At 40.1% G+C, this 280,101-nt stretch overlaps 24 protein-coding genes and 5 long non-coding RNA genes across 61 annotated transcripts; 19 read left to right on the forward strand and 10 right to left on the reverse strand.

The window, feature by feature from the left end:
- The first annotated feature begins 24,975 nt into the window (after positions 1-24,975).
- Positions 24,976-28,603, forward strand: LOC111071377. 3 transcript variants are annotated; one of them, XM_022362676.2, is made up of 3 exons: positions 24,976-26,102; positions 27,337-27,942; positions 28,011-28,603. In XM_022362676.2, exons 1-3 carry the CDS (start codon positions 25,264-25,266, stop codon positions 28,219-28,221), a joined length of 1,656 nt encoding a protein of 551 aa, XP_022218368.2. In that variant the 5' UTR covers positions 24,976-25,263; the 3' UTR covers positions 28,222-28,603. The 3 variants fall into 3 exon arrangements, with proteins under 3 accessions (XP_022218368.2, XP_022218370.2, XP_022218369.2); XM_022362678.2 differs by lacking the exons at positions 27,337-27,942; positions 28,011-28,603 and adding exons at positions 26,320-26,481; positions 26,565-26,792 and having other exon boundaries at positions 24,977-26,102; XM_022362677.2 differs by lacking the exons at positions 27,337-27,942; positions 28,011-28,603 and adding an exon at positions 26,320-26,557 and having other exon boundaries at positions 24,977-26,102.
- A 1,022-nt stretch (positions 28,604-29,625) lies between these two features.
- On the forward strand, positions 29,626-30,301 carry LOC111071446. Its single transcript, XR_002607488.2, has 2 exons — positions 29,626-29,737; positions 29,798-30,301. It is a non-coding gene; the product is annotated as an uncharacterized LOC111071446 (long non-coding RNA).
- LOC111071443 (UDP-glucosyltransferase 2) lies at positions 30,209-41,752 on the reverse strand. Of its 7 annotated transcripts, none has more exons than XM_041594399.1 (6): positions 41,627-41,752; positions 36,337-36,419; positions 36,142-36,199; positions 33,320-33,503; positions 30,779-31,920; positions 30,209-30,704 (listed from the first exon to the last, which is right to left on the reverse strand). In XM_041594399.1, the coding sequence occupies exons 2-6, from the start codon at positions 36,413-36,415 to the stop codon at positions 30,536-30,538; spliced, it is 1,632 nt and encodes a 543-aa protein (XP_041450333.1). In that variant the 5' UTR covers positions 36,416-36,419; positions 41,627-41,752; the 3' UTR covers positions 30,209-30,535. The 7 variants fall into 7 exon arrangements, with proteins under 7 accessions (XP_041450333.1, XP_041450331.1, XP_041450329.1 ...); XM_041594397.1 differs by having other exon boundaries at positions 41,134-41,752; XM_041594395.1 differs by having other exon boundaries at positions 41,063-41,752.
- A 3,540-nt stretch (positions 41,753-45,292) lies between these two features.
- On the reverse strand, positions 45,293-46,482 carry LOC111071444 (craniofacial development protein 1). Its single transcript, XM_022362794.2, has 2 exons — positions 45,609-46,482; positions 45,293-45,544 (listed from the first exon to the last, which is right to left on the reverse strand). The coding sequence occupies exons 1-2, from the start codon at positions 46,343-46,345 to the stop codon at positions 45,454-45,456; spliced, it is 828 nt and encodes a 275-aa protein (XP_022218486.1). The 5' UTR covers positions 46,346-46,482; the 3' UTR covers positions 45,293-45,453.
- A 1,604-nt stretch (positions 46,483-48,086) lies between these two features.
- Positions 48,087-86,037, forward strand: LOC111071441 (guanine nucleotide exchange factor DBS). Of its 10 annotated transcripts, none has more exons than XM_022362776.2 (18): positions 48,089-48,794; positions 53,207-53,723; positions 53,790-53,880; positions 53,944-54,174; positions 54,237-54,386; positions 54,446-54,558; positions 55,634-55,856; positions 55,917-56,225; positions 56,289-56,498; positions 63,381-63,551; positions 77,931-78,044; positions 78,166-78,261; positions 79,910-80,095; positions 80,162-80,479; positions 80,540-80,737; positions 80,819-81,271; positions 85,269-85,395; positions 85,507-86,035. In XM_022362776.2, the coding sequence occupies exons 1-18, from the start codon at positions 48,542-48,544 to the stop codon at positions 85,608-85,610; spliced, it is 3,864 nt and encodes a 1,287-aa protein (XP_022218468.2). In that variant the 5' UTR covers positions 48,089-48,541; the 3' UTR covers positions 85,611-86,035. The 10 variants fall into 10 exon arrangements, with proteins under 10 accessions (XP_022218477.2, XP_022218468.2, XP_022218469.2 ...); XM_022362777.2 differs by having other exon boundaries at positions 55,736-55,856; XM_041594393.1 differs by lacking the exon at positions 48,089-48,794 and adding an exon at positions 49,927-49,985.
- On the reverse strand, positions 61,412-64,967 carry LOC111071445. Of its 4 annotated transcripts, none has more exons than XR_002607486.2 (4): positions 64,340-64,967; positions 62,252-62,527; positions 61,581-62,157; positions 61,412-61,498 (listed from the first exon to the last, which is right to left on the reverse strand). It is a non-coding gene; the product is annotated as an uncharacterized LOC111071445 (long non-coding RNA). The 4 variants fall into 4 exon arrangements; XR_002607487.2 differs by having other exon boundaries at positions 62,252-62,548; XR_005968102.1 differs by lacking the exon at positions 62,252-62,527 and having other exon boundaries at positions 64,340-64,814; positions 64,869-64,965.
- Positions 86,038-93,809: 7,772 nt separating the features above from the next.
- Positions 93,810-94,847, reverse strand: LOC111081919 (ribonuclease kappa). The gene is made up of 3 exons (XM_022378080.2): positions 94,674-94,847; positions 94,427-94,546; positions 93,810-94,194 (listed from the first exon to the last, which is right to left on the reverse strand). The coding sequence occupies exons 1-3, from the start codon at positions 94,740-94,742 to the stop codon at positions 94,096-94,098; spliced, it is 288 nt and encodes a 95-aa protein (XP_022233772.1). The 5' UTR covers positions 94,743-94,847; the 3' UTR covers positions 93,810-94,095.
- A 3,019-nt stretch (positions 94,848-97,866) lies between these two features.
- LOC111071427 (josephin-like protein) lies at positions 97,867-99,019 on the forward strand. The gene is made up of 2 exons (XM_022362755.2): positions 97,867-98,031; positions 98,107-99,019. The coding sequence occupies exons 1-2, from the start codon at positions 97,953-97,955 to the stop codon at positions 98,604-98,606; spliced, it is 579 nt and encodes a 192-aa protein (XP_022218447.2). The 5' UTR covers positions 97,867-97,952; the 3' UTR covers positions 98,607-99,019.
- LOC111071426 lies at positions 99,014-100,125 on the reverse strand. Its single transcript, XM_022362754.2, has one exon. It carries the CDS (start codon positions 100,021-100,023, stop codon positions 99,229-99,231), a length of 795 nt encoding a protein of 264 aa, XP_022218446.1. The 5' UTR covers positions 100,024-100,125; the 3' UTR covers positions 99,014-99,228.
- A 1,011-nt stretch (positions 100,126-101,136) lies between these two features.
- LOC111071420 (zinc finger protein DPF3) lies at positions 101,137-103,226 on the forward strand. 3 transcript variants are annotated; one of them, XM_022362747.2, is made up of 4 exons: positions 101,137-101,802; positions 102,013-102,282; positions 102,343-102,419; positions 102,471-103,226. In XM_022362747.2, the coding sequence occupies exons 1-4, from the start codon at positions 101,361-101,363 to the stop codon at positions 103,152-103,154; spliced, it is 1,473 nt and encodes a 490-aa protein (XP_022218439.2). In that variant the 5' UTR covers positions 101,137-101,360; the 3' UTR covers positions 103,155-103,226. The 3 variants fall into 3 exon arrangements, with proteins under 3 accessions (XP_022218439.2, XP_022218440.2, XP_022218438.2); XM_022362748.2 differs by having other exon boundaries at positions 102,343-102,417; positions 102,475-103,226; XM_022362746.2 differs by having other exon boundaries at positions 101,138-101,802; positions 102,343-103,226.
- An 86-nt stretch (positions 103,227-103,312) lies between these two features.
- LOC111071421 lies at positions 103,313-105,377 on the forward strand. The gene is made up of 4 exons (XM_022362750.2): positions 103,313-104,618; positions 104,676-104,911; positions 104,984-105,094; positions 105,158-105,377. The coding sequence occupies exons 1-4, from the start codon at positions 104,454-104,456 to the stop codon at positions 105,303-105,305; spliced, it is 660 nt and encodes a 219-aa protein (XP_022218442.1). The 5' UTR covers positions 103,313-104,453; the 3' UTR covers positions 105,306-105,377.
- Positions 105,378-107,065: 1,688 nt separating this feature from the next.
- LOC111071379 (ARL14 effector protein) lies at positions 107,066-107,655 on the reverse strand. The gene has a single exon (XM_022362679.2). It carries the CDS (start codon positions 107,628-107,630, stop codon positions 107,229-107,231), a length of 402 nt encoding a protein of 133 aa, XP_022218371.1. The 5' UTR covers positions 107,631-107,655; the 3' UTR covers positions 107,066-107,228.
- Positions 107,656-109,685: 2,030 nt separating this feature from the next.
- On the forward strand, positions 109,686-113,400 carry LOC111071362 (presequence protease, mitochondrial). Of its 2 annotated transcripts, XM_022362659.2 has the most exons (3): positions 109,686-109,788; positions 110,048-110,631; positions 110,688-113,400. In XM_022362659.2, the coding sequence occupies exons 2-3, from the start codon at positions 110,057-110,059 to the stop codon at positions 113,212-113,214; spliced, it is 3,102 nt and encodes a 1,033-aa protein (XP_022218351.1). In that variant the 5' UTR covers positions 109,686-109,788; positions 110,048-110,056; the 3' UTR covers positions 113,215-113,400. The 2 variants fall into 2 exon arrangements, with proteins under 2 accessions (XP_022218351.1, XP_022218352.1); XM_022362660.2 differs by lacking the exon at positions 109,686-109,788 and having other exon boundaries at positions 109,844-110,631.
- A 2,192-nt stretch (positions 113,401-115,592) lies between these two features.
- Positions 115,593-130,334, reverse strand: LOC111071364. 2 transcript variants are annotated; one of them, XM_022362664.2, is made up of 4 exons: positions 130,202-130,334; positions 116,466-116,634; positions 116,064-116,406; positions 115,593-115,995 (listed from the first exon to the last, which is right to left on the reverse strand). In XM_022362664.2, the coding sequence occupies exons 2-4, from the start codon at positions 116,608-116,610 to the stop codon at positions 115,914-115,916; spliced, it is 570 nt and encodes a 189-aa protein (XP_022218356.1). In that variant the 5' UTR covers positions 116,611-116,634; positions 130,202-130,334; the 3' UTR covers positions 115,593-115,913. The 2 variants fall into 2 exon arrangements, with proteins under 2 accessions (XP_022218356.1, XP_022218354.1); XM_022362662.2 differs by lacking the exon at positions 130,202-130,334 and adding an exon at positions 123,572-123,672.
- LOC111071363 lies at positions 117,063-118,265 on the forward strand. Its single transcript, XM_022362661.2, has 2 exons — positions 117,063-118,009; positions 118,067-118,265. The coding sequence occupies exons 1-2, from the start codon at positions 117,436-117,438 to the stop codon at positions 118,132-118,134; spliced, it is 642 nt and encodes a 213-aa protein (XP_022218353.1). The 5' UTR covers positions 117,063-117,435; the 3' UTR covers positions 118,135-118,265.
- Positions 130,335-131,891: 1,557 nt separating the features above from the next.
- On the forward strand, positions 131,892-134,795 carry LOC111071398 (probable protein phosphatase CG10417). Of its 3 annotated transcripts, none has more exons than XM_041594293.1 (5): positions 131,892-132,025; positions 132,126-132,511; positions 132,576-133,655; positions 133,716-134,249; positions 134,309-134,795. In XM_041594293.1, the coding sequence occupies exons 2-5, from the start codon at positions 132,401-132,403 to the stop codon at positions 134,711-134,713; spliced, it is 2,130 nt and encodes a 709-aa protein (XP_041450227.1). In that variant the 5' UTR covers positions 131,892-132,025; positions 132,126-132,400; the 3' UTR covers positions 134,714-134,795. The 3 variants fall into 3 exon arrangements, with proteins under 3 accessions (XP_041450227.1, XP_041450229.1, XP_041450228.1); XM_041594295.1 differs by having other exon boundaries at positions 132,378-132,511; XM_041594294.1 differs by having other exon boundaries at positions 132,381-132,511.
- Positions 134,796-141,321: 6,526 nt separating this feature from the next.
- LOC111071350 (BTB/POZ domain-containing adapter for CUL3-mediated RhoA degradation protein 3) lies at positions 141,322-141,951 on the forward strand. Its single transcript, XM_022362636.2, has 3 exons — positions 141,322-141,576; positions 141,639-141,791; positions 141,860-141,951. Coding segments are annotated over exons 1-3 (324 nt in total). The 5' UTR covers positions 141,322-141,407; the 3' UTR covers positions 141,862-141,951.
- Positions 141,952-145,608: 3,657 nt separating this feature from the next.
- LOC111071371 (intraflagellar transport protein 20 homolog) lies at positions 145,609-146,284 on the forward strand. Its single transcript, XM_022362670.2, has one exon. The coding sequence runs from the start codon at positions 145,881-145,883 to the stop codon at positions 146,271-146,273; it is 393 nt and encodes a 130-aa protein (XP_022218362.1). The 5' UTR covers positions 145,609-145,880; the 3' UTR covers positions 146,274-146,284.
- Positions 146,245-147,391, reverse strand: LOC111071370 (INO80 complex subunit B). Its single transcript, XM_022362669.2, has 2 exons — positions 147,284-147,391; positions 146,245-147,221 (listed from the first exon to the last, which is right to left on the reverse strand). The coding sequence occupies exons 1-2, from the start codon at positions 147,297-147,299 to the stop codon at positions 146,293-146,295; spliced, it is 945 nt and encodes a 314-aa protein (XP_022218361.2). The 5' UTR covers positions 147,300-147,391; the 3' UTR covers positions 146,245-146,292.
- Positions 147,392-163,729: 16,338 nt separating this feature from the next.
- On the forward strand, positions 163,730-166,574 carry LOC121404584. The gene is made up of 3 exons (XR_005968085.1): positions 163,730-163,762; positions 163,826-164,335; positions 164,402-166,574. It is a non-coding gene; the product is annotated as an uncharacterized LOC121404584 (long non-coding RNA).
- Positions 166,575-171,770: 5,196 nt separating this feature from the next.
- On the forward strand, positions 171,771-173,131 carry LOC121404600. Its single transcript, XM_041594329.1, has 2 exons — positions 171,771-171,936; positions 172,116-173,131. The coding sequence occupies exons 1-2, from the start codon at positions 171,771-171,773 to the stop codon at positions 173,129-173,131; spliced, it is 1,182 nt and encodes a 393-aa protein (XP_041450263.1).
- A 6,714-nt stretch (positions 173,132-179,845) lies between these two features.
- LOC121404601 lies at positions 179,846-181,657 on the forward strand. The gene has a single exon (XM_041594330.1). It carries the CDS (start codon positions 179,846-179,848, stop codon positions 181,655-181,657), a length of 1,812 nt encoding a protein of 603 aa, XP_041450264.1.
- A 4,978-nt stretch (positions 181,658-186,635) lies between these two features.
- On the forward strand, positions 186,636-190,423 carry LOC121404602. The gene is made up of 3 exons (XM_041594331.1): positions 186,636-187,098; positions 187,952-189,115; positions 189,969-190,423. The coding sequence occupies exons 1-3, from the start codon at positions 186,636-186,638 to the stop codon at positions 190,421-190,423; spliced, it is 2,082 nt and encodes a 693-aa protein (XP_041450265.1).
- Positions 190,424-190,670: 247 nt separating this feature from the next.
- LOC121404603 lies at positions 190,671-191,594 on the forward strand. The gene has a single exon (XM_041594332.1). It carries the CDS (start codon positions 190,671-190,673, stop codon positions 191,592-191,594), a length of 924 nt encoding a protein of 307 aa, XP_041450266.1.
- Positions 191,595-193,545: 1,951 nt separating this feature from the next.
- Positions 193,546-194,991, forward strand: LOC121404604. Its single transcript, XM_041594333.1, has one exon. It carries the CDS (start codon positions 193,546-193,548, stop codon positions 194,989-194,991), a length of 1,446 nt encoding a protein of 481 aa, XP_041450267.1.
- A 10,126-nt stretch (positions 194,992-205,117) lies between these two features.
- On the reverse strand, positions 205,118-205,948 carry LOC121404592. The gene is made up of 3 exons (XR_005968092.1): positions 205,671-205,948; positions 205,493-205,522; positions 205,118-205,264 (listed from the first exon to the last, which is right to left on the reverse strand). It is a non-coding gene; the product is annotated as an uncharacterized LOC121404592 (long non-coding RNA).
- Positions 205,949-218,948: 13,000 nt separating this feature from the next.
- Positions 218,949-243,759, reverse strand: LOC111080108 (laccase-1). 4 transcript variants are annotated; one of them, XM_022375561.2, is made up of 8 exons: positions 243,382-243,755; positions 228,529-229,018; positions 227,090-227,850; positions 226,235-226,419; positions 225,493-225,688; positions 225,227-225,439; positions 224,942-225,172; positions 223,827-224,875 (listed from the first exon to the last, which is right to left on the reverse strand). In XM_022375561.2, the coding sequence occupies exons 1-8, from the start codon at positions 243,500-243,502 to the stop codon at positions 224,727-224,729; spliced, it is 2,346 nt and encodes a 781-aa protein (XP_022231253.1). In that variant the 5' UTR covers positions 243,503-243,755; the 3' UTR covers positions 223,827-224,726. The 4 variants fall into 4 exon arrangements, with proteins under 4 accessions (XP_022231252.1, XP_041450325.1, XP_022231254.1 ...); XM_022375560.2 differs by lacking the exons at positions 223,827-224,875; positions 224,942-225,172; positions 225,227-225,439; positions 225,493-225,688 and adding exons at positions 218,949-219,669; positions 220,764-220,959 and having other exon boundaries at positions 243,382-243,758; XM_041594391.1 differs by lacking the exons at positions 223,827-224,875; positions 224,942-225,172; positions 225,227-225,439 and adding an exon at positions 218,953-219,669 and having other exon boundaries at positions 243,382-243,758.
- Positions 220,663-222,612, forward strand: LOC111080112. Of its 4 annotated transcripts, XR_005968100.1 has the most exons (4): positions 220,663-220,677; positions 221,454-221,997; positions 222,097-222,277; positions 222,354-222,612. It is a non-coding gene; the product is annotated as an uncharacterized LOC111080112 (long non-coding RNA). The 4 variants fall into 4 exon arrangements; XR_005968099.1 differs by having other exon boundaries at positions 221,454-222,277; positions 222,354-222,605; XR_002608437.2 differs by lacking the exon at positions 221,454-221,997 and having other exon boundaries at positions 222,029-222,277; positions 222,354-222,594.
- A 3,744-nt stretch (positions 243,760-247,503) lies between the features above and the next one.
- On the forward strand, positions 247,504-248,844 carry LOC121404605. Its single transcript, XM_041594334.1, has one exon. It carries the CDS (start codon positions 247,504-247,506, stop codon positions 248,842-248,844), a length of 1,341 nt encoding a protein of 446 aa, XP_041450268.1.
- Positions 248,845-280,101: the final 31,257 nt, after the last annotated feature.

Raw genomic sequence — 280,101 nt, forward strand, 5'->3', positions numbered from 1 at the left:
TCTCTATGTTATATCCTCTCGTATGATATAATTTTGGTTTAGATGATTGTTCATCTCCAGTAAACTGTACATAGGATATTCTAAATATATCAACAAGTATATGTAGCCATGTTCGATTGTCCATCCGTATTTTTCTTTATAACCCAGTATCTTAATATCAATGAAAATCAGATCCGAAATGGAAATACAACTTGAGGGAAAAACACGACCAAACGTTACTTTAAATAAAATATCTGACCAGATAAAATGTTTTGTGTTATAAATTTTAATACGAACTGTAGGGTATATACACTTCGACGCGCCATAGTTAGCTTTTCTGTATAGGATTTTTATACCCACACTCAAAAAAGAGTTAACGGGTATATTGTATATTGTGGTAAAAGTGGCTGTGTGCAACGCAGAGAAGGAAACGTTTCCGACCCCATAAAGTATATATATTCTTGATCAGCATCAATAGCCGAGTCGATATAGCCATGTCTGTCTGTCCGTCTGTCCGTCTTGTTTGTCGGCTATATCTCAGAGACTATAAGAGCTAGGGCAACCAAATTTTGTTTCCAGACTCATGTAATATCGCACTGCTACAAGTGTATTTCAAAATTTCGCTGTCCATTTCGCCCCCGCAAAGGACGAAAATCTGTGGCAGGCACAATTTGAAAAATACGATACAACTTAAAACGCAGTATCCTAGAGAATGACCATATCTACCAGACTGCCGAATCTGAATCAGATCGGATCATAATTATAGCCAGAAGCCTCCCCCTGCATTAGACACGCTACTCATTCTCCTTCTCGCTCACACACTCTGCCGCGTTCAGTGCGCGAGCGCCCTCCAGCGGAGGAGATGTAGAATCTAAATGGTACATATAGAACCTACATGTTAGATATATAATATACATTGTAGATGTAGAAAAGTAAGTAAAGTAGTAAGTAAAGTAGTAAAATTTATTAATTCTATAATTATAAGAAATCATATGCTCAAAAATGTATATACTGACTGAGTATATAAGTAGAGTCGCGTCCCCAGAAGCGACTCACACGTTCCTTCTCGTTTATTCTAAAATTCTAAAAAATCATATGCTAAAAAATGTATATACTGTAAGTATAAGTATAAGTAGAGTCGCGTCCCCAGAAGCGACTCACAAGTTCGTACTCGTTGTTGTTGCTTTTATCCCTACGGCATTAATAACACTAGTCAACACGACAATTAGGCTGTGGCCCAAAATGACTTTTTCTTATAGATTTCGGGGTTTAAAATTTTTTAACGAATTATGGTTTTTTTTATGGTTTAGTTTTTTTTTAAAGAATTTTGTAAAATCTGCTATTTTTTTAATGTTTTTTTCAAAGTTAGTGCTTCTAATATTAACATAACTTAAGTATCTTATATCTGGTTGCATAGAACTTAGAAGTTCTGAAAAGCGGTCAACTTGCAGCCGTTTGACCAAAACGACAAAAACTAATTTTACCTGAAATTAGTGCTTTTATTGACCGTTTATCCATCGATTTTAATGAACAATACCTTAAACGACGCTTAATAAATGCGTCTATCTAAAACTTAAAATGCATGCCAAGAATTATTTTTCTTTCGACTTTTTCCGAGTTTTTAAAGTCGAAATTTCCAAAAAAAAATATCGCAAAAAATTATTAAATTTGAATTTCTATGCGTTAAGCTGCAGATACAAAGTGTCTGGGTCCGATTTAAAGCTGCATTTCTCTGAAAAAAAACATTAAAAAAATAACAGATTTTACAAAATTCTTTTAAAAAAAATTATACCATAAAAAAAAAAAAGTACTACAAAAATTTTTAGATCCCGAAATCTATCAGAAAAAGTCATTTTGGTTCACAGCCTAAATACAAATTTCAATTTTGTTGAGTAGTGTAATTTAATGACTATGTTTGAACGCTGCCATCGCATATCTTCAAAGCCATGCATAAAATCTGGGATCTGGTAATAGGTAAGGGTACGGTAAGTATGTACCTATGTATATGGATAGAAGTGGACCCGATAAAACCGGTTCCGGACCCAATATTTTCGATGTGAGGCAGCTACGGTCTTGCAATCATTTCAATGTGTATCGGCGCAGATTCTAGTTCTTGCATAGCATTTTAGATGATTTCGGTTGGAAATGCCGGAATTATGCTAATATCGGAGATGCCCATTATGTCAGCTCAGCAGCACGCCACACATTAGCTGCGAGAGTTTACGGGCCGACAAATGCGGAGCGCGACTTGTGGCTACCATATCCAATCATATGTATGTATTTCCGTAGCGGAAATAGGCAGCTCTGTAGGGAGCAGATACAGACTGCAGCCAAACACACGGGTATATGGCGGTGCCAAGATTCTTAAGTGAAGTAGCTCAAAGACATTTGTCAGCACTCTGATTAATGAAGCGTAGCTAAACTTGATCTGGCCAAGTTGGGCTAGGGTACAATCTTCTACGGTTTTGTATTGGTGGGGCGTTTAGCATGTTTTAAAAATCCATTTACAACTTATATATTTTACGATGTTTTTAGCACTACATTTGCACTTTGCATAAATTCTGTGCCATGGCTTTGGATTAACATTTCAATGAAAACTATTAGAATTATTTAAACTGCATGAGTCATTTAAAAATCAATCTCAAAAACAAACAAAAAATTCCATTGCAATAAAATCTACAGCAATATAGGGGCAATGGTTCCGTTTGCCATTAACGTTTGTAAACATTTCCAGACTCAATGAATTTTATATTGTAGTTGTTGGTTCTGTAGCCAACTCCCACGCAGCAGTCTTGTCATGATCATTTTGATATTCAAATGTACATACATATGTATTTAAGTAAACAAAAATGTTCACATTATTGTACATACATATATGTATGTACATATATTTATGTGCAAGCTTCGTTTGATTAATTTAGTAATTAATGAATGACTTTTCCCATATATGTGAGCATAAGTGGAAATCCAATAACATGTGGTTCAAATGAATTGCTTATGATTCTCCTGCAGGGAAAGTGGCAATTTGGTGGCCATAGAAGAGGAGTACCTACTGATTTAATGTCACTGAGAGGGATGTATCATACCTTTCGACCATGCACACGAACTTTTCGGGACTTTCAAATTGAATTCTGATTCGTAGACTTGAAAGCATGGAAGAAGCTGGAATATTCTGTGACCTCTAGTTGGAGCCTAATTCGGTACTGATAAATCCAAATTATTTTCGACCAGCGCACTATGCTGGTGTTGTGGTGGGCCCTCCGCCCCCGTGTGTATGGCTCCTCGAAAAGGGCCCTCCCTCCCCTCCCCCCCGGTTGGGGGGGCCCCCTCGCCGCCGCGGGGCCGCCCCCCCCCCCCCCCCCCCCCGCGGGGCGCCTCCCCCCCCCCCGCCCCCCCCCCCCCCCCCCCCCGCCCCCCCCCCCCCCCCCCCGGTCCCGTGTTAGCGTATGTGTCGTGGCAATTTCTCGGTCGCCCGACCCCCCCCTCCACCGGTACCCCTACTCTAAATAAAAATAATTATTGTACTGCGCTGGCCCAAACAACAAATTGTGGCGCCCAGCAGTTCTATGTACATTACTAAACACAGGCCAACAACAGACGGGCATGGTAATAGTCGAAGGATAAATTTATATTTAATTTAACCAAATACTAATATTGCCGACGTGTGCAGCGGAGGATAGGATAGGTGTTTACAATTTTTTGTTTGTTTGCTAACGTTATTAATTGAAACAAAAGATTATTTTGTCACAACAAGACGTTGCTATTAATGTGAAATCATTAATCGGACCTTTCCAAGTATTTTTGCAGCAAAATAGTTAAAAATAGTTATCTGAAATAAAGATATTACCAGCGTAAATCTATTGAAAAGACAATAGAAAATCAGTGTATGTAGCCCGCATTCTGAAAAGAAAATTAAAAGTACCATAAATATCTTTTGTATGTTCATTCCACTGCCGAGGATATATTAATTTTTACCAGCAGTTTGGAACCTCTTGTACATATGTAAGTAAAAAGTAAATATATTCTTGATCCTCTAAACAACCAAAAACAAAAAAAACGTTGTTTGGATAATCTACACAAACTCAACCAAATCGGTTGACTACAGCACATTAAAAGCTGTTATAGAAACGATCGATTTGCAAGAGTATCAAGAGCTCGGCATATACTCGTATTTGGCCTTTCTGGTTTTTCACTGCTCAAATTATAACTAAATGTGAATTTTATAGCTGTGCTGCTGGTATGCTTTGTTGATCAAAAGAAATGAAATTAATTTGTAATTAATTAATATTAATTTCTGCTCAGCTAGTCTCAGCATAAATTAACCATGTCGGAATGCACTATGCTATCCGAATTAGTATGGACCGTTTGTTCACTGCGAGCTCCAGTGCCTGATGGAGATGGTCTGAAGCGATGGTCTTGATCGATATACGTTTGTCTTCCTCAACTCGATGTGTTGTTATTATGGTGTCATTCGTTTGTATCTTAGCTTTAGAACTAGAATCGACAAATTTCAGCATCGGATCGAAATGAATGGAATTTGCATAAAATTAAAAAGTTACCCAGCTTGATTATGTGTACGTGTATCTACACAAGCGAATCCTAAAAGTTTATTAATTATAAATATATAAATATCTGTATACATGTGCATATTTATACATACTCATATACATATGTACATATGTACATAGGTTCATATGTAGTAAATCGCACCGTGTGAGAGATTTCTATGCAAATAGGCGGGCTTCGACGCGACACCTAAGCAAAAGGCAAATTGATTTCAAAGTTGGGGAACTTCAAAGAAACTGAAAGTTTGCATTGGACAACAATTTCATGGTGCGAGAACAACCTTAAATTTAAATTGACAAACAAATTTTATTTAAATTCATACTTCAATCACAAATGGAAATGGTCTCGCCGTGTCTTTGTTTCTTTTTAGCGTTGAAAGCCGATTTGATAAATTGTTAAGGAATCTTCCCAGTCGAAATCAGCGTTATATGCTTTAATCGGGTATGTTGTATTTTAAGGCTGGCCTCTTTAAAATGTTATCAGAACGCCCTGCACCGCGCTCGGGACTATAATTATACCCTTACTCAAGAAAAGTTAAGGGGTATATTAGATTTGTGGTAAAAGTGGATGAGTGTAACGCACGAAACGTTTCCGACCCCATAAAGTTTATATATTCTTGATCAGCATCGATAGCCGAGTCGATATAGCCATGTCTGTCTGTCCGTCTGTCTGTCTGTCCGTCTGTCCGTCTGTCCGTCTCGATGAGCGCCTGGATCTGAGAGACTATAAGAGCTAGAGCAACCAAATTCTGTATCCAGACTGCTGTGATATTACACTGCTACAAGTGTATTTTAAAATTTCGCCCCGCCCCCTTCCGCCCCCAGAAAGGACGAAAATCTGTGGCAGGCACAATTTTAAAGCTACGATAAAACTAAAAACGCAGGATCGTAGAAATTGACCATATCTACCAGATTGCCGAGTCTGCATCAGATTGGAATATAATTATAGCCGGAATGAAGAGATTCATTTTCAGTTGCTTCCCCCGTCTCCCCCTGCATGAAACACGCTACTCATTCTCTTTCTCGCTCGCACACTCTGCCTCGTTCAGTGCGCGAGCAACCCCTAGCGGAGGAGATGTAGAATATACATTGTAAATGTAGATATCAGATGTAGCAAAAAAATGTAACATTTAAAATTTTTTTTAAATTCTAAAATTCTAAAAAATCATATGCTCAAAAATGTATATACTGACTGAGTACGGGTATAAGTAGAGTCGCGTCCACAGAAGCGACTCACACGTACCTTCTCGCTTAAATTACTTTAAGTAACTTTAATTACTTTACTTTCCATCACTTATTAGCCTCCAATAAATCGCAACCGCAGGGACAATGGCAGTGACAGTGTGAGGGGCTTTGATTGATGGCAACGAACGTTGAATACACAAGCAATTGAAAACAAATCTGAGGAGCACAAAGTATAAAACGGAAAGTGAATTAAAGAGCACTAACAATGAAACAATGGATTATGACATCACATCGCCAGCATGTACTTATGTACATGTGGGTGGAGGATCGACTTCAAATTGGACTGATGCCAAGGAGGCCAGTGAGGTTGACATTCGATATTGAAATTGATTATTGTAAGCATACGATAAATATAGAGACAATAACCCGTCCTCAAATTAAAACCATTGCGCCAGTTAAGTTTCTAAATATTAAAAGCAATCCGAGTATATTCTTTGCATATCATTAGCTATAACTTATATTTTGGTGATGCCCCAAAGTGACATAATACGATTTTAACTTAATTTGGCGTTTTGTGACTTTATTCTTTCGCATTTTACCTATTCTCCTTAAAGTAATTCGTTTGGAAAATGCTGTTCATTTTTTAGATAAGTCACAGAAGCCAGGTCACTGGCCAATATTATTTACACGAACAGGGCGTGGGATACTGGAAATGCAAAAATACTTCACGCTGAGTCACGCTTCGGCTTTGGCTAAGACTGAGAATGGCCACCCACCAATGTGACCAGCCAAGCCACCCGCCTGTGGTTTATTGTGCGTAAATAATGAGTGGAATTAAAAGCAGCACCTACCATCAGCCACCATTGGAAACACCGGCATGATAGAATACCTGAGCATTACTCATACGCCCCATTACTTGGGATATGGTGGCCACATTATAAAAATGCTCATTTTACTAGATGAGAAAATAATACGTCGTCATATGAAAGAATGTTTAGACAAAAAGAAACCACTAATTAATTAAGCATCGTCAAGGAGAGACGACTTGAAAATATGTTTGATACCACGACCACGACGGGTAGCTAAGCGACCTGGCGCGGATCGGCGTCAGAAGTTTCGTGGAAGGTTTTGTCGTGTCTCGACTAATTCGCATAGATGCGGCTTGAAGACTAATAGATCAGTTTCATATCAATCACACTTTATGAGGCTTGGACTGGTTTGAGCACGCACACTGATAACCTCATCCAAGAAGACAAGACTTGGGCGAGCACAACTTGTTTTATGCACGCAGGCGCTTGCCCGTAGACATAAAAATCGAATGTCCAATAAACATTTCTGAGAAATTCATTTGGCGCCAGGTCAACCCCGAAATGTCCACTACGTACCACAGTTGGCCACATTCAAAAGACATAAATATATATTTGCCGCATTAGCTAGAGTTACTAGAGAACTTTTAACTGAGCCAATAATCATCATTCCTACGTGAGTATGTATCTGTATTTATAATTAAGTATGTACAATACATGGTACTATTTCAACCTCTGAACTTTGCGTAACTGAATTGCCTCTTAATGCAAAATATTATGCCGCGGGACGCGCTTGGCTAATAAGACTATTTGAAACCAACTTGTTTGGTTCACAGGGGGAATACCAAATTGGGTTTGCAGGGGTGTTGCTTAAAAACCAGTTCAATTGCGTGTATTTATAAATTTTTATCACAACATTAGCATTTGATGGGATGGTAGGATTTGGAATTGCACTTATTAAAAAAAGGTACTTAGAGTCGTTTTAAAGTGCATAAAAAAGCGAATTTGCTCATTTATCTATTCATTTGTAACATTTATTCCTGAGTTCTCTTGAGTTCATCAATACATCAATGGATATAGGTACATTCGCCTGGGGTCAGAGAAAACTTCTTTCAATTATCTGAGCACAATCACAAGGATCCTGGATTTCAAAAGCAATTTTGGTCAATGGACCGACTTTTTGGTGAGTGTCAATCTCTTGGTAGTGATAAGCCTAAACGTAGGCGTGACGACACTGGTCCAAACTCAATTGTCGCTCGCTGGTCAACAAGCGTCTTTTCGCTGTCTTTGACGTTGATGGTGGGACTGGGCGGACTTTGACTGTGTCTGTAACTGTGTCTGTGCCTGTAGGTGCTCAGGTTGAGTGGAAGCGTAGTTGGAGCTGAAGTCTTGTCACGCTTGGCCTTGACGCCTCCTTTGGGTTAATGCCTGGCAAGCAAACTCAAGTAAATGAATGAAACGTAGCACTCACATAATCGCATTGGAAATCAAGTGACACGAGCAAAGCCGTGTACATATTGTACATTTCATTTATACGGACTTCGTGTTTCGCTGCTTCTTCTATGAAGTTTAAGCCTCTTTTTTTATGGATGGATTGGAAGTGATCTGTAATCTTAAATCTGAAGTCCGGCAATCTGAGGAAATCCAAAAAGTCAGCTTTTCTGCATGTTTTTATATACAAATAATTTAAAGTAATTTAAAATGATTTATATACAAATATGTATTCTAGGTTTAATATTTATATTTGGAGAGATGATAAAAAGAAAGTTTCGCTAATTACCGACACCGTTTTTAGCTTTATTCTTGTCTTTGAAGATTCTAAAGAAGACTGTTGGGGCGGTTGTCAGTATATTCCTTACGAAAATTCGCACCACATAAGGAAAAAAATTAAAATGTGGTATGTATGTATATATGTATGTAGTATGTATATAGTATGAGGCTTTTGCGAAATATTTCAGATAGTTTTTTATGACATAATTATAGCAAATGAAATTTTAATGATCTTAAGTAGTTAATTGGGGCTTTTGACCGAGCTGATGAGCTAAATGAATAACCAAAGCTCAATTCGGTAAATTCTCAGCCGTCCTTCAGCCGTCATCTAGATCAATTAGCGAAGCTCTTGACGCTTATTTTTTGATACATTTGTCGTCCCACTGTCAGCTTGAACAATGTTCTACCATAAGGCCGATTTATTCAGTTATTTTGTAACAGTTGCCCAACCCACCAGCATCTTTCATAAACCAGGCAAATGAACCTAGCTGAAGACTCAAAAACAGACAAAACAGAAACGGAAAAATTTGCCAAGTCTCGTCGCGTTAAACAAAGCGCTTCCGTTCAGAATGGCTAAAACCTTAGCTGGGCATGGCTGGGGCATCTACATGAAACTGGGGCAACATATAAACCATGGACCAACAGCCGAAACTGAATTCGTGTTGCTGCTGGTTTTGTGGATAGTGATGATGTGCTTGCTTCAAGTTCATTTCAACGGATGGTTGGGCAGCAATCGCTGTGAAACCTTCTCGAAAAAGAGAAAAAATTAATACTGTTGAAAATGTAGAAATAAACAACAACAACAACACTGTACGGGCTGGTGTGCTCGTCACACAGGCTCTAATTTATTTGTTCATCTTGATCTATGAAAGCATAAAATTTAATGGAGCATTATGAAAGAGTTCGTAGAACAAAACCAAAACAAAAGCAACACCGGCTGCTTCAGAAATTGAAAGGTGGGAAGAGACGGATCCAAGCCGTCTAGGTACAATGTGATAGCGACTGACAGCACCGACAGGTCGACAGGTCGGATAGTTGCACGTCACCGCGTCACTTTCTGTTAAGCATCACCAGCTCCGGGGAGCCAGGTGGTATTCTTCAAGTATATGTTGAGGCAATTGCAGATGCTTAATGGCAAATGGTCAGCGCAGACAGCACACAATTAAATAATCATTACAGACTTTGAGGCAATGCCACCAGGTTAAATGGCGCCATCTCAGTAAACTGATGCTCTACTTGAGCTACACCTGGCATAGATTATAAAAAACATCAAATCAAGCAACTGAAAATAAAACAATGATTCAGATTATTAGTCTGCATTATCAAGTTCCGGCAACTATTCTCGCAAATGCAGCCAATTCATATTTCAAACTAATAGATGATGGACATGAAACGAAGCTGAAACGAATCCCGGTTCGGCAACGATGACTTTTCGCAGACGGATGTGAATTTCGGGGTTTTACCAGCAATTTTACCAGCGAACATATGCGGCTGTAACTTGTTGCTGCTTCTGCTTTTGTTTCTTTCGCTAGATATACAGCTTTATTCTAGAATTTGTTGCTAGATATTAGCGCGTTCGTTTTGCCCAAGTGTAAATAGACCAGCTTTAGGTTTAGCTTCCAGCATTGGCCTTATTTCATGATTACTTAATCAAATCAACCGCAAACATTTTGATTTGGAATGAGTCACTAAATAACAAAATGGAAAACCCACACAAAAGTCAACGCAAATAAAGTGGTTGATGGTGGCCTCAGTTCTTAGTTGCTACTATGTTGAGTCCGTATTATATTTTATTGGATGCGATCTGATGCAATTGCAGAATGTTTCGGACTAAGTCAACATAAAAGCTAAAAAATAATAATAAATAAATAAAATTCGAACAACCAAATTTTCTGTTCGAATAAAAGACCATTAATCCATGTTAACTGTCAGCAGACAGTTGGGAGTTGAAGCTAATGTAAAGATGATTTGTGAGTGAAGACAGTATTTGTGGTCATCAGTTCATCATTGATCAGTTCTGATCAATCGGCCATTTGTTTGTCATAGTCATATTGTACTCGTATTATTCGTGAAGGCCGTTTGTAATTGGATTGTTAATGGTACCGAATTTTTCAGAAATTCGAGCAGGCAAAATATTTATTAGTAGCATAGATAGTCAAAAAAAAACTTTTATTTTTGGACAAACTCAAATCGTTTCGGAATTCTTTGGTTTTTTTATAATTTTTATAGGTTTCCCATTGTTTGGGTGATGTTGAATATCAATGAAATACGCCCACATATTTTAACGAGCATTTAATTTAGTGTCATTCGACACTTTTACTACATGCCTCTCTTTCATATCTTATTATTGGCCTCATAAATCTCCTGCCATTTTAATTTTCTCGGTACCTTGCTCGCCATTTACATAGCTTTTTGCAACAATGAGTTAATTTGCTCCTTTATGGTGGCATGCGCTCGTGCTACATTTAAAATTTAACGTTCAATTAAATTTTATTGTTTCGAACATAATGAAGAAGTAAAGTGTGCCTCCAGCTACCACGACCGCTCCATCTCCAACTCTCGTTGCATGCAGATGTAGTGAAGTGCTGTAGAGTGGAATGCTGAGGAAGGGGTGAGTCTGACCTTCGGCTCAGTTTCAGTTTGTATGCACAGCCATTGCCCTGCACTTGTTTGTCGAATATTTCGGTTCCGATATCGTTTTCCTTTGTGTACTGGAGCTATCATTTGTTAATTATGCGTATTATTTGAAAGCTTTTTCATTGCAGACCAGACCAGTAAGCCATGTGCTTCAAACTCGAGTCGATCCCTACCATTGCAACTAATTCTGCATATACGAGTATATTTTGATGTATCGTGTATTCATATATGCCGGCCTAGAACCGTTTTACAGCCCCATAGTGCAAGATTGGATTTTGGATTTGACTGGTTGTTTCGATTTACATATATTTTACATATGTATGTATGTACAGATAAATATAGACACAGGGGCTTTGGTGGTGAGGACAGGTGAGGACATCAAATGGCAAGGACATTTTCGGCACGTACTACTCAATGACCATTACTCAACTTCAGCGGCGTTAAGAAGCATTTATTAAAGCATATTAAAATCGCAGTCCCAACTGTTAAAGTTTTTAATAATTAATTTATATTTAGTGGCAGCGTTGAGTCTCTCGTGTCTAGTCTGTTTGTTGCTGTGACCACGCTAAACAAATACATATATTGTACGTTTATATGCGGCTACAAAATGAATGATACTTAATGAATTTTTCTATAAAATTCAGTATCAAATATCACCAGAAATATCTTTTCAACTAATTTTTAATTTGAAGTTAACTTTGAGTTAATTAAACATTTTTTATTTTATTTGTCTTGGAAATTGTACAATAGAAGGAAATTGTGCCCCGAAGGGCACAGTCCGAGCCAAACTAGCAATTTGTATGTGTTAGAAATATCATTTTATTTACTTCTTGCTTCATTCACAGATGTTATGATAGTTATCACACCCAGGGCGTACATGACACCAGACGCCTTTGGATAATTTTTTCATTTCTTTTTTTTCCGAGATGACGCAGACAAGAAAACCAGAATTATGTGTGCACATCTTTGTTTATAATATATTGTAGATTTTTATCAAGATCAGATCATTATATCAAAAAGTTTCTATAGAAACAATGATGCTTTTATTTAATCATGTGCTCATTTTGTTGCTACAAAATTCGATTTAATTTAAATTTTTTTTTTGCATACAACATTTTTAAATGAAAACAATGAAAGGGAAAATTTTGGTAAGTCTACCTTTGGATAGTGAGTTTTTTTAGGCTTCTGTAAACTTATACAAATATGTACATACATATGTACATAGATACTTAACTGGAACATGTCATTGAATATATTTTATATTCATTCAAATCCGCAGCTTGTGACCTGCCGAAAAATTACTTAGAAAATCTGAACCACTTCCAGACGGTTTATTTATGGCTTCTACGCCAACGAAAAATTAGTCAAAAGTAAAAAAAACCTGGTGAAAACAGGTTTGGGAGTTCATATGCTTACATATTCAGTTCTCAATTGGTAATACCATCGTTGAAGATGTTTAACTGCTTCTAGACCAAATGAGCATGCCAAAAATAGTTATTTCTGCCCTACCTGATATTCCACTCATATTTCTTTGGTTGTACATATTTCATACTTCCGATCGCGTGAAGAACATAGTCTGAGCCAAACTTATTAACTGCCTGAAACTCATGCTCGTCTGAGTCTGGTCTGAGGGTCTGTCTATGCAAAGAAGCAGGAAGCAAACTCAGTCCCCAACACGAGAATATTGATAATTTCGGCATCGTCTGCCGCAGTGAAACACTTGCTTTGCCCATTGTAATGAGCTCCACACCGCGTACGCTACGCAGACGCCAACGGGAAGGGCTGTGGTAGCGCACGATTTGACCCCAGTGTTTTAATGTGAATTGATGTTTCTCCGCAACTACAGCCCGGCTAACAACTCTTGCTATTTTCCTTGGTGCGTACTAGCTTCGGGTGCTGACGGCTAGGACTAAGTGGCTTGCAAATGTATTTACAACTTTACGTTTTTGACTGCCCCTTTAAAAACTCCTTAAAACCTACAGGTCAGCACATAATTTTTATACCCGTACTCAAAAAAGAGTTAAGGGGTATATTAGATTTGTGGTAAAAGTGGATGTGTGTAACGCAGAGAAGGAAACGTTTCCGACCCCATAAAGTATATATATTCTTGATCAGCATCAATAGCCGAGTCGATATAGCCATGTCTGTCTGTCCGTCTGTCTGTCTGTCCGTCTGTCTGTCGGTCTGTCTGTCTGTCTGTCCGTCTTGTTGAGCGCCTAGATCTCAGAGACTATAAGAGCTAGGGCAACCAAATTTTGTTTCCAGACTCATGTGATATCGCACTGCTACAAGTGTATTTCAAAATTTCGCCCCGTCCATTTCGCCCCCGCAAAGGACAAAAATCTGTAGCAGGCACAATTTTAAAGATACGATTAAGCTAAAAACGCAGTATCGTAGGGAATGATCATATCTACCAGATTGCCGAATCTGAATCAGATCGGATCATAATTATAGCTAGAATGAAGAAATTAATGTTCTGTTGGTTCTTCCGCCCCCTCCTGTCAGAGACCGGCTACCTATCTCTTTCTCGCTCGCACACTCTGCCGCGTTCAGTGCGCGAGCAACCCCTAGCGGAGGAGATGTAGAATCTAAATGGAACATGTACAATCTACATGTTAGATGTATAATATACATTGTAGATGTAGATAGCAGATGTAGAAAAAAAATTTAAAATGTAAAATTTTTTTTTTATTCTAAAATTCTAAAAAATCATATGCTCTAAAATGTTCTAAAATATACTGACTGAGTACGGGTATAAGTAGAGTCGCGTCCCCAGAAGCGACTCGCACGTTCCTTCTCGTTTTACATACATTGACTAATCTTTTTTATTCGTATAGAACCATAGTTTCATAGTTTATATCATCTTGATGTTTAGGCCGTGGTTTATTGTTCACAAATATTCTGTTCTTGAATAGAAATGAAGAAATCAATAACATTATTATCAACTTTTATAACATAAAGGTTTTCAATTTGATTAAATGTACATCTTAAATGTACATATTTCTAATCTGCAAAGTATCAGTGAGATAATTTACTTCATTTAATAGTTTAGAATTAATTTAACATATTTTTTTGGAACGGTAATTAAATTATCTTGATCAATTTAAGCTTAATATTTTCTGAATAATTCCTTTGTTATTAATTAAGTATTTTGTTAGGAATAAACGGCCCCATCTAATGGGTATTGGAAAAGACGCTTCTGCTCACGTACACGTGTGTTATAGACTGTTTACACTGGGGCTGCGTCATTCTTTGCGTCTTGCCGTAGACGCAGTCTTTTTTTACATAGGTTAAGAATAAGGCCCTAGTGGTGGCAAAATCAAAAATCAAATTTTGGCGCTAAAAATGTATGGTTGTGCAAAAAGGGAAAACTATACATAAAATCATTAAATAAAATACTTGAAACTGATTTTATTATTATCATACGACATTTTTGTGACCCCTGGGGCCATTAGGATACTGCTGGAGAAGAAAGTCTATGGTTTTCATTGTTTGAAGAAGAACTCCCACAAACTCTACGAAGAAATGTCTGAAAATAATAAATAAATACGAGAATCAATTATCTTTCGTCCATTTTCTTGTCGTTTTGCATAATTCTGTTCATTTCCCAAAATTTGTTTACTTTCCTTGTCATCAAGCACCCAAATCAAAATTCAAGACGCACGTCTACCAATGTGCAGGAACGCCTTTTCTGCTTCATTGCGTCTATTCCGATATCGATAGGAAACGCGCCCAGTGTGAAAAGGCTATTACAGTGGATGGCACCAATACAATGTTCCGTTTTGCCTGCTGTATAGGCACACAAACGCACTGCAAAAATGTGAATTTGTGCCGTGCCGTCCACTGGTATAAATCCATACTTTCAGAAAATAAAACAAAAAATAAAATATAAAAAATTTTGATAATTTTGAAATTCCCTTCAAGTTATGCCCCAAAGTATGCAATGGCGTGTGAGCCTATTGAATATTTGATAAGAACCGAGTCAGATTCCTAGCATATTTTTGGCTGTAAGTGTAAAAAGATTCGCATGGGACAATAAGGTGGGTTTTCTTAGATCCAGTTCAAAGGGAACTGGGTTTTTGGAGAAAACCCGAGACTCGCAGCCGATAAGGTTGAAAAACAAAGAGAGGGGAGAAATAGTGGAATTTGTAGTTAAATTCTATTGGGAAAACAATTTGGAACTCTCGGAAGAAATCTCCAAACAAATGAGTAGAGAGATCATAAAACTCTTCCAAGGAGAACACCTTGCGGATTTGCGAGACGCTTCGGCCGGATTGCTGTTCAACACCTACAACATAAACAAGTTTGACAAAGACAATGGCAAAAATAAGAAACTAAACTTAAAATGCGAGTGAGTGCATATCTATACTATGCACCAAATTGCATGCTGCTTTCCGTCAAGATATCATGTGTTCAATTTGGAAGACTAAAAATATCTCAAAAAACGTTTTGAAAGTAGAGAGGTTCGGCACTACTATTTCAAAATCTGTGTGTAAGCGGCTATTTCCGCAACGCGTGCACCAAATTGCATGCTGTTTTTTTAAATGATAGCCAGAAAAGGTGGCATAGTTCGCACAAACAAATTTGTTCTTTTCTATAATAGGTTCTTCAAGAATTAAAAATTAATCAAAAATATCTTAAATTTTGTCCAAATGTGTGTGTTTGAATGTCTATTTCATTTCATTTCTCCGCAATGCGTGCACCAAATTGCATGCGGTTTTTTAATGATAGCCAGAGTATGTGGCATTGTTTCCATACAAAAGTTTTTATTTTTCTATAAATAGGTTTCTCGAAATTTGTTGTTATACCCGTACTCAAAAAAGAGTTAAGGGGTATATTGTATTTGTGGTAAAAGTGGATGTGTGCAACGCAGAGATGGAAACGTTTCCGACCCCATAAAGTATATATATTCTTGATCAGCATCAATAGCTGAGTCGATATAGCCATGTCCGTCTGTTCGTCCGTCATTCCTTCTGTCCGTCTGTCCGTCTCGATGAGTGCCTAGCTCTCAGACACTATAAGAGCTAGGGCAACCAAATTTTGTTTCCAGACTCATGTGATATCACACTGCTACAAGTGTATTTCAAAATTTCGCCCCGTTAATTCCGCCCCCGCAAAGAACGAAAATCTGTGGCAGGCACAATTTTTAAGATACGATAAAACTAAGTATCGTAGAGAATACCCATATCTACCAGACTGCCGAATCTGAATCAGATCGGATCATAACTATAGCCAGAATGCCGCCTCCTTCAGATAGAGAACCACTACTTATTCTCTTTCTCGCTCGCACACTCTGCCGCGTTCAGTGCGCGAGCAACCCCTAGCGGAGGGGATGTAGAATCTAAATGGTACATATAGAATCTACAGGTTAGATGTAGAATATACATGTAGATTTAGATAACAGATGTAGCAAAAAAATGTAAAATTCTAAAATATCAAATCAAAATCAAAAATGGGTATAAGTAGAGTCGCGTCCCCAGAAGCGACTCACACGTTCCTTCTCGTTTTTGATTATCATTGTTTAATTTCGATGAATTCCTAAATATTAAATGCATTTAAAATGTATTGCGCGCGGGTCTGCTGGTATCGTATACATATATATATATATATATATATATCGTATAATTTAAATAATTTATTCATATTTGATTTGTTTTGTAGGCAATGTCTAAAATGTTTCAAGAGAACAGACACTCTAGTCATTCACATGCGCACGCACACCGGTGTGCGTCCATACAGCCGGTAATCCGACACGAAATTTGTAGCTGCAAGCTCTCGCAGGTCACATGAAACGTTTAATCACAAAACACATAAGTTTGCGTGCGAAATATGCCTCAAAAAGCATCAGTTTCCTCACTTCCTCAGCTCCATAAGCACGCTGTTAGGCAAAACTGCATCTGCTGCATCAGGCAGCCCAGTTAGCGTCCCTCGAGGGCAGCCTGACACAGCACATGGCCGTTAAGGAAACAGTACAGGAGGAGGCCGAAGAAGATGAGCAGGAAAATGATGCGGAAACAGTGCGGATCGGGTCGTATGATTTGCATTTGCAAACTATTTTTCACAACCTGCCTAATGTTTAAATTTTGCAACCATTGTGCAAAACTATATGTTGGACAAAAAAAATATATGTCTGCACCCACTACTCAGAAAAAATAGTTATTATAAGGTAGGAGAGTATTTTGATAAAATATACCAAATATTAAAAAGACAACTCCACTCCCACTTGGTAGTCTTATAAACAAATAAAGATATACCATGGGGTAGCAACAATAAAAATAAAATGAATAGTTCGTCTATTAAGTTCAAGTCTCTGTCTCTGTATATTTAGAAAAGGTTATTACATACAAAAGTGCATTTTCATCGGTTCATAGAGTACAGACAGTCGTACATACTCACAAAACAGCCCAACAATCTGAAGGGAGACTCATACTCACTAAAGACAGGGTGGAAAACTGAGTCTACCCCCTGCTGTGAGGGAAGACGTGACAAATGTAGAGTCCTCTAGATTAACAGCAGCGTTTTTCGCTCATTCCTCTATGTATATATATCTATCGATCTGATCTGCCTTCCCACTTAGTCTGAAATTCATCTTATGTGACTCCATCTCTCTCTACAACGACTTTGCATCCACTTAGGATTTCATTACATTTAATGAAACATTTGTTCTCAAAAATGCATTTGAATTTGGCCATTCTTTCGAGTCAGGAACCGAAAATATATGCTTAAACGAGAAGGAACGTGTGAGTCGCTTCTGGGGACGCGACTCTACTTATACTCGTACTCAGTCAGTATATTCATTTTTGAGCTTATGATTTTTTAGAATTTTAAAATTAAAAAAAAAATTTACATATTAAATTTGTTTGCTACATCTGTTATCTACATCTACATCTACAATGTATATTTTACATCTAACATGTAGATTATATATGTACCATTTAGATTCTACATCCCCTCCGCTAGGGGTTGTTCGCGTACTGAACGCGGCAGAGTGTGCGAGCGAGAAGGAAAATGAGTTGCTTGGTCGATGTTAGGAGGGGGCAGGGGAAGCAACTGAAAATTAATTTCTTCATTCTGGCTATAATTATGATCCGATCTGATTCAGATTCGGCAGTCTGGTAGATATGGGTATTCTCTACGATACCGAGTTACGATCTAAAAATGTGCCTCCACAGATTTTCGTCCTTTGTGGGGGCGGAAGGAGGCGGGGCGAAATTTTGAAGTACACTTGTAGCAGTGTGATATCACATGAGTCTGGAAACCAAACACATCCACTTTTACCACAAATCTAATATACCCCTTAACTCTTTTTATACCCGTACTCAAAAAATAGTTAAGGGGTATATTAACGCAGAGAAGGAAACGTTTCCGACCCCATAAATTATATATAGTCTTGATCACCATCAATAGCCGAGTCGATATAGCCATGTCTGTCTGTCCGTCTGTCTGTCTGTCTGTCTGTTCGTCTTGTTGAGCGCCTAGATCTCAGAGACGATAAGAGCTAGGGCAACCATTTTTTTGGTTTCCAGACTCATGTGATATCACACTGCCACAAGTGTATTTCAAAATTTCGCTCTGCTCCCTTCCGACCACACAAAGGACGAAAATCTGTGTCAGGCACATTTTTAAAGATACGATAAAACTGAAAGCGCAGTATCGTAGAGAATGACCATATCTACCAGATTGCCGAATCTGAATCAGATCGGATCATAATTATAGCCAGAATGAAGAAATACATTTTCAGTTGCTTCCCCCGTCACCCCCTTCATGTAACATGCTACTGATTCTCTTTCTCGCTCGCACACTCTGCCGCGTTCAGTGCGCGAGCAACCCCTAGCGGAGGAGATGTAGAATCTAAATGGAACATGTATAATCTACATGTTAAATGTAGAATATACATTGTATATGTATATATAGATAACAGATGTAGCAAAAAAATGTAAAATGTGAAATTTTTTTTCTTAATTCTAAAATTCTAAAAAATTATATGCTCTAAAATGTATATGCTGACTGAGTACGGGTATAAGTAGAGTCGCGTCCCCAGAAGCGACTCACACGTTCCTTCTCGTTTTAATTACGGGTATAATAATATGCTTAATAAATAACACTACTCGACAAAATTTAACTTTTGATTTAGGCTGTGAACCAAAATGACTTTTTCTGATAGATTTCGGGATTTAAAAATTTTTGTAGTACTTTATTATTTTTTTTATGGTGTCATTTTTTTTAAAGAATTTTTAAAATCTGGTATTTTTTTTCTTGGTTTTTTTCAGAGGTAGTGCTTCTATTTTTCACATAACTTTAGTATCTTATATCTTGTTGCATAGAACTTTGCAGTTCTGAAAAGCTGACAACCGCAGCTATAAATCCAACCCAGACCTTTTGTATCTGCAGCTTAAGGCCTGGAAGATATTCAGCTTTAAAATTTCAATTTCATAATTGCGGTATTTTTCCCAAAATTTTGACTTTAAAAACTCGGGAAAAGTCGAAAAAAAAATAATTCTTCGCCAACATTTTTGGTTTTAGATAGACGCATTAATTGGGCGTCGTTTAAGCTATGACACATCAGAATCTATGGATAAACGGTCAATTTGGAGCCGTTTGTCCAAAAAAAACTCAAACATAATTTTACCTGAAATTAATGCTTTTTTTCACATAACTTAAGTATCTTACATCTGGTGCATATAACTTTGCAGTTTTAAAAAGGTGCCCAATGCACCTATAAATCGTATCCAGAAACTTTGTATCTGAAGCTTAACGCCTGGAAGATATTCAGCTTTCAAATTAAAATTTCATCATTTTTTGCGGTATTATTTTTCAAAATTTTGACTTTAAAAACTCGGGAAAAGTTGAAAAAAAAATATTTCTTGGCATGCATTTAGTTTTAGATAGACGCATTAATTAGTCGTCGTTTAAGGTATTGTTCATTAAAATCTATGGAGAAACGGTGGAGCTATAATTTGTTAGCCAAACCTCAAAAGTGAAAAAATAGACAAAAAATACTTCTTTAAAAAAAACTACACCATAAAAAAAAACCATAATTCGTTAAAAATTTGTAAAGCCCGAAATCTATAAGAATCTAAATTTTGGGCCACAGCCTAATTCTAGTGTTGACTAGTGTAATCGAATATTCTCCGAATCGCCGAAAGTGTAATGTCTCTGTTTGTCTCTGCCCAACGGAGGGTTATTTGTTATTTATTTGTTATTAGTCATATATGTACATATGTATGTAGTAGGTATGGTCAAAAGTTCTTTCTATAAAGTTAATTGTTGTAGGTATAGGATAAGAATTTTATCAAATGTACATTGCTAATGCATACAAAATTATATTCATCCCCAGAACAGTGAGCGCATCTCCAAATACATGCCAATTTATTTTCGTTTGGATTTATTAGACCGCTTCGGCTTAATAATAAATTTCGCTCAATTTTTGTTGGTCAAATTCAATTTGGTTTTTGTTCAACAAAGTAAAGAAGATTTTTCCTACCTTCAAGGGTCGGATTTTGATTGTGTATACAATGTCAATAAGAAATGAAAAAAAAAATTGGCTCTAAATTGCGGGGTTGAAAGTATGGGGGTGGATTGGCATTGCCATCAATACATAAAACTTGTTGAAATATTACAGTGCTTGCAGTCTAATAAAGGCAACTGTCCTCACCAATGACGCTACCACCAATCTAGTAAATTTTAAATGATCCAAGCCGTCGCGACGACTGGTTTGTAATACGAAAAACGAATAGAAAGAAAAGCCAATCATTAAGGCAAATAGTTTTGGTACAGTCATTTTCATGCAAGGTCCCAACAGCGAGCAGCATTAGTTTTTCAGATTTGGATTTAGCCGGATCAACTGCCATTGTCATGTTTAGTTTAGAGAATGTTCTTGCTCACAGCCAGCTATAGATTATATCTCTAAGAATAAGAGTAAGAATATTTTAATATTTCTCTGCGTATTGTTCTCTACTGGTCATTGTAGTGTGTTTGAAAGATGCCTATCTATCCAATCTCGGACACGTGTTACACACGCCCAGGGGATAAACAGCAGGCATGAAACATTCATTTTAGACCTATAATGACTGACAACGAGCCGAGTTGTTTTTGTTGTGTCGAAAAAATAATTATTAATATTATATTAATAATAATAATACTATTATAATAGCCGTCACTTTTCAGCTGTCAAGCCAAACGCTCACTTCTAAACTACCAAGATGGGCAATAGAGTGGCAGCCAATTGATCTTCTCTCTTCCTTATAGTCTGCATGCTTTTAACATCTGTCGTGCCACAGAATGCAACAGATCCTCATTCCTTGCCGACAGCCGGTACACACATCCTGCCAAAACGCCTTCTCATGGCATGACTTGTGGTATCGGATTTCACTCTAGAAGGCAATCAATTGCAGCGTTTCCTGCCCTTAATGGTTCAGAAAACCTTATGTATGTATGTATGTACATGCTTATGTAAATGATCCTAACAAAACTATGGGTAGCTGAAATCTATATCGCTTTTGTGAGAGGAAATAAGGAAAACATTCGACTTGCATACATTCGATATATATGCAAAATTTGTGTTAAATTTTTCTTTAAAAGTAATAGCTGCCTGTTTGTTTTGAATATGCAGTTCTTATCTCTTATGTTTTTGCTCAGCTACTATAAATTCTCGTCTTCTTTGAAAATAGGTGTTTAAAAAAAACGCCATTTAAAGCAGTGCACATATAGCCATTTTACTAAGGTATAGGGAAGAAAGGGTCAGATTTGTAATATTTCAGGCTGTCAGGTGGTCTTATTTAAATAAAAATTATTTAATTAAATGCTCGAGAGTGTAGGGATATAATCGTATTAGTTTTGTGGTGGATATGTGTAACAACCAGAAGGAAGCGTTTCCGACCCGATAAAGAACATATATTATTGATCAGCATCAATGGCGTAGTCGATGGAGCCATGTCTTTCTGTCCGTCTGTCCGTCTCGAAGCGCCTAGATCTTAGAGACTATAAGAGCTAAAGCAACCAAAGTTTGTATCCAGACTCCTGTGATATCACACTATTATAAGTGTATATCATATTTGTATATTACAATTTTCTTATATTATTACATATAATTATTATTGGTGTATTGACCTATAGTTTAAGTCGATATATTACAAATTTTAGAATGTGGTAAGCAACCGTTTCGCCTTCGCACTTTCCCCACAATGGATTTCCGATGCACAAGGGTCAATTTCTCCATTATTTTAGGCAGCTTTAACAAGTATTAAAGTGGATCGTATGCAGGACAGACTATAAAAATGGCAATTGTATCTCAGTTTAATAATACGTTCACAGAATTACCGAACAAACTTTCAGTGGACAAGACATTTGTGAATAACCTGATCTAAAGCTTTTATTGCGTCTTTGTGATGATAATCTCTTGTATCTAGTATCGCCCGTCATCTGTATCGGAAACTCGTTTGCAGTTTTTACTCGCATACTCTGCTCTGCACTGCAAACACATAAACACCAAAATTAAAAAAACTAGGATCTGACTGAAGGATTCAAAGACCCAGACACAATTGGATACCTCCACACACGCAGAAAGCGGCATGAGCTCGGTCCAATCCGCTGTCTGACAGCCTCAATTTGCTTCCTATGTAAAGGCAGCCAGGCTACTAAATCAGGCGTATACAATTTCTATATGCTTCTTTTTGTGGCACACATTTGTTTGCTTCTACCTATTGTTTCCTTTATGTTCTATTCGTCTCGTCATCCTCACCATTTGCCGCCTCTATGCGTCGCGTCGTTTGTCTGCTGCACTGCCGCCTGAATTTTGGGAAAGAATTTTAGAATGGTTTGAAGCAGATGTTTCTTTTTCGTAAATCGGCTTTTATCTTTCTCATTTTGGGATCTCAAAGGCTGGCACTGATGCGATCTGTGGTCTTTTGTGCATCGCCTGGAACGATTCTCCCATTTGGCTGTTCATAAAATTATCAGACAATATTTATTAGTATACATACATAAATACAGCTCTAGCTCTCGTTAGGGGTATGGATCTGTAAAGAAATCCTTTGTGACGAAGTCCTTATGACATACGTATGTATGTATATACATACATATATATATACATAAATGTACTATATGTTTCTGATGAGTAATGATGCTTGCAGCAGCAGCATTGCTGATACTTTTACCATCACACCAATAAAGGACAGTAGGCGGTCCAATTTTTTAAAGACAATAGAATATGCGTACAGACTTACATTTACCAATTCATAGCCTATGAGAGAGTTATCTATAATACTCAGTATTATCCAAGTATCTTAAACTTTATTGAAACCTATGGGATATTGTATTTGCAACATATGGTGTGTATAGTTTAATCAAGGTTTGAGGCAAATGAATATCAATATCCAGAGAAAAAGAAACGTTAACGAGAAACAAGCGAATGAAAAATCAATTTAATGCTTTCGAGGCAAGCAAACCATATGCACAAACTTCAGTTGGTTGTGTTGTTGTGTTAGGCCAGAAATATTATATTTCCCACTCCCACTCTGAGATTAACCTTCGATCCCAATGCGAACGGAACAAACATAGTGAATATCTATTTTTGACTTGGTGTATAATATATACATATATGTGCATTTACTATACATGAATATGAAGTTCACCGTTAAAAGACATAACCAAAATTTCGTGATTTATTCGTATTGCTACTTATGCATATGTGTACATACATATGTATGTATGTACATATGTATTTGAATTTAATGTGTGGATGCTCTGCATATTAAACAACTTTTAAAAATTAGTTCCTAGTTTTATTTCCTGTGGAGCTAAAACTAGAATAATCGCCAAAATTAATTTCTGACTGAGATTTGCTAGCATTTGCCAAAGTGTAACTTTAAACTTGTGCGGGACGTCTGCCTAACTCTCTGGAACAGCCTTATGTGGGCTTCAAACATCTTGCAAAAATCGAATTCGCCTCTTTATAAGTTCACAAAACCCATCGGGGTTGTGTTTTCTCACTTACCTACAGGACAGGGATGTTAGATTGGCCCTCAAGAAACACATTGAAAAATTTTACCTAGAATTTGTTCTCGATACAAATGATCTTGTTCAGTAGAGCCATAAGTTGTCAAGAAAGATAACAAATCATGGTTTTGTTTGAATAAAACATTTCTTTCGTTGTCTTTGTTTTCTGTGCATTACTACGCAGACGTATCTATTTTGATGTTACTTATAAGACCTTTATAACATCTGCAGCACTAAATCTGCTCCGGAAGCAATGGCTAGTGAGAGAGAGAGAGCAGACTCATCTTCCTCCTCTGGGTACAGTGGCGAGGGTGAGTATGAGGGTGTATCTGTGTATCTGTGTACATATGTATGTACACTCGTACAGCTGCAGTGAGATGCATCCATTTCAAGTCACCAGCGCAGAAGCCGATGTCGGTGGTAGTGGTGATGTTGGTGGTTGGAAATTTGAAGCACAATACCGACGCCCATGAAGTCAACGCACAGTGGGTGAAACGGCCATTCTAGCTTATAGAAATTTTCGACCTTCGAATTAATTTTTGTTTTGTATATTATCCAAAAATATATAGACTTGGCTGGTCTAAAACTATTATCAGTTGCTAATTGGTTTCAATCTGATTATAAAATAGTAAAAGACCGTTTTTTTTATGAACATTTTTTTTAGTTTTACGTTATCAAAACGTTTACTTTATGTTTATATTTATTTATATTCCAGGAAATAAACATTTTAAAATTGTTTTAGGATCTGGATCCAAAAAGAATATGATTCTGATTAATATTTTATATATTGTTAGTAGTTTTATTTAAAAGTAAAAAAAAAAATGCATACAAAATATAATTTTAATTCACATAGGAGAAAGCAGGTGGACGATATCTTTTTTACTTTTGACGATATTAGTGTTTGTAAGATAGATTGACCGTTTCGCCCACTGTGCGTCGGCAAGCAGGAGAAGTTGAAAAACCAGAAGTAAAAGAAGCCGTAGACACAACAGAAACGGCCAAATACAAAATACAAATCAGGCCACAATCAATCGGAACGTGGACCGAGATGGTTCGTGCGGTGTTCGTGCAGTAGTTTAACTGCCTTTTCGATGGTGAATAATATGAAAGAGGCTAGACTCTTGCGTTTAATTTGCCCGTGTAGCGAATCGGGGTATCAATAGTGAGTGGTGTGAGCTCTCTGAATGAGCTGAGTGAAAATTTTTGAAAATAAGGAATTGATTAGCTTTTTCATAGTTTGGATTATTCTGACCAAAGTGAAATAAAAGCGAAAGGCTTTATAAGTTATTGTCCAATTCCTGTTTCGACAATCTTCAATTTTTGTGATGGCATCGACATCTACGCCATCAACTACAGTTGTTTTTGAAAACGGCACAATGCTGGGCTCAATGAGTGAGCACTCTAATGCAAAGTTGCAGTTCCTGGGCAATCAGTCACACTTTGTTGTACCGGAAATAGTAATCAGCTACAGTCAGAGCAGCAATAGCGTCTATAACAATCGAGCTACAACATCTTTGTCGAGCTCCAGCGCACTTAACAGCGTTAGTCCAACCATTAACGGGAACGAATCGTCTGAGGAGCATACGTCGCTTCTGGAAACCCTACAAAGAGAACGAGAGGAAGAGTCTGAATTTGAACAATTCGTATTGAACCGTACCACTTCAGAGAGCAACATACTAGAGTCCAGCACCTGCAGTGAATTGCAGATCCCAACTTCGCTGTGCGTTCCAGCAGCATCCTTATCGCTCCAAACTCGGGCTCTGGACATGCTTAACACGAGCGCCTGTTCGCGGTCCGACTCAGAGCCCAGGCAAGGCAAGCGCATGCGGCTAAGGGCGGACAAGGCCAAGATCAAGTGCTCCACTAACGCACTCGGCTCTCCCACGCCCACAGTGCCGTCTGTGGCAGAAGGATATCCTCCACAATACACAGCAATTTTTCTGGACCGCCACCATGGAAACAGTGCCGTCCCAGCGAACCCACAGTTGACGGGCCCAGTAATTTCATCGCCGTTTTTAACTGGCAATCCGGTGCAAGGGACAGGATCCGACGCGGCCAACTTTTTAGAATACCATCAATATCATCAATGTCAGCAGCGCCCGGGAATGGGTAATGTGGCACTCGGCCATCTACATCAGCATCATCAGCTGCATCACCCGCGAAGGTAACTCAAGCAGACAGAAAACTGGCTAAGCCAAATCCGAATCAAATCCGATCCTATTAGTTAAATTTATTTATATTCATGATAAACTGCAACCATCTGGGTGTCTAATGTACTCTAAAACTAGTTTATGCGAAAGACTTTGTTTCAATTTCAATATTCAATTTAATTTATGTATATGTATTATTAAGCTTGAATCAACCGATTCCTTTTTCTTCAGTTCCAAAATGTACCATTATGGTATTCTTAGTGGTTGTTATTTGACACCGCCAAAAGCGAGACGCGGAAGTTCATCAATAGTCAGTTCGAGTTTCACATTGTGGTTGTGTCGGTCAACGCTGGATAATGTAACCAGCTGGCTAATGTGCACATGTCTATACGAGTATGTACATATGTGTGTGTGTATGTTCACATCATTATTCTGATAAAGCATTCAATGCCTTGACTATATTCTTTTATTCAAAGCTACGACCATTTCCTCCGGTAGCCAACACGTGTGCAATTGCAGTAGCCCCCTTAACCATTGCACGTAGGCAGCACATACACACTACATCCTAAGGGCTAACATTTCTAAAAAATCTACTGAGATAGTGTTCCATTTACAACAAACAATAAAGGAATGAAAATTTTCCTTTAGCCAACGCCGAGTAAGGATTCGGTATCGCGAGCATAGCTACTCAACAAATAAAATCCCTGCTTCTGAACGTCATTGTTCTTTGCGAATTTTAAACTTGATTGTCATTTTTTGGCTCAAGTTAAGCTGAGAATAATATGCCTAATTATTCCCCCTTTCAATTCAGTGTTCGTTTAGATATGAGTACATATTTTCAGAGTACATATCCATATACTTCCCTTTTACAAATTCAACATGTGGGTAAATCATCATCGTGCAATCTAAAATCTAAATGTGTAAGTATCACACGCAAAATGGAACCTTTTGAGTCTACAGCAGATTTGAGTTTCCAAACAACTGTTTTGGAGCAGACAGCAGACAGGTGCAACGCGCCAGATTTAACAATATGGGCCCATGCCCAGCACGTTATCAAGTTGAACGTGTGTGCGTGTAGGATTTCAGAAACTAACAATAGGAATCGATGTTACAAAGATACACTTATGTAGCGAAGGACCGGCAGCTATCTACCTGCCAAGGGCTAGTTAGATTGGATAAATTTAGGTCGCATCAGGTAGATTTCGAGCTCCTTGACATAAAACTAATGTGTGTACTCGCTCTTTGCAGAAGTCTCTTTGAAGTGGCTGTACCGCTGGCCGGTAGCAGTGTGGAAGCCAGCAACAATTTGGGCAGTACAAACATCAACATGTCTAGAGCAGCTGTATCCTCGGGAAATCTGGCTGTGAGCTGTTTTCGAAAGTGGTTCGCACGTCCTTCGCTGCCTTTCGTAATAGGGATATTTGCACTTGGTGGCGTGGCATGCACGCTTGGCGGCATAGTGCTTGGCAGCACGGGCCTGATAGAGCATTCGACACAGTATCTAAGTGCTGCTCTCTTAATGATCGGCATTGGGGTCTCGCTGTTGGTGATATCGGGCGCCATTTGGCGTCTGAGCCTTCCCGATGACGTTGATGACTGTCCCTGCTTTCGACGAATGGAAACCTGTCGCAACTGCAACAGCCCACACTGCAACAACCGCCTTCTTCCCGGAAGCTATTTGTATCCAGAGTTCCAGCATCGGCAACCGCCGCCTTCATATCTAACATCGCTAAACGAGTACGCATTCATCTATCATCCCAGTGCGCATCCGGCGGCGGCAGCAGCCGCAGCAGCTTATGCTACATTAGGATTGAACACTCCTCCGCCGCTATATCGTTCGACCTACTCCCTCAAGTAAGAATTAGCATTTCCTTCCCATCGAAATCGGTCACGAAATTACCAAAATGAACCCTTCATTTCAGCACTTCGGCATCGATGGGTACGTCAACAGTATTACAGTTGCCGCGAACGAGCGAGCACCCATCTGAGGATCATCACCCGGTTTTGCTCATTCGAGAGGCTACCAGTCAGACATCCTTCAAAGAGGTAGAGATCGAGGACATGCGTGAGGCTGGACCTCTAATGCGTGGGAGAGAAATGCAAACGCTTTATAAGGAAGCTGAGCTTGACTAGGGGGTGCGTGCTCCCGAGACCAAATGCGTTTCAGGAATTATTCAATGATCTTCTGATTTGACTGACTGATTTTCAACATACATGCATAAATCCTTGTTCATTTTTACATACATATGTACATTCATGCTACTATATGTAAGAGTCAACGGAATCTTTCAAGAACATTTCTGATATTGTACAAATGTTGTAAAAAACACGTTCATATTTTTGTCCATACAACTAATTACATAATCTTTATTCTCGAAACTCTAATTTTAAGCAGCGTGAAAGCCAATGAATAAGGTATAAGTACATCTTTATATTTTTTCTTGTGGTTCGTTGATAATATCAAATGATATAATGCCAAATTCAAATCTTAATAAACATATGAATATTAAGCAGTAAATAAAATATTATCAATTTACGAGGTTTCTCTAGCTGCTAAGGTCTCATAAGGGGAGACTCCAGCTCTAAACACTTTAAGTAATATTTTAAAGAAAGAACGACAACGGATATTAATACATTTTTTTGGTTAAAGACACATGCATAGATTAAATATCATCTAAGACACAAACCTTCAAAAAGCTTTTCTGGTTTGCAAGTTTTTCAATGAAGAATATTGGATATCCGGTTTTGATACTTAATTTAAGCAATTTTGGATTATATCATTCTCAATCATCTCTCAACAAACAAATATTTATATACCACTTCCAATATAAAAAGGTGTGCCATTCCACGAATGTTTAGTGATTGTTTCAGATATTTTTTCCATTTTTTGTGTGCAACGCAGAGAAGGAAACGTTTTCGACCCCATAATGTATATATTTTCTTGATCAGCATCAATAGCCGATGAGCGCCTAGTTTTTTTCAGACTCATGTAAGTGATAATGAACACTGCTACAAGTGTATTTCAAAATTTCGCGCTGCCTCCTTCGCACCCCACAAAGGACGAAAAACTGTGGTAGCAACAATTTTGAAGATACGAGAAAACTATAAACGCAGTATCCTAGAGAATAACTATATCTATAAGATTGACGAATCGGATCATTATTATAGCCAGAATGAAGAAATTAATTTTCAGTTGGTTCCCCCAACTCTTCCAGCGCTGTATTACTATTTATTCTCTTTCTCCCATACATACTTATATACTGACTGAGTACAGGTATAAGAGTAGAGTCGCTGCCACAGAATCGACTCACAACGTTCCTTCTCGTTTTGTAATGTTTATATCGTATAACTTCTGGCCAAGCCTCATGAAAATCCATATATAGTACAATTTGAAAAGCGGTTTGATATAACATTCGATCATATTCCATATTCCATTCCATTTTAATGATTTCGTATTTCTTCGTAATTTTATAGTTTCATTTATTGCCTCAAGATATAAAAATGTAAGCCAAGCAAAAAATGCTTCAATGACTTTAAAGTTTTGTTTTTTATACTTTTCGTTATTTGTCAGTCTAGTTCTGTTAGAATTATATTGGGTGTGATCGACTTTAAGCGTCTTACTATATTGTTTGAGGAGTTGATTCAAAGGGTAAGTAAAACCACTAGCCTATTAATTTAGTCTTAGTTTTTTATCAGAGGTTACTCATAGGAGTGAGCTAAAGCATATGTTTTGCGAGCGCCTTTGGAAAAGTCAAGTCCTTTTCTTTCGTTGAATTGGTGTTACCTGCGCGGATAAGTAGCCAGCCGACAGTTCTGACACTCCAAAATAGACTTCAAAACTCAAAAGAAACTGCCTGGTGCACATAACAAGTTTTCACTACTTGTCACGGTGGCTGAAATATTAAGTTTTGTTTAGGAAGCACCTTGAAAAATCAAAAATTATGGAGTAGTGGAACAGATTGAACAGATGACAAATATTTTCTTAAATAGTATGAAATGCGTTTTCTCAGCACCTTTAAGTCCAACAAATTTTACGAGCGTTCACCATTATCGTAGGCGCTTTTTACATGGCGGTGGATATTGCTCTACCCCTAGACCTTGACCATTGGACAACCAGAAAAAAGATTGAAATAAGATGTTTTACAATTAAAAACTTATTATTAAGGTTTATTTCGTTTTAACTTTTCTCGACATATTGTTTTGTAGACTTTGGTTTCAATTTTCCATGATCAAATTTCTTCTAGGCTATTGGAAAAGTCATTTTCGGTCATTATAAATAAAGTAAATATTTACAAGGTAATTTCTCCTGTCAATATAAGGAATAGAAAGCTAAAAGTTGTTAATTTCGAGCCTTTTTGGACGCAAATCACAACAAAACCCTGTTAAGCTGAATGTTTAAACATTAAACTGATATACGGCTAATCATTTATCTAAGGGTGGGATTTAGTTACATCTTCTTCGATTTTGTTTTGCCTGTTGTAGACGCGACAGTCGAAGGTACGTGTAGACTGCGCAGCTTCTCAGAACGGAAGTCAAGGCGCTTGATTAACAAGACGAGCCCATACAAGGCAAGAAGATAAACGGCCACCACATCTAGTAGATAATATTGAGACCAGCTGAGGAAAGTGATGGAAAAGTTTTTAATAATTTGGATAAAGGGGAAGGGGCATATGCATGTATATTAACTCACTTCATATTTCGTGCTGGAGCTTGAAGATGATAAGCGCCGTTGTGGCGAAGCACATACTCCGTCCAGTAAATGGCAGTCTCCAGGGCTGTCGAGCGCTGATCAAGCAGGAGGTTCTGACGATATCTGGCAGCATTCCTATACCGTGAATCGTGTATAACTTTCATAATGGCCTTGTAGAGCTGATTAGTCGATAGTGTCTCCAGGTCCAACTTAATGGCGTAGCCATCGGCCTCAGCCTTGGCGGAGTTTACATCATGGTCACAAAAAACAGGCATTGTTACCACGGGCACTCCATGATAGACTGTTTCAAACATGCTCAATAAGCCACCATGAGTGACAAAGGCGCGCAGCTTTGTATGGCCCAAAATGTCCTGCTGGGGCAACCATCGTGATAGTTTCACATTTGATGTCAGGTCCTGCATATCTGCTGAGCTGCCTTCGTATTTCCATAGCACATGATAGGGGAGGCGGGCAAAAGTCTTGACTAGCATTCGACGTAACGACTCTGGCATATTGGCAGCCTTTACCGAGGACCCCATCGACACGTAAATGAAGCCTGACGCACCGGAGGCCCCAATGAAGTCCTCCAAGTCCTTGGGAAGTTTTTTAGCTGGCTTACAATGTATGCAAGCAACCTCTGCCACATTAGGATTGAAAGCTCTGGGATATGACACCACTGCATGGCCATTCTGCAGTATAAAGCTTACATTGCGTGACATCTCATAAGGATGTGGCATGTGGGTGCCCAAATGTTCACGCAGGACGTGATGCGTTCTCCGCATAACATACTGTAGATAAATGGAGAATAGAAGGACATTGTATAGCCGTGCGCAGATTTTACCTACCATGTGCATTAGGTTTTGTCCGATCTGCATTCCCGTATTGATTGCCCGCTCGTATAGGCTCATGGTGTCCGTAAAGCGAGAGAAAAAATTTGGTGTTATGGCATAGCTTATGGGGTTCCCCGCTACGGAGAGACTTCCAGTATAGAAGCCTACTGTATTTATGTACATGAATGGAATTTTGTATTGGTGTACCAGACCCAGCACACACTCGGGAAAAGCTCCGTCCAATATGGCTAGATCAAAGCTACGGTTCGCCAAATCTTTGGTCTCAGCATCGCCAAGCATTGCATCACACGACTGTTGAAGAAGAAGTTCAAATACAAATTTAATCTACTCTAGTGACGGTTTTTTTTTATCAATTTCATCTCAAATGTATGAAAGTTATTTAAAAAGCTTTTTTTAGCCTTTTATCACAGAGAAATAATCACGATTACATATCTTACTGTTACTTAGGGAAAGCAACTAATACTATGGGCTAATGAAACATTTAACTATAGTAGGATTACTTGGGTAATCAACATGAGACAGAGCGGCATCTAAGACTAGCAAGATTCAGCAAACGGATGATACTACTTCGGTACATATCGGAGCGTGTCCTTCTATGGCCTCCTGTTGGGCAAGTCTGCGGTGGGATATGCTCCTTAGATGCATCTTTGCCAGGACTTTTGGGTGACTTTTCAGCAGTCGAGGGCTAGCTGTGTCTATGATGCCACCGACAATCTCCAGCGCTACCTCAAGCTGCTTGAAAATTGGGCCTGCCGTTGGAATATCTCAATAGACACGCAAGACACTAGTACTGCACGGCGAGCTTGTGGAGGAGCGCAAGAATCACATATATCTCGGCGTCATACTGGACACACGACTGACTTTTGCTGGCCACATCCAAAGCGTAAGGAACAAACTGGAGAGCAACGCCAAGAACATTTTCTGGCTTCTTAAGCACAGCAAGGTTCAGTTTGGAAATTAAGGTCCTGTTCTAAAAAGTGATCCTTTTCTGGCTTCTTAAGCACAGCAAGGTTCAGTTTGGAAATTAAGGTCCTGTTCTAAAAAGTGATCCTTGCCTCCGCTTGTAAATACGGCATACAAGTATTTGGTATTGCCGCCAAAAGAAACCTTGCAAGGATCATGACCTTCCAAAGCAAGTTTCAGCGCAAGATCTCTGGAGCGGAGTGGTTCATCCGAAAAATCAACATCGCCAAAGTAAAAGGGTAGACTACTACGATTTGTATACGATTTTTTTTATGTATGTAAAAACGTTTGTAATTAATATGGACAGTATTAATGGAAACCAAAACAAAGGCCAACTAAAGCAAGTCCATATTCTTCCCAATTTTTTGAACGCCTATCCAAATATATTTCAGAAATACCCGCGATCAGGTAAATAGACGGAATCAATGATCACATTCATCGAAACTTGCTTATGAGCGATGTGAAGCTGCCATTAGCTAAGAAATGTATCACAAGTACTTATCAGTAAAGTAGCGTACTTTTTTTGGGTAACATGTAACATGAAATCAGATCACCACCACCAGGCGATCATGAATGATGATCCGAACGCGTTTAGCGAATAGCAAGGTCTGTCCAAGTTTTTAAAGCACAGAGACTATTTTTATTAAGAATTGAACATCCCTTCTGTGAGTTGTACCTCCTGACCAAAAATATTTTTGCAAGATTATACACTTTACAGTTTGCTTACCTCAAAAGCATATCGAATACCATCCCACGGCTTTATAGGCATTTCTCCAGCCATTCTTGAGCCCAAAAGATCCCAATTTGTATAGTTCTGAATGTATTCAACCAGGCCAGCTGGTGTCACCTCCTGAAGGCCTTCGATATGAAAATCTGCCGGGAACCCACTTAGGAAGGTAATATTATGTCCTCTGGAATCAAGAAAGGTTGTTGTTAGTGGAATATTCAAGTAAATATATGCGTTAAGTCGGTACGTCTAAATTAATTTAATTTGACTTTTTTGTTTTTCCGTAAATACTAAACCACTGGAAATGACAACCGAAATAGCCCATAGAAAAGTTTATATAACCTTTAAGTTCGGCGACCAATTTATCTATTTACATATATCTTTAAAACAGGCTGCTATCGTTTTTATGGAAGCTAAGACAGTGGTCCAATGTTGATCGAATCTACCACACGTTTAATACAAATTTAAAACATTTTTTTTGGCTATCTTTAGAAACAAAAAACTATGAGTTGACTCTGTGCGTTATAAACATAAAATACTACATATAAATATTCGATGTGAACTGTTTCGTGAGACACCTTATAGTATAACACGGAAACTGGAATCTCCAATAGATGGACATGGCTCGGTGTCCAATCCATCGATTTATCTTGTCTTCTATACACCTTTCTGCGTATTGGATATATTATATTGTTGTATTTATCATTATTCGTTAAAAAGGTCTGAAAAATTGCCATAATTCACTCTTGGACCTAGTTATCTAATGCCTGACAACATTTACTTGTAAACTGATGCGAATTTTCTACTTAAGATTCAGAGTCTCGCCTCATCGTAATAAATAATGCCAGTTCGAAAGAAACTCAAACAAAAGGGTAAAATACAATACAAATGTTCTCATTGACCCTGTCAAATGTTTTTCTTTCAGAACCAATATTGGCTAATGGAAATTGTTTTCTTTGATAGATGTAACTAAGAGGGGTTTTTTTTACTTCTTGATTTTGCAAATCGCCCTTAACTGTTAGAGTATAGTACCATTCATTAAGCTCTGTTTACAACAAAAATGAAAACAATAGCGATAACTGTTATTTTTTAATTGTAAAGCTCTACGAAATATGTGAACTTTTTTTGGGTCACTTGATTAAGAACAGCATCTATGGCAGGCACAATTTTAAAGATACGATAAAACTAACGCAATATCGTAGAGAATGGCCATATCTACCAGACTGCCGAATCTGAATCAGATCGGATCATAATTATAGCCAGAATGAAGAAATTCATTTTCAATTGCTTCCCCTGCCCCCTCCAGCAAACGACAACACAACTTATTTTCCTTCTCGCTCTCACACTCTGCCGCATTCAGTGCGCGAGCAACCCCTAGCGGATGATTCTAAAATTCTAAAAGCCATAGGCTCAAAAATGTAAATACTGACTGAGTACGGGTATAAGTAGAGTCGCGTCTTTAGAAGCGACTCACACGTTCCTTCTCGTTTTTTTTATTTTTATTACTATTGATGAGAGTAAAAATATAAAAAATAATTTCAGATTAAAATATGAATAATGCAAATAATTATTCCCAACAACCAATTTTAGATCCGCCGTCTCTTCATAGATTTGAATGAGCAATACTTAAACGACGCCGAATTAATGCACCTATACACAAAAGTCAAAATTAAAAAAAACGAGAAGGAACGTGTGAGTCGCTTCTAAAGACGCGACTCTACTTATACCCGTACTCAGTCAGTATTTACTACATATATTATGTATATTCTACATCTAACATGTATATTCTACGTGTACCATTTTGATTCTACATCTCCTCCGCTAGGGATTGCGCGCGCACTGAACGCGGCAGAGTGTGCGAGCGAGAAAGAGAATGAATAGCGTGTCTCTGGGTGGGAGGCGGGGGAAGCAACTGAAAATTAATTTTTTCATTCTGGCTATAATTATGATCCGATTTGATTCAGATTCGGCAGTCTGGTAGATATGGCCACTCTCTACGATACTACGTTAGTTTTATCGTATCTTTAAAATTGTGCCTGCCACAGATTTTCGTCCTTTGTGTGGGCGGAAGGGGGCGGGGCGAAATTTTGAAATACACTTGTAGCAGTGTGATATCACATGAGTCTGGAAACCAAATTTGGTTGCCCTAGCTCTTATAGTCTCTGAGATCTATGCGCTCATCAAGACAGACAGACAGACAGACAGACGGACAGACAGACATGGCTATATCGACTCGGCTATTGATGCTGATCAAGAATATATATACTTTATGGGGTCGGAAACGTTTCCTTCTCTGCGTTACAGACATCCACTTTTACCACAAATCTAATATACCCGTTAACCCGTTTTTTGAGTACGGGTATAAAAATTGTCCACAAATTACCTAGTCTATTATCATCAAGCAACAAAAATTTTAAAAACATATTAATTATTTTGAAGTTATGACTTTTATTCCATTAGATTGGTTGTTTCCCAGTTGGAGACGGACAGACAGACAGAAGAGACTTTGATGCTGGTCAAGCATATTTACATATACTTTATGGGGCGGTAGTGCATTTAAAAATAACGGTAATCTTTTTTGTCTTCATTTTTGGTGTAAAAAAAACTTAATGAATGGTACTTTGCTGGAAAAATAGAATCTCGGCTCTAGCAGTTATGAGATTTGGAAAGTACAAAAAAACCTCGTTCTTAATCAAGTGAACGTATACCAAATATTTATCCAACCGACATCTTCATTAGTCATCGCTTTCAACCCTGAACTTAATGCGATTTTTGCACAGTTGAAAAGTGTGGAGAGTGTGAAATCTATTAAGAACACGCACCTGGCTATTAATCCCTTGGCCAGTTCCCAAAATGGTATCTTGTGTGATTTTGTTCCACCTGTAATGATTTTTATCGATTAATGCGTCTTCAAACTTAAAGTTTATTTATTTGTTATGAATACAAAATAATTTATATATTATTAAAATGGTCCTACAGGTACATACATAAGCAGTTTATTTAATTGAAACGCTTACCTTGTGTAGCCATTAGAATGTCCGCCGCCAGTGTGCAGCTGGTACAAAGGATCAACAACAATCCGACAGTTCGATGCATGTTGCTGCAAGGTAAACAAAAATTTGGTCAGCTTTGCTAACTTATACTAGTCGTAGAACTTATAACCGTTTTCCGCGACTTCAGATCAGTATTTGGTTTGCAACCACGCACGTTCCCAGACTTTATAGATTTGATACGAGGCAGGTTCATGCGCGTGATGTTTAAGTCACTTAATCGAGCGTTTAGTACACGACCGAAAATTTTATAATGTACATATAATTGTTGTGCTCTCACTGCTAAAAGGAATTTTTTAACTAATGAGCGCTTACGCACAGTGTCAGCAAAAAGTCAACAGGCATTAAACTAGAATTCCACTTAACTATACACACAGGGTAGACTTCGGCTCGACCTTAAGGGACAATGGTCTAAATCGAATGCCCTTCACCAACATATGTACATTGTACTATTATAATTGGTTACAACTTTTGACTTTGGAAAAAGGGGCACAGCGAAAAGCGCATGACTACAAATCTCATTTCTCAAAAGCGTTGAGGAATACCATAATCCTTTAATTCGAAACATCACAGAAAACAAGAGGAACGAAAGCTTTTCATTCCCTTGATGATAGTTAATAATTTTTTAAATATCTGCATTTAATAGACACTTCTTTAGTACGAGTATCAACAAACCAAAAAATGCTCACTCCAGTTACTCAAACTTATTTTTCTACTCAAGCTTTATGATAAGGATATTAATGCGGTTTTGGTTATTTAAGGCTGATTTACATCTGTATTTTTCTCATTTTGTTTTCGATCAGCATCAAAAGCCGCATCGATATAGACATGTATACCTCTCCGTCGTTCTGTCCGTTTTATTTAACGCCTAGTTTTCAGGTACTATAAAAGCTAGAGCTACATTAATTTTGTGATATAACATGCGACCTTAAAGGTCGAAAATATGTGGCATCCACAATAGTTAGAAGAAACAAAAGAACGTAGAATCATAGAGAATGATCAATTCGCATTATTATTATTCCCAACATAAAGAAAATTATTTCCTCTGCCCTTTAAGCACTCGCCTACTGTCGCTCTCCCACTCTTCCTCGTCCAGTGTGCGCCGACTTACGAGGTAGATATATCGGCTGGATAATACTTCGTTGGTGTGAAGAGATAGAGAGATTAATCATCCGGAAAATATCATAACTTTCGAATCAAATATACGTTCATATACATATGAACATATACATATATTACTCGAAAACAATACATTAAGAATACAATGATTAAGTGTTGGGTATAAGAAACAATCTTCTATGCATAGCAACAATCCTCTCTCTATCGTTTAAATCTAATAAGCGGAAGTAGTATTTAATATTCATGGTAAAATCTTTTGAGTACTGTATAAATATATTGGTTGTTACAACAGCAAAATAGCATCATGACATTTTATATTTAATGTAAACGGATTGAAAATGAACGTTCAACGTTGCATGTATTGTAATCATTGAGCTCAAGGCAAGGCCAGGACTGCCAAAAGTGTTAGAAACTACATAGTCCAAAAATGTTTCTGCCTTGCAATTAATTTGTTGTCTTTGTTGAGCAAGTTGCAAAATTATATAGCTTACTTTTGCTGTTTGCGGCGGAATCTGTTACTATTACACACTATTACACTATTACTATTACACAAATCAAGAGAATCAATTCTTTCGCAATATTACGAATATTTCAGCAATATGCATATTATGATGCCATACCCAAAGTTCATACAAAATTGAAGTAGGTGAGTTTTCATTGCGGCCAAAATGCATCTGACAAGCGATGAATTGTATATTTATAGAATGCACGTGGATAATGGAAAAAGGGCATACAAGCTTAGTTAGATGCCATATACTTCGTTCAATTTCCTTTGTAGTTTGTGAATAAAAACCGATATATTACTTTCGTAATTAAAGTTTTGACTGAAAGAACGGGTATGTCTTGCGGGGACAAATGTGCAGATGAAACATATGAAAGGTGAAGCACTATTAGTTGAGATAAATAGCTGCGGAACGATTCTTGTACACAAGAACAACATAACCAAGTTACCATAACCAACAAAGTTTATATACCCTTGAAGTTAGACGACCAATAAATGTATGGTTACTATTATTGTAAATACATACATACATACATATATACTATATCATGTGTTGGAAAAAAATGTTGCTGCATAGTGTAACTGCCTGATGAGATTTACGATCACCAGTTTATGCGCGACACGTTCAATCCCATAGTTCGCATAGTTTGTGGCCAGTAATCGCGATAGTGCAGTTGGCTGTTCGGGCAAAGTGACTATACATACGTAGTACGTGCGTGTCATCAAATTCGATGTCGTAACGTAAGCACGGTTATCTCTTTTATGCGTATGCACGACAGCCGAAAAACCCAAACCGTTTTGCAGAAGCAGAATGCGTAACGAAAACAAAAGGGATAAAAGCGTTTTGAGTTTTGCTTTTAATTGGTTACGGTATCAGACGAGGCGTCAGCCGGTGCTTATATACAAGTACTTACTATGTATGCATGCACATATGTAAGTGTAGGTTAAATCAATAAAAAAAATCATAATTAATTAAATGGTATGCGGCTTTCACTTTCTGCTGTGGGTAGTACAAGTATTTGCGTATCGAAGTCAAGCTAGCCTCTGCCTCTGTACCGAACTTATAGAAGCCGATGTTATTCCAGCAGTATTTTTCAGAGCTTTATTTATTTTTAAAGAGTGGGGTCCAGGAGGAGCACAACTAAGTGCATGCGCGCTCAGGCTTTCGAGCACAACGGGGCTGGGGCATATTTATACTCGTACTTGCGCTGTGTTTCACTGAAAATGCAACCAGTTGCAGCTGGCTGTAGGCAACTGGTGGCAAGATCATTATTACGTGTTTCGTGATTATCATTCAGCAGTGCAGTATCAGGTTGAATGCGCTCAAAGAAAACGAAAGTGCAGGCGTTTCAGGCGGCGTTCAGAAAAACCCCATCGACGACAACACAACGACGACGCATACACACATACATATCTAGACGTGGCACGCCTCATTTCGCTACAGTCACCATACGCCACATATGGTACAATCAAAGCTCTTTTTTAACAACATCCAAAATTGGCCGAAAAGCATGAGGCAAGGCCTCTCAGATAGATGTAAAAATCTCCACCTGCAATGTATTTTTAACGGTGTTTACAATGTACTGTGCTTCTGGCCCAGCGCAGAATGAAGGAGTTCAGTGAAAGTCAAACCCAGTAAGCATCAAAAACGAACTAAGGGAACTCAATCTCTTGGTTTCCAGCATTCGCTACTGGAAAGAAAGAAAAAAGTATTCACCTTGGGTTTTGGCATGACCGTTATTTATGGCCAATGTTTTTGGGACAGTTGTTTTCATTTACTGCGGCGATGCTCTCATAGGGCCATTGTTGTTTGGCTCGGCTTTACATCATAGCCAAAAGACAAACAGAGATGAGCTTTTTTTTTTAAACCGTTAAGATGCAAAAATATTTTGACGTTGCTACACTAAATATTTCGCTAAGTTATGTGCCTGTTTTAGGCCAATTACCCTATGCCTGGCCTTACACCTTTGCCAAGTGTCGTATGGAACCCAGTTTCTTATGTTTTTGAGTCTGCTCTGCTCTTTTTTTGTTGTGGCATGTGTCAGGCCGACGACGAATAGCAAATTGCTTAAGTGCTTCTGCCAAAAATTAGACAACCGTACAGCACAGTGGAGGTTTTTGAGAGTAGCTCAACGACTTTGCACAATTAGCTAATACAACTGTCACTTTTATATACGCAGCAAAATAATGATTAATTTGATAAACTTAAAAAAACTGAAACATCAATTGGAAGATTTGCTTCGAGTCATTGTGTCTACAAATTCTGAGGCCATTGTCAAAACAATTTGGGATCATAGGGGCTTAACCATTTAAAAACGACATGGTTTTCTCGAAATTTCTCGCAATTTCGTTAATTTTATTTTGTTTGTCTGGGACATTTGATTTTAAAAACGCACCTAATAAACAATTTTGGGATGACACACAGCAAATGACAACTCCGGCAAGAAACACAAAATAAATCCCAACGACTCTGATCAGCCTTGACCAGATTTAACAAAACGTTTAACATTAATAAAAAGATTGCAGCTATGACGCACATCAAAAGTTATATATATGTATGTATGTGTGACCAGATTGTTAATTTCATTATGTAATTTATTTAATTTTGTTGTCGAGAGTCAAACCGCTCCACATTTCATATTAATTATAACTCACAAAGTGATGAGCACAACATGGTCGTGTCTTGAGTTTTCTGTTTTGCCTGCTTTAATAATTTGAGTAATTTTCAGGATTTTTTTTGTTTTTATTTTTGTTTTGACCTTGGGTTACTGCAAACAACCCTAGCCACATTGTTTAAGGCTCTTCAATATATCCTCACTATTTTAACAAAATCTTCACTATATAAATGCGTATAGTTCCAACATATTTGGAAAAATGCTGAAATCCAACCGAACTGGTTATCAGTTATTCTCACAACTCGTTCATCTTTCTGAACTTCAATTAAGTTTGCGTTTGTTTCATAAGCGTTGAGCTCTGACTGACCCACAAGAATTTCCAGTCGAAGACTGGCTATTTACGTATGTATATTTTATAGTTGTTTCACATAATAGGGGGGATATTTCGGATATTTACTTATACAGAAAACTCGTTTGTTTCAGCAAAAAATTGCAAAAAGTTGTTGATATACTCGTTGCTTAACTTACTGTTACAGTACCATATGCAACTCATACCTAATGCAACTACGTGGTCTTAGCTTTGTAAATCTGAGCACTTGGATTCGCTTTGGTTTGGCGATTTATTCAAATTGCTTGAGATTGATTTTGCACAGTCGCATGTTAAATATTGTTTATATTGTGCAGCACTTTTAACCTTCCATGCATATGCATTAACTTGGATTCGAGATGTGTTTTTCTAGGGCAGAGGCACGGGCTTTTTTTGGTATTGTTGTTGCTGAGATCGCTTTGTGCGCGGCACTCTTAAAGCATATGCACACTTTCACCAATGCAGACGTATTATTTAATATCCGATTTTGATACAGTGATAATAAAAATGGAACATATTCCCCAATTCGAGCTTCGAAGTCGTGGTTGCCAGCCACCAGAAGGGGGCAGAGGGGAAACGGCGCAGAGCCACAATAAGCACTTGCCCCTTTGGGGTAGTAAGTATGACTTCTGCTACCGACGCGTCGTCGCTAACCAATTGAACTTATTGGCCAATTGACACTTTGGTCGAACAAAACAAAACGAAAACCACAAGACTTTTCACTTTTCTTCGGAGCTTGAGCTCGGGGCCTTTACGAAGTTTCTCGGCGGGTTAACTGAAACAAACTGAAACAACTGATCGTTGGGCTTGCTTTTTGGCGCTGCTTAACGTAACGCCAGAGACTGGTGTTACAACAATATGTGCATACGAATATAACGCTAAGTCGACGATTGGGATCGGTTTCGGTTACGTTTGAGTTATTTTGGTCGGCACTGCATTTGCTGCGTGGTATTTTTTAGTGTCATCCCTTCTTTAAACGAAACGGGCTCTAGATCTTAGATCTTATCAATTTCAAAGACGCATAAATAGTTTATGATTACTCGAACACTGCCCAGACTGAACGCTTGTATTTTATTCTTATATGATATATGTATGTATGTGAGGGAGAGGTACTAGTTATGGACACATATAGTTTTGTTTTTGCTTTAAAGCTTTTGACCAACTGAATATTATCAAAGACTATACAATACCAAGATGTTGCATGAGGAACAAATGCCCATTCAATTTTCGTTTGACGCTTAATGGTACGGGCGCGCGGTGCTTGTACTTAAATTCTCTTTTAGACTAGTCTTCTACTCGTTTTCGGCAATGCCTCGGCCAGCGCTGAAGAGTTTGGCGCGGCACAGACTCAGAATAAAAGAGGCTGCACAAGTCAAAAAATTTGTATGACCGCTTTGGATTTTGAAATTCCCAATAATTTAATTTTAAAGATAATTTTAGTTTAGGAGATATAAGCATTCAAAGTTGAACAAAGTTGTAAACAAATGTATTGAACTCTTATTCACTTTATAATTAAGCAAGCTGTGCCCACTGTGCGAGTCTGCTGTGATGTCTCGAGCTCGCTCGGCTCGATTCTGACGAACAGACGAAGCCCTCGGGCGGCGGGTTCGCAGTCAGAGACGAGTCATAGCATTTGATATTAGCAAACATACGTACATATGTTTTCCAATTAAAAGCTAGAGGTCTTACGTAATTGCCAGTGCTGGAACTAAATTGATTCCTTTATACAGAAAAATTGTATCAAGGATTTAGTGAATTCAACCTCGCGAACCGATCCGAACGCGAATATGCAGGAAAGATAAGTGTTAGACTAATATTAGAAATTAGAAAATTAGATCTAAACACAACCAAAAGAGCACACAAAGTTACCAAAGAATAATACTAATTACGGGAAAGGTATGTTAGTTTTAGTGATTTAAGAAGAGGAAGGGAATTGGTAGTGCATGTTAGCATGTTATATGATAGCGGGAATTTAGGCCTAAACGGTTGTAATGAATAAACACAAGAGAAGTGCTCTAAAATCGGGCGAACAAGCGAGATATAGAGAGTCTTCGTTATATAGGGGTTATCAAATTCCTTTGACCACCTCTTTATAAACCCAAGCACTCACATGTCCTTATTTAACATGGTAGAAATGTGTTCAGAAAACTATAACTTGGGGTCTAGTTTAACACCAAGATCATCAACCTTTAAAGATCAAAAGATAAACTCTAATAAATTTTTGGTTGTTGATCGTCGCCTTATAAGTCCGAGCTGAGCTGGAGATATAAGTGACTTGAAGAGATGTTCCAAGTGCGTAGTTAAAATCTTTTCAAACATTTTAGGAATAGCGGCTAACTTTGATATACCTCTATAATTATTTGCATCAGACTTGCTACCTTCATTGTTTACCGTCGAATTAAGAAATGATAGCTAGGATGGATGTGCGGACGTTCTACGCTTACTGTTTACGCGATAGGTAATTTTTATAGCATTGAGCGTTAAGAACGGAGAAATTGCTCGGTCAAATTGTTATATAGCGAGAAAGAGAAGAGGGAAAACCAACTTCTCGAAATTTTTTGTAAAGTCTTGATTGTACTTTTTTTAGACTGAGTAACTGCTTGGTAAACCAAGGAGGTTTCACATTCAGATAGCCTACCCGCCCGATCCAATACCGTGGGTCCAATATGGACCGACACTTCGAATGTAGAGTGGTACAAATCTTCAGGTACAGTGAGCGAAAGAGGTCGGGCTATCAGCGCTACGGTCGGATCCGAGACAAAGCACAGATTGCTTGAATCGACCCAAGGAAGGACGGTGCTAGGCTATTAGACTTGTTTACCGAAGACCAAACAGCACTTCGCAAGTTGAAATCACCAAGAAATATTATATGTTCTTTATCTGATAGCGTAGAAGAAACAGTTTTTTAAGCGGAAAGGTGATGTTCGTATATTAAGATATCCAATAAGGTGAAATATACAAGCAAAAGGTTTGACATTTATTGGAAACCCCTGAAAAATCCTCTTAATCGTCAAATAACGAGAAAATAAAAGTTTATTTATTTTAAGAGCCTTACTGGCATAAAGAACAACACAGATAACACCAAGACAATATAATAGTTCTTGTATTGTCTTTGGATCATCCACGATTTGAAGGCTTCTTTGGCGTTGCCGTTTGCATAGGACCAATGTCTTCCAAAAGTGATAGACAGCTCGTTGAAGATGCACAGTATTCTAAATGTTATTTATTTGTACTACATTACCATAAACAACGCTATTAAGTGTGCAGTTTAATACAGTTAAATACAACAAAAAAGGTTGTTCACAACCGGTATAGTATCATGACGAGAACACCCTGGGTTTGTTGTATTGAATGCGTGTGTTTGGACAAAATTTACACCTATTTTTTCGCAATTTTTAGGTTTTTTTCCCAATTTCTACACCATTGTAGATATTACGAAAACTGCGTAACGCCAAAATATATTTTCACAATATTCAGATCAGTGATGTTACTTGCTGACCAAGTTTATGTGAGGGTGATGTGACTAGATGTGACCCTAGGCCACTGTCCACAACAGGCAACTCTCCCTTACACACATATGTATGTATGTATGTATGTATGTTAAGCTGTTTTGGTTACCCGCCATAAATTGGAAAAGTTCCGCCAAGATTCAGTTTAAATTTTGACTCAATATAAAATCCATTGCAAGGAATATTTTCGCTGTGTACCAAAGTAAATAATAAATAATAAATAGGCGGATGACTAGGATGTCATTACTAAAATATAGTCTTAGCTCAGAGCTGTATGGAACAACCCTTAAATTAAAGCCTTGCGGAATAAAGAATTTGTTTTGTCGCACTGAATAAACCTTTTATTAGCAGATAATAGTTAATCTTGAATAAATAAATACCTAATAATTATTCGGACAATTATATTTTGAACTGCCGTCGTGTATGAATATTTGAAACAGAACTTTTGCCACTCCTAAGTTTGAATCAGACCAAACTCCGCTCCGAAGCCATCTTCCTTTTAATCCAGCATTGGACGAGATACATTCTGGGCAATCCCCCGTGGATACGTTTGACAACACAGCACGGGTTATCAACAAAAACTTAAGCTTGTGAAACATTAAGAGTTGGGGTATTTTTGTTGATGGTATGATGGTTATCATTTTTAATTTAGACACAATATAAAATATTCGTATCTCTTCTTAGTTGATATATGTATGTAAGTTTAAATAATGAAGAAAGGATAATTCTTTTTGATTCCAGGCTAAAAAAATACCATTCAATTTAGTAGTATTTATATTTATATGTTTTCTGTTCAATCAAAATTTTTAAATTATATATAGCAATATTCGTATTTATTGGCTTAAACATTCAATTTGGATTGAAGCAGAGCTCTTTCCAATAAAATTGAATGGAATCGCTGTATGGATTTATATTTTGAATTTCCATAAAAAGGAATGAGTATTAACAACGGCCGTTACAGGAATGGTTGCCTTAGTTTTGACGGCGCGTTTGACGTAAGTTTTTCTCAATTTCAAACTGTCGCAAGTCGGTTCGTTGTAAAAAGTCCTGCCGTTCTAAATAGCTTAAATATTAGAAAGAAACATTAGTCAAATATGTGGCATACAGTGCAAAATAATCTTCCGTACCCATCCTTGCCTTTATTGTGCGTGCGCAGCTCCTCATTGATACCTTCGTTTGTTTTAAAAATTTTCCAATCCATTTGTGACTTTTCCAGCACAGACAGTTTCTTTTTTTTGCCCAGTTGATTAAGAAGAGAGCCAACTCCACCGCCATTAAGCGGTCTTTTGGATTCACGAGAGAAGTATTTTGAACTAGTAGCTGTAGGTTGCTGGTGGTTTTCCTTTGCATTGGTGGAGCCCGTACTTTCTTCTACATGCAAAATCGCACTTAAACATTCAGAATCCCCTTCTCGACGCTTAACTGCTGGGGTAAGTTTGTTTGAAGCGATATTAGTGTCGTCGGTGGGTTCTCCTGGAGTCGCCACTGATTTCGGCTTATGTTGAATTTGTTTCTCACTCCCAACGTCGCTTAGAAATTCGGCCCAGAGCGCGTTGGAACGCGATTTATCTGTTTCCTCATCTGATTCCAGCTCTTCTTTTTCCATGTTTATGCGATCATTTTTGTTTCGGTCTGCTTGTCTTGTCTTACGAGGTACGGAACTTTCAGATTCATAGACATTAGAGGATATATGTTTTTTCTTATTCTTGGTGGACTTGGAAGGTTTATCGTCAGAATCGTAGTCTGGGGACTCAGAGTCATTATTGCCGCTGTCGTCGTCGCTGCCCGAGTCAATATTTTCACCCTCAATGCAATAATCTTCGTCGTTTTCGCTTTCCGATGTATTTACTTCTTCCTTGTTCATATTTTCTATTTACTTTTATTCACACCGCTTTATGTTTACCTCCTTCCAGGATTTCCTTTCTGTCGGAAAATATTAATATAGGTATATGTATATTGTAAATTACTCTCGTACAAAAACCACACAGATTAAAATAACAACAATACACACAAAATAAACTAAAAATCGCCAACAGCGAAGAAGTAGAGATGGCAAAATATCAATAATATCAAAAATATTCGATAAAAATTACATTTGCTAAGGGTACTCCCGTAAGTGTGGAACAGATTTAAACAAGTCAGGTGATTGCCATATTAATCCCTGACTATATATAATATATATGGTCAGGCAGGCTCCAATATCCAATATCAAGATCGCAAAAATTTCAGATATACTTTTTAAATCTGATAGTTGAGAGCTTTCTTACTCGCAAAACCCAAAATTTTGTAGTGCCTTTTTATAAATAATTTTTTTTTGGCCCAACCCAAAAATTTGATATGATCAAAAGTGGTCTGTGCAAAAACCATTTCGGTTTTCGTGCAAACAGCTATAGCAGCCCGATTTTTTAACATTTTAGCGCTTAACAGCACACGGGAAAATAAATCAGCGCTTTGCGAATGTCCGAGCGCCTTGAAATGAAACGTAAGCGTTTTGGTGGAAAGCGTAATGTCTAGTAATCAGATCCGAACAAAATTTTGCTAGCAAAACGTGCCATATAGTTTGCAACCATATAGTTAGCTAGATAACATTGTTTGAAGAGCATGGAAATGGACGTAAATTAACTCACAAATAAATAAAAAAAACAAAGAATTTGTACCACATGGAACTAGCAGTCCTTGCTGTGACGGAAGATGAACAAATAATTAAAAAAATTGTATATATTCATGGTAATTATTAAAAGGTTTATAGTAGATTTATAGTAAAAGTGGATGTGTGTAACGTTTCAAATCCCATAAAGTACACATATATATTCTTGATCAATAGCCGAGTCGATATAATCATGACTGTCTGTCCGTCTGTTCGTCCCGATGAGCGCCTAGTTCTCAGAGACTATAAGATCTAGAACAACAAAATTTTGTTTTCAGACTTATGTGATACGCCCCTTTCGCCACCATAAAGAACGAAAATCGCTGGCACCCACATTTTTAAAGATACGAGAAATGAAAAACGCAGTATCGAGAATGATCATATCTACCAGATTTCCGAATCTTTGAGTTATTAATTAAACCATTCCAGCACTGAAGCGCTACTCACTCTCTTTCTCGCTCGCACACACTCTGCCATGTGCAGTGTACGCACGCCCTCATCTATTGTAGATGTAGTTGACATATGTAGCTCACATATGTATATACTGACTGAGTACGAGTATATAAGTAGAGTCGTGGCCACAGAAGAGACTCACAACGTTCCCTCTCAATTAATCTGTGTACTGCTTGGCGTACAGCCGGTAGCGAACACATTTAGCTAGAAAGAACCGTTAAGAAAGTTTTCATACAAATATTATGCCTGGTTTTGCTAGCGTAAACTTGTTTCCGATATAGACTACTGGGCTCATCTGGGCTTCGTGAGCTTTGCTTTCCGGCCGAACAGATAAGCTAGGTTTTTCAAAGAAATGTATGTATTCACAAGTACTTGTGAAAAAACGTACATGTTATTATGAGTTAAACTAATTAATAAAATCAAGTGCTATTTGTAGAATACCATTACTATTAAAACAAATTTACAAATATGTTGTATATGTATGTACATACGTGCCTACATATACGCCGACCTAGAGGAAATGAATGGGGCGCATGCCCATCATTGCTTCATCAGCAATGCATTTGAAAACCAAACCAATGCTTTTCTGATTTTAAGTCCGCAATGACAAGCAACATCACAAATAAAGTCGCCGGTTCGGAGTTGTGATTTTTCGTAGAAATAGGGCCTTCCCTTTCTTCCTGCGAAAAAAATCTTTGCTAGAGAACTATCTATTCTATATTGCAGATAATGATGTAAAGTTAACATGTAAAGAAATATATACTAATATATTTATCTAAATTTAAAACTTATAAAACGACGGTCCGATGAGAAAAATCCATCGAGTGCCATGCTTTTTATATCATAAACGCAACGTGAATGTTCTTGATTGTACAATTTGTGAATGTGTTACTGATGCCCAAAGCTAAAACTTGTTTCAAATAAAGAACATATTTTTTATACAGACACATATGTACATAAATGCAGAAGAAGGATTCTGTAATGGAAAACTCACCGTCCCATTCAATTGATATAAAAATTGATAATTTCCTTGAGCACTTTCAACGTAGTGCTTCTAAGGCCGTCGAAATTAATGGCGGTGAATGCAATGGAAAAGCCGTGCAAGGAGCAGCGTCTGGCTGTGCCCAACCAGGAAGTCCGCTACGTCAAACAGCAAAACTCTTCAAAAAAACTATGAGTCAGTCCAGCTGCTTAGTCGTATCCGAATCAAATGGTAGGTATAATGAGTAGTACTGATGTATGTACTATACATTCAAGGCCACCAAGGCCACTACAAATAACATTTTATTGATTTTTCCTGTGTTTTTACGGATACAGATATTGCATTTACCAAGCTAACAAAAATGCACATAAGCATGTGTGTACATGTTTCTGCATATATATTGGCAAAAATTTATCATAGTGAATAGTGTTACCATTCAATTACCAAGATGTGGCACGAGGCACCAAACAGCTTTTCCTGGTGCCCCATAAACTGAGGGCTCGGGGTTTCCATTCTCTTTTTACCTATGGATAGTCTCTGACTGCGAAAGCGCCGTCTACTCGTCTTCTTCTGGTTGTCAATACCTTCGGCTGCTGAGTCGGTCCCCAGAATGCAATAACATGCGACGCACACAACGGGACTGCTGTTCGATTTCAGTGCACAAGCGAATAGTTCAAAACGGAATGCCCAATAATATAAAAGAATATTGTCTTTTACATGACGAGACATGGACCGAAGAAGCCAAAGACAATTTATTGCTACCAATTTGCTGTATCATGCCCAAGCAATGCAAATTGTTTTTGGTTTCTTGGGACCGAGCCGGAGTCTCGAGCTTCGGTACAGCAGTCTATCTGTGCGTGTCGCCAAAGACTGTGTTATATAACTGTCATATGAGTAATTGGTTTAACTGATTGTTTCTTATATTCTACCAATCTCAACAAATTGAAAGTTCATAAACTGTATATTTATATTTACAGCAAATGACTTAGTTGACTGTAGTTTTTTATATGGTATAGTCATCTATACATTAGTCGAGGATTCAATCGGACTTTCCAATGGTTTTTATGATATTATGACATTACATTAGAGTCTAACTATTAGATTTTCACAACTGACTAACTCCTACGACAGAGATGTAGTATTTCATTTTTTCAATAATTTTATGAATCCAATTATAAGATATTAAATCATAAGTACCCTTATTGTAAGGAAATAAACATACTAACGCTATACAATACCATTTTTAATATACCGCATGCTAGAAATATCCTAAAGCGTCAAATACGCATTACGTTATGTGTAAACACTATAAATAAAGCGCATTACATTAAGATAGCACAAATAATATAAATAATAATAATAATAATATAATAATATTAAATAATAATATTTATGTTTTATTGTTCCGACGGTTTTCCGCCTGTAAGTAAGAAAGCGGTAGCCGATTATCCCGTGCTTGGAGGTAAAACCGAATTTTTAGTTTCATGTACATAACTTAATCACCGGTGTTTATACTAATAGTTTGTATGTCTAATGTACATAAATATACATATGTATGTATGATCGTTTCGTTGACTCAACAGTATGCAAATAACGTATGCGAGTCACTCACAGCTGACATTTACAGCTAATTGCATCAGTGAATGCATGTACATATGTATGTCAATAAAAAAGTGAGTTCTTTTATTAGAAATAACATATAAACGATGTATAGCTAATCGGTTTTATGCGTAGGGTTTCTTCTATTTTAAGACTACAGTTCGTCTCCAAGGATGTACATATTAATGTATATCTATATGTACATATCCTATGTTCTCCCCACTCCTAGTCATCCGAATGTACTACTTAGGTTGTTATTTGTTATTTAGGAACCATTTTCAGATGCCCAAGTATTTTTTCATGGTTAGGCCAGAACCATGAAAAAACACACCTTTTTTACCACGAAGGGATCATGGAAAATCTTATTGATGGTCGTCATACTAATGCCCAAGGATACCTCAATCTCACGTCATGTCATGACGATCTTGCTCAATCATTTCGCACACCTTCACGAAATTCGTCCTGAAACGAATGATTGAATTCGATTGAATTCGCGATTCCAGTTTTTTACATGGCAATGTATTGTGCTTCATCAATAAAAGTTGAACTATGCTGATCTAAGCATTCTTGGCTTAAGAACCCACCTCAAATATGGTAGGAAACCATGACAAAGACATTTTCATGTGTAAATTTCAATATTAGCCTGAGATGAATTATTTATTTATCCTTAATCGATATCGAACGTGGTCGTACATGCAAAAATTTGATGTATGTTTAATCCATAAAAGTCCAAACGTTTTTATGCAAATGACTATTTGGTCCTAGCAAGGCTAGAAGTAACCTAGGCCAGAAACATAAATAGCACCCCTCGATCAGTTCTCGAACAGTGCTCGGCAAGCGCATTCACATTTGAAACCAAATATTCCATTTTGGAGCAAACATGCATGAAAACCACTGTGCTTGGTTTCAGGATAATGGGTCGTTATTTTGGGTTCCCTTTTGGGTTTCTTTTGTAAGAATTATAAGCTGGGTTCACTGATTTGAAGAAAGCCAGGTTTTTTTTTTTGAAAAAATAATAGAAACGCATTCAAATTTTATTCTTTTATTTTAATAAAACGGTTAAAATTATAGAGGTAATATTTCATCGTCTTAAGGAAAAAGGAGATAAAAAATACCTCTTCCTGCATATTCCGTTTTGTTTGTTGTGGATATTCGGTTCAGAATGGGTCGTGGCGCACATTGTACGGATATTAAACGAGAAGGAACGTGTGAGTCGCTTCTGGGGACGCGACTCTACTTATACCCGTACTCAGTCAGCATATATATTTTGAGCATATAATTATTTAGAATTTTACATTTTACATTTTTTTGCTACATCTGTTATCTACATCTACATATATTATGTATATTATACATCTAACATGTATATTCTACATGTACCATTTAGATTCTACATCTCCTCCGCTAGGGGTTGCTCGCGCACTGAACGCGGCAGGAGGGGGCAGGTGAAGCAACAGAAAATTAATTTCTTCATTCTGGCTATAATTATGATCCGATCTGATTTGGCAATCTGGTAGATATGGGCATTCTCTACGATACTGCGTTTTTAGTTTTATCGTATCTTTAAAATTGTGCCTGCCACAGATTTTCGTCCTTTGTGTTGGCGGAAGGGGGCGGGGCGAAATTTTGAAATATGTACACTTGTAGCAGTGGGATATCACATGAGTCTGAACACCAAAAACCAAAACCAAATGGCTGCCCTAGCTCTTATTGTCTCTGAGATCTAGGCGCTCAACAAGACAGACAGACGGACAGACAGACATGGCTATATCGACTCGGCTATTGATGCTGATCAAGAATATATATACTTTATGGGGTCGGAAACGTTTCCTTCTCTGCGTTACACACATCCACTTTTACCACAAATCTAATATACCCCTTAACTCTTTTTTGAATACGGGTATAAAAAGCGAATCACACACGGCATAAAGCGCGCAACATCGGTAAATTTCAACAGACGCCTTGTTCGAAAATAATAAAAAACTTAAGTATCTTACATGTGGCTGCAAAGAACTTTTCCATTCTAAAAATCTATTGCAGCTAGAAATTAAACCCAAGCACTTAGTGGTTTTAGCTTACCGTCTGGGAAATATTAGCTCAACATAAGCATAAACAAAAATACCAGTCTTCGAAAATTCTTCAAAAAAAAAGGTCTGACATAGAAAAAAGACCATAATTCTAAAAAAAAATGTAAAGCCCCAAATCCATCAGAAAAAGTAGGTTTGTCGAGTAGATTTTGTCGAGTAGTGTTATAAGTACGAATAAAAGGGCGGGCTTATAAGTAATCGGCATTACCAAAAAATCACATTTCTAACCACCCATTAATATTTTATTCGATTAGTGCTTTCTTTAGCTGATTGCTGAGAAAGTTTCAGGCTGTTTTGTCAACCGTGATAATTTTGGCGGGAGGTTTAGCATGGTCATTTTGCATTTGAAGAAATAATGGAAAAAGTGAATTTTGTTTGGGCCGAAAAAAACCACCACTGAAAATAAGGAAAAGCTAGATAAATATTTTGTGATCTCTTCATCGGTTTCAATGGTGAAAAAGTGTATTACTGTATTTTTGGTTTTGCCCTTACAAGCAAAAACATTCTGGACACTCAGTTATGGTCTTATACCCGAAGAAATTGAAAAAATTCACGATATGGTGTTGGCCGATCGGAGATTGAAATTGCAAGATATTATGGAAGCCATAGGAAACCACATGGCTAAGTGGTTTAAATTTTGAAATGATCACTTGGATATGTTTAGGGAGGACTAAAGATACACATGTTTATTAATAAAGTAATATCTATTTACTTTAAAATTATGTTTAGAAAAACAGTACCATGTACTTTGTTGGTACCAAGAATGTGTATTTAACAGACTCCAAAAAGTTCATAATCCTAATAATAATAATAAATAAATAAATAATAATAATATTATCCTCATAGTCCATATTTTAAAATATTTGATTACATATTTATAGTTTGAAACTAACTTTTTTACTAATTATAATATTAATTATAAATAACTAATTATTTTCTGTTTTGTCAATGAAACAGATAATGATTTCGGGAGCCCGCCGACTGAATCACAGGAAAAATTGGTGGGACTGCAGCAAAAGTTCAGCCAGCACATGATCGACTCGCAAATTTCGATCAGCAGTGGCACTTCAATACAGACTGCTTTTTTTCAGTCGCTCAACAATTCCCCGGCACATCAAGCCACAGACCCCATGCACCTCACAGCGTCAACGTTCAATAGCATATCCGCTACATCTGTCAACACACAAGGTGTTGTCTACGCAACAGACGCGTTGAGCGCTCAACGTCCATCAGAACTTATAAACTCCCTGGTGGAACACATAAATCCAGCCCAAGTAGCAGCTGCAATGAGTGGCGAAGGTGTACTGAACATTGCCGATGTGGCAGATCTCTTACACCCCCAACATGCTATCATCACTGGTGGACGTTCTCAGGAGGGGTGTCCGCTAATAATCTTTCCAGATAACAATAATTTTAGTTTGTTAGAAGAAGCAGATTACCAAAAGCTAATTTTGTATCTTAGTTCAGTACCGTCGTAAGTACTAATTATTTCTGAAACTGGGCTGTTATTTATGCGATGAAGTTACGTTTTATATTTCAGATTGCAAGACGCTGATCTTGGATTTCATTTAATTGTGGATCGCCGAAAGGACAGGTGGACTTCGGTGAAGACTGTTTTGCAAAGAATCTCGGTAATTATCTTACACCGACTGCTCAACATAGACTCAGAAATTTAAAATATCGTTTATTTCTAGATTTATTTTCCCGGTATTATTCATGTGGTATATGTGCTTCGTCCGTCGGGTCTCTTTCAAAAAGCTATATCAGAAGTAAGCACGAAATTTTCCAAAGATGAATATAGATTTCGGCTTGTTGTTTGCTCGGCTCTTTCTGACCTACATGAGTTTGTCGATGCTAGCCAATTAACACCCGATATGGGAGGGGTTCTGATCTACTCACACCACGAGTGGATACAACAAAGAATTGTATGTACTTCATTTCCAGAATCTATGTATCTGCTTTACTTTAAGTATGTTGTACTTTACAGTCGCTTGAAAAGTTTTCGAGCCTAACACACCAAGTTTCTGCTGAACTGGATATATTTATTCAAGCTATACACGATACTGAGTTTCCAAATTCAGTGGAGGCAACCAAAACTCTATTAGAAGTTCAAGGGACAGACTATACGCGCTTAAAGGTCAGTTTCAGTACTTTTTGATGTTTATATGTATGTTTCTCATTTGTTTATTCATGTAGGAGGAAATACTTTCTGCAGCTAAACACGGAGAATCCCTTCTGGAAAACATTAAATTAATTGATGAATATAAAGAATTTTCTGAGCGCACCGGAAACGTTAGTGCTATCGAAAGGTTTGTAAACAGCTTTTCAATATAATAATAAAAACAACAAAAAATTCTACTTAACGATTTGATATGTTTTGAGAAACTTGTTTGTGTTTTAACAACTAAAACTTAATTTTTTCAACTAACTCCAAGTAAATTCGGTTTGAAAGCTCTGCACTGGTTTTGTATTCTCATAATTTAAGAAACTAAGACATTCAATTAAGGGGCATGTTTGAAATCTAATACATATCGATTATTACCGGCATTTTGTTTGCGTTTAAATTTCCGACTAGATCCAAGTATATGCCATTTGGCATTTGAAAATTCAAAAGATGTCAACAATTAAACATATGTCAAATATTTGAAACACATTCATGAAATAGTGTTGACCATTTCTTACCCGATCATACTTAATAACATTTAGTACTAACTTTTCTCAAATGATTTTTCAGTATTTAATATAATATAATTTATGATTTTTGATTAAATTATTTTCTGTAATCAATTTGTGCAAATAATACTTCTCGTTCCCATTGCATGGATATACATATAGATAATTGTCTGTGCTTATTTTATTAGATCATATAAAAAATATTTTAGGACAAAACAACTTAGTACGCTATAACTGTGCATTGTTTGCATTGAAATAAAAAGATAATTCAAATAATGTAGTTATTCGAGTCAAGGAAGCGTTTATCAAATTAGCTCTACCACAGATGGTCTCGAGGATCCCAGTGCTTAAGCGGATAGACAAATGTTCAACAGAATTGTCTCTATTAAATATGAACATATAAACGAGTACTATCACCCTTCAGATACCGTTTTGAATTTAATCACTAGCATCATTAGAATGTTAAATTGACACCCATTTATCCATTCACCAACAGCACCAACACATATACATTTATGTGCATTTAAAAAATTGATCAAATGCTTTAAAGCTCATTTAAGTGTCACCTATCTCGCTTATCAAAGTTGTTGTCGTCTTTTGTCTTTCCCAACGTGCGCACGGGTGCATACATATGTAACATTACAAAATAATATTTCAAAATCAAAAAAAAACCTCAATGCACTGTTCGTCAACCAACAACCCGACGTGCAGATCCAGTGCAGGGCAGCCGATGCACCGTCAGCAAATTATTTATCATCAACAATATACATTTAAAAAACCCCAACATTATGATGATTGTCGCGATTACCGTAGACTTCTTGTGCAGCTGGAGGAGACGGAGCGACGCTTCGATGAGTTCTGGCGTACGCACCGCAATCGCCTAGAACAGTGTCTGCGTCTGCGGATGTTCGAGCAAGAGTTTCGCGATCTGCAGGTATGTCGCAGTACCATGATACAGTCTCATGATCAATTATTTCTCATTATTCTACTATAGAATATATTCGATGGGCATCTTAAGACGATAGCTGAAATGACTGAAATCGGCGAGAGCGTGGAACGTGTTGCTATGTTGATACAAGAAACCGAGGATTTTCAATCAATGATCAGGACTGACGTTGAGCGTACCGAAGAAGTTTTACAGGCCGGACAGCAGTTGATAGGCTCACGCGGAGTTTACCCCTGGGAAGTCGTTCAGCCCAAATGCGATGAGCTCCAGCGCGTTTGCCATGTAGTTAGCATGCGCCTAACTAAAAGGTTAGATATCCTTGCCAAAAATAGCGAACTAATGGAGAGAGTTGAAAAGGTAAGCATTATAAGCATTGTCCAGCCAAAATTTTACCAATAACGTTGCATTTCCTTTTTGAAGGCTAATCAGTGGTGCGCCAATGGTGTGGAGTTGTTGGCCTCCCAACGCATCGAAAAATGCTCAGTGTCAGCCGATCTGGCCGAGCAGAGTCTACACGAGATACAAGCTTTCATCGCTTCTGCTTCTGACTTTAAATTATCTAGTCCAAGTGAATTTAAAAAAATTTTCCTCGATAGCACTACTCCTGAGACCAAAGCTCTTGTATCACAGGTGAGGTGAAGCCTTTGTCTATTTGCATGTGCCAGAATTCGCGAGGGGGTTACAACATAGTTTTTGGTTTAAGTATTTAAAGTCTTGTAGTCTAGCACTCAAAAATCTCTTGGCAAAAGGGTTTAAAAAACCGAAATGTTTATCTTTTCGCTTTTTCAGTTCCAGCAGACAGACAGACATGGCTAGGTCGACTGTAATGTCATCAAGAATACAAACATAGTAGCGACTGAGTTCTCTCTTTTGGCGCTTATAATAAAGAAAGGTTATCCTCAGGGATGAAGTTTTTGAAAATCCAGTTTTTCATGTCAATTATATGCATTTTTGTTGTCGATTTGGATTCCTTTCAGCTTTAAATCAGTATACGCATCTATCTATATATGTATATAAACATCTCGAGTCACGGTGTTTGTGGCAGAACTCCTCTCAAACGGCTCGACCGATTCTTATGAAAAGGGTGTAAAATATTGTTCACTTTCCTAGAACCACACACTACCTTTTAATCGCGATTTTAGATTTTTTTTTTACTAAGCAATGCTTTGATTTATTTTTCAGTGTATTTTGTGACATACAGGCTTCGTCTTTGCGTTTTACGTGTTCAGCCAAAAGTCATACTTTTCATTCAAGGCGCTCCGACATTCGAAAAACTGTGATTAATTTATTCCTGTACTGTTGAGAGCAAAATTTACTGTTGTTACGAGTATACCCACGCGCTAGTGCCAGCTCATGTAAAAAGGCCTCTGTTATGTTTAACAGAGATTTATCAATAAACAAATCGGGCTACGACCGCTGTTCGGACGAATTTTTAAGGATGGTTTAAAAAAATTATTATAAAAAAAGGGCACAAGATCAATTTTATTTTGAAAATTTTGTATGGGCAAAACTGAAATGTAGAAATTTTCTAAAAAAGTAACCATGTCCGACTGCCAGTTAGTTTTTGCACTCAAACTCTTAATAACACTAGTCAACACGATTTTTCCTCCAGGAACAAAACGAACTTTTTCTTAAAGATTTGGGGCTTAGAAATGGTTTGATGATAATTTTTTTTTTCTATGGCAGAACTTTTTTTTGAAGAATTTTTGAAAACTGGTATTTTTTTTTTAAGCTTTTTTCAGAGGTAGCGCTTGTTTTTTTCACATAGCTCTAGTATCTTACGTCTGGTTGTAAAGAACTTTGCTATTTTGAAAAGATAATTAAAACAGCTAGAAGTTAAGCCCAAACACTTTGTGATTACAGCTTACCGTCTAGGAAATATAAAGCATTGAAATGCAAAAATTATGATTTTTGTGCGGTATTTTTTACGAAATTTTAAAATTTTTAAAACTCAGGAAAAGTCGAAAAAAATTATATTCTGTGTCTTCAATTTTTTTTTGTATAGGTGCACTAATTTGGCGTCGTTTAAGGTATCGCTCATTAAAATCTATGGAGAGACTTTGGAGCTAAAATTCGTTAACCAAACCTAAAAAATGAAAAAAATGAACAAAAAATACCTTTTTGATGGTTGCGGGCCCAACTGCCAATTGGGAACAAAGCAAACGAAAAAGGGTTGTACATTTGGTACCTGATCGCGATCCCAATTCCCAATTATAATTCGCGGTCTGTTAAAGGTGTTTTTTTCTTTGAGAATGGGCTTATACATTAAACATACAGTTCTCGTCATCAGCTTAGCACATCCCCCATCACCTTCATATAATTGAATTTCTTTTTGTTGTAAACATGCAGCTTCTTTACTGTTATCTATTTTACTTATTTTCTTATGCACTCTCACTGGAAAAATAAAAGCGATAATAACATCCCGTTATATGTTTTTTACTATATTCTTTTATTTTTGATCGAAAAATATGCTTTATTTTTGCGTCATCAGATTAGCACATGCTTATTCTTTTTAATTTATCTTCGGCATTTATACACGTATTGCAACTATATTTTTTGCTAATTAAGTGATCTATTTGGTTTAGTCTGTGGACCAAAATGACTTTTTCTGATAGATTTCGGGATTTAAAATTTTTTTAGTACTTTATATTTTTTTATCGTGTAATTTTTTATTAAAGAATTTTTAAAATCAGGTATTTTTTTCATGGTTTTTTTCAGAGGTAGTGCTTCTATTTTTCACATAACTTGGCAGTTCTGAAAATCTGACAAATGCAGCTATAAATCCATAAATGCAGTCAAAATTCGGGGGAAAATACCGCAAAAAAAATATCAAATTTGAATTGGAAAACTTAATATCTTCCAGACGTTAAGCTGCAGCCACAAAGTGTCTGGGTCGGATATAGCTGCAGTTGTCAGCTTTTCAGAACTGCAACGTTCTATGCAACCAGATATGATATAAGATATTTAAGGTTTGTGAAAAATAGAAGCACTACCTCTAAAAAAAAAACATGTAATATTCCAAATTTCAAAAATTCTTTAAAAACGAGAAGGAACGTGTGAGTCGCTTCTAGGGACGCGACTCTACTTATACCCGTACTCAGTCAGTATATACAATTTTGAGCATATAATTTTTGATTTTTTAAATTTAGAACTTAAAAAAAAACATTTACATTTTTCATCTACATGTACATCTGTATCTACAATGTATATTCGACATCTAACATGTATAATATACATATATGTATCATATAGATTTTACATCTCCTCCGCTAGGGGTTGCTCGCGCACTGAACGCGGAAGAGTGTGCGAGCGAGAAAGAGAATGAATATCGTGTCTCTGGCTGGGCGGCGGGGGAAGCAACTGAAAATTAATTTTTTCATTCTGGCTATAATTATGATCCGATTTGATTCAGATTCGGCCATCTGGTAGATATGGCCATTCTCTACGATACTGCGTTAGTTTTATCGTATCTTTAAAATTGTGCCTGCCACAGATTTTCGTCCTTTGTGTGGGCGGAAGGGGGCGGCGTGAAATTTTGAAATACACTTGTAGCAGTGTGATATCACATGAGTCTGAACACCAAAAACCTGAGATCAAGGCGCTCAAGACGGATAGACAAACATGGCTACATCTCCTCCACTAGAGGGTGCGCGTATACTGCACACGGCAGAGTTTGTGTGAGCGAGAAAGAGAATAAGTAGCGGCTGCAGCTCTGGAATGGGTGGTTTCATTCTAGCTATAATATGATTAGATTCGGCCATCTGTTAGATATGTTTTCTCTATTTTCTCGTATCTTGAAAACTGTGGATGCCACAAATTTTCATTCTGTGGTGGCAAAAGGGGGCGGGGAAATTTTAAAATACACTTGTAACAGTATGAAATCACTTCTGGAAACAAAATTTGGTTGCTCTAGCTCTTATAGTCTCTGAGAACTAGGGGCTCATCACATTTCCTTCTCTGCGTTACACGCATCCAATTCGACCACAAGTCTAATATACCCCTTAACTCTTTGACACTGCTGACACACACCGTTCATACGACGCTCTCCAATATCCGATAATATCTGATAAACTTGGGGCTTTAAATACTTTAAACTACGCCGAATTAATGCACCTTACACTAAAAAGACAGAATATAACTTTTTTTTGACTTCTCATGAATATTTAAAATCAAAATTTGAAAAAAATAACGCACAAACCTGATTTATTTTTTATTTCATACCTTAATATTTCCCAGATGGTAAGCTGAATCTTCAAAGTGTTCAGATCCACTTAATAGCTACTTTTATGTATAACTGTTCAGAATGGCAAAGTTTATTACAGCCAGCTGTAAGATACTTAAGTTATGTGAAAAAATAGGCGCTACCTCAAAAAAAATCAACAGGAAAACCACTTTAGCTCTTTAAAAAAAAATTCTGCCATACAAAACTAAAAAAAACTCATGGGAAAAAGCCTTAAGAGTTAAAAAAAGGATTTTTAAATAACAATTTGCTATCTAAAGAACGGTTGTTGTGTTTGTCTTGTCTCAATTAGTAAGGATATGTATCAGTCTTTTCTCAGCTCCCCATGGTTTTTCTTTGTTTACTTTAAAGATTTTTTTTTGAACAAAAAAATAAAACTCATAAGATAATCATAATTTTTTTGTTTTGCTCAATTATAATTTGTATGGATAAATTTTAATACATAATAGTTATTATCAATGAAGATTATCCTTAAAAATCAAATACAATTTTTCTTGTTTAATTTTTAAAATATAACTTATAATGATTACGGTCCCTGCTTTAAAAATGTATTAAAAATAAATAAAATTACCTACAAATACAGACCAAAACCAAAAATTATTGATTATTTTGGCAACTCTTTTCGGCTGAAGCCCCACTGTGCGACGGCGAGTCAGAAAAGGAAAATATCGGTAGCAGCGTAATGCGGTTGCGTAAACTAGTTCTATATCATATATATTGACTACCATTCTCATAAGAAAATAAATAATTATGAAAGCTTTGTACGATCATGCAACTACTATCTATGATTGGTCTGAGATGCTGCAATTCGTCATTCGGTTTACTTAGATTAAATCATTTCATGAGTGTCCACGGCAATTTCTTCTGTCCCATTTAAAGAAAGAAGTGGCTCTAAAGCTGTTCAACCAGTTCTTTACAACAAGTTACTGAACTAGACTGTGCCAGAATTTGTTTTTTTTTTGCGTTCTTATTTGATTCTGGTAGAAGGTAACTTGATTTTTTGACCAGATGATTGAAACGCACAATATAAGCATATATTGTTGATTAGCATCCAAGTCGATATATGTAGCCATATCCTTCCGCTTTGAAGCCTGGTGTTGACCGCTCGTACTACATATATGTATGTACATATGTATAAATCGAAAAAAAGAAGATACAATTTTGGTAAAGAATGGATCAAGGAACAGTTTTTTCTGCAGCGGATACAATTTATGCATTTTATTTAATTAAATACATTAAAAATTAAATTACATAATAATAATAAATAATTCAATAAATAACTTCAATCAAATAGATTCAGATAGTCCCACTTGTTGCATTGCTATGCCGTCAAACTTGTTTCTTTAAATGGTATTTAAAAGACTTGTTATCTACTCTTCAAACTGGTTTCCTGTAACAAAATGTATAATGTGAAGAAATTACTTAATCGCATCTTATTACATATAAAGGATTTTAAAATTATTTCTACGCACCCTCGCAGTCTTTCTGTTAGGTAATATCCTGGTGAGGCATGTCGGGTTGTACAGCTGTTTAGAAATGCAAATTGCCAATATTGTGCGACTTCTCAGTCATGAGTCGACAAGGCCCCGCTTGCACCCGAAGAAAAAGAAAATCGGGTTTCTCTCTTTTTTATTCCAGAAAGGCCTGTCCAAGTATGCATGAAATGGGTCATACAAACCCGTTTCGTGTATACCATTTATTCAGCTGTATGCACATTAAACCTGACCCATTTTTTCAAGTTCTCTAGGCTGCTTTCTAAGCATGCTTTATCAGTTTGAAAAATCGACGTCCAGATGGGGTGGAAATTCAGATTGATTTAAAAAACTTAGTAAAAACATTATACATATGTATATTTGTATGACAATATGAACATGCACATATTTTCATTAAAATTTGGTTTCGCCGGAAAATCATTCGCAATCACCGCCAAAACAAGCATGTTCATCGATGGAAGCTTCCAAAGAGGTGGAGGTCAACGGAAATATTTTTCACAACTGGTGGTTATGCAACCTAAAGAGGTTATCGAAGTTCAATACCGCGTCGACCATCCTGCCAAAATAACAGAAACAGCAAAATAAATTAAACTCAATAAACGTATTCGAACGGTTAAAAGAAAATTTTTAGTGGGAAAATGTTAAATTACATTGTTTGACTGGACTTTCCGTAAAGGTTGAATTGTTGAAAACTGGTCACCTCAGTGCAATGCCAGTATCGTGTAACACTGAAGCTTGTGCCTTCGGCAAGTTGAAGATGCGCTCAAGCATTTTCGATAAAAGCCCGACTCAGGTGAAAGCGAAAGTGGATGCGAATATAGACAAAGTAGGGTTGCCTTGCCGCAATTACGTAAAATGTCAAACGGCATGACCCCGCAACTTGACTGCAAATTCCCATTTAAAAAGCGTTGTCCAATAATGGGGTCCTAGACAAATTGAAAAGGAAACTGGAAATATATCAACGTAGTTGCTAGTAAGTTACCTGCTGAAATAATTATTTATCAGAAACTGATAAATAAATCGTCATAATTTTAGAGTTTTGGAAAAATTATATAAGCATTAGGAACACGACTAAAACTTTTAATTGCGAATCACTAGTTGCTTTGCTACAGTTTTTGCCAAATATCCCAATAATGTATGTTATATATGTATATTTAAGAGCATGACAGCCAACCTCTATCTGTGACAAGTGTTAGCGAGGTCCCATGAAAGCTAAGAGGCGCTTGTACAATAAAAAGGTACAGATGGTCAATTAGCTTTTTCAGTCTGGCTGATCCATAACTTACCTATGTAGAATCTGTGAAAATTTTTTTGAGTGAGCACCGGACGCTTATACTCAAAAAGAAAACTATATGTATGTACATATATCGTGGGTTTATTTTGTTGGTCTATTTTATTAGGTGTACCTATAATTATCCATATCGAATCAATTTGTAAGACCAAATGTTGTACTTTTGTTAAAAATTAAATATAAAATTATAACGTATAGTGAAATTGCCCATAAAAAGTTATTTATCGACAACCAAAATTAAAAAAAATAGAATAATAGGCAAAAATTCACCGCCAATAATGTTCAACATTGACAATGGATTTTTTGTCTAGGTGGCACGTTCCATGAAAATGCTTACATGTATATTGTTTTATTTGGGACCACTTCAAAGAAAATTTTGTCCACCATTTGCCACATCGCTTTAAATACGTTGAAAAGCATAAAATAGTCTTTATCTATGAATTTATTTGCGGCATATTTTATTTAAGTTTATAAACTATATTCTTTAGGTGCTGCAGAGAATTGATGATGTGTCTTTGATGTGCGACAAGCGTATTGCCAGTCTCAAGAAATTGGCGCTGAAACCCCCGCGACCTGTGCAACAAGTTACACCGGAGCCTGCTGTTCCTCTTCAACCTCCCGGGGGGGCACCACACCTACTCCGCCGTAAGCACAATAAGGTAAGTACCAGAATTGAAGCTTGTATTGAAATTAATACATACATATATACTAAATACTTATATACATAAGTATGAATATATGTGTTTAGCTTTAATCCAAATTCGGCTAAATGTCTTCTATTCGTTCATTTTTTTATATTTATGAATGATAATTGAGCATATAGTACACACATTGAAAGTACTACGAGTATTTTACAGAGGGTATGTAAAAATCGAGCTTGCATTTTGTTTAAAGTGAAACTTCCAGGGTAGCCACTTTAGAGATTTTCTTTTGTGTTGCACAGTGGTGGTACATGTTTCAAGTTCATTGTGCGAATTTCACACACTGATCTTTTTATCTACTTATACAAAAGATTCGGCCTGGCGGCTATGAGCAATTGTTTCGTTGCACTAAATTGGTTTAACAAAAGCTCAGGGCGAAACAAAGCCAAGTCGCTTGGCTCTGCATGATAAGAAAACTGTACAAACAATTTCACTTTTGCGCTATTCGGAGGTCGACTCGACTCGACTCAACTCGACCCAGAGCCCGAGTCTACAAAAGCTTTAGGGTCTGGATGGGTACTTGCAACCGCCAGCAGCAATCCGCGGTTGTTTAATAACCCGCTGCGTCGTGGCGCTACATTTTGTTTACGTACAAATCATGGTTGAATGGAACCGTTGCTTGTATTTAGCATTACGATCGTTTTAATGACACCAACAGCCATTTAAAGGCATTTCCTTTCATAACAGCATACACATCTACTAGAAGCCCAAGAGCTTGGCGGTCAATGATGTGGTCATTGACTTACATTTACATAAGCGAATCCAACTCCAGTCGAGACGCATACGAGTACAAACAAGTGTGCACTATAAAACCCGGGAAACGTCGTTCTCAGTTGTGACTTACACCTTCGGTATTCTTAGGTGCCTTCCCATATATGTATATGATCACACGTTCTGATGATATGAAATGAGCACGTACGCGAGAGTCAGATACATACATAAATTCATTCGATAACGGCAGCAACAATCTAAACTAATATTATTACATGCTCCAACTGTTTAAACCGTTGGGTTTTCTTTCCGGAGAGCGGAATTTAATTTGCGCTAGTTTCAGTGTCCTCCACGCTATTGACAGACATATCTGAATACTGATTGGATAGACTTATATTTGCCGGTTTACTTGGCCAGGAGCGTTTATAAAAAATGCATGCAGATTTTGTACTCTTTTTCTAAGTCTGTGTCACTCTCGGCGCCAACATGCAACAAATGTACTTTTCACGACTGTCATGAAATAAATGATTAATGAGGCTACCATCATACTTGGCGCATTAACACCTTTTTCTGAACTTATGGGTGGATGATTAATGTTTGAACCAATTTATTTCCGCTTTTTGTTGTGTGTGATTCGCAAACGTATGTAAAGGTTGATATGGAAGCGACACGTTCTGACCAGCATACTACGCACATGTTGTTTGTTTAATTTTCAGAGCTTTCTACTCGAAACGTTTCGAAAATTTCAAAAGTCTGCTTTGAAAAGCATTTCACTCGTACACAACCATTGCACATACACTGTAATTTGTACACCTATTAATCAAGCAAAAAATCGAAAGTCAGTGATATTATGCTACTATCAGGTGCTTATATTGATTACACTCAGCAAATGCATTAATGAAACAAGAAATTACGATACAAGTACCATCTACCACCTTTTACCGCATGTTTTCACCACCTGCAAGATACGGGAATCATATCACTGCCTAATCATTTAATGAAAGTTACTCCCGTCACAGAAAGCAACTGCAACTGATACTTCTTCAAATGTATTTATTTTCAGCTTAACCATAATTATAAAATGAATTCGTATTTCTAGGCTTGTCAACGATCCGATCGTTGTAGCTCTTTCACTTTCACATATTTATGCATAAACTATTGTAATTATTATTATAACATTTTTGGTCTCCTGCACGGCAAGTACTGGTGATGGTTGTTTTCATTTGATGTTCGAAATTTTGATATTGTTAAAGCTGCGCACGTAAGACTGAGCAAGTGCAGTAAAAGCAACATAACCACAACCACAAGTACAAGTACAGTAAGTCGCACTCTCTAATTTAACGCATACGGGTAAATCGGAGGTCACACTGCGTGCCTTGTTCGTGATTTCCCTCTCATACGAGCATAACAGTATTTCTTGTCTGTGGACAGATATACTATTCTCTTTGCATTACATACGCGTACGTGAGAAAATCGATCGTTCTGAAAATGGTTTATTATGGATTATCCCCTTGCAGATGCATCGTCCCCATCTTTCTATACCCTCAAGCCTGAAGCTGTACTAGGCATATGATGGTCGACGAGCCCAAGTCAGCTTTCATGCCATGCCAACACGTGCAGCAAGTGCAGCACGTCAATGTGCAGCAAGTTTTATCCTTCATTTGACTGGCAGGCGTCTGGAAAAGACAATGCCCGAGAAAGCAAAAACAAAATACTGACGTGTCTGAACGCAGCTGAGTGATCGATTCTGGCGCACAAAAATCCATTAAAAAAATATACGCAATGCAAAAAGATTGGCAAAAAGATCTCTGCTACCGAGAATCATAATACATCAGCTCCATATACTTAATCTCGTAAGATATAGTAGTCAACATATACGTATATGAATATTAGCAGGCTTAGTAAATTCTAAGCTTAGTTATACTGGACTAAAATGTACACATACTGTGAACATACGATTTGCCAAACTTGTTCCACATATAAAAAAAGGCTGCACAAAAAAGCTTTTGGCTGCACTATAAATATTCTTTTAAATACTTACTTAGTATACGCAGAAAATAGTGAGCCTTTGAGAATTCAGTCGTGAGGATCATTTACTACTTCAGCTACTTCAGTAGCTCTACAAATGTGTAAAATACTTTTAAACGGTTCTTTTCTCAAGTAATACATTTTGCTTTGCCATGGCAAACGCCATGGCCATGCCATCAAGATCAAATCAGACAAGAAAAGAAAGCTGCGTTGACGACCAATTAACCTTTCAGCCAAATATATGTCGCGTGTCTTTGGCCAGGCTGCCCAGATATGTATTTTCACGTCGCATATGATATGAGCATGACCTTACGACTGACTACCGAAACTAACTTTTTGTATTACTGCTTTGCTGTTTTTACAGATGAACTTCCACAGAACCTCCACGCATGAAAACTCTTAGCTATGGCTTATACGAGTATACTCTTTTAATATTGATACAATTTAAATAGTTAAATAGTACTTGATGTTACAAAACAAATATCTGTACGTTAAAAACTTATGCCCAATTGTATGAGGCCTTTTTTTTTAAGAGTGTGGAAGGGCATTTATTTTTCCCAAAAATCCGTTTTGTTTTGTTTTCAATTAAAATAAACTTCCTCTAAGAGGTTTGTGGGTATCCTAAATGAATTATCTATTGGGTTTTTCTAAAATTGTTGGCAAAAAGCTCGGCTACAAAGACCAACGTGGCTACTGTAGATCCCAATACCAAGACGAGTATAATTCCCGCAAAGTTCGACATCCCCAGCCGGACTGGGCCAATATCCTCTTGGCTCCTCGACATGGTGCTCTCCACCTGTTGTTGTTTCTGAACGTTGAGATTGTCAGCGACTACACGGTACTCCCAGTATTTGTCGAATCCGGACGAATGCCAACTATAAATTAGCGTATTGAACTGCTCAAGTAATGGCCACAGTCTGGGAACGAAGGCCACCGTATATTGGTAGTAGAGGTCCTCCTGCATGATTACCATTTGGTCGATAGCTTCTGGTAATAAGTAGTCCCCAATGGCAAAGTGACCTGGAAACAGGACATCAACATTATATGATATAATATAAATGATCAAAATATCTAAGATACCGAAGGGAAGACGTTCAACAGTGAAGCCCAGTCGCACTTGAGTCCCTTGTGCCAATCGGAGCAGCTGCTCATCGCTGTAGATGTGAAAATTGCTTAAGAGATCTTGCACCAAAGGCTGCGAAAAATTAATGTCTCGTAGCATAGCAATTACATGAAATACAACTTACTTCATCAGAACCACGGATAGCTGAAACCCATGCCTCCGAGTTAGCGGCCCACTGCAATCGCTGATTGCGCAACCGTGGCACTGTGTCCGCCGCCTCAGACATACTTGGTATAGTCAATATACTGGCCAGACCGCCACCATAAATGCTGGTTATGATTAGATCGTTGAGAAAACAGGCAAAGAGCAACACACGGACAGTTACAGAAGACGTTTTGCTGTTTCCTGATTGCGATATGAAAAGCTTAAAGGCCGTAGCCAGGCCCAGCATTGAACAGCACCACCAGCCCTCACGGGCGCTTACCGGGACGTACAGTTCTTGCTCGCTTCTGTAGGCCAGCACTAACCAAAAGGTCTCCAAACAGAGGTAAACCAGGACCGCAGCCCAGAGGTTTGCTTGGAACGGCTGTAGGGGAAGGGACCAGCTCGCTAGTCTCAAAGGTGCTGGGACCAGGCAAGTTATTCCGGATCTCACGAGATACATTGATAGATCTAAATATGTGTATCCCTCATACCACGAATACATTGCGCCAATGCAAATATCTGCTTTGTGATTAATAATCATGCCCATGGCGCCATCCCCAGACATATTTTGGTAAACGGTGCCCCAATCGTCGGCGTCAGCTGTTAAAAAGGAAGAGGTTCACCTCAGTGTACTCCCGGATGCCATTAGGACTTGAGTTAACAAGTACAAGACTACTTACATGTGTCAATTTGCACTGTACAATTGAACTTTGCACAAAAGTTGAGAACAACACGTGCTTCCGTGCCATCAATGTAGACATTACCCAAGCCCGAATCTTGCGCCACGCCTATATCACGTGTGTTGCTAGTCTCTGTGTTCTGTAGAATGAAAACAGATACCTTAAGTTTTCTACTGCGATGAGATGCAAATAGCTTACATATTTTATAACCGTATAGGGCCTGTAGTCAAAGCCGGCGATGATTACCTCACGGCCGTGCAAGTCTTTTAGCTTATTCGGAAACAAAGAATTCCTTAGCTGAAATCGTTGCTCAGCGGCATAGTATCGATCTAATAGTTTTAACTGTGACGGCTTATCCGCCCTAGTGCCCACATATTTGTTGGTCTTCATTTCAAAGACGGTCCCAGATGCATGGTTCTGAACAATAAATAGAATGTTTGGCTGATCTGAAGATATTCAGTGGCGAGTATTGAACAGTGCTTCCGTGGATGGTATTTTAAATATTACCCTCAAAGAAAAAGTTTTCACAGCAATCCTCGTTCAGCTCATCCGCCACGTGCGAGAAAACGAACCTGTTGTGCAAAGAGCGCCATATAGAATACATGGATGCATTTGTGAAAGCTTCCACAAAACGGGATATGTCCTTTCCAAATACCATAAATGTCTGCATTTAAGAAAATCAATTGTGAATAGTAAATTCTTGAACCAATTGGAAAACCGTACCTCACAGTGTGTCACCTCAATAGATATCATAAGCTTGAGCAGAAGATCATCATATGGCAAGTTATTCTCCTTTAGCTGTTTTCTCCTTGGCTGTACGTCAACAACATCTTCGGCGAAACTTCCCTTCAGATTATTCATATTAATAACCACGAAGCTGGCATAACCTGCTACAGAGGCATGTGGCTGGAACTCAAAGTTCCTATTCCAGAATAGGCATATGGTACTCCCATTCAAATAGGTTCCTACTTTATAAGACATTGGTTCCTCAAAGTGTGGCCCTGTTCGCAATATAAGTACTTACTTATGGAATTAAGAACTAGCGACCAACTCTGCTGCACAAATAACATTTTCCTTTTGAACATTCGGTGGTTAGCAGTCGAGCGATTTATTTGAACCCAAATTGAGCTGAACTTTCAATAGCTTTGACCGTTTGTGATTTTGTTTGTTTGTTCATCAATTGAACAAATTGATGTAAACGGTAGTCTATTCTCAATTACTAACGCTCACGTGGTTTTGGTTGGTTTTCGAAGGGTAGATAAACTCGGTTCACATTCTGCCTTTTATTTTTATAGGGTAACATCATTAACATCTGTTATTGTAATGTTTTCTTTAACTTTACTTTAAAGTTAAATCGAACGAATGAGGCAAAAACTTCTTAGGGCTATAAAGCAATTGAAAGCTTCTTTTAAAGACGAATGTAGGGCTGTCGCAGCTCTAATTCCCATACAAAATCCAAATTTTGACGTTTTTCATTCGAGGTAACGTCACTGTAATCAATGTAATCTGGTCCGTTACGCAAATACAGGCCTTAAGCTTAGATAAAGGAATATTCAAAACAAAAATATATTTTTTTTTAAAGTCAAGTCAAAGTTTAACGTGATGGAACGTGTGAGTCGCTTCTGTGGACGCGACTCTACTTTTATACCGGTACTCAGTCAGTATATACATTTTTGAGCTTATGATTTTTTAGAATTTTAGAATTAAGACAACAATTTTACATTTTTTTGCTACATTTGTTATCCACATCTACAATGTATATTCTACATCTAACATGTATATTCTACATGTACCATTTAGATTCTACATCATCTCCGCTAGAGGCCGCTCGCGTACATTACGAAGCAGAGTGTGCGAGCGAGAAAGAGAATGGGTTGCGGGTCTCTTGCTGGAGGAGGCGGGGGAAGCAAATGAAAATTAATTTCTTCATTCTGGCTATAATTATGATCCGATCTGATTCAGATTCGGCAATCTGGTAGATATGGCCATTCTCTACGATACTGCGTTTTTAGTTATCGTATCTTTAAAATTGTGGCTGCCACAGATTTTCGTCCTTTCTGGGGGCGGAAAGGGGCGGGAAAATTTTTAAATACACCTGTAGCAGTGTGGTATCACATGAGTCTGGAAACCAAATTTGATTGCCGTAGCTCTTATAGTCTCTGAGATCTAGGCGCTCATAAAGCCGGACAGATGGACATGGCTATATCGACTCGGCTATTGATGCTGATCAAGAATATATATACTTTATGGGGTAAGAAACATTTCCTTCTCTGCGTTGCACACATCCACTTTTACCACAAATACAATATTCCCCTTAACTCTTTTTGAGTACGGGTATAAAAATAAGTAATGAGGCTATAATTTTAAGGGATATTTCAGGGGATAGGGTATGATACAGACTGCTAAAATTAAGACGTACAAAACTGATTAATGTATGTCTGTCCGTCCTGATGAGCGCCTAGATCTCAGATATTCTAAGGGCTAGAGAAACCAAATTTTGTTTCCAGACTCATGTGATATCACACTGCTACAAGTGTATTTCAAAATTTTTCCCTGCCGCCTTCCGCCCCCACAACGGACGAAACTCTGTGTTCACAAAGTGTTCAGGTACATTTCATAGCTGCACTTATCAGCTTTTCAGAATGGCAAAGTTATTACAACCAGATATAATGCACTAAATCTATCAGAAAAAGTTGGTTTGATTCGAAGCGTACATGAAAATTTAAATTTTGTCAAGTAGTATAATCAGAGAACTTGAAGAAAGATACAGAAAGTTCGAGGTTCAGATCGATTATTTAAATAGCAAGTGTAAAGTTTTGCTGCATACAGCTCAGTGAAAGTTCGTAAAGAGATACATATGTAACTTAAAACTACCATGAAAGTTTGACTACCAATTAATCTAAACAATATCTTTCCAACTAGGTGCGACCATTATCCTGCACACACGTCTGCGTTCTCAATTTCGATACTAGCTTTATATCTAAATATATATATATATACGATGTGAAAAATGTGTTTAAAATCTTACAGAGCTATGAGAAAATTATGAAAGATTGTTTGAGTTATATTCTGAAGAAAAAAATTTTTTGAGCATTCGATGAGCATTCCCATGTGTACGTACTTTGAACTCCATTTTTCCACACTTTAAAACTGATTTCCCATCACCATGTCATAGTTCTCACATTTTAAGCTAGTACTAGTACTTATTTGTTGTGATATTTGTCAAAAATGAGAGAAAGTGTAACGCCTTTTTAATTGGATCTGGAATAGGCTTACGAAGGTACCAATTGAAGCACAGTCAGTTGATGCTTTGGACTCTCGGATCGAAGCAGTTGCAATGCCGCATTAGGTTTTCCGCTTTAAGTCTTTCGTCGGGGCTTTGGTGTCACTCCCCAAACAATTCACATGCGGCAAAGGTTGGGTTTGTGTAGACGATAAAATCAAAAACTTAATTTTGTGAGGCTGAATTCCCGCAGACTTGCCTCACATACAACTTTATACACGCATGTTTGTTACGCGGTAATTTCTCTTGTCGCGTTTTGTTTAATTTAATTAATGAAAATATGATTTTTTCAGTTTCATTGTTTTTGACGAAGTTTCTCTTTCAATTGAACTTTCTTTTGGACTATATTTTCCAGTGTACGCTGCTGCTGCTGCTGCTATTTGTGTTATATTATTGCATTCCTTTTTTAAGACCTTGAGACGTTTGTTCATGAAAATATACTCTTTAAAGGATATATTTTTTACTAAAACATTCAATATGGGCTTAAACACAATAAGAAGGAAATCTTTTAAACTCTAGCTATTAACAAGTCCATCTTATTTTTTTGTCTTTATTATCTTGAAATCTCATTCTCAGCTTTAAAGCTATATACATATATTATACATATATATATAGTTAATTATGTAGCCGACGGGGTCGAGCCGTCACTTAATATCAAAGCAAGGTGGCAGGTGGCAAAATGAACTGGAAAGAGCAAGAATCGAGGGAGATTACGGCCAAGAAACGGTTAGCCGTGGTACAGTGGGTAAAATTCTCGATGGGTTGAATTTAGTCTTTTCGATATTTATAGAGCTGAGGTAACTTATGTTTACTTTTAATTCAAGAGTAATATGAAAGCAGTTGTTTGTGTGTTTATTATGTGTATTTTTGGGAAGTATATACCAATGTAGAACTTGAACTTTAATTTGTAAGTATTGTTTTGTGGTGTGTATCTTGTATTGTCCAAAAGTCAAAGAATGTCCAGTCTAGTCTATGATTCGACGATATTACTTTTTATAAGCGAACTCAACTCACGAACTTGATTACTCACAACATGTTGCATCAAACTCGCTGCAGTTCTCTTCAAACCCGAAGGTCATACGATCCCAGCAACATGTGGACGATAGTTGTTGCCAACGATAAGCAACATTATGAATACCCTTGGGAAAAAAAGCATATTCGTGAGATGTTTGTCATCTCGGGGGCCCAATGATAATAAAATGTCACTGAAAACTCTATAGTTTTTGACTCAAGAGGTTTTCCAAATCCCCCAAAAAATCCATTGGTGACTCAACAGAGTTGTAGCATTTCAAAATAATATTCTTAAAATTAAAAATTCCGAAAATATTTAATTTACTAAAAAATCTAGGTGGCAATTTGGTAGCTCAAAACGGTTCCATACGCTGAATGACAAATCTACTGGAGTTTCTACTATAGGTTTCGATATTAAATTGTGCTGATGTGCTGAATCTTCTGTGGCAACTAAAATTCTACCTCAGTTGAAATTCGGCTGGAATTTCAAACTGTCGCATTCTCGTATTAAATGGATTTCAACAATATTTATTGAGAAGCAGCTTGGAAAACATAATTTTATAATAAATAGGGTTTAAAAACGTCCATACTCAAAAATAGCTATTACTGAAACCGGTTTACCAGCAACATAACATGGCGTGGCCGTCGGGTGAGACAGTGGAATGGAAGCACTGTGGATTTTTCTGCATCAATCTTTTTCGGGCCGCGGACAACGAAAGTAGTTGATTAATCCTACAAAACTATACATACTGATATTTTCGCAAGAAAATAAAAGAAAACCTACTTACGAACATAAATCAACAAAATCGCGGTGAACAAAAAAAAAGAACGGATATAGATCAGCGAAAAAACAGCTTTTGAGTGACAGTGGCCCTAATATGTATATTTATTATGACTTGTATTTTTGCAAAAGTCCTAAAGTTAGCTCAAGTATGTTCGAGCGCGACTGTAGTCTCCAGAGTCCGTAATCCGTAATCACAAAAGAATCTATTGATAATCATAATAAAAACAGCGCAACACAACTACATTATCATGTGTTCACTGAACAGTCTAAAGAGTTTCAGATGTGTAGTGAAGTTTTATAAAATAAATATACTCGTCTGGAGTTTGTGTTAATGATTATGTACATACTGTGCAATATACATCCCCTGTGAGCAGGCAACAACTAAAAGTATTATTTTTGAAAAGTGTTCGATAAAAATGCCCATTGGCAAATTGCCTTTTTCCTTACCGCCAAAGCCGTTTGCCGGCGAAATATGCGGGCAGGACAGCACGATTGACTCACGAATGTCTAACAGTGGCATCGCCGAAATACCTAAAATGGAGTTACTAAAGGTTAACTATGTGCATCAGTGCAAGCGGGCTATAATGCACAAGTCGAATGAGTCCCCACAGGCTCTCCGGATGAACAATCCCGCTCGATTTGGTGGATATCGCAGACAACCGCCTCAATTAAGTACCGAAGCTCAGATGAGCCTGTCTGGACGATCGTACTGCTTATCACCTAAGAGCGTGCCGGACCCAAAGCCCTCTCTACCACCACCTACAATAGAGTCGTGGCAGCTACTCTTGAAACCAGGCCACAAGCGCACATCTCCGCCTAGGGTCCATACTCAGAAAAATACTCAGACAACTCTGCCGAATGAATCAGAATGTGCTCTGTCGCATTGTTGCTCATGTGCTGACTCGCACTCTGACAGCACAGAGGTCAATACTATCGTAGATGATTGTAAGAAATCGCAGAGCTGGAACTACCTCAGGAATAAACGCGACTTACAGCGCGTGGCTGGAGGCGTCAAATCACGGGCAGATCGTATCGCGCGCATCGAAAACAGAGAGTGCGATTCTCGTCTAAAATCGCGGCCCCAAATATCGAACACGTTGACGAATCACGATGTAAATCAGACTGCACCAAAATGGATGTTTCAGAAAACCGAAGTCGACAGTGGGAGCAGTTCAATATTGGTTGAAGAGAAGGAGTCTCCACGCATTCAGCAAAAAGTCAAGTTGGAGCGTGTTCACATTCGAAAGAAGCGACAGCCACTACTTGTCGTTAACCACATAGAGGCTAAAAAACCCCAGAGTGGCAACAAATTACAGGTTTCGAACAACAATTCTGAACTTTCAACATGCAGCTTTGCGCACTGTTCGCTCTCCCGGCATGATGGGGGTCCAAATAATATAACCGTTAATGGAGAGAAGCGTTTTTCTTTTGAGAGCTGCTCTGACTCTGGTGTATCTTTCTCTAATGACAATAGCCATGAACGGACTAAACAGACGAATATCCGCCAGAATAAAGAGTGTGTGGGCTGCAAAAAGGGTCTTGAAAAGCAAAGCCAGATCAAAGAATACGATCAAACAACTGCCGCCCAGTCAGATGAAGTCGCCTGCTGATCACAACGATGTCCAAAACTTTGCCAAGAAGAATCTCACCAAGGCCACTACCAATGAGCTGCTGAAAGCTGCTACAGTACATGCAAAGCAATGTAATATTGAAAAAGAACGAAACATAAACGGTCTTGTTGTAAAGCTAGCGGACACTAAGTCCACAATCGTATCTATCGACGACAGTTGGGTCCGGGAGTCCAGCCTAGATCCCTATGATGACTACATAGAAACCGAGTCTCAGACGTTTTCAAAAGCTGCCGGCTTTTTGAATCAATCATTTTTCGAACCGATCAAAATGGACAACTTGAAAATGATTGTAAACTGCAGCAGCGATAGTGATAAGTTTAAGGAAACTCCCAGAAGTCATTCTGTAGCCCTGTCATCAAGCATCTCAACGTCTTCCTCCGGCTGCGGTGAGGAATGCTATTTTGACATTAGCTCACAGTGTGACTCAGAACACGATTGTTGCCAATGCAATCACTCCAAATCAGCGAACTTCCTTTTGAATGACTGCTGCAATGCAGTCGGCGGTGTTTTCTGGAACAATGCATACAACGAATCTTCGACGGACGTTGCGGCTAGCTGTTGCTGCAGCATATCCAGCTGCGACGAGGATGACTGCTCCTACTACGATGGGGATTTCAGCACAGACATAGCGTACATGAAAACTTGGCGCGAGGGCCAACTGGCACACACTGCCAAAGAGCTCATACGAAACAAAAAATTACTGCTTAAGGTAGGAAGCGAATATGGTACTATGTATGCAGACCTAATAATTATTGTGTCTAATAAGGCGGAAGTTGCGCTGGGCATAAAGCTTTATGCTTCCGCTTGCCTGCTGAATTTTCCCATAGATCATACGGAAAACTAGGTCTATTCATGCCAGGTGTTCGTAGATTACAAGGCCATATCGCATTCGTGCATGTCCCCGCCTGTTTGGATCTCGCAGACTGTATGAATATGAGCTTTTGTGATGCATATCCTGTAGTATCTGCGTATCTGCAATTTTAAAGATATAGAACTTCGCTTTGACTGAATAGGTATGTTGCCAACATGTTAACGCTCCCAATGTATTCAAAATCAACGCGATCGAGTGTTTGTTACTCGCAGAATAAAGAAAGCATATTCCTATGTACTAAATTCTGTTGAATTGAAAACGATTGAAAATTCGCTTTTGCATCACTACCATTTGCATCTCTTTTTCACTAGTGGACAGCAAATAGCTGGGATCATAGTTTCTTAATGCTTACTTTGATCGTTACGTCCATGCGACTCTCTATATTTGCTAGTAACCACATGCCTAAGGTTACGTTATGTGTGTGGCTCCATGAAATCGTCTTCGCATCATCACCAACACGTAAAATTCCGCTTGGCCTTTCACTTTCTCTATTTTTTGTGCATTTCCAATACTTGAACGCGAAACAGCGTGCGTTCAGATCAGATCAGAGCTGCTTTTGTGTTAGTTTACAATCCCACAGGTAGAACTGAGCTAACGGTACAAGAACCCACAAAGAAATGTTGTTGATATTCAGTGACCCTATTTTATGCAAAAAAAACTGGAAATCTGTTTTGGAAGCTAAAACTCTTGTGTAGCTGTACTCGCCCTGAAAGCTGCTTACAAATATAACTTCCCATGCTCAAAAGGCATAGGCAGCACAGATTAGAAAATCAGGTTCCAATTCCATTCTTTGGTTTGAATTTAAACAGTTATAAAAACATAGTTACAGAAATCTTCGAACTGCTTCGGCTACCATTCACTCAGTGGTCTACTCAATATTAAAAACATTTTACCGGCTCAGACTGAGGTTCCCCCTCTCTTGTACAAAGTCATTAAACATTTAATACTACTTTCTAAGCGATTTCAGTCTATCGTGGCCACGAATAACGATATCGTTGCTCAAACGAAGCACATATTCGGGTAGCCATGAAGCGCCGTACTCTAGTTTTCATGCCCCTAATTCCACACTTCTTTTAAATGTGAGCAAGTTCGCGCTATGCTCACAAAGCACAATGAAAGCGTCATATTTTAAAATTCATCGAACCTTGCATACCCTTAAAAACCAATTTCGATATGAAAACATAGACATATTTTGTTTATTTGTACAACTTTCGTATATACGTATACATACGAGTATGTATAACATATTTTGGCCTATATTGCCGATCAATTGTAGTCGTTTTAATTGCGAGCGTAGAAGTCAATAATGCATTGAATCGTGGTAGACTCGTTTCTACAACAAATCATATTTCCCTAAAGACGACCAGACATTGGTTAGCTTCATAACCTAGCACTGCCAATAACTATTACAGTTATATTCGAAATGTAGCCCTTTGACGTTGTTGGCATGACTATGCTATGCCACGAAAGTCCAACGAAAGTTGCTTCGGACATGCTAAGGTGGTTAAACACAAAGAACCGTTTTCCCAGATAAATTAGCGATTGTAGTTTGAGAAGTTTGGAAGTCTGCTTTCTGTTGAAATGGCAAAGCTAGACAGCTCTTGTATGAAGCATACAATAGCCTCCGGTCCTCCTATTATCTATATGTTGGTCTGAAAATCGAGCAGACGATTGCGACTTATGTCCACCGGTGACTCGTGTTAAGATTTAAATTTTTGTAGCGCTGAAACGTTGATTACCATCAACATCCGAGCCGATAGAAACATGTCGCCCTCCGTCTTTCAGGAACTTAGCTCTCAAAATTCCAGGGAAAGCGCTGGTAATTGAGATTATGCGACAAGTGCAAGGCATCGGGTTAAGATCATAATTCCCAATAGAAGCGTTCAAGAATGATGGATAATTTGAAAATAGTTTTTGGATCCTTTAAAATGTGGTAGGAGTTGGGAATGTAGGCTTAGTTGAAATTCGATGGTATGGTAGTTTAGCGTTCTTTATATATTCCTTTACCTTGGATTTCAAGTAATCTTCAATTTACTAACCAATTGGAGTGAAATTTTTTGTTGATTTACAGACTGATGGTATCCATGAGTTAAGGCCTACATCTATTGATGTTGTAACGGATTCGGGGATATCGTTAACCAGCAACTCGAACCCAGACAGCGTCGAGCACCTACAAAATCAACAGGTTAGTAATTCAAAATAGACAAATGCAAAGTGCACCTTATATTGAGCCGCAAGACAGACCAAAGGAAAAGTATTGTTTGGTGCTCACATTCGTAAAAATTTAATTTAATTTTGTATTGTAGGACTTGGATGCCCGACGCCTTAAACGTGGTCATGTGCTAACGGAGCTTTTAGAGACGGAACGCATCTACGTAAACGAAATGAGTTCAATTCTAAAGGTAGGAAAACATCAATAGTATCGTTTTTTTATATTATTTTTGTAGGTATTCTAGGTAGGTGCCTACAAAAAGTCGTTTGATTAAAACAAATTTTAGACACTCGAGGCGGGTTTCCGCGGGCAGAACGCGCAACCAACCGTGTTGCACCAAGACTTAATTCCAGATGTTTATATCTCAAAAGTGGTCAGCGAACTGGAGCCGAAGCAGAATTTTTTAAAGCCCCATTATCTTAAGGCACGAGCCATGCATGAATGCTTGTGGTTGTAATTAGTGCATTAAGTTCATTACGTTAATAATCCTCAAGAACATCTAATGCATATGTACAAGAGCGGTACTGCAGTTCAGTCATTCTGTGTTTAGCTCTTGTACGCGACGGTTGATCTCATCTCAAATTTTAAATACCAATATGCGATATGGCGGATACGATCTTAATAAAGCTTCAAAGCCAAAGTCTTCGGGTGGGCAATACTCCCTTCAATTGCGACGGGTACAAAATGCAGCAAACAATATTGTCAGTCGCTTCAATTTTAAATTGGGGAACTCCATGAGCAGGCAACTTAACTTTTCGATGGGAGACCCGAAAATCTCTCGTGCCTCTCCCCTCTCTTTTCAAGGCTCCCTTTTTGATTCTCAGCCGTCGAATGGGTCCGTCTGCTATCGTCCTAGCGATTTTCGGCCCCACCTTGCTCCTACCATTGTTGGGCATGACGGGAGCTACGTTTTCGGCATGAATTTCTGCAACTTCGCCACGCGTAACGTACTAAATGGAAAATCTACTATTAGTATCTTCAACAAACTAAAGAAGTGCGATGACATGGCATTTTCCGACAGAGATACGGAAGTGGAGCCTGATCCTGGTGGTCTAACACCAAGCAATAGCCTTCAACGTTTAAAGGACGAACGCCGCACCGTTTTCAAAGAGCTGATTGAGTTGTCCAGTTGTGACGAATCGCTGGAATACCTACTAGTTAAGGACTATTTAGAGTCAAACACATATTCTGAAATTGAAAACGATACTGAGTTCAGGGAGTATCTTCAACGTAAGAACTACTCTGACATATTGGCCTATCTCGAAGATAGTGAACAAAAAAGTTTTTTGTCCGTATCCTCGTCGGTGGCACGTGCACAGAGCTCGCTCAGCTTGTTGAACACAGAAAAAGTGTTGTCAACTCCCAAGGCCCTGCTGGCACCCAACCACATGGACAGTCACATGTGCCACAAATGTCGACTTAACCTGGAAACAAACCATTTAACTCCCCTGGAAAGTAGCCCAAATTCACAGGATAAGAAAAGCAACGACGAACAATCCAACGTACGCAGAGACTACGACGAGATACTTAAATTTTGTCATGACTTTTTTCAAGAAAGCTTCATGAAAAACGATGCTTGCTTACTTTCCAAGATACACCATTCTCACTATAAGCCATCCAAGTATGAGCGGGTTCTCAAGGAATTTGTCACAGCACAAGGCTATGGCAATGTTGCACAGTATGTGGAGCAAAAATTTGGACAGTTCATCAAGGGCAGCAAGGAGTATTCCGTTTTCAGTAATATTGACTATGTGGATGTAATGCATTTCATTATTTTTATGTGAATTGCCGCGATGTTGTTTGAAAATTGCCCTTTTCTTTTTTGTGCTTTTATTTAGGGCTATTATGATCGAATTAAATCGGAAGATCTTTTGCATCTTGCCCCCCCGAGCCTGAATGGGAAAGAGGATATCTTGTTTGGCAACCTACACGAACTCTATACCTTCCACAACGATATTTTTCTTAAAGATCTGGAAAACTGTATTTCAACCACTGAACTTGTGGCGCTTTGCTTCGTTCAGCGGGTAAGTGATGCTAATCAGAGTGTTTATAGATCTTCCTAAAACTTAAATTCTTTTAAATTTCTCTAGCGAGATACTTTTTATCGGCTGTATTCATTTTATTGTCAAAACATCCCACGATCGGAGCGGCTGCGCGAAACCCTTGTGGACACGCACCTATTTCTACAAGAGTGCCAAATGCGACTGGGTCATAAGCTCCCGCTAGCTGCGTATTTGCTAAAGCCAGTACAAAGGATCACCAAGTACCAACTTCTTTTGAAAGACTTGCTTCGCTTCAGCGACAGTGGCAGCTGCACCAAGGAGCTTCAGAAGGCGCTAGATTGCATGTTGATCGTACTCAAGTGCGTCAACGATTCCATGCATCAAGTGGCTATAACGGGCTTCCCGGTAATGAACTTCTTTCATTTTATTTTCTTTCCCTAATGATCTCTTTTGTAATTTTCACAGACCGATCTATCGCAACAGGGCGAACTACTTCTTCAGGATTCATTCCAAGTTTGGACAGAGTCAAAAAAGGACATTCGTCTTCGCATCAAGCCACAGCAGCGACACATATTTCTTTACCAGAAATCCATGTTGTTCTGTAAGCAAACCTCAAAGCCGGGTCATAACAAAAGTACCTACCAGTTCAAGCACCACGTAAAGGTGAGTCTCATTGAAACTGGCCAATTCATCGAGACAAATCATATCTTATTTAATACATACCAACTTACTTACCATTGTCAGATGTCTCTAATCGGGTTGACCGAATCTGTGCGAGGCGATACAAAACGTTTTGAAGTTTGGCTTCAGGGTCGACAGGAGGTACATACTCTGCAAGCAGCGACGGTCGATTTAAAGAACAAGTGGGTGGCAGAGATCAAGCGTGTTTTACTCAATCAGCTAGAAGAATTAAAAGGCGAAAAAATTAAGCAGTACAGCCTTAACCACCGTGGCCTCAGGCAAACGACTTCATGGGACACCCCTAACATTATTCTAGCGAACACGATAAGCTTTGATGCCGGTTCAGAGTCTTCCAACCGAAACTCGAACTGCAGCAGCGATGATAATGCTGGAGCTGCGTCTATCAACTCTCATAGTGGCGCTGCGGACAAGGAGCAACATGAAGTTTGTGGATGGAGCTCAGACTGCTCCAACAGCGAGGACGAATTATCTCTGGTCGAAGATAATAGCACGCCGGTGAGTGGACCTAGATATTAATAATAATTTTCGTTTTTCAATCTACAAAATACCAGAATACACATGCTTACAAATCTAGGATACAACTATTTTTCGCTAGATGGGCAATTAACTTATTTTTATTGGACCAATCTTTTTCAAATCCGAAAAAATTGTCCTCTTTTAGGAGTGATGACAATTTTTCATTAAGAGAGCGTTAATTCTATTAAGTTTGATTCGATCAACTCGGCTTGTCATCTTCATCAAGAATATACATACATATTTGCATATTAGAAGCGTGTATAATTTGCACTGTACAGAAAAACACTGACGTCGCACGTCGCAGTCAAAAAACCAAGTATGAGTCTTATTAGCAAATGATTTACATGCCTAATAGGTTAAATGAATTGTAAAGTAATCTTAGATACTTTATATGAAATAAAAAACGAGAAGGAACGTGTGAGTTGCTTCTGGGGACGCGACTTTACTTATACCCGTACTCAGTCAGTATATACATTTTTGGGCTTATGATTTTTTAGAATTTTAGAATTAAAACAAAAAAAAGTTTACATTTTACATTTTTTTGCTACATCTGTTATCTACATCTGCAATGTATCTTCTACTCTAACATGTAGATTGTACATGTACCATTTAGATTATACATCTCCTCCGCTAGGGGTTGCTCGCGCACTGAACGCGGCAGAGTGTGCGAGCGAGAAAGAGAATGAGTAGCGTGGTCGCTGGGAGGCGGGGCGGGCGAAGCAACTGAAAATTAATTTCTTCATTCTGGCTATAATTATGATCCGATCTGATTCAGATTCGGCAATCTGGTAGATATGCGCATTCTCTACGATACTGCGCTTTCAGTTTTATCGTATCTTTAAAAATGTGCCTGCCACAGATTTTCGTCCTTTATGGAGGCGGAAGGGGGCGGGGCGAAATTTTGAAATACACTTGAACCAGTGTGATATCACATGAGTCTGGAAACAAAATTTGGTTGCTCCAGCTTTTATAGTCTCTGAGATCCAGGCGCTCATCAAGACGGACGGACGGACATCCACTTTTACCACAAATCTAATATACCCCTTAACTCTTTTTTGAGTACGGGTATAAAAAAACAACAAAATTCAAAGAATTCTGGCAATGCTGGTGTTGCAACTTTACACTTTTTATACTGTATATACTGACTGAGTACGGGTATAAGTAGAGTCGCGTCACTAGAAGCGACTCGAACGTTCCCTCTCGTTCAATATGTGAAACCAACAAACACCAGCATTGCCACCGGACTCTAGAACATATTTATAATATTTATAGGATTTAATTTGATTATGTGGTAGGTTACAATAGTCTACAAATGTTGTAAATCTTAGCGATCTATGAAACAACTCCTTCTATTCTTCTAAAATAACATATCAGGAGAACATGTGTGATAAGTTCGACTGCTTGGCTTTAAAATTTCATCGGGATTACTAACAAATTAAAATATTTTAATAAAATTCAATTATATTTACAAAAATATCGTTCACTCAATGAGATATGTTTGGGTTTTTTCTTTATTTTCATGAACAAAACATATAATAAAAACCAAAAATGTGCTCGTAAACTGCGCAAAATCTGAAATATATCATTAAGTGGTACACAGTGGGTGACAAAACATACAGATGATCCATCCAGTCGGGCCTCAGTTACAGGATACAGCAAATCAAATTCAATTTTCTATGTTTCATTTGACCAATAAACTGTAATATAAAAAGCAATTATAATCGAAATTTGACATCAAATATGCGTAGCGCATAAGTACAAGATGCTAGAAATTGTATGGATTGACCGCTAGAACTTACATCGCAGCCATAAGTATTAAATTGCTCAAATATAGTATTACCGAAACCTATGTAAGCTCATCGTGAATATGCCTGTCTTTAAAATCAATAACCAAATTAAAGAATAACCGAAAAATCAACAATATTTTATAAATTATTTTTATTGGCTTTAACCGCTCTTAAACTGTTTTTGAAATATATAGGAAGATTAATTCCTGTCTTGATAATGATATGCACGTGGACTTTTGTGAAATGTTGTAAACTAAAATGATTATACATCCATAGATAAATAGTTGGTTTGAGTATTTAGTTTTTGCGGTAGTATATTCTGTGAGAAATATTACTACCATGCACGACAGCTACATATGTACATACAGTTGTGTTCAATGAAATAGTAGTGCCGCACCTCACTGCTTTCAAAACTCTTTTTGAGATATTTCTAGTCGTTCAAATGGAACAAGTGATACCTTTATGGAAAGCCTGGAATGTAAGCATTAGAAGCTTGAAGAAACCCCGTTTCATTTGCATTCCATCTTCTTGTTTTTCATGACTTTAGACAACTACCCATGATATCTGCTGTTTAATGAAATAGTAGTGCTGGGTAAATATTATTGTAAAAAATGAAAAAACAAACAAATTAATTTAAATAAGTCACCACCCTTAAGCTCAATTTGGTTATCAAATAATTTGATGAAAGAAAGTTTTGTACATAGCGGTACTTTTGATTTTGAAGCGTTGAAGAAATCATTGCTCGGTCCTGAAGAGGAGACCTCAGATTTAGACTAAAAACTTAAGGCAGGAGGTATAATGGGATTGAAAACTAAGTTGTATGCACTCTCACTATTGTGTTTAATTAATTAACTATAAGAAGTAGACTGAAAATCGATTTTGTATTCGAAAAACATATTTTTTAGAGGATGGTCGGCGATGGTCGAAGGCAAGACCAGGCCATCAATATCCTCAAAAATTATGAAAAAAAATTTTAATTGCTCTGTCAGTTATGTGACAGTTTGTAGACGGTTTATTTCACATTATTTGAATGCAAGAAGTCCCAGAAAACTCTGCGTTTGGGTCTGAGAGTACATGGGTGCACGACTTCAGTTTGGAAAAACTGATGTGAATTGGCCTGTGTCACAGTGACAAAAATATTTTTTACTGATGATAGTAAAGTTGTTTTATTTGGTAAGATAGATTCGAAAGAATATGTTTGGCATTCACAAAAATCCGATTACCACCTAAAATCATGAAAAATATAGCATTGGGCATGCTAGGCTGAGCCTTATGGGGCCCAGCTCATATAAGCTAGTACTTTCTGGCGGGGGAATACCAAATACATTATTGCAACTGCAAATCCGTGAACCAGAGCCAAGTTTTAGCAAGTGGTTCATGGATTATTGGCTCAAATCCTATTGAAGCGTTGGCAAGAGATTAATGACCCATGTTCGGCCGGTGCAAGTTCGAAATGAAAACCAAATTGATTAAAAACTAAATATTAAAGCTCAGGAAACATGAAAAACATGAAATATATGTTTTTATTTGAGATTCGTTGTTTTTTTCAATGTTCTAAAAAAACACTACTATTTCATAGAACAGCAAATTTCATGGGTATTCGGCTTATATCATGTAAAACAAGAAAATGGAATTCAAATGTATTGATATTTCTTCGGTTTTCTAATGGTAACCGTCCAGTCTATTTAAAAAGGAATCATTTGTTCAATTTGGATAACTGGAAGTGTCTCAAAAAGAGTTTTGAAAGGGATGAGGTGCGGCACTACTATTTCATTGAACACAACTGTATGTATATCTAATACGGGTATTTTTTCAAATTTCGTCGAAGCTTTTAGGTCCATTACTAAAGTCACCACATAAAAAATGTTCCTGGCATTATACTTCTCTTTACAGTCTTAATACAGATCGCATCTGTATATACATACATATTTATAGGATTATATCGTCTGTGTCCACATGCTAGTGAAGAACCCCCGGGAAGAAATTCATATCTTATTAAAGGATTGTTTAATTTATTAGCATTATTTGTAGCGCCTTGCCATGTACATAAATTTACAAACGTACAGTTATATGTATAGCGCACTAAAAATTATGAAAGCTTTAATACTTACCTCATTCCATTTGGAATGAATAACGATTTAAAAATATTGATTCTTTCATACTAACACTTCGCGTGCATTTTAATACAGGGCAGTAAATTCATTGCCCTGGCTGACTATACTGCTATGGGACACTCGGAAGTTTCGATGCGTGAAGGTGAAACTGTCGAGCTGCTTAAAGTGGGCTGTGCCGGCTGGTGGTATGTGCGAATCTTAGGTAAATGTTCAAATTTAACGCATGTACCAACCAACTAATTTATTACTTATTTTAAAAAATTGTATTGCAACTTTAGTCATATTTTTAATATTCATGTTTGCTCATTCACAGATGCCACTTCAGAAGGCTGGACCCCAGCCGCGTATCTGGAATCAATCAATCGAAAATCTTCACGATCATCGAGTCGCAATCAGGAACGAATAAATTTTAGATAATTTGTTATTTTTATCTACTAGCACAATGCCTATAAGTCATCTTGATTAGCCAAAATCAAATTCATCGTCTTCTATAGATGCAAAAATGGTTGCTTTTGCGGCACGCAACAATTTTTTGTAGTTGTACGAAAAACACACCTAATATCATTCCACCACTCTGACAGAACCTCCAAATATTTTGGTGCCGCCTATTTATAATTTTCGTAAAATGTAACGGAACTAGTATATATACATATAATAGATACAGATGTATTTATATCAGTTCAAAATGTCTATGTGCAAAAGGACAAGATTAAATTGATTTTGTTTGAGCCAATTCGAATAGTATAATTTTAAGCTCTATAGTCTTATTACTTAAGACCATTACAAACCAAAATAAAAAATTACTTAAGCAAATAAATATAAACTTTTCGGAATATTGAAATTTTGGTTGATATATGTAAAAAATAAATTTGTATTTTAATTAAAAAATTAGTATACCTGTCCGCGCCCCATAACTCAAAAAAGAGTTAAAAGGGGAATTAATCTTATTTGATACCCGTACTAAAAAAGTGGATGTGTGTAACGCAGAGAAGGAAACGTTTCCGACCCCATAAAGTATATATATTCTTGATCAGCATCAATAGCCGAGTCGCCTGCTGTGCGTCCGTCCTGTTGAGCGCCTGGATTTCAGAGACTATAAGAGCTAGGGCAACCAAATTTTGTTTCCAGACTCATGTGATATCACACTGCTACAAGTGTATTTCAAAATTTCGCCCCGCCACCTTCCGCCCCCACAAAGGACGAAAATCTCTGGCAGGCAAAATTTTAAAGATACGATAAAACTTAAAACGCAGTATCGTAGAGAATGACCATATCTACCAGACTGCCGAATCTGAATCAGATCGGATCATAATTATAGCGAGAATGAAGAAATTAATTTTCAGTTGCTTACCCTGCCCCCCTCCTGCAAACGACAACGCAACTCATTTTCCTTCTCGCTCGCACACTCTGCCGCGTTCAGTGCACGAGCAACCCCTAGCGGAGGAGATGTAGAATCTAATTGTACATGACAATCTACATGTTAGATGTATAATATACATTGTATATGTAGATGTAGATAACAGATGTAGCAAAAAAATGTAAAATTAAATTTTGTTTTTTAATTTTAAATTTTAAAAAATCATAAGCTTAAAATTGTATTTACTGACTGAGTACGGGTATAAGTAGAGTCGCGTCCCCAGAAGCGACTCACACGTTCCTTCTCGTTTTACTTTGTAATACATTCTATTTTTTTTTTTAGCAAAACAATAGCATACAATGTCGTTGTTAATGAATCAAAATCTGCAATCAATTAAAACTATATTTATTTACCTTTTGTTCTGACTGACAGCCATCTAAATATCCATTGAATTAATCTTATTTTTATACCCGTACTCAAAAAAGAGTTAAGGGGTATATTAGATTTGTGGTATAAGTGGATGTGTGTAACGCAGAGAAGGAAACGTTTCCGACCCCATAAAGTATATATATTCTTGATCAGCATCAATAGCCGAGTCGATATAGCCATGTCTGTCTGTCCGTCCGTCCGTCCGTCTTGTTGAGCGCCTGGATTTCAGAGACTTTAAGAGTTAGGATAACCAAATTTGGTTTCCAGACTCATGTGACATCACACTGCTACAAGTGTATTTCAAAATTTCGCCCCGCCCCCTTCCGCCCCCACAAAGGACGAAAATCTCTGGCAGGCAAAATTTTAAAGATACGATAAAACTTAAAACGCAGTGTCGTAGAGAATAACCATATCTACCAGACTGCTGAATCTGGATCAGATCGGATCATAATTATAGCCAAAATGAAGAAATTAATTTTCAGTTGCTTTTCAGTTGCCAGAGACTCATTCTCTTTCTCGCTCGCACACTCTGCCGCGTTCAGTGCGCGAGCAACCCCTAGCGGAGGAGATGTAGAATATGAATGGTACATCTATAATCTACATGTTAGATGTAAAATATACATTGCAGATGTATATGTAGATAACAGATGTAGCAAAAAATGTAAAATTCAAAATTTTTTTTGTTAATTTTAAAATTCTAAAAAATCATAAGCTTAAAAATGTATTTACTGACTGAGTACGGGTATAAGTAGAGTCACGTCCCCAGAAGCGACTCACACGTTCCTTCTCGTTTGTCATTGACTTTGTAAAGGTTTTTAAGCAATTTTAAGTAAATCAATTTTCTTTAACTATTATAAAAATTATATTTTGAGGCATAACTCGACACCATGACTTAATACTATATCAATAAGTTCTGTAAAATCATTTACTTTTAATAGCAGTTTTCATAGTATTAAGCTTTAAAGCGTGGTCATCAGATCGACAACATATTCTGCGAGCGCTAAATCTCTATACAAAGTGTAAATTGAAAGCCTCTTACAAATAATTGTATTACCCAGTGCTCATATACAAAAACAAAAAAACCAATACCGAAAACTACCAATAAAAACAGCAAACTCAGCATACTGAGGGCACCATACACGAAAGGTGCATTCTAAAAGTATATAACTGCGTACCGTTAGCACCGCTGCACACTGGTCGTAATTGTATGGATTCGAATCCCTTTTTTGACGTATTTAAAAAAGAGGGAACTTGTTAATGATCAAATAAGCGTAGTGCGACAACGTAACACACATCCCTACCTCTCATGTTTTACCTGTGGAAGAGGAACCTTTTTCTAAGATGTTTATCTAGTTTGAAACGCGTTTGCTGAAGTTTTGTAAATCCTTGTGTTTGTACTCCGCAGACTTCTCGTAGAATTGTTCAATCGACACCAGTGCAGATTTATAGCGTCTAGTAGGTGATATCTCACAGGGCACTGTCACCTTAGATATCACCTCAAGAAATTGAGAATGGTAGAAAAAGACTTCAGTAGTTTCCTTGAAACGGAGTAGGAAACATCGGAAGACATATGTAATATCTTGTGAAAACCATATACTCTATAGAAGATCTCAACATTTGGCTGCAGTGCCCCATCAAAGGATTTGGGAAATCAGACCCACCATCGTGCCTAGCATATACATTACTAATACATTACTGTAAATACTTTACTAATTTGTGTATGTGTTGCAGTGAAAAATGCCAGCAAGAAGCAAGGGGGTCCAGTTGCACCGACAAACAATTAATGCAACAAACATGCAAATTAATACAAAAGAAATAAAAGGGCGAATTCCAGAATATAACGACAATATGCGGTTGGGCATGTCGCAATTGCGCGAATCTCAACCATAAGATATACAAAATTTACGAAATCAACATAGACAATTGGAACGGAGACAAACGCGACGGCGAATAATTGTACTCTTAAAGAATATGACTGAAACGACAACAAGTACATCGAGCCCTTACATCCGTTTCGATTCTTCATTGCATTGGAGTAGAAGCCATCCGCTCATCCGAAAGTGCTGATAGTATTGTTGTATGAAGTAGGTCTTTCTAGGGCTGTCAAACGTATGCTAACTAAACAGATAATATAAATAAAAGAGTTGAATATTAGCTACGTTATCAACCAGGCGTGTATTTACTGCTTATCGGGTGCAAGTTTCATTTATTACAACAAAAAGAGCTTATGATTTATGTAGAATTGTTGGAGCAGTGCAAGGTGTGTGGATACCTGGGAGTCAGTCTAGAGTCTAGACACTCGCCTAACCATTGCCAGACATACATATTTTCTTATAGGTAAGATGAAGATAGAAATTTATCGCTGCATTTATATTATAGCCAGAAGGAACAAATTAATTTTTAGTTGTTACTAGCCATATGACATTAGACTTAGACAATTTTTCTGCGTAGAGAGGAGGGAGAGCACTAGAGACAAAATGAAACATTATTGTTCGTAAACTTCTCTAGACACGTCTAATGGCTTTTAGTAGAACAACTGAGGCACTACTTGACACACAATGATATTTTACAGCAGAACACAGACACCAAGCCATCAAATTGTATCCGCAAAGTAAAATTTTCGATAAATTCTGCCGCAGCGCTGCTCCCAGCTCAACTGGACAGCCAGCTTGACGCATATAGTTCTCTCGATCTGACTGCAGGCATTTCAAATAAGGCCATCTTTATTTTTCCAGCTAGTCAATTAGCAAAGTCCTATAACCTACCCCTGCCACAAGCTTACCCATCTAGTTTTAAATTAAATGTTAGACCTATTCGCTCGGGACACACATTTTTTGGGTTAATAAAAATTAAAAATAAACCCAGAACGATTAGTTTTCTAAGATTTTTTATACCCGTACTCAAAAAAGGATATAAAGTATAAAGCCATGTCTGTCTGTCCGTCTGTCTGTCTTGTTGAGCGCCTAGATCTCAGAGACTATAAGAGCTAGGGCAACCAAATTTGGTTTCCAGACTCATGTGATATCCCACTGCTACAAGTGTATTTCAAAATTTCGCCCCGCCCCCTTCCGCCCCCACAAAGAACGAAAATCTGTGGCAGGCACATTTTTAAAGATACGATAAAACTAAAAACGCAGTATCGTAGAGAATGCCCATATCTACCAGACAGCTGAATCTGAATCAGATCGGATCATAATTATAGCCAGAATGACGAAATTAATTTTCAGTTGCTTCTCCTGCCCCCTTCTGCCAACGACCAGCAACTCATTTTCCTTCTCGCTCGCACACTCTGCCGCGTTCAGTGCGCGAGCAACCCCTAGCGGAGCAGATGTAGAGTCTAAATGGAACATACACAAACTACATGTTAGATGTAGAATATACATAATATATGTAGATGTAGATAACAGATGTAGCAAAAAAATTTAAAATGTAAAATTTTTTTTTTTTAATGCTAAAATTCTAAAAAATCATATGTTCAAAAATGTATATACTGACTGAGTACGGGTATAAGTAGAGTCGCGTCTTTAGAAGCGACTCACACGTTCCTTCTCGTTCTAAATTAAATTCAACAAAAACCGAGTTTGGTGGCTGCAAATTTTTAATGTATATTTCGACGAAAAGAAGGGAGACTAAAAAAGGGACGTGCGCTCGAATTTAATGATATTTAACGGCTTCTTTTCTTCCATGTTATAACATCTTCTTAAGCCTAACTTATCTAGGGCGGCGAAGTGGGGCGAATTCGCCAAGAGCGAGAGAGAGCTTTCTTGCGCTCCCGCTTCGCCCTAATCTATCTTACACTAGACTTCAAAATTTATCCAAATATAAAACGTAGCGCCGTGACGCAACGCGACACCGGCCCCGTTGAAGGCTTGTGGGGCTTCAACCCATCGGCAGAAGCGCCAACTTATGGGTTGGCCTCCTCCACCCTGACCTTTCCGTCCTGTCCGGCGTTGGTTGCGACGACCCTTCCGAGGAGTCACTGTTGTTGCGGAAGGTTGTCCTCCGCGACGATGACGAGGTCGCCTTCCTCGACGTTGGGCTGCTCCTGGTGCCACTTGCATCGCTCATGTGCGGAGCCCGAGGTGGCAGGAAGGCGGGAGTCGAGGCTTGCATTCAAAGCAGCGAATGCACGACCTGACCATCGCCCTGCAGACCTCCTGAGCGTTTACTATCAAAACACGCTGGGTCAAGGAGGATGCCACAAGTGCTTGTGGGCCGACATGAAAATTCGTTTGATGCAGATAGCGAACATAGGTCTGCACAAACTGCGAGCGTTTTGTCAACAACAGCTAGCGGAAACTTGGCATTGTCTATGTGATATCAACGCTAACTGTATTCATTCCCGCCCCCCCACTCGCAAAAGACCAAAAAATGAGCACCAAGCCCACTTTTCTTCATTGATAAAAGGGATCGCTAAAGACTGGGGCCTAACCTGTTGCCTCTAGAACCCTTTCGATATCTATCCAAATGATACTCGTTTTCCCTCCGGACGCCCTAGCTCGACAATTTTGTGAAAAGCCTCATCGTATTACTACGTTAGAGTAGACGGAGTGACTTCAAATTTAAGATTTTTTTCTTTGCATTTTCGGATGAAGCGGAACACGTAAACGAACATACGTCTTGAGCGGCGCTACTTTCGACTTTGCAGTCAACAACGAGACCTTGAAACCTTCTGCAGTCTTACTACGGATACAGGTGTATGCTCCATAAGCTCTCATGGAGGCGAAGGCATGTATTTGAATCGGTGACATGGGATCAGTATGCACAAAGCGAGGTATGGCAATCTTCTCCAGCTGACCCAAGGATTCTTTTAGAAAGTTCCAAGCTGTTTCCAGATTCATTGGAATTGACTCATCCCAATCTAGTTTGTTAATGCACAGCTCCTGCATTAGGATCTTTCCCTTGATTACCAAGGGGCTTAACAAACCAAGGGGTTCAAACAGCTTTGATGTCACCGATAATATGTTCCGTTTTGTGGGTCGGAGACCCATGACAGAACTGTCAATTTGAAACCGAAAGACGTTTTCGTGCGGTAGCCACGATATTCCTAATGCCTTGGTTGACTCGGATTCCGGTGCTCTAGGATGCTGTGACCTCAGGTGAGTTCGAGAATCACTTTGTTAGCTCAAACCCTGCGGTTTGAAGAACCTGTGCCACGTCAGACTTAATTGTCTTTAACTCCTCCACGCAACCAGCACCAGTCAACATATCATCGACATAAAAGTCAGACCCGATAACTTTAGCAGCCTTTGGGAATGAGAGCTTTGCAGACTGAATAGCCAAAAATGGGGCAGGTCCAGTCCCATATGTTACAGTGTTAAGCTGGTATATTCTTAAGGACTCAGATGGGTCTCTTCTCCATACTATCAACTGAAACTGCCTATCCGCTTCATTCACCATTACTTGGCGATACATCTTTTTTACATCGGCAGAATGTCATTACATCAGAATGTCATTCAAGGCCACCTGAGAGGACGTTTTCGAAGACGCAACGAACACGACGCGAAGCTTGGTGAACGTACTTTGGGGCCGAAGGACACACTGATGTGGAATTACGTAGTGTGGAGCAGAAGGAACAGTATTGTCAGTCGGCGACATATGACCTAAGGAGAGGTACTCTTCCATGAATTCCAAGTACATTTACTTACTTCAAACCGACATGAAAGCAAGATTTGAGTAGTCTTTCTATAATGCTCCTCACATAACTTGTATTCAGGAGATAAAGACTTTTTAGAAGATGTCAATTCTTCTAGTGACCAAAACTTTTGTAGTGTATTGTCGATAGCCATAACTGACTCTTCTCGACAACTCAGACAGTTCCTCGCTTCATGGGTGACAGTCACCTTTTGACTGTATCTTCCAGACACAATTTAACCGAGAAGCGTTTTCCTACAAAGTGGTGGCATTCGCGGACGACGTTGCCATCATCTCTCGGGAAAATTCCCTCAAAGACTTTTCGATCTAATGACCGCAAAGCTCGCGCGACTGTCAGAATGGACAAAGTCACGCGGAGTGGGAATTAAAACGGAACTTGTGTTGATCACAACCAAATACAAAGTCCCGCCTCTCAACCCTCCAATACTAAACGGATGCAGGCTCTCCTTCAGCGACGTTGCCTGTTATTAAGGGTTGGTAATTGACAAGAAGCTTAGCTGGAACCTGAACATCAAAGATAGAGGGAAGAAGGCCGCGATACCCCTCTACACTTGCAAAAAGGCCATTGGATTGAAGTGGGGCATGAACCCAAGCATAGTCCAATGGATGTACCTAGCAATAGTTAGACCAATACTACTCTACGGGGTCGCAGTGTGGTCACTAAAAAACTGGGCAAGGTACAACGTACTTCCGGCCTAAGCATCACATACTCTACACACCACACCAAATGACGCGCTAAATGCTATCTCGTCTGAGAGACTACGACCAATGGGTGTCACAGCACATCGATCAAGCATCCATCTTAAATGGAAACAATATCGTCCCCACAAAAGGATCGCAGAAGGATCGCAAACTTTATAAGGGCATCCGGATGGGACAATTGCTGACATAGTGTCTCACAAGGGAAGAGGACAGCGATCCCGACAACCTCCTTAACCTAACATAACCTACGTCAAAACTTTCCTATCCAGATATCACAACAGGATACAAATAAAAGTGTATTTATATATATTATTCCATAAACATTTTAACTAAAAAGGGATGTCATATGTTGAACAAAATCTGTGTCCAAGGCATTGCATTGTATCCATTAAAGTTAAAGAATAAAGTCATTTGTCCAAAGAGGTAGCGACACCTTTGTAGGCCAACTCTTTACTGCAAATATTTGGAAGTAATTTAACCAAGACGGAATGTATTTCATGAACAAAAACAATTGTATTACATGTGCATACTGTATATCTGTGGTGTTTAGTGTAAAGATTACAACATATGACCCAAATTATACTTCAACGACATCACGTAAGGGAATATTATACAATTATACAATAATTAAGGGTTTAACAAATATCTTCAACTGAACATTTCAATACTATTTTTTAGTGCATCTTTGATGAATACACCAGTACATTATAAATCGACAACTGACTACAAGAACCAGCTGGAAATCTAAAATTGAAATAATTAATTGGCAGTTACTCTGCTATTCATGTAGAATTGTTGCGCAGAGAGCAACAATGTTAACACGTAAATGCATGCTGCGATCCAGCAGTTGTAGGCGTTCTGAAAAATAAAGAAATACCTGTTACTACAACAACAAAAAACAACTGGTTGCACCGAAATATTTTTGTGCGTTATGTACATACATACGTACATGCATATGTACGACACTCAAAAAAATCGTTCAAGGCTATGTAAATACATATGTGTGTATGTGTGTAATACACACTGTGTATATAACGCTCTGGTCATGTTAAAGTCAAGCAGACCATTTTATCCCGTGATATAAACTAACCTGATTGTACGCTCTATTCGCAGCTGCATAAAATTCATCCAGAGTATGGAACTCCTCTCCTAAGGGCAAATCCTCAATAAGGGCCACACTATTGATATAGAAAAAGAGCCCCATCAGTACCTAAAAGAGAAGTAATTTTAATATTTATTAGATTAAAAATATCATGAGACTAAAAACTGAAACCTTGTGACTTTCAAGTGTGACAACAACCACATACATTAATCAGCTAGAGAACCAACGTACTCACCAGTTGAACAATTCCCCAAACGGAGATAATCAAACCACAAAGGGATAATTTTGGACCACAGATTTTCATTTTGCCGTCTTTTGGTACGTTATTTTTGCCAAAGTTCAGAATTTTCTCATCAAATACAGAAACTGGTCAGGTGAATATCATGTGACCTAATTTCGGTGTGACCGTACGTAAAAAAATGTAAAATACTGTTGGTTATACTTTTGGTATATTTTTTAAGCAGTATTATTAATTAAAGGTGATTTCACTAACCCACTAACCATACAGTATATAGATGTGCCAGTTTTTTATTTGTATTTATTTCATGCTTTATCCTAACCACTAACCATACAGTATATAAATGTGCCAGTTCATACAACGAAAGGGGCGCAGCTGAGTTTGCAGCGTACGTTCCCAGGTCTTCGGTTCTGGGGCCGACCGCGTTCAACTCTGGGAATGACCGGTTTTTTTTCAAATGAAAAAAGAAGGATCCGGCCCTGAATAGGTCGATTTTGGTTTTAAACTTTAAAAGTTAAAGTTGTTATTTGTTTGTACTGTGTGCATTTACATTGGGGACTCAGGCGAAAAGAGGTGGCAAAATTAAAAAATATTTTATGAACGCTTTGAATAAAATAAATGTACACATAGAGTAGAACATTTTCCAGAGCTTTAGCGAATCTAATTTTCAAGATAATATTAGTTTAGGAGATATGAGCAGAGATAACATCCTTTAGTTTTATATATTGTATTTGTTTCCCACCCCCACCCACTCTGCCCATTCCTCATTTATGTTGCGGCATGTCAGCTCAGGTCGCTACATCACATCAGCCCTCAAAACAAAACGAAAAACCAATTCAAACGGCCAAAAATTGTAGAGCCCACACACAAGCACAGTATGTGTGAATACATGGCACACACACATTTACGTAAACTGAAATCTCAAGCAAAGTCGGTTTCGGCAGCTAAAAATTATTGTATGCATACAATCACTAACCATACAGTACTGTATGGTTAGTGATACAATCATATATTTTTGAGTGTTACACGTACACAATACATTCATGCTTGCTGTCCGTCGGCTCGTGTCACGTCATGAGCCGAACGCGGTCGGCCCCAGAGCCGAAGACCTGGGAACGTAATCTGCAAACTCAGCTGCGCCCCTTTCGTTGTATGAACTGGCACATTTATATATGGTAGTGTCCTAACGCTACAGGTATAAACTTATTTTTATTGCGCTAGTCACTCGGCGAATATGTATATGTATAGATCATTTTGGATGTTATCTACTTTAATCGAATACTTATACATTGAAATGTTGTTTTGTTTTAAATTTTTTATATTTTTTTTATATTGATGAGTCTATTTAGTCTAGTTTCCTAAATTTTCTTTGATGATAATATGAAATTGAGTTGCGCTCTTAATGGATTTCAGTTCATACACCGAATGTGTCGCAGCTGAGTTTTCCGACGTTCGGGTGTGGACCTGAGACGTTCGGCATTTTTTCGACATGTTTGATTCATGACGAAATACGAAAGCAAGCCGAGAATTGCAAATGTACATATGTGTGTACACAGGCACGACAAAATATTTATCAATCCTTATTTTCCGAAAGCGTTTTGAGTTTGTTTTGTGTTTCGTTTCCAGGTTACGTAAATGTGTGTGTGCCATGTGTGGGCTCTACAATTTTTGAATGCTTGAACTGAATTTCGGTTTTTCGTTTTGTTTTGAAGGGTTGCAAGACTTTTCCGTTTTCAAAACAGCAACAAATTCCTCACCGAAATGAGAAGTAAACGGCTTTTTATAGCCTTTTCCCACACAGCACATCCATGAGGAACGGTGGGAATTTTTGACAGATGTGAAACTCCGATTCCCACCATCCATGAAAAATAGCCAATGCACACATTTTGGTGAGGCGGAAAATTTTTTTCTTATATAATTTAAATGAATATTAATAATGTCGCAATGGTTGTGAATTGGATTCAGCACCAAAATATATTCTTGCACAATCTAATCATGTTGCTGGACATGGATGATGATAATAATGTGGTCAACATTGACGAGGAAAATTGATTGAAATGGATCTAAGTTTTGAAAACACTGAAGCGTGGTCATGTGTGACTGCTTCTACTAAATCCAATCAATGTTTTAAATACAAATATATATTCTAAGTTTTTGGAGAAGTGGTTTTGGGACATTTTGTTAGAAAGATGTACCCGAAAACAACGAGGCGTTTTTTAAGGAAAGTTTTGTATAGCCATAGCATTGTATACTTTGGGTTCTTTTTCTGAGTACAGAACAGTCGGAGGCTGTCAGCAAACAGCGTGTGCAATATACTGCATGAGTTTTGCAGAGCATTCATAAAAGAATTCCCAGTCCACAAGCTGCGTTTTTCTGCCTGAATTGACATATTAGATGTTTTGTTGTTGTTTTACCATTTTCCTGTCTGTCATTGTTAACATTTTCGTAGTGAATTCCGATTTTTTGTTGTGAATGTCAAATATTTATGGTTGCATTTGACAATTATCGAAAAATACCGCACAAAAACGTGCGAATTAGGAACATCCCGATGGATGGTGGAATAACTGGGATATTTTCAGAATGGCAAAACCTTACGGACCATCCCCGAAATTGATGGTGGATGGTGGCTATATTAAAATATTCGATTGCCTATGCACTTAACAGCACATTTTTGCACTTTCTGCCTATCTCCGCAACTATCACCACTAATAACAACAAAAACTTGTTGATCAAAAATCAAATTTTGGCTCAAAAATGTTATGGTTGTGCGAAATGTAAAAAATATACATAAAATCATTAAATAAAATACTTTTAGTTGATTTTATTATTATCATACGATTTTTTACCCCTGGGGCCATTCTGATGGAGAAGAAATTCTATGGTTTTCATTGTTTGAAAAAGAACTCCCACAAACTCTACAAAATAATGTCTGAAAATAATAAATAAATATGAGAATCTCTTCTTTTTCGTCCATTTTCTTGCCGTCTTGCATAATTCTGCTGATTTCCCAAAATTTGGTTACTTTCCTTTTCATCAAGCACCCAAATTAGCTGTTCTCACGCAACAAGCTGCGTCTGCCAATATGAATGCCTTTTCTGCTTCATTGCGATTATTCCGATATCGATAGGAATCGCGACCAGTGTGAAAAGCCTATTTTACTGTATGGCACACCCAAACATCGATAACATCGATGTTTCACCAGCCCTAACACTTACGGACGCAGATGCGAGGACAGTGTCCATTTAATATTATTTATTTGACTCTAAACGAGACGCTATGCCAATTTCAAAAATATATCATGAAAAGCAAACCAAGCAATTATGTGCACTCCACGCTCTCAACAATCTTTTCCAAGGTTAGTTAGTTAGATTTTTGAAAGACCATTCTGATATATGTATGTACACATGCAACTACATAATATTATTGCCAGAACATATTTACAAGAAGGAAGAACTGGATAATATCTGCAGTAACTTAAGTCCGAACGTGTGGATAAATCCTCATCGATCCATTCTTGGACTCGGAAATTATGATGTCAATGTTATTATGACCGCCTTAGAGCTACGAAATTGTGAGGCCTTTTGGTTTGATAAACGAAAAGACCCATCTGATATTGACTTGGAAAAAATTGTGGGTTTTATACTCAACATTCCATCAGAGTACAAAATCGGGGCCATATTATTACCATTGCGAAGGAGACACTGGATAGCAGTACGTCGCATAGGACATAACTACTATAATCTGGACTCGAAACTTCGACAGCCTGAATTGTTGGGCGACGTCCTCCAGTTTTTGCGCGGACAGCTTAAGGAAAAGGAAGAGCAACGTGAACTTTTTATTGTAAGTTATCGCAGCGACGACTGTAATGAACCACCCCAGCGATGCATGAAAGAATCACACGAGATAGATAAAACAACAGATTCAACATGATCATTTAAAACTAAGATCTTTCCAGTCGACGAAGTGAAGTTAAGCAGCCTTACAGGCCGTGTGTGTAAATTGTAAAAAGTTGTATGTTTTTGGTTAGGAATTAATGACTGGATAAAATATTAGTACAGTGTAACGAAAATGCTAATCCAGAAAGCCGAATATACTGGGTATTGTCAATCGGAGCCCAGAATCTGTTCAGAATAGTCAACATAAATATATTATTATAATTATAATTAAACGTAACTATACATTTATAAAATGAATTAATTTATGTAAAAAAAAATCTAAGTTACGGTTTTCCAAGCAGCATAATAGAAATTGAGAGCCACATATTTCTCTATCTTGATAAACTAAATATTATGATACATAATGAAAAAGGTAATGAACTCAAAATAAAAACATTACGCTTAAAATGTTTGTATAATTTATTTCAAGTTTTTTTAAAATAGTGGTAGTAAAATTGCAATAAGCATTAATGGACGGATAATGGATATGTTTCAATTATGTATGATTACATCTAGCGACAATTTAATTGCTGGAATGAATCGAGCTAAAATATTAATCGTGACACATTACTAAAAATTGATAGGTATGTTTAGATAAGTTGAGTTGATTTTAACAGTTATATATCTGTTTGGATTCCTCCGGGTGGCGGGGTGTTTGGGGTACGTCCTGGCTGAGGACGACGTGGACGGCTTGGCTCCGGTGCAAAGTAAGATTGAGACGGTGATGGAGCAGTGGGTGTCGTCGCGACGTTTGCCTGGTGCTGATAGTAGTCATCTCCGTATTCGCTAACTTCTCGATTACTTATTTCGTTGAGGCGCTTGTAGCGCTCGCGACGTGCTTCAATCATGTAAAGTATTCCTCCAGGTAACAACAACACAGCTCCAACCACGCCCAACGCAAAAGACCAGCCCATGTCGTTGTTCTGCCACCCAGGCATCCAGTCACGAGAGTCTCCTTTGGCACCAAAAATGACCACGGCAATGAATCCGAATATCGAGCCCAACACTTGGCAAGTTCCAATGGTCAGTAGCAACACAACGTATCGATCATCGTCGCGAGAAGTCCGCAAGAACGCCAGTGTAAGAGGCAGGCCAATAAGACACATGACGAAGCATAGCGTTGCAAATAGCTGCACCGCTATATAGAAACCCGGTAGTAGAAAATCATGTATGATGTAATATTCCTCTTCAAAGACCCACATGCATCCGTTGAAAGGGTTGTCGTAGAAACGGTGAATATCCTGAAAATCGTTGAAGCAAACTTCCCAAAGTCCCAGGTTGGTAAAGCGTGGGTTTTCTAAACGCCCATCTGTAACCAACCAATAGGGTGTTGAAAACGCTATGATAAATAGCAGAAATGAAATCGCGGAAATGGAAAGCGCCACTTGCGTACTGCGGTTCGACGCCCCCATTTTTTTTATCACGGATATTTGTTGTTTGACTTAGTTTAAACAAACAACGAAAAACACCCAACAAAAAAACTTTGCGTCACAAACACATCACACGCCCTGTAGTGTAACCGTTCAAATAAAATATACCACTTATCAAAATACTATGAATTAAATTATATACCGAAGCAGTATTTTTCTACATAATTATATAAAAATAAGGCGGGAGAGACCCACCATTTCGTATGATCCTCAGATACATATGAATATTTGGGGTGGACAAAACAGCTGTTTTTTTAATTTTTACAATAATTTGACACAAATTGACACGAAATTTTTCAAAAACAAAAATTTAGATATTAACTAAATTAAAAATTTATATACAGACAGGATCCGTTTTTCACTTCTGCAAGAAATTTTCGATGTACTATTGAAAACGGAAGGTAAGGCATTTTAAGACGACAACATATTTCTCGCCGAAATATTGATAAATCTCCGTTAAACATAACAGAGGACTTTTTACATGGCACTACTGGCACTAACGCATGGGTATAACATCAGTAAATTTTTCGCTTTAGAGTACAGGAGTAAATAAACCACACTTTTGGAGCTCGTTAAAATGAAAAGTATGACTTTTGGCTGAAAAAGTAAGAGTGCAAAAGGAGCCTGCCAGATAGTCTATATTCCGCCGCGGAAAAAGCGGCACATTTAAAATGGAGGGAAGTAATCGAACAAGCCGGCTAGAAAAATGAAATAATGAAGTCAAATAATGAAGGCATGACGGATGACAATATGAAAATTATAACCTATTCATTTTTTAATTTACATGAATACAAGAAATCATTTTGATTGTTCCACCTCTGCCACAACAAATAGCGACCTCAGCTTGAGAAGTCCCTTTCATTAACTTTGTTTACTCTAAAAAAAATTGAAAGAAAAACACTAACTGATTGGCCGACCATGTTTGGTAGACAAAAATTTTTCTGATCTGAGTACTATGCTCTGGTCTCAAACAGGTCTCAAATCTTACATGACTACCCTTTATTTTTTTATGTGTTACTTGAACTGCGGTATTTTTTCGTTCAAAATACCAAATCTATGAGATGTCGTCTTATCGTTGCCACTTCGAGAAAATATTAATTTGTTTGTGTGTTGTGTTCGTTCTGCGTCCCTTTGTTTTGTACTCTAAAAAGTTGTTTGTACATACGAATACAATTGGGAAAAATGCGTGGTTTTTGCATTTAAACCAACTTATATTTCTCAATGACTGCAGAAAATTTGAGAAAAATTTTTTCATTTAATTCGGGCTACTTAGATTATACTGGTCTGAACGTTCGCACGCCGACATCAACCTCGTCAATATGGCTTCCGCTTCCGAAATTGAAAAAACATTGGTCGTAAACATTGGAAACTTTGAGAGAATCCAAAATTTTCTGAACGACAAGGAAAGGTATAAGGAGATACTGGAAAATAGCGAGAACTTCAACACGCGACTTTGTATCGAAAGACGGCTTCGAATGCCATTTCTTGACCCCCAGACCGGTGTTGCGCAGACACACTGTGCACTCTTCATGAAAAAGAAACAGCGTATGCCAGGATTCCGCCATGGACAGATTTATACGTACCCATCAACTCGTTGGCGTAAGCCGAAACGACAGTATTTACTTAACCCAAATCATAGCTACCGTGCCTATCAGTACCGCGAGCACCATATTTCCCACTCCCACCACCAACAGCATCACCATCACCATGTACCAACATGTACAGTCAGTGTACGTGACCATCATCAAACAGAAAGTGCGGGTAAGGGACTATATTAAGTCGTTTGAAAATTTCATAAAAATGTTGCTCAGACTTTAAAAATCAGATCACTTTTGGGTTGGTTGAATATTAAATAAACACATGTCATTTTTTGCATTAGTGAAAGTGAATTATTATATTATATGTACTTTGTGCTCGTGTGGGCATGATATGATGTCAAACCCCGTTACGATTATCATATTTGTATTTCAGCTATTGCTGCTACAGACGGAAATTCTATGGGTGCGTCTGGAGACAATGATAGCAAGGATTCACATGCAAATGTCGAAAAGGAGTGGTTCCACGACGAGATAGACTCCTCCCACTATCATCATGGCGGCGACGACTATGAAGATGACTTTGATTCGGATAACGATTTTGATGAATCTTACAGTAATAGGGGGAAACGCAAGCGAAGCTCACGGCCTCGGCGGTCCAATGCGACTGTAGAAGGTACACCTAAACGTGGTCGCAAGGGCGGTGGTAAGTAACCAAATTCATGAGCTTGGACTATACGATCGCTGAAGCTACTTGTTGTTGTAGGCAATCGTCGTAAAAACACTGCTGATGGGGAAACTGATCGGAGACGTCGAGGCGGCGGAAACAGTGGAAACACATCTGCAGCTGCAGCAGCTGCTGCTGCAGCAGTTGCCCACGCAGCTAATACGGCAGCAGCTGCAGCCACAGGACTCTATGCATCGCACTCAAACTCAGCGTCTCCCATTCCGACTAACGATGAAACCTCCCAATCGGCTCTGGTAATGCCGACCAACATTGCTTCATCCTACGACAAGACTTTAAGTGATGCAGGAGCATCCAATGACTCGATCCCCTTGGCAACCATGGCTGGAATTGCAGGGATGGGCATAGCCGCAACATCCAACGTCTCTGCTGGACCTCCTATATATGCTGCGGTTAACCCACCAGTAGCAGCAGCAGCAGCATCGGCTGGGGCGTCGGTCGCTAGTCCGAAAAAGCTCAAACAACGTGTTGAAAGAGAAGTGGCGCAACCATCTCCGTACTGTGACTTTTGCTTGGGCGATCAGCGCGAAAACAAAAAAACTAGCATGCCAGAGGAGCTCGTTTCCTGTTCCGACTGTGGTCGTTCTGGTCATCCATCGTGCTTACAGTTCACAGCAAATATGATTATATCAGTTAAACGGTATCGCTGGCAATGCATAGAATGCAAGTATTGCTCTATTTGTGGGACCTCTGATAACGACGATCAGCTTTTATTCTGCGACGATTGTGATCGCGGATATCACATGTATTGCCTATCACCACCTCTTGTTACTCCACCAGAAGGATCTTGGAGCTGCAAGCTTTGCATGGAAGAATTTCACAAGCACAAATAAACAACTAACATTACAGATTCCAAACATGTATGAAATAATGCAAATGCTCATAATTTTCGAAAAATTCAAAAATGCGAGTCCTCATTCATTTAGTCGCGTCCTACATATTTAAGTCAGGATTTCAATTTAGTTAATATTTTAGGTATGTATTTTTTTCGTAAGTTTGTTTTACCTTCTTGTGTCACTTTTTGTTTGTACAACTAACTATGCCTAAGCGAAGTCGACAAGTATTTTTCTAAGTATTCTCCGCAGCTTTGAACATTTGTATGTCCATTTATGTCTATAATTTCTTTTTGATCAAAAAGGTATGCATATTTACAAGAAATAGTATAGAGTTCCATTTTTTACATAATCAATAAATTATGCAATTCATTAGGCATATACACATATAAAGTTTCCCATACTTCTTAATAGTAACAGTTTTGTTGAGAATTCATAAAATCGTTTATAATTTATTGAGATCTGAGATGGAAACTTTTCAAGGTAAGTACTATGCACGAGGCTAATATTAGTTTGTAGGCTTGCTCACACTTAGAATTAGCAATGCAACCCCAGAATCGTATATAAAAATAAAAAAACCACAATTTAAAGGCTTTGCTTACATTCATAGTTTCCACACGACAGTTGCAGAGAGGAGACCCATAAAAATGAATGGTTTGACTGCCGCCTCTTCGGAAAAAGCTACAGATTCTTATCGCGCAGTGTCGGTACACTTCCACTGTCTACTGTAAGAGGGCTTACCCATAGCACTCGTCCGAATGGACGATATAGGTACATAGGACGGTGGATGTGACGATACTGGCTATGAGTCGCCGCTATACTGCTTTGGGCTCCGAGTGTTTGCCAACAGTAGTATTATTGTCGCTTGTGCTTTTTCTGCGTTGGTACCGACAGACTCCAGGGAACGTCTAGAACGTGATCTGCCAGGGCAACCTTGAAGTAGCTTTGTATTAGCTTGACAAGTACTACAAGTACTTTGAGCACTTCTTCCGTGTTGTTCATGTTCTCACCTTTGCGATCTCCGCCCTGTGCCGGCGATCGCCATGGATGCCTCGTATGCCATTCTTGCAGACTATAGCGGCCGGTCTTCGCACTGATATTAGCACCGCCCCATGTGTACATACATATGTACATACATATCAGAGAACAACTAGAACTTCGAATACTTACGGATTCTGACAGCTAGTATTAACGACTGAAATATTACTCTGTTAGCCTGGTTATTTCTGGAACGTTTTGCAGTTCAATGCTAATTGTTAAAGAAAGTTCATATGTATGTTGACTTGAAATATCTTTCTGATGAGTGCTGTCAGTTATTGTGCTGTCAGCGAAATGAATAGGAGTGTGTGGTCTTCAGTCTTACCAATATGTCTTATTTTAACTTTAAAAACCAAAAATATTGATATGCATATGCGAGCTAAGCGCTTCCTTATATTCCCAAGGCAAGCTCCAACTAGACATCAGGTACTGTACATTAAAGACTTAACTTTAAGCATACATATTTTGATCCAATAGTTTTAGTTCATTGCTGGAATAGGTATACCAGCTAATCTCGATTATGAATCGCTCACCGTGGGCTACGTGTTAAAAGCCGAGTTTCATCTACCCTATAATGCTACGGTTTTTCGCCAGAACCCCTTTTTGCCCGAATACAACCACAATACGTTACTAAACGCTGCAAAAGAAAGGAAAATGTACGAGAAGCCCACGCGACTGCGCTGGCATATATACGCTTTTATTGAGTATTTACTTAACGGGTATGTTGTAGTCATTGTATGCATTTTTTTTGCAAAAGAAATTATTAAATTTAAACCTTATTATTATTAAAGTTACGGGTACAATGGGCACGAGTGCCTTTTGCAAGCCATCTGTGAGGCCAACAGAATTAGATTTTCCAAGGACTTTAGTGTTGGAGCTGAGCTAATTCACTTAGTTCTAAGGTTCGTTTTAATTAACTAGCTATATTGATTCTTTAATATTGAAAATTATATTTATTCTTACAGTCCCACATCTACTTTGAACTCTAAAATGGATACAGCACATGATTTCATATTTGCGGAGAAAGCAGAATCCTTGAACGACTGTTGGCGGTATGACTGCAATATAAATCTGATAAAATGGTTTTCGCATGTCGTTAACTTGAAAATCTAAGCTCGCTTTAATATGTCAAAAACTAATGTAATTATACGTAACATTCAGAAGTAAAAAAGGAAAAAAAGTTCACTTATGTACTTCGTACGAGTGGGTGGAATGATTTAAAACTTGTTCATTAATGAATTACAGGAAGGAAATACGCAGGGTACAAAGAAACTCGTGGAGAAACTGCTTTTTCAATATCGAGAAAGTCCCAGAAACGGCTGGACTCCGGAAGTTGCTATCAAAGCAACTAACCATACAGAGTCAGCTGAAGCGAAACGATGGACAGTGGGCTGAGGGCAGTGAAGAAGCCCTAACAGCACTAATGGAAGCTCACTTCCCAGGATGTACCGAGGTTGCTGACGCTACAGCGCATCAGGTCCTAGCAACTGAGGAACAGCATCCTCCAACTGATCTCATATCTTCTAAGAGAATCCACTGGGCTATAGACTCTTTTGCGGGTATAAAAGTACCTGAACGAGACGTTATATTTCCAGCCATGCTACAGGTTACCAAAGTCGTGATATATATAATCAGCCTGCCTGAGTACAGGCAATATCCGTATCCAATGGAGGACCTCGCGGATTGTCTTCCTTCCTAAGGCAGGAAAGTGCAGCCATATTAGCATCAAGGATTATAGATTGATAAGACTCAAGACACTAGAAAATCTGCTGGAATTATGTAGGGAGAATGATGTCAACCAGCCAGCTTGCCTATACCAAAGGGAAATCAGTGGAGACGGAACTGCATTAGCTAGCAGCCACCATAGAGAGAGCCCTTCATAATAAAAGGTATGCATTAGGAGTGTTTGTAGACATGTCTGGAGCCTGTTTCCCTTAGAACACTACAAAGCGATTTAGGAAAACGGGCCGACACACAGGCACCACCACCTGCAAAACCTCGAATACCAGGTGTAAGGAGCGCAACTACCTGCACCTACCTAGTAAGGACTGCAGAATGTTTGTGTGAATATACACAGGCCTAAACATACTCGAGAAGGTTCATACACCCCTATCCGGACAACTAAGGGCCATATTGGCATATGCGTGGCCCCGTGAGGAACCTCCGATTTTTATTGCAAAAATTAATACTTAATACTTAGAGAAATCCAATTACGATCCAATTGTAAAACTATAGAATGCGTTTGTTGCAGGCTCTATTTCATGAAATTCACCGAGGAGATCCTCTGCAGACCAGAGTACTCAATGTGTCGTAGGTAAAATCGAGATTAAAAAGCCTACCCATATTATTTACCTGACCCAACAATTTATCGGACAAAATAGATTGGAACATCAGGTAAGAGCAGAGGCCGGCAGCGTCGTATGCACTTTGCATAGGAAAAAATTTCGGGCAGCGCAGTCGGCACACGTACAGCGTAAAGACTTCGTGTGGTTTCGTTATTCTGCCTGATGACGTAGCGGCAGAGAAAATTCTGCTCTGCTGACGAAACATTCTTCGGGCTATGCACAAACGGCTTCATATTCTGCTCGCTTGCCTCAGCGGCAGAGCATTCGTGTGCCCTATGCACAATTCTTCGGCTTTCGCAGCGGCAGAGAAATAAGTAACGTATTTGACTTCGTGACTGTTGTTTTCGCACACAAATGCACCAAAAAATGTGTGAGTCTGTGTGCCGACCCCTGGGTTAGAGTCCTTCAGTAGGAGACCAAGAAATATTTGTTAGGATAAAATCACCTAGGACAATAATTGCATAGAGCTTATAGCAACGCAGTCTTCGAAAATTTTTACGTCTTGTTTTTTAAACGCTCGTCTGTGTGTACTATTTTCACACATTTCGTGATGTTTACACTAATTTATTCGTACAGAATCAAATTTTCATAAAAAATTGTATTTTATAATAGTACCTATATGTAACTTAACTCGTGGTCTAGTTTTACAGCGTCATATGCGTACAGAAGCGTTTTAAAACTAGTTTCCAAGTTATTTTGGAAGGAATTTATTAGTTATTGACAAGTCCTTTCCATCGTAGTTAATTCCTTCGTAGAAAAACTTTCGATTAGCTCGGCAGGTAGGACCGCACCTGGTAGAACCACAGCTTGGACATTCGTACCAGCATCCATCACACTCTTCGCTCATGCAGTCGCAAATATCTAATCCACTGTAGCGAACAATTCCATACTCATCATAGGCAGAATTTTTCCCGTAATGTTGACCCCTTTTTTTTCCTTTTCGCTTGTTCTTCTCGGATTCAATAGCAACATTATCGTCATTAGAATCGCCTTTCTTCGTTTGTCTTTGCCGCAAGTTACGGCGGGTGGAATATTCACGGTCAATATCTGAACTCATCGTTTCCAAATTCCACCGGGAACCAAAATACACCATACACCAGCAGCAGCAGTCAATAAATAATCGCAGAAAAAAATAATCAATACAATAATGCAAAAAAAGTCTAGGTATTCCTGAAATCAATTTTGATTTGCTTTGGATGTAGCGGCCTATAATAGGCTCTGCACACTGAGCCCATCCCGGGTGACCGGTGGAAAATTTTTCAAAGATGTGAAACACCGATTCAACATCCACCATTCATGAAAAACAGCTAAATAAGCATAATAGCCTTTTTACACTGGGCGCGTTTGCTATCGATATCGGAATAAATGCAATGAAGCAGAAAAGGTGCTTACATAGGCAGACGTGCGTCTTGAGTTTTGATTTGGGTGCTTGATAACAAGGAAAGTAAACAAATTTTGAGAAATCAACAGAATTATGCAAGACGACAAGAAAATGGACGAAAGAGAATTGATTCTTATATTTATTTATTATTTTCAGACATTTTTTTGTAGAGCTTGTGGGAGTTCTTCTTAAAATTATGAAAACCTCCAGCAGTGTCTTAATGGCATCAGGGGGTCACAAAAATGTCGTATGATAATAATACAATCAGTTTCTAGTATTTTATTTAATGATTTTATGTATATTTTCACCTTTGTGCACAACCATACATTTTTAGCGCTAACATTTTATTTTTTATCTACAAGTTTTTCTTGTCATTAGTGGAGATAGTTCAGCTGATAGGCAGAAAAGTGCAAAAATGTGCTGTTAAGCGGAAAAGCAATCGAATATATAGAATGACGCACATGAATCAGAGACCGACGCAACTTTTTTCTACCACTAGGGCCCTGCGCTTAACCTATGTAATAAAAGCTGCGTCTCCGGTAAGAAGCATGACGCAGCCCCAATGTAAACAGCCTATAAAATAACTAAGATATGTGCGGAAAATGTTATTGTTTATTAAGAAAGAATGGATAATAGTTTGGCAATTGTGTTGACTGTCGTTCAACAGCAACATCAAATTATTTTGCTAAAGTTAATAATGTTGTTACAAATGAATTAGTGAGTCAACAAATTAATGAATTCGACGAGGCCTGGCGTAGATATGAACATGAAGGATATTTTCGATTCCAGCCGCTATCATGGACGGAGCCATCTCCATATAAACATGGGATTTCTCTCTCGAAGTCCCTCCAAACCCTCAACATGGATTTAGACGAAACAACGTTAAAAGACAAACAAAGAACAGATGGTATCAATTTATACTACTTGTGATTGGCAGCGCTTGCTGTGGCAGAGGAGGCAAAATCAAAATGTTCGTTTTATAGTCATAAAAATTAATAAATTATAATATCCATATAATTTTCCTTCCTTGCCTTGCCTACATTACCCTACCTTTGTTACTTAATTATTTAATTTGGTTTTTTAGTGTCCTTTTCAAAATGTTTACGTGTGTTTTTGCTATGGTACCTGGCGGAAAATTCAACATTTATATCTGTTTCGAGCGGCTAGCAAAATACCTACTAATACCAGCAAATACCATCGGCTGCTTTTCTAGTATCTATTTTCTATCTTAAAATGTTCATTGAACTGAGTGCCGGACTGTGAACTAACACCTGCACATATTGGCCATATGACATAAGACTTAGACAATTTGGCTGCATATAGAGGGATTGCATGAGAGACAAAATGCAGCAATATTGTTTGTAGCCGTCTCTACACACGTCTTATGGCTTTCAGTCGAACAACTGAGGCACTACGTGATACAAAATGATGTTTTCCAGCTAAACACAGTCACCAAGTCAGAAAATTTTTATCCGCAGAGTAAAATTTTCGATAAATTCTGCCGTAGCGCTGCACCCAGCTCAACTGGACAGCCAGCTTGACGCATATAGTTCTCTGTCATATGGATATGTACAACGTTGGGTTTTAAATTTCTTTGGGTCATTCGCTGTAAAAAAAAAAAAATATAAAATTGGTCACATTTTTATGAAGTTTCGAAATACCTTGAAGATAATATTTTATTTACATTACAATTCATTAAAATTCAACCAAAAGCACTTAGCTGAACCACCCTATTTGGTTTTCTCTAATATATATGTACAAACAGCTGATACCGATAACTACAAGCGTGTCCTTAAAAACACTTGGTCACACATATTCTAGTACTATAGAAATTTGTTGAAAATTATAATCTTTATTTGTTATAGGATAGGTAAGTTCTAGAAAATAAATCAGTTTAGTAACTCGATATAGTTATATTTACTTTTCCGAAAATCTTGTCATCGATACTCGTGTACGAATGAAAATGTTTTAACATAGAAGGAATCATATTTATGTGAATTCAATAGATGCCGGCTGATGTAACTGCAGTTCAAACGCGTGTTGCCATTACGTTTAATTTACCAGTTATTCTGTCTGATGGTTTCATCTGGAATCATCTGAAATTTATATTGTGTGTTTATCATTCGTAGCCAAATACAATGTTATCACGGTTGAAATGTTTGAGATTGGCTCCGCATAGGACGAATGTGTTGCGTGCTCAGCGGGCGAGAACAAATTGCAAATCTGTGTCCACCTTTGATGACATGTTGAGCGGTGCAAAGCCAAAGGAAGCGAATGTAGCTCAGCTTGAAGTCCCACATATAATACAGCAGCAAGAATACAGATATAATGAAGGCAAACTCTATCATGGATTCCAATGTGAACGCGTCGAACGAATACCTGACTTTGATCTTACGTCCTATACACTGCGACATGAAGGAACTGGCACGGAACTATGGCATATCGACCGAAATGACACAAACAATGTATTCTCGATCAATTTTCGGACCACACCTTTTGATTCCACTGGTCTTCCACATATTCTGGAACATCTAGCGCTATGTGGGTCAAAAAACTATCCCGTCCGTGACCCATTCTTTAAGATGCTTAATCGCTCTGTAGCAACGTTCATGAATGCCATGACAGGTCCAGATTACACACTCTATCCTTTTTCAACCATGAATGAAGTGGACTTTAGGAATTTACAACGTATTTACTTGGATGCTGTTTTTAAGTAAGTCCGTATATGTTAAAACATAGTACAAAAATATTGATAATTCCTCATTATAGCCCTAACCTTGCGCATTTGGATTTTCTTCAAGAGGGCTGGCGTTTAGAAAACAAGGACTTACATAATCGGGAGTCCGAACTTGTTATCAAGGGTGTGGTTTATAATGAAATGAAAGGCGCGTTTTCTGAGAATTCTCAAGTTTTTGGACAGAATCTCCTCAATAATATTTTACCCGACCACACATATGGACATGTTTCCGGAGGAAATCCATTGGAGATACCCAAATTAACGCACACGGATTTGATTGAATTCCATCGCAAATACTATCATCCAAGTAACGCCCGTATCTACTCTTATGGTTCTTTTGATTTGACTAAGACGCTTGAGCTTATTGATAAAGAATATTTATCTCTGCGCACCAGGATAGACAACTCTTATAGCCGTATCCCTCTACAACCGCGATGGTCACAGCCACGCCACGTACACATTTCGAGTAGACTGGACAATATGGGCGCTGCGTTCGATCGACAGAACCAAATTGCCATTGCTTTGCTTATGTGCGACATGACCAACATACAAGAAACGTTTGAACTAAACGTCCTATCCGAAATATTGATCCGTGGACCTAACTCTGCGTTTTACAAGAGCCTAATAGAACCAAACTTTTCCGGGGGCTACAACCAGAGTACTGGGTATTCTGCAGACACCAAGGATACGGCATTTGTTGTCGGGTTGCAAGACCTGCGAGTTGAAGACTTTAAAAAATTCAACGACCTCTTTAGCCAAACTTTATGCAAAGCCATGGAGGAAGGATTTGAGTCCCAGCATGTAGAAAGCATTCTCCACAATCTTGAATTGTCATTAAAACATCAAAGTCCACATTTTGGCAATGCTTTGTTATTTAACTCAACAGCACTGTGGAACCATGATGGCGATGTAGTTAGCAACCTTCGGGTCTCAGATATGATAGCAAGGCTGCGAACATGCTTAAGGCAGAATAAGAACTACTTCCAGGAAAAAATGAACACATATTTTGTAAATAATTCGCACAAACTTACTCTTACGATGTCGCCTGACGAGTTGTACGAGGAAAACTTTAAGCAGGCTGAATTGGAAATGCTAAAGCAGAAAACTAATGCGCTCGATAATGAAAAGTTGGAAAAAATATATCAGAATGGATTGAAATTGGATGCTTCTCAAAAGGCCGCACCGAATACTAACCTTTTGCCGTGTCTAACGCTAAGCGATGTGAAGAAACCACCAAATTGGCCAAAGTTGAGAATCCAAACTATACAAGAAGTTCAAACTCAGATTTGCGAGGTTCCAACCAACGAGATTACCTATTTGAAATGCCTATTTAATATAACTGGTTTGAGTGAAGATGAAGTTAAGCTCGTGCCATTGTTTTGCAATATTATCAATGACATGGGAACCAGCATGCATGATTTTCGTGAATTTGACAAACTCGTACTCTCTAAGACTGCTGGAATTGACTTTAAGCTAAATTTCGTCGAAAATGTTGAAGATGCCAAAAGTTACCGGCTGAGCTTGATGATGACAACACATGCACTAGATAAAAATGTGCCAGATATGTTTTCATTGTGTCAAGATTTGCTGCGAAACTTCAAGCTTGACGACACTGACCGTCTGAAAATGCTTATTGAAAACTACATATCCAGTATATCAATAGGTATCGCCAGTTCTGGTCACTTGTATGCAATGTTAGGAGCAGCCGCGTTAGTTAGTAATGCAAGTAAACTGAAGTCTCTGTTATCAGGAGTCGATCACATAGATTTCATGAAGAATTTTGTGCAGAAAAACAACACTACGGACATTCGAGACCAGTTGAAGTCGATTGGTACAAAGGTTTTTAGTAAGAGCAATTTGCGTGTGGCCATCAACAGCTCAGAATCATACCTACCAACGGCCGTAGACCATTTGAAGAACTTTTTGGAGACATTGCCCACTCTAGAAAAAACTATTGAAAGCAGCGAGATTACCCTCTTGCATCCAAGCTGTCAACAATACCTCATGAACATACCAGTCAACTACTGTGCAAAAGCATTCTTTGCAGTCCCCTATTTGCATAAAGATCATCCCACATTGCGCGTTCTTGCCAAGCTTGTGTCGGCTAAGTATCTTCTGCCTGTGGTTCGCGAACAGAATGGGGCCTACGGAGCAGGCGCTAAAATAAGTTCGGATGGGATTTTCAGCTTCTACAGCTATCGTGACCCCCATTCCACTAAAACGCTAGAAGCGTTTGAAAAAACATATGAGTGGTTGCAATCGGAGAGTAAGCAGATTGATCAGCAGGCTCTTTTTGAGGCGAAACTCGGAGTTCTACAGCAGCTGGACTCGCCAATTGCACCTGGAAATATTGGGATTGATTACTTCTTGTATGAAGTATCGCAAGATATGTTTGTGAAATATCGTTCTCGAATGCTATCTATAACTGTTGATGAACTCCACGACGTGATTGAACGTTACTTTAAGGAAAACTCAAAGAATTATGGAAAATGCATTTTGGGACCAGCCAATGAAAATTTAGAACTGGAAACTGGTCAGAAATGGAATATAATATCCTAGATATTCGTATTAAAAATTTCGACAGTTCTCAAAGGTATCCCGTAGGAAGAGTTCTCATTCGTACTTTTTCAACCATCAATCATTGTTGTTAGTTCAGTATCACTTCATTTTTGTTAAATATGTATATGTATACGTACTATGTAAAAATATTAGTAGCTAAATAAAGTGGAAAAATAATATTAAATTTTTCTATCTTTTTTATCCCTCAGAAATGTCTATGCCCAGCACGTTTACCAATCCTGAGAATTATTTTGAATCAGTAGTCGACTTCTTCAGTTCCTACTCCTGGGTTTATCGCAAGGCCAACACAGAATGTCTTGCTTCAATAGACTCAATGCCGCAGGATTTTAAAAACTATTTTCTTGCAGTATCAAACGAAAAGCTTAATGAATTTCCATTTTTTCACGAGAATTTGGACGCTTTCCCGGCATTGTTATTAAGCTTCCAGCAAAAGCTATCCTCTTTAACACCAAGAACTTTCGAGCAAAGCTTTTCCGAAGCAACGGGATGCCAAAGGACTAGTAAGCACAGGATATCGAAAAAAAAACATCATGAAATTAAACAATTTCGCCACTCACATTCACGCTCATTGTCAAGACGCGCAAATTGTGGTTGACTTGGGTTCAGGATTGGGCTACCTAAGTCAAGCATTATACGAACTAAACCCTAATTGCTCAATACTTGGATTGGAAGCAGATCAAACACGGGTGGAGACGGCACGTAACCGGTGCCGTCAGTTTTTACCAAAGGCAGCCACAAAGTCAATTAGCTACCAGCAAAAATATGTTGACGCTGACTCAGGGGCTTATATCGACACACACTCATTGGCTCTAGCGAAAAATAACGGATTTTTGGAGGTGAAAGCTATGTCGATAATAGGCTTGCATGCTTGTGCGGATTTAAGTATTAACGCAATGCGATTATTTTTGAAAATGGATCGTGTGCTGTGTCTTCACATTATGCCCTGCTGTTACCACAAATTAGCTTTGCAATCTGTTGGCGGGGGCACTGATAGCAAAGATCAGACAAATTTCGTGAATTTCCCGCTTAGCACTGCCATGCGCAAGGCGGTAAGTGCATGTAAAAAAGAATTATATCTTAATCGTCCGTTTCTTAGACTAGCGTGCCAGCAAACGCGTACTCGCTGGCGGCGAATAAGTTGCGAAGAACATGCTGAGCACGGATATCAGATGTACACGCGTGCACTGGCTGATTTCGTTCGACACTCAAACGAATTGGTAAAACCAAGAAAACGTCTCCTTCCGGCTCATGAAAATCAGGATGCTTTTTGGGAGCTAGTGAGAAGATTTCAGTTGTTTTCAAAGAAGACAGGCACACCAATGGAGTGGCAAGCAATACACAAAGATCGTTTTTTAGAAATAAGCGAAAAATACACCGATAGACAGGGTCCTCGTCTAGCTGAGGGTTTGCAATGCTTGCAGACAGCCATTCAGGTAACGATTGTGCAATTTTCCTTAACTTATCCATCCAATGATAACCGACTTTAAACGTTTCTGAATTATGTAGAAGCTCTGTGAGAACGTGATATTATTTGACCGTTTGTGTTATCTTCAGGAAGAGGCTGGCAAAAATAACGTGCGTGTCAGGGTGCGATGTGAACAATTGCTTGATGAGAATCTATCGCCTCGATGCCACGTTTTGGTTGCTGAAAAGTTGTTTTAATGCGGGCAAAACTTCTGGAAGCTTGTGTGTCCCTTTGGCCGTACGTCAGATGGCTTTGTTGCCTGCGCACAAGCGCTAATACAATTAGCAGGCACTCTGCTCTGTGTTGTTTAAATTTTGATTTTAAGCAAGGATGTAGGTGGATGGCCCTTATATAAAAATACCATTGTCTGTTGTCATCAATTAAAATCAATGCGAGCTGCGCAAGATGGTGTATGTAGCTATGGGCATTTTTTATTGTTTAAGGAAGCATTTTACGAGTAAGTGCTCGGTCTTTTTGCTCATTACGCCGTAGAGCGGTGCGGGTGAGTGTATGGTAATTAAATTTCTTGTGGCTCAGGGTATACATGACCCACATACACATAGAAGTATGTTCATAGGGGAACTGATTCGTGAGGGAATTGCATCATCCAAAAGTAATTGCTTTAGTTATACTTACCACCACAGAGTTTTATATAAATGTGCAGCCTTTGCAGGACTCCGAGTAATAACCATCAACCAGCCAGCCATGCTAACAAAATTTCACAAATAAACAAAAAATTCAAAAATATTTGGTTTTTTCAACTGCATTTATTAAATATAATTATGAATGTTTCTTGCATGTACTGTACCTATTCATAAATAAAACGTATTATTTTATTTATGTATATATATATATATATATATATATTTATTTACACAATGAGCGTGTGTGCGCGCTAATTCGGATTTCAAAATATTAAACAATTTTGATTCGACACATACTAAATAGTGTAGATAGCTGCCCATATTTTAATGCCACATGGACATTGGGTATCTATCTAAAGACTACAGTTGGAATTTATTAAATATTAAAACTTTTTCCAGCCCCTTTGATAAGTTTTAATACCTTTTGCTTATAAGTTTAAATAAATCGCAGAAAAGCCATTGGATAGCAAGAATCGTATTAAATGTCATAGAAGCATGTGCCACTACAAGCTCTGAATGTTTGTCAATCAATCGCTAGCATTTTTCTTTGTTCTTTATGATTTCTTTCCTCAGTTTATGACGTTGTTTGCATCACCTTCTGCCATGCTCGTGGAATCGAGACTTTCTCCAACGTCAGAGTGATGGTCATTGCTGTGTTTAATAAATTTCCATGTTAAGTGAAATGCGAAATCCCTGTACATTTCTGTAGATAAACTCACTCTTTACAACGATAGTAATTGCTGATGCCTGTGTACACGCACGACATAAGGGATGGACGTAATCTGCTGTTGGTGTTTGTTGTCTGTTGCTCCTCATCCTGCGACGAGTCCTTGCTGAGGGCCAGGCTTAGACTGTTCTGTTCGTAGGGGGACAAGTACTCGCCGTTTCGTTTTCCATATCGAGAGCCAAGAAAAAAACGATCATTTCGTGGTACTATTATGAGACGTCGCGTTTTCGAGCTTCCCAGGCTAGTCGCCCCACCGCTAGTGACAGCATTGCCGCTAGATCGTCCATAGCGACTTCCCACAAAGAAGGCGGGCCTTTTTTGTAAAGTTTGCATGGCTGAAAAGTAAAATAATTACAAATTTAATATATTAAGCTATTGGATACGGTGTACTGACCTCCGCCGTCCTGTCGATGCGTGTTTTCAACATTCGATTGATCTGTGGACCCTGCACATACGTTCTCAGACAGCACCGCGCAAATAGTAATCAATAATAGTCCCAAATAAAATCGTCGCGGTGTGAACTGATTCGAATTCCACATTTTGATTATCTTTTAACTATATCTCTGCAATAGAATATGTTAATAGCAAGTCAGCATAAAGACTCCTTAAATAAGTTCAAAAAGTTCATATTTTTGTATTTGTCGACTACTTAATGCTCTATGTAATATAAATACAAAAGAAAATCATTAAATAAAATATTTCCCAGATAAAGATGATGAATTGATTCGATTCTGATACTTGCATTAATGGTAATTAGCGAGGGTAGAAGCGAGGACGGTGCATTAATGGTAATTATCGAGGGTAGAAGCGAGGACGGCAAACATTTTACAATGGCAGCTGAACAGAAAAGGCAAACTTAAGTTTGTCATTCCATGTACAGGTATTGTACAGAATGATACCTGTTGGTCACGTACATTGCGCGGCTGATATAATTACTTATTCACAATAAAAATACTTCACAAAGGCAGCTGTATTACAGCCATAAGCCGACAGCTCATCAGCAGCATAGCGCCAGTATTCAGAACGGGCAAATTAACTTTGTAGACATCTTACGTAACAGGGAAAAGCTTCATTGCGATTAACTTATTGACCAATTTTGCAACTGGTCTGAAATAATAAGGATTATTAAAGCACTCCCTTTCATTTCCGGCAAATGTAAGTAAGGTACTTGCCAAAAAGATACAAACTAATTTAAAAGAGCGAAAGTTTCCAAACTATTACTAAACGTAAAAAAACTGCCGCTCCTACGTGAGTAATTGTTTATATTTGTCCCGATGGTAGAGAAGTGCAATTGAGGCCAAGCTATGTATAAATAGTAATGCTATCAGCACAAAGCTCAGCATAAGTCAGTTGTCCTCAGAAGAATGCATTTCGAAAAAACACGAAGCTGCCGGCCCGTTATGCCACAGATGCTTCTACTGATTGTTCTAACTGCTGGTGCCTGGTGTGCTTCCAGCTCCAAGCCGATGGAGAAGCGGAGTCTCGCTCTGGACGAAGCTAGCATTCCCTGGGCTGTAACGAACGGTCCGCGAGCTTTGAACGGTGGCCCCTGGAACCTTGGTTGGCCCAGTTGGAGTGGGGGACACACCTCGCTGGGAATCGGGCCGACACCTAATGAAGTAGCTCACTCTATCTCGTTAGCTAAGCAGGCCTCAGCCAATGTTCTTATAGCGCAGCAGCATTTGCAAGCGGCTAAGGAGAACGTGCTGAACCAGCAACGCATCGCCACGGAAAGACAAACTCAGGCAGTAATACTGAAGCAAAAGTCTCAAGCGGCGGCTGCGATTCAACGTTCTGAGGCGATACAGCAGCGTCTTGCTGCCTCAAAGGCAGCGGTGGCACATGCTGCTGCTCATGCAGCTGCTGCGGAAATCCAGAAAACCGAACAGGAGGCGGCCAAGCTTGGCCACTTCACAAGAAACGCGCACCCAGGAGCTGGTAACCCACTCTCAACTATTGGGTCTGGAAACAATAATTTTTCGCCCTCAAATTTAGAAACGATCGGATTTGGGCATTGGCTCTCTGGCAGTACCGCAGGGAAATCTGTCAATAATTGGTACTAAAGAATGAAAAGAAATCGCTAGATGAGGAGCTGGTTTGCGTGCTTAGCTGTAAGCAATTTTTGTTATAATAAATATAATTAATTATATATCCGCCACTCCAAATTCGGCGCAATGAGTAAATGGTTTATACATATATTTTTCATGTATTAAAATGCACATCTATACATATGAAGAATACAAAATTTTCTTGTACCTTATATGCTTATATATGTATGTACATATATACATATATGGTTATATATAATGATCATAATACGTTTTGTGTGACATAAACAAGTCACATTGTCCATTTATAAAATTGATCACTTTTTTCCCAAAAAGATTTTAAAGTTATATGAAATAATGCCCAGATTTATTTACTTAAATGTGTGGTAAAATTATGCAAATTAATTACGCATAATTGTCACCTCTAAAGATCAAAACGCTGACCCACTCCGGCACGGGTGTGCTTAAACTTTTTCTGTGGACACGTATTTTAGTCCCATTACCCAAACACACCACCCCCACTGTGTCAGCAGTCATATGTCGCACGTCAACAAGTTTTGGTGAAACGCCCTTGGTCTCCCAGAGGCGGGAGGTCTTGCTGACCCTTGGAGTTGTCGGCATTATTACAGGGGTGGTCTGCGGACGAGCTACGTATCTACTAGCGTATCGTACTATTTTCTGTAGCCTGCTACACCTGCTTCATAGATATGTGTGGTCATTGGGGCATGCTTTTTACTCATTTTAACCTTTTTTTGAGGGAGTCTGCTGTCTACTGAGGTTTGCTGGTGTAATTTGTAACCGGACCAAAGCTGGTTTTGGTCGTGTTTGCTCTCCACGAAAACTCTTATGCGCCTTATGCAGGTTCGGTTTCACTTTGTTCTACTCTGTAATTTCGTTATGTAAAGCATAGAATGCAACATTTTTTTTTGACAGCTAATGAGTCATAATTATTTCGCAATGGTACGTCCCAAATTATTAGTTAGCTCTGATTAGAAGCAACTTTAAATACCCCTACAGTTTCACCTAAAAGCTTTTTAAATCCACAGTTTTAATGCGAGGCGCCAAAACAGACACCTTTACACATATGTACATATATCTATCTTCACACACACAGTTTGTTTTGTAATGTAGGTGGGAAGTAAGTGAAAATGGGTAGCAATGATATTCGTTCCCAAATAACTAAGACATATGTATGTATGAATGTACATATCATAAATACAAATACTATCTAAAGATCCACAAACAAATAGCCGCTAAAATAATCAAGTCAGGTTCTTTTAGCACTACCTTTTGTACATATTTATATACACAAATAAGAATATATGGGTCAGTTCAAGAAACCAAGAATATTTGGAAAATAAAAATAAAAAGTTTAGCTGTAATTGCTTTTTGGCGTACGAGATATATATGTACATTCTTTTATAAGCGGGAACTCTATTGGGTGTAAACAATCACTAACACAAACAAATAAATTTTAATAGACGTCTCTAGGTAACAAACGCCGCATTAACTCGCACTAAATTGCAATTAGCGATATTTGGTAATTGACGGGCGAGCCATTACTCAGCTGTTGTAAATTGTTGACAGAGCAAAGAACAATAAAAATCAAACGAAACATCTTATTGATCTCAACCAAAAGGACTTGGTGGTTTAGCGTAAAGCTCAGGCTTAAAACGACTCGTGGCAATGAACCAAAACGTAGTTTCTTTTTTTCTTTACCAACGCGTTGGACGGCATACAATGAGTGCTAAGAAATGGATTGCAAAATTTATATATTTCATCATATAAATAAATCATAATTTGACACTGATACCCCCTACTCCAGATACTCAATAATAATTTAACTGATTAATTTCCCAATATGTACAGATAGTGCTGAACTTTTGAAATGATCAGAAATTGGGCGGTTGTAATGTTTTAATGGCTTTATCAATTTCGGAGAGAGCTTGTCAAGCAACGCACCTGTAGCATTGTGGAGTGTTCACGTACTCGAAGACCTGAAATTTAATTGCATCAATCATAAATTTTGTTCAATTTTGGGTTATCGGGCGCAATAATTTGATTTCCATCAGAGCGTAACGAAGCGAATGTGAATGTTCTTAAATCAAAATTTATGGGTTGAGGTCGGTCGTGCATCGTAAATACTGTTATCTACCTCTGAGTCCCCATGCTCAACCACAGACCATGCTAAAATGGTGGCATGTCCAGAGTAAAGGCAAAATTCGATTTTACTGTAAACACAATCGTTTAACAACCTAAATAAGGTGGAAGGTGTCTTAAAAAGGGCAAACGGCCGTACACACGTACGAAATCTTTATTTTCTCAGTTTTGTGCGTCAGCGATGCCTGAATGCCAATAGTACCAGCCTGGGTATCTCTTCAAAAAACTTAATCGGGCCTGAAAAGCCGACCTTTCACCGGCAGATGCCACGCTCCCTTAATAAGGCAATGTCCAATTTAACAGGTATTCGCTAAATAAACTTCTCAAAACATCTGTAAAACTTTAATAGAATTTAAAACTGAATTTAGCGCAGCCCCAACACAGCGAAGCAAAAAGTTGTCCCTCTGCCTGAGATTGGGTAATTACTTAACCCCTATTTAATTAATGATCTAATGAGCCTTCCTGTGCAGGAAGATTTGACGCATTTTCGCAACGGATAAGCGGATGTTACATATTCACCACCCAGCATTGGTTAAGTTAAGTGTGCAGCGTCATTAAAAATATTTGGCCAAGCATACCAGAATTTAAGGAGCAGGTCAAGTACACATTCAAACGTTTAGAGCATTTAAACATTTTTAAATGTGGATACATATTCAAAACGAATTGAAACACTATTTTTAGATGTACCTCGTAATAAGTCCATAAAAATTGACTGTTCTATAAAAAAATTGTTTTAAACTCAAAACTACAATTCGAAATTATATTAAAATATGAAAAGTTTGCATCAAAAATAGTTTTTAAAATTTTTTTTTTTGTTTGGTCGAAAATTTCCCCTGAAAATTTGCATTCAGGATTCTTTTAATTATTCCAAGATGTGTTTTAATTGAGACTTTTATCAGTATGGTATGGAGTAGAGAAACCTTTTTCCATAAGGTGGTTGTGTATTTGAAAGTAGTGCAAACTTACAAAACTAGCTAAACTTTATGAGGAGTATAGAACAAAGTTAAAAAACTACTAGAGTAGAGCTTGTAGTTAATACTTATAGGAAAACAACTAAAATATCTTGAAGGAAATTGATACTGCGACGGAAAAGGTACGTTAAATATACTTACATTTCCATGCATACATATGTACATAAGTAAGTCTTATCCACATTATGACAATACAACAATAAAAACATTTGCCACAATTTCCATTTTTGTTTGGATAGGTATAAGTATACATACATACATACATAGATGCGCTTGAATAAATATTAAACGATATACATACATACATACATAAACAAACACACAGGTACATTGATAGAAAATCTCCTACTGAAAGTAAGAGTATGTATGAAACCATGCTGTAATTTTGGGGCTTGGGTGGGGGGAGTGGATGGCGTCAATCGATTGAAAATAAGTCAATCAAAGTTTTACATTTTTATGAATGTTTACCATTGGGTTCGGTAAAACGAAAAATGTTCCTATTTTTTCCAGTATATTGTGATTTAATTAAAACCTAGCTATTTAATGGAATAACTATAAACATGTTTTTGCCATAGCTTTTATAAAATGTATGTACATTGCAAGTACATATGTGAACTTCAAGATTTCTTTAATAAAATTATTTATTTATTTAAAATATTTTACAGTGGTAATATATATAATCTCGCTTTGACTTTGGAAGCGAGAGCACGTGTGTTGCGTGCGTGAAAACTTGAACCAACTGTACCTTAATTCAAGCAATACGTATATAATCAAATTAATATTATAACGAATGAATTTGACGACCTATTTTTCGGAGCTTCTAGAGCGGATAAATACTCTCTTGTAGGGAACTCACCAAAGATCCCTACAACATAAATTTGTTCAATATGTACATATAAAGTCCTTTGTACGCTACGATTGCGAGTTGAAATAAATAGTTTGTTTTTAATATTATTGATAGCACAATCGCCTATGAGCAACCGTACCCAGCTTTTTTTGGTTGGCAAATGTCGCATAAAATTGAAATTGACTAAGTGAATCCTTCGCAAGTCGACCTGCAAGTGGATCAAATAAGATCGATAATATCAAACAAATTAAAAAATAGCTATAAGCCAGACCAATAGATGGTGAAAGAAATTCTTTGCCAAGCCGTTTGTATCATATTTCACAAAACTGTAAAGCAAAACTATGATAAGGGCCTGCGGTGTCGGGACAAAAGTTGGCACTGTGCAGTAACGCACAATCAACGGGATGGACTTTATTTTTCCCCGCTAAGAAGCGGATGCCACTAAACTCATGAATATTGATTGAACGAACCTGCGTCGAACCTGGAGCCTTTTGTTGCGTAAAGTTTTTTGCTCGCCTCGCTTTTTATTAGTAATTTGCAAGAAACATAATTAGCTACGTATTCTTTATTACCAAGTAAAAATCGACTTACTGCCTCGGTCCATTTACAGGTTGTTTATTTATTTATATTTACACAATTTCCTATATACTCGTATGCATGTAATTACATACTTATGTAGCTAGAATTGTGCTGATTGGTTACGCTGTTAAGCACCAAAAACTTTGTGCTAAATTTTGATAGCTAAAAAACCTTGATTCATATCAATCAATTGAATTATCAGGTCTTTGATTAGTTCTCAGACTTATTTTATTCCGGTTCAGTAACTGATTTGCCAAGTATTTAGCATTCAGAGAGTAAAAGAAATTTGAGCCAATTGGAATGCTATAATCGGAGTTCTAACTAAGGGGATGAGGTACCTATTCCGAACCTACTTTTTTTAACAGCTGCGAATTGCAATTTGCAATTGAAGTTGAAATTTTTTTGATTCTGAATTAAAAATAGGTATTCCCGAATCACTCCTCTGGTATACTAAATCTATAGCAATTACAAATTTTTTGTTTGTGTACTTTTTTAAATATCCTTTTTTTTCTGAATATAATCTTTTGATACAGGCCCCCTACCACCCCTGGGTACACCCTTGGTGCACTAGATGGTAAAGGGATTTTATTTATCTGCATATATACCAATAAAACTTTAAATATGTGTAAATGTAAAATATTTTTTCGAATTTTCAAGTAAATTTGTAAATGTATTTATGGTTCTGAAAGAATTTTGTTGTTTTGAAGTTTCGAAAATGATGCTCCTTCTCAGGTTTTCTAATAAGAGCTGTTTGACTATATAGCAAGCACCGAATTAATTACACCCGAGGGCCAACGAAATGAATGTACTCGGATGACACAATATAAAATAACTCATGCAAAAATTACAGGAATATATTTTTTTTTTTTAAGTATTAATTCCAACCGTTACTCACAAAAATTTCGCAGTGGTAGCTCTGCTATCACAATAGCCAGTGCCCCAGGTAGCTTGGGCTTCGTTTTGTAGAATCACCGCGAACGTTTTCACAGAACTCAACCGAACTGAATGAGCGCACATCCTTTAGCTGCCTTTGCTTTTATATCTAGAAGAACGCGCGGTGGCGAAGCAACACAACAGTATCCCATCATGCTGGTGACTGTGTGTGTGTGTATGTGTATGTGTGTATGTGTGTGGGTGGTTTGCTTGCAGAGTATACATAAGTGTGAGATAGCCCTGTGTATGGCAAGAGCTTCGCATCACCCCCGTGTCGGCAGGTGACTTTTGCTGTATCAGTTTGTGTATTGCGGTTGCTTTTGTTTCAGTTGGTCACAGCCCACTTAGGAGGGACAGCAACATGTTGCTTTTGCAAGAGAGAAAATGTACTATGTTAAGAGCTTTGCCAAGGATCTTCTCATGAAAAATGTATAAATGTGTTTGAAAATATTCTCTAGTCTTTTCAATTGTAACGATAAGGTTATTACATATCCACTCGTAATATGTTATGTAGATCTAATTACGAAATACTTTACAAAAATAGCTGGTGCAGGTGTTGGATTATCCATTAAATATTCGTATCTAATCTGAAATTTGGTTAGCTTAGAACGAAATAAATTTGGGAACACATAAATCTAATATGACACACTCAAGTACCAATTAGATAAAAAAAAAACAACAAAAACCCATTGAACCCATGCGTACTAATGCAATTGATAATATTTCCGCTTTGCAATACTCGTTGCCAGTAATAACACATATGGGTAAATAATTTGAAAAAATATCTCGCCATACGTCGTGGGCGAACGTTCGTCGCGACCATCCACCATCCTCCCTTCATGGGCAGCCATTACACTGTTTGTTTACAAAGCTTTCGTAATAATTAGGCAATCAAAAGCCACGCTTAGATTGAAATTTATAAATATATGTAAGTAGTGCGTATACGTATCACTGGGGTGTTCCTACGAAAATAAAATTGTCTTCTAGAGGTTTACCAGTCGATTTGAAGTCGATTTTCTTCGTCATCGTCAAACATCCCTGTCTTGCATTTTGAATTCTTCTTTGTCCAACTGTTGTTTCCTTCAGGTGCTATGCTCATAAAGTCAATACACAGTCCATCTTCAGAATAATGGTTTCCATATATGTATGTACATTCGGGTATTATAAAATAATGATTGCTCTTTAAACTCCATCGCATCTTTACCATTTATTTGAATTATACTGCGAAATTATAGAACTCAACACACCAAAATATATTTTTTAGTGATTCTTATGATTTATCTAACCTATCTTTTATTTGGCATGGGGCACTCGCTTGCCAACCTCACTGACCGGGCAAACCATTTGTCGCATTCAAAATTTGGTTTCTAAGTAAAATTACCGGAGATTCAACTTATAATAATAGCTCAAAGATGGAAACAGATAAAGTATGCTAAAATCTGGCTGGTATAATGTTAGTAGTTCGTTCCGCTGCTTGTGTTTGGTTTACTCGAACCAAACGGGGTGTCCGCGCCTACCCGCGTCAGTACTTTTGGCATGTTTTAAAAATTTTAGATTAAAAAATACTACGCCACCAAGACACTACTAACAGCCCCCCCAGGGTTGCTGGCGCCTGAACGCGGCGGTGGGCGGGTGGTGCGTTTCCTGGCGGGGGGCCGGAGCACTGATGCCGCGGATAGTCGGTCGTTCGCGGTAACCTACCCCCCGTCCACCGCTTCTGTGGGTTAATATGGCGGGCCGTGTAAACCAAACCACCCGGCACCGTGGGCGGGGCTGGACAAACCTTGGCGCGCCCCCACAACCGAACAGGGTTGCTTGGTACCGCGCGCCGCCGGCGTGCCCCCGTGCCCCCCCCCCCCCCCCCCCCCCGGTGTGACTAGTGTATCTGTGGGCTCTCTACATCTGGGTTTTTAGTTTATCGCGTGCCCCACAGATTTTCGTCCTTTGTGGGGGCGGGGCGATTGATACCGTAGCAGTGTGTTCACTGGTTGGAAACCAATTTGGGCCCAGCCTTAGCGATCGGCGCTCTCAGACAGCAGCGCAGCGCAGCAGACAGCGGCAGCACCTGGCATATCGCTCGGCTATTGGTGCTGATCAAGAATATTTATACTTTATGGGGTCGGAAACGTTTCCTTCTCTGCGTTACACACATCCACTTTTACCACAAATCTAATATACCCCTTAACTCTTTTTTGAGTACGGGTATAATGAAACACGCCATGATACTTGTTGTGTGCACTCTGTTTGCCTGTATTTGGTTGATAAACTGTATAATATCGTTGTTTATGGTATCGTGGTCGAAAGCCGATGGAAATATCCGTGTTTTCTTCTTCTAAATTCATTGCTTCTTTAAAGGAAGAAGCAGCTAAGAAAGACGTGGACGTAAGGCAACAATAGCCAAAATTTCCATAAAGCGAACCAAGGAAATTCCATCTAAACCCTCAACTCAGTGCACCAAGGGCTCTATCTGACGATGATCGGGACTTTTGTGTCATCTTTATGCACGTTCTGCCAAGGAAATCGACCGCCGCAAGCTTCATTAAATGAAATGAATGTAGTCTTCCGGTGCATTTAAAGTGCGCTAATATTCGTGTTACTATGATTACTATGATTAATGTTACAGCTTGTCATCTAAAGACAATATAACAACTATATGACAACTATTATATTGTCTTTATGTCATCTGTGCTGTTCAATTTGCCAGTAAGGCTCTTAAAATAAATAAACTTTTATTTTCTCGTTATTTGTGGTGACTTCTTTTTATACCCGTACTCAAAAAAGAGTTAAGGGGTATATTAGATTTTTGGTAAAAGTGGATGTGTGTAACGCAGAGAAGGAAACGTTTCCGACTCCATAATGTATAAATATTCTTGATCAGCATCAATAGTCGTGTCGATATAGCCATGTCTGTCTCGATGAGCGCCTATATCTCAGAGACTATAAGAGCTAGGGCAACCAAATTTGGTTTCCAAACTCATGTGATATCACACTGCTACAAGTGTATTTCAAAATTTCGCCCCGCCCCCACAAAGGACGAAAATCTGTGGCAGGCACAATTTTAAAGATACGATAAAACTAGAAACGCAGTATCGTAGAGAATGACCATATCTATCAGATTTTCGAATCTGAATCAGATCGGATTATAATTATAGCCACAATGAAGAAATTAATTTTCTGTTGCTTCCTCTGCCTCCCCCTGCCAGAGACACCCTATTCATTCTCTTTCTCGCTCGCACACTCTGCCGCGTTCAGTGCGCGAACAACCCCTAGTGGAGGAGATGTAGAATATGAATGGTACATCTATAATCTACATGTTAGATGTAGAATATACATTGTAGATGTAGATGTAGATAGCAGATGTAGCAATAAAATTAAAAATTTTTTTTTTTTAATTCTGAAATTCTAAAAAATCATATGCTCAAAAATTTATATACTGACTGAGTACGGGTATAAGTAGAGTCGCGTCCCCAGAAGCGACTCGCACGTTCCTTCTCGTTATTCGTAAAACGCTCTTGCATTCGTAAAACGCCTAAAATTTTCCGTTTTCAAAACGGCAACATATTCCTTACCCAAATGAAAAGTAAACGGCTTTTTGCTACAACAAAACGAAAAGTGAAAACGGGAGCCTGCCTGAATAAGTACCGGCTATACGAGTGGTATTAGTATATACGAGTCATACAACGTATGATATCAACCAACTTGGTTTTGATATGATTAGGGGTTTTTTTATACCCGTACTCAAAAAATAGTTAAGGGGTATATTTGATTTTTGGTAAAAGTGGATGTGTGTAACGCAGAGAAGGAAACGTTTCCGACCCCATAAAGTATATATATTCTTGATCAGCATCAATAGCCGAGTCAATAGAGCCATGTCTGTCTGTCCGTCTTGTTTGACGCCTGGATCTCAGAGACTATAAAAGCTAGAGGAACCAAATTTTGTTTCCAGACTCATGAGATATCACACTGCTACATGTGTATTTCAAAATTTCGCCCCGCCCCCTTCCGCCCCCACAAAGGACGAAAATCTGTGGCAGCCACAGTTATATCGTAGAGAATGCCCGTATCTACCAGACTGCCGAATCTGTATCAGATCGGATCACAATTATAGCCAGAATGAAGAAATTAATTTTCAGTTGCTTCTCCTGCCCCCTTCTGCCAACGACCAGCAACTCATTTTCCTTCTCGCTCGCACACTCTGCCGCGCTCAGTGTGCGAGCAACCCCTAGCGGAGGAGATGTAGAATCTAAATGGAACATGTAAAATATGCATGTTAGATGAAGAATATACATTGTATATGTATATGTAGATAACAATGTAGCAAACATATATACTGACTGAGTACGGGTATAAGTAGAGTCGCGTCCCCAGAAGCGACTCACACGTTCCTTCTCGTTTTGAGTTAAGATTGCGTTAATCCAGATAACTAGAGGATGCTTTACATAATTTTTCAGAACTTTGCAGTTTCAAACAGTTTATGTCCCTTTAAACGATGTAGAATCGTACATTCTGGAAAATGTAAAATGAAATTGATAATATTAAATGTCTGCACCGACCCCAGCATGCGTTCCCTTAAAACGAAAATTGCTTGAACAGAGTTTTGGTTTGTGGAATTCGACTGGGCTATGAGACAGTGAGCTAACCTTGCCCAACAAGCGTTTAAATCAGTCAGAATCACGTTGGGGTAGAAAACCGTTCAACTCTGACAACCAACTCCAAAGTACGTTGGGAACATGCTTGAGCACAGGCTCAAGGTCCAACTGTAGTATATAGTATGATCACGTGGCTCGAGAGGGGGTGGTCCTATCTGTCACAAGTATTTACTGGTCACGGCTTCTTTAAAGCGTACTTGCAGCATCTTCTCATCTTTACGACCATAGATCTGAAAGCGGCCCTTTTTTGTACGGGAGCGATCAGCACTTAGACAGATGAGTCCAGGGATCGACATCACCTGGAAGGGAATAGACCTAGGTGACTGCCCTGTGGTACTCCCTGTGGTACTAACTTTAAGAGGTTTTGATAGAGAGGTTTAAATATTCGGCGCAGTACCTAAGTTCACCGTGATAAATCACTTCGAAATCGGCGAAACTAGTTAAAGATCGTGAAGCAATTAGCTTTCACTCAACAAGGGTCTGAAAATGTTATTCGAATTTTGTGGACGGTATTGCTACGACTGACCAGATTAGCCTTCCTGAGAGCAGGTAGAAAATAGTCGGAAATTGCCTGATTTTTCTACGTCTTATAAAATACTAGCGAGGTGCTAACAGTCCTGGGATAATCACATTCTCCACCGAGAATCAAGTACTTGAAGTGTTGTATAAAGTCTTGACTTCATGTTGTTAAATTAAACAACTCCTTTCAGATCTAACCGGAAAAGACAGCGAGACATAAGTATCAAAAAATGTGTGTTGAACCTGGACAGATCAATGTTTCGATGTTAAGTTGGTCCGCTGAAATAAGAACCCAAAAGTCATACATTTCGTTTTCAGGCGCTCTGGAATCTAAACAAGTCGATTTATTATCTCCTGCATGGTTAAGCGCAAACAAAATTTACTGCTGTTAATCGCGTTAATGCCAGCTCATACAAGAAGTCCTCTGTTATATGTAACAAAGGCTTACCGATAACCAAATCAGGGTGCCACAAAAATTATTTATAACGAGAAGGAACGTGTGAGTCGCTTCTATGGACGCAACTCTATTTTTATACCCGTACTCAGCCAGTATATAAATTTGTGACCTTATATTCGGCTGTTTGGTAGATATGGTCAATCTCTACGATACTGCGTTTTCAGTTTTATCGTATCTTTAAAACTGTGCCTGCCACAGATTTTCGTCCTTTGTGTGGGCGGAAGGGGGCGGGGCGAAATTTTGAAATACACTTGTAGCAGTGTGATATCACATGAGTCTGGAAACCAATTTGGTTCCAGCCTGCTCTGGTCGGCCTCTCAGCGGCGCGGCGGCGCGGCTGGCTTTGCTCGGCTTGTGTTTTCTATGGGTGAACGTCCCTCTGCGTTGCCATCACTTTACCACAATCATATCCCTATTTTTTTGAGTACGGGTATAAAAATTGGTTGCTCTACCTCTTAAAGTTTCTGAGATCTAGGACGTCATCAAGACGGACAGACGGACGGACAGACAGACATGGCTTTATCGACTTGGCAACGTTTCTTTCTGTGCGTTACACACATCCACTTTTACCACAAATCTAATATACCCCTTAACTCTTTTTAAGTACGGGATAAAAAAATTTATATAGATATCCCCCCCCCCCCCCGCCCCCCCCCCGCGCCCCCCCCCCCCCCCCCCCCCCCCGGCCCCCCCCCCCCCCCCCCCCCCCGCCCCCCCCCCCCTCGCCCCTCCCCCCCCCCCCCCCCGTGGCCCCCCCGGCGGCCCCCCCCGTATATGTACACCTCTTTATTTGTGCTATTGTGCCAGTGTCGACATCGTGATTTCTGCCGCAGAGAAGGAAAGTTTAGTATTAATGTTTCAAAGCAGCTTGGAAAACAAATTTAAGATTATTTAAAGAAAATACGGTATACAAATGTCCATACTCTTAGAAGAAACTTGGTTGACCAGCAACAATGACGTCACATACCTTACACACTGACGTTTTATGTTTTTGTTTACTTTTGCTTGAATCCTATTTTGTAAAGAAGTAAAAGAAAAGGAGTCCTTCAAATTAACCAATCCCGGGGGAAATTGGTGCATCAATCGGATAAAATCATGTGTAGTACTGAGGTTCCTCGCTAGCCAGTAAAGTAATATTAAATCGAATACCAAAATCGGAGAATATGATTTATTTCGTCAATGTCTCTGTCGAAATGTACATAAATATGTAGTTAATATGTTGCAAATGGGTAGTTGGCGTGTAGTTACCATGTAAAACATCAACTTTGCCATCAAAAGACCATAAATTAAACACTATTTAATGAATCATTTAATAGAAATGAGTACCTATAATAAGCTAATCTTTTAGGAAATTAATAAATTTATCGTAGGAAATTATATGATCAGTGCTCCAGTAATTAGTGTTTTACTAATCCGAAAATCGAAATCTGTGAAATGGATCCATTTTGTCCCATTTTCTTCGGAATATTTACGGTGATACGGTATATGGTGGTGTTTATATGCCCATACATTCTTAGGTATTCGTAGAGGTACTATTGTTTTTCCCATAAAGTCTTGTACTCAGTCTGAAAAAACACCCCCCGAACAGAATCAGGGTTGATATTCGTATGAAACCGACAAAAAAATGTTCGGTCAAAAAATGTTTCTTTGGGTTCTGTACGGACGGCAGTACTCAGATCAATAAAAAAAGAGAAAGACGTGTGAAGCCTAGTAATCAGATCCGAAAAAACACCTCGCGAACAGAATCAGGGTTGATATTCATATGAAACCGACAAGATATTTTTTCGTTCAAAAACTGTTTTCTATGCTCTATACGGTGGCAGTACTCAGATCAACAAAAAATAGGTCGGTATATACTGGAAAAGTATCCGAAGTATTTGCTTGTTTTTTTGGTATGTTTAGACCCACCTCGAAAATTATATCAATTTGATATATTTTGCCAGCAAACACGAAGCAAACATTGCAATAAGAGTACACAAAACCAAATGAAATATTTTAATAATGAAGACATATATAATCTAAATATTGCAGTGTTAGTCTGCTGATAGTCAGACACATTACCTTGCCAATAAAATGTTGGGAAGCCCAGGATATGCCTGGGGAGGAGCGACCCCAGCCGAAGAAGTGCATTTTATTAACTTTAAACAAAACCAAGCAGCGGTCTGAGCAGTGTAACCGTTCGGAATGCAGTGCAAACCTCTGGTCACACACTGGTCGCTCGAAGAATATATGACATTTGTTTGCTGGCAAACAGTTTTTGGATCTGAGTACTAGGCTTAAACACCTCGCGAACAGAATCAGGGTAGATATTCGTATGAAACCGATAAGAAATTTTTTACGGCAAAAACTGTTTTCTAGGCTCTGTACGGAAGGCATTACTCAGATCAACAAAAAATAGGTCGGTAGATACTAGAATAGTACGGAATGGTATTTGCTGGTATTCGTTAATGGGTTAAATTTTGTTTGTGAATGTATGTAAATAAAAGGTGTATATACCGTTCCATATATGTATATTATTTAATATATACAACTAAAAACCATATTTTTAAGCTCTGTAAGCATTAAATTATGAAATGTATTAACTATTCTATTTTAATTTAAAAATCGATGTTTGAGAAAAATCATCGATGTCTGCGACTCAAACATCGATGTTTCTCCAGCTCTAGCAAAAGTAGCATACATATACATAGCATCATTTTTTGGTTGAATTAAATTTATTGAAAAAAGGCAAGGACCATACAGATTGGTTGTGTTAATTGAATCGACGAACCGAACCAAACGATTAGAAAAGGTATCTTATCTGCATTAAGTATAAAATTTAGGAAGAAGCGGCCAAAGACAGCCCAACCATCGCACATAAAATAAAGCAATTTCTTTCAATTTAAAAACAGATAAATTATGAGACTTACAAACAAAATAATATCCGGACTTAAATAAAAAAAAAAAACACAAATCGAAAATTGTACTCCGTGGCATTGCTTTAACCGGCGGCGCGAAAAATAATTTTTAGGCAAAGCACGCGTGCGTTGGCTAGGCATCGATTTTCCGCATAGCGTATTAAGCATCAGAAACAGTGCAGCGCAGGAGATAACCGACTTCTTAACGCCTTGTAAAACAAAATTGTTTATTCTTCGTTTTGTAAGCAGAAAATATTTTATTACACAAAATGGGTGCTTACTTGTCGCATCCGAAGACGGAAAAATCGTCTACGGATGAATTGAATGATTTGCTGGTAGTAGGTGCCAGTTCGATGCAAGGCTGGCGCAACAGTCAAGAGGTAAGGATGTGCGACATTTATTAAGTGCAAGTGCTAAAAACTGACAATTACTGATATATTTCAGGATGCTCACAATTCTATTTTAAATTTTGATATCAATACATCATTGTTTGCTGTTTATGATGGTCATGGTGGAGCCGAGGTAGCCCAGTACTGTGCAGACAAGTTGCCAGAGTTCCTTAAAAACCTAGATGCGTACAAAAAAGGTCAGTTCGGACAGGCACTGAAAGATGCATTTTTGGGATTCGACAAAACATTGCTTGATCCACCAGTAGTAACCATACTAAAAATACTAGCCGGTGAACATAATTTTGTCGATGGGGAAGATGCCGAAGTGTACGAGGAAGATGAGGACGAAGATTTAGCTGAGTTACACGAGGAGAGCAATTTACCATTGAACGAAGTACTAGAAAAATATAAAGGACTTCCGCAAACCCACGAGTTAGTCAGGCTAAAAACTGAAGCGGAGGGAAATTTTAAATTACAAGCGCCTTGTTTGCGTGGTCGACGCGCTGCAGCAGTGGCTGCCGAAGCTGCTAATAAGGCTGTAATGGATCCCACAGCTAAGCCAGAAGGCTCTTCAACCTCAGCTGCAGCAGCAGCTGCTGCTTTTTCAGAGGTCTCTGGCCCGAGTCCCAGTCATTCCAAGGCAGCAAAACTTGAAGATGAATCAGCAGTTACTAGTAGTAGCAGTTCCAGCGCCAACAAGAGCATTAAAGATTTAATAAACAGTGAAACTGTCGCAGATAAAACTGATAAAACTAATGGGAGCAGTTCATCTTTAAAGCTCCCAACAGATCAGAATGGAAGTGTTACTTCATCTGAGGTTATAGAAGCTGTCGACACAGTATCCGAAGAATCTGTAGTATCTCGGTCTACCGACATCGATGACGCGAAAGAAAATGGTAGTTTGGTCAGTTCAACAGGAACCAAACCTGAAGTCTCCGTCATTTCATCAACCAGCAAGGAATCTGAAAAAAATACAAAAAAACTCAATACTGCACAAGACGATGAATCCACGGATGATGACGCCGACTACGATGAAAATGCTATAATCGAGGAACCCGAAGTAGCAACTGCGGATAGCTCCGATGAAGACATGGACGATGGGGCTGAAAACGACGACGACGATGATGAAGACGATGTAAGTTTTTAAACATATTATTTTACTTGTACTAATTACTTTAATTAAAATATCCCATAGGACGATGATATGAGCGATGAAGAGGAAGCAGATGAGGATCAGCTAGCTAATGATCAGTTTTGCGCGAATATGATTGAAGAGCCTGGCAAAGATAGTGGATGTACTGCTGTTGTCTGTTTGTTGCATGGCCGTGATCTGTATGTGGCAAACGCGGGTGACTCACGGTGTGTTATATCCCGTAATGGTAAAACAATTGAAATGAGTCTCGACCACAAGCCAGAAGACGATGAGGAGGCCACACGGATTGTTAAAGCTGGTGGACGTGTTACCCTTGATGGTCGTGTCAATGGTGGCCTAAATTTATCTCGAGCCCTTGGCGATCATGCCTACAAAACAAATTTGGAACTTCCAGCTGAGGCACAAATGATATCCGCCCTACCAGACGTAAAGAAATTAATAATTACGCCTTCCGACGAGTTTATGGTGCTGGCATGCGATGGTATATGGAACTATATGTCTAGTGAAGAAGTCGTTGATTTTGTCCGACTGCGACTAAACGATGAAAATAAGAAGCTATCTAACATCTGCGAAGAGGTAACATGATATAATATTTCTACTGTCATTACGTTATCAATAACAATCTAAACTCTTAGCTTTTTGACAACTGTTTGGCGCCAAATACTATGGGCGACGGAACTGGTTGTGATAACATGACCGCTGTAATTGTCAAGTTTCAGCCTAAACTTCAACAACTGCTGACATCTATTAATCCATCCGAAACGGAAGATGTGTCATTTAACACCGGCCAGGAAAATGAGCAATCTGCAGTTCTCAAAAATGATGATAATGTGTTCAAACGCAGTGCTTCGCCAGATAACGCGCCAGAAGCTGATCTGGATGAAACAGCCAATAAATCGAAACGTTTAAAGACTGAAAGTGAACTAGAATCGATGGACTCTCCTGCGGACGAAATAAGTGGTACACCATCAATAGTGGAACAGAAGGAATGCGTCAGCATCAAGGCAGACAGCGAATCTACTGTCGTCTCATCGTCGTAAAAACTATTATTGGATTCAAGCAGTAGAAAGTGCACGTAAATTATGATTATAAATTAAAAAAAGTTACTTTTTTATTTTTTCATTCACTCTTGAGCTCTTAGAGTTTGAGCTAATTACCGATTTTGGGAAAACATTTTAAAATTTTAACTGCAGGTGTATACAAAAAAATATTTATTTGTACACATACATTCTTATTTTAAAAGATAAAAATTTTTGTTGTTGTATTCTGCAACTTAACATCATACACAAACATTAATTTCCCTAAAATGAACATCCAATATTAATTCATATTCATAAATATATTCATAAAAACTATTATTTTTTGTTCGTTCTTTCGTTGTTGGATCTAAAGCCTCGTACTCAGATAACACTCATTTTTTGCTATCGTATCGTATGAATTCGATAGGAAATCGTACCCGTTTTTCGCGAACTAAATTTTAGTTGGTGAAATTTCGCGATGATATATAAAATAAATATATTTGTATTCAATCTTTCGCTAGCTAACTGGCAGGAACAAGAAAGAGAAGTTCCTGCCAGATAATGAAATAATTTTCGTCAGTAAACGGAAACTACATGAATCAGTGGCCGGCACGCACACATTCACATGTAGTGCGTTTCTGTGCGTAGACAGCAGGCAAAACGAAACATTGCATTGATGCAACCAACCACTGTAATACACGTGTACGCACGCGGCCTCGCAGTAGCAGCTCCATTTCCTATAGAGCTAACCTAGAGCCTGACCTAGAGCTAACACAGCATGAATCCACAGTATCTATTAACTCAAAGCTTATCTCATTCCTCTGCAATGCTTTCGATCATTGGGAATTCCCTCAGTCCCAATCGGTGATCGCTGAGTCATAAAAAAGGGGCGATCACTGCGGATAAAATAAAACGAGAAGAAACGTGTGAGTCGCTTCTGGGTACGCGACTCTACTTATACCCGTACTCAGTCAGTATATTCATTTTTAAGCTTAAAATTATTTAGAATATCAAAATTAAAAAAAAATATTTACATTTTTTTGCTACATCTGTTATCTACATCTACATTTAAAATGTATATTCTACATCTAATATGTAGATTTTACATGTTCCATTTAGATTCTACATCTCCTCCGCTAAGGGTTGCTCGCGCACTGAACGCGGCAGAGTGTGCGAGCGAGAAAGAGGTAGGTAGCGGGTTTCTGGCAGGAGGGGGCGGAAAAACCAACAGAAAATTAATTTCTTCATTCTGGCTATATTTATGATCCGATCTAATTCAGATTCGGCAATCTGGTAGATATGGCATTCTCTACGATACTGCGTTTTTAGTTTTATCGTATCTTTAAAAATGTGCCTGCCACAGATTTTCGTCCTTTGTGTGGGCGGAAGGGGTTGGAACGAAATTTTGAAATACACTTGTAGCAGTGTGATATCACATGATCCTGGAAACCAAATTTGGTTGCCCTAGCTCTTATAGTCTCTGAGATCTAGGCGCTCAACAAGACGGACAGACAGACAGACAGACAGACAGACAGACAGACAGACAGACATGGCTATATCGACTCGGCTATTGATGCTGATCAAGAATATATATACTTTATGGGGTCGGAAACGTTTCCTTCTCTGCGTTACACACATCCACTTTTACCACAAATCTAATATACCCCTTAACTCTTTTTTGAGTACGGGTATAAAAAGTAGCCAAACTGTGAAAGTAAGAAATCAGAATCACTTTGAAATCAAACCCGAAAGAAGAAGAAGCAGAAGCACAGAAAATAAAATATCGGGCGGTTAAACTGGTTAAATTTAAGAAATATGCCATTAGAGAGACTGATTAAAAATGTAAGAGCTACGATGGCAACAGATTAGAAAATATACCTTGCAACGCAGCCTTCTCAGATTCGCATCGGACCCGTTTTCACGATTAGACGATACGTATGTGGTTTTTGTGATTATCTTCTCAAACTGCTAATTTATTTCATTACAATTAACAGTTTTTGGTATCGCTATGCTTCTCTTCGTGCTGCCATGGGCCTGCGCTTAGCCGAACAGGGTTTTTAAACATAATTGCAATGACTGTAATGTGTAGAAGTGTTAGTTCTGTTTGACATTTTAAAGCACTGCCACCTGGTAGAACTACAACTGGTGGCAAATGATTTCGCAATTTGCCCAACGAGAACGCGAATGTTTGAGGTAAAAGAAGTTTTACTATTACTACTATTTCAAAAAAAATAGAATGCTTTCAATATGTGCAATATAAAATACTAGAGCCCTGCATGAACGAGCAACCGAATCGATTCGCTTCGTCCTATTGCATTGAATCATCTCATAACTTCGAATCGTACGCCCAAAACGGACCGAACGAATCATGTCTCGTAATTTTTACTTTGTCAGATCCGAACAGTTCGGTTTTTCTCTCTCTTCTACTCTCCACTTGATTTTCTGGTAGAGAGATCGAGAAAGCAATACAAAAATTTTCTGATTTTTTGCTTTGCCCTCGGCCTGAAAATATTTATTTGTGTGTGTGCCTTTGTGTGGCTCTGTGCAATATTGTTTTACATATGTACATGCAGAACATGTGCACGCTACAAAGGAAGTTTTCTTCGTAGTATGTTTTGAATCAGTTTAGAGCCATGCGAACGAAGCTTGCTGATATTGATTCGCAGTGCTCGGATTCTGTTTTTTCGGTGATTCGAATCTGACTGAAGGCATGATTTGTAATGATCGAACGCATTGAAGGGGCATGAGTATACTGTGATTTTATGAATCATGTGGATTCGTGCAGGGCTCTATTAAATACCTTACTCCGAATCCGGCTTATAAAGGTGGCATTACTGTTCTAACTTCGAAAGTCCGAATCAAACAAGGTGGCACTCTCGAATGCCCGCGGAATCGTTAAATGAAAATTCAGGCAGCGTATTGAATAGCGATTTACTAAAATGCTTATTTTATTAAATTATTGTTGTGAGGTCCTATTTCAGGCTGAGGTATGCATCAGTCTGCCCAGGGTCCGCTACAAGAAAATTTTGTAGTTTGTAGGTGACTTCAGGTGTCGGGCTGGATTGAAAAATGCAGTAGACAAGCGAGAAATGATGATGCGAGAGTTTTTGTTTGCTGGTTTCTTGGTTTTATTCAGTATTCTTTTTCATTCACTTTAATTCTGCTAGTGCAGACACTGCGTAGTGCAGTGTCTTGGGTGTGTGACTGAGGGACTGCCTGTGTCTTGTATTCGGGCTGATGGACTGCCTGTTTTTTCGGCCGATCTTTGCCCTTTTATGCAGCTGGCGATCGCACCTGAGACCCGGAAATAATGGCTTATTGCTAGCTTAAGGTTATTGGGTAACAATAATTGTGGGGTGTGGTAACTAGGTCGAAGCTTGGTGCTTCGTTGACAATTTTGAGTAGGTCGGGGTGGTTTTGCTGAGGCTGCATCCCAGAAGGTGCAGTTGGGAATTGGGTATTTGGTGTAAAAAAATGAGTTTTCGCTAACTCTGCATGGCGGAAGTTGAGTGGTAAGTTGATGACCTGAGGCCGAATGGTTGCGAAAGATCGCCAGGAGGTGAGTGACCGAGCATTTTGTGCTATCTTCGCTGATTGCGAAATAATGCAGATTTAATTTTAATTTTAATTTTTTAATAATTGCGTGCGTTGCATAAGACTATTTTATTTCCGGAGTTGCTGACACACCGCTATTTGTGGAGAACCATGGTTTGTTAGCTCTATGTATATCAGTTTGATTGTTGTCTCCGGCCAGCGTGGATGCGCTGACTCTTCGCCGTTTGTGACGAGACATGGCTAGAACCATGATTCGTTACATTGTATTTATTTTATTATTATGCTTATTTATTAACTTGTATAATGTCAAAATATTTGGATAAGGGGTAATCACCCATTAAAGATCCTGTATGGGAAAGTAAGATTCGAATTGTTTGAGTGTGTTTTATCAGGGGTGCCACAGAAATCACTTCCTCTGGAATTTCACCTCAAATCCATTTCGCGGTGCCACGCACCGATTTTTTAACGGAATCATAATCGCGCACAATTTATCCAGCGATTTGATTAAATACAGCCATAAAACACACCTAAAACGATTAGAATCTTACTTTCCCATAAAGGTTGTTCAATTGGTGATTAACTGTCATCCAAGTAATTTAACATTATACATGTTAAGCTAATAAAATAAGCATTTTAGTAAATCACTATCCACTGACTGAATTTTCACTTAACGATTCCGCGCTCAATTCGCTGGCGTCCGAGTGGCCACCTTGGGCGTTTCGGACTTTCGAAGTTAGGACAGTAATGCCACCTTTTTTAAGCCGATGTCGGAGCAAGATATTTAACATTAATTATTTTGAAAGCATTCTGTTTTTCTTTAGTTAAGCATTAAATGAAATACCTCATTGCAGTAAAACTTCCTTTACTTGTGAAAACATTTGTAGTCAATTGCAGCTCTAACAGGTGGCATCGCTTCAAAATGCCAAAACAGAACTAGCACATTATACACATTAGTTCCATTGCATATATGTCAAAAGACACTTTTCGGCTAAGTGCAGACCAATGGTAGCACAAATAGAAGCATAGCGATCATTATACCAAAAACTATTAATTGTAATGAACAAAATTAGCAGTAGTTTGAGAACACAATCACAAAAAACACATACGTATCGTCTGAACGCGAAAACGAGTCCGATGCGCATTTGAGAAGCCTGCGCTGCAAGGTTTCTATTTTAATATGTTGCCTCCGTAGCTCTTCGCTGGCCAACAGTCCCGCTAAAAGGATTTTTATTAAGTTTAACATAAAATTCAGATGTCTGTTTTTGTTTAACAGCTGATTGCTGCCATGCACAAAAACTTGCCAGACAACTGCTAGATTCGCCAAGTACATTGTTTTGTTTGACGCGCACGAAATGGGATGTTTTTTTGCTTCGAAATTATAAAAGTACACCTTTGAAAAATCAATTATTTTATATTATAAAAGAAAAAAATTAAAAACCAATTGTTTTGATATGATAAAATTAGTAAAGCTGCGAATGAACCCTATTCGAACTAAATCTTGAAAGTGTCAGCCCTAGCCTTAGTTCGAATTTGGTTTGTAAAAATTCTAAGAAATTCTGTGTCACATCGGAAATTTTTAATCGGAAATCCTTTGCGCGGATTTCCAGTTTACTAGTGATTGCTTTGGCACCCCTGATATACATATTTCAGCCTATCCCGCCTTCTTTGGGGAAATCTGCCATAAAAATGGTACTGTGTTTTATCCGATCGATAATTTTCAGTCTTTCAATTGAAGTTGTAATAAAATTAAATAGTAATTTATGGATCATACGCGTTCACCAGAACTTACAACATGATGGATAAGATCCATCATTGTTGTTTTGGTGAACGCGCCAATGTGCAAAGCAACAAGCGGGTGACTTCGGGTTTCAGCTTTCTTTTTCGCTCGCTCTCTCTCTCTCTTTTTCGTGCTTTCAGGCACATGTTCCTGAAATTTTCCCATACATATGCTTTTTTACACTTAGCCGCATCATTGGAAGTTCAAAAATCAAATTTTGGCGCAAAAATATTATGGTTCTGCAAAAGGTATAAATATACATAAAATCCTTAAATAAAATACTTTAAACTGATTGTATTATTTTCATACGACATTTTTGTGACCCCTGAGGCCATTAACACACTGCTGGAGAAGAACTTCTATAGTTTTCATGGTTTAAAGAAGAACTCCCCAAACTCTACAAAAAACTGTATGAGAATAATAAATAAATATGAAAATCAATTCTCTTTGTCTGGACGTTGATATGCAATGACTGCACCATCAAGTGGCCCTTGCGACACCAAGCCGAAGCCTGTTACGCGCGGAACCCAGACAGAAACCTCTATTTTGTCGTTGTCCTGCATAATTTCGCTAATTTGCCACAATTTGCTTAATTTCTTCGTCATCAAGCATATAAATAGGCCCTTCTCAAGACGCAAAAACCTGCGCATATTAACGCATTTTCTACTACATTCCGTCTATTCCGATATCGATAAATATCTTTTATGAGAATATAATAACAAAAATTAGGGCAAAAACATAGTACATTTTTTTCTAAGAAAATAACTATGTTGCTGAATTATTTATCTATTCTTAGGTATTCGTAGTGGTACTATTATTTTTTCAATAAACTATTATAATAAGGGTAGCATATCAAAATGTTATCAAGCCGTCTAGAAGCAGACTTTAATGGGTTAAGTTTTGAATGTGAATGTATGTAAATAAGAAGTGTATATACCGTTCCATATATGTATATTATTTCATATATACAACTAAACATCATCTTTTTAAGCTCTGTAATAATTAAATTATGAAATTTATTAATTATTCTAGTGTAACTAAAAACATCGATGTTTGAGAAAAATTATCGATGACTCAAACATTGATGACATCGAATTTTCTCCAAATACCAAATACTGCCTTTAACCAAAACTTTTTCAACTTTTCGTCTTGACTGCTTACACATTATTCGTCAAAATTGATCCGTTAACGTTTGATGATTGTGCGGGCGTAAGCAACGCAAGAGATAGCGTTTGCAGAAGCTCTAAACAAAAGGGCGTTGCACAGAAAGATATAGCTGGATGTATTGAAGACGACCTGGGTCCTGCTCTACAAGACAAAGTGATTTTGGAACCTGTGGCAAGTAGCCATCAACTTGTGCTTCATGCCAAGCAGTCTGAAGTCATGTCCGGTGATCAGAAAGTGTTGTTAAAAGGGCATTCATCTCAGTATGTCAAGCTTAATGTTGGTGGTCGCTTGTATTATACTACGATCGGCACACTGACAAAACATAATGATACAATGCTAAGCGCTATGTTTAGTGGACGCATGGAGGTGCTAACTGACTCAGAAGGTATTTAATATATGTGTTTATTTTGAAATCATTTCGAAATATATGAAAAATTCGCATTGCAGGTTGGATATTAATAGATCGCTGTGGAAATCACTTCGGAATCATTCTTAACTTTTTGCGCGATGGTAGTGTCCCATTACCCGAAACTAACAAAGAAATAGCTGAATTGCTTGCAGAATCAAAGTACTACTGCATTACCGAGCTTGCCATGTCATGTGAGCGGGCATTATATGCACACATTGAGCCAAAACCTATTTGTCGCATTCCACTTATAACTTCGCAGAAAGAGGAACAACTTCTTATCAGCGCGTCTTCGAAACCGGCTGTTATATTAGTGGTGCAACGACAAAACAACAAGTATTCATACACAAGCACATCCGATGACAACTTATTAAAAAATATTGAACTTTTCGACAAGCTCTCCTTGCGCTTCAATGAACGTATTTTGTTCATCAAAGATGTTATAGGACCAAGTGAAATCTGTTGCTGGTCCTTTTACGGGCACGGAAAAAAGGTTGCTGAGGTGTGTTGTACTTCTATAGTGTATGCAACTGATCGAAAACATACTAAAGTGGAATTTCCCGAGGCACGTATTTACGAAGAAACACTACAAGTGTTGCTATACGAGAATCGAAACGCTCCTGACCAAGACCTAATGCAGGCCACGTCTTCCGTACGTGTAGGGGGTGTCAGCGGAACTAGCATGCATCAGTATACAAGTGACGAAGAGGAAGAGCGGACTGGACTAGCGCGATTGCGATCCAACAAACGAAACAACCCTACATGACATGCATAGGTTTTCATTTATCTTAGTTTTGATTGCTTTGCCTAGCCTACTAGTTTAGCTCTTACTTCTGACTTCTAGCGTCAAAATATGTATGTATAATACGTGATCGGAAGACGCATGCATTACTATAGAGATTAAATAAAAATTAACCTTATCTGAAACTGTTTATAAATACATAATATTAAAAGGCCCATCGCTTGTCCTATTGTTTAAATACATACATATAAATATCCTTGATTCTCTATACAGAATAATGTATGTACATGTATGATATACGAGTATGTATGTAAGGGAGAGGGCCCGGTTGATGACACCGTTTTGTTCTTGCCTCATAACTTTTGACCAATTACATATTACACAAACATGTATACCAATTTAAAGCTAGAGGTGTTAGGTAACTGTCAGTGAAATAACTAAATATATTCCTTCGTATAGAAAAATGCTATCAAGAATTTGCGGAAGCGATCTTTTTTCGAGACAAAAAAAATAAGCCCTGTTATGTGACCCCTGAGAAATCCACTAAAAATTAATATAATACGATAGGAAATCACAACAAATAACGACAAACTAAAAGTTTATTTATTTAAAGAGCCTTACTGGCATAAATAATAAAGATGACAGTAGTGAAGTAGCTGGCACGCATTCATTTGTTACATTCATTTCATTTAATGGAGCTTGCGGCGGTCAATTTCCTTGGAATTTCCTGATCATCGTCAGATAGAGCCTTGGTGCGCTGAGTTCATGGTTTAGATGGAATTTTCTTGGTGCGCTTAGTGGAAAGTTTGGCTATTGTTGCCTTCCGTCCACGCTTTTTCTGGGGAGAATGGTAGGTAGCTAGCATTGACATGGATGTGACACCATTGCCAATGTAATTTTTTTACAAATTATTTTTATTTAAACCAAACTCAAAATCGGAAATAAAACTAGATGGAACGTGTGAGTCGCTTCTGGGGACCCGACTCTACTTATACCCGTACTCAGTCAGTATATACATTTTTGAGCCTATGATTTTTAAGAATTTTAGAATTTAAAAAAATTATTTTACATTTTACATTATTTTTTGCTACATCTACAATGTATATTATACATCTAACATATAGATTCTATATGTACCATTTAGATTCTACATATTCTCCGCTAGAGGGCGCTTGCTCACTGAGCGCGGAATAGCGCGGGCGGGGAAGAGAAGGAGTAGTGGTTCTCTTGCTGCAGAAGGCGGGGAAAGCAACTGCAAATTAGTTTCTTCATTCTGGCTATAATTATGATCCGATCTGATTCGGCAACCTGGTAGACATTGTCATTTTCTACGAACTGCGTATCTTTAAAATTGTGCCGGCCACAGATTTTCGTAAATTTTAAACTTTGCTAACTGACTAGCTGGAATAATAGAGATGGCCTTATGGGAAATGGCTGCAGTCAGAGCGAGAGAAATATATGCGCCAACCTGGCTTTCCAGTTAAGCTGGGAGCAGCGATTAAAATTTTCCAAACAACCTTTTCTCATGAAAGTTACTCTGGTCAGCCGTATCCATACAGTTTACCAAGGTTGAACGGAATTTTCACCCCCGTGTTAAATGAAAGCTCACTGCTTTATGATCTTCGACTAGTTAGGCCGGTGTTTTCACCAGGTCCTGACGGAGTTCCCGGCAGTGTAATTAGGCACTGTGCCGACGCTCTGTGTGCTCTGCTTAAGCTATTCACCCTATCCATTAATGCTTCAGGGTTCCCCCTGATCTGGAAGGAATCTTTTATTATTCCTCTTTATAAGAAAGGTAGTAAGTCTGACGCAAAGAATTTTGGAGGTATATCTAAGTTATCGCTATTCCTAAAATGTTTGAAAATATTTTAACTACGCACTTGCAACATCTCTGCAATTCACTAATATCTCCATCTCAGTACGGATTTATAAGAGGACGATCAACAACCGAAAATTTATTAGAGTTTACCTTTTGATCTTTAAAGGTTGATGATCTTGGTCTAGTGTCTAGTTTAACACCCCAAGATTTAGTTTTCTGAACACATTTCTACCATAGTAAACAAGGCCATGGGCGTGCTTGGGTTTATATATATATATAACGAAGACTCTCTATATCTCGCTTGTTCGTCCGATTTTAGAGTAAGGCTCTTATGTATGGTGCGACCAGTACAAAGTACACCACGACCGTATAGAATCAGTCTAGAAAAACTTTTTACTTTTTGCTCTGCGTGGCCTTAACTGGGAAGCCGGTGTGAGACTGCCACCCTCGTGGATTGCTTTTAATAAACCTTCCAACCTTAGTTAGTCGTAGAAAAATGCTTGGTGTGATTTTGGGCGTAGATAGCCCTGACTTGTTGAGCCGCTTAAACTTTACGATTCTTATTAGATCTACTAGAAACTTTGTAGATCAAATTATTCCTTGCACGAACCATTTAGGGTCCTATAAGTGCCTTAAGTGCCCGGCCCTATGCTCGGACTTCAATTCCCTCTACCATATAATATCCACCACTAATTCCCTTCCTCTTCTTAAATCTTAGCTTCTTAGCTATCTTTGCATGTTAAGCTCTAATTTTCCTCGAATTTTAGTCTAACACCTATCTTTCCTGCATGCTCGCAATCGGTTCGGTAACACGCGTCGCGAGACATTCGGCAGCGCCCCTCGGTCGGTTGGGCGGGAGGAGTTGTTGCGTTTTTGCCTGGGTTCCGCGCGTAATAGGCTCGGTTTGGTCTAGCATGGGGCCACTTGATGTTGCAGCCATTACATATCAACGTCCAGACAAATTATTCTTCGCAGTTTGTGCGCTCAATTTTCTTTTGATTTCCACAAAGCGATCGAGCGCAGTCTGAATTAACGCTCCGTTAGCGTTTTTCGAACTTATTGGTGGGGCTTGTCGCAGTGGGTCGACAGTATCGGGCGCTGAGCAATTGCAGTGGATGTTGTCGTTGTTGTGCTCGAAGACACAGTTTGTTGTTGATATTAGCGAATCGTTGGTTAAGCAGTACGAGTCGGGGGATGGTCACTGAGCACTCCATGACCCACTTTGCAATGCAGGGGAGAGAGAGCGTGCTCTCTCCTCTTTCACTTGGTTACAGTGCTTGTGCTCTTTACCGAGCTAGTGCTCTCAAGCGTTGACAATTTTTCTATTATTCATTATTACACGAATGGATGATATTCATGGGCAGCACGAGTACTAGTACCCATGCATACCCCGAGCGCTTTTTCGCGAATTAATTTACGATTAATTTTAATGGCGGAGCGATAGCGACGAGCCTCCCTCACAGCGGCTGACGAACGCCGAGAAAGAGAAAAGCACTAGCAAGAGCATAAGCATAAGAGTGACGGTGTATTAAGAGCTGTTCCATATACTCAACTGCACTTTGTGCTGCCATGGGCCGGCGCTTAGCCAAACGAATTCGTTGTCTATGACAACGAAGTCTTGACATAACAGAAAATGTTTATATGCGAGAATGCTTGATGTGACGGTATACCCAAGTTAAAATCGATTGTTTTTGTAAAAAGATATTAGTTATTAAAGTCAAAATGGAGGAATTGAAAAAATTTGGATTGTTCATAGACGATATCTACAGACTGCGAGTTCAGGATCCCAGCATTGCCACTCAAAAAATAGAGCTGAGACACGAGTGCCTGGAATATTCAAGAAACCTTCTAAATTTTAAGAGACTGGTCCATGACTTCTATAAAATATCAAATACATTTGCTAAAGATGTCGAAGTGGAAAAGCTGCGAGCGATTGGGACGCAAAACCAACTTAAAACAATGTCGCAACAGCGGCAAGCTGAGCAGCAAGTATGTCAGAGCAAGATTTTGGAACAGACAGTCAATCTAGAGCGTTTGAAGAGCGAGTACCAGTACTTGCAACGTACAGAAACGGAGCAGCAAGAAATCATAAATAACTTTTTATTGAATCAATAAAAAAAGTGTATAAAAACATTTAAACTATACGTTTTGCATTTTTTTGTAAATTTTCAGCTGTTCGATGCTTACGGTAGCAAACTAGACTACATAGAGGAACATTAGTTTTGGAGCAGGAATATGTCTTACGATTTACGCAGTCACTAATGCAACAAAACTGAGGTGGTGGCGGAGGGCGCGAAACTTTCGCTTCCATGGGAAACTGATGACCTGGAGGTACCAAGATGTAGGCACCTTCAATAGTATTAATATATGTAAGTTGTGGGTATGAAGGCTTTTGTGCTTGTTTGTTGCGAACGCCAGAGCGGTGTTTACTGCTCTCCTGTTTTTTTAGCAAGCGATCCATGGTTTTTTGTTTATCTTTTTCTCGCCGCTCGTCCGCCTGCTGCTTACGTTTTTGCGACTTTAGAGCTGCTTTTTGGATTTCTTCCGCGGTTTGAGGTTTTTCCTTTTCCTTATATCCACTGGGTAGTGCAATTAGTTCTTCGACAAATCCAATCATATTACTATCAGCATCTTGTGTCCGTTCATACATAGCTCGTTGACGAGCCGTCATTAATTTGGGGTCTTTAATCTTTTTTAACTCTTCGTCGACATCGTCTAGCTTTCCAGTTTCAATGGCATTAAGCCACCGTTCTTCATCGCTAGAAGTATCGCTGTTTCGTCGCCGTTTTATCTTTTTCATTGCATTGTTGGGCGATGTGGAGGCCTGAGCTGATTTTTTTGTGCACGCAGGTCTTGTGCGGATGTTTACAAATTCAAGGATATTCACATTGCGAGTCTGGGCCTCTCTATTTACAGAATGTTCCACCAGCGCCAAAGATTTTGGAATCTCTTGACACGGGGCTGGCGTTGGCTCGATGTTGAGTGCAAGACTTTCCAAAGATGACTCTGTGGGAGAAGCAAATCTTGCTGGCTTCTGACGTTTTGACCGTTTTGAGCGTCGATCTTAAAGTATTTAAAGTTAATAATAATATTTACATGTTGAAACATAAAACAATTACTATTACCTTCAATTTTCCCCATACTTTTGAGATAATTAATTTACTTGCAACAAAATCCCATCAGCTTTTAGACAAATTGAGGATGGTATGAAACGATTTTTTTTTCCTGCCACCATGTAGAAATAAATATATTCAAGTTGTTACTTTTTACGTTCGAGTAAGGGCATTCCCGTAAAGGTTGAGACACTGAACTATATTGCCTGTTATATGGGCTATCTACCATCTAACTGGTAGGTTTGCGAGACCAGCAATAAAAACGAGGTAGTACAAGCGACATACATATATGTATGTATGTTAGCAGATCAGCGGAAGAATTATAGTTTGTATCATAACATAACATAAAAACAAGAACAACCATTTATCATTGTGTCTCCTCCTAAAGGCTAGTAAATACACAGTTTCGAAAAAAATGTTTGCTAGCAAAAAGTGCTATATATTTTTCTAGCGGCCGAAAGTAAACAGGTCAGCATATCTGGTCTGGTTACACTGCTTAGTCAGCTGTTTTTTTTTGCTTACAAATTTGGTTAAAGTAAACAAATTAAATTAAAATTAAACAAATTAAAATTAAACGAACCTTTCTGGCTGGAATCACTCTTCCCCAGGTCTTCCCTGAATCCCGCATTATTGTATTGGCAATGGAATGAGTCGAGCTATGAACAGCACCAGTTGGCGAGGCTGCCCGTGCGACTGACGGGACTCGAATATAGATAACATGTTTTGAAGATCATAATTGGAAATGGACAAAAGTAACTTTATATACATACAAAAAAAGTATAATTAATTTATAATCCTTGGGATTGGCAGCTCTTGCTGTGCCAGAGGAGTTACAATCAAAATGTTTGTTTTATATTCATAAAAATTAATACAAATAATAAATAATTAGGGGTGCCACAGAAATCACTAGTGAAAAGGCAATCCGCGCAGAGGACTTCCGCTTAAAAATTTCGCCATGCCACAGAATTCCAAGGGATTTCATATTTCTTAGCATTTTCACAAACCAAATTCGAACTAAGGCTAGGGCTGACACCTTTCAAGATTCAATTCGAATAGGGTTTATGTTGCAGTTTTATTGATTTTAGCATATTAAAACAATTGGTTCTTATACCCGTACTCAAAAAAGAGTTAAGGGGTTAAGTTAAGGGATGTGTGTAACGCAGAGAAGGAAACGTTTCCGACTCCATAATGTATAAATATTCTTGATCAGCATCAATAGCCGTTTCGATATAGCCATGTCTGTCTTGATGAGCGCCTATATCTCAGAGACTATAAGAGCTAGGGTAACCAAATTTGGTTTCCAAACTCATGTGATATCACACTGCTACAAGTGTATTTCAAAATTTCACACAAAGGACGAAATTTTTTTTTTTTTATTATTACGGGATTTTATTTATCGAATCTTCCCTATTAGAGACTTACGATAAGTATACAAATCTTAGCCTAATATATTTATTTAATTATTTACACTTAATTACTTAGAGTACGTCCCTAGCTAAGTATTATTGCTGGGTGGGAAGGTCTCTTCGCCGGAGTCGTGTATGGCTAGTGTGCCAAGTTAAAGACTGCGCAAGTCTATTAGGATGGGCTTGAAGCTTGGCCTGGTACTTTGCTTTCACTTTGGCAATTTCATCTTTAACTGATCCTACATTTAAGTCTTTATGGATATTTTCATTCCGTATGTACCATGGTGCCCCAGTGATAGTTCTTAGTATCTTCGATTGAGCTCTCTGGATTATTTCTAAATTACTAACGCAAGCATTTCCCCATAGCTCGGAGCCGTATGTCCAGATGGGTTTGAGAACTGCATTGTACAAAAGTACTTTGTACTCCAGTTTTAGTGGTGAACGGGTGTTTATTAGCCAATGTAAATTACTAGCTTTAAATTTAAGTAGATTTCTCTTCGCTTCGATGTGCTTACGCCAAGTAAGCCTTCTATCCAGATGAACACCAAGGTATGTTACTTCGGTGGTTTGTGGAATGTTGATATTGTTCAGACATAATGGAGGGCAAGTTTGTCTGTTTAACGTGAAGGTGACATGCTTGCACTTTTGCTCATTTAAATGTATCCGCCAGTCTGCTAGCCATTTTTCTAAGGCCACGAGATGAGATGATAAGTGATCCGTGGCCCTTCTTGGGCACTTGGAGCGACTTAATATGGCAGTATCATCAGCAAATGTCGAAGTTGTTGTTAGGCTGTTTGTCGGTAGATCTGCTGTGAATATGATATACAGTGTCGGTCCAAGCACGCTGCCTTGCGGTACACCAGCTTCAATTGGATGATATTCAGAGAGGAAATCTTTGCATCGTACTGCGAAACTTCTTTGCTGTAGGTATGACTCCATTATTCCATGGATGTTCTGTGGAAGTAATATTTTGATTTTGTGGATTAAGCCATCTAACCAAACGCGGTCGAAAGCCTGTGCGACATCCAGAAAAACAGCGGAGCAATACACCCGTCTTTCAAATGCATTTCGTATCTCAGAGGTTATACGGTTTACTTGTTCAATGGTTCCGTGTTTTTCGCGAAATCCAAATTGGTGAGTCGGGATGGCACCGTTGCATCAACGCGTTGATGTGTAGGTGTTGTTTGATACGATTCAGGAGCAGCATTTCAAATATCTTTGATAGGCAAGGCAGTAGGCTGATAGGTCTATGTGATGATGGCTTGGACTTGTCTTTTCCGGCTTTATGGATCATTGTGATGACTGATTTCCCCCATTCTTGGGGATAATAGCCCCATTTCGTCATGCTGATGAATATCACAGTAAGGAAATACACTGCACAGCTCGGCAATTCTATGATCATTTTAGGGGAGATGAAATCGTGGCCCGGAGCTTTCTTTTGCTTTGAGATTTGGTCTTTAATGACCCTTGTGACTTCTCCTGATTGGAATATGATAGGCGGAGTAGCTTCGGGATGGTTGGTTGGTGGGAGCACAAAGCTATTTGTTTCTGGGTGTGGTTTGAAGACGTTTTTTAGATGGACGGCAAGCGGTTTGGCAGGTGATTCTCTCTCGATTGGTGGGCATATGCCTGATTTTGCTTTCCACAGTGGGAATCGTTTGCTAGTTGGGGAGAGTTGCTCCATATAGGATATTTGAGCTCGGTTTTTTTCATCTTCTAGGGCTATGCGTAGTAGGTGGTTGGCTATTTTTAGCAGCTCTTTCGATGCAGGTGAACTGTGTGCTTGCCACTCTCGGCGAAGCCTTCTTTTATCGCGTAGCAGCACTTCACTGTGCCTAGAAATACGACTGCTGTTGGAATGTTTATTTGATAATAATATTGGTGTTGAGTGTTTTGCCGCCAGTGACATTGAGGAAACCAATGCTTCGACTGACCTATCAATGTCATCTTTACAATTAATGTTTGGGCAGCTATCAATATGAGAGCTTATGTACTTCCTGTATTTGAGCCAATCTATTTTGCTAGAAGTTAGAAAGTGTGGGCGTTCCGAAAGCTGTGGATGTTCGTAAATGTGAAGTAGAATGGGCGAGTGATCCGATGATAGATCTGTTAAGTGATCTACATTAATCTGAGCTTGCAGCACCCTTCGTGTAACTGCAAAATCAATCAAGTCGGGTTGCTTGTTTGGATCCGTGGGCCAATGTGTGGGCTTGCCCGGAGAGATAAAGTCTAGCTTTTTTCGTGGCGTTATTATAGAGTTATATTATAGTTGTCTTCCTTTCGGGTTGGTAAGTCTAGATCCCCAATGGGTGTGCTTGGCATTGTAGTCACCAGCTGCTATAAATCGGCCACCTAGTGGGTCGAAGAATGTTACAAATTCTGTTTCGGAAATGCAGAAGCGTGGTAGGCAGTATACTGCGGCTAGGTTTAGGTAGCCGCTCTGAATTTCACTATGAATTGCTGTTGCCTGTAGATAAGGTGTAGAAAATGAAGGCAATGGGGAATGCCTAATGCGATTCTTGATCAGAACGCCAGTACCTCCATGTGCCTTACCATCGGGATGATTTGTCGCATAGAAGTTATAGCCATCGAGGTGAAAATAGTTTTTATTTGTTAGGTGAGTCTCTGATATGAGCATGGCGTCAATGTCGTGTTGAGCGAGGAACTGTAAGAGCTCGCATTTGTGCTGAGAAATGCCATTTGCAACCCAGAAACATATATTTAGACAGGACATTTAAACAGATTTCTGTTTGATTAGGAGCTCCAGGAGGAGATTTTGGTTGCGCATAAGCTCCTGCATCGTTTGTTGTATTGCTACCATTGTATTTGTTATAGTTACCAGCATTGACTCAATTCCACTAGGCAATTGGGATGGATTAGCAGGGGTATGTTGGGCAGAGATTTCTGGGATCTGATTTGATGCCTGATTCTGCATTATTCCAGCTGTGGTTGGTTGAAGTGTCGGCTTAGAGACTGAGGCGTACGACCCGTTGTTGTAACTTAACGCCTGAGCAAAAGAAACTCCTGGAGTCGTAGTTGATGGTATATATGTTAAGTTTTGTCGGACGACCGGGTTTAGAGCTGCAGTTATTTGTTGGTTTAGGCGATTTTTCAATTCTTTATAGACAGGACAACCTCTATAGTTGGCAGTATGGTTTCCCCCACAGTTGCTACATTTTTTGGCAGATGGGTCCTCCTTATTTACGGGGCAGGCCTCAGTGAGATGAACATCACCACAGGCAACGCAGACTGCCCGTAGAGTGCAATAGGTTTTCGTGTGTCCATATTCCTGGCAATTTGTGCATTGGACCGGTCCATTTCGTTTGTGTGGTTCCTCAACGGTGATCCTACTGTGCAGTAGGTATTGAAGCTTGTATATTGGGTGAACTTCAAGCCCTTATCGTTAAGTCCATCTATTATCTCATTGATTGGGACTGTTGGTTCGATTCCTGTGATAACCACTTGTAATCCTTTGCTACTTTTAAGTTGGTAGGTGTAGTAATTCATTTTTTCATTTTCGAGGTATTTCGCAACTGATCGATAGTTTTGTTCGTCATTGACTTGTATTTTTGTTTCATTTATATTACCCCTTTTTATGTACGTGACATAGAATGTGTTTGCGCCAATTGTATCAGTTATTTTTTTGACCAGTTCAGCACAATTTGCCTGTCGAACATAAATAGGTGGCGGTCTTAATTTTTTGGCCTTGGGTGTTTGGGTGATCTCATCTTCATTTGGGACACTTAGTATCTCAAATCTATTGTTTGCTAGTGCCTTATGTGGCACAGTGTTCTCGGTTATTTTAGTTATTTTAGCTGCATTGTTGTTCTTCACAATTTGTGTGCTCAATTTTCTTTGCAGGGGAGAGAGAGCGTGCTCTCTCCTCGTTCACTTGCAGTGATGCAGTTTTTGTTGGTACTGCTGCCTTTGGCGAGCGTATAGAGAAGTACGCGTTGTTTTTTGCTTGCGAGAGCCGACGCTCGTCTTGTTGTTGTTGCCGGGCTTGGCTCATGGCTTTGGTTACAGTGCTTGTGCTCTTTACCGAGCTGGTGCTCTTAAACGTTGACATTTGTTCTTTTCTATTATTTCTATTAGTCTTTATTACTCGATTGGATGGTATTCATGGGCAGCACGATCACTAGTACCCATGCCTACCCCGAGCGCTTTTTCGCGAATTAATTTATAATTAATTGCGATTAATTGATTTAATTGATTTTCACCGCGGAGCGATACAAAAATACGTCTGTAGTCGTTGACGGTTGACGAAAATCTAAAAACGCAATATCGTAGAGAATGCCCATATCTACCAGATTGCCGAATCTGAGCGATATCGGATCATAAATATAGCCAGAAAGAAGAAATTCATTTTCTGTTGGTTCTTCCGCCCCCTCCTGCCAGAGACACGCTACTCATTCTCTTTCTCGCTCGCACACTCTGCCGCGTTCAGTGCGCGAACAACCCCTAGCGGAGGAGATGTAGAATATGAATGGTACAGCTATAATCTACATCAGAGATGGGCACGCCGTGGCTCTTTCAGCTCCCGCGGCTCTTTCCAAAATGTTTTTCGGGAGGCGCCAGCAAGTCGTCTCAGACGGTCGTCGCTCGCGTTCAGCGATCCGGTAAATTTTTACAAAAACAATGCCACAGAAATTTGGCGTCAAAGAGACGGCAAAAATGCTTCGAAGCCCCTGAAATTTTAGAATATTTTTTCTAAATTAAAATTTAACAACAAACAACCAAGTTTGGTGGCTGCCAATTCTGTATATCTTAACGAAAGACGGAAGACTCAAAAAAGCGACGTGCGCTCGATTTCAATATTAAATTTCGACTTGTTTTCCTTTTCGTTATAAAATATTCTTAAGCCTAACTTATCTAGGGCGGCGAAGCGGGGCGAATTCGCCAAAAGCGAGAGAGAGCTTTATTGCGCTCCTTACTATCTCACACTAGACTTCAAATTTCACCAAAATATAAAATTAGCGTCGTGACGCGACACCGGCCCCGTTGAAGGCCTGTGGGACTTCAACCCATCGGCAGAAGCGCCAACTTATGTAATGGCCTCCTGTAGACCGCTCCGCTGCTCGTCCTGAGGTCGACCACCCTGACCTTTCCGTCCTGCCCGGCGTGTGTTGCGACGACCCTTCCGAGGAGCCACTGTTGGGGCGGAAGGTTGTCCTCTGCGACAATGACGATTGACGACAATCGCCTTCAATCTCGACTTTGGACTGCTGCTGGTGCCACTTGCATCTTATTTGCAAGCCCAGCACATACTCCCGGGACCATCGCTGCCAGAACATTCGCCTGGCTGACGAGACATGCCGCCATCGCCTTAAGCAACTCAGACCCTCCTGGTCCGGGGTCCGGGGTGCTGGGGGTGCGATGAGCGGCCCGCCTGTCAGCAGGCGCCCGGGAGTCAGGGCGTCTCCGTTGAGGGCACGAGTTGAGCACCGCCTCGATGCCCACCATCACGCTCTCCAGCTCCTCGGCGGTGAAGAGCGCGCTTCCGGCCGACCTCAGCAGGAGGTTTTTGGCCGACTTCACTCCTGCCTCCCACAGTCCGCCCATGTGCGGAGCTCGAGGTGGCAGGAAGGCTAACTCGCAGCCGCTTCTCGCTGCGAACTCTCGAATTGCGTCTGCTTCCGTCTCTAGCGTCCTCCTCAGCTCGTTGAAGTGGAGACTTGCTCCGACGAAATTTGTCGCGTTGTCGCAGTTCACGCGGAGCGGACATCCTCGACGACCAACGAACCTTTGAAAAGTCAATATGAAGGAGTTAGTCGTTAGATCGGAGACAATTTCTAAATGAACCGCCTTGGACGCAAAACAGACAAATAACGCTATGTAGGACTTATAAGGGGGCCTTCCACGAGTTTTTAGTGTCGTATAGACTGGGCCACAAAAATCAACGCCACATACTGCGAGCCGGTCTGCGGGTAGATTTCCCATCATTTGGAGTCTGGAGTCGAGGCTTGCATTTAAAGCAGCGAATTCACGACCTGACCATTGCCCTGCAGACCTCCTGAGCGTTTAGTATCCAAACACGCTGCCTAAGGATGCTCATAAGTGCTCGTGGGCCGGCATGAAAATTCGTTTGATGCAGATAGCGAACATAGGTCTGCACAAACTGCGAGCGTTTTGTCAACAGCAGCGGAAACTTGGCATTGTATGACATAGGAGCGTTAACTATTCGCCCCCAACTCGCAACAACGAAAAAGAGCACCAAGTCCCCATTTCTTCATTGATAAAGGGACCGCTAAAGACTGGGGCCTAACCTGGTGCCTTTACGAACCCTTTCGATATCTTCCTGATACTCGTTTTTCTGGAGTAGCTCGACAATTTTGTGAAAAGCCTCATCGTACTCTACTGGGGACGGAGTGACTTCAAATTTAAGATTTTTGTCTTTGCATTTTCGGATGAAGCGGAACTCGTAAACGAACACACGTCTTGAGCGGCGGTACTTTCGACTTTGTAGTCAACAACGAGACCTTGAAACCTTCTGCAGTCTTACTACGGATACAGACGCATGCTCCATAAGCTCTCATGGAGGCGTCGGCAAAGGCATTTACTTGAATCGGTGAATGGGATCAGTATGCACAAAGCGAGGTATGGCAATCTTCTCCAGCTCACCCAAGGATTCTTTTAGAAAGTTCCAAGCTGTTTCCAGATTCATTGGAATTGACTCATCCCAATCTAGTTTGTTAAGCCACAGGTCCTGCTTTAGGATCTTTCCCTTGATTACCAAGGGGCTTAACAAACCAAGGGGTTCAAACAGCTTTGATGTCACCGATAATATGTTCCGTTTTGTGGCTCGGAGACCCATGACAGAACTGTCAATTTGAAACCGAAAGACGTTTTCGTGCGGTAGCCACGATATTCCTAACGCCTTGGTTGACTCGGATTCCGAAATCGTTATTGGTTTAACTGTGCTCTCGGATGCTGTGACCTCAGGTGAGTTCGAGAATCACTTTGTTAGCTCAAACCCTGCGGTTTGAAGAACCTGTGCCACGTCAGACTTAATTGTCTTTAACTCCTCCACGCAACCAGCACCAGTCAACATATCATCGACATAAAAGTCGGACCGATAACTTTAGCAGCCTTTGGGAATGAGAACTTTGCAGACTCACTCAACCTTTTCAAACACCGAATAGCCAAAAATGGGGCAGGTCTGATTAAAGTTCTAAATGAACTGCTTTGGACGCAAAACAAACAAAAAGCGCGATATAGGACTTGTATGGGGGCCTTCCTCGAATTTTCAATGTCGTCGAGACGGGTCCACAAAAATCAACGCCTTAAATTGAAAATGGGCGGAGAGCACGGAGCCGGTCTGCGGGTAAAGTTCCCATAAGTTGCGTCAGCAGTCGAGGCTTGCATTTGAAGCAGCGGATACACGATCGAACTATCTGACTACAGACCTCCTGAGCGTTTACGAGCCAAACACTCTGTCGAAGGATACTCACAAGTGCTCGTGGGCCGACATGAAAATTGGTTTGGTGCAGATGACGAACATAGCTCCGCACGAACTGCGAGCGCTTTGTCAAATGCAAACGGAAACTTGGCATCGTATGATATAGGAGCTTTAGCTAGTCGCCCCCCTAATCTCAACAACGAAAAAGTACACCAAGTACCAGTGTCTTCATGGATGAATGGGTTCAACCGCTGAAGACTAGGACCAACTCTAGATCCTTTCCGAACTTTGTCGATTTCTTCACGATACTCGTGATGTTGGGTGATTTCAACAATTTTGCGAAGGGGTTCATCATACTCGGTCGGTGAAACCGTTTTTTCAAACGTCAGGCTCGGGTTCTTACATTTTCTTATAAAGCGGAACATATAACAAAACACTCTAAGCAGCTTGAGGTGTGACGAGAATCCCTCGATGACATCTACTACATCCGAAACTTCCACGGCAGCGGTCAGCCCGTCCGCGTTCTTCCTCTTCTCCAGCTCAACATCTTCTGATAGCTCGAAATAAGGGTTTTTAGGCCAGTTTTCTTCTTCATCCTTTAGAAATGCGGGTCCTTCAAACCAGATTGACTGGACGATTTCCTTGACGTCACAACCTCTTGACACAATATCTGCTGGGTTTTGTTTTGTAGGGACATGCCGCCACGTAGCTTCATCTGACCACTCCTGAATCTCAGCCACCCTATTCGAAACGAACGTCGACAACGAAGATTGATGCGACCGAATCCAGTGAAGAGTTACTTCAGAATCTGACCAATAAACAGCTCGTTCGATAAGGACCTTTAATAGGGGCTTGATTCCAGAGATCCGCGAGAAGGTGAGCGGCACATAACTCAAGCCGTGGGAGCGTTTTGGTCTTGAGCGGCGCTACTTTGGACTTTGAAGTCAACAATGATATTTTTAAACCTTCTGCAGTTCTGCTACGGACATAGACGCACGCTCCATAAGCTCTCATGGAGGCGTCAGCGAAGGCATGTATCTGGATCGGTGACATCGGATCGGAATACACAAACCGAGGTATGGATATCTCTTCCAATTGAGACAGTGTATTTTTCAACATATTCCATGCTGTTTCCAAATGCATCGGAATCGACTCATCCCAATCTAGTTTGTTAAGCCAAAGTTCCTGCAATAGGATCTTGCCCTTTATGACGATAGGACTTAACAATCCAAGGGGGTCGAACAGCTTCGATGTCACCGACAGTATGTTCCGTTTTGTCGCTCGGAGACCCATGACTTCATTGTCAATTTTAAACTGAAAGGCATCTTCCTTAGGCAACCATGAGATTCCTAACGCCTTAGTCGATTCTGAATCCGAGATCGTTATGGGTTTTGCTGTTCTCTCAGATGCGGTGATTTCAGGTGAGTTCGAAAACCACTTCGCTAACTCAAACCCTGCGGTCTGAAGAACCTGAGATACTTCGGACTTAATTGCCCTTAGCTCCTCTACGCATGCAGCACCAGTCAACATGTCTTCAACGTAAAAGTCGGACCCAATAACGTCAGCAGCTTTAGGGAATGATAGTTTCACAGACTCACGCAACCTTTTTAAACACCGGATAGCCAAAAAGGGGGCTGGTCCAGTCCCATACGTCACGGTGTTAAGCTTGTATAACCTCAAGGACTCAGATGGGTCTCTTCTCCATACTATCAACTGAAACTGCCCATCCGCTTCATTCACCATCACTTGGCGATACATCTTTTTTACATCGGCAGTCAGGGCGAACCTGTGCAGACGGAAGCGGAGCAACGTTGAGTATAACTCCCCTTGAATAGTCGGTCCGACCACCAGAATGTCATTCAAGGCCACCTGAGAGGACGTCTTCGAAGACGCAACGAACACGACGCGAAGCTTGGTGGACGTACTTTGGGGCCGATGGACACACTGATGTGGAATTACGTAGTGTGGAGCAGAAGGAACAGTATTGTCAGTCGGCGACATATGACCTAAGGAGAGGTACTCTTCCATGAATTCCAAGTACATTTTCTTCAACTCAGGGTCGCTGGGCAAAATTTCTTTCGAGCGACAAAAACCGCCGTTTATCAATCTCGAAGGAATTGCCCAAGCAGTTTGGATCGGATTTAGACGGCAGCCGTACTTCAAACCGACCTGAAAGCAAGACTTGAGTAGTCTTTCTATAATGCTCCTCACATAACTTGTGTTCAGGAGATAAAGACTTTTTAGAAGATGGCAATTCTTCTAGTGACCAAAACTTTTGTAGTGTGCTGTCGTCCCCCTCGTCCATTTCAATATTAAATTTCGACTTGTTTTCCTTTTCGTTATAAAATATTCTTAAGCCTAACTTATCTAGGGCGGCGAAGCGGGGCGAATTCGCCAAGAGCGAGAGAGAGCTTTATTGCGCTCCCGCTTCGCCCTAAACTATCTTACACTAGACTTCAAATTTCACCAAAATATAAAATTAGCGTCGTGAGGTGCGATCTCGAGATTGCAACAACACATCATGTGTCTTGGGCTACATGAAAATCAGGGCAACAACAAATTTAAAGGGAATTGCTCAGCTGTCGACGAGTTCTGCACTGAGGAAGAAAGTTTTGCATTTCTTACTTAGTCGTTTTTCTAGGCGGGCACGAAGGCACGGAAAAATGACTGAAGAAATAGAACGTTCCGAATTTGAGAGGCGATATTTTTTTACAACAGAAGATAATTCCAGATTTGTGAAGTGCCTAATTTGTGAAAATGTAATAGCAAAAAAGACTTATAATATTCGACGACACTACATTTCACAACACGAAAACTCATATGGCTTGTTGAAAGAAAAAGAAAGGTTCGATCTTATTCCTAAGTTAAAAGCATCACTCTCCATAGGAATAATAAAAGCGGAGCCAGGGCCCGTCAGTAACAAAGACACTCTACGAGCTTCTTTTATTGTAAGCTACAAATTGGCCAAAGCTCAAAAGTGTTTATTGTACGGAGAGCTTTTTAAATCTGTCTGCATAGATATTTTGAATTGCCTGGATAAGCAAGGTGTGGAAATGAGCCAAATTGTGCAACAAATACCGCTTTCTCGTCGAACAGCGACACGAACAATAAATCAAACAAGCCAACAGTTAAAAGAAAATCTTAAGGAAAAATTAAGAAAATGTATCTTCTACTCGTTGGCAGTAGACGTTAATGACGTTGCGCAAGTGCTGATATTTATAAAATTAATTGACTGCGATTTTCATGTTTAAGAGGACGTTTTAAACTTAGTACCTTTACATGGTACAACAACAGGCGCGGACATATTCAGTGCAATAGAAATATCGGTCAACGAAATCGGTGGATTCAAAAAACTTTGCGGCATGTGCACCGACGGAGCAAGGAGTATGCGTGAAGCTATCATGAGCTGCTACATGAGCTCAAAGCGCAGTATGGTGACCTTAAAATGTTTACTGAGGTTCGTTGGCTCAGCAGGGGAAAATGCCTGGAGCGTTTTTTTTTCTTTGAGAAAAGAAGTTTTAATATTTCTCAAGAAGCACTTAAAAAATTGCATTCTCAAGTTGCATTTGTAACAGATATTACGATGTATCTGAACATTTTAAACTCACAGCTTCAAACACCGAAACAGTCAATGGTGACGATGCTATCAAGAGTTGATGGATTCAAGAGAAAATTGGGTATTTTGCAAAGTGATTTAAATCAAAATTGCTTAAGTCATTTCCATCACTGTCAGGAACTTATGACGGAATATCCAACATTACGTTTCTCATCATATTCAGAATACATACTACAATTAAAAGAACTGTTTGAGCAGCGATTCACACATTTCGACGAAATTAAAAAGTTAATAAAAATATATGTAAGCCCAAAAGCGATGAATATTGAAGAACAAGACGCACAATTACAAATGGAGCTGTGCGATTTACAATCTGACTACCATTTACTGTCTGTTAAGGAGTCCGGAACGGAGTTTTGGAAACAAGTGTCGGCAGAACAATACCCCATTTTAAAAGCGTCAATGCTTAAATTGGAGGCATGTTTCGCCAGTGCTTATGTTTACGAATCAGCTTTTTCCGATATAAAAGCCATAAAAAATGCATATAGAAATTGACTAACCGATATAAACCTATCCGATTTGTTAAGAATATCCATAAGCTAAGATAATGTCGACTTTGACAAACCAATATAATTAAAATAACTGAAAAATTTTTGCCAGTGTATTCACTTTGCTCGCCCATTCTGTCTGGCCACTAACCATACAGTATACAGATGTGCCAGTTTATACACCGAACGTGTCGCAGCTGAGTTTTCTGTCCCAGGTCCCTAGGTCTTCGGCTGTTGGACTAGAGACGTTCAGGTAGCGGACCTGAGACGTTCGGGTCGCGGACCTGTGACGTTCGGGTAGCGGACCTGAGACATTCGGCATTTTTTTGACATGTTCGATTCATGACGAGATGCGAAACCAAGCCGAGAATTGCAAATGTATGTGTGGTACACAGGCACGACAAAATATTTATCAATTCTTATTTTCCGAAAGCGTTTTGAGTTTGTTTTGAGTTTCGTTTCCAGGTTACGTAAATGTGTGTGTGCCATGTATTCACACATACTGTGCTTGTGTGTGGGCTCTTCAATTTTTGGCCGGTTGAACTGAATTTCGGTTTTTCGTTTTGTTTTGAAGGGATGATGTTTAAAATTCTAAAAAATGATAAGCTCAAAAATGTATATACTGACTGAGTACGGGTATAAGTAGAGTCGCGTCCCCAGAAGCGACTCACACGTTCCTTCTCATTTATTTTTTTGTATGATATAAAATATTTGATTTTACAAAGCTGTACTTTTATAATTTCAAAGCAAAACAATGTACTGTGCATGGTAGCAATCAGCTGTTCAACAAAAACAGATATCTGAATTTTATGTTAAACTTAATAAAAATTCTTTTAGCGAGACTGTTGGCCAGCGAAGAGCTACGGAGGCAACATATTAAAATAGAAACCTTGCAGCGCAGGCTTCTCAAATGCGCATCGGACTCGTTTTCGCGTTCAGACGATACGTACGTGGTTTTTGTGAATGTCTTCTCAAACTACTGCTACTACTGCATTACAATTAAGAGTTTATGGGAAAGTAAGATTCGAATCGTTTTAGGTTTGTTTTATGGGTTTATTTAATTAAATCGATGGATAAATTGTGCGCGATTTTGATTCCGTTGAAAAATCGGTTTGTGGCACAGGGGAATGGAATGGAAGAGGAATGGAATTGAGGTGAAATTCCAGAGGAAGTGATTTCTGTGGCACCCCTTTATAATTTCCATATAATTATCCTTCATATAGCTGCCTTAATTAGATTATATTTGTCTTTATTATTTAAAACCCAGTACTCAAATCAGTTAAATTTTTTGTCGACCGAATCGTATGGAAACACCAATCGGAGGTCCCAGTGGGTCGGGGTACGACGAAATCAACAACAGAGTGGCAAAGCCCCACAGAGCAATACTTTTCCTTGTGCTCATATTCAACGCTGCGCTTAGGTTGAGTTACTTCCCGAGAGCCTGGAAGGGCATCCGCATTGTCATGCTGCCCAAGTCGAATAAGCCTCCGGAAGACGTAGGCCACTATAGGCATATTAGTCTGCTTCCCACCTTCAGAAAACTCTGGAGCGCTGCATCCTGAGGAGGCTAATGAATACCCCAGCTGTAAAGGGAGCGATATTTGTTATCCTCCCGTTTGGGTTCAGACTGAGACATGCTACACAGGGTAACGGAGCTTATTATGGACGGGTTCCACAGGAAGCAGTACAACGTGTTGGCGTATCTGGATATCCTTCGACAAGGTATGGCGCGCCGGTCCTATGATCAATCCTCAGGTCTATCAGCTAATCGGCAACTTCCTGAACCGAACATTCAGGGTAGCGCAGAGTAGTCTCTTCTGAGAGAGGTATACGAGCAGGAGTGGCCCAAGGCAGTGTACTCGAGCCAGCCGTATTTCTGTACAGCCTGTTCACTCATGACATGCCGAAAAGCTCCGGTGAACCCGGAGAAGTGCGTGGTGGGGACAGACACGCTCCGAAGAGAAACGTGCCGCGAATTATTCCTACACGGTGAGATGCTGGAGCAGAGGAAGGAGTGTAGATACCTGGGAGTCACACTAGAAACTCGTCTGACCTTTGCCAGACGTATCAAGATGGTTAGAGGTGCCCTGGAAACGAAAGCTCTACTGGCTCCTAAAACCCAACAGCAAGCTAAGTCTATCCAACAAGATCCTTATCTACAGGGTTATCTTGGCGCCCGTATGGATGTGTGGCGTCCAGGTGTACGGTACGGCAGCCAAATCCCACCTGAATAGGATCTGGGTGTTCCAGAGCAAGGTTCTCCGTATGGCAACTGTACCTGACTGGTATATCTGCAACAGGGACATCGATAGAGGTACTGGGGTCGCCCCCGTTAGCGACATTATAAATGCGCAGGCAGAGCGCTATCTGACGAAGTTTAGTCATCACCCGAACGTTTTGGTAAGAAGACTCACGTGGAGCAGAACCAGACATCGACTCAAAGGAATTCACCCGGTAGACCTAGCTAAAAGGAAAATTCAATAAAACCTAACACTACCTGAACCATAATTGCACAACCCCGAGTAACGCCCCCAATTTTCCCGTATTTATTTGTAAATCATGTAAAAAGAAATTATTCCCAGTTCACGGTGGTCGCCGGCAGTTGCACGAGAGAGGTTTTCATCTGCTGCTGCTTTGCCAATAAAATATCGGGAAGCCCAGGATATGTCTGGGGAAGAGCGACCCTAGCCGAAAAAGTGCATTTCATTAACTTTGTTTACTTTAAACCAAACCTAACAGCTGTTCGAGTGCAGTGCACACTTCTTGGTCACACTACTCGCCGCTAAAAAAATATATGGGACATCAAAATGTGCTAACAAATAGCAAACATTTTTTGGAACTGAGTACTAGGCTTAAATCCTAGTAGTCTACTAGGCTTAAAGCCTAGTGTTACAGACGCGCTAAATTTTCCGTCGACCAAACGCCTATATTCCTCTCGCTGTCCAGTGTGATCTTAGAGGTCAAACTGCATGCTTTATGGTTACACTGTTTTGCGTTTGTTTACAAACAGAAATCTGTTTAAAATTTTGGATTATAGCAAGCAGAAATAATAATTTATACTATAAATTTGTAGAAAAAAGCGGCTATCTCCGCAACGCGTGCACCAAATTGCATGCTGTTTTTTTTTAATGATAGCCAGAGAATGTGACCTGGTTTGCACAAGCAAATTTGTACTTTTCTATAAATAGGTTCCTCAAGAATTAAAAATGAATAAAAAAAATCTTAAATTTGGTCCAAAAAAGTGTGTTTGAACGCCTGGTTCATTTCATTTCATTTCTCCGCAACGCGTGCACCAAATTGCATGGGTTTTTTTCAGTTTTCACTTTTCTATAAATAAGTTACACAAAAATTAAAAATTAATCAAAAAAAAAATCTCAAATTTGGTGTAAAAATGTGGGTTTGAACGCCTACTTCATTTCATTTTGTGTCATTCTGTAGAACAAATTTGGTCTAAAAATGTGTGTTTGAACGCCTATTTCATTTCACTTTGTGTCATTCTGTAGAACAGAACATTTGATGATAGATTTTGTTTTTTATAACTTTTTGTGTGAAAATTTGTTTTCTGAAAAAATTGCAATTTGTGTAAGTATATTTGTTGCTTTTGAAAATGTCTGCGTTTTAAACCAACCTGTGTGGTTTTTAAAGTTAAATGTCGAGACGATTAAATTTGGGTCGGCGAACGCGAAATTCGTTTCAAGTTGTGGCTTCAAGGAGCCGTGAAAGTAGGCAAGACATTACATATCGCAATGAAAATAATCGTCTACGCACAGCAAGGTCCCGTTCAAATCAACGGAACAATGATGCAACAACAACTGCAAATGAACGTCGTGATATTCAAAATCTACAAGGTGTTGCGTTCGCGTACAGTAGTGTCACCGATTACGCTTCTCATAGGCAAATTGTAATTGGTCCAATGAACGACCGTTGTCGCCATTGTCAGGCATTAAAATTTAAAGGTGAAGCAAATGGGATGTGCTGTGCGAGTGGTAAAGTGAAATTGCCTGAATTAGGCAGCCCACCACAACCATTGAGCACATTACTTAATGGATTGACACCTGAGTCTAATCATTTTTTGAACAATATAATTCGAGTTTTCAAATGACATCTTTTGGCGCCACAAATATTATAAGAGACAACTTCATGCCAACGTTTAAGGTAATTAAATAGTTTTGTTTATGCAAATTGTACGTTTGTTCTCATTCTATCATATATTTTATTCAGATTCAAGGTCAAATATATCATCGAGCTGGCTCTTTGTTACCTTTCGACAACGCAGACCACCAATTTTTGCAATTATATTTTATCGGGAACGCGGAAGACGAAGTTGATCGTCGGTGTGCCATTATTACCAACACGCGGAGACAAATTATTTTCGATTTGCAAAATATGTTCCATGAGCACAACGAATTGGTTCAGGTTTTCAAAACATCGCTTGATCGAATGCCATCTGACGATCATAAAATTGTTATTCGAGCTGATAAAACACCGGTTGGCGAACATGCAAGGCGTTTCAATGCACAAACAGTTGACGAAGTGGCAATAGTCATAGTTGATGAACAATTTAATAATCGTGATATTGTGCTTCATCGTAGAAATGAACAACTCGAACGTGTATCCGAGACTCATCGCTGTTATGATGCACTACAATATCCCATATTGTTTTGGAGCGGACAAGATGGCTATTATTTCAACATTAAAATCATAAATCCAGTAAACGGTCGAGAAGGAACAAAGAAAGTTAGTGCTATGAATTATTACGCATACAGGCTGCAGATACGGCAAAATCAAGACAACCACATATTGAGGTGTAGAGCACTTTTCCACCAGTATATTGTTGACATGTATGCAAAAATTGAATCGGAACGGTTAAATTTTCTTCGATTCAACCAAATTCAAAATTACGTTCCGAAGAGTATGTTCATTTGCGTGATGCCATTAACAACGATGGTAATGCACAAAACGTTGGAACTATGATAATATTACCGTCATCGTATGTTGGAAGTCCACGTCATATGTTTGAGTACGCGCAAGATGCGATGTCATACGTTCGCCGTTACGGTCGACCAGACCTCTTCATCACCTTCACGTGTAATCCGCAATGGGAAGAAATCTCGGAATTATTGTTTGTTGGCCAAACATCGAAAGATCGCCATGATATTTTAGCACGTGATTTTAGACAAAAATTGAAATCACTCATGGATTTAATTGTCAAACACGGTGCATTTGGGTCTGTTCAATGTTGGATGTATTCAATTGAATGGCAGATACGAGGTTTGCCTCATGCGCATATTTTAATTTGGCTGATTAAAAAAATAAGGCCGAATCAAATTGACGATGTGATTCCGGCAGAAATTCCAGATCCGACAGTGGATCCTGAATTGTTTGAAGTGGTCACCAAAAATATGATTCACGGTCAATGTGGTGCGTTGAATTTGAATTCACCCTGTATGGTTGTAGGGAAATGCTCCAAACGTTTTCCAAAAAATTTGGTCTCCAAAACGGACGGGCAACGATGGATATCCCGAATATCGATCAAAATTCGGTTACTTTGAGAGTTAAAAATCAAGATTTGGAGATTGATAATCGTTGGGTTGTGCCATATTCACCGTTATTATCTAAGATTTATAAAGCGCACAAAAACGTAGAGGTCTGCAATTCAGTTCAATCTATTAAATACATTTGCAAATACATCAACAAGGGCAGTGATATGGCTGTTTTTGGAGCAGTTGCTAATGTTACCGATGAAATCACTCAATTTCAAATGGGCAGATACATCAGTTCAAATGAAGCAGTATGGCGCATATTATCGTTCCCGATCCATGATGGGCACCCAACTGTAGTTCATTTAGCTGTTCATCTTGAAAACGGTCAACGCGTTTTTTTCACACCCGGAAATGCAATGCGAAGAGCTGCGCAACCACCAGCAACAACTCTAAATGCATTTTTTTCGTTGAGTCAAGCTGATGATTTTGCGAAAACATTGCTATACGCCGAAGTACCCGAATATTATACGTGGAATAATTCGTCAAAAGTTTTTCAAAGGCGAAGACGCGGAAAAGCCGTTCATGGTCAGCCAGTATTGTTTCACTCAGATGCGATAGGACGAATTTATACAGTTCATCCTAACAATCAAGAGTGTTATTATTTGCGATTGTTGCTAATGAATTTAAAAACTCAATGAGTGCCAATAAGTTTGTGATGATTAATTTAAAGAATCATGGTTATGAACCTATAGTTTTTAATCATTTCGTTTATAGAACGGGTCTAATTTGTAATATACCAACATCCATTTCTGACGAATTATTAGCTGAATACATCGACTCTCCGGTTCCTATTGAGAAATTGATTAGAATTAAAACAAGAGATAAGAGTAACAAAGATTTATTTGTTCCAACTTCAAGAGTTAAACTCTTGTTTAAAGGTGCACAAATTCCTTGAGAAGTTGCATTTCTTTGTACAAAAGTACCAGTGATTCATTATGTTCCCTTTAATCAATGTTATAGATGCTATAGATTTGGACATTTTGCTCAACATTGCAAACAAGCAGAGCAAAAATGTCATAAATGTCCACGTTCGCATTCATTAGAAGCTATCTGTACTGATGTGATCTGTGCAAATTGCTTTTGTTTTTTTGTTTTTTCCATTTATATATCTATTATTTTCTTTAATTCTTTTACATTGATTCTAACTATCTCTATGAAAATACTACAATACAACATTCAAAGTCTTACTAAAAATAATAATTAGCATCTACTAGAAATTTTCTTGATTAACCATAACATTGATATTGCCATAATATCTGAAATTTGGATCAAAAATAATGCCATGTGTAATTTATTAAATTTCAACTTTATCTGTAAAGAGCGGGAGGATGGTTACGGAGGTGTTGGAATTTATATAAAGAAAAATATACAATTTAAAATTTTGAAATACAATACAAGTCTTGAAGTCATAGGTCTAAGTACAGAAAATCTCTCCCAAAACATAAATATTTTTAGTGTGTATTGTGTCCCAAACATCAACCTTCAAACTTTTGAATCAGGATGTACGAATTTATTTACTTAAGCAGCTTCGTTAAATGGCCTGACTTTTATACGGGGCGACCTTAATGCCAAATCGTCCATATGGGGAAACATCATACAGAATGCTAGAGGTAATTATTTGGAGAGAGCTTTATTGAATTCAGGTTTTTCTTGGATAAATAATGGCTCTTCAACTTTTTCACCCAATCCAAATTATTCTTCAGCACTAGACATTACACTGGTAAATAAATCTAATAATAACATAAACTGGTCCGTTCAAAACTCTAAAATTTTAAACAGCAACCATTTTCCTATAGTTATTGATATTTCGAACTACTCTATCAAACCTAGCAATAACATTTTACACAAAAGAGTAATTGAGGATTTCTCTAAGATAAAAATTAGCACATTAGAAAACATAAATAGTTCAACCAAAAAAATAATCTCAAATAATACTGTTACGGCATGAACCTAAATGGCAGCGCGAAAAACCTTTGCGCCTAACAGCACCGAAACCAACATAAGCCGAACAAAGGGTTAAGCCGGCCGAATAGAGTAAAAGGGGTTAAGATCGAAAGGTTAAGCAGGGCGAATGGCAGAAAACGAGCAGAGAAGAAAAGGAGAAAAATGCGTGAAAAAAGCAGCTAAGGTTAAATGAAAAAGCGGTACAAGTTTTTTAGCTCCTCTGTATAGAAAATTCATTATCATTTATAAACTTAAATATTCATAATTATCCACCCGAAACACCTGTGAATAAAGAACATTGAACATTGAACTGAACGATCGACTACAAGAGACTCATTAAACGTACGGCCCAGATTTGGAGACATTGCCCGGCGAGGCAATATTCTAAAAAACTTTAACCTGCTTTAGCGGAGTGCAAGTCGAATCATTGCGACCGGTTAAAAGAAGATCGGCGCGCGACGCAGTCAGCTGCGTCACGAGAAGATTCGACTTTGCAGGTGAGATATCCTCATAGAGTTGAACAGAAAGGCTAATCTGTTACATTCGAGCGACACGAGGTTCGTGTATAACCAAACTTAAGACCACGCGGCAAAACACATCGAGTACAAATGGATGGAGTTAATGGTCAATAGTCAAAATCTGGAGGCAGTAACCCGTGTGGACTAAGAGATTTATACGCGCCTGAAAAGACGCCTGGTACGGGTCCTGAGACCGAGGGAGGCGAAGGGGAAATGTCTCACGTTAGGGATACGAATATAGACGTGATCTCGGCGGCGGCAAAGGCCGCACCTAACGTGCCCATCGCAGTTCCAGAACGTCATCAAGTACCAGAGCATACCAACGGAGGGGGATGGACTGATCAAGTCTCTTCACCAAGAACGAGTTCCATGTATAACTTAGAAGCATTCGCTCAGCGGAGAGCGGATACTATGGGAAGGCCGACCTATGCCAGTGCTTTCGAAGGAATGCGTCCCATAACGACGTATTCAGGACCGCCCCAAACAGGAGGTCTTATGAGCTCTACGGTCCTCAGCGGAGGTTGGGAAAAAGCAGTTCCCAGCTGTAACGGAGGCGACAATTCAGGAATGACTGCGGCGAATCGGATTGGAATGCCTATGGGGCTGAATCCAAACGAGACAATGCCGAGCGGCGCTATGCCTTATCCAATGGTTGCACCGGCATCGAGCACTTATTTATGTGGGCAAAACCCCTTCATACGCGTGTCGACTGCACAGAATTATCCAAGTACGAGCCGAAATATGTCGGACCCGTACGCGTACGTGAATAACCAAGCAGTCGCGGCAGCGGGGATGGAGAGATGCTTGACCCGCGAGCAGATAGCGACTAGACAAGTCATCAATAAGAATATGCCATGCTTTTCCGGCAACCCCGAGGAATGGCCCATGTTCATTGTAAACTTTGAACAATCTACCGAACGTTGCGGGCTTAGCGATCAAGAAAATCTCATGAGGTTGCAAAAGTGCCTGAAAGGTTCCGCTTTGGAAGCAGTACGAGGAAAATTAATGATGCCAGCAACAGTTCGACTAGCCATCGAGACTCTTCGAATGTTATATGGCCGACCAGAGGCTATCTATCACACGCTTCAAACGAAGCTACTAATGGAACCGTCCGTGAAATCGAGCAGCATTGAAAGCCTAGTTCGTCTTGCGCTGTCGGTGCAAAACTATCGACCATCGACGCGATAGGACTATCCGCTTATCTGAATGACCCAATGTTACTTCGTGACCTTGTAGAGAAACTTCCATTCGACTTGAAGCTGGACTGGGCATGTGCAAGCACTGTGTTGCCCGTCGCATCCGAGAAAGAAGCCTGCGCAAAGGAGAAGAATCCAAGGGTCCGGCTTATGGTGCATAACGATAGCAACGCACAACAACCCTGTCGTAAGTGCAATGGAATCCACAAACTGGAGGACTGTAAGCAGTTTCTAGATCTAGAGGGGTCAAGTAGATGGGACTTCGTAAAAGAAAGTAAGCTTTGCTGGAGGTGCCTAGGCAAGCACTTTATAAGACACTGCAGGTCAACAAGAGTATGTTCCGTCGATGGATGTTCGAGAAAGCATCATTTTCTCCTTCACAACAGTAACCAGCACAGTACGAAGGTAGAAAACAAGACAAAAGAAGAAGCTATGGTTCTACACACAATGCAGAACGAAGCTGCGTTGTTTAGATATGTCCCCTTAACATTGCACGGGCCCAGCGGCCAAATGAAAGTGTTCGCATTGATAGATGAAGGATCCGCCTGTACCCTGATCGAGACGGAGATAACGGAAAAGCTGGGTATTGATGGCCCCTCGGACGAGTTATGCTTACGCTGGACGGGAGACATCACGCAAAGAGAAGCCGAATCCAAGTGGGTAATCTCGGCAAAGGACAACGCGGCGCGCAAATTTACGCTCCAAAACGTGAGGACAGTCAAAAACCTGGATCTACCGAAGCAGACGCTTGACAATTCAATCCTAAAATCTTATTCGCACTTGGAAAAGCTACCGATACTCGGCTACAAGGATGTAAGAGCGTCGTTGATCATCGGACTGGACAACGTGAAACTTGGAGTTCCACTGAACGTGAAAGAGCGCGAAGATTCAGAGTTCATCGCCGCCAAGTCCAGGTTAGGTTGGTCTGTTTATGGCCGCAGAAAGAGTGACGGGCCGGCAAGCCCGCGAGTAATGCATGTATGCGAATGTAATAACCACCCACCGCTAGACGATCTCATAAAAGAGAGCTTCTCATTGGACGCGGTAGGCGTAAGTACATCGAAGAACACACTCAGGTCCAAGGAAGATGAAAAAGCCAATTCCATACTGGGCAACACCACGAGGTTCCGCAGCGATATGAAGAGATGGGAAACAGGACTTCTCTGGCGGTACGACAACGTGGAACTTCCATCTTCCAGAAATATGGCCATGCGACGACTTCGGTGCCTAGAATCCCGTATGACACGCGACAATGAGCTACGAGAGTTTGTAAACAAACAAATTCAGAGGTACGAAGACATCGGCTACGTCCGGAAACTTGAAACAGATGAAATGGTCGAGGGAAAGCGCTCCTGGTATTTGCCCGTATTTGTAAACAAAAACCCAAATAAAGGCAAATTAAGACTCGTGTGGGACGCAGCAGCCAAAGTGGAAGGCACTGCTCTTAACTCAATGCTACTTAAGGGCCCTGATGAACTGCCGTCACTCGTAGGAGTAATAACGCTTTTTCGAGAGAAGTCTATCGGCATCAGCGGAGAAATCCGCGAAATGTTTCACCAGGTTATGATACGTTCGGAGGACCAAAGCTCACAGCAATTTCTTTGGAGATACGGCGACAACAGTCGAGAACCGGATAGGTACGTAATGAATGTAATGACCTTTGGTGCTTCTTGTTCCCCAGCAGCAGCGACCTACGTGAGAGACAGAAACGCAAAAAGATTCATGAAGCAGCAACCAGAGGCAGTAGAGGCCATATTACGCAACACCTTCGTAGACGATTGGCTCCAAAGTTGCGACTCCGAAGACGAAATGGTCCGCTTAGCGCTGGAGGTCCGAAAAATACACAAGGAAGGAGGCTTCGAGATGAGAGGTTGGATATCTAACTCAAATACCGTAATGAGAGCGCTCTCGGGAGAGGGAGACCATCAAGAACGCGCCATAGAGATGACGGATTCGACAAGACGGGAACGCGTGCTTGGGATATGGTGGGATCCAAGAACTGACTACTTCACCTTCATCAATAAGTTCCAGGATGACATATACGACGAAAAGAAAACGGTGACGAGCGGCTAATTTTACGCATAGTCATGACCATATTCGATCCTCTAGGACTACTAGGTTTCTTTATAATACAGGCAAAGATTATACTGCAGGATGTGTGGAGGTTTGCCGTAGGCTGGGACGAATCAGTCGGAGAGAACGAACGCCAACGCTGGTCGTTTTGGGCACGGCAACTTCAAAACATCGAAGAATTAAGGGTAATCTGGAACGGATACACGTACACAAATTGAAGGAGACACTATCAAGGCTATCAAGGCTAAGCAGCATAGTCCCAAATATAAACCGCTTCAGTAAGTGGGAAAAGTTAAGAGGAACCCTAAGATGTGTGATGCGATTTCTGACCAAAATATGCAAAAAGGATCTAGCGTCGGAGAAAGCAACACTAGCCACTCACTTTCGCGACATAGAAGACGTCAATAACGTAATCTACCGGATGATCCAAGAAGAGGCTTACTCTGAGGAAACGACCCTCCTACGGCAAGGAAGCATCGTGGGTAAGAAAAGTTCGATCTATAAATTATCACCATATCTTGATGAAGCAGGCGTACTGAGAATACGCGGCCGCATAGATAGATCGATCGGCATATCAAGGAATCTGAAACGGCCAGTAATCCTACCCAGCGGACATTACATCACTCATCTTCTTATAGATTATTTACATCGGAAGTTTCAGCATCAACTTACGGAGATCGTGGTCAACGAGATGCGACAGTTATATCACATATCAGACTGAGGGCAAGAGCTCGCGCCATAGCGAAAACTTGCCAAAAATGTCGCAATAAAAGGGCGCTTCCAGAGACGCCGGAGATTGGAAGCTTGCCACCGGAGAGGCTAGCAATCAACGAACTACCGTTCACGAATACAGGCATCGACCACTTTGGCCCACTAGAAGTAAATGTAGGAAGACGGCGAGAGAAACGATGGGGTGTTTTATTCACTTGCCTCACCGTGCGAGCAGTACACATCGAGCTGGCGAATTCCCTGTCTACGGACGCATTCATGCTAATGCTGGAAATGTTTGTAGCCCGTCGAGGAGTCCCTAAGAGAATCGTGTCGGACAACGGGACAAACTTTAGAGGAGCGAGCCGGCTACTACAAGAAGAAATCGCAAGAATCTCATCAGACGAGCTGGAAACCAAGTACCCGGAAATCGAATGGTCCTTCATACCCCCAGGAGCACCTCATATGGGCGGTGCGTGGGAGAGGATGATCAGATCTGTAAAATCCATATTATCCGAGATATTGGAAGAGAAACATGTACAAGAACCAGTGCTGAGAGCGGCACTGGCAAAAATAGAAAATATGCTGAATTCCAGACCCCTGACTTACGTGCCATTGGAGAGTCCGGAAGCTGACGTACTTACACCAAATCACTTCCTGAGAGCAGAGACCAGTTCGATGGCAGCGAATGACGACAGCAGCACGATCGGAGTTTCACTTGGTAAGAGTTTTCGCATTGCAGGTCAGATGGCGGACAGCTTCAGAAAACGATGGCTGAAGGAATATCTACCAAGTCTTACTTCACGAACCAAATGGCATGGCCCGCCAACCAACCCCATCGACAAATCAACATGCCGACCAAGACGTAACCAGAATTTTGGCAAACATCACGAAAAACGACGAAGTTTGCGAAGGGGGGAATGTTATGGCATGAACCTAAATGGCAGCGCGAAAAACCTTTGCGCCTAACAGCACCGAAACCAACATAAGCCGAAAAAAGGGTTAAGCCGGCCGAATAGAGTAAAAGGGGTTAAGATCTAAAGGTTAAGCAGGGCGAATGGCAGAAAACGAGCAGAGAAGAAAAAGGCGTGAAAAAAGCAGCTAAGGTTAATTGAAAAAGCGGTACAAGTTTTTTAGCTCCTCTGTATAGAAAATTCATTATCATTTATAAACTTAAATATTCATAATTATCCACCCGAAACACCTGTGAATAAAGAACATTGAACATTGAACTGAACGATCGACTACAAGAGACTCATTAAACGTACGGCCCAGATTTGGAGACATTGCCCGGCGAGGCAATAAATACCATAAAATTATCTGTAAATAACAATTATGTCTGGTTTCCCAGCCTGATATTCCCCAATAAATTCCTCAAAATAGCCAATGGAGCAAATTAACGTAATCTCACCTTTGTTTTCTATTTGCATTGCCCACTGCATATATATATTGTAACCGATTATAATTACTCACGGCAGCGGCCGTTCTTTCGCCTCTTTATATCTCCTTCTTCATTTGCTACTGCAGCTGCAGCATCTATGCTGTTCGCTCGCATTCTCTCTCTCTATCTATCGCTCGTGCTCGGCTCAGCAGCAGCCGAGCTTCTATCGCTTCTTTCGTTCTCTCTCTCGCTTGCATTAGGGCACGGGCAATTCGGTCCGCCTGCCCTCTTTTAGTCTTTAATTGATCGTCATCATTATCGCACTCACGTTCTACCGTCTTGATCAATCACTCACTTCTCTCGCATATTGAACAGACCCTGCGTCTTCAATTCTCGCTTTGATTTGATCAACCGGCACCTCTCGCTTTATTTCGCTACACCTACGCACCCTATATTTCGCCTACTTAACAAATAAACTGTACACACATAAAGTATATTGAATAGCTCGACTTCTTAATTTAATCTAAATTCAACAGCTAGTGAAAAAGCTCGCTAGCTCAACAAATTATATTCCTAAAAAATACTGGGACGAGGCGAGTGAAAGACTTTTTAGATTAAGAAATGCTAAGAGACAAAAATATTACAAAACTAAACTCTTTACGGACGCATTTGAATATATTAAAGCTAACAAAACTTTAAACAATTACATATATAAGATCAGAAAAGATAACATGAACACACTTTCCGATGCAATTTCAAATCCATCATCTCCAAAAGAAATGTGGCAAAAAATTAAAAGTCTTAAGTTATATAAACAAATCAAGCCACTAAAAAGTACTTGGAATGATGTTGAACATCAAAATTTTCTTAAGCAAATTGCAGACAAACCCAACACTAACTCTTGGGAGCATACTACCATTCCAGAGCGATGGGACCTTAAACTAACTAGAACTAATTTTAAATTAGATGAACTTTTATTTTTTCTAAAATCCAGAAATCCCGACTCAGCTAAAGGAATAGATAATATATTTTATAAAATGCTACTCTCTCTTCCCTTTGACCAACAAGAAAACCTTCTCTCATTATTAAACGAAATTTTCTTCAGTGGAATTATTCCGAATAGTTGGCGAATAATAAAGGTTATTCCTGTACCAAAAAAAAATGTAGACGTCTCAAACAACAGACCTATCTGCCTCCTAAGCGTTTTATTTAAAAGCTTGTAGGGTATGATAAAGATTCGAATGGAATCTTTTATAAATAGGCACAATCTACTGGTCATTAGATCTTATGCCTTTAGAAAAAACCACTGCACACTGCATAAATGATGTAATAAATAATGTAGCCAATTTCAAAGCCAAAGGCTTTCAGGCTGGTGCAGCGGTTTTGGATATAAGCAAGGCATTTGACGCAGTCAACATACCTCTGCTGTGTCGAAAGCTGAAAATCTCTTCCGCTGGAAAATCACCTGAATTCCATTCCGCCGTGCCACACACAGATTTTTCAGCGGAATCAAAATCGCTCACAATTTATCCAGCTATTTGATTAAATACACCCATAAAACACACCTAAAACGATTCGAATCTTACTTTCCCATCATGGTTGTTCAATTGGTGGTTAACCCTCATCCAAATAATTGAACATTATACATGTTGAGTTAATAAAAAAAAGCATTTTAGTAAATCACTATTCAACCCGCTGACTGAATTTTCACTTAACGATTCCGCTCTCAATCCGCTGCAGAGCAAGGTAGCCACCTAGGGCGATTCGGACTTTCGAAGTTAATACAGTAATGTCACCTTTTTTAAGTCGAATTCGGAGCAATATATTTAATATTAATTATATTGAAAGCATTCTGTTTTTCTTTAATTAAGCATTACAAAAAATAGCTCATTCTAGTAAAACTTCCTTTACGCACTTCCTTTATGCAAACGTGTGCATACTTTTTTTAAAAATGTGAAAACATTTGTAGTCATTTGTAGTTCTACCAGGTGTCGCTTCAAAATGCCAAAACAAAACTAAAAAACCATTTCTACACATTAATGCCATTGCATTTATGTCAAAAACCCCTGTTCGGCTAAGCGCAGACCCATAGCGATCATTATACCAAAAACTGGTAATTGTAATGAACTAAATTAGCAGTAGTTTGAGAAGACAATCACAAAAACCACATACGTATCGTCTGAACGTGAAAACGAGTCCGATGCTCACCTGAAAAGCCTGCGCTGCAAGGTTTGTACTCTAATATGTTGCCTCCGTAGTTCTTCGATGGCCAACAGTCTCGGTAAAAGCATTTTAATTAAGTTTACCGTAAAATTCAGATGTGTGTTTTTTTTTTAACAGCTGATTGCTGCCATGCATGGAGAGTTGCCAGACAACTGCTAGAGTTGCCGAGTACATTGTTTTGTTTGACTAGCACGATATGGGATGTTTTTTTTGCTTTGAAATTATAAAAGTACAGCTTTGAAAAATCAATTGTTTTATATCATAAAAGAAAAAAAGAAAAACCAATTGTTTTGATATGATAAAATCAATAAAACTGCAAAATGAACCCTGTTCGAATTGAATCTTTAAAGGTGTCAACCCTAGTCTTAGTTCGAATTTGGTTTGTGACAATGCTAAGAAAAATGAAATCGCTCGGAATTGTGTGGCACGGCGGAAATTTTAGAGCGGAAATCCTCTGCGCGGTTTCCCATTTCACTAGTGATTTCTGTGGCACCCCTGTATATTAGGTTTTTTAATTAGTTGTTTGGAGAAAAGGATTTTAAAATGCGGCAAACAGGAAAAAACTGTTCACAAGGGTGTGTGTCAAGGTAGCTGCCTTAGCCCAATACTTTTTAATATCTATACATCAGATTTTCATTCTATAAATGATGAAAATGGTATTCTATTTCAATATGCAGATGACTTTTTATACCCGTACTTAAAAAAGAGTTAAGGGGTATATTCGATTTTTGGTAAAAGTGGATGTGTGTAACGCAGAGAGGGAAACGAGTATAGCCGAGTCGATATAGCCATGTTTTTTTTTTTTTTTTTGTATTCATATATTTTAACTTTAACTTCGTAACAGTACACATAGTAACAGTAACAATAACAGTAAGGGGTGACGGACAGGGGGGTGATGGTGGGTAGGGGTAGGGGTCGTGCGCCGAGCGGTACTGCCGCAAGGCATTGCTTCGCCGCCGCGAGGACACCTACTCCGTCCGTTCCTTCCGCCTTCTCTCCAGGGACCTAAGCGTTCTCATCACGCTACAGGCGAACACCGCGGCCGCTTCCCAAACTCTCGGCTCAGCCAGCATCAGCGGCACCAGAGTTTCCGCACTTATTCTTTTCCCTGCAGCGGCTTCCAACTCCTGCCGCTCGTAGCCGAACCTATGGCACTCAAAAAGAACGTGCTGAGCGTCTTCCACATACCCGTGCCACACTCTGGACACCAATCCTCCGTCTCGTGGCCGAAGCGCTTGAGGTAGCTGCGGAAGCAGCCGTGCCCGCTCAGAGCCATGTCTGTCTGTCTGTCTGTCCGTCTGTCTGTCCGTCTTGTTGAGCGCCTAGATTTCAGAGAACGCAGTATGTAGAGAATGAACATATCTACCAGATTGCCGAATCTGAATCAGATCGGATTATAATTATAGCCAGAATGAAGAAATCAATTTTCTGTTGCTTGCCCCTCCCCATGCATCAAGAAACCAACCACTCATTCTCTTTCTCGCTCGCACACTCTGCCGCGTTCAGTGCCCTAGCAATCCCTAGCGGAGGAGATGTAGATTCTAAATGGAACATGTACAATCTACATGTTAGATGTAGAATATGCATTGTAGATGTAGATATCAGATGTAGCAAAAAAATGTTTTATTCTAAAATTCTAAAAAGTCATATGCACAAAAATGTATATGTTGACTGAGTACGGGTATGAGTAGACTCGCGTCCTAAGAAGCGACTCGCACGTTCCTTCTCGTTTTTATTAGGGAAGATTGTTCACAATTTCATGCATTAGAATAGCTCTTTTGAATTGGTTTGTAGCTCTGCTTGGATATTTTAAAATTATAATTAGGAATATCCTTTTTGGGAAGGTAATTTTTATCATAAAAAATATATATAGTCTAGACCAATATATTATTATCAATTTCATCGAGAAGTGGCTATATTGAGCCACTTCTGACTGTCTGCAATCTTAGTGGACCCTTTCCATAGAGTCTTTTTATACCCGTACTCAAAAAAGAGTTAAGGCGTGTCGGGTCAAGCAGCATAACGCATATGCCTACGCCCGGCAGCGTCTGTTCTGGCGGCTGTCTCCCGCTGCCTTCGTGATGCTGCTGCACCTGCTGCGTTTAAGCAGCTCTACTCGGCTCAGAAGCCGAGCCTAACTATACCATAATGCTCTCACGCTCTCGTTATGCATAGGGCACGGGCAGTCGGCCCATTTTGCCCTGCGATCAGTCAATTATTGATATTCAGAACGTTCGGTCTATATACCTTAAGCAAACATATTAAATACGCGTACTGCCGCTACTAAATACTAATAAAATAAAATTGTAATAAATTTATCGGCTCTGTTCTTAAATTAAATTAAAATAGCTATTAAAAGCGCTTAATAGCTCAAACATTGGGGACCCCGACGTGATTTGTGCAATTTGGTACATATCACAAACTACATTTCAACATAATAATTAGCACTTACTTGCCGTTCGTTCGTCTGCTTTGCTCGCCGCTCTGATCCAGTGCCATCGACCACATAGCTGCCGTACAAGCATATACACTTGCCGCCTGTGCATACACAAATTGCGCTTGAAGTTCCCGTTTGTTACGCGCGTTGTGCTTTGTGTTCCTCTTCCCGCTACGAACGTTTTAAGAAACTCTGCTGCAACAACGCTCCAGTGCCCAGGAAGCAAAACAGGGTGTCTTTTCTGAGGATTCAGTCAACGGAACTATGTGAGAAAGTGAAAAGATTGGCTACCGCTCGAGGAGCTGAATGGGCAATTTGAAACATTGCACAACGAGCTTGAAGATTGGACTGCAACTAAATTCATAGTGGCTGTGCGCAGCTTTGAACATTGCCAGTGCTCTCAAGGCTTGTCATCGTGAAACTGCTAGGTTACGGATACTGCCGCTGCTTCTACGTTTGCTGCAGCATGCACTGCGGGCCGGTCTCAGCCGCCACCTCGTCGTAGGCCAGGATATCCCCTCCATACATTGCCAGGTTTAGCGGAGGTATGCGGATTGGACGGACTTACTCGATTCACGACCATCATCGACAATCATCCAGACCTACCAACATTGAGAAGTTTCAGCATCTGCGATCTTGCCTGCGTGACTCGGAGTTGGAGACAGTTCGTTCGCTGGAAATCTCGGACAGCAACTATAATATAGCATTGGATTTATTGGAAAAGCTTTTTAATAATCGTTGTTTAGTTTTTCAGGCGCACATTACTGAGATTCTGGGGCTGCAGGCAGTTGAGAATGGGTCAGTGTCAACGCTCATTCGGGCGCTGCAGGCTTTGGGCGCGCCTGAGCAGATCGCAGGATGCATCATAGTGCAGGTGCTTCTTCGTAAACTGGACCCGGCGACTCAAGCCAAGTGGGAGGAACGTTTAGAGGACTCAGCCTTCGTCAACTTGATTCCATCATGGGAGTCCATGGCCTCGTTTTTGGAGCAGCGATGCAGGACGTTGGAAACAGTGGATTTCGCTATGGCAACATATGCGCCAAGCAGTCAGGTGGGCAGGAGTAGAAAACCTAACCATTCTAAATCCACACTTGTTGCCATTAACCAAAACACATCAAGCTGCGTGCTGTGCAATGACAGCGCTCACGAAATCAATCATTGTCCCAATTTTATAGCACTGTCTCCCGCAAATCGCCATAAGGAAGCCAAAAGGCTATCCCTGTGTGTAAATTGCCTCAAAACAGGGCATCGATTGAGTCAATGTAGCTCCAGCAAATGCCGTACCTGTGGACGTAGGCACCACACTCTCTTGCATTTCGGTGGCCCTGATGCTACTGCAGCCCAAGGTGGATCTGTTCCATTTGGCACTTCGTCTCCGTCTGCGTCATCTCATCCCATCGCTGAGTCCTCTGCTTCAGCGTCCACGGCAGCTACTCATACCACTGAACCATCTATCCCAGCATCTACCTCTTCTGCTCTTATTGCCCAGGGTCTCAGTGATGATGTCGTTCTGCTAGCCACGGCAACAGTCTTTGTAAAAAATCGTTCCGGAGTTTTTGTTCCCTGTCGAGCGTTGCTTGATTCTGGCTCTCAACTACACTTAATTACTTCTCGCTTCGCAAATCAGCTTCAGCTTCGAAAAATGAAATCATCAACGTCAGTATCAGGAATAGGCGATTCTACCTTTGTCACGGATGGAGTTTCGGTCAACGTCAGTCTGCACTCTCGCTCATCGGAATACTCAACTCTCATCACCGCTGTCGTAGCCTCTAGCATAACCGACCGGCAGCCGAGCTTCGGAATAGACACTTGCAACTGGAATATTCCAGCAAATCTGCCACTAGCTGATCCAGAGTTTTATAGACCGCAGCGTGTTGATCTTCTAATTGGCGCCAGCTTGTTTAACGAACTCCTCTGTGTTGGCCAGGTCAAGCTATTGCCAGGATTGCCCTCAATTCAGAAGACTCGCTTGGGATGGGTCATATCTGGAGGTTGTTCCCGGGTAAAGAAGGGGTCCTCTTTAATGGTTTCGCGCGCCCCGGCCGTAGCTGCGGAGGATAACCTAGACGAGAGACTTGAGTTCCTGCTGCGACGGTTTTGGGAGGTAGAGAATTGCATCGAACCCATAGTAAATTCTACCAAAGAAGAGCTAGATTGTGAAGCTCACTTTGTGCAGCATTTCCGCCGATTGCAAACCGGCGATTATTGTGTTAGGCTGCCCGCAAAATACAATCTGGATCTCTTGGGAGAATCGTACCATCAAACTCTTCGAAGGTTCTTATCCCTTGAACGGAAGTTAGATCGCCGTCCTGATGTAAAATCTCTGTATGCTGCTTTCATAAAAGAGTACCTTGATCTAGGTCATATGTCCTTGGTTCCTGCCGAGTCAATCAGCTCCTGCCGATATTTTTTGCCTCACCATTGCGTCACAAAGGAAGATAGTTCTACAACCAAGCTTCGGGTCGTTTTCGATGGATCTGCATCAACATCATCTGGTTATTTCCTGAACGACGTTTTAATGGCCGGTCCTGTAATCCAACCGAAGCTTTTCCATATTCTTACTCGATTTCGGTCACATGCAGTTGCGATTACGGGTGATATTTGCAAGATGTACCGATGTGTCAGGGTCTCATCTGAGGACAGTAACTTGCAGTGTATTCTATGGAGGAATTCCATGCAAGAGGAGTTGCGTGTGTTCAAGCTGGACACCGTTACTTATGGTACGAAGCCTGCCTCTTATTTATCTGTGCGGGCGATGCATCAGCTGGCAATGGATGAACAGACAGCGTTTCCTATTGGGATTGAGATTCTTCGGCGTGACTTCTACGTTGATGACCTAATATCTGGAGCCAGCTCTCCGGAGGAGGCTATCCGCATTCGTGAGCAAACTGCAGGAATTTTGAGTAGAGGCCAGTTCCGACTGAGGAAATGGTGTTCGAACGTCCCTGCTGTCCTCGATGGGGTTCCGGAGGAGGACAAGGAAACTTATTTGAAGTTCGACGATGGCAGTGATTTTACCAAAACACTGGGACTTGCCTGGGATCCTGTGTCTGATCAACTTTTATTCTCCTCTTCTGCCCTACATTCGTCTTCGCATCCCAGCAGGCGTTCCGTCTTGTCTACAATAGACCGGTTCTACGACCCCCTTGGACTAGCTGGACCTGTCATTACAAAGTCAAAAATCTTTCTCCAGCAGTTGTGCAAGGAGAAGTTGTTCTGGGATGAAAGCTTGCCATCAGGACTGAACACCTCCTGGCAGGAATTATGTAACAGTTTTGGCCACATTCGACGCTATGAATTTCCTCGGTTCGTGCTTATTCCGAATTTTGAGCTAGAAATTCACGGATTTTGCGACGCCAGCATTGAGGACCATAAGCCTGCATTTATGTTGTGTCTAAGGGTCAGCGGTTCAGCAGCCACTTACTCTGTGCAAAATATCGTGTTGCTCCATTAAAAACACTGACTGTACCAAAGCTGGAGCTTTGTGGAGCGGAGTTGCTAGCTAGACTCATATCTGAGATAGCCGGAATGAAGGAATTCAAATGGAAGTTTTACTGTTGGTGTGATTCGTCTGTTGCGCTCTCTTAGATTCGGGACGAACCGTCCAGATTCAACGTATTTGTCGCAAATAGACAGTATTTGTGGCAACGATACAGGAACTTACTGCTCAAATGGAATGGCACTATGTTCCCACAGCATTGAACCCGGCTGACATTCTCTCGCGAGGGGCTCTTCCAGTAGAGTTGAGCGAGTCACCTCTTTGGGCTCATGGACCTCCCTTTCTTTGGGGATCCTCTGATGACTGGCCACCCACTGTACTACCTGTTAAGCCAACCCTGGAGCTTCGTCGGAAGGTTCTCCTGGTAAAATCGCCTTACGTAGACATCGTATCTGAGTCCAAGTATGCGAACTCTTTTGCGTCCATGCAACGCGTTTTTGGATATATTCACAAGTTTGTCAACCGGATTCGGCATCCCGGACTCATTGTTTCTGACATTGAACATGGAACTCAGTAATTGGTGCGGCTAGTCCAGCGTACTGAACTATGGGAAGACATGAAGACACTGCGTGCTAAGGGGGTGGTCTCCTCATCTAGTTCCCTCGTATCGTTGAATCCTTTCATGGATCATTTCGAACTTCTCAGAGTTAATGGCCGGCTGAAGAACTCGTCGTCGGATTTTGATGGCCGTCATCCCATCATCCTGCCCAGCAGTCATCCGCTTACGTTTGCAATAATTTCTCACTTTCACGAACGGAATCTGCACGCTGGACCTCGAGCTCTGCTTGGATTAATCCGATCCCAATATTGGCCTATTGGGGGGAGGAAAACGGTAACCAAGGCCGTAAACAAGTGCGTAAGATGCTTTCGAACGAAGCCTAGAGTATTGGAGCACATCATGGCGGATCTTCCGAAGGAGCGGCTAGACGGTTCTCATTTTTTTGAGATCACAGGCGTCGACTTTTGTGGCCCTTTTTTCTACAAGCCAGAGGCACGCAACAAGGCTCCAATCAAATGCTACGTCTGCGTCTTCATTTGCTTTGCGACTAAGGCTGTTCATTTGGAGCTGATCAAGGATTTGTCTACAGTCTCCTTTCTGCACGGCCTAAAGCGGTTCATATGCACAAGACGAAGGCCGCGACAAATTTGGTCAGATAACGCAACCAATTTTGTCGGCGCCAGGAATATCCTTTTGGATCTAAAGCGCCTATTTCTCAGCGACGACCATCAGAAGGCGGTCCTGGAATTTTGTTTGGTTGAGGCTATTGACTGGCACTTCATACCGCCCCGCTCCCCGCACTTTGGAAGCCTGTGGGAAGCTGCAGTGAAGACGGCCAAGTATCACTTCTATCGTGCTATAGGTACCTCGGTGCTTGGATTTGAAGAACACGTACGCTGTTATGCCACATCACGGCAGTTATTAATTCAAGACCCTTAGTATCGATTTCAGAGAATCCTGCCGATCTTGACGTTTTAACTCCAGCTCATTTCTTGAATGGCGGACCTCCTGCTTCGTTCGCTGAGCCTGACGTAACTCAGCTAGAATTCGATCGCCTGGGATCCTGTGTCTGATCAACTTTTATTCTCCTTTTCTGCCCTACATTCGTCTTCGCATCCCAGAATGCTTTCCGTCTTGTCTACAATAGCCCGGTTCTACGACCCCCTTGGACTAGCTGGACCTGTCATTACAAAGGCAAAAATCTTTCTCCAGCAGTTGTGCAAGGAGAAGTTGTTCTGGGATGAAAGCTTGCCATCAGGACTGAACACCTCCTGGCAGGAATTATGTAACAGTTTTGGCCACATTCGACGCTATGAATTTCCTCGGTTCGTGCTTATTCCGAATTTTGAGCTAGAAATTCACGGATTTTGCGACGCCAGCATTGAGGACCATAAGCCTGCATTTATGTTGTGTCTAAGGGTCAGCGGTTCAGCAGCCACTTACTCTGTGCAAAATCTCGTGTTGCTCCATTAAAAACACTGACTGTACCAAAGCTGGAGCTTTGTGGAGCGGAGTTGCTAGCTAGACTCATATCTGAGATAGCCGGAATGAAGGTATTCAAATGGAAGTTTTACTGTTGGTGTGATTCGTCTGTTGCGCTCTCTTAGATTCGGGACGAACCGTCCAGATTCAACGTATTTGTCGCAAATAGACAGTATTTGTGGCAACGATACAGGAACTTACTGCTCAAATGGAATGGCACTATGTTCCCACAGCATTGAACCCGGCTGACATTCTCTCGCGAGGGGCTCTTCCAGTAGAGTTGAGCGAGTCACCTCTTTGGGCTCATGGACCTCCCTTTCTTTGGGGATCCTCTGATGACTGGCCATCCACTGTACTACCTGTTAAGCCAACCCTGGAGCTTCGTCGGAAGGTTCTCCTGGTAAAATCGCCTTACGTAGACATCGTATCTGAGTCCAAGTATGCGAACTCTTTTGCGTCCATGCAACGCGTTTTTGGATATATTCACAAGTTTGTCAACCGGATTCGGCATCCCGGACTCACTGTTTCTGACATTGAACATGGAACTCAGTTATTGATGCGGCTAGTCCAGCGTACTGAACTATGGGAAGACATGAAGACACTGCGTGCTAAGGGGGTGGTCTCCTCATCTAGTTCCCTCGTATCGTTGAATCCTTTCATGGATCATTTCGAACTTCTCAGAGTTAATGGCCGGCTGAAGAACTCGTCGTTGGCTTTTGATGGTCGTCATCCCATCATCCTGCCCAGCAGTCATCCGCTTACGTTTGCAATAATTTCTCACTTTCACGAACGGAATCTGCACGCTGGACCTCGAGCTCTGCTTGGATTAATCCGATCCCAATATTGGCCTATTGGGGGGAGGAAAACGGTAACCAAGGCCGTAAACAAGTGCGTAAGATGCTTTCGAACGAAGCCTAGAGTATTGGAGCACATCATGGCGGATCTTCCGAAGGAGCGGCTAGACGGTTCTCATTTTTTTGAGATCACAGGCGTCGACTTTTGTGGCCCTTTTTTCTACAAGCCAGAGGCACGCAACAAGACTCCAATCAAATGCTACGTCTGCGTCTTCATTTGCTTTGCGACTAAGGCTGTTCATTTGGAGCTGATCAAGGATTTGTCTACAGTCTCCTTTCTGCACGGCCTAAAGCGGTTCATATGCACAAGACGAAGGCCGCGACAAATTTGGTCAGATAACGCAACCAATTTTGTCGGCGCCAGGAATATCCTTTTGGATCTAAAGCGCCTATTTCTCAGCGACGACCATCAGAAGGCGGTCCTGGAATTTTGTTTGGTTGAGGCTATTGACTGGCACTTCATACCGCCCCGCTCCCCGCACTTTGGAGGCCTGTGGGAAGCTGCAGTGAAGACGGCCAAGTATCACTTCTATCGTGCTATAGGTACCTCGGTGCTTGGATTTGAAGAACACGTACGCTGTTATGCCACATCACGGCAGTTATTAATTCAAGACCCTTAGTATCGATTTCAGAGAATCCTGCCGATCTTGACGTTTTAACTCCAGCTCATTTCTTGAATGGCGGACCTCCTGCTTCGTTCGCTGAGCCTGACGTAACTCAGCTAGAATTCGATCGCCTGGGATCCTGTGTCTGATCAACTTTTATTCTCCTTTTCTGCCCTACATTCGTCTTCGCATCCCAGAATGCTTTCCGTCTTGTCTACAATAGCCCGGTTCTACGACCCCCTTGGACTAGCTGGACCTGTCATTACAAAGGCAAAAATCTTTCTCCAGCAGTTGTGCAAGGAGAAGTTGTTCTGGGATGAAAGCTTGCCATCAGGACTGAACACCTCCTGGCAGGAATTATGTAACAGTTTTGGCCACATTCGACGCTATGAATTTCCTCGGTTCGTGCTTATTCCGAATTTTGAGCTAGAAATTCACGGATTTTGCGACGCCAGCATTGAGGACCATAAGCCTGCATTTATGTTGTGTCTAAGGGTCAGCGGTTCAGCAGCCACTTACTCTGTGCAAAATCTCGTGTTGCTCCATTAAAAACACTGACTGTACCAAAGCTGGAGCTTTGTGGAGCGGAGTTGCTAGCTAGACTCATATCTGAGATAGCCGGAATGAAGGTATTCAAATGGAAGTTTTACTGTTGGTGTGATTCGTCTGTTGCGCTCTCTTAGATTCGGGACGAACCGTCCAGATTCAACGTATTTGTCGCAAATAGACAGTATTTGTGGCAACGATACAGGAACTTACTGCTCAAATGGAATGGCACTATGTTCCCACAGCATTGAACCCGGCTGACATTCTCTCGCGAGGGGCTCTTCCAGTAGAGTTGAGCGAGTCACCTCTTTGGGCTCATGGACCTCCCTTTCTTTGCGGATCCTCTGATGACTGGCCATCCACTGTACTACCTGTTAAGCCAACCCTGGAGCTTCGTCGGAAGGTTCTCCTGGTAAAATCGCCTTACGTAGACATCGTATCTGAGTCCAAGTATGCGAACTCTTTTGCGTCCATGCAACGCGTTTTTGGATATATTCACAAGTTTGTCAACCGGATTCGGCATCCCGGACTTACTGTTTCTGACATTGAACATGGAACTCAGTTATTGGTGCGGCTAGTCCAGCGTACTGAACTATGGGAAGACATGAAGACACTGCGTGCTAAGGGGGTGGTCTCCTCATCTAGTTCCCTCGTATCGTTGAATCCTTTCATGGATCATTTCGAAAGCCCTCAGAGTTGATGGCCGGCTGAAGAACTCGTCGTTGGATTTTGATGGCCGTCATCCCATCATCCTGCCCAGCAGTCATCCGCTTACGTTTGCAATAATTTCTCACTTTCACGAACGGAATCTGCACGCTGGACCTCGAGCTCTGCTTGGATTAATCCGATCCCAATATTGGCCTATTGGGGGGAGGAAAACGGTAACCAAGGCCGTAAACAAGTGCGTAAGATGCTTTCGAACGAAGCCTAGAGTATTGGAGCACATCATGGCGGATCTTCCGAAGGAGCGGCTAGACGGTTCTCATTTTTTTGAGATCACAGGCGTCGACTTTTGTGGCCCTTTTTTCTACAAGCCAGAGGCACGCAACAAGGCTCCAATCAAATGCTACGTCTGCGTCTTCATTTGCTTTGCGACTAAGGCTGTTCATTTGGAGCTGATCAAGGATTTGTCTACAGTCTCCTTTCTGCACGGCCTAAAGCGGTTCATATGCACAAGACGAAGGCCGCGACAAATTTGGTCAGATAACGCAACCAATTTTGTCGGCGCCAGGAATATCCTTTTGGATCTAAAGCGCCTATTTCTCAGCGACGACCATCAGAAGGCGGTCCTGGAATTTTGTTTGGTTGAGGCTATTGACTGGCACTTCATACCGCCCCGCTCCCCGCACTTTGGAAGCCTGTGGGAAGCTGCAGTGAAGACGGCCAAGTATCACTTCTATCGTGCTATAGGTACCTCGGTGCTTGGATTTGAAGAACACGTACGCTGTTATGCCACATCACGGCAGTTATTAATTCAAGACCCTTAGTATCGATTTCAGAGAATCCTGCCGATCTTGACGTTTTAACTCCAGCTCATTTCTTGAATGGCGGACCTCCTGCTTCGTTCGCTGAGCCTGACGTAACTCAGCTAGAATTCGATCGCCTGGGATCCTGTGTCTGATCAACTTTTATTCTCCTTTTCTGCCCTACATTCGTCTTCGCATCCCAGAATGCTTTCCGTCTTGTCTACAATAGCCCGGTTCTACGACCCCCTTGGACTAGCTGGACCTGTCATTACAAAGGCAAAAATCTTTCTCCAGCAGTTGTGCAAGGAGAAGTTGTTCTGGGATGAAAGCTTGCCATCAGGACTGAACACCTCCTGGCAGGAATTATGTAACAGTTTTGGCCACATTCGACGCTATGAATTTCCTCGGTTCGTGCTTATTCCGAATTTTGAGCTAGAAATTCACGGATTTTGCGACGCCAGCATTGAGGACCATAAGCCTGCATTTATGTTGTGTCTAAGGGTCAGCGGTTCAGCAGCCACTTACTCTGTGCAAAATCTCGTGTTGCTCCATTAAAAACACTGACTGTACCAAAGCTGGAGCTTTGTGGAGCGGAGTTGCTAGCTAGACTCATATCTGAGATAGCCGGAATGAAGGTATTCAAATGGAAGTTTTACTGTTGGTGTGATTCGTCTGTTGCGCTCTCTTAGATTCGGGACGAACCGTCCAGATTCAACGTATTTGTCGCAAATAGACAGTATTTGTGGCAACGATACAGGAACTTACTGCTCAAATGGAATGGCACTATGTTCCCACAGCATTGAACCCGGCTGACATTCTCTCGCGAGGGGCTCTTCCAGTAGAGTTGAGCGAGTCACCTCTTTGGGCTCATGGACCTCCCTTTCTTTGCGGATCCTCTGATGACTGGCCATCCACTGTACTACCTGTTAAGCCAACCCTGGAGCTTCGTCGGAAGGTTCTCCTGGTAAAATCGCCTTACGTAGACATCGTATCTGAGTCCAAGTATGCGAACTCTTTTGCGTCCATGCAACGCGTTTTTGGATATATTCACAAGTTTGTCAACCGGATTCGGCATCCCGGACTCACTGTTTCTGACATTGAACATGGAACTCAGTTATTGATGCGGCTAGTCCAGCGTACTGAACTATGGGAAGACATGAAGACACTGCGTGCTAAGGGGGTGGTCTCCTCATCTAGTTCCCTCGTATCGTTGAATCCTTTCATGGATCATTTCGAACTTCTCAGAGTTAATGGCCGGCTGAAGAACTCGTCGTTGGCTTTTGATGGTCGTCATCCCATCATCCTGCCCAGCAGTCATCCGCTTACGTTTGCAATAATTTCTCACTTTCACGAACGGAATCTGCACGCTGGACCTCGAGCTCTGCTTGGATTAATCCGATCCCAATATTGGCCTATTGGGGGGAGGAAAACGGTAACCAAGGCCGTAAACAAGTGCGTAAGATGCTTTCGAACGAAGCCTAGAGTATTGGAGCACATCATGGCGGATCTTCCGAAAGAGCGGCTAGACGGTTCTCATTTTTTTGAGATCACAGGCGTCGACTTTTGTGGCCCTTTTTTCTACAAGCCAGAGGCACGCAACAAGGCTCCAATCAAATGCTACGTCTGCGTCTTCATTTGCTTTGCGACTAAGGCTGTTCATTTGGAGCTGATCAAGGATTTGTCTACAGTCTCCTTTCTGCACGGCCTAAAGCGGTTCATATGCACAAGACGAAGGCCGCGACAAATTTGGTCAGATAACGCAACCAATTTTGTCGGCGCCAGGAATATCCTTTTGGATCTAAAGCGCCTATTTCTCAGCGACGACCATCAGAAGGCGGTCCTGGAATTTTGTTTGGTTGAGGCTATTGACTGGCACTTCATACCGCCACGCTCCCCGCACTTTGGAGGCCTGTGGGAAGCTGCAGTGAAGACGGCCAAGTATCACTTCTATCGTGCTATAGGTACCTCGGTGCTTGGATTTGAAGAACACGTACGCTGTTATGCCACATCACGGCAGTTATTAATTCAAGACCCTTAGTATCGATTTCAGAGAATCCTGCCGATCTTGACGTTTTAACTCCAGCTCATTTCTTGAATGGCGGACCTCCTGCTTCGTTCGCTGAGCCTGACGTAACTCAGCTAAAATTCGATCGCCTGGGATCCTGTGTCTGATCAACTTTTATTCTCCTTTTCTGCCCTACATTCGTCTTCGCATCCCAGAATGCTTTCCGTCTTGTCTACAATAGCCCGGTTCTACGACCCCCTTGGACTAGCTGGACCTGTCATTACAAAGGCAAAAATCTTTCTCCAGCAGTTGTGCAAGGAGAAGTTGTTCTGGGATGAAAGCTTGCCATCAGGACTGAACACCTCCTGGCAGGAATTATGTAACAGTTTTGGCCACATTCGACGCTATGAATTTCCTCGGTTCGTGCTTATTCCGAATTTTGAGCTAGAAATTCACGGATTTTGCGACGCCAGCATTGAGGACCATAAGCCTGCATTTATGTTGTGTCTAAGGGTCAGCGGTTCAGCAGCCACTTACTCTGTGCAAAATCTCGTGTTGCTCCATTAAAAACACTGACTGTACCAAAGCTGGAGCTTTGTGGAGCGGAGTTGCTAGCTAGACTCATATCTGAGATAGCCGGAATGAAGGTATTCAAATGGAAGTTTTACTGTTGGTGTGATTCGTCTGTTGCGCTCTTTTAGATTCGGGACGAACCGTCCAGATTCAACGTATTTGTCGCAAATAGACAGTATTTGTGGCAACGATACAGGAACTTACTGCTCAAATGGAATGGCACTATGTTCCCACAGCATTGAACCCGGCTGACATTCTCTCGCGAGGGGCTCTTCCAGTAGAGTTGAGCGAGTCACCTCTTTGGGCTCATGGACCTCCCTTTCTTTGCGGATCCTCTGATGACTGGCCATCCACTGTACTACCTGTTAAGCCAACCCTGGAGCTTCGTCGGAAGGTTCTCCTGGTAAAATCGCCTTACGTAGACATCGTATCTGAGTCCAAGTATGCGAACTCTTTTGCGTCCATGCAACGCGTTTTTGGATATATTCACAAGTTTGTCAACCGGATTCGGCATCCCGGACTTACTGTTTCTGACATTGAACATGGAACTCAGTTATTGGTGCGGCTAGTCCAGCGTACTGAACTATGGGAAGACATGAAGACACTGCGTGCTAAGGGGGTGGTCTCCTCATCTAGTTCCCTCGTATCGTTGAATCCTTTCATGGATCATTTCGAAAGCCCTCAGAGTTGATGGCCGGCTGAAGAACTCGTCGTTGGATTTTGATGGCCGTCATCCCATCATCCTGCCCAGCAGTCATCCGCTTACGTTTGCAATAATTTCTCACTTTCACGAACGGAATCTGCACGCTGGACCTCGAGCTCTGCTTGGATTAATCCGATCCCAATATTGGCCTATTGGGGGGAGGAAAACGGTAACCAAGGCCGTAAACAAGTGCGTAAGATGCTTTCGAACGAAGCCTAGAGTATTGGAGCACATCATGGCGGATCTTCCGAAGGAGCGGCTAGACGGTTCTCATTTTTTTGAGATCACAGGCGTCGACTTTTGTGGCCCTTTTTTCTACAAGCCAGAGGCACGCAACAAGGCTCCAATCAAATGCTACGTCTGCGTCTTCATTTGCTTTGCGACTAAGGCTGTTCATTTGGAGCTGATCAAGGATTTGTCTACAGTCTCCTTTCTGCACGGCCTAAAGCGGTTCATATGCACAAGACGAAGGCCGCGACAAATTTGGTCAGATAACGCAACCAATTTTAACGGCGCCAGGAATATCCTTTTGGATCTAAAGCGCCTATTTCTCAGCGACGACCATCAGAAGGCGGTCCTGGAATTTTGTTTGGTTGAGGCTATTGACTGGCACTTCATACCGCCACGCTCCCCGCACTTTGGAGGCCTGTGGGAAGCTGCAGTGAAGACGGCCAAGTATCACTTCTATCGTGCTATAGGCACCTCGGTGCTTGGATTTGAAGAACTGCGTACGCTGTTATGCCACATCACGGCAGTTATTAATTCAAGACCCTTAGTATCGATTTCAGAGAATCCTGCCGATCTTGACGTTTTAACTCCAGCTCATTTCTTGAATGGCGGACCTCCTGCTTCGTTCGCTGAGCCTGACGTAACTCAGCTAAAATTCGATCGCCTGAACGGATGGCAGCGCGTTTCATATTTGCAGAAGATCTTCTGGTCCCGATGGAAGGAAGAATACATCACTTCACTGCAACAGCGCTCAAAGTGGCGCACGACGAAGCCTAGTTTGGCAGTCCGGCAGCGTCTGTTCTGGCGGCTGTCTCCCGCTGCCTTCGTGTTGCTGCTGCACCTGCTGCGGTTAAGCAGCTCTCTTGCTCTACTCGGCTCAGAAGCCGAGCCTAACTATACCATAATGCTCTCACGCTCTCGTTATGCATAGGGCACGGGCAGTCGGCCCATTTTGCCCTGCGATCAGTCAATTATTGATATTCAGAACGTTCGGTCTATATACCTTAAGCAAACATATTAAATACGCGTACTGCCGCTACTAAATACTAATAAAATAAAATTGTAATAAATTTATCGGCTCTGTTCTTAAATTAAATTAAAATAGCTATTAAAAGCGCTTAATAGCTCAAACATTGGTGACCCCGACGTGATTTGTGCAATTTGGTACATATCACAAACTACATTTCAACATAATAATTAGCACTTACTTGCCGTTCGTTCGTCTGCTTTGCTCGCCGCTCTGATCCAGTGCCATCGACCACATAGCTGCCGTACAAGCATATACACTTGCCGCCTGTGCATACACAAATTGCGCTTGAAGTTCCCGTTTGTTACGCGCGTTGTGCTTTATGTTCCTCTTCCCGCTACGAACGTTTTAAGAACCTCTGCTGCTATGGATGCTGCCAACGACGCTCCAGTGCCCAGGAAGCAAAACAGGGTGTCTTTTCTGAGGATTCAGTCAACGGAACTATGTGAGAAAGTGAAAAGATTGGCTACCGCTCGAGGAGCTGAATGGGCAATTTGAAACATTGCACAACGAGCTTGAAGAATTGGACTGCAACTAAATTCATAGTGGACTGTGCGACAGCTTTGAAACAATTGCCAGTGCTCTCAAGGCTTCGATCATGCGTGAAACTGCTAGGATTAGCGGATACATGCCGCTGCATTCTACGTTTGCTGCAGCAAATGCAACTGCAGGTTTTGCCGGTGCTCAGCCGCCACCTCGTCGTAGGCCAGGATCATCCCTTCCTCCCATACAATTGCCAAGGTTTAGCGGAGGATATGCGGATTGGACGGACTTTTACTCGATGTTCACGACCATCATCGACAATCATCCAGACCTATCCAACATTCAGAAGTTTCAGCATCTGCGATCTTGCCTGCGTGACTCGGAGTTGGAGACAGTTCGTTCGCTGGAAATCTCGGACAGCAACTATAATATAGCATTGGATTTATTGGAAAAGCTTTTTAATAATCGTTGTTTAGTTTTTCAGGCGCACATTACTGAGATTCTGGGGCTGCAGGCAGTTGAGAATGGGTCAGTGTCAACGCTCATTCGGGCGCTGCAGGCTTTGGGCACGCCTGAGCAGATCGCAGGATGCATCATAGTGCAGGTGCTTCTTCGTAAACTGGACCCGGCGACTCAAGCCAAGTGGGAGGAACGTTTAGAGGACTCAGCCTTCGTCAACTTGATTCCATCATGGGAGTCCATGGCCTCGTTTTTGGAGCAGCGATGCAGGACGTTGGAAACAGTGGATTTCGCTATGGCAACATATGCGCCAAGCAGTCAGGTGGGCAGGAGTAGAAAACCTAACCATTCTAAATCCACACTTGTTGCCATTAACCAAAACACATCAAGCTGCGTGCTGTGCAATGACAGCGCTCACGAAATCAATCATTGTCCCAATTTTATAGCACTGTCTCCCGCAAATCGCCATAAGGAAGCCAAAAGGCTATCCCTGTGTGTAAATTGCCTCAAAACAGGGCATCGATTGAGTCAATGTAGCTCCAGCAAATGCCGTACCTGTGGACGTAGGCACCACACTCTCTTGCATTTCGGTGGCCCTGATGCTACTGCAGCCCAAGGTGGATCTGTTCCATTTGGCACTTCGTCTCCGTCTGCGTCATCTCATCCCATCGCTGAGTCCTCTGCTTCAGCGTCCACGGCGGCTACTCATACCACTGAACCATCTATCCCAGCATCTACCTCTTCTGCTCTTATTGCCCAGGGTCTCAGTGATGATGTCGTTCTGCAAGCCACGGCAACAGTCTTTGTAAAAAATCGTTCCGGAGTTTTTGTTCCCTGTCGAGCGTTGCTTGATTCTGGCTCTCAACTACACTTAATTACTTCTCGCTTCGCAAATCAGCTTCAGCTTCGAAAAATGAAATCATCAACGTCAGTATCAGGAATAGGCGATTCTACCTTTGTCACGGATGGAGTTTCGGTCAACGTCAGTCTGCACTCTCGCTCATCGGAATACTCAACTCTCATCACCGCTGTCGTAGCCTCTAGCATAACCGACCGGCAGCCGAGCTTCGGAATAGACACTTGCAACTGGAATATTCCAGCAAATCTGCCACTAGCTGATCCAGAGTTCTATAGACCGCAGCGTGTTGATCTTCTAATTGGCGCCAGCTTGTTTAACGAACTCCTCTGTGTTGGCCAGGTCAAGCTATTGCCAGGATTGCCCTCAATTCAGAAGACTCGCTTGGGATGGGTCATATCTGGAGGTTGTTCCCGGGTAAAGAAGGGGTCCTCTTTAATGGTTTCGCGCGCCCCGGCCGTAGCTGCGGAGGATAACCTAGACGAGAGACTTGAGTTCCTGTTGCGACGGTTTTGGGAGGTAGAGAATTGCATCGAACCCATAGTAAATTCTACCAAAGAAGAGCTAGACTGTGAAGCTCACTTTGTGCAGCATTTCCGCCGATTGCAAACCGGCGATTATTGTGTTAGGCTGCCCGCAAAATACAATCTGGATCTCTTGGGAGAATCGTACCATCAAACTCTTCGAAGGTTCTTATCCCTTGAACGGAAGTTAGATCGCCGTCCTGATGTAAAATCTCTGTATGCTGCTTTCATAAAAGAGTACCTTGATCTAGGTCATATGTCCTTGGTTCCTGCCGAGTCAATCAGCTCCTGCCGATATTTTTTGCCTCACCATTGCGTCACAAAGGAAGATAGTTCTACAACCAAGCTTCGGGTCGTTTTCGATGGATCTGCATCAACATCATCTGGTTATTTCCTGAACGACGTTTTAATGGCCGGTCCTGTAATCCAACCGAAGCTTTTCCATATTTTTACTCGATTTCGGTCACATGCAGTTGCGATTACGGGTGATATTTGCAAGATGTACCGATGTGTCAGGGTCTCATCTGAGGACAGTAACTTGCAGTGTATTCTATGGAGGAATTCCATGCAAGAGGAGTTGCGTGTGTTCAAGCTGGACACCGTTACTTATGGTACGAAGCCTGCCTCTTATTTATCTGTGCGGGCGATGCATCAGCTGGCAATGGATGAACAGACAGCGTTTCCTATTGGGATTGAGATTCTTCGGCGTGACTTCTACGTTGATGACCTAATATCTGGAGCCAGCTCTCCGGAGGAGGCTATCCGCATTCGTGAGCAAACTGCAGGAATTTTGAGTAGAGGCCAGTTCCGACTGAGGAAATGGTGTTCGAACGTCCCTGCTGTCCTCGATGGGGTTCCGGAGGAGGACAAGGAAACTTATTTGAAGTTCGACGATGGCAGTGATTTTACCAAAACACTGGGACTTGCCTGGGATCCTGTGCCTGATCAACTTTTATTCTCCTCTTCTGCCCTACATTAGTCTTCGCATCCCAGCAGGCGTTCCGTCTTGTCTACAATAGCCCGGTTCTACGACCCCCTTGGACTAGCTGGACCTGTCATTACAAAGGCAAAAATCTTTCTCCAGCAGTTGTGCAAGGAGAAGTTGTTCTGGGATGAAAGCTTGCCATCAGGACTGAACACCTCCTGGCAGGAATTATGTAACAGTTTTAGCCACATTCGACGCTATGAATTTCCTCGGTTCGTGCTTATTCCGAATTTTGAGCTAGAAATTCACGGATTTTGCGACGCCAGCATTGAGGACCATAAGCCTGCATTTATGTTGTGTCTAAGGGTCAGCGGTTCAGCAGCCACTTACTCTGTGCAAAATCTCGTGTTGCTCCATTAAAAACACTGACTGTACCAAAGCTGGAGCTTTGTGGAGCGGAGTTGCTAGCTAGACTCATATCTGAGATAGCCGGAATGAAGGTATTCAAATGGAAGTTTTACTGTTGGTGTAATTCGTCTGTTGCGCTCTCTTAGATTCGGGACGAACCGTCCAGATTCAACGTATTTGTCGCAAATAGACAGTATTTGTGGCAACGATACAGGAACTTACTGCTCAAATGGAATGGCACTATGTTCCCACAGCATTGAACCCGGCTGACATTCTCTCGCGAGGGGCTCTTCCAGTAGAGTTGAGCGAGTCACCTCTTTGGGCTCATGGACCTCCCTTTCTTTGGGGATCCTCTGATGACTGGCCACCCACTGTACTACCTGTTAAGCCAACCCTGGAGCTTCGTCGGAAGGTTCTCCTGGTAAAATCGCCTTACGTAGACATCGTATCTGAGTCCAAGTATGCGAACTCTTTTGCGTCCATGCAACGCGTTTTTGGATATATTCACAAGTTTGTCAACCGGATTCGGCATCCCGGACTCATTGTTTCTGACATTGAACATGGAACTCAGTTATTGGTGCGGCTAGTCCAGCGTACTGAACTATGGGAAGACATGAAGACACTGCGTGCTAAGGGGGTGGTCTCCACATCTAGTTCCCTCGTATCGTTGAATCCTTTCATGGATCATTTCGAACTTCTCAGAGTTAATGGCCGGCTGAAGAACTCGTCGTCGGATTTTGATGGCCGTCATCCCATCATCCTGCCCAGCAGTCATCCGCTTACGTTTGCAATAATTTCTCACTTTCACGAACGGAATCTGCACGCTGGACCTCGAGCTCTGCTTGGATTAATCCGATCCCAATATTAGCCTATTGGGGGGAGGAAAACGGTAACCAAGGCCGTAAACAAGTGCGTAAGATGCTTTCGAACGAAGCCTAGAGTATTGGAGCACATCATGGCGGATCTTCCGAAGGAGCGGCTAGACGGTTCTCATTTTTTTGAGATCACAGGCGTCGACTTTTGTGGCCCTTTTTTCTACAAGCCAGAGGCACGCAACAAGGCTCCAATCAAATGCTACGTCTGCGTCTTCATTTGCTTTGCGACTAAGGCTGTTCATTTGGAGCTGATCAAGGATTTGTCTACAGTCTCCTTTCTGCACGGCCTAAAGCGGTTCATATGCACAAGACGAAGGCCGCGACAAATTTGGTCAGATAACGCAACCAATTTTGTCGGCGCCAGGAATATCCTTTTGGATCTAAAGCGCCTATTTCTCAGCGACGACCATCAGAAGGCGGTCCTGGAATTTTGTTTGGTTGAGGCTATTGACTGGCACTTCATACCGCCACGCTCCCCGCACTTTGGAGGCCTGTGGGAAGCTGCAGTGAAGACGGCCAAGTATCACTTCTATCGTGCTATAGGTACCTCGGTGCTTGGATTTGAAGAACACGTACGCTGTTATGCCACATCACGGCAGTTATTAATTCAAGACCCTTAGTATCGATTTCAGAGAATCCTGCCGATCTTGACGTTTTAACTCCAGCTCATTTCTTGAATGGCGGACCTCCTGCTTCGTTCGCTGAGCCTGACGTAACTCAGCTAAAATTCGATCGCCTGGGATCCTGTGTCTGATCAACTTTTATTCTCCTTTTCTGCCCTACATTCGTCTTCGCATCCCAGCATGCGTTCCGTCTTGTCTACAATAGCCCGGTTCTACGACCCCCTTGGACTAGCTGGACCTGTCATTACAAAGGCAAAAATCTTTCTCCAGCAGTTGTGCAAGGAGAAGTTGTTCTGGGATGAACATCAGGACTGAACACCTCCTGGCAGGAATTATGTAACAGTTTTGGCCACATTCGACGCTATGAATTTCCTCGGTTCGTGCTTATTCCGAATTTTGAGCTAGAAATTCACGGATTTTGCGACGCCAGCATTGAGGACCATAAGCCTGCATTTATGTTGTGTCTAAGGGTCAGCGGTTCAGCAGCCACTTACTCTGTGCAAAATCTCGTGTTGCTCCATTAAAAACACTGACTGTACCAAAGCTGGAGCTTTGTGGAGCGGAGTTGCTAGCTAGACTCATATCTGAGATAGCCGGAATGAAGGTATTCAAATGGAAGTTTTACTGTTGGTGTGATTCGTCTGTTGCGCTCTCTTAGATTCGGGACGAACCGTCCAGATTCAACGTATTTGTCGCAAATAGACAGTATTTGTGGCAACGATACAGGAACTTACTGCTCAAATGGAATGGCACTATGTTCCCACAGCATTGAACCCGGCTGACATTCTCTCGCGAGGGGCTCTTCCAGTAGAGTTGAGCGAGTCACCTCTTTGGGCTCATGGACCTCCCTTTCTTTGGGGATCCTCTGATGACTGGCCACCCACTGTACTACCTGTTAAGCCAACCCTGGAGCTTCGTCGGAAGGTTCTCCTGGTAAAATCGCCTTACGTAGACATCGTATCTGAGTCCAAGTATGCGAACTCTTTTGCGTCCATGCAACGCGTTTTTGGATATATTCACAAGTTTGTCAACCGGATTCGGCATCCCGGACTCACTGTTTCTGACATTGAACATGGAACTCAGTTATTGGTGCGGCTAGTCCAGCGTACTGAACTATGGGAAGACATGAAGACACTGCGTGCTAAGGGGGTGGTCTCCTCATCTAGTTCCCTCGTATCGTTGAATCCTTTCATGGATCATTTCGAACTTCTCAGAGTTAATGGCCGGCTGAAGAACTCGTCGTCGGATTTTGATGGCCGTCATCCCATCATCCTGCCCAGCAGTCATCCGCTTACGTTTGCAATAATTTCTCACTTTCACGAACGGAATCTGCACGCTGGACCTCGAGCTCTGCTTGGATTAATCCGATCCCAATATTGGCCTATTGGGGGGAGGAAAACGGTAACCAAGGCCGTAAACAAGTGCGTAAGATGCTTTCGAACGAATCCTAGAGTATTGGAGCACATCATGGCGGATCTTCCGAAGGAGCGGCTAGACGGTTCTCATTTTTTTGAGATCACAGGCGTCGACTTTTGTGGCCCTTTTTTCTACAAGCCAGAGGCACGCAACAAGGCTCCAATCAAATGCTACGTCTGCGTCTTCATTTGCTTTGCGACTAAGGCTGTTCATTTGGAGCTGATCAAGGATTTGTCTACAGTCTCCTTTCTGCACGGCCTAAAGCGGTTCATATGCACAAGACGAAGGCCGCGACAAATTTGGTCAGATAACGCAACCAATTTTGTCGGCGCCAGGAATATCCTTTTGGATCTAAAGCGCCTATTTCTCAGCGACGACCATCAGAAGGCGGTCCTGGAATTTTGTTTGGTTGAGGCTATTGACTGGCACTTCATACCGCCACGCTCCCCGCACTTTGGAGGCCTGTGGGAAGCTGCAGTGAAGACGGCCAAGTATCACTTCTATCGTGCTATAGGTACCTCGGTGCTTGGATTTGAAGAACACGTACGCTGTTATGCCACATCACGGCAGTTATTAATTCAAGACCCTTAGTATCGATTTCAGAGAATCCTGCCGATCTTGACGTTTTAACTCCAGCTCATTTCTTGAATGGCGGACCTCCTGCTTCGTTCGCTGAGCCTGACGTAACTCAGCTAAAATTCGATCGCCTGGGATCCTGTGTCTGATCAACTTTTATTCTCCTTTTCTGCCCTACATTCGTCTTCTCATCCCAGCATGCGTTCCGTCTTGTCTACAATAGCCCGGTTCTACGACCCCCTTGGACTAGCTGGACCTGTCATTACAAAGGCAAAAATCTTTCTCCAGCAGTTGTGCAAGGAGAAGTTGTTCTGGGATGAACATCAGGACTGAACACCTCCTGGCAGGAATTATGTAACAGTTTTGGCCACATTCGACGCTATGAATTTCCTCGGTTCGTGCTTATTCCGAATTTTGAGCTAGAAATTCACGGATTTTGCGACGCCAGCATTGAGGACCATAAGCCTGCATTTATGTTGTGTCTAAGGGTCAGCGGTTCAGCAGCCACTTACTCTGTGCAAAATCTCGTGTTGCTCCATTAAAAACACTGACTGTACCAAAGCTGGAGCTTTGTGGAGCGGAGTTGCTAGCTAGACTCATATCTGAGATAGCCGGAATGAAGGTATTCAAATGGAAGTTTTACTGTTGGTGTGATTCGTCTGTTGCGCTCTCTTAGATTCGGGACGAACCGTCCAGATTCAACGTATTTGTCGCAAATAGACAGTATTTGTGGCAACGATACAGGAACTTACTGCTCAAATGGAATGACACTATGTTCCCACAGCATTGAACCCGGCTGACATTCTCTCGCGAGGGGCTCTTCCAGTAGAGTTGAGCGAGTCACCTCTTTGGGCTCATGGACCTCCCTTTCTTTGGGGATCCTCTGATGACTGGCCACCCACTGTACTACCTGTTAAGCCAACCCTGGAGCTTCGTCGGAAGGTTCTCCTGGTAAAATCGCCTTACGTAGACATCGTATCTGAGTCCAAGTATGCGAACTCTTTTGCGTCCATGCAACGCGTTTTTGGATATATTCACAAGTTTGTCAACCGGATTCGGCATCCCGGACTCACTGTTTCTGACATTGAACATGGAACTCAGTTATTGGTGCGGCTAGTCCAGCGTACTGAACTATGGGAAGACATGAAGACACTGCGTGCTAAGGGGGTGGTCTCCACATCTAGTTCCCTCGTATCGTTGAATCCTTTCATGGATCATTTCGAACTTCTCAGAGTTAATGGCCGGCTGAAGAACTCGTCGTCGGATTTTGATGGCCGTCATCCCATCATCCTGCCCAGCAGTCATCCGCTTACGTTTGCAATAATTTCTCACTTTCACGAACGGAATCTGCACGCTGGACCTCGAGCTCTGCTTGGATTAATCCGATCCCAATATTGGCCTATTGGGGGGAGGAAAACGGTAACCAAGGCCGTAAACAAGTGCGTAAGATGCTTTCGAACGAAGCCTAGAGTATTGGAGCACATCATGGCGGATCTTCCGAAGGAGCGGCTAGACGGTTCTCATTTTTTTGAGATCACAGGCGTCGACTTTTGTGGCCCTTTTTTCTACAAGCCAGAGGCACGCAACAAGGCTCCAATCAAATGCTACGTCTGCGTCTTCATTTGCTTTGCGACTAAGGCTGTTCATTTGGAGCTGATCAAGGATTTGTCTACAGTCTCCTTTCTGCACGGCCTAAAGCGGTTCATATGCACAAGACGAAGGCCGCGACAAATTTGGTCAGATAACGCAACCAATTTTGTCGGCGCCAGGAATATCCTTTTGGATCTAAAGCGCCTATTTCTCAGCGACGACCATCAGAAGGCGGTCCTGGAATTTTGTTTGGTTGAGGCTATTGACTGGCACTTCATACCGCCACGCTCCCCGCACTTTGGAGGCCTGTGGGAAGCTGCAGTGAAGACGGCCAAGTATCACTTCTATCGTGCTATAGGCACCTCGGTGCTTGGATTTGAAGAACTGCGTACGCTGTTATGCCACATCACGGCAGTTATTAATTCAAGACCCTTAGTATCGATTTCAGAGAATCCTGCCGATCTTGACGTTTTAACTCCAGCTCATTTCTTGAATGGCGGACCTCCTGCTTCGTTCGCTGAGCCTGACGTAACTCAGCTAAAATTCGATCGCCTGAACGGATGGCAGCGCGTTTCATATTTGCAGAAGATCTTCTGGTCCCGATGGAAGGAAGAATACATCACTTCACTGCAACAGCGCTCAAAGTGGCGCACGACGAAGCCTAGTTTGGCAGTCGCAAATGTGGTCCTTGTTAAGGAAGAGAATCGCTTCCAACGGGGGGAGTATGTCGGGTCAAGCAGCATAACGCATATGCCTACGCCCGGCAGCGTCTGTTCTGGCGGCTGTCTCCCGCTGCCTTCGTGTTGCTGCTGCACCTACTGCGTTTAAGCAGCTCTCTTGCTCTACTCGGCTCAGAAGCCGAGCCTAACTATACCATAATGCTCTCACGCTCTCGTTATGCATAGGGCACGGGCAGTCGGCCCATTTTGCCCTGCGATCAGTCAGAACGTTCGGTCTATATACCTTAAGCAAACATATTAAATACGCGTACTGCCGCTACTAAATACTAATAAAATAAAATTGTAATAAATTTATCGGCTCTGTTCTTAAATTCAATTAAAATAGCTATTAAAAACGCTTAATAGCTCAAACAAGGGGTATATTAGATTTGTGGTAAAAGTGGATGTGTGTAACGCAGAGAAGGAAACGTTTCCGACCCCATAAAGTATATATATTCTTGATCAGCATCAATAGCTGAGTCGATATAGCCATGTCCAACTGTCCGTCTTGATGAGCGCCTAGATCTCAGAGACTATAAGAGCTAGGGCAACCAAATTTGGTTTCCAGACTCAGAAGAGACACGCTACTCTATCTTTTTCTCGCTCGCACTCTCTGCCGCGTTCGGTGCGCGAGCGCTCTCTAGCGGAGATGATGTAGAATATAAATGGTAAATGTACAATCTACATGTTAAATGTAGAATATACATTGTGGATGTAGATAACAGATAGCAAAATAATGTATAATGTAAATTTTTTTTTATTAATTCTAAAATTCTAAAAAATCGTAAGCTCAAAAATATATATACTGACTGAGTACGGGTATAAGTAGACTCGCGTCCCCAGAAGCTACTCACACGTTCCTTCTCGTTTATTTTATGTTTTCACAAACTTTTTGATTCGGCTAAGAACATTTTAAAAGAAACGAGAAGGAACGTGTGAGTCGCTTCTGGGGACGCGACTCTACTTATACCCGTACTCAGTCAGTATATACATTTTTGAGCATGATTTTTTAGAATTTTAGAATTAAAAAAAAAATTTTACATTTTAAATTTTTTTGCTACATTTGTTATCTACATCTCATCTACAATGTCTATTCTACATCTAACATGTAGATTGTACATGTACCATTTAGATTCTACATCTCCTCCGCTAGGGGTTGCTCGCGCACTGAACGCGGCAGAGTGTGCGAGCGAGAAGGAAAATGAGTTGCGTTGTCTGGAACGGGAGGGGGAGGGGAAGCAACTGAAAATGAATTTCTTCATTCTGGCTATAATTATGATCCGATCTGATTCGGCAATCTGGTAGATATGGGCATTCTCTACGATACTGCGTTTTTAGTTTTATCGTATCTTTAAAACTGTGCCTGCCACAGATTTTCGTCCTTTGTGTGGGCGGAAGGGGGCGGGGCGAAATTTTGAAATACACTTGTAGCAGTGTGATATCACATGAGTCTGGAAACCAAATTTGGTTTCTCTAGTTCTTATAGTCTCTGAGATCCAGGCGCTCATCAAGACGGACGGACGGACAGACGGACGGACAGACGGACATGGCTATATAGACTCGGCTATTGATGCTGATCAAGAATATATATACTTTATGGGGTCGGAAACGTTTCCTTCTCTGCGTTGCACACATCCACTTTTACCACAAATCTAATATACCCCTTAACTCTTTTTTGAGTAGGGGTATAAAAATAAATGAATTCAATATGGTATGCAGCAGTTAAAACTTAAGATTCAATTCGACAAAATCTACCGTAATTTGTTTTAGTAATAGAAGACGTCCATTAAATTTAGTACATAACAATGAAACACTAAAAGAGGTAAGTAAAGTAAATTAACTTGGTACAATAATTGATGTTAATAGCTCCTCAGTATGTCACATTGATGAAATAATTTCAAAATCAAATAAGAATAACATGTTTTTACAAATGCTCAGTGGATGTCACTTCGGAGTTAGTCCAAGCAAATCTTTAAATTTTTACAAAGCCTTGTTCTTGTTCTTGCTCTTGTTCCTCATTTGCAAACATTTCTAAGGTGGTATGTAACTAAATTAAAGTTCATATAAATTTTCATCTTAGGCGAGCACCAGGTCTAATAAAGTCCACCCCGGTAAATATAATTTACAATCTAGCTGCCGAACTTCCACCTGAATACAGACTAAAATTTATTACAGCTAAGGAGGCTGGCTAAGGTTTTTGTCTATGTTCTTCCGGCATCATCGCTTTTGGTCAGTTCTTTTCCGGCACGGAATACCAGCTACGCCAAAGTCTACGACGAGTTTAAAGACATTTTGAATGCAATTGTACCGATCACAGATGTACGTAGTTTTAACAGCAAAATTTCAACCGACACAGATTTTTTCAAGGGCTCTTGTCCAAACAAAAGATCTGCAAGTAATGTTCTTATAAATTCGTTAGCTCAAGAAAAATTAACTCATTTAAAATCTAAACACTTCAATTTAATTTTCACGGATGGTTCAGTCACAGACAATTACGTGGGTTGTGCCTTTATCCATAAAGAATCAGGATCCGTTAAAAGTTTCTTTACCAACTAAAAGTTATTGTCACTCACAGCTGAGCTTTTAGCCATTAATAGGGCCATTGACTTTGACATTTCCGAAAACTTTCTTAAAACTGCAATCCTCACTGATAGTCTAAATGGGGTTTTAAATTTAAACAAGATCAACCCAGATAATAACATTGCCAAAGAAATAATAAACAAAATTGAAAACGCTCCCTGTTTGCTCGTAGTGGAATTTCATTACATTCCAAGCCATGTACACATAAAAGAAAACGAATTAGCCGATATTGCTGCAAAGAATGCTAAAATTAATGGCACATTCTTTATTTCTCGCTGGCCTCTTAAAGACGCCATTACAAATATTTATAATAAAATTAAAGAAGATTGGGAAAGAGAATATATTACTTACGCCACGGAAAGAAATAAAGGTTACACAAAATTATTTCCTTATATACGGGACAAACCATGGTTTAAAGACAAAAACTGTAATCTAAACCGTCTGGAAATCAAACAAATTAACAGACTACTAAGTGGTCACGGAATAGACAAAGTTTCGCTTACTAGAATGAAAGTAATAAATAACAATTTACATATGTGATTCCTGCAACCTATCAGAAGACACTTCACATATAATTTTTATATGTCCCGCTTACTCTCAAGAAAGAAATCGTTTTCCAGTACTCAAATCCTATACTGATATACATCGTTTCTTTGAAAAAGAACCTATCGCATCTTACAAATACATTGTTGAATTCATACGCATCGCAAATATCAAAATTTACAAAATCAAGCACGCCCAGTCGGACCTTGTAGAAGTGCCCAGTCGGACTTTATACCTTCCAAGAAGCACTTCTAGAGCGGTTCTTTTTCCTGGAAGCACCAGTGATTTATACATGACGGTTTGGTTTCCTAATTACACAGGGCGAAACACGCCAGCACCGGTACATTTGGAAGTAGGTAGGAACCGTTCCTTTAGAACGCATTGGGAACTGGTGGTTGTTGTAATTTCAACTTCGTGAAACGCTCGGGTTTCGCTTCCAGTTGTACTTTCCGAAAGAAGCATTACAGAACACATATTTGGCATGCATCGAGAACCGTTCCATACGAACCTACTAAGAACCGTTCTGGAACTGTTCCAATGCAATCATTCCTTATCACATCCCTGGCATGTATCAAGAACCGTTCCTTGAGAAGGTATGCAGCATGCATGAAAGAGCGTTCTAAAAGAACGCAAGATTAACCCATAAATACAAAAACTATACATTTTTTTTAATTTGATTTATTTAATATTTTCTTCACTAAAATATAATACAAAAAATAAGAAAAAGTAAAAAAACGAAAAAAATTTTGGAAAAAAATAAAACTGAAAAAAAGATAAAAAAGAAATGAAAAAAATAAAAGAAAATTAATTATAATAATAATAATAAAATAAAAAAATTAAATAATTGCCGTCGTCGTCTATGATGAAATCCTTGTCGTGGTTGTAGCTATTGTTTTTCTCGGGGATGTTGTTGCCGTCGTTCCTGTCGGTGTCTGCATGTTTTCTTGCAAGGCAGGAGACCGAGTAAATGCGATTATTTTCTTTGGAGAATGCCGTACTTATCAAAAAGAAATTTATTATTGTTTTATTAATTTTGGCAAAAGTTTATTAATTTCAAATACGATTTTTAATGTTTATGTCCACCCTAAACAGTTCAATAAAAATCCGAACAAGGTCCACCCTAAATAAATTTCACTGCATGAACATCGTGAACACTGAAACATCTCTCTACTTGTATCATATATATACCATATACATATATATTTACACCACTATTAATACTTACAGTGCGTTTAGTTCTCCTTAGTTTGAAGAACTTATGTATATCGCATTCCATCGTTGAGGTTATGTTCATGTGCATGTACATGTTCAAAGAGAAATATGTATATTATGCATTATTTATTGTTTATTTTAATATTCTTAGGGTGCAGGCCGAACTGCCACAACAATCTGCCAATACTTACGTGGTAAAATAAACGGTTTTAGGCACTTAAGTTTCACTTACAACAACCACCAGTTCCTAATGCGTTCTAAAGGAACGGTTCCTACCTACTTCCAAATGTACCGGTGCTGGCGTGTTTCGCCCTGTGTAATTAGGAAACCAAAACGTCATGTATAAATCACTGGTGCTTGCAGGAAAAAGAATCGCTCTAGAAGTGCTTCTTGGAAGGTATAAAGTCCGACTGGGCGCTAACCATTTACTAACAAAGCATCATACATACATAATGTTGAATATGTAAACTTAAACAACGCACTGTGTCTTCTCTATTTTTCTTTCTGTTATGCATTATCCAGCATAAGTAAACATGTATGTATGAGTCGCAATGAAGCGGCGTTCTCTCGTTTCCCTTTTTGATTTGTATTCCGTCTGCCTTTGACGGACATCTTTTTGCTCTTCATATTTAGTCATCATATTTGAGAGCGCGTCAACCGTCAACGACTACAGACGTATTTTTGTATCGCTCCGCGGTGAAAATCAATTAAATCAATTAATCGCGATTAATCATAAATAAAATTCGCGAAAAAGCGCTCGGGGTAGGCATGGGTACTAGTGATCGTGCTGCCCATGAATACCATCCAATCGAGTAATAAAGACTAATAGAAATAATAGAAAAGAACAAATGTCAACGTTTAAGAGCACCAGCTCGGTAAAGAGCACAAGCACTGTAACCAAAGCCAAAATGAGCCAAGCCCGGCAACAACAACAAGACGAGCGTCGGCTCTCGCAAGCAAAAAACAACGCGTACTTCTCTATACGCTCGCCAAAGGCAGCAGTACCAACAAAAACTGCATCACTGCAAGTGAACGAAGAGAGAGCACGCTCTCTCCTCCTGCATTGCAAAGTGGGTCATGGAGTGCTCAGTGCCCATCCCCCGACTCGTACTGCCTAACCAGCGATTTGCTAATATAGACAACAACTAGTACAATGCCCTCGCTCAAAACTGTGTCTTCGACCACAACAACGACAACAACCACAACAACAACCACTGCAATTGCTCAGCGCCCGATACTGTCGACCCACTGCGACAAGCCCCAACTCTCCCAACCAATAAGTTCAAAAAATGCTAACGGAGCGTTAATTCAGACTGGGCTCGATCGCTATGTGCAAATCAAAAGAAAATTGAGCCCACAAAATGTGAAGAACAACAATGCAGCTAAAATAACTAAAATAACCGAGAACACTGTGCCACATAAGGCACTAGCAAACAATAGATTTGCGATACTAAGTGTCCCAAATGAAGATGAGATCACCCAAACACCCAAGGCCAAAAAATTAAGACCGCCACCCATTTATGTTCGACAGGCAAATTGTGCTGAACTGGTCAAAAAAATAACTGATACAATTCGCGCAAACACATTCTATGTCACGTACATAAAAAGGGGTAATATAAATGAAACAAAAATACAAGTCAATGACGAACAAAACTATCGATCAGTTGCGAAATACCTCGAAAATGAAAAAATGAATTACTACACCTACCAACTTAAAAGTAGCAAAGGATTACAAGTGGTTATCACAGGAATCGAACCAACAGTCCCAATCAATGAGATAATAGATGGACTTAACGATAAGGGCTTGAAGTTCACCCAATATACAAGCTTCAATACCTACTGCACCGTAGGATCACCGTTGAGGAACCACACAAACGAAATGGACCGGTCCAATGCACAAATTGCCAGGAATATGGACACACGAAAACCTATTGCACTCTACGGGCAGTCTGCGTTGCCTGTGGTGATGTTCATCTCACTGAGGCCTGCCCCGTAAATAAGGAGGACCCATCTGCCAAAAAATGTAGCAACTGTGGGGGAAACCATACTGCCAACTATAGAGGTTGTCCTGTCTATAAAGAATTGAAAAATCGCCTAAACCAACAAATAACTGCAGCTCTAAACCCGGTCGTCCGACAAAACTTAACATATATACCATCAACTACGACTCCAGGAGTTTCTTTTGCTCAGGCGTTAAGTTACAACAACGGGTCGTACGCCTCAGTCTCTAAGCCGACACTTCAACCAACCACAGCTGGAATAATGCAGAATCAGGCATCAAATCAGATCCCAGAAATCTCTGCCCAACATACCCCTGCTAATCCATCCCAATTGCCTAGTGGAATTGAGTCAATGCTGGTAACTATAACAAATACAATGGTAGCAATACAACAAACGATGCAGGAGCTTATGCGCAACCAAAATCTCCACCTGGAGCTCCTAATCAAATAGAAATCTGTTTAAATGGCCTGCCTAAATATATGTTTCTGGGTTGCAAATGGCATTTCGCAGCACAAATGCGAGCTCGTACAGTTCCTCGCTCAACACGACATTGACGCCATGCTCATATCAGAGACTCACCTAACAAATAAAAACTATTTTCACCTCGATGGCTATAACTTCTATGCGACAAATCATCCCGATGGTAAGGCACATGGAGGTACTGGCGTTCTGATCAAGAATCGCATTAGGCATTATCCATTGCCTTCATTTGCTACACCTTATCTACAGGCAACAGCAATTCATATTGAAATTCAGAGCGGCTACCTAAACCTAGCCGCAGTATACTGCCCACCACGTTTCTGCATTTCCGAAACAGAATTTGTAACATTCTTCGACCTACTAGGTGACCGATTTATAGCAGCTGGTGACTACAATGCCAAGCACACCCATTGGGGATCTAGACTTACCAACCCGAAAGGAAGACAACTATATAACGCTATAATAACCCCACGAAACAAGCTAGACTTTATCTCTCCGGGCAAGCCCACATATTGGCCCACAGATCCAAACAAGCAACCCGACTTGATTGATTTTGCAGTTACACGAAGGGTGCTGCAAGCTCAGATTACTGTAGATCACTTAACAGATCTATCATCGGATCACTCGCCCATTCTACTTCACCTTTACGACCATCCACAGCTTTCGGAACGCCCACACTTTCTAACTTCTAGCAAAACAGATTGGCTCAAATACAGGAAGTACATAAGCTCTCATATTGATAGCTGCCCAAACATAAATTGTAAAGATGACATTGATAGGTCAGTCGAAGCATTGGTTTCCTCAATGTCACTGGCGGCAAAACACTCAACACCAATATTAGCATCTAATAAACTTTCCAACAGCAGTCGTATTTCTAGGCACATTGAAGTGCTGCTACGCGATAAAAGAAGGCTTCGCCGAGAGTGGCAAGCACACAGATCACCTGCATCGAAAGAGCGGCTAAAAATAGCCAACCACCTACTACGCAGAGCCCTAGAAGATGAAAAAAACCGAGCTCAAATATCCTATATGGAGCACTCTCCCCAACTAGCAAACGATTCCCACTGTGGAAAGCAAAATCAGGCGTATGCCCACCAATCGAGAGTGAATCACCTTTGCGTACACAAACAGGAGAGTGGGCTCGCAGCAACAAAGAGAAGGCAAATACATTTGCCGTCCATCTAAAAAACTTCTTCAAACCGCACCCAGCAACGAATAGCTTTGTGCTCCCACCAACCAACAATCCCGAAGCTACTCCGCCTATCATATTCCAATCAGGAGAAGTCACAAGGGTCATTAAAGACCAAATCTCAAAGCATAAGAAAGCTCCGGGCCACGATTTCATCTCTCCTAAAATGATCATAGAATTGCCGAGCTGTGCAGTGTATTTCCTTACTATGATATTCAACAGCATGATGAAATGGGGCTATTATCCTCAAGAATGGAGGAAATCAGTCATCACAATGATCCATAAAGCCGGAAAAGACAAGTCCAAGCCATCATCATATAGACCTATCAGCCTACTGCCTTGCCTATAAAAGATATTTGAAAAGCTGCTCCTGAATCGTATCAAACAACACCTACACATCAACGGTGCCATCCCGACTCACCAATTTGGATTTCGCGAAAAACACGGAACCATTGAACAAGTAAACCGTATAACCTCTGAGATACGAAATGCATTTGAAAGACGGGAGTATTGCTCCGCTGTTTTTCTGGATGTCGCACAGGCTTTCGACCGCGGTTGGTTAGATGGCTTAATCCACAAAATCAAAATATTACTTCCACAGAACATCCATGGAATAATGGAGTCATACCTACAGCAAAGAAGTTTCGCAGTACGATGCAAAGATTTCCTCTCTGAATATCATCCAATTGAAGCTGGTGTACCGCAAGGCAGCGTGCTTGGACCGACACTGTATATCATATTCACAGCAGATCTACCGACAAACAGCCTAACAACAACTTCGACATTTGCTGATGATACTGCCATATTAAGTCGCTCCAAGTGCCCAAGAAGGGCCACGGATCACTTATCATCTCATCTCGTGGCCTTAGAAATATGGCTAGCAGACTGGCGGATACATTTAAATGAGCAAAAGTGCAAGCATGTCACCTTCACGTTAAACAGACAAACTTGCCCTCCATTATGTCTGAACAATATCAACATTCCACAAACCACCGAAGTAACATACCTTGGTGTTCATCTGGATAGAAGGCTTTCTTGGCGTAAGCACATCGAAGCGAAGAGAAATCTACTTAAATTTAAAGCTAGTAATTTACATTGGCTAATAAACACCCGTTCACCACTAAAACTGGAGTACAAAGTACTTTTGTACAATGCAGCTCTCAAACCCATCTGGACATACGGCTCCGAGCTATGGGGAAATGCTTGCGTTAGTAATTTAGAAATAATCCAGAGAGCTCAATCGAAGATACTAAGAACTATCACTGGGGCACCATGGTACATACGGAATGAAAATATCCATAAAGACTTAAATGTAGGATCAGTTAAAGATGAAATTGCCAAAGTGAAAGCAAAGTACCAGGCCAAGCTTCAAGCCCATCCTAATAGACTTGCGCAGTCTTTAACTTGGCACACTAGCCATACACGACTCCGGCGAAGAGACCTTCCCACCCAGCAATAATACTTAGCTAGGGACGTACTCTAAGTAATTAAGTGTAAATAATTAAATAAATATATTAGGCTAAGATTTGTATACTTGTCGTAAGTCTCCAATAGGGAAGATTCGATAAATAAAATCCCGTAATAATATAAAAAAAAAAAATATTTAGTCACAAATAAATACCACAACGAATAGGTTATGGGCCCAGAATTTCTGTCTGCGGCGGTTGAAAGTGATTTTTCTGACTTTCTGAAATTGTGACTCGATCGATTGCGAAAATGGGTTCGTCTTTCCATTCAATCGATAAGCTCGACAATGAGAATTATAGTGCGTGGGTAATCCAAATGAAAAGCGTGCTAATACACTCTGAGTTGTGGTCAGTAGTGTGCGGTCGAGAAGTGAAAAATGAAGAAGATAATGATGCGCAGAAGGCACAGTTTGATTTAAAAGACGAGAAGGCTCTTGCGAGTATTATGCTGTGTATCAAGCCATCCCAGATAAACTATGTGAAAAACTGTACATCTGCAAAAGAAGCATGGAAAGTTCTAGCGGGTATCCATATGCCATCAGGCCCCGCGCGTCGCATAAGCCTGTTAAAGCAGTTGTTGTTCGTAAAAATGAGCGAAAATGAATCGGTAGTGAACCACGTAAATAATTTTTGTGCGATCGTGGAAAAACTGAAAGAAATTGACTTAACAGTTCCTGAAGAAATTTTGTCTATTCTGTTGCTATCGAGCCTGCCCGAGGCCTACGAAAATTTTGTGGTAGCAATGGAGACACGTGATTGTTTGCCAAATTTGAACTCTCTGAAAGTAAAGCTTCATGAAGAAGGAGACAGGCGCAAGGCAAATCAAGAATGCGCAGAGAAAAGTGAACAACGAGCGTTCGGTTCGGGTGTCAAAAATTGTTCGTCGTCAAAGCAAAAGACGAATAACGAAAACGGACAGAAGAAAACGAATGGCCCGAGTGGGATAATTTGCTGGTCGTGTGGTCGTCGCGGACACAAGGCGTCTAAGTGTAGAGCAAAGAACTATCAAGAAAACACACCGAAAGGAAATAACGAAACCGAAAGAGAGAAATCGTATTCCGTTTTTGCGTGCGCGTCTAAAACTCTCTTTCCGAAGAGTATGTGGTGTGTCGACAGTGGTGCCACGGCTCACTTGTGTTGTGAGCGATCTCGTTTTACCGAACTAAAAGAGCACAAAGAGCGAATTGCTTTAGCGGGCAATAGCTACATAGAAGCTGAAGGGCGCGGCACAGTGGATTTGATTTGGGAAAATAACCACATAAAACTTGTCGACGTTTTGTATGTGAAGGAATTGCAATGCAATTTTATGTCGGTGTCCAAGGCCATCGAAAATGGTTTCTCTGTTGAATTTGCAAAGACCGAAGCGCGTGTGAAAAACAATAAAGGCGTCGCCATAATGGTTGCAAAAAAGCAGCACGATTTGTTCTTGTTCCAAAATCAAGAAAACAAATGCTTAAATGTACAAACAAACCCAGTAAACGTGTGGCACGATCGTTTCGGACATTTAAACTATGCAAGCCTAAAGAAGATGATGTGTGAAAAAATGGTTAACGGTGTGCGAAACCTGTGCAAAATGCAAAATTTGTGTAAAGCAATTCCCAAAAGCTAGTGCAAGCCGTGCAAACAATGTTCTTGGATTGGTGCATACTGACATTTGCGGACCAATGAATAAAAACTCCTTAGGCGGAGCTCGGTACTTCGTAACATTCATCGATGACAAATCGCGCTATGTGTTTGTTGATTTTCTGAAGACAAGAGACGAAATCTTAGCCAAGTTCAAACAATTTAAATCATTCGCGGAAAATCAGTCGGGAAAGAAGTTGGTACTCTTGAGAAGCGATAACGGTCGCGAATACTTGAGTGACGCGTTTGAGTCATGTCTTGTTGACAACGGGGTAAAAAGACAATTAACTGTGCCTCATACCCCCCAACAGAATGGTGTCGCGGAACGAGCCAATCGTACATTGGTAGAAATGGCCCGCAGCATGCTCTTTCATGCAGGATTGGACGAGCGATTCTGGGCAGAAGCAATCAAAACTGCTGCATATTTGCGTAACCGTGCAGAATCTTAAACTTTACCTGGCATGACACCGTTTGAAGTGTGGACAGGAAGGAAGCCCTGTGTCGGCCATTTGCGGATCTTTGGTGCGAAGGCAATTGTGTTGAATAAAACTCAACATAAGAAATTTTCGCCAAAAGGCGAAGAGCATTATTTGGTCGGCTATTCTGAAACAGCAAAGGCATATAGGCTGTTTAATCCCGAAAAACAAAAAGTGATTGAGGCACGAGATGTAATTTTTATCGAGAGCTCCCTGTATAGGAATCGCATGCCTTCGTCGAGTGCTGCTGAATATGTGCAGCCGCAGCTTGTAGAGTTCCATTCTATTCCGGACGAAGAGGCCCTGGACGTGGCTAGTGAGGATGAATCCTTAGTTGAAATGGACGATATGCGAAACACAGAGGAGCCAGAAGGTTCAGATCGAGTTGACGATGACAGACAGTCGGTCGTCGGACAGCCGATTTCAGAAGGAGCACGAAGGTGTCGCGGGAGACCGAAAAAGGTTTATACGGGTCGGCCTGGACGCCCAGCGAAGGAATATCACATGCTGAACACCATATCAGCTGAAGCTATTAGTGTCCCTGCTAATGCAAATGAGGCATTAACGACAATGATGGCAATGTCGAGCGCTTCAAAGCCCGACTTGTTGCCAAGGGCTGTGCTCAGCGATATGGAGTAAACTTCACCGAGACTTTTTCACCAGTTGCCAGATACTCAACGATCAGGCTGGTCATGGCATTGGCTGCAAAACACGGGTGGTATATGCACCAAATGGACGTTTCGTCAGCGTATCTTAATAGCGAGTTACATGATGTCATCTACATGCGTCAGCCGGACGCATTCATGGATCATCAATATCCTGAGCGTGTGCTAAAGTTGCACAAATCGTTGTATGGTCTAAAGCAGAGCGGCAGGGAATGGAACGAGAAACTCAATTCTACACTCATCAAGCTTGGATTTCTACCATGTGCAAGCGAGCCGTGTTTGTATTCTAGAAAAGTTTCTACTAATATTTTTATTATTGTTGTATACGTAGATGATCTTCTAATAGCCAGTTCCGACAGAGGATATCTCGAAAGCGTCAAGACTGCCATTGCTGACGAGTTTAAAGTGGTCGATGGCGGCCAACTAAAGCATTTCCTAGGCATGGAAGTGGAGAGAGATGGCGAGACCGGAAGCGTGAGGGTTGGCCACAAGCAGTATATAGAGGATCTACTCAGAGATTACTCTATGCAGTGCTGCAAGCCAAATGTTACACCACTAGAGGCAGGACATCAAGTAAAATGCGACAGTCCGAGCTGCGTACGTGTGAATCAGGTGGCCTATCAATCATTGATTGGGTCTCTGATGTATCTGGCTATCACCCCGCGTCCCGATATTCTCCATTCTGTAGCGAAATTGGCGCAACAGAATGCTGAACAGAAGTTGCGGCCAAACGTGTGCTTCGATATCTAAGAGGCACGGCTGATCGGCAGTTGCATTACCATCGTACTGGTCGTGCAATACATTGCTATGTAGACGCCGATTGGGCCAGCGATAACACGGACCGCAAATCATACAGCGGTTGGGCCTTCTTTGCTGCAGGAGCTGCATTTTCATTCGAATCCAAGAAGCAGAGTGTGGTTGCCCTCAGCAGTACGGAGGCTGAATACGTTGCACTATCAATGGCGTCTAAAGAAGCGGCCTACATTATCAAGCTGGTTGATGAATTGGGTGTTGGCGTTGGAAAGCTCCGTCCAGTGAAGATCTTCAGCGATAATCAGAGCGCTTCCACGCACGAAGCAAACATATAGATATTAAGTATCATCATGTTAGGGAAATGTTTGAGAAAAATGTAATTGAAATAGAATATGTTCCCACTGAAGAAATGATATCTGATGTATTAACAAAAAATTTGTCTTCCCTTTTTGATTTGTATTCCGTCTGCCTTTGACGGACATATTTTTGCTCTTCATATTTAGTCACAAATAAATACCACAACGAATACATAAACTTCCAGTCATCATATGTAAAAGTTAAAACAATTAATCAAGTCTTTCAAGAAAACAATCAGGAGGTGGCGGTATCAGAGGTGAGGCCAAATAAATCTTTCAACTAATCACGGTTGCAAGTAACTTAATAAAAAAAAATATACTTAATAATGAAACAAAATAAAACAAAATCCAAATAAAAAATAAAACTAAAATTGAACCCTGTCCACAGCAGCTCTTATAAAGCAACACAGTCAAAATATTTCAGTGATTAAATGTACTTGAAAACTGTAGGAATTTGTATAAATTTAAATATTTAGCAGTAATTTAATAGAAATACGAGAAGGAACGTGTGAGTCGTTTCTGGGGACACGACTCTACTTATACCCGTACTCAGTCAGTATATACATTTTTGAGCATATAATTTTTTAGAATTTTAGAATTAAAAAAAAAAATTTTTTCTACATCTAACATGTAGATTATACATGTACCATTTAGATTCTACATCTCCTCCGCTAGGGGTTGCTCGCGCACTGAAAGCGGCAGAGTTATTGTTACTGTTAAACATAACAGAGGCATTTTTGTATGAGCTGGCACTAACGCGTGGGTAAAACAGCAGTAAATTTTGCGCTTAACTGTGCAGGAGTAAAAAACCACACTTTTTCTACAAATTTATAGTATAGTATTTAAACCAAACACAAAATCGGATCAAAAAAAGTTGGTCAGGACAACAACATATAGTGGATTCGTCCGAACAGCTGTGGCAGCCCGGTTATTGATAAATCTCTGTTAAACATAACAGAGGCATTTTTGTATGAGCTGGCACTAACGCGTGGGTATAACAGCGGTAAATTTTGCGCTTAACTGTGCAGGAGTAAAAAACCATACTTTTGCGAATGCTCTGGCATTGAAATGAAAAGTATGACTTTTGGCTGAAAGAGTAAAACGCATAATAGCCTTTTCATACTGGCGACCATCCACCATCCATTTCTGGGTTGGTCCGTAAGGTTTTGCCGTTCCGAAAATTTCCCAGTTATTCCACCATCCATCTGGGATGTTCCTAATTCGCAAGTTTCTGTGCGGTATTTTTTCGATAATTGTCAATTACTACGAAAATATAAACAATAACAGACAGGAATATGGTATAAAACAACAACAACAGAACATCTGATAGAATTGTCAGAATTGTCTCAGGCACAAATCTCGGTTTGTGGACTATCCTCTGGGAATTCTTTTAAGAATGCTCTGCAAAACTCATGCAGTATGTTGCACTCTCTTTTGGCTGACAGCCTTCCGACTGTTCTGTACTCAGAAAAAGAGCCAAAGTATACAATGTTATGGCTGTAGAAAACTTTCCTTAAAAACGCCTCGTTGTTTTCGGTTACATATTTCTCCTAAAATGTCCCAAACCGCATCTTAAAAAACATAGAATATATAATTGTATTTACAACATTGATTGATCCATTACAATAAATTCTCCTCGTCAATGTTGACCACATTATTATCATCATCCATGTCCAGCCACATGATGAGATTGTTCAAGAATATATTTTGGTGATGAATCAAAAATCAAAAGCTAAAATCACAAAGTGTTTGGGCTCAACTTCTAGCTGTTTTAATTACCTTTTCAAAATAGCAAAGTTCTGTACAACCAGACGTAAGATATTAAAGTTATGTGAAAAAAACTATCGCTACCTCTGAAAAAAGCTTAAAAAAAAATACCAGACTTCAAAAATTCTTCAAAAAAAAGTTCTGCCATAGAAAAAAAACCATAATTCTTTACAAAATTTTAAAGTCCCATATCTATCAGAAAAAGTCGGTTTGGATCCTTGATCTTTGGATCCCGCTGTGGACCAAAAATACTTTTTCTGATAGATTTATGGATTTAAAATTTTGTATAGTACTATGTGTTTATGGTTTACTCTTTTTTTAAAGCATTTTTAAAATCTGGTCCCGCTGTGGACGAAAATTACTTTTTCTGATAGATTTCGGGATTTAAAAATTTGTATATAACCATGTTTTTTTTTATAGTTTACTCTTTTTTTAAAGAATTTTTAAAATCTGGTATTTTTTTCATGGTTTTTTTCAGAGGTAGTGTTTTTTTTTTTACATAACTTAAGTATCTTATATTTGGTTGCATAGAACTGTTCAGTATTGAAATGCTGACAAATGCAGCTATAAGTCCAATCCCGACAACTTGTAGCTGCAGCCTAACGCCTGGAGGATATTAACCTTTTAAATTCAAATTTCATAATTTTTTGCGGTACTTTTTTCCGAAATTTTGATTTTAAAAACTCAGGAAAAGTCGAAAAAAAATATTTTTGGCAAACATTTTTTGTTTTAGATAGACTCATTAATTAGGCGTTGTTTAAGGTGTTGTTCATTAAAATCTATGGAGAGACGGTGAAGCTAAAATTCGTTAACCAAACCTAAAAAATGAAAAAAATGAACAAAAAATACCTTTTCGAAGGTTGCGGGCCCAACTGCAAAATAGCAAAATTCTTTACAACCAGACTTAAGATACTAGAGTTACGTGAAAAAAGAAAGCGCTACCTTTGAAAAAAGATTGAAAAAAAAAACAGATTTAAAAAATACTACAAAAGAAAGTTGTGTCATAGAAAAAAAAGAATATCATCAAACCATTTCTAATCCCTAAATCTTTAAGAAAAAGTTGGTTTTGTTCCCTGAGGAAAACTCGTGTCGAGTAGTGTAATCAGCAATTTTCGCCCCGACCTTGGAGCAGTTCGAGCTGCAGAGGAAGAGGAACACAATAATAAGCCGATCGTCAGATATTCGAGTCTTCTGTCTATCATAGTGGATACAAAGGTGCTCCAGAGAAGTCGCTGGTCTGGCGGAGGGGACCCAACCTCAACTCGGTGACCATTCAGGGGTCCAGGAGAAGTGTCAGCCCTAGTAAATAAGCAGGCAAAGCACAGGTTGAGCATATGAGCGTCTAAGAGAGAAGCCCCGTTTTTTTGTTGAATAGAATGCAAGTGCAGAAGTGAAGGCAGCAGTGAAGAAACACTTGTCGGCGCCGGCTTAACGGAATCAGACGCGATCGGCGGGTTTTTTTTTTATTCAATTAGAGTCATTCTTTCGCGCAGCAACTCGTCAGTAAATCAAGTTAAGGTAAAGGGGAAAATTTGCAATTAGTATTATGTTTTAATTTAGTGTTAAATCCTTATATAAGTGCATTCTAAAATTTTTTTTGGGCGGAGAGTCGGTCAGCAAAAATCAGGCAGAGACCGATAAAGAGAGATGAGAGAGTAACTCTTTTGCGGATCATTTTTGTTCTTGTGTTTTGTTCTTTATTTAAAGCTCCCTACAGCTCTGGATTTTCAATTCTATATTATTTTTTTCATTTATATTTCATTTTAATTAGTTTTAATTGATTTTATAGATTTTCTCCATGTTCATTTTCGAGTTTGGTTTGTTTGTTAGGAAGTTTGATGTTAGGTTAATAAATTTTATAATTACAATTTATATTTATATTTTTATAATTAGTCGAGTAAGTGAGTAAGGTAAGTCGAGTACAGGAAGCGCACTGTGCATTCGCATCATCCGTATACTTAATCCGTTCTTAATCTCGATTTTCTTATTATACCCCTACTCAAAGAGTTAAGGGGTATATTGTATTTGTGGTAAAAGTGGATGTGTGTAATGCAAAGAAGGAAAAGATTTCGACCCCATAATGTTTATACATATATTCTTGATCAGAACCAATAACCGAGTCGATAGAGCCATGTCTGTCTGTACGTCCGTCCGTCTTGTTTGTCGCCTAGTTCCCAAAAACTATGAGAGCTAGAGCAACCGAATTTTGTTTCCAGACTCATGTGAGTCTGTGGCAACCACATTTTTGAAGATACGATAAAAACTAAAAGCGCAGTATCTTAAAGAATGACTATATCTACCAGATGACCGAATCTGAATCAGATCGGATCATTATTATAGCCAGAATGAAGAAATTAATTTAAGTTGCTTCCCGCACCTCCTCTAGTAAGAGACTTCGCTATTCATTCTCTTTCTCGCTCGCACACACTCTGCCCTGTGCAATGCGCGACCTTTGCGGAGAAGATGTAGACTTACACGTTCCTTTTCCTTTACTTTGACTTCGGGAGACTTCGGCTTTTTGAGCAGCTGTTTTAAAATCACGTCCAGATAAAAATTTACATATGTATAAGTGCATAACGCGTATTGGAAAATATTCCAAAATCGTTTTTTAAATCGAACGTATAAAAAAAATATTAAATATTGCAAGACATGTGATTTTTGATTGATAAAGTATTTTGATTTTTATTCAATGAGAAGAATTTAATGGCGTTAAAAAGATGGCTCTCAGCCATACGCTACACATTTATTCAGATAGATAATTTATACTAAAAAAAGCCATTCAACTAGTTTCACTTGGGACTGGCAAATGTTACTACCATACGCTGGTGGACGTTATCGGGGGTAGATGATTACCACACCGCGGGAAGTTAGGCGGCACAGGAGGCAGATCATTAAGAGTCCCAATTTGAAAGACCAAGTTCATGCCAATTACAATGTGATATTGGAAATGACAATGAAAAAGCCAGAATCCAGGATTGTCAGCACGAAAGCGCAATACAGCATATCCATTATTTGGTACAGCAACTGTATCCTTTAACGAGGGTTTCTGATATCGCCTTTCAAGCATACCGCGTTGATCTAGGTCCAGTGCATGCTTTAAATTCATTCGCTTGATGTTTGCATCAGGGGAGCGTCCAAGGCCAATTACATAAAATGACGTACCGTGCAAGTGAAATGGATGACTAATATTTATCTGCTGAACTTCATCGACCAGAACAACCTCAACGATTGCATTAAGTGGTATATCGATCTTGTGAGTACATTGGCAGTTTTCGCCACAGTCAGATGGTCGATTATCCCCGTTGCAGTAGTACTCCTCAGGTATGTCGCTGTACTGTGAAAGCATTGGCGATGGTGGCGACACATAAGACACCTCATCGATTAGCGATACGAGATGATCCGCGTCAGAAGCGACTATAAAATGGAATTGGTCAGTTCGGATGTCTTAACTGTCGCTGTTCATTCTGTTTATAAGACAGATTTATTGCATCGAGTTCAGCTGTTTAATTTACAAAGTAAACACAGACAGATTATGTATTTACACACATACATATGTACATAAATATGCGAGATGCTCAGTATTTTCAGACTGAATATTTAATTTCTTTTCTATTGCGTATTATTAATTCGGACTAAGAGTAAGTTAAGCTAATGCGAACAGTTAATAAATACATACATACGTAACGTAGGGTTGAAAAGTAAAAGCACAGAGTATACTAGGGTGATTATTAACTACTATGAGCTACTAGTACCAAGTTACGGGTGGTACATGGTCCCCGCACGTGGGAAATCGAGGTGGTACAGGCGGTAGGTCAGCTTGCGTGCCGATATGGAATATCAAATTCATGCCAATGACGATGTGGAAAAGAAAATGACAATGGAAAAGCCAATAGCCTGGGTTATCAGCTCGAAACCGCATAACAACATATCCATTATTGGGCACAGCAATCGTGTCCTTCAGTGGCGGCTTTGAGAAGTCTCGCTCAAGCATCCCCATTCGGTCCAACTCTAGAGCATGTTTTAGATTGATTTTTTTTATTGACTTATCCGGCGACCGGCCCAGTCCTACAACATAGAAGGCCGTACCATGCAAATGGAAGGGGTGGCTCAAATTAACCTGCTGCACCTCATCGACCAAAACTACTTCGACGATCGCTCCGAGAGGTATATCGACCATGTGCGTGCATTCGCAGTTGGGTCCACAGTTTGGCGGCCGATTGTCACCGTTGCAGAAATATTCTGATGGTACATCATCAATTTGTGAAAGAGGTGGTGCTGGCGGTGATATGTACGATATTTCATCGACCAGAGATGTCAGATGATCACCACTAGGCACAACTGTGAGAAACGGTGAGAGTTGACAGTGTTGTTTTTTGGTTATTGCCCATTAAAGCGTTTATATAGCGTTATTTAAAAAGTTAGGTACGAGTACATACATATATAAAAAGGAACATATTAGTCACTGAAAAAGTTAGTCGTTCGACCACCATATAAATAACGAAACGTACCTAAGAATCTGTTGTATGTATTTGGTATGAAGAGAGTTTTTGGTTCATACACAAAAAATCTGAAAGGTAAAAAGATTTTCACATCTGGCCGCTCGACTAAAACGCCCTTATCGACCTTTTTTGCATTTTTTAAGTTTGAAACGCAAATTGCATCTTGTCGTTTACGATCACAAATAGCATCAAGTGGGTTGAGAATCTGTGAATATGGATACATTGTTTAAATATATAACCATTTTTATGCCTCAACATTAAATATGATGCTAGCAATATAATACTAGCCACTTATAATATGAAACTGCATTCGCGTATGTACATATGTATTTGTGTATGTAAGTACGTACGGCCAGATAAGTTTTTGAGTCTCCAGATTTTTTTGAGAATAAAAAGATACATACAAGTTATGCCTGGTTGCAGGTAGAACAATTTTTCAAATAGACACAGGTTTTAAAAAATCCTGTAGTCAAACCACCTTTTTCAGATTGACTTTAGATATTTGCACGGACCATTTAGGGTCCAATTCTCGGACTTCAATTCCCTCTACCATGTTATTTCCACCACTAATTCCCTTCCTCTTCTTAAATCACTAATACTAACATACATATGTACCTTTCCCGTAATTAGTACTATTTCTTAGCTTTGCGTGTTTAGCTCTTTGAGCTGTGTTTAGCTCTAATTTTCCTCCAATTTTAGTCTAACACCTATCTTTCCGTTTGGCGGGAGCCCGTTTCTGCCTGGATTACGCACGTGACCTGGATCTTACTAAAGGAAAAGCCTACTTCCTCGGTTGAAAAAAATTAAATTAAATTAATTAAATATGCACTGAATAGTCGAAACGCTATATTTAATTAATACTTACCGACAAAATCAGAGAATTTTGGATTTTTTCGAGAGGACCTAAGCCTACGTCTCAAACATGAGTAATTTGTTAAAAAGGCTGATCAAATTTTAATTAAAAATGTACTGAAACAAAAGTCACGTTATTAATATACATATATGGCAAAAATCGAAAACAACAGAATCTGGCAGGCTCCGGTTTTTACTTTCTCTAAAAATTTTGAAAACGGAAAGTTTTTGGCACCCGCATTCGCAAAACGCAAAATTTTTTCGTTATAAAAACGGCAAAATATTCCTCACCGAAATGAAAATTAGAAGGCTTCTTTATACAACAAAATGAATCTTAATTGCATAAGAATAAAAATATATGGCTTATTGATGTATTGACACCATTATCAACGTAATTAAACTTATACCTTTTTTTATTTAAGCCCAACTTTAAAATAGGATTTACAAAAATTGGTCAATGCAACAACGCCTTGCGTTTCCGTGTGAACAGCTGTAGCAGCCTGATTTGGTTATCGAAATATCGTGTTAAGATACAGAGGCCCTTTGTCTGAGAAAAGCACTAACGCGTGGGCATGACACTAAATATTGCGCTTAACAGGACATGATAAAAAATCGCATCGATCACAAACATTTGCGAGTCTGACTTTTGGCTAAAAACATAAAACGGAAAAGTAAGTGAAAACGGGAGCCTGCCTGATTATGATTTACCGGCTACCAATGTGAGCTAACATGGTATTTGTATTGTAGTAACCGAATATATGAAACGATTGTCTCGTTCAAACAATACGACAAATTTTGGCCCGGAAGATCCGAAGATCGCTCGCTAAGATAAGTACAACCATGAAAGGTGGGACAGCATTAGATTCAACTATCCGCTATCGAAGTATTAGATTTTTCGCTATAGAGGCTATGACTCAGACTGCAAATCTACAGAAAATTATTGAACCCACCCACCAATTCAGTTGTATTTTATACATATACATTTAATTTAATATAATTGATATTTTTAACATTCGTGGTTGACCTCTTGGAGCACTGACAATTCCTAGGACACACCTCAAAGAACAGTACTATTTCAACAGCCTGATGGGGGAGATTTCTGCGGAAGAGGGAAATGCTGAAGCTAGCGCCAGTTACGGCGAGAATTGTCACGACAACTGTGATTACACACGCGCGCTAAACGAAAGTCTGCGAGAATTCGAGTTCGGAACTGTCACTCGGCTTCAAGAAGTCAAAGTATCCCAGCAGGAGCGCGCACCTGACCCTGCGCACAGGGATGCCATATTATCTCATAAGATGGCAATCCTACCTTGTGGGTAACCGGAGTCTCTATTGCCGATGGTTAAACTATCCATGATCCAGAGGTATATTCTGGATGAAACAGTAGCCAAGATAGATGGGATTATTATGACTTTCTTCACTGCTGCTGTTTTAGTGGCTAACCATTCTGTAGTCGAGGCATACCCGCAGATTATAGATTAAAAATCATCAATTTTTTTTCTGAGTACTAGGTGGCAAAATTTCGACAGCTAAAAGTTTTGTTGAAGAAATAGTGAAATATATCTTGTCTGACTACTCTTCTTTAGGAAAAGCATGTTATGTCCACCTTGACTATCACTTATATATCCTTTTTTTCTGTTTTGTTAGATGACGATACCAGTATTAGTAGGACTTTCTTCGGGGATTTTGACAGCTTGGCAGATTAGAAAACTCGTCAGAGTGGCCATCATGCACACTCAAATAAACATACGTGTACAATATAGCTAAGAGAAAGACAAACTGTGATCAAATCACTAAACGTTATAAAGAAGTGCACCACTGAACTCTTCAAGCTCAGCAGGAAGAGGTGTCGCGCTGTCAAATGCTTCATCACAATACATTGGCTTACAGGCACCCATGCAAAACAGCCTGGATGCCCTCTACAATTATTGTTGCCGAGGCTGCAAGTATGAGTGGGAAGATAACGCCGGTAAAACACCTTTTCTGCTTCTGCTCTGGTCTCGACAAAAGAAGGCTTCGATTCTTAGGCCCATCCTTCATTTGTTCTATACCCTAATTTTCTAATTTTCTGCATTAGTACACACCAATGTATGTGTATATGCCTTCTGCAAGCTGATCTTATGTGCGCGTTCCTCAAAGTGTCATAAGTATATTAAGTTTAAGCATTATAGATATTTTATTTATATAAACAGTGTATATACATTAAAAATTAATAGAATTATTGTTTAATTGATATGTTTGTATACATATGTATATAAATACAACTTACATAGACGAACAATTTTGAATGCTAAACGATATTATTTCATTTTGCATCAAATGCTTTTACAGGTGTTGAACGATTAGGCACCAGCAGGAAAGATATATAAGTATATTTATGCGAACATACAAATGTGTGTATGTATGTACATATGCATGTATATACCTATACCTATATATATATATATATATATGTACATATTTTAAAAAGGTCATTAGCTAAACATTGAAAAAGCTACTAGTTTATAATATAGTGAACACGGTTTGATCTGCAGAAAGTAATGAAATTATTCGGATGCTTGCAGTCATTTCAAACATACAGGGGAATAAAAAAATGTACAAAATTATGTACATATGTATGTATGCATATTAGTTGGTGCATGTGCAGATGGCGAGCGAATTATACACTTTGCGTTCAAGTGCATTTTATACAATAGGGACAGGCATCTTTTCGCTGGAGCTGTTAATGCATACAAACAAATATTTTAAGCCTATGTACGTACATTTTTATGTATATGAACATATGTACATAAATGAATTCATGCACCTGGGTGTGAGTGTGAGTAGGAATAGTCAAAATTTTACCGAATGTTGGCATTATCTATCATACAATTGGACTCTGGCAGTGCTTTTTTTTTAGGATACAGTGCTTATAAGTATATACATACATACAGATGTGTATCTACATTCATATACACGTACAAATATGTATGGAAGCTTTGTACACACTATACAATCAGTAGGTGTCGTGTTTGTTTAAAGTTTACAAGTATAATTTTTTAGTGTCGTGTTTCAATTAGATGAGCAGCCGCATTAAACTTGGTCTTTTTGGGTGTTGCTGGCGTATGTGTGTGCCATTGTCTAATTTATGGGTATGGGTGGGGTGTGATCGCCACATGTAGGAAAACCTGGAGGCACGGGTGGCAGATCAGCGTTAGTGCCGACCTGCAAAATTAAATTCATACCAATAACGATGTGGAATAGAAAATGACAGTGAAAAAGCCAGAAGCCTGAAGAAGAGAATGCTGCATTAGTCTATATTGCATACAAATTTTTACCATGACCAAACAACTTACCGGGATTGTCGGCCCTAAAACGGAGCACGACATAGCCATTGTTGGGCACCGCAATCGTATCCTTTGTCGGTGGCAAATTATACTGTCTGTGCAAAAGTCCCCGTCTGTCCAAGTCTAACGCGTGCTTTAAGTTAATTTTCTTTACTGACGAATCAGGCGATCGGCCAATACCAATAACACTGAACCCGTACCCGTGTAAGTGGAATGGGTGCGACAAGTTTGGTTGTTGCACTAAAAAATATATATGACAAAATAAGTCTGAAGAATTTTATTAGTGCTGCTTACCTTCGTCTACCAAAACAACTTCCACAATAGCATTAAGCGGTATGTCGATCTTATGAGTGCACATGCAGTTTGGTCCACAGTCGGCTGGTCGATTGTCGCCGTTGCAGAATTGTTCGGGGTTAATATCATTGTACTGCGATGTGAGTGGCGCTGGTGCAGATAAGTAGGATATTTCGTCGATAAGCGAAATCACATGATCTCCCGTGGGTGCCACTGCAATGTGTTTAATTAGATGATTACATCTTTTCAGCTCTTGAATTGCTTACCCAAAAATCTGTTGTATGTGTTGGGCTGGAAAAGATCCTCCGCGCGGTATACAAAGAATCGGAACGGTAGGAAAATCTTCACGTCTGGCTTCTCTGCCAAAATTCCGCGATCTATTTCAAGAGCGTTTTTCAATTGACTTACGCATATGGCATCGTTTCGTTGACGGTTGCATTGAGCATCCAGGGGATTCATGACCTTTTATGTCGTATTTGTCGTTCGTCAAGATTTACCATTATTTGTGTTGTTTTTTATTTACAGGTGCATAAGAAAACGTTTAAGTCGATTTGAAAGTGTCGATATTTTACACGTTTGAGATTTTGAAAAAAAATAGTAGAAAGATATTACATACATAGATTTATATAGTTATACATTTTATTTTGAGTGCGCTCTATCTTTTGACGTCGCCCTACTGTACTGGCAAAAGGTAGGCAAGTTTATATGCGTACAGGCATTTACCGTTGTAAAATACTTATTTACATAACAGTTTACGTAACCAGGTTATTTAATTGATTTACTTTGAAATATAATAATACTATTTACGGTGCACATATGTATATGTGTTTTAAATTACTTAGCCAGAGCACTTCAATGTTTTAAAAGTAATTAGCTTTCAACAAGGAACTACCTATGTACATACATACATAGAGGAATATATTTTACAATTCTATACAACCCCATTGATCCAAACAATGACCGAAATAGCCAATTTTATTAAAATTAAAAATGTATGTGTGTACTTACCACACCCTGAGGTATTCCTACATCGTATGTTGGGGGAGCCGACGCAGGCTGATATGGACCACGGGCGTATCGCAGAATGGCAAGCTGTTGAGCGCGACGGATGCCGCACTCACCAAGGCCACGTAATTGTATCCAATAAGCGCCTACGGGCTGATCAGCAGTGATAACGAAATCGTATCGCTCGCCTAAAATTACAAGTTAATGCGGAGATAAGTTGTGGTTACTTTCATAGCTTTGATAGGTAGTCTGTATTTTAGAGTGCCCTGCACTTATGGTATTGTATCTTAATTACTCGCTAGGAAGTTCTTTCTTATTCATACATACATACATATGGTGGAATTTTCTATACTATGGGAACTCGGTGATTTTATATTGATGCTGATTATGTCTGAGCTTGCTAGTATTTCTGCTTACCTGCAAAATGGAATGCTGCTTGGAACGGTCAGAAAAGTGAAAGGCAGATTGTATATGTATGAATGTATACAAGTCAATATACATACATGTGTGTGCATAAAATATCAATATATATACTTCAACGAGTATATCTTGACTAATTTAAACCCCTCAGGGACACCGGGACATTGACTGGTTATTGTACATAAGTGTAAATACAAAATTATAAATATGACCTGCCTTTTAAATTATTTTCTTTCCAATAAAACACTAGACAATAATAGACCGACTCTTTTTTATGTATGTTATGTAAGAGTCAAAAAAGGAATGTACATATGTACGATTGCATTCTATAAGTGCTATCTTCAATTGAATTTAATTCGTATGGATAATTTTTTCATAACATATATTTGCTTACACATTTGAACCATTATATTTTATTTTATATACAGCTTAACTTACCTGAGAAGGAAATGATTGTGTTGACGTCAACAGGATGAACAGGCTCACCGTCAGTTGCAATCACAGTCATGCCATGACCCTCTATTGTTACTTGAGCCGGACAGACAGAGGCGAATGCATTTATCATACGGAAACGGTAGCGACGGCCGGGTGTAATCGTAAATATTTCCAGCGGTGTATTGGTCATGAAACCAGTGTTGGGGTCGCGGAACTGGCCTTTACCATTAATCAGCATTGATTCAGGATCTTGACCTGTATTGACGGCCAGACGTCCAGGGTAGCGTTCTGCCGCATCCTCATGCAACCAGTCGCTGATAAGCATTATGTGAGTGGTCAAATCGAAATCATATAGATGCGAGTTTGGGTCTCTAGAGGGCGGCTGACGGACGACAACGCTACCGTAAAGTCCATCCAGTTTTTGAAGACCTGTGTGGGCGTGCCAGAAGTGTGTGCCAGCATTTCCTGTCCACTGGTAACGGAATGTATTACCTTGCTGAATGGGGCACTGGGTGACGAATGGTACACCATCATAGTACTGAGAACCACGCTGCCATATACCGTGCCAATGGATGGTGACTTCCATTCCCTCCATATGGTTCTCCACGTCAATGACAACCTTATCGTTTTCGCAAACCTGAATGCTGGGTCCAGGTATCATGCGATTCGCTGTAAGTATTCCACGCTCAACGCCATCAGCTAAGACGCATTGGCAATGACTCCAAACAGTGTTCGTTGCGTTTGGCGTGCATACCTGGCAAGCTCTGTATTGAAGAAGAGGAAACGAGAATGTATTCAACTTTAAGAATATTTAGTGGTGCAGAGGATATTTCGTAATGTAGATGGTATTATGATTTTGACAAGAAGGATACAATACAGAGAAAATTTCTGACTTCCCAAAGTGATCAGCAGAATTACGCCATAGAGACTTTCGCAAAGCAGAATTATCTGCATTATCTTCTTGAAGTATTTCTGTACATGTAAACTTCGACATAGATCGGTAAAAAAATATATATCTCATAGCTGGCATACTCGAAGGAACTTCGAAGAATAATTATTAAAATTTCAAAGGTAACATTTAATACAATTTTTATAAGCATTACCCGAAAACTATAAGGATATTTTAGATTCCCATAAAATATACGTACGTATACGACACTAAATTTGGTGTTTAGATTTTTGTGATACAAGTATCACACTGAGCCTGCGAAAATAGGGCTAATAGGGCCTTGTCGCACGTGTGATACAACTCACAACGTCACGACGGTTTTTTTTCTGGAGATACTCTAAGCCAAATTTAATAATTACAGGAATATGGAAATCAAATACCCGTTAGAATAAGCTACTATAAGCGCGATCAATCTGCAAGAGTATCTCTTAACCCCGAATATATCATTCCGTGATTGTCAATCAAGAATTAAATATTTTATCAATTAACTCACGCGCCCAGCACGGTGTAGTATTCCAGTGTAAAGTGATAGTAGCATATTCTTGGCGGCTCTCCTTCGCGACAAGCACGAGCACATTCGTCTGGTGCAGAAAGGGCAGGATTGCGTCGCAGTTCCGCAGTAGCACTTGTAGAGAAATCTAAGTGACGAAATGGAGATTTTGGATTCGGCTCCACCACGGTTCCAGTAATCTTGTTGACTGGATAACGTGCGGAGCTCGGCAGACTTCCGCGTGAGTTGAGATAGCCACTTCCAGCGGTCAAGGATGGGTTCCCGCTGGTAGCCCCTGCCACAGACACTCCAGGCCCCAAACTATTGCTATTCAGAGGTACAGGGCGTGGATGCCCCGCACTTAAAGAGGGGTGGGTCTGTACGAGGCCATGTGTTGCTGAATAGAAGGGCGATTCGAAGGGGGTCGAGCTGCTGGGTGTGGCCACGTGCTGCTGCCAGTAAGAGCCGGAGGGCGTGAGGTCCGATTGATTGTCTGAAAAAAATCAGCAAAAACAATTTCAATAATGTGATAAAATACACATTTTTTTAAAATAAACAAATGCCATATCTTGGGAAAACGCATTATCTTTGGTGCCGGGCACCACATAAAATTCGAATCCAAGTATGTGGCTAATTAAGTATAACCAATTTCAGTACCCGTTTCGGTTTGTCATATCTAAGAGTTCAATCTGCTCAAAGACGACGCAACTTGTAGCCACGAAGTGGCAGATTTAACATTTGCTTTCCCAGCAGAAAAAAAATATAAGAAATTAAATGGTATCGATTTTAGGGTTTTATGGATGTTTATATTATAGTAGAATATGTATATGAATATACTTACTATATACTAATACTTATGAGCTCTGATTAACACTTTTAAGGATTATGTTATCGGAGTACTTAAACTTAAAAAAACTTAAACGATACATTTATATTTACTCCATATTTACGCTCTAATCTCAAGTTGTTAATATAATTAGCCGTATCTTATATATAACAGCTATTATAATCTTATAATTTAAATGATACTCGTAGTTGCTTAGTGGGTCATTTTGGAACATATCGTTTTCGTGTCACTTAAAAATCACACAAAATCACTTAAATAACAAAAAATTTGAATGTATATTCAAGTAAAATTTTTGTTTCTTACTAAAATTAGCATCATTTTACTTTTACTTTTTTTTACATTATGTTTTAAGGATCAAATGTCAAAAATAATAATTTCCTCTTGTTTTAGAATTATATTGTTTTTATATAGGTCCATTAATAAAGCGTTGTTTAAGTATTGTGGTTTTATTAAAAGACATTTTTATCATATAATCTATACTATAAATTTGTAGAAAAAAATGTGTGTGTAAGGGGCTATCTCCGCAGCGCGTGCACCAAATTGCATGATAATGATTTTAATAATAGTCAGAGTATGTGGCATGGTTTTTATAAAAAACGAGAAGGAACGTGTGAGTCGCTTCTGGGGACGCGACTTTACTTATACCCGTACTCAGTCAGTATATACATTTTTGAGCTTATGATTTTTTAGAATCTAAAAATTAAAAAAAAAATATTTACATTTTACATTTTTTTGCTACATCTGTTATCATCTACATCTACAATGTATATTCCACATCTAACATGTAGATTGTACATGTACCATTTAGATTCTACATCTCCTCTGAACGCGGCAGAGTGTGCGAGCGAGAAAGAGAATCAGTAGCGTCAGCAGCGCTGGCGAAGGAGGGGGAACCAACAGAAAATTAATTTCTTCATTCTGGCTATAATTATGATCCGATCTAGTTCAGATCGGCAGTTCGGCAATCTGGTAGATATGGGCACTCTCTACGATAATGCGTTTTTAGTTTCATCGTATCTTTAAAAATGTGCCTGCCACAGATTTTTGTCCTTTGTGGGGGCGGAAGGGGGCGGGGCGAAATTTTGAAATACACTTGTAGCAGTGTGATATCACATGAGTCTCGAAACCAAATTTGGTTTCTCTAGCTTTTATAGTCTCTCAGATCTAGGCGCACATCAAGACGGACAGACGGACGGACGGACGGACAGACGGACGGACAGACGGACATGGCTATATCGACTCGGCTATTGATGCTGATCAAGAATATATATACTTTATGGGGTCGGAAACGTTTCCTTCTCTGCGTTGCACACGTCAACTTTTACCACAATAGCCACAATAACCCCTTAACTCTTTTTTAAGTACGGGTATAAAAATATCATCGAACCATTTCTAAGCCCCAAATCTTTAAGAAAAATTTCGTTTTGTTCCTTGAGGAAAAATCGTGTTGACTAGTGTTATCATTGTTTAATTTAGATGAATTCCTAAACATTAAATTCAATTAGTAAGCAGCGAAGCGCTCTCATAAGCTCTAGAGCTATAGTATTTTATATCTGGACATGACTTTTTGATGTCTGCATGTCTAAGAAGTGGGCTTGAGCTATTTTGGCAATAGTCATTTGATTTACATGCGGTCAATGCTATAAAATGTTTATATTAATATCACTTCACTACATTGGTACATACGAATATGTTTATCAAAATAGTGAGATAGTTTGACAAATTTTGTTTAACGGTAACATTTTTTCTTTTTATCCGAGTAGAAAGTAGAGCCAATCGCGCTAGGGAACTTCGAGCGTATTTTCAATGTCGGATAAGCCAGGTGAACAGTTTCAATGGAGCAACGGCCATGTACTTTCAAGTCTATTGTTGTCTGTCTTGATTTAAATTTAAATGCATATATTTCGTATACTCGAAAGGGGAGCATACGCATACTCACAATAAAGCAAAGGCCGAACCTAAAATTATAAACTACAAATCTTTTGAGAGCTGCAGAGTGAAAGTACATATCAGGTAATTAATTTATTTTTCAGAAATGACTTTCGCTCTAAATTAACTTTTCGTCAGTCTCGTTTTATATAAAAATAGACCATTAATGATTTACATCTTCTAAATAGTGTTACTGCGAAACGAATTCCATATGTATATGGTGTATGCGAATGGCCCTGAGTGTTGGGACTGCCCGGTTCGAATAAACTAAGTTGTAACTGAAATTTGTGGCTATTCATTTGGGTTATAGCCAAGGTCATCTTACGTTGGCCGCGCCTTGTAGCTTTTTGTGCTGGCCCAGCAGGTAAAAGCTTTAATGAACTTTCACTTTGACGTTGCAAAGAATTGCTTAAAGTATATAGTATAATTTGAGTGTCGTACCCTTGTAGCGGATAACTGGAGGAAGAAGCATCTTTTACTCTATAAAGTGTGTACATATGTATGTACATGTACATTGTACATGTATGTAGTATGTTCTGTTTGACCACATGTATAGTTTGGTTTAGTTTAGTTTATATTATGTACATATTCTACAGTATTGCTACTTTATGCTGATGCCTTAATCACAAATGTACACACAAATGTAACTATTTATGTATATATACATATATACGTATGAATGAAAATACATATAAATGTACAAGTGGCGAAAATAAAAACAGTTTGTGCTCAGTGGTACTCTTTCGTATCGTTAATGTGCACGTGCGATGAGCTGTGCATGCTTGCATGCTCCTCTGTTGCTGTTTACTCACTCAAGCAAGCAACTTGCATGTTGAGAAACAGAGTTGCACACATTCTTTTTGCGATCTAAGGTTGATACAGTAAACGTATGTTTTTGTGCTGTTCTTCGAACTACAATGTTAATCTGTTGGCGTATGTTTGAATCTAATTCTAATGAATCTATGCATCTTTGGTGTTACTTAATAGTGGATTTTAATAATAACGGATTTTGATATTATCTAAAAGTACTCCAGTATTCCAGTCTTTTCCTTTCAAGTAGTTTAAAATTACTAAAGGTAGTTATCCCTTATAAGAAATCGCCGCCCGTTTTCGATGGTTATATCGCCTGGCATAGGGGAAAGTGTAACAAATAATTAATGTCTTTCAGGTCCAAAGATTTGCCTTTCCAAACTTCGAGTTATGAAACTTTTGAGCTTTTTGTGTATTTTTGTCTTTTATTATTATGCCAAAGAGCACTAGCACAATGCCATAAAGCTGTTGTTATTGTTGTACAATTGTTCGTTGAATGCTGCAGCTGAATAGCCTTAGTGGCAGCTATACAGCTGCTTTAAACTTTTTTATTATGCCAGCGTGGAAAAAAAATAAGCATATCCGACCATATGTACATATCTGAAACCATATTTTGTGTGCCTTTTTATTTAATGCTCTGTTCTTCCTGTGACAGATTATTTAATAGCTATTATCGTACTCGTACTATAGAGATCTCATTTGGCTAAGTTATATTAATACAATTCAACCTAAAATTTTTAATTTATGGTTAGATTTATATTTTGAAATAAAAAACAATTTTAATTTGAGCAATTCTCTTATAGTATAGTGGGTCTGATATTGGCAGCTATTTATAAAAATACATAAATATGTACATATGTAGGTGTGTAATGTATATAAATATGTACTGCGTGCAGAAAAAAGATGGAGTTGTACAAAGAATCAGCCAGAAAATTGTAAAACTGAGGGGGCAATTTCGCAAAAAACCATCACAAAAACGAACATACACATATATATGTATAATTTCAAAAAACTTAATTGTAATTATGAATTGTACATATGTACATAAATATGTATGCATATGTATAAACAGCAAAAATATCGACGGGCTTTTCATATCCTACTCAAATGATCGGCAAAAAAAAAAATTTGGTATTTAACGTTTACATTGTGGTGTTAAATATTTATATATTTTTACACAACACTTTTATAATCGATACCTAAAAAAAAGATCAATTTAGCATTTAAAAGGCTTAGATTTACCAGAAGAAAAGCTGAAACTAAAAAATGTTTAGGTCCAAGTTATAAGCTTTTCAAAATATCAAACTCATTACACACAGATGTAAGATACTTAAGTTATGTGACAAAAGAAGCACTACCTAAAAAATTATATAAAAAAAACATAGCAATAAATTCTTGACCTGAAAAATAAAAACACAATTAATTTACAAATTTTAAAGGTCAAAATCTATCAGAAAAGGCTTGTATAAACAATTGTATTTTGTTGTATAGTGTAGTGCAACATTTTTTATACATTTGATAAAGTTACATATATATGAATACGAATATTTTGGAGTAAATTAATTAAAAAAAGAGCTACAACTTAAATACACTTAAATAAAATACTTATTTAAAAAAAATATTTTTTAATATCTTATATGTACATGTAGGTATTAGGCTATTTTGATTATATTTAACAAGTTTAATAAAGTTTACAAACACCTAATGCTGCAAGGCGAACTCTGAATAAACTAGTACGATTAGGCTAAGATATTGAGTGAAATTGATCAAATTAATTATTAATAAAAACAAAACAAAATTGTTTTTACAAATAGGTTTTCCAACGATTGTTTTTATGGTAGCTTTATGCTGTAAAAATCGGATCTTTTTAATCAATAAAATTTAAAATTATATCGCTTGGTCAATTTCGGTTACTTTAAGAAACAAAATATTTGTTACCAAAAAAACGCTGATTTTTTGAAAATAATTAATTAATTAATCGTTATTTGATAAATATTACATATGTATTTATATCCAGATTGAGGAAACATGATGGTGTTGCTAGACCTCACGCTCTCTCCCAGTACGCCTGAGCAGTTAAGGTTGGGTTTTACAGTAGTGTAGTACTCATTCTAAGAGAACCCAAGGACAGTCAGAGAGTGCCAGGTATAAACAAGAACATAAGCGAATATATCCGGAACTAAGTTGGTGAACTAATGAAAGCATAAAAACAAATATAACAGCCAATTAAAGCATAAAATCAAAGCGAAATATAATGGAAATGGAAAAGTGATACGATTGTGAAATCTGCAGCAATAGCGAAGCACCGGCATAACCGACAGCACCGGTGAATAAATGATCAAAAATAAAATGAAATTAAAGCTGCTTCAAAAGCCAGCGCAATGAGACCGTAACGATTTTCCCCAACAGTAGGAGTCACCATTGTGGTCGTCGTTAATATGTAGCTGTAAATTTTAGTTGCCACTAATATTCTTAACAAAAGAGTCAAAACAAAGAAAAATAATACCCATAAAAACATAAATACATAGGGTATTTTAGGAGATATTTGAAACGCACACAAGAAATAATCTTCGGTTCAAAATAGTATTTTGAATTAATAGGTTTTTAAGAATTAAATAATTCTGACGAAGAAAAAAAATCGTATCAAACAATTTCAAAGCTCTAAATCTATCAGAAAAAGCCGATTTGGTTCCGTGAGAAAAAAAGGTTCGATTTTGTCGAGTAATGTTATTAGCGTTTTATCAAAATGTTTGTAATTGGTTCATTAAAGGATCTGTCGACTCGCAAATCAATGTATTTATTGTATTGTGTTTTGTATTAGTTTTGTGGTGGAAGTGGATGTGTGTAACGCCCAGAAGGAATCGTTTCCGACCCCATAAAATATTATATGTACATATATTTATTCGTATAGTCTCAGAGACTATTAAAGAGCTAAAGCAACCAAATTCCAGACTATTGTGATATCATCCCGTTACAAATGTATTTAAGAAATTTGCCACGTCTACTCCTACTTCCCCCAAAAATCACGAAACCCTGTGACATCCACAATTTTAAAGATACGAGAAAACAAACAAATTTCCAGATTTTTGAATCTTGATATTATTATTATTATCAGAATAAAAAAAATAAATTTTCCATGATATAACGACTGGTGTTGTTACCCCAGGATCTAGTCTAGTCCTGCGTTACGCACGTTATATTCGTGTGCAAATTTTCTTGTTAAAATTGTCACAGCTGGCGTTAACATTGGTATATTTTCATGAAATTGTTTTCATACAGCTTAGAAAATAAGTATAAGTAATCCCGTTTAATCGGGCGCTACACTTTTTGTGTAAATAACAAATATTCATGTATTTAAATAATATAAATCTTTTTAACATTGTTACTAATAATTTATTAAAACAAAATTATATAACATTTCTTTCCTATTATATTACGTATTTGGGGGATTTTGGGGGGTCGAATGTTATTTAAAGACACGTTTTGTTACTTTGTGTTGAATTTTTTAGGATTCTCGGCAACCTAGAGAAATTTAAAGCCCAGATTCAGCAGGGTAAAACCCATTATAAACACCTAATTTTAGCTAATAGTATTAGAATACAATTAGTATTCATTCCGTTACGGAAGTTACACTACAAAAGTGTAATCAAGGTTTTTTTGTTTTCATCAGATTAAAGTGCATAGGAAACTCTGTTCAGCTAGTTTAGAAAACAAAACGAGAAGGAATATGGTAGTCGCTTCTGGGGACGCGGCTCTACTTATACCCGTACTCAGTCAGTATATACATTTTTGAGCTTATGATATTTTTGAATTTTAGAATAAAAAAAAATTTACATATTACATTTTTTTGCTACATCTGTTATCTTCATCTACATTTACAATGTATATTATACATCTAACATGTAAATTCTATTTGTACCATTTGAATCTACATCTCCTCCGCTGGAGGGCGCTCGCGTACATAACGAGAAAGAGTCTCTTGCTGCGTGAGGCGGGAGAAGCAACTGAAAATTAATTTAATTTTTTTAATTTAATTCATTCTGTCCATAATTATGATCCGATCTGATTTAGATTCGGCAGTCTGCTAGATATGGTTATTCTCTACGATAATGCGTTTTTAGTTTCATCGTATCTTTAAAAATGTGCCTGCCACAGATTTTCGTCCTTTGTGTGGGCGGAAGGGGGCGGGGCGAAATTTTGAAATATACTTGTAGCAGTGTGATATCACATGAGTGTGGAAACCAAATTTGGTTTCTCTAGCTTTTATAGTCTCTGAGATCTAGGCGTCAAACAAGACGGACAGATGGACAGACGGACAGACAGACATGGCTCTATCGACTCGGCTATTGATGCTGATCAAGAATATATATACCTTATGGGGTCGGAAACGTTTCCTTCTCTGCGTTACACATATCCACTTTTACCACAAATAACTCTTATTTGAGTACGGGTATAAAAATCTTATTTTCCGTTACGGACGTTATTCACAGTGTACCTATTTAAGTGCACATTTTTTAATATATATTAGATAGCTTACAAATATGATTTGTATCTTAAATAAAAGAAAATGAAACAAATTTGAAGTATGCTAAGCTCTAAATACTAAAACGTCTGTTTTGCACACTTGTTTTACCAGGAAAAATACCCTTTTGTTACACGAAGAAATAAAAGCGAGAGGTACGTGTAGGTTAGCCATTAGCCTCTTCTAAGAACAAATAAGCCACTGTAAAGCCACATTGCTTATATATTTTGAAGCTTGAATATGTATCCTATTATTCCATTAGCAAAAATTTATATTTTAACCACCTTTAAAAGTCAGCATTTGCTTAAAAATTTTTCGGATTAGCATATGCATGTAAAATATAAAATATAAGTTACATTAATCGTAAGCTCACATATGTATATTCATATACATATACGGACTGAGTACCAGGTATACGATACGAAGTATGTAGGGGTTGTGGGGGATGTGGAAGTGTATAACAACCAGAAGATGCGTTGCCGACTCTATAATGAATATATATTCTTGATCCGCATTAATAGCCGAGTCAACATAGGGTGGAAACGCTTCCCTCTGTTGTTACATTTATCTATAAAATGGAATGTACCCTTCTACTTATTAAGTACCTAATGTATTGGTTCAATACATATTATCCATTGATGAAATTGATACTGTCATTCGTTGTATGATATTTTAAGTAGTTATTACTACAGCAGTGACATTCCACCCCAAATATTATTTTCTGTGTCTCTTCTTCCTCTTTTTCTATCACACCAATACAAGGGTATTTAAAACTTCGGTCCGAAACTACCCTTTGTTTCTTGTTCAAGTATCACTCTTTATCTAGTTATACTCCAACACACATTTTTTCGGATTTGGCAGTATTTTGCAATAAAACATTCGTAGAAAAAATAAGTTTAAAACGGCCCTATGGCATTATCTCGTATAACCGACCGATTAAAAGCTTTTGACAAAATTTGTCTGTTGTACAGTTTGTACTGACAGATTGAAAACTGTTCGTTTTTCATGTGTTTTTAAAAGATTGATCTTGAAAAATCGGTAAAAACATTTTCTTAATAACATAGGTAGGTACGTGGTAGCGCTTCTTTTGTTGCTCATAGCTTAAGTATCTTACATCTGGTTTTAATGAACATTCTGAAAAGCTAATAGATGAAGCTATAAATTAAAACCAAACACTTTGTTATTTCAGCTTACCGTTATTATGATTTTTGTGCTGTATTTTTGTCAAAAATTTGATTTTAAAAACTCAGGAAAAGTCGAAAATCCTGTGTCCCTATATTTTTGTGTATAGGTGCATTAATTAGGCGTTGTTTAAAATATTGCTCATCACAATCTATGGAGAGACGACGGTTTTAAAATTGGTTGACCAACCCTCACAAAATCACACTTTACCGTTTTACCGTTGCTGGCCCACCAAGTAATACATGTAGCAAACTTGGAATTACGGGGATTCTTAAAAAAATTATAAAGCCCCAAATCTATCAGAAAAGGTCGGTTTTGTTCCATGAGGAAAAAAGAGTTCGATTTTGCCGAGTAGTGTAACCCAACCAAGCGGTCACATTTTTGTTGAATGTCGAAATACAGGCAATGGGAATTTGTGAACCTGCTATTTGCACATCTTTCATATATCAATTTAAATCAAAATAATGGGCTCGAAAATGAAGTAAATACATTTAAAATAATTAAACAATTTTGGAGCTAGCACTTACATACTTTAAGAACGTTTTAATTTTTCAGTTTAAGGCAATATAAAAGTATTTGTAACTTGCATTCTTAGTACTATCCTTACTCGCGGCCTACTGCAACCATTACATAGTTTTGGATGTACTAGTACTAAATCCGTTTTTAAGAAGAAAGCTGGTTTCGCTCACGTAAGTAAATGTGTCAATATTAGTAGGTGTTGTAAGTACTCCATATGTTCATGCATAAATATGTATGTAAGAGTACATATAGTGTACATATTTATGTATGTAGCTTGCTGTCAATTGCAAACGTTGTGGGCTAACAAGATCAGTCCACGTAGTAGACAAAGTAAATTGCGATTAAGATTAGTTTTTCATTTGCTAAGGTTCGTTGGTCGTAGAGTCTGGTTGGTTAGTTTGCGGTCGGTTTTTTATTAGTTTATTGCAAACATTTTTTGGCCAGTACGAGTGACTGCAACAGCATTACTAGTTTCTCGTTTCTTGTCGCATTTAGCTTTAGCGTCAACGAGTTTTTCTGCTCCATTTCGTTGAGCTGTACGAAGCTTGTTGCATACATACAAAATTAGTATGCTTTTGTACATAGAAATATACATGTAACTGTACACGTATTACAGATACAAATGCAATGTCGACTAGTTTGCTCCATAATGCTGTCTCTTTTTGTGGGTTATTTTGACTGACTCGGCCCGCATTTTATCTGACACAAATTATTTCTGCATAGTAGTCAAGAATCCACATGCAGCTGTCACAACAAATCCAAATTCTTGAAAGGAGCAACCCACACTATAAATATGTGGAACCCAATTGGTAACCTCCATAGAAACAGGAAACTGACTATTTGTCAAGCACTAAAAATTTTATAAAAAGAGGCTTTTTCTGAAATTGGTTCGAGTCAGTTTTTTAAACTTCTGTTTCCCAATATTGAACACTTGTCTTTTTCTCTTTCATCAGATAATAATTAAATTAAGCACTTAAAATATAGAGACCTTGTTCGCTGCTAATCAAGATGGTTAGTCCCATGCAGGCATACAAATACATTCATTTGTGTGATGTACATATGTACAGTTGCGGTAGAAATAATAGTACTGTTTGGTACCACAGTTTTGATTGTTTCAGAACACGATCACTAACCAGAATATTTTGCACTCTACTGTAATATCAATTAGGTTTACATGTCTCCTCTCTGATAAAAATGGGCTTACTCTTAAGTTCCTAACGGTTCTTATTACTTTTGGCAGTTTTCCAAAAAGAAGCGAAATATGACGGCAACATAAATAGAATTAAAATTTGGTTTTTAAAGAAACTTGTACTTTTCCCAGCTTTTAGGGAAGAAAAAGCAAGAGGATCAAAACTTTTATTGCAGAAGGAAACACCGATCTAAATGTGAAGCAAATTGAAGTCACTTTAGAAAGAAAGACATGGGGGAAAGTGAATGCAGTATGCAAAATAGCACTGGAGTTTACCCAAAGAAACATCATTGTTTCTTATTTTTTTTGTGGAAAAGGCTCTCTTCTTTATGTAAGACGACACCTAATGCAGAATAAACCCCCCTAACTAATATATAAAACCAATAAACACTCAGGGATAAGCATTATTACATTGCACAAATATATGATGGATCAACATGTCTATCTTAATATATTAGAAAACAATGATGCTGCCTTAAATAGAAGAGGAAATACCGTTGTTTTGTGTCTGCCATCAGGAAAATGATTCAAAACAGACCAGCAAGGAAGCGGTTGAAAGTGGTTCGAGAACAGTGCATTTAATGTAATATATTGGGCTGCTTAGTCCCCATTTATGAGCTCCATTGAAAATCTTTGCGCTTAAGTTAAAAATATGTTTCTAATCCGAAACCGAAGAACAATATTTATCATGCATTATTCTTGGAGTAATATCTCCCAGGAAAGATGCAAAAATGGGGGTAACTTTAATGACAAGACGCTGAACTTCTATTGTTGCTGCCAATGGCTTTACAACAAAATATTAACCTATTAACAACTAAAGTAACTTATTTTAATTTAATTTAATTTTGGAAACTTCTTATCAATTTGTATTTTTTTGACATTTTTTTGTTTCCGTCTTAATTCCTGAATAATTCCTTTTCTTTTCAAATATTTTCGTTTGAAGGCTGCAATACATACTATTACTTTCTAATACTTTAAATTACACTATAAAGTTTATATATTAGTTTGAAAAAGTTTATTAAAACCACTGTTTAAGCAAAATCATTCAATATAGAAAAAGTTTGTGTCATGGTGCTATTATTTATGCCACAGCTGTATATGGTTTCATACATATGTATATTTAAAAATCAAATAAATTGTTTTTGTATCCAACAAAAATAAGATTACAAAATTCGCGTGGTTTTGACCCAGATTTTCTGTTTAATTTATTTATTTATTGTTTTTTTTTTTAGTATTTTCAAATTTATATTAATTTGCAAATCAGTGTGATTTTCTTCAAATTCCGATTCATTGATACAAGTATACATACACACATTTTTTTTGTCAAAATGTTTTCCATTTCTTGGTTCATGCTCTTCATTCGGACATTGTTCCAAAAGTTGAATGTGAACTTGTGACATTAGTAAAACAAGAGCATTCAGCAACACATACATACACAATTCGTGTTTGTTTGTGTATGTATACATATGAATTAGAATAATATTCCACACTCTGCTTATGCAAATATTCGCCAATTTTTAAAAGTACACATAGAAATTTGTGCTTTAAAGTGGCAAAGCCTTGTCTCTGTCTTGTTTTCAAGCTGGACAATTTTAGACCCGTTATGGACCGGTTTGAAACTTGAGGCATTTTTATGACTTGGTGCATGTTATTTACTTCATTTATATATTTCATTTATACTAGAAAGGTAATTTATATAACTTACTGATATTGCAATATACTAAAAATTACAAGGTTATGGTTATTATGCATTGAGTATATGTACTACATTTGTACATATGTACTAACACATCTATACTTTTTATTAGGGCTCTAATTAGACATTTGTAAATTTTATAAACAAAATGTTGGATTAATTAGTGTATTGGCTGTTGATATGTGTGCCGATTCTTATAATTTAAATAATACCGTCCAATAAATACATATGAAGTTTTAACATATACAATATTATACCCTTGGTTTGAACTATTTTTTAATTTAGCAAAGAACCAAAATTTTTAATATATCGTTATAATTGCCAATTATCGAACGTGACATTTGCGCTAAAGCTCTGCGCTATAGCGAACATTTATACGAGTCTCAGAGCCCTAATCAACTAACAAATACAACGGGTTCAACGGGTTTGTTGCTGAATTTAAATTTTTCTTATACATAAATGTATATACAGTTTTTATATGCATATCTGTATACTTTATTATTTATAAATCATACATACATACCTGTGCATTAAAGTACGAAAAACTTTTATACTATGCGTGAAAATTTCCTAAGTACTATTTATTATAGAATATATTTGTAAAATTATTTAAATATGTATGTTAATACAGGAAGTTAAAGTAAATTGAGGATGTTTTTAAATCAATTTTTATATTACTTTTAATTGAAAGCTGCATTCGGTTTTGTGGGATTTTTCTTCCCGTCAAAGCTAACATGGCACATCTAACTGGCAGAGTTGCAGTTGCATGAGCTTATATGTATGTACATATATACATATGTATTGATGCATGTACATATGTATGTATGTGCACGGGGTGTGGTAGCACTGACAACACCACAACAATGTCACAGACATCGCGAATGACGTACATTCATACTTACATAGCTTGCATTGTTTTTTTGACAGTGGTAACTTATATTGTAAAACCATGGACCTTTACAGTGAGATTTTATATATTCTTAATCCAACTTAAATTCAAGAAGCATGCACTCGTGACCGGAGCTTTGTTATTACAATTTAGGTAATCACGAATAGGACTTGAATTTATTCGTTTTTATCAATTAAGAAATTTTCAAAATGATACCGTAAAATTTAAATGATACATAGTATGTACTTCCCAAAATTAGTTTTCCATGCAAGCCTCTTATTGTTGTCCGTAAATATAAAAGAAAATCCAAAGTTGAGCTTTAACGGATGCAGGTTTGCGTCAAATTGGTTGATAATTACCGGTTTTCTGTGTTTCAAAATTTGTTACAATAATTTTTTTTACCGCCTGCGACAATTACTGTTCAATAGGATGTACATACATACCTCTAAATGTGTACATATGTACATATAGATTCTCCTTTTCTTAAATATATTTAGGTCACCTTTATTCAAGGCTTCTTTAATTCTTTAAACTTCTTTAAATAAGGTATAAAAAGAAGCATTGAGTAAGTTTGATCTAACTTAATATGGTGCATTGGCTAGAGTATATCAGCTTCGGCGAGGAAAAGCCTTCATTTGGCTTGTGTTTTGTAACTGGGTACCGGTTATCTTGTACTCAAGCACTCTCAATTGTAGCATTCTTTGAATTTGAATTTATTGCCTTAGTGAATGTAAACTTGCTACAGTGGTTTAACTGTGAATTTTTGTACATACTCGTATATGTATGTACTTGCTCACATACAAATACATTATATATGTACATAGTGCCTGCTACAAAGTTTGTAACCTGCATCAACTCTTGGATTTTCACAGTTTCTTTGTGTACGTGTGTTGTGTAGCGCGATAACTTGTTATGCTAGCTGTAGAGTATTTTGTGCATATCCGTTTGAATATTTTACATGCAAGACGCCTTTTCTTGCCAACAAAAAATGAAAGTACCCATGGACAAGGCCGGACCATTATGTTTTCTTTCGCGTGCGAACTCATTTGGTAAAAATATAATTATGTTTTCTTGATGTGGTGTGTTTACGTAAGAGCGCGACTCTGTTCGTCCTTGTCGTTTTATAAACACCACAAAGTAAAAAACAGGGCCAAATAAATAGTCACAGTTATTAAATATAAATCTGTGTTGGGCATACATACATATTTATATATCTCTATTAGAAAAATTTAGGTGCTAGGAGAAAGTGAAATGGATTTTTTGGCTGGGTTACCTTTTACACGTTGCTTCGGCTGCGAACTGGCGACGCGTACCGTCTCAACATCAGGAAAATTCGAAAATATGGCCATAAACGAGAAAAGTGTAATAACCTGCTGAAATCCTTTGCGCTTCATCTTCAGCGGTATGGGTTAAATTTTCACAACAAAGTATGCAATTATTATTTCTTTCTTTCACTTTGGAGCTTTAGCCACGTCCCAATAACACAATTTTAAATTTGTTTGCTATTATCTTTTATGAGAAGCAGGAAGCAGGCACAGTTTACAATGAGACAATATTTTTCCTTATATACTAGGTGAAATATACTCTAGTACAACGCTACGAAGTACGCACACCGCGATTAACCACCAAACTGAAGCAGTAGCTGCGAACGTATGACTATATAAAATCTTTCAAACGTAAAAGTCAATGCAAACCAAGCTTACGAACGAATAGGGGAAAGGAATGGCTGAGTGAATCATTCCATGGCTCAAAGAGCGCAAGAAATTGCAGCAGCCAACTTGATCATGATCTCAGAGTAAGTCGTTCAGCTCAGAGCTGCCACAGCTCACAAAAGCTTCGTAAAGCACGAATGGATAAATACAAAAATAAAAAGACAACGTAGCCAGTTTTTTTTCTGTCTCTGAAGTCCAAATTAGAGAGGAGAGTGTTTTGGGCGGTTAAAATGTTTAAAATATGTTGAATTCCAAATATACATATAATCATACATATGTATGTATGTATGGTATATAGTAGTACTAGATTATCGAAAATATATAAGGCATATGTAGTATTTTTAGATCTGAAGAGTTTACACACCATTCGGACTATTATTTGAAAATTATTATAAAATATAAGGAAAGTTTATTTCCCAAGTCATTTGACCTATCAGGTTCTGGTATGTAATACATTGTAGATGTTATGTTCAGATTGGTCGAAGTGCGCGATATATGTACATAAATATATATGTACATAAGTACATAGCTATATTACGCCTTCAGAATCCTCAAAAATTTTGAAAAATTATGACAACTGGTCTGTTAGCGATCTACCTGTTCGTAATCGACTAATTAAACATTGTTAAAATGCTAGGAGTCCTCAAAAGCTACTCTACTCTGAGCTGACCTGTCATTCACTCAACATACTATGGACTGATGAAAGTAAATTGGTATTATTGGTCAAAAGGAAATTAAAAAAAATTCGTCAGCGATTGGTTTGCATCTGTTTAGTCGAAGAATTTTATGTGTGCTTTGGATAAAATGAATTTACGCATTTAAATTATTATGTGAGATCTGAAAATAAATCGGCAAATATTTATCTAAAAATATTTTTTTTGAAGTTTTATTTACAAATTTTTTTTTACATAATTTAAAAAATTAATTTTCACTAGTCTTAACTTAATTAAATTAAAAAATATTTTGTGTAGCGAAAATATCTCTTAACCATTCTTTATCGATCCAAAAAATTAAAGTTTTACAATTTACGTAGGCGAATACACAGAATGCACCAGAATAAAAGTTCAACTTTGAAAATTGATTGGAGAGCTCCTAGATATCGACGCACCGTATACGCATTAAGAATAAATTTTGTAAATTTCCCATTTAAAGGCAATTTATTTCATGAAAATATCTTATTTCGTTCAGAAGTTATTAATATACCAAGCTGAAATGGCCAAATGCTTCACTGTGTGACGTTTGGCCATGTTCAGCTCAGTCACCGGATCTCAATATAATCAAAAACTGATTGGGAAATGTCGTTTCTTTTGTACCAAGAGCAGAGTTTTGCCAATGGGCTCAACAACTATAGGTTCAACTCCTATTAAGGCGTTGGAATGACCTTATTGACACGTGCCAGGCAGATGCAGAGAAATGCAAAAATTATTAAAATCTTTGAATCACTAAGAAACATATATCTAATCTATCTATCTATCTATCTATCTATTATTTCCATATACTTTTAAAACAATATTATTTTCTAATTTTCTTGCAAGTTAACTAGTTTAACCGATTGACAGTATTTAAGAATACCTATCTAATATTCAATTAGACCCTTTTTTTTTTAATTTTACTTTTAATTATTTTTCTCTAAAATGATGTAGTACGAATGAAATGTAAAGCCAGAATGGTAGTACTCCTATGTACATATATGAACATAGTATGTACTTATCAATACATATATATATATGTATTCTTGATCAGCATCAATAGCCGAGTCGGTATATATTGCTATGGCTGTCTGCCCGTCCGTTTGATTAATGAGCTTCTAGATTTAAGTGATTTAAGATTTAAGAAAAGCAAGAGCAGCCCAATTTTCTATCCAGACTCCTCTGTGTATCACACCACACTGTTAGTATATTTAAAAATTTAATGAGATTCTGTGTAAAATGTCCACCAATTGTTACTCAGAGTGTTGGACTATAAGTATTTTAGCATGGCTAGACTGTGAGGGTGTGCCCATGGTTCACTATTTAATCCATATTATTTGAATGGAATTCGCTTTAATATCCGCTCTCTTTATATTGACATAACCAAAGAATATACATACAGACATATGCATGTACATCAATACACAAACGCCAAAAAACTAAAGAAACCTGTCACAATTAAAATACATTCACTTTTAGTTTCATTGTGCTTGGCACATACTACAAAACGAAATTCTTCGTAACATAGAAAACCAAATATATAATAAAAGACGGTTCATTTCATATTCAAACACCTTTCGGCATTTTACAACAATTTGGGATATCTTCATGCAATTTTTATACCCGTACTCTGTCTGTCTGTCCGTCTTGTTGAGCGCCTAGATCTCAGAGACTATAAGAGCTAGGGCAACCAAATTTTGTTTCCAGACTTCCCACCGCGGTGGGAATCGCCCGATGAGGAGTAACGTTATGACTCTTTGAACTTGAAATTTTTGGAAAATATTCAAAAATACTTTTAATACCTGTTCGGGCCAGCGGCTACTTAGGCGTCTATCATAATATTAAATGTAGCTGTAACTAGTTGTATAAGAGTATCGAAACCTAAGCTTATGTATGTCCCCAGCGTTCGGCAGCCACGTCGGCTCTTGCATTGATCTGCCGTCGTGGCCCAGGTAGTTCTATGCTAATCTCTCGCCGCATAGGTTGCATACTGAACCCCCGCTTGTGCACATTTATCTGGCTGGGCAAAAGAGCGAGCAATTGGCTTCAGCTAGCCGCCGGTATAAATAAACATTATAACGTTTTAAATCAAAGTCTTTAACTGATTTGGATAAATATAGGTGCCAAAAAAGCTTGGTAGCTCAAACATTGGTGACCCCGACGTGATTTAACTACAATTTTTAATCGCGTTTCGTTTAAAACCTATAAAAATCGAATAAGATATTCGTTGCTGTGCCGTTTAACGACCAACAAATACATTTTGTGCAAATAAGAACAGTTAAAGTGCAAGTTCAGTGAGACTGCAGCCGGCTAATATTCCGTTGCTTAATCGCCGATTCTCTCTTGCTCTGCGCCGCTGCAGCCGCGGCCCTTGACTTTCCGTGTCTTCTATTCTCGCCTCCGTTCTTTCGCCGTCGCTTAAGCGGTCTTACATTTTCCGATGTTTCGTTGCATTACACCGGTTGGCATGGACAAAGAGCCGAATACAGGTGCGGTCGGAAATATTGCGGTGAAGGAAAAAAGGCTGAGGCTTTACAAGCGTAAAGTTCAGTCTCTGCATGATCGGCTGCAGCGTCTTGGCCAGTCATTCTCGGGGAATAAAATCGACAATCTAAGTGCGGCTGATATAGATGTGCGCCTCGATATGTTGGCTGAAAAGCGTGAGGAGTTCCATATGTGGAATATGCGGATTTTATTGCTATGTTCAAGTCGGTCATCGAAGGGGATGCAGATGTCAGTGAAATCGAGAAGTTCCAACATCTTCGCTCATGTCTCTCGGATGCGGCCTGGAGCTCTCCAGTGCCAATTATCGTGTGGCTCTGGACATACTTAGCTGACGTTTTAATAATAAACGACTTGTTTTCCAGGCACACATCAAGGAGATTTTTGGGCTCAAGAAGGTAGATTCGCATTCTGCTAAAAGGCTTCGGGAGTTTTCGGACGCAGTCAACTTGCATACGCGCGCCCTGCAGACATTAGGAAGTGATAATCCACATGCTGCTGCAAAAGCTAGATGAGAAGACCCAAACCAAATGGGAAGAGACTGCGTCATCGGACAGGATACCCACAGCTGGGGAATTCTACGATTTCCTGGAGAAGCGATGCCAGAAGATGGAGAACGTGCAATACGCTATAGCGACACACGCTGGTAGCGCTCAGGTGGGAAAAAGCCAGTCTACACACCTTAAGAAAACCTTTGTTGCCTCTAACTCTTACGCCGACCCGTCTGGATGCCCTTTCTGCCACTCAGCGGGCCACGGAATATACTCGTGCAGCATCTTCACAAATTTATCTCCTTTTCTGCGTCACAAGGAAGTGAAGAAGCTGTCACTGTGTTTTAACTGCTTAAAATCGGGTCATCGGACTCGTGCATGCACAGGTGGCCAGTGTAGAGTTTGCGGAAGGAGGCATCATACCTTGCTGCACTTCGACTCATCTATATCGCAAAGCTCCCCAGCTGGTTCTCCTCCAGAACGAGCAGTACAACCAGGAGCTATTACGCCGGTTCAGGATTCTGCCAGCAGTGTGCCGTCTCATGCGTCTACCTCTCTTTCTGCCCAAGGTCTCCACTCCGATATTGTGCTGCTGGCCACAGCTGTTGTTTTGGTGAAGAATCTATCTGGCGTTTTGGTTCCTTGTCGCGCTATTCTAGATTCAGGATCTCAGCTTCATCTCGTTACCTCCAGGTTCGCCCAGCAGCTTCAGCTTAGGAGAACTCAATCGTCTGCCCTTGTTTCTGGTCTGGGCGATACTAGCGTGCCCACTGAGGGATCCACCGTCAGCATTTGCATGCAGTCTCGCACTTCGGACTATTCGACCACACTCACTGCTCTCATCGCACCCACAATCACAGATAGCCAACCAAGTCTGACAGTTAATGTAGCCGATTGGAACATTCCCTCCAATATTCAGCTTGCCGATCCCGCATTCTTTAATCCTCAGCGAGTAGATCTCCTCATTGGCGCGAGCATATTCTATGACATTCTCTGCGTAGGACAAATCAAGCTCATAGATGGATTGCCTCTTCTGCAGAAGACCCGACTTGGGTGGATCGTATCTGGTGGTGGACAGAGGGTATCAAGCTCGTCGCTTTTGGCAACCCAAAATTCTCCGGATTCGGAGGATATAAGGAATGCAAGGTTGGATCGAACTCTTCGTATGTTTTGGGATTTTGAGAATTGTGTGGAGGCTAGCTTGAGTACAAAAGAAGAAGTGGATTGTGAGGCGCATTTCGTAAGCCACTTTTCACGGTTGCCATCAGGGGAGTACTCTGTTCGACTGCCTTTAAAGCATGATGCTGATCACTTGGGAGAGTCCTATACTCAGGCGTATTGACGATTTCTCAGCTTGGAGCGAAAACTGGATTGTAATCCCGCGCTCAAGGAGCGTTACTCAGCTTTTATGAAAGAGTATACTGATTTAAAGCATATGTCCAAAGTCCATCCTGACTCACGTAGAGGATAGTACCACGACAAAGCTCCGTGTCGTTTTCGATGGCTCTGCAGCTACATCAACTGGATGCTCCTTAAATGATGTGATGATGACACGTCCTGTTATTCAGCCAGCATTGTTTAACATACTGATCCGGTTCCGCACATATCCCGTCGCTCTCACTGGTGACATTTGTAAAATGTACCGCTGCGTAAAGGTATCTCCGCCCGACAATTTTCTCCAGTGTATCCTATGGCGAGATTCCATCCAGTCCGAGGTTCAGGTCTACACATTAGACACCGTCACACGGTACTGGAGATAGTACGAGGGCTGCATCGTTTTTAGCGGTCCGCGCAATGCACCAGCTGGCCATCGACGAGGGTAATCCCTACCCTCTAAGCTCAGCTGCTCTGCAACAGGAGTTCTATGTTGATGATCTCATCTCTGCCGGCAACTCAATCGCAGAGGTCATGGAAAAGATGCGCCAAACTTCAAGTCTACTGTCTTGCGGTAACTTTAAGCTTAGAAAATGGTGCTCGAGTAACCAGGAGGTTTCATGATGGAAGCGACATTACCAAAACTCTTGGTTTAGCTTGGGACCCTGCATCGGATCAGCTGCTGTTTGCCTTGTCCGCGCTGTACACGAATTCAAGGCCCTCCAAGCGGTCGGTTTTGTCAACTATTGCGCGTTTCTACGACCCTCTTGGATTGATTAATCCTGTTATTGTCAGGTGCAAGATCTTTCTTCAGCAGCTTTGGAAAGAACATTTGGACTGGGATGAAAGCCTACCGACAGCGCTGCACTCAACTTAGATTGACCTGAGAAACAGTTTGGCAAGCATCTCCCGCATTTACTTTCCTCGCGTTGTCCATCATTCCAGCAAAATTGTAGAGGTTCATGGATTTTGTGATGCCAGCATGGAAGCAAATGGTGCTTGCATATAGGTCGTGTCCAGGCAAGGGGAGTCGTCGAGTAATGTTTTGTGCTCAAAGTCTCGAGTGGCGCCACTAAAATCATTGTCGATTCCAAAGCTGGAATTGAGTGGAGCCCATTTGCTTGCGAAGGTTATGTGCAACTTAAAGGAGACGGGAATTTTTCCAGGTCAGTTTTACTGCTGGTCGGATTCGTCTACGGCGTTATCTTGGATTCGGGATGAGCCAGCCAAATTTCAGGTTTTCGTTGCAAATCGACTGGCAACAATTCAGGAGTTGACGCAAGGCATGGAATGGCGCTATGTTCCCACATTGTTGAATCCCGCTGATATCCTCTCCAGAGGCTCGCTTCCCAGCTACCTCATCCAGTCAGAGCTGTGGTTTCACGGCCCCTCGTTTTTGTTAGGTTCTAAGGATGAATCTGCCGTTTCTGAAGCTCCGCTGCTGATCGCGTCTCCACATGCCGATCTCACGTCCGGATGCAAATTTGCTAATTCTTTCTTTGGCATGCAGCGCACATTCGCCTACATGGATAAATTCGTTCATCGTCTTAGGCATCCTGGACTCACGGTTTCTGACATACAGCAAGGAAGGCATCTTCTTGTTCGACACGTTCAGCTGGCAAGTTTGTGATAGGACATAAAGGAGATTAGACGCAATGGGCAAGTCAGGAAGTCTAGCTCCATCAGTTCGCTATCTCCGTTCATCGATCCGTCAGGTTTACTTCGAGTTGGAGGTCGTCTCGGCATGCTCAGCAGGAATCAAAGCCGTCTCGAAAGCGGTTAGCAAGTGGGTAAGATGCTTCAGGACGAGGCCGCGTATGGTTGAGCACATTATGGGAGACTTGCCTAAGGAGCGTCTGGAAGGATCGCGGACCTTCGAAGTAACTGGAGTGGACTATTGTGGACCCTTTTTCTACCGATCAGAAATCCGCACGAGGCCTCCGATCAAGTGCTACATAAGCGTGTTTATTTGCTTCACATCTAAGGCCATACACATGGAGCTTGTTAAAGATCTGACCACCGCATCGTTCCTAGGCGCACTGAAACGTTTTACGTCCACTCGAGGAAGGCCAGGTCATATTTGGTCGGACAATGCTACAAATTTCGTTGGCGCTAAGAATGAGCTTCTGGAGCTGAAGAAGCTTTTCCTGAGCGACTGGCACATGAAGGAAGTCCATGAATCCTGCTTGGCTGACACCATCAACTGGCATTTCATCCCCCCGCGCTCTCCGCACCTTGGCGGATTGTGGGAAGCGGCCGTGAAGTCCGCCAAGTATCACCTGTACCGCTCAGTTGGGCCATCCATCCTTAGTTTCGACGAGCTCCGCACCTTGATCTGCCAGATCGCGGAAATTGTTAGTTCTCGCCCTTTGCTCTCGCTTTCAGAAAATCCTGATGACTTGGATGTGTTGAGCAGGCGTCATCTGCTTTTGGGAGGCCCGCATCAGTCAATTCTCAAGCCTGACCTAACGAAGCTCAATTACAACCGTCTGGATGGTTGGCAGCGGGTCACTCAACTGCAGCAGACATTCTGGAGGCATTGGCGCGAAGAGTATCTGACTCTTTTGCAAGAGCGCTCGAAGGGGCGTACGCCTGCGAAAAACCTCTGCGTCAACGATGTCGTCTTGGTGAAGGATGAGAATCTTCCTCCAATGCGTTGGCCACTGGCTAGAGTGGTCGACGTCGTCAAAGGCAAGGATGGAATATGCCGCGTGGCTGATTTGAAGACGGCTTCAGGAACCATCAGCTGTACTCGGCTGTGTTTTCTGCCCCTTGAGAAGTCAGTTGAAAGGCGAGCTTCCAACGGGGGGAGTATGTTCGGGCCAGCGGCTACTTAAGCGTCTATCATAATATTAAATGTAGCTGTAACTAGTTGTATAAGAGTATCGAAACCTAAGCTTATGTATGTCCCCAGCGTTCGGCAGTGCTGCTGCGCTCTCCCTGTTAAAGGGCGCACCTGCACCTGCCGCGTCGGCTCTTGCATTGATCGGCCGTCGTGGCCTAGGTAGTTCTATGCTAATCTCTCGCCGCATAGGTTGCATACTGAACCCCGAACCGATCGCGAGCATGCAGGAAAGATAGGTGTTAGACTAAAATTCGAGGAAAATTAGAGCTAAACACAACTCAAAGAGCTAAACATGCAAAGATAGCTAATAAATATAGCTAATTACGGGAAAGGTATGTTAGTATTAGTGATTTAAGAAGAGGAAGGGAATTAGTAGTTGATATTATGTGGTAGAGGGAATTGAAGTCCGAGCAAAGTACCCTAAATGGTTCGTGCAAGGAATAATTCGATATACAAAGCGGAAGGAACAAAGGAATGAAGTTTCTAGTAGATCTAATTGGAATCGTAAAGTTTATGCGGCTCAACAAGTCAGGGCTATCTACGTCACCCTTGATCAGGTTGTGCATAAAAATCACACCAAGCATTTTTCTACGACTAACTAAGGTTGGAAGGTTTATTAAAAGCAATCTACGAGGATAAGATGGCAGTCTCACACCTGCATCCCAGTTAAGGCCACGCAGAGCAAAAAGTAAAAAGTTTTTCTGGACTGATTCTATACGGTCCTGGTGTACTTTGTACTGGGGGCACCATACACAAGAGCCGTACTCTAAAATTGGACGAACAAGCGAGATGTAGAGAGTCTTCGTTATATAGGGGTCGTCAAATTCCTTTGACCACCTCTTTATAAACCCAAGCACACCCATGGCCTTATTTACCATGGTAGAAATGTGTTCAGAAAACTTTAACTTTGGGTTTAATTTAATACCAAGATCATCAACCAAGGTAATTCTCTCAAGAGAACCACCGCGATGAAATGTCATTACTTTGCATTTCGAGGCATTTAGGTGTAACATTGATTAAAAGTTATTGAGATCGGATTGCAAGCGAGAGTGAAATGAAATGTCCTTATACTGGACACAAAGTTTAACATCATCCGCATACATGAGTACTCGAGAGTGTGAATAGTGTGAATAGTAGGGGGCCTAGATGGCTGCCCTGTGGTACTCCAGAAGTAACCTTAACAGGTGAAGAGAAGGAGTTTTTGAAGAGGACTCTTTGAGACCTAGAACGAAGGTAGCTAGAAATCCATCTCAAAAGATTAGGCGGAAATCCTAAAAGGTCAAGTTTTTGTGATAAAAGGGAATGGTTTACAGAATCGAATGCTTTTCTAAAATCAGTGTAAATGACATCCGTCTGCAAGTTACCTTGAAAGCCTTTAATGATAAAAGAGGTAAACTCTAAAAAATTTGTGGTTGTTGATCGTCGCCTTATAAATCCGTGCTGGGACGGAGATATAAGTGATTTGCAGAGATGTTGCAAGTGCGGAGTTAAAATTTTTTCAAGCATTTTAGGAATAGCGGATAAATTAGATATACCTTTATAATTATTTGCATCAGACTTGCTACCTTTCTTATGGATCGGAATAATAAAAGATTCCTTCCAGATGGGGGGAAGCATGAAGAGTTAATGGATAGGGTGAAAAGTTTAAGCAAGGGTCCATACAGAGCGTCGGCACAGTACCTAAGTACACAGCCGGGAACTCCGTCGGGACCTGGTGAAAACACCGGCTTAACTAGTCGAAGATCATGAAGCAGTGAGCTTTCATTTAACAAGGGGCTGAAGATGCCATTCGACCTTGGTAAACTGTTTGGACGGCTGACGGCTGAGCAGAGTAGCTTTCATGAGAATAGGTTGTTTGGAAAAATTTGGCAAAAAGATCGGCAATTGCCTGATCGTTGTTTACTGATATATTGAGAAAAGATAACGAGGATGGATGTGCGGACGTTCTACGCTTACTATTTACGAAGCTGTAAAACTGCATCGAGATAGGTAGTTTTTATAGCATTGAGCGTTAAGAACGGAGAAATTTGACCGAGCTATTACATAGTGAGAAAGAGAAGAGGGAGAACCAACTTCTCGAAATTTTTTATAAAGTCTTGATTTCAAGTTGTTTAGACTGGATAACTCTTTGGTAAGCCAAGGAGGCTTTCCAGATCTAACCGGACAAGAAAGTGGGACACAAGAATCAAAAAATGTGTCAAGTACATTGTAAAAAATGTGTGTGCCTTTCATAACGTCAGTGCACAAGTACAGAGCGGACCAATCAAAATCCCTAATAAGGTTATTAAGCTTCGTAAACTCGGCTTTACAAAAGCAGCGGACACGTTCAGATAGCTTACCCATTCGATCCAATACAGTAGGGCCAATATCGACTGACACTTCGAATGTAGGATGGTAGGAGTCTTCAGGTATACTGAGCGGAAGGGCTCGGGTTAACAACGCTATGGTCGGATCCGAGACAACGCACAGATCAAACAATCGACCCAAGGAATTTTTCACATGGTTGATTTGGGACAGGTCATGTCGATAAAGTCGATAAAGTCATGTCGTGACATGGGCACAAGGTTATTAGACTCGTTTACCGAAGACCAAACAGTACCTGGCAAATTGAAATCACCAAGAACTATCATATGGTCTTTATCTGATAGCGAGGAAGAAACAGTTTTTAAAGCGGACAGGTGATGCTCGTATATTAAGATATCCGAGGGAGGTGGAATATACGAGCAAGTAATAAAATTGGAAAAGCCTGGGAGAATCAGTTTTACGCACAGGAATTCCAGGTCTTGTTGAACCTGGGCCATGAAATGTTCCGACGTGAAGTTTGAGTCCACTGCAATAAGGATCCCACCTCCACGTCGAGACAAACGGTCATTTCTAAAAATTGTGTACCGACCTGCCAAAACTTCGGAACTAAGGATGTCCGGCTTTAACCAGGTCTCGGTGAACACAATAACGTGAGATGAGAATGCGAGACTCTCAAGGAAAAGAGTGCTGAGCTTACTACGCAAGCCTCTAGCATTCTGGAAGTTAGTTTTTTGGATGGGTGGAAGTAGAGGTGGAAGATGAGGATGGAGATGGAGCACTGGTCTGAATGCTAGGAAGAGTAATGAGGGGCCTATTCTTTTTCTTAGCCTTAAACTCTTTAACCACCAAATGCTCTGGCCAAAACTTGGCGGAACAAATGGTTTCAAATTGAGTTGGGGAGACGCTTATCTTGAAGGAAGATATCTCCCTGGCGTAAGAAAAGTTAAATTTTTCCACCTTTAAGCCGACGGCTTTTATTTTGCTTTGTATAAAAGCGGTCACATCATTGGATGTGAGGTCAGGGGCTAGCCGCAAGACAAAAACTTGTCGCTTTGGTGGGACTCCTACCAGTGGTTTTGGCACCACAGGCCTAGTACCTGTGATGGCAGTATCCGGTGGTCCTGGACATCTAATAGCTGGTGGGAGCGAAACTGAGGGCATAGTTAAGGGTGCAGACTCGATGGACACGGACTCTACAGACATTTCTAACTGCATACTCTGAAAATACTCTGAAAATACAACTGAAAATGAATTTCTTCATTCTGACTATAATTATGATCCAATCTTATTCAAATTCGGCAATCTCGTAGATATGGTCATTCTCTACGATACTGCGTTTTTAGTTTTATCGTATCTTTAAAAATGTGCCTGCCACAGATTTTCGTCCTTTGTGGGGGCGGAAGGGGCGCACACTGGGCAAAACAGCCAATCTAGCGGAATTAAAGTCAAATTTTGAAATGTGATAAACTCAAAATGTTTTCGTTGGATTCGACTACCAACACACCAGTTAGGCAGCCGATCGTTTTAAAAAAATTATGCTTTCGATATTCGGTCATCTGTGACCATTTAAAGTGAACATATGTTTTCGTAGGTACATCATCAAATTTTCCCGCCTTTTTTTACACTCCAAAGTTGTTGCTTGCAAATTACTTAAAATTGATTGTTTTTATACCCGTACTCAAAAAAGAGTTAAGGGGTATATTAGATTTGTGGTAAAAGTGGATGTGTGCAACGCAGAGAAGGAAACGTTTCCGACCCCATAAAGTATATATATTCTTGATCAGCATCAATAGCCGAGTCGATATAGCCATGTTAAGCGCCTGGATCTCAGAGACTATAAGAGTTAGGGTAACCAAATTTGGTTTCCACACTCATGTGATAGCACACTTCTACAAGTGTATTTAAAAATTTCGCCCAGCCACCTTCCGCCGCCACAAAGGACGAAAATCTGTGGCAGACACAATTTTAAAGATACGATAGAACTAAAAACGCAGTATCGTAGAGAATGTTCATATATATCAGATTGCCGAATCTGAATTAGATCGGATCATAGTTATAGCCAGACTGAAGAAATTAATTTTTTCTTGCTTCCTCTGCAACCCCCTGCCAGAGATACGCTACTCATTCTCTTTCTCGCTCGCATACTCTGCCGTGTTCAGTGCGCGAACAACCCCTAGCGGAGGAGATGTAGAATATGAATGGTACATCTATAATCTACATGTTAGATGTAAAATATACCTTGTAGATGTAGATAACAGATGTAGCAAAAAAATGTAAACTGTAAATTTTATTTTTTAAATTCTAAAAAATCATAAGCTCAAAAATGTATCTACTGACTGAGTACGGGTATAATTAGAGTCGACTCACACGTTCCTTCTCGTTCATATTTGTTTTGGTTTCTATTGATGTCAAAATATTTACTAATTTGAAAAAAAAAATTAGTCTGTTGACTTTGCGTATGTGCTGTATACCAAAATCGTCACGTAAGAGTGCAGTCAGACCTAACTTTGGCAAGAAGCTCTTTTTTGACAATTGTGGACTGTAACTTGCCAAATTCGACCGGATTCGGCTCAATTTTTTTTCTATTTATTAATGTGGCTAATTGCTTTTGTAAGTGGGAAATTTAGGCTGCAATACACGGAAAGTTTTTGACACAGCTATCTTTTTAGGCACGATGTCAGTTTGCAAGCGCACTCTTTTCATGGTGTGGCTGGCGGAAGATGACTTCCCCAGCAAATTTTTCGCGTGTGAGGAGTATATTTTTGCGAACATTTTAGACAAAACCAAATATAATGAAAACGAGCTACAAGAAATCAAAAAACGTTTACGAAATTTAACCAGCAAACTGATGGAAAAATGTAAGAGGGCTTTTAGGGTCCGTGAGTGCCTTGAGAAACAAAGTAAAGAATGGTTGGATGGAATGGTCTCTTCCTTGCAGAGATAAAAGATCAAACTCTAACAGGACGACCTGTTAAAGACTTCGGTGAATTCCACACAAAAAATAAGACGCTTAAAGACGAACAGTTAATGGCGGCAGCACGAGTCAGTTTGTATAAGGCTGGAAAACGAAGTGCTTCTCAAGTGCTGTCCATGCTGGATACTGATTCAAAAAAAGTTAAGAAATGCGTTGAATCAAGCACTCAACTTCCAATTAAATATACTCCAGACGCTTCGTTAGCATTATACATTGATGGAGGTTTCACGAAAAACTCGTACAAGCATATGCAAGCTGGCACAAAAAAGCGGAAAGCCAACGTTTTTCCGAGCTATGAAGCAATCCGATCTGCAAAATCACTTTGCTATCCTGATATTGTCGAAATAACAGAATGTTCTGCTGGAGTACCTTTGCAAGAATTACTGGATCATACAAATATGAGGATTGTCGAAGGAAACGAGAATGCATTTATTGTAGAAAAAGAAAATTATGAAATGCTTTCTGCAATTTATAAATGGGGATGTGACGGCAGCAGCGGGCATTCAAGCTATCGGCAAAACTCAAGCAACCCCGAAAAATAAAAACTTGTTTGCTATCTGCATTGTACCTCTGCAGGTACAGCGAGGTACTTCAATAATTTGGAAAAATGAGCGCCCTTCTTCGACTCGTTATTGCAGGCCAATAAAAATAATGTTTGAAAAGGAGACTGCAGACTTAATTTGTAAAGAGGTGGAAAATATGAAGACCCAAATATCCAATCTGACGCCAACATCACTTTCTTATTTTCAAGTTGAGCATAATTTGCAAATGACCATGATTGATGGCAAAACCTTTAGCGTTATTGCAGAAACATCAGCACAAACATGCGGAATTTGTAAAGCATCGCCCAAAGACATGAACAATTTAAGACTGATTAAAAACCTCTCCACAAATAAAAACTTGTATAAGTTTGGTTTGTCAACTTTACACGCTTGGATTCAATGCTTTGAGTGCATGATTCATATTGCTTATCAACTTCCTATCAAAAAGTGGCAGGTTCGTGGTTCCGACAAAGAAATTGTCAATAGACACAAAAGCGAAATTCAAAGTAAATTTAGAGCTGAAATGGCATTATTAGTAGCTATTCCGATGCCTGGTTCCGGGAATACAAATAATGGAAACACCGCTAGACGTTTTTTTTGAAAATCCAAAAATGTCAGCTAGAATAACAGGCGTAAGTGAAGACCTTATGCACATACTTGGAGTTATCCTACGTACTATGGTTTCTGGGCGTGAAGTAGACCCAAATGCCTTTCGAGTCTATGCTTACAAAACTGCAGAAATTGTTGTAAAAGAATATCCGTGGTTTTATTTGCCTTCTTCGCTTCACAAAATTTTAATGCATGGAGCCGATATAATATCTGCTGTAATTTTACCCATAGGCATGATGTCGGAAGAGGCGCTAGAAGCGAGAAACAAAGACTTTCGAAATATAAAACTGACGGAACTACCGATTGAATCACACGCGTAAAACTGCACGTACAAACACTATGCAGGATTTAATGCATGCACTGTTGTATTCATCCGATCCATTAATTAGCTCGGATGCTAAATTAGATGTAGATGTCTGGACTCGAAAGCTTCCAGTTCTGAGGAAAGTAGTAGTTCAGACTCAGAATAATGCAAATAATGAGGAGCGTTGTTGTTTTTTTTCAATTCAAATTTTTATTTTTTTCTATCAACAAACAATAATTAAAATATTAAAATAGTTTTTTTAAAAATGCCTTAAATTATTATTATTACAAGAAAACAATTTGAAAAATGTAGCTCTATTATTTTAGAAGGTATGACTTTAATTCCGCTAGATTGGCTGCTTTGCCCAGTGTGGGGCGGGGCAAAATTTTGAAATACACTTGTAACAGGGTGATATCACATGAGTCTGGAAACAAAAGCTTTTAAAGTCTCTGAGATCCAGGCGTCAAACAAGACGGACAGACGGACAGAGAGACAGACAGACATGGCTCTATCAACTCGGCTATTGATGCTGATCAAGAATATTTATACTTTATGGGGTCGGAAACGTTTCCTTCTCTGCGTTACACACAGCCACTTTTACCAAAAATCGAATATACCCCTTAACTCTTTTTTGAGTACGGGTATAAAAAATACAAATTTTAATTTTCGTCAAGTTTTTGGGCGGGGAAGGCAATTGGGCTTTTATTAGCTTTATGAAAAATTATATTAAAGTAGCTTTCTATGTACATTTAATCTCTAAACAAAATAATTATAATTTAAGAAAATCTTATAAAAGAACATTTTTAATTAGTTCCAAGTACATTATAATACTTATAACTTTCTTTTTGGACTACCGATTGGAATGAAATAAATTTTATCTCATTTAAAATATGTTTAACTAAATGTTTTTAGACAAAAACTTTGATTTTTGTGGCTATTATTTTTTTTTTATTAATTTTTAAACAAGAAAATGTTTTTTGTTTTTGTTAATTTGTTGTTTATTTTTTCAAAACTGCAACGATATCACTGAATCTGTTGGGCAAATCCAAAACCAATGTAGGCACGACCATTTTTTTTTATTTTTTTTTTATTATTACGGGATTTTATTTATCGAATCTTCCCTATTAGAGACTTACGACAAGTATACAAACCTTAGCCTAATATATTTATTTAATTAATTACACTTAATTACTTAGAGTACGTATCTAGCTAAGTATAATTGCTGGGTGGGGAGGTCTCTTCGCCGGAGTCCTATATGGCTAGTGTGCCAAGTTAAAGACTACGCAAGTCTATTAGGATGGGCTTGAAGCTTGGCCTGGTACTTTGCATTCACTTTGGCAATTTCATCTTTAACTGATCCTTCATTTAAGTCTTTATGGATATTTTCATTCCGTATGTACCATGGTGCCCCAGTGATAGTTCTTAGTATCGTCGATTGAGCTCTCTGGATTATTTCTAAATTACTAACGCAAGCATTTTCCCACAGCTCGGAGCCGTATGTCCAGATGGGTTTGAGAACTGCATTGTACAAAAGTACTTTGTACTACAGTTTTAGTGGTGAACGGGTGTTTATTAGCCAATGTAAATTACTAGCTTTAAATTTAAGTAGATTTCTCTTCGCTTCGATGTGTTTACGACAAGTAAGCCTTCTATCCAGATGAACACCAAGGTATGTTACTTCGGTGGTTTGTGGAATGTTGATATTGTTCAGACATAATGGAGGGCAAGTTTGTCTGTTTAACGTAAAGGTGACTTACTTGCACTTTTGCTCATTTGCATGTATCCGCCAGTCTGCTAGCCATTTTTCTAGGGCCACGAGATGAGATGATAAGTGTTCCGTGGCCCTTCTTGGGCACTTGGAGCGACTTAATATGGCAGTATCATCAGCAAATGTCGAAGTTGTTGTTAGGCTGTTTGTCGGTAGATCTGCTGTGAATATGATATACAGTGTCGGTCCAAGCACGCTGCCTTGCGGTACACCAGCTTCAATTGGATGATATTCAGAGAGGAAATCTTTGCATCGTACTGCGAAACTTCTTTGCTGTAGGTATGACTCCAATATTCCATCGATGTTTTGTGGAAGTAATATTTTGATTTTGTGGATTAAGCCATCTAACCAAACGCGGTCGAAAGCCTGGGCGACTTCCTTTCAAATGCATTTCGTATCTCAGAGGTTATACGGTTTACTTGTTCAATGGTTCCGTGTTTTTCGCGAAATCCAAATTGGTGAGTCGGGATGGCACCGTTGCATCAACGCGTTGATGTGTAGGTGTTGTTTGATACGATTCAGGAGCAGCATTTCAAATATCTTTGATAGGCAAGGCAGTAGGCTGATAGGTCTATATGATGATGGCTTCGACTTGTCTTTTCCGGCTTTATGGATCATTGTGATGACTGATTTCCCCCATTCTTGGGGATAATAGCCCCATTTCGTCATGCTGTTGAATATCACAGTAAGGAAATACACTGCACAGCTCGGCAATTCTATGATCATTTTAGGGGAGATGAAATCGTGGCCCGGAGCTTTCTTTTGCTTTGAGATTTGGTCTTTAATGACCCTTGTGACTTCTCCTGATTGGAATATGATAGGCGGAGTAGCTTCGGGATGGTTGGTTGGTGGGAGCACAAAGCTATTTGTTTCTGGGTGTGGTTTGAAGACGTTTTCTAGATGGACGGCAACGGTGATTCTCTCTCGATTGGTGGGCATATGCCTGATTTTGCTTTCCACAGTGGGAATCGTTTGCTAGTTGGGGAGAGTTGCTCCATATAGGATATTTGAGCTCGGTTTTTTTCATCTTCTAGGGCTATGCGTAGTAGGTGGTTGGCTATTTTTAGCAGCTCTTTCGATGCAGGTGAACTGTGTGCTTGCCACTCTCGGCGAAGCCTTCTTTTATAGCGTAGCAGCACTTCACTGTGCCTAGAAATACGACTGCTGTTGGAATGTTTATTTGATAATAATATTGGTGTTGAGTGTTTTGCCACCAGTGACATTGAGGATACCAATGCTTCGACTGACCTATCAATGTCATCTTTAAAATTAATGTTTGGGCAGCTATCAATATGAGAGCTTATGTACTTCCTGTATTTGAGCCAATCTGTTTTGCTAGAAGTTAGAAAGTGTGGGCGTTCCGAAAGCTGTGGATGTTCGTAAATGTGAAGTAGAATGGGCGAGTGATCCGATGATAGATCTGTTAAGTGATCTACATTAATCTGAGCTTGCAGCACCCTTCGTGTAACTGCAAAATCAATCAAGTCGGGTTGCTTGTTTGGATCCGTGGGCCAATGTGTGGGCTTGCCCGGAGAGATAAAGTCTAGCTTGTTTCGTGGCGTTATTATAGAGTTATATTATAGTTGTCTTCCTTTCGGGTTGGTAAGTCTAGATCCCCAATGGGTGTGCTTGGCATTGTAGTCACCAGCTGCTATAAATCGGCCACCTAGTGGGTCGAAGAATGTTACAAATTCTGTTTCGGAAATGCAGAAGCGTGGTAGGCAGTATACTGCGGCTAGGTTTAGGTAGCCGCTCTGAATTTCACTATGAATTGCTGTTGCCTGTAGATAAGGTGTAGAAAATGAAGGCAATGGGGAATGCCTAATGCGATTCTTGATCAGAACGCCAGTACCTCCATGTGCCTTACCATCGGGATGATTTGTCGCATAGAAGTTATAGCCATCGAGGTGAAAATAGTTTTTAATTGTTAGGTGAGTCTCTGATATGAGCATGGCGTCAATGTCGTGTTGAGCGAGGAACTGTACGAGCTCGCATTTGTGCTGCGAAATGCCATTTGCATTCCAGAAACATATATTTAGGCAGGCCATTTAAACATATTTATATTTGATTAGGAGCTCCAGGTGGAGATTTTGGTTGCGCATAAGCTCCTGCATCGTTTGTTGTATTGCTACCATTGTATTTGTTATAGTTACCAGCATTGACTCAATTCCACTAGGCAATTGGGATGGATTAGCAGGGGTATGTTGGGCAGAGATTTCTGGGATCTGATTTGATGCCTGATTCTGCATTATTCCAGCTGTGGTTGGTTGAAGTGTCGGCTTAGAGACTGAGGCGTACGACCAGTTGTTGTAACTTAACGCCTGAGCAAAAGAAACTCCTGGAGTCGTAGTTGATGGTATATATGTTAAGTTTTGTCGGACGACCGGGTTTCGAGCTGCAGTTATTTGTTGGTTTAGGCGATTTTTCAATTCTTTATAGACAGGACAACCTCTATAGTTGGCAGTATGGTTTCCCCCACAGTTGCTACATTTTTTGGCAGATGGGTCCTCCTTATTTACGGGGCAGGCCTCAGTGAGATGAACATCACCACAGGCAACGCAGACTGCCCGTAGAGTGCAATAGGTTTTCGTGTGTCCATATTCCTGGCAATTTGTGCATTGGACCGGTCCATTTCGTTTGTGTGGTTCCTCAACGGTGATCCTACGGTGCAGTAGGTATTGAAGCTTGTATATTGGGTGAACTTCATTTTTACTTATATGCATACTTTCAGGTGTCAGTTCTACTTTGAACATTGGCTGGGGAATTTTATTTCTATTTATTATGTTCATTGCCATTTTGACTTCGAAGCCCTTATCGTTAAGTCCATCTATTATCTCATTGATTGGGACTGTTGGTTCGATTCCTTTGATAACCACTTGTAATCCTTTGCTACTTTTAAGTTGGTAGGTGTAGTAATTCATTTTTTCATTTTCGAGGTATTTCGCAACTGATCGATAGTTTTGTTCGTCATTGACTTGTATTTTTGTTTCATTTATATTACCATTACCCCTTTTTATGTACGTGACATAGAATGTGTTTGCGCGAATTGTATCAGTTATTTTTTTGACCAGTTCAGCACAATTTGCCTGTCGAACATAAATGGGTGGCGGTCTTAATTTTTTGGCCTTGGGTGTTTGGGTGATCTCATCTTCATTTGCGACACTTAGTATCGCAAATCTATTGTTTGCTAGTGCCTTATGTGGCACAGTGTTCTCGGTTATTTTAGTTATTTTAGCTGCATTGTTGTTCTTCACATTTTGTGGGCTCAATTTTCTTTTGATTTGCACATAGCGATCGAGCCCAGTCTGAATTAACGCTCCGTTAGCATTTTTTGAACTTATTGGTTGGGAGAGTTGGGGCTTGTCGCAGTGGGTCGACAGTATCGGGCGCTGAGCAATTGCAGTGGTTGTTGTTGTGGTTGTTGTCGTTGTTGTGGTCGAAGACACAGTTTTGAGCGAGGGCATTGTACTAGTTGTTGTCTATATTAGCAAATCGCTGGTTAGGCAGTACGAGTCGGGGGATGGGCACTGAGCACTCCATGACCCACTTTGCAATGCAGGGGAGAGAGAGCGTGCTCTCTCTTCGTTCACTTGCAGTGATGCAGTTTTTGTTGGTACTGCTGCCTTTGGCGAGCGTATAGAGAAGTACGCGTTGTTTTTTGCTTGCGAGAGCCGACGCTCGTCTTGTTATTGTTGCCGGGCTTGGCTCATTTTGGCTTTGGTTACAGTGCTTGTGCTCTTTACCGAGCTGGTGCTCTTATACGTTGACATTTGTTCTTTTCTTTTATTTCTATTAATCTTTATTACACGATTGGATGGTATTCATGGGCAGCACCATCACTAGTACCCATGCGTACCCCGAGCGCTTTTTCGCGAATTAATTTATGATTAATCGCTATTAATTGATTTTCACGGCGGAGCGATACAAAAAAACGTCTGAAGTCGTTGACGGTTGACGGTAGGCACGACTTGAAGAAAGTATTGTTGGCGAGTTTTGGATTTTTTTTAGCTGAATATGTTTAACCGTTCTCAAGTTAGCCCACTATATGTAAGGGAAGTGCCTTAATTTTGGATATAACGGTTTATGGCGAAAACTCGATCTGATAGGAAAAAACCAAGTACATGGTTCAGCGTCCCCAATTACCTTAAAAACAACATTCAGTTCTTAATCAACAAAACCCTTGTTCCTTTTTGTTATCGTCGTTGTTGTTATGTGATACCCCTGACTGTCTGTGCAGTGAAGTAGCAATATGCTGCTGCAATTAAATTTTTTTTCGCAAGTACTCTAGGTTAGGTTAGGTTAGTTTAGGGCGGCTATCAGTACTCGCTATGAGCCCGACACACGTAGGCCGGTTTCGGCCCGTTGTTATACGTGAAGTCAGCAGTTATCCCATCCGGATGCGCTTATAAAGTTTGCTATCTTTCTGGGACAGATTGTGGAAATTTCCGAAATGTCAGTTATAAAGAGCGAGCCCAAGTGCTGTAGCAATCTTCTACTGAGAGCCGAGCAGGAGCAGAACAGGTGTTCAACCGTTTCTTTCTCTTCCTCATCTCTATAGCTACGGAAAATATCATTATAAGGGGCACCCAGCCTGTTTGCGTTAGTGCCTATTAGCTAAAGCTCGCAAGGAAGCATATGACGGTACTGCACCTTTTTCTGCAGAGTTTACAAAGCTCCGAGGTGCGCTTCTTATTTATGGTCAGCCAAGTTTGCCGAGCTATGCGACATCGTGGTACTTGGCCATGGGCATACAAATATCCTCCTTGTCTTGGAGAAGAGGGATTGTAGTGTCAGATCTGGCCAGCTCTTCCGCTATGCAGTTGCCTTCAATGTCCCGGTGGCCCGGGACCAATATCAGGCTTATAACAAATTGCTGAGCCATATCGTGTAGAGATTAGCGTCAGTTTCCTACTGTAGCCGAGTTTGATGTAATTGCATTAAGTGATTTGATCGTAGCTTGGCTGGCACTATAGATATTCAGATGAGTTGCCGTGACGGCAACTGTTTGGATGCAGTTCAGAACTTCCCCGATTGCAGTGAATTCTACCTGGAAGACACTACATTGTTCTGGAAGCCTGCCTTATATTTAGTTGCTCGGAGTAGATACCTCCTCCAACTTTTACCAGCTGAGAGCCGTCTGTAAAGATTTGTATGGCTCCGATTGGGCCAGGTGGTCCTTCGAGCCAGTTGTCTCTGTGGGGGATAAATATTTCAAAAAGTAGCTGTGTACTCCCTCGGAACGCTGTAGTCTCTTTTTGTGGGGATTTTTTTTTAAGATGGATGAGTGACTAGTGTGCTGTGACACCCATTGGTCCGAGTCTCTCAGATGAATTGCTGCCATTTCTGCCTGCACCTTGCCTTCCAGGTCAAAGCTCTGGAGGCATAGTATGGCATTTAGCGCATCGTTTGGGGTGGTGCGGAGAGCTCCACTGATGCATAGGGAGGCAGTTCGTTGTTTGGTGATGGTCCTTTTTGATAGTGCAGGCCACTAAACCGTGGCTCCGTAGAGTAATATTGGTCTAACTATTGCTAGATATATCCTTTGGACTAGGCTTGAGTTCATGCCACATTTGATACCAATGGCCTTTTTGCAAGTGTAGAGGGCTATCGTGGCCTCACTCTTTCTTTGATGTTCAGTTCAGTTCCTAACTAACTGGCATTTTCGCTGAAGGAGAGCCAGAATCCGTTAAGTGTTGGGGGGGTTGAGAGGCAGATTTTGTATTTAGTTGTGAGTAACACAAATTCCGTTTTCGAGGAATTGACTCCCAGACCGCGCGATTCTGTCCTTTCTGACAGTCGCGGGAGCTTTGCGGTCATTAAGTCGCAGAGTGTTTGAGGGTATTTACCCGAGACGATTATTGCAACGTCGTCCGCACATGCCACCACTTTTCAGCCACCCCCCTCTCCACGTCAAAAATAATCTAGAATCCTCCCGCCCAACCGACCGAGGGGTGCTGACGGAAGACGCGCGACGCGTGTTACCGAAACGAATGCGAACAAGCAGGAAAGATAGGGGTTAGACTCAAATTCGAGGAAAATTAGAACTAAACACAACTAAACGAGCTAAACATGCAAAGATAGCTGAGAAATAGTACCAAAACGGGAAAGATATGTTAGTATTGTAATGAACCATGGCTCTAGCCATGGCTCGTCACAAACAGCGGAGTGAACAATAATCAAACTGATATACACAGAGCCAACGAACAGTCTTAAGCAACGCACACAATTACTGAAATTAAGAACTCTCGATCAACAACTTTACCCATTCTTGTCCACACACCAATTTAAAACAGCCCACCTTTTGCATTATTTCGCAATCAGCGAAGCCGGCACTAAATTCTCGGCTACCCACTTCTTTGCGCTGTCGCAACCATTCACGTCGGCCTCAAATGATCGACCTACCGACCCAAATTCAGCTATCACCTTCTGCGATGCAGAGTTAGCAAAAACCAATTCTAAACCCAATCCCCAACTGCAGCCAGCACCTGCTGATATGCAGTCATAGCAAAACACTTCCTCAACACTACTGACCCACTAGCCAATTGTCAACGAAGCACCAAGCTTCGACCCACTTACCACGCCCCACAATTATTGTCACCCAATAATTATAGGTTAGCAATAATTAATTATTTCCGGGTCAAAGACGGCCCGTGGAAAATCACGGCCTCAGGTGCGATCGCCAGCTGCCTACCACTCTTTAGGTCATTCAAGGCGAGCCCCGAACCTTAAGATACAGCAAGAGGATCCCTGGACAGGCTGATGCATATCCCAGCCTGAAATAAGATATCCTACATTATTAGGGATTTAAGAAGAGGAAGGGATTAAGTGGTCGATACTATAAGGTAACGCGATTTATAGTCCGAGCATAAGACCCTAAACGGTTCATGCAAGGAATAATTTGATCTACAAAGTGAAAGGAGCAAAGGAATAAAGTTTCTAGTAGATTTAATAGGAATCGTCAGGTTTATGCGGCTCAACAAGTCAGGGGTATGTACGCCATCCTTGATCAGGTCTCTACGACTAACTAAGGTTGAAAGGTTTATTAAAAGCAATCGACGAGGTAAGATGGCAGTCTCACACCTGCATCCCAGTTAAGGCCTCGCAGAGCAAAAAAGTTTTTCTGGACTGATTCTATACGGTCCTGGTGTACTTTGTACTGGGGCACCATACACAAGAGCCGTACTCTAACATCGGACGAAAACTCGAGATATAGAGAGTATTCGTTATATAGGGATCTTCAAATTCTTCATTCTTGCTCTAATTATTTGACCACCTCTTTATTGACTGAGTGGACGATCCCATCGTCTTCGCTGGGAAACCAAACAAAGCGGTAGCCCTTTTAAGCAGCTGGCGATCGCACCTGAGGCCGTGATTTTCCACGGGCTGTCTTTGAGAAATTGATCGATGAGTGTCACCAAGTAATCGTGATCGTCCACCCCCAGGTTGGTCAGAGCTTGTGTCGCTATGTTTTTTTTTTATTTTATTTTTTATTCGGGTACCATGAAAAAACATGAGGGTCATACTATTTTAAGGAATTTTTAAGTGATCCTAAATTTATAACTTTCGCGTATTTTTAAACTTTTCAAATTAAAAGTACAAAATCCAGTTGTAAAGATAAAACACATAAAAAACAAAGAAACGTGTGAGTCGCTTCTGTGGACGCGACTATACTTTTATACTCGTACTCAGTCAGTATATAACTTTGTGAGCTTATGATTTATGAAAAATTTTAAACAATTTTACATTTAAAATTTTTGTCTACATCTGTTTACTACTTCTACATCGACAATGTATATTCTACATCTTACATGTAGATTATACATGCATCATTCAGATTCTACATCTTCTCAGCTAGAGGGCGAAATTTTGAAATATACTTGTAGCAGTGATATATTACATTAGTCTAGAAACAAGATTTGGTTGCTCTAGCTCTTATAGTCTCTGAGATCTAGGCGCTCATCAATACGGACAGACGGACGGACGTTTCCGACCCCATAAGGTATATATATTCTTGATCAGCATCAATAGCCGAGTCGATATAGCCATGTCCGTCTGTCCGTCTTGATCTCGATTGGTGTCCTCCTATATGGCGCACGAGGAAAGCGGACGGATCGCACGGTATCGGTTTTGGGAGCCGATTCACCACCCACCCTGGTTTCGTGGTGGGACCCTTTTGGGTTCGCCCCAGCACTCTTCGCCGATCAGGATTTTCCTGCTGTGTAGCGGGTTAGCCCAGGCCTTTGGGCCGCTGATTTTTTCTCTGTTTGCAATTGCTCCCAGTTGGCAGTTGGGGAGTGCCAAGTTCATTTGTGTTGTTTGTATTTTTATAATCTTATAGTCTGTTTCCACGAGTTGCAAATAAGGGGTAAGGTCCGTACGTGCAGAGATTCACGTTGCCCGCATTAGGCATCATTAGAACAGGGTGCTGCCAAGTCCCTGAGCTCTCTGTCAACGACTATACCGGGCCTTCAGCCAGGCTGATTCTCAGCACGGGTCGAGTAACACTAATAGTCCGGCCCGGTTTGAGGTGAGTTTGGGGGTTGGGACGTGGGTAGGTAGTAGGGTAGGCGGCAAAACAAGCGCATCGTCAGTGTTGCTGCTTCGCGAACAACCGCTGGCTGTCCGGGACTGCTTATTTCGGTACTCTCCCTAAGATCCAACTCAGTTAATTCTCTTTGGGATACACGTTTATTTTTAGCCTACCTACCTACCAAGGTAGGACGTTCGCTATCCGCAACCTGCGACCCGTCCGGTGGCCTCAGTTAGGCCGCCTCTGAGCCACCTTAAGGCCCAATAGGTTCATCAAAGCAAGTAATCTAAAATATTGGAAACATTAAATTATACTTTCCATTAAACAATCAGGAAAAATGCAAACAAATATTTCGAAGAAAAATTTCGAAATTCGAAATTGAAATTTCACCTTTTTGTCACAAGTTGTAAAATTATATTGTTTCCATAAATTTTAAAGCACTTTTCGGGATGGCTGTTAAGCCATGTTTAAAAGGTAATGCCCAATAAAACAAGAACAACGGCATGTCGAGGTATATTTTCTCCTGGACTGGGACCGACTGCCGACTGGAATTAAATTTTTTTATGAAATTCGTTTGCATATATTTTGCATATATTTGGCATATATTTTTTGAATATTTGTTGCATATATTTTGCATATTTTCGATATGCATTAAAAATTTTATATATTTGAACGATAAAACGTCTAAATAAAAAAGTTGATACCAATCAGATGAAAAGCGGCTCTCCGGCTCTCCGAGGGGAGCTGCGCTGCGGCGCTACCTGCAGGTTAAGGCAAATTATCGAAGGATGGTGCGACAAAGAAAAGCGGATCACTTACACAAGGCAGGACGGCCAACGTGTCCCTGGGACGGGCTCTTCTGTGTCCAGTGGTCCGGTTGGATGCACGAGGATGCCCCCATCGGGCCGACCCTCCCGCCAGGAGGCGCGAGGAGCACAGATGCCCCCGCACAGAGGGCGACCATATCCCAAACAATGCACAGTGACAAAAGCTTCGTGCTAACACCAAGAAAATCCACGTAGCGCCTGTTCCACGCTGGGCGGCTACGTGGTCTGCGACAGTGCCACAGTGGCCAGCAGCAATCTAACCTGGCAGGAGGTTTAAAATGCAACAATGGAAGGACTGTCAATTAATAACTTAATTACTCCAAGTGGCAACCAATCAAGTGGAAATACACACGCGGGGTAACCTGTGGCAAGGGCACGGAGGCCCTAAATCCCATTCCACAAAAACTTGACGAGACGGTGGCGAACACCGTCCGCCTCCAAGTTCGAGCACGATCCTGACAAACAGGAAAAAGGAGTCGGAGCCTGCAGCGGCGTTCAGGAGAAGCTCAAGGATCTCAGGATCTCCAGTCAAAAGCGAAGCCACGACCCCAGCGCCCTCTCATCAATGCGTTGCACTTCAGGCAGCAACGGAGGACGGGCGAACACGCCCAAGCGGGAACGCGCGATAGAAAGCACAATCCCAGGCAGTGGCGAGCACACAGGCTGGAGGAAGGCCGGACCAAAGAAGCGAGGTCGGAAACCACGCCGACCAGACGCTCTGATTGTCGGTGCTAATGGTAAAACCTACAGCGAGGTTATATTTCTGGTCACCCGTAGAGACGACGGCCAGCTGCAGGACCTGAGCAAAAGCGTCAACAAGGTTCGCCGCACAGCAATTGGCAACTTGCTTCTTGAGCTCAACAGAGGCGACGCTTCCAGCGCAGTCTCGATAAAGGAGAGACTGGACACGGTATTGTAGGGAGTAGTGGGCACGCACTGCCACTACTCCCTACAATACCGTGTCCAGTCTTCCTCTCGGAAGACTTGAGGGCGAGAATGCTAGTGATCAGCGACCTGGACCGACTTGTGCGTGCGAAGGATCCCACCAAACCTCTTGCGGACCAATTCTCCGTAGATGCCAACTCGTGACTGTGAGAAGCCTGCGCCCATCTTACAGGGGCAAAGGCAAGATGATGGTCGGGGCCGACGATGTGCAGAGTCAAGGAAATGGATTCGAAGCCAAGGTGCTACAAGTGTCTAGAGATCGGGCACAACGAGCCCAAATGTTAGAGCACATTGGAACGAACGGGATGCTGTATACGCTGTGGCGACAGAGGCCACAAGATGGCGGAATGCCTAGGTTAGGTTAGGTTAGGTTGAAGCGGCTGTCGGGATTGTCAGAGACCCGACACACCTAGGCCGGTTTCGGCCCGTTGTGATACCGCATATACGTTCCCTTCTCCCTCGTGAGACCCTATGTTATCCATTATCCCATCCGGATGCCCTTATGAAGCCAGCGATCCGTATGGGACTGATTGTAGACATGTCCGAAATGTCAATTAGAAAAGGAGCGCCCAAGTATTGCAGTCTCCTTCTACTGAGAGCCGGACAGGAGCAGAACAGGTGTTCCACAGTCTCCTCCTCGTCCTCATCTCTACAGCTTCGACAGAAGTCGTTATATGGGGCGCCCAGCCTGTTTGCATGTGTGCCTATTAGCCAGTGTCCCGTAAGGGAGCGTATGACTGAGCTGCACCTACTCCTACTGAGTTTGCAAAGCTCATCGGTGCGCTTCCTAATAATGTTAGGCCATGTTTGCCGAGCTATGCGACATAGTGACACGGTTTGCCATCTGTCATTTATTAATCGCTTAAAATGTTCTTTTATTTTGAGCTTGCAGGTGGCCATTGGCATACGAATATCCTCCTTATCATGGAGAAGGGGGATTGTTGTGCCAGCTCTGGCCAGCTCGTCCGCTATGCAGTTGCCTTCAATGTCCTGGTGGCCCGGGACCCATATTAGGCTGATGACGAACTGATAAGCCATCTCATGAAGAGATTTGCGACAGTTTGCCACGGTAGCCGAGCTTGTTGTTATCGCATTCAGCGATTTGATCGCAGCTTGGCTGTCACTGTAGATATTTATATGAGTTGCCGCAGGGCTAGTTCCTGAACACAGCTCAAAGCTTCCTTGATCGCTATGACTTCCGCTTGGAAGACACTGCAGTGATTCGGGAGCCTGAAGGATTGTCTTATGTTCAGCTGTTCGGAGTAGATTCCTCCTCCGACTTTGTTGTCCAGCTTTGAGCCATCAGTAAAGATTCGAATGGCTCCCTTTGGACTAGATGGTCCCTCAAGCCAGATGTTTCTGTGAGGGATGATTGTTTCGAAGGGGGTATCTGTATACTCCCTCGGATCGCAGTAGTCCGTTTTTGTGGGGACGATTTTGTTTCCATTTAGGATGGACGCATGACCGGTGTGATGTGACACCCATTGGTCAGAGTCTCTAAGACGGATTGCTGCCATTTCTGCCTGCTCCTTACCTGCAAGGTCAAGGCTCTGCAGGCATAGGATAGCATTTGGCGCATCCGTTGGTGTTGTGCTTAGAGCTCCACTGATGCATAGGGCTGCAGTGCGCTGCACCTTGCCCAGTTGTTTAGTGATGGTCCCTTTCGATAGGGCAGGCCACCACACTGCGACTCCGTAGAGTAGTATTGGTCTAACTATTGCCAGGTAAATCCATTGGATTATTCATGGGTTCATGCCCCATTTTAGCCCAATGGCCTTCTTGCAAGTGTAGAGGGCTATCGTAGCCTTCTTTACTCTGTCTTTGATGCTCAGGTTCCAGCTAAGTTTTTTGTCAATTACCAACCCTAAGTAACTGGCACTGTCGCTGAAGGAGAGCCTACATCCGTTTAGTATTGGGGGGTTGAGGGACGGTATTTTGTATTTGGTTGTAAACAATACAAGTTCCGTTTTAGAGGGATTGCTTCCCAGTCCACGCGACTCTGTCCATTCTGAGAGTCGCGCGAGCTTTGCGGTCATTAGATCGCAGAGTGTTTGAGGGAATTTTCCCGAGAAAATATTGGCAACGTCGTCCGCGTATGCTACCACCTTGCAGCCCCCCCCTTCCAGGTCACACAGAATCTTGTTGACTGCTATGTTCCATAGAAGCGGAGACAGGACACCACCTTGCGGGGTGCCTCTGTTGACATACCTAGACTGAGTGGACGATCCCATTGATGATGTCACTGTCCTGCATGTGAGCAATTGATCTATGAGCATCACCAAGTGACGATCCACTCCCAGGTCAGTCAGGGCCTCTGTGATGGCTCCTAGTATGACGTTGTTAAAAGCTCCCTCAATGTCTAGGAAAGCCATTAAGGAGTATTCGTTGACGTGTAGAGATTTCTCTACCGCCGAGATTACTTCATGGAGTGCCGTTTCCGTGGATTTTCCTTTTCGGTAGGCATGTTGAGCGCCTGACAGCCACTGAGGATTTATAGTTGTCCTCAGCTGCAGCCCGACTAGTCTCTCAAAGGTTTTGAGAAGAAAGGACGATAGACTTATTGGTCTGAAGTCTTTTGGGGTTGTGTGTGAGGGTTTCCCTGCTTTGGGGATAAAGACTATTTTAGCCTTTAGCCAAGCACGGGGGATTTTTCCCACTGTCAGTATCTTCCTGAAGATACTTTGCAGCCAGTTGATGGCCATGTCCCCGGCTTTTTGTAACTGAGCCGGAATGACTTGGTCCGGGCCAGGCGATTTGTAGGATTTAAAGCTGTTTACTGCCCAGCTAATATTCCGTTTTGTGAGGATGTGCCCCATCGAGGTTTCCGGGCCTTCACTTGGGATGTCTGCCGGCTCGATGGTCGTACACCCAGGAAAATGAGTATCGAGTAGAATGTGTAGGGAGTCCTCACTAGAGTTTGTCCACGTACCATCCGTTCTCTTGAGGTATCCCACCGAGGGGGATGTTTTTGACAGGATCTTGCGTAGCCTTGCGGCTTCTGACGTGTCCTCAATTTCGGAGCAAAATTTGTGCCAAGAGGCCCTTTTTGCTCTCCTTGTTTCTTTTTTGTATAGGGTTAGCTTACTTTTGTAATTTTCCCAATGCGCTTCCTCGCTGCTGCTTTTGGCTCTGTTAAAGAGAGTCCTGCAGTCTTTCCGGAGGGTATCTATATGTTTAGACCACCAGGGGGGTTTCTTTTTCCCTCTTGTTCTGGTTGGGGTGCAAGCTGCCATGAGGGCCTTGTTGCAAGCTTCCGTGAAATTGTCCACAAGACGATTAAGATCGTCTTGTGTGTCCGGGCATTTTGGGGCTAGGGGGGGGAGTAATTCCTCCATTTTTGCACTATACATATCCCAGTTGGCTTTCCTTGGATTAATATAGCTAGTGGGTATGGTGCTTTCGAGCGATAGGATTGTCTCGATGTACCTGTGGTCGGAGAAGGAGTGGTCCTCTAGGACTCTCCAACTTTCCATTATGTCTGACAGTTTGTGAGACAATAGAGTGAGGTCAATAACCTCTTGACGGTTTTTTATGATAAAAGTGGGGTCATTACCCCGATTACCAATAATTAGGTTGGAGTTCAGGATGAAGCTGAAAAGTGACTCACCCCTTACATTTGTATCCGAGCTCCCCCATTGGGTGTGATGAGCGTTGGCATCGCAGCCTATTAGTAGGCTTGTATCCGACCTCTCGCTGTCGCTGGCAATCTTGCGAACGAGGTCACTGGTAGGATCGCTTTCCTCGTGAGCCATGTAGGACGACACCAGGTTCAGGCGTGTCCCTTGTAGCTCTAGGCTAGCCGCCGTGTTGTCGCCATTGCTAAAATTGTGGAGCAGAAAGATATTTAGGTGCTTTCTTGCTAATATGCAGGTTCTAATTTTACCTTCAGTTTGGGATACAATCAGCTTGTAGTCCTTCGTCGCTAATCCACAGACCCTGCCTCCTACCACCCAGGGCTCTTGGATTAGGACTATGTCCCCTCCGCTTGCGACTAAGCGGAGTATCAGGGCAGCGGATGCTGCTTTACAGTGGTGGAGATTTATCTGCAGAAGCCTCAGAGACTTCATTAGAATCGTTCTCCACCACTGTTAGGAGGATCTGCCGCCCCCTCGGGCCCCCCCAGTCTGCAAAGACATGGGATGGTTCCAGGGGAGCATCAAAGTGGTAGCCTGCGAGGATGAGCGCCCTAAAGCTATACAAAGCTGCGGTGGCGCAAATCGATGAGGTCTACGCGGGGCGGAGCCTCGTCGCTGTGGACTGGAGCGAGGTGCCCAGTAGACCAAGGGCCCGTATATGGGTACCGGCCACTTTCAAGGAGCCCGAGAGGATCCTCACGATGTTGCAGAGATGCAACCCCACACTGCCAACCTCAGATTGGAAGGTGGTCAAAGTGGAGGCATCAAAGGGCCCCACAAATCAGGCGGTGGTTGTGCTGAACAAGGAATCGCTAGCCCCGATCGAGGCAGCCAGGGGAGAGCTTAACTTCGGGTTCAGCTCGGTGACCATGAAGCTCTATAAGTCGGATGCAGCGGCCGAGGCGCGTTCTGTCAACAACCCAGTTGAGCAGGACGTTGACTCGGAGATCGAGGCACCCGAAGTAGACCCGGAGCCGGACGCTGGACGCTGGTTGATGGTAAGCCATCACCCGCCGCTTCACCGGAAGGTTGAGCAGCCGCAATATTGCTTAGCTGCCCTACCATGGTATCAGTTTTGGGTGTTGGCTTTCCACCCATCCCAGGTTTGGGATGGGACCCACCCGGGTTCATACCCGCGTCCTTCACCGTGCAGGTCTTTCCTGCGTCTGAGCGGATTTGGCCAGGCCTTTGGGCCGTTGCCTTCTCTCGCTTGGGATCTCTCCCTGTAGGCATTTGGGGAGTGCCTCTCTCGTTTTTATTTTTGTTGTTGTTTATGTTATCGAATTTGTCCATATAGTTCCCACGAGCTGCAGAGAAGGGGAACGGTCCACCCCGGCAGAGCTCTGCGTTACCCGGGTAAGGCATAATTAGAACAGGGGGCTGCCAAGTCCCTGAGCTCTCCGTTCACGACTGGGCTAGTTTTTATACCGGGCCCCCAGCCAGGCTGACTTTTGGCACGGGTCGAGTGACACCTTAGTCCGGCCCGGTGTGAGGTGAGTGTTGGGGCTGGGATGTGGGTAGGTGTTGTGTAGGGATGGGATTGTGTGAGCTACTTAATGAGAGGCGGCACCACAAGCGCATCGTCAGTGTTGCTGCGTCGCGAACACCCGCTGGCTGTCCGGGACTGCTTATTTCGGTACTCTTTCTCAGAGCCAACTTAGTTGATACTCTTTAAGATGCCCGCTTATTCGCAGCTGACCTACCCACTAGGGTAGGCCGTTCGCTATCCGCAACCTGCGACCCGTCCGGTGGCCTCAGCTAGGCCCCCTCTGAGCCACCTCAAAGCCCAATAGGATCATCGGAGGCGGAATGCCTAAATAAAGGAAAATGCTTTGTCTGCGCCGACCAAGGCCGCGAAGACAGAGGTCACCGAGCGGGAAGCCGGCAGTGTCCCCTCGCCAAGCAAGAAGTCGTATCCAGGAAATGGCGATGGAAGTGATTCAGCTCAACCTGAATCACTGTAGGGCCGCACAGGACCTGCTCCTGCAGACGGTGAGAGAGCACAATATAGTCCTGGCTATCCGTAGCGAGTCGTACCAATCTGGCGACAACGAGCACTGGGCAGTGGGTAGTGCCCAGTGTATCCCTAGAGTCATACAGCCGGAGCAGTGAGGACATTGCAAACGATGCAAGAAGCCGCTGTCCCGTCCTAATCGCAGCGGACTTCAACGCGTGGGCACACGAATGGAGTAGCCAGGTCAACGTTCGCATCACTGGACCTAGCCTTGCTGAACGAGGGTTCCCAGCAGACTTTTTGCAGGGCAGGAGCCCTGAGCCCTACGCTCCTGCGCAATGCAAGGTGGCGAATAGGTGGCGTGTACACCGATCATATCATATATCATATCATATGCACCATTGGTGAGCATCCCAGATCCAGCCGACCAGTCAGTCAGGTCAAGGCGTACAGGGACGACACACTCAGCCCTAGTGCTCTCGCTCTGCATCGCTCGAGGAAGGAACGTTCCCCAATCGGTGGAAAATGCAGAAGCTGCTGCTGCTCAATAAGACAGGAAAACCAGAAGACGGATCGTCTTCGCACCGACCAATTTTTCTTCTGGACAACACGGGGAAGTTGTTTAAAAAGCTTATTGCGCGCAGGCTAACCGATGCCATAGAGGATGCCAGGGACCTATCGACCAGTCAGTATGGATTCCGTAAAGGAAGATCGAAGCTGGACGCCATAGACAAGCTCACAACCATAGCGGAGAATGCTATCAGTGGAACACGTTGGAGAGGGGACAAGAAACAGTACTGCCCACTGGTTACCCTTGACATAAAAAACCACCTTCAACACGGAAAACTGGGCAAGAACTATGGAGGCGCGTAGAGCTTCGGATCCCAGAATACCTTTTGTGGACAGCAACTTCAGCAAAAAGGTGCTGACGTACGAGACGAGCGAGGGGTCGTAGCGGGACTCCAGCTAGCTGCTCACAAAACCAAGGCTGTGCTGATCAGCACTAGGTGAAGGTGGAGACAGCCAAAGTGTCGGTCGGTGGTCACGACGTCACATCCCAAAGGGCGCTAAAATACTTAGGAGTAATGCTGGACATCAGACTGTCGTTCAGGAAACACTTGGACCACATCAACGCAAAGGCCTCACAGGTATTTCGAGCACTCTCGAGAACTCTGCTGAACACCAGAAGACCAAAACAGGCAAGGAGGAAACTCATCGCTTTCGTTGTTTCTTCCCAGATGTTCTATGCTGCCCCAGTGTGGTCCAAAGCGACGAAGGTGCCAAGTTACATGCGAGGAAACGAGGCAACTCACCGCCTATGCGCCATTAGGATCGCCTGTGCGTTCAGGACGATTTCCGACGACGCCGCACTTGTCATCGCGAGGGAAAAGGTGGAGCTGCACGAGCTGGCCCGAACGGACACCCACAATCCACGTCCAGGCTGGGGAGCATTGTGAGATGGCAGATGCCATGGGATGCTCGACCAAAGGACGCTGGACGCATAGTCTCATCCCGGACATCAAGGTCTGGATGGAGCGGAAACACGGCCAGGTGGACTTCCACCAAGCATAAGCGTAGAACACCTCGTGCCACACATGGTAACGGATCCCATGGCATGGGACGCAACGTCCAAGAGAAAATAGAATGCGAGCGGAATGAGAAGGAACGGGTGTGCGAAGCAATGCATTGCGACAGTACCTTGTACCGACAGCAGCCTTGACCTATTATTCCCCAAACATTGTACGAGGCCCTAACATGGAACACAGCACCACGGAAAATTACTGCCATGAATTTGTTAGTTATTCCGTGAGGGTGTGGAACATAGCTAAAACCGGGTTGATGAATCGGCTGTGTTTTGTAAACAGTGCCAACTGTAAAATTCTGCTAAAATTAAAAAAGGAAAGAAATGCACTCTGATGATGAAGTGATTGTGTTGGTGGCGGCATATATTGTTGCAAAACAAAAAAGAATAATTTGCATCTCTCTTTTTGGTTCTGCGGACAGTTTTTGCCTACATCTTGCACCATTCACTTCAGGAATAATTGTTGAACACATACAGCTGTTCTTTCAGTCCACATACGGTCCCGATAGGCAACTATCGATATAAATCTGTGGATTCCGCTCGTGTTGCTGGATACACACTCCAGGAAAACGTAAAAGAAAAATTCCTGGCACAGTTTTTTTTATATGAAGTTTGACAGGAATTTTTAGATTCTGGATACATTGCTTAAATAAAGAACTGCATACATGTTCGTCAGGTAAATTGTGCTGAACTGGTTAAAAATATAACTGATAAAATTGGCGCAAACACATTCTAGGTCACGTCCATAAAAAGGGATAATAAAAATGAAACAAAAATACAAGTCAATGACGAACAAAACTATCGATCAGTGGCGAAATACCTCGAAAATGAAATCTGGGGACACGACTCTACCTATACACGTACTCAGTCAGTATATAATTTTTGAGCTTATGATTTTTTAGAATTTTAGAATTAAAAATTTTGTTGCTACATCTGTTATCTACATATACATCTAAAATGTATATTCTACATATAACATGTAGATTATACATGTACCATTTAGATTCTACATCTCCTCCGCCAGACGGCGCTCGCGTACATAACGAGGCAGAGTGAGCGAGCGAGAAAGATAATGAGTTTCTTGCTACAGGAGGTGGGGGAAGCAACTGAAAATGAATTTCTTCATTCTGGCCGATACTGCGTTTTTAGTTTTATCGTATCTTTAAAATTGTGGCTGTCAAAGATTTTCGTCCTTTGTGGGGTCGGAAGGGGGTCGGGCGAAATTTTGAAATACACTTGTAACAGTGTGATATCACAGCAGTCTGGCTATGAGGAAATGCTTGCGTTAGTAGTTTAGAAATAATCCAGAGAGCTCAATAGAAGATACTAAGAATTATCACTGGTGCACCATGCTACATACGGAATGAAAATATCCATAAAGACTTAAATGTAGGATCAGTTAAAGATGAAATTGCCAAGCAAACTTGCGCAGACTAGTCTGCCAAGCTTAGCAATACAAGACTTAGGCGAAGAGCCTCCCCAGGGAGGAACTCTAAGAAATTAAGTGTAATTAATTAAATAAATGTATTAGATTAAGATTTGCATACTTGTCGTCAGTCTCTAATATAGAAGATTCGATATAAAGATATAAATGATCCGGAACGAAATCGACTTCTGGTGGAATCTTGCAGCGATTGAAATTGAAGTCGACAGAGTATATATTGTATGTGAGATAATATATGTCGAATTATAAAATATTTTCGCTACATCTGGGTAAAATTCCTCTTTCTCTCTTTTTTCACATGAACATGCCCTTCTAGCTCTTTCTCCTCCGCCAGAACGTGCACACTGCGCGAAGCAGAGTGTATGAGCGATAGAGAGAATGAATTAGCTCTGGAAGGAGGGTCGTCACTACCAATTAATTTGTTGTTTCTGGCTATAAACAAGATCTGATCTGAACCAGATTTGGCAATCTGGTAGATATGTTCATTCCGCCTATTGATGCTGATCAAGAATATATATATGTCGGGCCATGGTCGTTTATGTCAAGCGCATCTCTTTCGTCCGCCATATCTCAATGAATATTCTGCACCACAGGAAGTCGCACGTGTTCCTTCTTTTTGCTCTAAAACTGGACTGAATCCACTCTTCGTTTTCTAACACTTGCGCCATGCTCATCTGAGAGCAACTCTCGCTCTCAGACTATGCTGTCAGCAACATTGAGTCTATACCAAATGAACCGAACCAGCTGTTGTTTTTATTAACATTAATTGTTTATGAAATACAATTTCTTATTCTCTGACATATACGTTATGGGGTCGGAAACGTTTCCTCATGTGCGTTGACACATCCACTTCGACCACAAATTTAATACATAAAGCCCTAAACTCTTCGAGTACCGGGTAAAAACTGAAACTGAAACACTTTAGAGATACATTCCTTCGGTAAGTGTTAGTGCTAATTCCT

Source organism: Drosophila obscura, unplaced genomic scaffold (genome assembly GCF_018151105.1).
Source record: "Drosophila obscura isolate BZ-5 IFL unplaced genomic scaffold, ASM1815110v1 contig_25, whole genome shotgun sequence".
Classification (NCBI taxonomy): Eukaryota; Metazoa; Arthropoda; class Insecta; order Diptera; family Drosophilidae; genus Drosophila; species Drosophila obscura.

What these genes read in the sequence shown, in the direction of transcription:
- LOC111071377 (XM_022362676.2), top strand. Translation starts at nt 25,264, where the DNA reads ATGGCATCGACATCTACGCCATCAACTACAGTTGTTTTTGAAAACGGC. An exon ending in CAGCTGCATCACCCGCGAAG is followed by an intron (nt 26,103 to 27,336) that starts GTAACTCAAGCA and finishes CGCTCTTTGCAG; the next exon opens with AAGTCTCTTTGAAGTGGCTG. An exon ending in CGTTCGACCTACTCCCTCAA is followed by an intron (nt 27,943 to 28,010) that starts GTAAGAATTAGC and finishes CCTTCATTTCAG; the next exon opens with CACTTCGGCATCGATGGGTA.
- LOC111071443 (XM_041594399.1), bottom strand. Translation starts at nt 36,415, where the DNA reads ATGCATCGAACTGTCGGATTGTTGTTGATCCTTTGTACCAGCTGCACA. An exon ending in GTATTCGATATGCTTTTGAG is followed by an intron (nt 31,921 to 33,319) that starts GTAAGCAAACTG and finishes CTTCTTCAACAG; the next exon opens with TCGTGTGATGCAATGCTTGG. An exon ending in GCTCCAGCACGAAATATGAA is followed by an intron (nt 30,705 to 30,778) that starts GTGAGTTAATAT and finishes CACTTTCCTCAG; the next exon opens with CTGGTCTCAATATTATCTAC.
- LOC111071444 (XM_022362794.2), bottom strand. Translation starts at nt 46,345, where the DNA reads ATGAACAAGGAAGAAGTAAATACATCGGAAAGCGAAAACGACGAAGAT. An exon ending in CACAATAAAGGCAAGGATGG is followed by an intron (nt 45,545 to 45,608) that starts GTACGGAAGATT and finishes CTAATATTTAAG; the next exon opens with CTATTTAGAACGGCAGGACT.
- LOC111071441 (XM_022362776.2), top strand. Translation starts at nt 48,542, where the DNA reads ATGCAGAAGAAGGATTCTGTAATGGAAAACTCACCGTCCCATTCAATT. An exon ending in TATCTTAGTTCAGTACCGTC is followed by an intron (nt 53,724 to 53,789) that starts GTAAGTACTAAT and finishes TTTATATTTCAG; the next exon opens with ATTGCAAGACGCTGATCTTG. An exon ending in TCGAAGATAATAGCACGCCG is followed by an intron (nt 81,272 to 85,268) that starts GTGAGTGGACCT and finishes ATTTTAATACAG; the next exon opens with GGCAGTAAATTCATTGCCCT.
- LOC111081919 (XM_022378080.2), bottom strand. Translation starts at nt 94,742, where the DNA reads ATGAAAATCTGTGGTCCAAAATTATCCCTTTGTGGTTTGATTATCTCC. An exon ending in TTTGGGGAATTGTTCAACTG is followed by an intron (nt 94,547 to 94,673) that starts GTGAGTACGTTG and finishes CTTCTCTTTTAG; the next exon opens with GTACTGATGGGGCTCTTTTT. An exon ending in CGAATAGAGCGTACAATCAG is followed by an intron (nt 94,195 to 94,426) that starts GTTAGTTTATAT and finishes TTTATTTTTCAG; the next exon opens with AACGCCTACAACTGCTGGAT.
- LOC111071427 (XM_022362755.2), top strand. Translation starts at nt 97,953, where the DNA reads ATGCCAATTTCAAAAATATATCATGAAAAGCAAACCAAGCAATTATGT. An exon ending in TCTCAACAATCTTTTCCAAG is followed by an intron (nt 98,032 to 98,106) that starts GTTAGTTAGTTA and finishes TATTATTGCCAG; the next exon opens with AACATATTTACAAGAAGGAA.
- LOC111071426 (XM_022362754.2), bottom strand. Translation starts at nt 100,023, where the DNA reads ATGGGGGCGTCGAACCGCAGTACGCAAGTGGCGCTTTCCATTTCCGCG.
- LOC111071420 (XM_022362746.2), top strand. Translation starts at nt 101,361, where the DNA reads ATGGCTTCCGCTTCCGAAATTGAAAAAACATTGGTCGTAAACATTGGA. An exon ending in TCATCAAACAGAAAGTGCGG is followed by an intron (nt 101,803 to 102,012) that starts GTAAGGGACTAT and finishes TTTGTATTTCAG; the next exon opens with CTATTGCTGCTACAGACGGA. An exon ending in ACGTGGTCGCAAGGGCGGTG is followed by an intron (nt 102,283 to 102,342) that starts GTAAGTAACCAA and finishes TTGTTGTTGTAG; the next exon opens with GCAATCGTCGTAAAAACACT.
- LOC111071421 (XM_022362750.2), top strand. Translation starts at nt 104,454, where the DNA reads ATGAGTGCTGTCAGTTATTGTGCTGTCAGCGAAATGAATAGGAGTGTG. An exon ending in ATTGAGTATTTACTTAACGG is followed by an intron (nt 104,912 to 104,983) that starts GTATGTTGTAGT and finishes TTATTATTAAAG; the next exon opens with TTACGGGTACAATGGGCACG. An exon ending in CTAATTCACTTAGTTCTAAG is followed by an intron (nt 105,095 to 105,157) that starts GTTCGTTTTAAT and finishes TTATTCTTACAG; the next exon opens with TCCCACATCTACTTTGAACT.
- LOC111071379 (XM_022362679.2), bottom strand. Translation starts at nt 107,630, where the DNA reads ATGGTGTATTTTGGTTCCCGGTGGAATTTGGAAACGATGAGTTCAGAT.
- LOC111071362 (XM_022362659.2), top strand. Translation starts at nt 110,057, where the DNA reads ATGTTATCACGGTTGAAATGTTTGAGATTGGCTCCGCATAGGACGAAT. An exon ending in TACTTGGATGCTGTTTTTAA is followed by an intron (nt 110,632 to 110,687) that starts GTAAGTCCGTAT and finishes TCCTCATTATAG; the next exon opens with CCCTAACCTTGCGCATTTGG.
- LOC111071364 (XM_022362664.2), bottom strand. Translation starts at nt 116,610, where the DNA reads ATGTGGAATTCGAATCAGTTCACACCGCGACGATTTTATTTGGGACTA. An exon ending in GCATCGACAGGACGGCGGAG is followed by an intron (nt 116,407 to 116,465) that starts GTCAGTACACCG and finishes TTTACTTTTCAG; the next exon opens with CCATGCAAACTTTACAAAAA. An exon ending in AATTACTATCGTTGTAAAGA is followed by an intron (nt 115,996 to 116,063) that starts GTGAGTTTATCT and finishes TATTAAACACAG; the next exon opens with CAATGACCATCACTCTGACG.
- LOC111071363 (XM_022362661.2), top strand. Translation starts at nt 117,436, where the DNA reads ATGCATTTCGAAAAAACACGAAGCTGCCGGCCCGTTATGCCACAGATG. An exon ending in AAACGCGCACCCAGGAGCTG is followed by an intron (nt 118,010 to 118,066) that starts GTAACCCACTCT and finishes CCTCAAATTTAG; the next exon opens with AAACGATCGGATTTGGGCAT.
- LOC111071398 (XM_041594293.1), top strand. Translation starts at nt 132,401, where the DNA reads ATGGGTGCTTACTTGTCGCATCCGAAGACGGAAAAATCGTCTACGGAT. An exon ending in GCTGGCGCAACAGTCAAGAG is followed by an intron (nt 132,512 to 132,575) that starts GTAAGGATGTGC and finishes GATATATTTCAG; the next exon opens with GATGCTCACAATTCTATTTT. An exon ending in ACGACGATGATGAAGACGAT is followed by an intron (nt 133,656 to 133,715) that starts GTAAGTTTTTAA and finishes AATATCCCATAG; the next exon opens with GACGATGATATGAGCGATGA.
- LOC111071350 (XM_022362636.2), top strand. Translation starts at nt 141,408, where the DNA reads ATGTCCGGTGATCAGAAAGTGTTGTTAAAAGGGCATTCATCTCAGTAT. An exon ending in GGTGCTAACTGACTCAGAAG is followed by an intron (nt 141,577 to 141,638) that starts GTATTTAATATA and finishes TTCGCATTGCAG; the next exon opens with GTTGGATATTAATAGATCGC.
- LOC111071371 (XM_022362670.2), top strand. Translation starts at nt 145,881, where the DNA reads ATGGAGGAATTGAAAAAATTTGGATTGTTCATAGACGATATCTACAGA.
- LOC121404600 (XM_041594329.1), top strand. Translation starts at nt 171,771, where the DNA reads ATGCGATTTCTGACCAAAATATGCAAAAAGGATCTAGCGTCGGAGAAA. An exon ending in ACGGCAAGGAAGCATCGTGG is followed by an intron (nt 171,937 to 172,115) that starts GTAAGAAAAGTT and finishes CGGAAGTTTCAG; the next exon opens with CATCAACTTACGGAGATCGT.
- LOC121404601 (XM_041594330.1), top strand. Translation starts at nt 179,846, where the DNA reads ATGAAATCATCAACGTCAGTATCAGGAATAGGCGATTCTACCTTTGTC.
- LOC121404602 (XM_041594331.1), top strand. Translation starts at nt 186,636, where the DNA reads ATGGCGGATCTTCCGAAGGAGCGGCTAGACGGTTCTCATTTTTTTGAG. An exon ending in TCACTTCTATCGTGCTATAG is followed by an intron (nt 187,099 to 187,951) that starts GTACCTCGGTGC and finishes ATGTTCCCACAG; the next exon opens with CATTGAACCCGGCTGACATT. An exon ending in TCACTTCTATCGTGCTATAG is followed by an intron (nt 189,116 to 189,968) that starts GTACCTCGGTGC and finishes ATGTTCCCACAG; the next exon opens with CATTGAACCCGGCTGACATT.
- LOC121404603 (XM_041594332.1), top strand. Translation starts at nt 190,671, where the DNA reads ATGGCGGATCTTCCGAAGGAGCGGCTAGACGGTTCTCATTTTTTTGAG.
- LOC121404604 (XM_041594333.1), top strand. Translation starts at nt 193,546, where the DNA reads ATGAAATCATCAACGTCAGTATCAGGAATAGGCGATTCTACCTTTGTC.
- LOC111080108 (XM_022375560.2), bottom strand. Translation starts at nt 243,502, where the DNA reads ATGAAGCGCAAAGGATTTCAGCAGGTTATTACACTTTTCTCGTTTATG. An exon ending in CACAATCATTTCCTTCTCAG is followed by an intron (nt 226,420 to 227,089) that starts GTAAGTTAAGCT and finishes TTGTAATTTTAG; the next exon opens with GCGAGCGATACGATTTCGTT. An exon ending in TACATACAACAGATTCTTAG is followed by an intron (nt 219,670 to 220,763) that starts GTACGTTTCGTT and finishes TCCATTTTATAG; the next exon opens with TCGCTTCTGACGCGGATCAT.
- LOC121404605 (XM_041594334.1), top strand. Translation starts at nt 247,504, where the DNA reads ATGCTGCTGCAAAAGCTAGATGAGAAGACCCAAACCAAATGGGAAGAG.